The sequence below is a fragment of the Buteo buteo genome, chromosome 24 (assembly GCF_964188355.1).
Source record: "Buteo buteo chromosome 24, bButBut1.hap1.1, whole genome shotgun sequence".
Classification (NCBI taxonomy): domain Eukaryota; kingdom Metazoa; phylum Chordata; class Aves; order Accipitriformes; family Accipitridae; genus Buteo; species Buteo buteo.
Window position 1 is genome coordinate 7,015,842 of NC_134194.1, and position 269,361 is coordinate 7,285,202.

The 269,361-nt window shown below is 57.0% G+C and overlaps 17 protein-coding genes and 1 long non-coding RNA gene across 47 annotated transcripts; 10 read left to right on the plus strand and 8 right to left on the minus strand.

Moving 5' to 3' along the window:
* Positions 1–4,058: 4,058 nt before the first annotated feature.
* ARSI (arylsulfatase family member I) lies at positions 4,059–7,378 on the minus strand. The gene is made up of 2 exons (XM_075056621.1): positions 7,059–7,378; positions 4,059–5,918 (listed from the first exon to the last, which is right to left on the minus strand). The coding sequence occupies exons 1-2, from the start codon at positions 7,376–7,378 to the stop codon at positions 4,517–4,519; spliced, it is 1,722 nt and encodes a 573-aa protein (XP_074912722.1). The 3' UTR covers positions 4,059–4,516.
* A 21,007-nt stretch (positions 7,379–28,385) lies between these two features.
* On the plus strand, positions 28,386–49,986 carry TCOF1 (treacle ribosome biogenesis factor 1). Of its 4 annotated transcripts, none has more exons than XM_075056575.1 (18): positions 28,386–28,533; positions 29,158–29,213; positions 32,389–32,531; positions 33,258–33,364; positions 33,585–33,939; positions 34,775–34,869; positions 35,337–35,561; positions 36,183–36,452; positions 40,602–40,776; positions 40,941–41,077; positions 43,017–43,190; positions 43,667–43,916; positions 44,165–44,253; positions 44,991–45,219; positions 46,002–46,571; positions 48,265–48,365; positions 48,919–48,955; positions 49,413–49,986. In XM_075056575.1, the coding sequence occupies exons 1-17, from the start codon at positions 28,423–28,425 to the stop codon at positions 48,949–48,951; spliced, it is 3,120 nt and encodes a 1,039-aa protein (XP_074912676.1). In that variant the 5' UTR covers positions 28,386–28,422; the 3' UTR covers positions 48,952–48,955; positions 49,413–49,986. The 4 variants fall into 4 exon arrangements, with proteins under 4 accessions (XP_074912676.1, XP_074912677.1, XP_074912678.1 ...); XM_075056576.1 differs by having other exon boundaries at positions 44,168–44,253; XM_075056577.1 differs by having other exon boundaries at positions 33,261–33,364.
* Positions 49,987–50,112: 126 nt separating this feature from the next.
* Positions 50,113–56,187, minus strand: CD74 (CD74 molecule). 4 transcript variants are annotated; one of them, XM_075056584.1, is made up of 9 exons: positions 55,980–56,187; positions 54,343–54,518; positions 54,141–54,229; positions 53,984–54,037; positions 53,654–53,749; positions 53,325–53,415; positions 52,711–52,899; positions 52,272–52,358; positions 50,113–52,068 (listed from the first exon to the last, which is right to left on the minus strand). In XM_075056584.1, the coding sequence occupies exons 1-9, from the start codon at positions 56,177–56,179 to the stop codon at positions 52,061–52,063; spliced, it is 990 nt and encodes a 329-aa protein (XP_074912685.1). In that variant the 5' UTR covers positions 56,180–56,187; the 3' UTR covers positions 50,113–52,060. The 4 variants fall into 4 exon arrangements, with proteins under 4 accessions (XP_074912685.1, XP_074912684.1, XP_074912687.1 ...); XM_075056583.1 differs by having other exon boundaries at positions 50,113–52,071; XM_075056586.1 differs by lacking the exon at positions 52,711–52,899.
* Positions 56,188–61,755: 5,568 nt separating this feature from the next.
* Positions 61,756–65,377, minus strand: RPS14 (ribosomal protein S14). The gene is made up of 5 exons (XM_075056587.1): positions 65,158–65,377; positions 63,670–63,820; positions 63,191–63,352; positions 62,615–62,691; positions 61,756–61,868 (listed from the first exon to the last, which is right to left on the minus strand). The coding sequence occupies exons 2-5, from the start codon at positions 63,816–63,818 to the stop codon at positions 61,801–61,803; spliced, it is 456 nt and encodes a 151-aa protein (XP_074912688.1). The 5' UTR covers positions 63,819–63,820; positions 65,158–65,377; the 3' UTR covers positions 61,756–61,800.
* Positions 65,378–70,388: 5,011 nt separating this feature from the next.
* Positions 70,389–92,451, plus strand: NDST1 (N-deacetylase and N-sulfotransferase 1). 3 transcript variants are annotated; one of them, XM_075056579.1, is made up of 15 exons: positions 70,389–70,509; positions 82,148–83,062; positions 83,661–84,143; positions 84,352–84,439; positions 84,668–84,822; positions 85,951–86,136; positions 86,520–86,648; positions 86,825–87,007; positions 87,242–87,338; positions 87,493–87,616; positions 88,094–88,268; positions 88,524–88,694; positions 89,558–89,667; positions 90,557–90,659; positions 90,773–92,451. In XM_075056579.1, exons 2-15 carry the CDS (start codon positions 82,553–82,555, stop codon positions 90,890–90,892), a joined length of 2,634 nt encoding a protein of 877 aa, XP_074912680.1. In that variant the 5' UTR covers positions 70,389–70,509; positions 82,148–82,552; the 3' UTR covers positions 90,893–92,451. The 3 variants fall into 3 exon arrangements, with proteins under 3 accessions (XP_074912680.1, XP_074912683.1, XP_074912681.1); XM_075056582.1 differs by lacking the exon at positions 70,389–70,509 and adding an exon at positions 77,324–77,343; XM_075056580.1 differs by lacking the exon at positions 70,389–70,509 and adding an exon at positions 78,065–78,106.
* Positions 92,452–118,394: 25,943 nt separating this feature from the next.
* On the plus strand, positions 118,395–129,801 carry SYNPO (synaptopodin). Its single transcript, XM_075056299.1, has 3 exons — positions 118,395–121,558; positions 124,248–126,160; positions 127,486–129,801. Exons 1-3 carry the CDS (start codon positions 121,501–121,503, stop codon positions 128,263–128,265), a joined length of 2,751 nt encoding a protein of 916 aa, XP_074912400.1. The 5' UTR covers positions 118,395–121,500; the 3' UTR covers positions 128,266–129,801.
* A 427-nt stretch (positions 129,802–130,228) lies between these two features.
* Positions 130,229–138,304, plus strand: MYOZ3 (myozenin 3). 4 transcript variants are annotated; one of them, XM_075056727.1, is made up of 7 exons: positions 130,229–130,660; positions 131,600–131,705; positions 132,121–132,275; positions 132,544–132,618; positions 132,719–132,866; positions 133,136–133,307; positions 136,163–138,304. In XM_075056727.1, the coding sequence occupies exons 2-7, from the start codon at positions 131,675–131,677 to the stop codon at positions 136,323–136,325; spliced, it is 744 nt and encodes a 247-aa protein (XP_074912828.1). In that variant the 5' UTR covers positions 130,229–130,660; positions 131,600–131,674; the 3' UTR covers positions 136,326–138,304. The 4 variants fall into 4 exon arrangements, with proteins under 4 accessions (XP_074912828.1, XP_074912826.1, XP_074912827.1 ...); XM_075056725.1 differs by having other exon boundaries at positions 130,230–130,660; positions 131,619–131,705; XM_075056726.1 differs by having other exon boundaries at positions 130,230–130,651.
* An 840-nt stretch (positions 138,305–139,144) lies between these two features.
* Positions 139,145–147,305, minus strand: RBM22 (RNA binding motif protein 22). 3 transcript variants are annotated; one of them, XM_075056722.1, is made up of 11 exons: positions 147,162–147,305; positions 146,351–146,404; positions 145,352–145,381; positions 144,161–144,293; positions 143,761–143,861; positions 143,421–143,593; positions 142,651–142,851; positions 141,987–142,151; positions 141,469–141,557; positions 140,225–140,356; positions 139,145–139,518 (listed from the first exon to the last, which is right to left on the minus strand). In XM_075056722.1, the coding sequence occupies exons 1-11, from the start codon at positions 147,213–147,215 to the stop codon at positions 139,388–139,390; spliced, it is 1,263 nt and encodes a 420-aa protein (XP_074912823.1). In that variant the 5' UTR covers positions 147,216–147,305; the 3' UTR covers positions 139,145–139,387. The 3 variants fall into 3 exon arrangements, with proteins under 3 accessions (XP_074912823.1, XP_074912822.1, XP_074912824.1); XM_075056721.1 differs by having other exon boundaries at positions 139,145–139,521; XM_075056723.1 differs by lacking the exons at positions 145,352–145,381; positions 146,351–146,404; positions 147,162–147,305 and adding an exon at positions 144,624–145,287 and having other exon boundaries at positions 139,145–139,521.
* A 292-nt stretch (positions 147,306–147,597) lies between these two features.
* Positions 147,598–161,052, minus strand: DCTN4 (dynactin subunit 4). Of its 2 annotated transcripts, none has more exons than XM_075056718.1 (13): positions 160,843–161,052; positions 159,091–159,161; positions 158,480–158,658; positions 157,515–157,558; positions 156,729–156,836; positions 155,109–155,182; positions 154,644–154,756; positions 153,202–153,311; positions 152,099–152,172; positions 151,616–151,670; positions 151,021–151,128; positions 150,515–150,612; positions 147,598–149,775 (listed from the first exon to the last, which is right to left on the minus strand). In XM_075056718.1, exons 1-13 carry the CDS (start codon positions 160,975–160,977, stop codon positions 149,562–149,564), a joined length of 1,383 nt encoding a protein of 460 aa, XP_074912819.1. In that variant the 5' UTR covers positions 160,978–161,052; the 3' UTR covers positions 147,598–149,561. The 2 variants fall into 2 exon arrangements, with proteins under 2 accessions (XP_074912819.1, XP_074912820.1); XM_075056719.1 differs by lacking the exon at positions 160,843–161,052 and adding an exon at positions 160,121–160,512.
* Positions 161,053–161,179: 127 nt separating this feature from the next.
* Positions 161,180–164,329, plus strand: SMIM3 (small integral membrane protein 3). 3 transcript variants are annotated; one of them, XR_012654303.1, is made up of 3 exons: positions 161,180–161,497; positions 162,006–162,176; positions 162,286–162,462. XR_012654303.1 is itself a non-coding variant. In XM_075056728.1 (3 exons), exons 1-3 carry the CDS (start codon positions 161,474–161,476, stop codon positions 163,492–163,494), a joined length of 579 nt encoding a protein of 192 aa, XP_074912829.1. In that variant the 5' UTR covers positions 161,187–161,473; the 3' UTR covers positions 163,495–164,329. The 3 variants fall into 3 exon arrangements, 1 of the variants encoding a protein (XP_074912829.1); XM_075056728.1 differs by lacking the exons at positions 162,006–162,176; positions 162,286–162,462 and adding exons at positions 161,568–161,941; positions 163,314–164,329 and having other exon boundaries at positions 161,187–161,497; XR_012654304.1 differs by lacking the exons at positions 161,180–161,497; positions 162,006–162,176 and adding an exon at positions 161,773–161,941.
* Positions 164,330–169,578: 5,249 nt separating this feature from the next.
* On the plus strand, positions 169,579–172,642 carry GPX3 (glutathione peroxidase 3). Its single transcript, XM_075056378.1, has 5 exons — positions 169,579–169,833; positions 170,958–171,111; positions 171,363–171,480; positions 171,633–171,732; positions 171,837–172,642. Exons 1-5 carry the CDS (start codon positions 169,747–169,749, stop codon positions 172,068–172,070), a joined length of 693 nt encoding a protein of 230 aa, XP_074912479.1. The 5' UTR covers positions 169,579–169,746; the 3' UTR covers positions 172,071–172,642.
* A 652-nt stretch (positions 172,643–173,294) lies between these two features.
* TNIP1 (TNFAIP3 interacting protein 1) lies at positions 173,295–189,704 on the minus strand. Of its 5 annotated transcripts, none has more exons than XM_075056370.1 (18): positions 189,558–189,704; positions 181,836–182,006; positions 180,716–180,838; positions 180,325–180,407; positions 180,030–180,098; positions 177,792–177,983; positions 177,499–177,593; positions 177,339–177,420; positions 177,006–177,098; positions 176,697–176,762; positions 176,403–176,534; positions 176,194–176,322; positions 175,750–175,872; positions 175,311–175,436; positions 174,905–174,985; positions 174,546–174,740; positions 174,183–174,273; positions 173,295–173,819 (listed from the first exon to the last, which is right to left on the minus strand). In XM_075056370.1, exons 2-18 carry the CDS (start codon positions 181,966–181,968, stop codon positions 173,755–173,757), a joined length of 1,878 nt encoding a protein of 625 aa, XP_074912471.1. In that variant the 5' UTR covers positions 181,969–182,006; positions 189,558–189,704; the 3' UTR covers positions 173,295–173,754. The 5 variants fall into 5 exon arrangements, with proteins under 5 accessions (XP_074912471.1, XP_074912472.1, XP_074912470.1 ...); XM_075056371.1 differs by lacking the exon at positions 189,558–189,704 and adding an exon at positions 187,885–188,007 and having other exon boundaries at positions 177,006–177,095; XM_075056369.1 differs by lacking the exon at positions 189,558–189,704 and adding an exon at positions 187,885–188,007.
* Positions 189,705–195,648: 5,944 nt separating this feature from the next.
* ANXA6 (annexin A6) lies at positions 195,649–212,546 on the minus strand. 3 transcript variants are annotated; one of them, XM_075056365.1, is made up of 26 exons: positions 212,330–212,545; positions 209,836–209,896; positions 206,887–206,971; positions 206,491–206,585; positions 206,219–206,332; positions 206,043–206,133; positions 205,863–205,942; positions 205,731–205,787; positions 205,465–205,558; positions 205,286–205,381; positions 204,978–205,036; positions 204,577–204,699; positions 204,299–204,357; positions 203,780–203,858; positions 202,826–202,907; positions 202,491–202,585; positions 201,935–202,048; positions 201,248–201,338; positions 200,427–200,506; positions 200,170–200,223; positions 198,867–198,884; positions 197,926–198,022; positions 197,509–197,604; positions 197,155–197,213; positions 196,341–196,463; positions 195,649–196,012 (listed from the first exon to the last, which is right to left on the minus strand). In XM_075056365.1, exons 2-26 carry the CDS (start codon positions 209,851–209,853, stop codon positions 195,953–195,955), a joined length of 2,019 nt encoding a protein of 672 aa, XP_074912466.1. In that variant the 5' UTR covers positions 209,854–209,896; positions 212,330–212,545; the 3' UTR covers positions 195,649–195,952. The 3 variants fall into 3 exon arrangements, with proteins under 3 accessions (XP_074912466.1, XP_074912468.1, XP_074912469.1); XM_075056367.1 differs by lacking the exon at positions 198,867–198,884 and having other exon boundaries at positions 200,152–200,223; positions 212,330–212,546; XM_075056368.1 differs by lacking the exon at positions 198,867–198,884.
* Positions 212,547–214,320: 1,774 nt separating this feature from the next.
* LOC142044189 (cationic amino acid transporter 2-like) lies at positions 214,321–222,001 on the plus strand. 4 transcript variants are annotated; one of them, XM_075056361.1, is made up of 12 exons: positions 214,321–214,998; positions 216,536–216,908; positions 217,025–217,180; positions 217,444–217,612; positions 217,870–218,006; positions 218,399–218,621; positions 219,118–219,254; positions 219,631–219,733; positions 219,865–220,007; positions 220,397–220,563; positions 221,197–221,305; positions 221,555–221,835. In XM_075056361.1, exons 1-12 carry the CDS (start codon positions 214,780–214,782, stop codon positions 221,707–221,709), a joined length of 2,091 nt encoding a protein of 696 aa, XP_074912462.1. In that variant the 5' UTR covers positions 214,321–214,779; the 3' UTR covers positions 221,710–221,835. The 4 variants fall into 4 exon arrangements, with proteins under 4 accessions (XP_074912462.1, XP_074912463.1, XP_074912464.1 ...); XM_075056362.1 differs by lacking the exon at positions 220,397–220,563 and having other exon boundaries at positions 221,555–222,001; XM_075056363.1 differs by lacking the exon at positions 221,197–221,305 and having other exon boundaries at positions 217,531–217,612; positions 221,555–222,001.
* Positions 222,002–224,108: 2,107 nt separating this feature from the next.
* CCDC69 (coiled-coil domain containing 69) lies at positions 224,109–232,342 on the minus strand. 3 transcript variants are annotated; one of them, XM_075056375.1, is made up of 9 exons: positions 232,152–232,342; positions 226,915–226,984; positions 226,354–226,478; positions 225,989–226,058; positions 225,747–225,820; positions 225,418–225,519; positions 224,945–225,064; positions 224,601–224,698; positions 224,109–224,410 (listed from the first exon to the last, which is right to left on the minus strand). In XM_075056375.1, the coding sequence occupies exons 1-9, from the start codon at positions 232,197–232,199 to the stop codon at positions 224,242–224,244; spliced, it is 876 nt and encodes a 291-aa protein (XP_074912476.1). In that variant the 5' UTR covers positions 232,200–232,342; the 3' UTR covers positions 224,109–224,241. The 3 variants fall into 3 exon arrangements, with proteins under 3 accessions (XP_074912476.1, XP_074912475.1, XP_074912478.1); XM_075056374.1 differs by having other exon boundaries at positions 226,315–226,478; XM_075056377.1 differs by lacking the exons at positions 225,747–225,820; positions 225,989–226,058.
* Positions 232,343–234,001: 1,659 nt separating this feature from the next.
* LOC142044446 (uncharacterized) lies at positions 234,002–235,705 on the plus strand. 2 transcript variants are annotated; one of them, XR_012654328.1, is made up of 3 exons: positions 234,002–234,119; positions 234,971–235,215; positions 235,369–235,705. It is a non-coding gene; the product is annotated as an uncharacterized LOC142044446 (long non-coding RNA). The 2 variants fall into 2 exon arrangements; XR_012654329.1 differs by having other exon boundaries at positions 234,018–234,119; positions 234,993–235,215.
* Positions 235,706–237,230: 1,525 nt separating this feature from the next.
* GM2A (ganglioside GM2 activator) lies at positions 237,231–242,530 on the plus strand. The gene is made up of 4 exons (XM_075056656.1): positions 237,231–237,595; positions 239,556–239,708; positions 240,576–240,758; positions 240,880–242,530. The coding sequence occupies exons 1-4, from the start codon at positions 237,479–237,481 to the stop codon at positions 241,033–241,035; spliced, it is 609 nt and encodes a 202-aa protein (XP_074912757.1). The 5' UTR covers positions 237,231–237,478; the 3' UTR covers positions 241,036–242,530.
* Positions 242,531–243,181: 651 nt separating this feature from the next.
* LOC142044307 (proton-coupled amino acid transporter 1-like) lies at positions 243,182–266,903 on the plus strand. Of its 2 annotated transcripts, none has more exons than XM_075056597.1 (11): positions 243,182–243,260; positions 247,007–247,154; positions 247,885–247,975; positions 249,161–249,249; positions 249,489–249,584; positions 250,204–250,288; positions 252,397–252,615; positions 252,856–252,954; positions 254,436–254,602; positions 260,583–260,752; positions 263,922–266,903. In XM_075056597.1, the coding sequence occupies exons 2-11, from the start codon at positions 247,012–247,014 to the stop codon at positions 264,188–264,190; spliced, it is 1,428 nt and encodes a 475-aa protein (XP_074912698.1). In that variant the 5' UTR covers positions 243,182–243,260; positions 247,007–247,011; the 3' UTR covers positions 264,191–266,903. The 2 variants fall into 2 exon arrangements, with proteins under 2 accessions (XP_074912698.1, XP_074912696.1); XM_075056595.1 differs by lacking the exon at positions 243,182–243,260 and adding an exon at positions 243,475–244,207.
* Positions 266,904–269,361: the final 2,458 nt, after the last annotated feature.

Here is a 269,361-nt window from a genome sequence, read left to right on the forward strand (position 1 = left end):
GGAGGGGAGCAGTCCCAGCCCTCTCCCAGAGACTTCGGGATCCTCTTTGGATGTCTCTCCTCGGCCAACATCTCTGTTCCCGGCCACCCCAAGATTTGCTCCTGCAGGGTTTTGCAGAGCCAAGCTGTTCTCCTGCTGCCGTGCTTGGGTCTGGCCGCCTGATGGAGACCTTCATCCCCAGCGGCTCCTCTCCATCCCCAGGCTGCCTCTCCAGAAATGCCTCCTGCTCTCCCCACGCCTGCTCCAGCTCTACCCTGCTGATATTTAGTTTCTGCATCCCAGCATGGGACTGCCCCAGGATGGGCACCTGCGGTCTGATGCCAAATCCCAAGCGCGCCGGATGGGCAGCCGTCCCACGGAGCTTGGGGAGGACCAGCGTGTCCCGGGGGGACTGCAGCGGGTCCCCCCCCTCCTCCCAGGGGACAGGGCTTGCCTGGGCCTCAGGGAGCTTGCAGCAGTGCCTCGCACGCAGAACCAGAGGGGCTGCGAATTACATATTGCAGAGATCCCAAAATTACTGGGACAGTTTCACACGCAAGCTGGGGTCTGGGGGATGCTCAGTTGCTGTCCTCTAGGAAGCTGAATTTGGGGTTATTTTTAGGTAAAGATTATAAATACCATGGTAAGGAGAGCTGATTTACATTTAGGGTTGTGTTTGCAAATGTGCCCTGTCCCTGCGGGCCCCAGCACTCGCTTCTGTGGCCACATGAGGCTGCTTTTGGTCCCCAGGGCCACCCTCTCCCTGACACCAGGGTCCGTGGGCAGGGACCCTCCTGCGGACATGGCCGTGGGTACCTGGGGACTCCCAGCACGTACCACACAGCTCCCTGGGGCCATCGTGTGCTGGGTCTGCGTGGGGAGAAACCTCTGCAAAACCACATGTCCTCGGACCCCTGGAAGGAGAAAGGATGCGACTGCCTGGCATGAGATACAGCCCCTGGTCTAGAGCACCCTCTCCCCAGCATGAGGTGCCCAGAGTGCCCTGCCACCCTCCCACCACGGCAGTTTGTGGAGATGTCCATCTCCTTTCCTACTACTGGGCTTCTTCCCTTCCCTCTCTCAGGTGGAAAATGCCCGTAGGGCTGGAGAGGCTCCGAGGTACCCCCAATCCTGCCTGACCCATCCCCATCCCCATCCTCATCCTATCCCCCTCCCCATCTCCAACGCATCCCAACTCCATCCATCCCCATCCCATCCCCATCCCAACTCCCTCCAGCCGGCAGGGTGGAGGCAGCAGTCCATCCCAACGGAGGTGAGGTAGACATCACCCCTCCATCCCACCCCGCTCCCACCTCCTCCCAGCCCAGAGCCCCAGTGGCCCCAGATCCATCCCCCTGCCCCATCCCCTCCGCAGGGCCTCATCCTGCACCAGCTCCTGCCCGGGGTTTGGAGGAGCCTTGGGCTTGCACGGCTCTCTGAAGGGTGGTTGGGAAGGAGGGGACCGCTCAGCCTGTGTGCAAACACATCTGGGTGCAGCATCAGGACCAGGCAGGGAGCTCCACCACCTGAGCATCTCACCAGCTCCATTAACCCCTTGGCAACCAGAGCGTACAGGCACTCCCAAGGGGCTTGAACGGTGTGAAAACACGGGATTTTGGCACTTTGCTGCATTTTTCCCCACAGAGACCATTAATGAGCAGTGGTGGGACAGGGATCCCGTGCAGCAGCCACCACCTGCACCTTCCCAGCCCAATGTGCAGATACAGCGGGACTGGAAACAGCGGTGAAGGACAACTGCTCTCCTCAGGTTGGAGGGTCTGCACTCTCAAAGCACCCAGAGATACTCCCGCCTACTTTTCCTCTTTGTTTTTGGGGACAGAGACTTTCCTTCAACTCCTTCTTTTTGTAAAAATTCAGGATGCAACTTTTTTTTAATTAAAAAAAAAAAAAAGAACGCAGATCCAACGCTATGGCTAGGCTGACTGCGCGAACCCAGCTTCAGCCCATCAGATCAGAAACTGGAAATGAAGCAAGACCGGACGAACCTTTCCATGGGGATATTAGTAAAATTGAAAGGAGAAAAATCTAACATGTTTTCATGGAAATTTCCATTTTTGAAGAAAAAAAAAAAAAAGGACTAAACTTGGATGCGTTTATATAAATATGGAAATGAAAGCCATTTCCCGAGCCTTGTCGCCGCCCCATGGCCAGCCCCGCTCTCCTGCTCCCTCCAGCACTGGTTCTCCCTTTGCCGTGACTCGTGCCCAAGCCCCCTGCAGCCATAACCCTCTGTCCTCCTCCGGCTCTGGCTCAGCCTGCAGCAGCCTCCTCTTCTTCAGCGAAACATTGTTTTTTATTCAGCAACCGGTTGGCTTTGCCAAACGGCAGCTGGCACCGCAGCCCCGCTGCCGATGGGCATACGGGTGGTGCGCATCCCAGGGGACCAGGCTGGACGGTTGAGGTAGTTCGAGGATGCGCAGCATCTTCCCAGGGCTCGCCTCGGCCGGGGTGATGCCGTGGGGACCGGTCCGCAGGGAGTGACGTGCTAAGGGAGCCGGGGATGGAGATGGGGCTGATGGAGGAGCTGAGTCCCCCTCTGAAACCTGTCCTTGATGCTGCTGCAGGGCACTTGCCCGTAGGGATGTGGGGAGCCGATGGGATGGCACGGTGATGGGTGTGCACGGAGCAGCTGGGACCGGCGCACGCACTGCCACACTCTGGCTTTGCAAACTCCTTCCCAATTCTACAAGAAGAGGCCTCCTCTGTTCTGCCTCGCTGACAGCTTTTTTTTTCTTTGTTTCTATAGAAAATCCCAATTCCCCCAAATAATCCAGCTAAGAGTAAGAAAAAAAAAAACAAACGTGTCATTGCATTCTCTTCCCGTCCCCGTCCCTCTCTCACACACAGGACTTGAAAGCACACTGAAAGGTATTCAGCGTGCACGTTGCCAATTGTCACATCTTTCAATGACAGATTTTAAATGAATGTTATTTTGCAAGGGAGAGAGAGAGGGGAGGAAAAAAAAAAAAAAAGAAAGCCCACACTGCTCATCCAAGAGCTGACAAGTCCTAACGGGCCTCATTTTCCAGAGACAAAAATAACTATTTTCAAAATTCACAGCAGGGCCTTCGCCTACACACGCTGCACCAAGAGAAACCTGTGGGGAGAAATGTAAAACACATTGTGTAAATGGAAATGCACCATGCATCCAAAACGCTTTTAAAGCTATTTACCCTCTTTCATCCTCGCCAGCTCTCCTCTGAGCGCACGTATGCACGCTCGCACCCCGCCGAAGGCGCGGGGGCACGGCACTTTGCTGGCTGCCCAAGCTCCCGAGCTACCCGGCCCCCAGTAATCGCATGGGTTGGCTCCCCATGGCAGACGGATGATGGGGAGGTGTTTCCCCCCCCTACGCGTGCGCTGCTGGGAAAGCGGTGCCCATCTGCGGCGAGGGGATGCGGTGCGGTGCTGGCAGGCGGGAGTCGTCTCCGTCCCCTCCCCGCGGCTTCAAAGTCCTGCAGCTACAGAGCAGCACATCACCCTCTGCGGAGACCTTCTTGAGAGCTTCCTTCTGCCCCAGGTTCAGCGGTGGGGATGTGAGGATGGGGAGAGCCCCAGCACTGGGAAGGGGCAGCTGGGGGTGGTTGGCTGGTCAGATGCATAGGATGTGTGGGGAGGAACGGGGGTGCCTACAGCCACGCACATGGGGGGGTCTGGCCAGGCAGAACTGTGGATGAGAGGGTCTGCTGGGTGGCTGACCCATGTGAAGTCCACCAGAGCTTGGGGCAAACCTGCCTCCCACATGGGGAGCTGTGAAGGACCATCTGTTCTCCTAGTGCATCCAATCGCATCTCCGTGGGCCATAGTTTCTCACCAGGGCTGTTCCTGTCCTCCCAAGCCAGTGGAGAGGAGAAGCCATGACCCCACATGAGGTCCCTCTAGTAGCAAGGCTGAGTCCAGCCATGGCAGTCTCAGGTCTGACATCCATGGGCAGGAATCCGTCTTTCCACAAAGAAGTATAATAAGGAGACATTGTGGTCTTGGGTTTGGGGGACGCCTTCAAGTTCCCAGAGCAAGAGCAAAGAAGGCAGCTGCCTGGCAGCAGGCAGAAAGTCGGGTGCACATATATACAGGGAAATGATGAGGGACAACCTGCAGGCAGAGCCGCCGAGGCCGGTCAGCCGCTCTGCATCACCGCCCCAGGGTCCCGCGCTTCCTCCTGCTATTGCAATGGCCAACACTTAAAGCTTGCGACTGCCTGCAGAGTCCTTGAGAAAAAGGTCTCTCTCTTTGGAAGGGGCTGTGCGCGGGCCAGCCCAGCTCAGAGGACATGTACACCACCGCCGAGCAGCACGGCTCAGTCCGCATCACCCTTCCTCGCCCACCGGGACCACCTCCCTGCGGCCACCGGTCCAGCCAGAGATGAGAGGTGTTTTGGGGTGAACCCTGGAGCAAGGGAAAGCAAATGGGTGCTGGCCACCTCCCTGTCTGTCCCTTTCCCTCGCTCCCACCCCACGGCACTGCCGTCCAGAGCTTCATCCTGGCCGGGCTGGGTCGATGCTGGGGGAGTCTCCCGTCAGATGCGGTTGGACATAAGTCTGGTGTTCAGCTTGCGGAAGAAGGAGCGCAGCTTGCAGATCTTGCACTTCTTCTTCTTGTTCCTACTTTTCAGGGGCTCCCCACCGCCTTCCCACTCCTCTGCATCATCCTCGCTGGCCCAAGGTCCCCAGGCACCGCCGTTGAAGTCCGGGTGAGCCCGCGGGTTCTCTGCAGGGTACCGCACCGGGATGGCTGTCCGGTTGTAGTGCACCAACCTCATCAGGAGGGTCCTGACCACATCTGGGCGCTGGTCTGAGAGGTCGTAGCGCTCGTAGGGGTCGGCAGTGATGTTGAAGAGCCACACGGACTTCCTCAGGCCGTCGGTGAGACGTTCCAGGTTCCACCAGCTGCCCGGGAAATTGGTCAGGGTCTGTGGAGGGATCCAGTCGCTGTACCCCGGGTCACCAGTGAGGAGCTTCCACTCCCCAACCCGGATGGAGGCTTGCACGGCTGTGTTCCAGATGCCGAAGCCATCCTCCAAGGAGCCGTATTTGGCGTGGTTGTACAGGGGGTCGATGTTGTGCAGGATTTCGGTTCGTGGTGACTCCTTGCCCTCGCTGATGGCAGGCCAGACGTTATAGCCATCCAAGCCTGGGACGTTGCTCAGGTTGCCCCTGGCCAGGCTGACCAGAGTCGGGTACCAGTCCGTGATGTGAACCAGCGCCCAGCTGGTCCGGCGCTTGCGCTTGATCAGGGGACTGTGGACAAAACCGATGCCACGGACTCCCCCTTCCCAGTACGTCCCTTTGCGGCCCCGTAACGGCCAGTTGCTTCCCCCGGAGAAGGTCTGCCCGCCGTTGTCGGTGGAGAATACGATCACGCTGTTGTCGTAATAACCGTACTTCTTGAGGGCCCAGGTGATGTTCTTCACCGCCTCGTCCATGCACGTTACCATGGCGGCGTACTTGCGGCGAGCGACGTTGCCCATGGAGCGGTAGCGGTAGATGTACTCCTTGGGCGACTGCAGAGGTGTGTGAACCGCCTGGAAGGCCACGTAGATGAAGATGGGCTCCTTGGGGCTGTGGGATGCCAGGATCTTGCTGACGCGCTGGGCGTAGAGGAGAGTGGAGTACTTCCCGCTCTGATCCCAAGCCACATCCTCCCCTTCGTGTAGGTCGTAGCCGCAGACACCTGGCCCGTCGCAGTTGTCATAGGTGTAGTAGTCCACGTTGCCCGTCAGGGAGCCCAGGAAGGTGTCGAAGCCCCGACGGGTGGGCAGGCACTCCTTCTTGTAGAAGCCAAGGTGCCACTTGCCCACCATGTGCGTGGAGTAACCGGCTTCCTGCAGCTTCTGGGGCAGGGTGACCTGGTCAAGGGGCAGGCAGTTGGGTTGCCGAGGGCGGATGATGGAGTGCTGCAGCCCTGTGTGGATCTGGTACCTGCCGGGAAAGAGAGAAGAAGAATCAATGGGGAGCAGCACGAGGTAGGGACATGGTGGCACTTTATGTACCGGAGACCCCAAATGCATGCAGCTCTCCATGTCACCCAACTCAAACCCATGGAGCAAGCTCTGTGCCAGAGACAGGGAGCTCCTCATCCATCCAAAAGTATCAAAAGCAGACGCAAAAAAAAAAAAAAAGAGAGGGGGCTCAGCAGACATCTCAAAAGCACACTGGGTTGCTCTCCCAGGATGCCACCAGCAGCTGGCCCTGCTGCTGCCATCCCAGGGGAGCTGGCTGGGCTCTGCCAGGGCTGGGCAGCACTAGCAAGAGTTGCGTACTGATCCCTAGGGGCTGGCAGTGACCCACCTGGGTGCCCACACATCCCTGTCCTCCCCTGCTTTGCACACGCTGGAGATGCCTGGATCCCTCTAGAGCCACCAGGAGAGAAGAGAGAGCTTTACCCAGACCCCGGTGGGCTCCACCACCCCCAGGCAGTAGGTGACCACATCCATAGGCACATCCCTGGGGCTCACTCCTCAGCAGGAGACGATTTGATGGAATCTGCCTCCTATGGTGAGTGCTGACCTCCCAGCCCTGCTCCAGGGAAAGCCCCATCTGTTCCAGGAGGCAGAAGGGCCCAGGATCAGGGGAGATCTGGCTGTGCCTCCATGGAAGAGTGTGATGGACCAGCATCCAGCCTGCCCTGGCCAGTGCAGCACTGAACACACAAGTAGGAAAAGCACGGTCCAAGGGACTTGTAGATGGAGGTGAGAATGATCCTTCGACCCCACAGCCCAGCAAGCAGATCCCCAAGGGCCAGTGTGACAGCAACATGGGAATGCCCTGGGGACACAGCTCTTCGCCAAAGACCACCCTCTCCCAAAGTGACGTCTGTTACCCAATGGCATCTGCATTTTGGGCATTACCATGTGCCACGATTTATTTCATGTGAAAATCAACCATTTACTCAGGGACTCTTCTCGAGAAAGCCAGCAAGATACCTTTGTCTGGAGGATCTCCATCATCTGCCAATATACGAGGGCATCTGTCTCGTGGCGAGCTGGGGTTAAGCCCCACAGAGCTAAGGAACGGATGGAAGTGGGGACACGAGTGGGGTGTGAGCAGGCGCTGGCTTACCTGCCGGTTATCAGCTGGCTCCGGGACGGGGTGCAGATGGGTTGGATGTAGTAGTTCTCCAGCTTAACACCCTCTGCTGCCAGCCTGTCCAGCGTTGGCGTCTGGATATCTGAGCCATGATACCCGACGTCATGGTAGCCCTGGTCATCGGTCAGAATGAAGATGATGTGGGGTGGCCTGGTGAAGGCGGGAGGCAGCGATTTCTCCATGGGGTCCGTGGCCACGTCGGCCACCAAACTGGGCTTCATCCAGTCCCAGGATAAATAGCCAAAGCTGAGCAGGCTGACGAGCGAGAAGCCCGTGAGGGCATAGACGGCCATCCCGGAGCACACAGTGCTGCCTGTAAAGGGAGCTACTGTCCCGGCATCGTCTCAGAGCCACGGAAACAGGAGGTCTCCCCCTCCTCCAGGAAAGTCCCCCAACCTAGGGGATGATCCCCCAAACCCCTGCAGCCAGTTTTGAGGGAGCAGCTCCCATGAAGGCACACTCGCGCGCACACAAAGAGCTTAATCCGCCAGGGCTGGGTTGCCTTCAGTCAAAAGAAAATAACCCTCACGCCGCTCCAATCAAACACATCTGCACGGCAGGACGGGCTCCTCGCAGTGATTAACGGCAGCTCCAGAGCCGCTCACCAAGCGTCCTGAGCGCTAGAAACACTCCCTGGCTTCTTGGCGTTTTCTCGCCAGTGTTATTTCTTTATGAAGAACCCCATAAAAACCTCACCGGAGAAAGTAGCCGGCTTCTCCTCCGCTCCAGCCCTGCTCCTGCCTGGCTATCCAGACGGCTCACTCGGGATACGATGATCCTTTTCTTTAAACTCCTGCGGAAGAGGGTGCTAAAGTTCAAGCCCAGGGGTGTTGAGCTCCCCTCCTCACTCTCCGGGGAAGAGCCGCCCTCTCCTTTTCCCACCCTCCGCTCCAAGGCAGAGAGTCCCAACATCTGCCTGGGACGTGGGCTAAGCCGCCAGGTTTATGGGGAGCCTCAGGCTCGGCCCCTCCCAGCTCAGCAGCTCCAGGAAAAAGCTAGGAAGCCCCAGAGCGTGCAGGGTCCTAAGCGTGGCGTTCCCCGAGCCGCCGATGCTTTCCTCCCCGCTTGCCCCGAGACGTGTGACACGTGGGCCAGGGCCCTGGTGGGATGCTCAGCTGAAGCCCCCCCCCAGCATCCAGCCAGGGAGGGCAGCAGGATGGGCTGCGTCCCTGGAGGGGGTTGCTGGGGCCAGTTGCTTGCGCTGCCAGAATCACCATCCAAATAAATCCTGGGCAAGGGGAAGCTGCAAAAACTTGTTGGGACCGCCCCAGTGTTGAATAAAACCACCCAGGGGCACGCAGAGCTCTACCAAGTGGGGTGGGTTCTGCTGCACCCATTTTCCAAGTGGGGAAACTGAGGCAGAGAGGGAGCATTTGTACTGGCCATGGCCACAGCCAGCCAGCGGCAAGGTTTGGTGTGAACTGGAGACCTCGGCCAATGCGGGGGCACTGGGCTGAACTTGGGGTACAGGGACAAGGGGCCAGGTCGGTGCCCTGATGCTTCAGGGGAGCTTTTGGGAGAGATGAGCGATGCTCCTGTGCAACTCCTTTCGCAGGGCCAGCACTCATCAGGCATCAGGAAGCCATCATGCCTGCCGTGCATCTCGCCCCCTCGACTTTCCCAAGGGCAGGACTTGGCCCAGGAAGGGGGAACTTTGGTAGCACAAACCCACCCATGTTCACCCACCCCTGGCAGAGCCAGGAGCTGAGCCCTGTGGCTGTTTGCACCGCACCGATGGGGACCCGAGGGGTCCCAACACACAGGGCACCCCAACACAGCCCCCCCCCCCAGCCCACGCACCCTGCCTGCCTTTAGGACCGCGGGGCTGCAGCGGCGGGGGCTCACTGGGGGCTTTGGGAAGGCTCTGCCTGCGCTTCGGCAAGGGCTGGCTCAGAGGAACAGCGGAGCCAGACGGCTCCCGGCCCCTTACCCTGGGCCTCCCCCCTTGTCCCCAAGCCCAGGCTTCCCTCCTCCAGGTCCCCTCCGTGTCCCCTCTCCTGGATCCCCTCCTCTGGGTCCCCTCCCTGGACTCCCCCCAAACTCTTTGCCCCAAGCACCGCCCTGCCCCATGGACCTCCAGCCCCCCCGCGCCCCACATCTCCCCACTGCCCCCCATTATCCTGCCCCATGGGACCTCAGGCACTGCGGAGGAGTGGGCAGGAGGGAGCACAAGGCTGCCAGCTCCCAGGGACAAGGGTGACTCCCAGGAAAGGCAAAGGGAAGGTGGGCTTCTCTCTCCTGGCTTTAGACAGAGGCGGAGGAGACGAGGACAAGGACAGGGACGGGGAGAGGCAGAGAGCCTGCTTCTGCTGGGGCTCGGGGGGGTTACGGGAGCACAGGGAGGGTTGCAGGGGGACAGGATTGGGAGGCAGGCATGGATAGCTGTTTTCTGCACCCTTCTCTGCTGGTGGAAACCCTTGCTCGCTCAAAGGAGTGTGGCAGGGCTGGGTCGAGCCCTTCAGTGAGGTTTGATTAATCTCTGGGGGTTCATCACTCATTTCTTCTGCCCGCTCCTCTTCTCCCTTTCCCTCTCTCCTTCCCACCACTCACCTGCCTCCGGCATGTCTCCCTTTTCTCCCCGACGTCTTTAGCTTTGAACAATTCCCTCCTCTTGGAAAAATCTGGACGTGACTGAAGGGGAATAGAGGTGGTGGGTAGTTCAGGACCCCCAACTCCTGGGTCCTGTGTGCTCCTCCACTGTTCCCGGTGGACACCCGCAGCCTGGGCAGACCTCTCTGTGCCCCCCGTGAGCTATCTGGGGCTGCAGGGCTCCCCGAGCATCCTGACCTGTGGCCCCGTACACATGGCTCCACGCACACCTCGGACCAGAGACAGAGTTATCACCAGGGATTATAATCACAGCTCTTTCCAAATAACAAATAATAGTTTGGGTGAATATTACAGATTAGAGAGGAAACTGGAGATGTGGGGCCTGAGATGCAGCAAAGAAAGTGTGTTGAAGGCAGCACAGACCAGTGATAAACTGCGTCTTGTTTGGAGCTGGAGGATTGAGCAGGGAAGGAGGTGCAGGAGGGGGCAGAAGAAGGGATGTGCCGGCTGCAGGAATGGGCCTGAAGCCCACCTCCGAGGAGCAAGAGCAGAGCCAAGCACTTCGCGAGTGCATGGATTTGCTGCTGCAGTGGCTTCTGCAGCCACTTGGTGGGTTGCATCCTGCTCACGCCTTCAGCAGAGGAAGCACAGGTTGGGAGAGTTGCCCTGAATTTAATTTGCTGTCGATGGCCAGAGCTCAGAGGGTTGAAAGGAGGGAAGGAACCAACAGCAGAGACGTGGGCACATGCTGGCACGGAGAGGGGACCTTCTGTGCCTGGACAGGGCAGCTGGCTCAGGGAAATCAGTGGCAAGTCTGAGCTGGCCCCAGGTCTGGGGAGGAAACAGCGGGGTTAACTCAGCTCAGGGAGCTTTTCCAAGAGCCAAAGGGTGAATAAATCGTGAATTTGTTGGCAGTGACCCTGCTTTGAAGGTCTGGGGACAGCTGGCTGGGTCCCAGCAGCACACGAATATCTCCCAGGGAAGGGGGATGCACAGCCTGGGTTCTCCTCCAAGAATTGATAAAAAGGTGAAAAGCAAGGGGTATGGGGAAACTGCTCTAGGTCCCAGGAGAAATGGGGTGCAATGGGACCCTCAAACCAGCCCCACTGAAATCATCTGACCGGGATGCAGGAGGTGGGAGCAGCTGGGAGGAAGGAGGAGGAAGAGGAAGAAATGACAGCTCTGGAGTTTCAGGGTCAGGACGATTTAAGCCGGCTGCTCTGAGAGTGATTAATGCATCACAAGGTCTAGGGATGGAAAAAGTACTCAGGGCCTGCAGTCACCCCCCCCAACCGCTCTTAATTCAAGGCAGTCACTCGTTCAGCCTCACTCAAAGATGTCTCAAGAGCCAGGAGCTTCCTTGGAGAGCTCCAGCGCGTTGCACAACGGGGAGTTTTCCCCTGGCAGCCGGCCTGGCCATGGATGCTGAGCCAGCCGGCGGACCCTGCCTGCTTCGGTCCTGCATCCGCCCAGGCAAGGACAGCCCCGCTCCTCCCCGTCACATCAACCGCTGTGACAAAACATGCTGAATCTCCCTCCCAGCCTGATCCGCGGTGGTTTTACCAGTTCAAGGTGATGGGGAGCCCCATCGGGTGAGCTGGGTGCTGGCTATGGGGCCAGCAGTGGCTCTGTGGACAGAGCATCACCCACCCGCACCCCAACCGAGCTTCCCCAACCCAGAGCATCACCCACCCGCACCCCAACCGAGCTTCCCCAACCCAGAGCATCACCCACCCGCACCCCAACCGAGCTTCCCCAACCCAGAGCATCACCCACCCGCACCCCAACCGAGCTTCCCCAACCCAGAGCATCACCCACCCGCACCCCAGCCCAGCACTTCCACATGCCTGCGGACCCTTTCCAGCTGGGACCAAGCCCCCAGTGCTGAGAAATCATGCAGCAGCCAGGGTAAAGCCATCAGCCAAAGTCCAATATGCTCCATTTTGGTGTTTTTCAGCCCAGTGGCATGACCTGCGAGGCAGCAAACCCTGACCAGTGCCTGGGCCAGGTCCCTCCATGTCCCTGCAGCTGGCACAGCTCCTTGCATTTGCACAGCTGGTTCTCTAACCAAATATTTAAATATTACCTCTTTTTTTTTTTTAATTTTTTATTAATTTTATGTGGCCTGGGGCAAGAATGAAAATAATCACAGCCCTTCCTGCTTTTTTCTCCCCACCGCCCCCCGGCTCCAGCCGCACTTGCGTTTTGGCTCTGAAAACGCTCACTGCAAACGGGGTTATGCAAACAGGCTCCGCATATTTCTCAGCGCCTGCGATCTGCCACGAGGGCCACACAGCAAAGTTTAAAACTAAGCCTCAAATCTTTTTTTTTTTTTTTCCCCTTTTCTTTATTTTTTAACCCTTCCCGGGGCCAGAGCCCCTTCAGCCCTCAATACTGCCTTTCTCTCACCATCAATGGGGCATTATGGCAGGGGAATTATTGAAAGCAGAACTCCCAGGCTTTACAATGGGAGCTCTGTGCAAGGCAAATATTGCACAATCTGTTTGCACGCCGTCGGCTTGGTGCCCTTCCCCCTCGGCAGCCCCGCTCACGCCTCGGCCTCCGGCCTGCCGAAACGGGACCTTAAAAATAAGAAATATGAAAGGTTTTTAATAAGTCCCCTCTCTCCTTCTTCAGAGCAAGACATTTGACCTAACAGGGCATCGGGGAGCCAAGCCCGGCCTTGAAAAAACACAGCGCGTTGCTCTCGCCTCTTAGATGTTTAAGGGTTTCCGCTCTCCCCGGCCAACGTGTGATGCATTTACTTTTTTATTGGCATGATGAAAGAGCCTAGGCAAGTCTGGAAAAGAAGGGAGCAGTCCCAGGGATGGAGAGAGCTTGTTGTTTTGTCTAGAAGGGGTAAAAAAAGGCTGAGAGGAGGGGGCGGCCAAGCAATTCGTGGGGAAGGAAGGAGGCTGGAGGCATGGCCAGTCCCAAGCCTGGCAGAGGATGGGGCTGGAGGCGAATGCCTCTCCATTGGCTTTGGGAGCTTCCAAGAGGTCCTGGCCATCATGCCCTTGGCCAGGACCTGTCTCCTCCCCACCAGCCCCCAAAATCACATTTTCCCACTCCAGGACCTCATTTTGCCCACCCCAAGCCTAGCATCTCCCTCCCTCCAGCCACGTGGATCCTGTGGACAGAAGCCGATTTTCTAGCCGCAACCGCTGTGGTGGGACCTTGACCAGATTACAAGGATGGGGCTTGGTTTGGGGGAACTTGGAGGTTTTTGAATACACCATAATTTGCTCTCTGGAAGCTGGAGCCAGGGGAGGAGAAAACAGCAAATCTGCATCAATTCCTGCTTATGCAACCCTCATCATCGTTAAAGGAACAAGGAGTGTTGCAGCAGCAGCCATGACGTAGGATGCCAAAGCCATGGGGGGTAGCACGTTATGGGGGCAGAGAGGAGAGCATCAGCCACCCCTCTGACAAGGGCTCGTCAGCACTGGTGGATGTTGTTCTTGGAGCCAAACGGCCTTTTTTTTCAATACCCTGCCCGTATCTCATGCCATTTGCGCAGTTGAAAATAATCGTCATCATCAAAACGCACTCAGAAGACGTAGCACAATATTAAGAGTCTTTTCTAATGTAAACCATAGCTTCCAACAACACATGTGGGGCTTGGCCAGGGTTTGTTCCCGATCAAAACGCTGCTGCTCCCCTTCCTCCTCTCCTGGTTGCCCAGCACTAGCAAAATACGAATGAAAGCCCTAAATAAGAGCAGTTCGTCTCTTAGGCTAAGGAATTTTTCTTCCGTTTTTGGTCAGTGATGATACATCTCAATGATTCTGCAAATCCTCCTGTGAAATGACTCCTATGCCTTCCTGCTCACGTTTGTTTTCTTCCTTCCCCTTCATTCAGGAGACTTCAGTCCATCAGCTCCCCTTCCTTCATATAATATTCCTCCCCTTGCCTTTCCCCACCTCCCGGGAAACTGCAGCTCGCCGCCTTCTCCTCTCCTCTCTCTAACGACTGGCGTGCTTGCTTTGAAGAGCTGGAGAGGAGCCCATGGGTTTGGCACCGCTCCTTTCTTCCCATGCCTTATGGCAAGCTTTCCACATCGCCTGGGTGCTCTCCCTCCTCTCCCCCCTTCCCAAGCCCAAAATCCAGCCCCCCCTGGAAGCGAGGCGCTCCCCGCTGCAGCTTCCCAGCAGAGCCCTGGGGCTCACGTGATGGCTGGCAGTCTGGCTGGAGAGTTCCCGGTTGATGTGAACCAGGGATGGATTGGGAAGTGGATCCCCACAGGATTCGGGGAGGATGTCAAGGGAAACAACTCGAGTCTGGCTTCACACACGGGACGGGCTGGAGGCGAGGAACCTGCCTGTGTGCAGCAGCATTTGATGGAAATCTAGAGAGCACGCTGGGTGGGTGGGTTTGTGCCCAGTCCCATCAGGCTCTCATGGTTCATGCTCCTGGGTTGAACACGGCTCTGCCCCCAACACACACACACCTTCCAGATGGACCGACCTTTGCTAAAAAAAAATAGTATAAAAAAAAGAGTCAGCGGTTCCCTGGCCTCCAAGGTCTCCCTTTGAAGAAGCAGAGAAGGTCCCAAGGCGGCGGAAGGAAGGATTTAAGCATTTAGCATAGCTGGTTTCTGGCAGAGCTGCCGTGTGACCCTGACATTGGCTTCCCCAGCCTATTGATTTTGGACTCCCCCACCTTCATTCCTGACACGATTTATGATGGGAGACACAGAAACTCCTCAATCCTCAAAGTATGCAAGATACTGGCATCACCTCCAGCCTCACCCGGGCCGAGGAAGAAAGAGCAATTCTTCCCAGCACCCGCCTGGCAAACATCCCTCCATCCCACAGCCACGCCAGGCTGCACCCCGGCGCCGTCGGTAAAGCCCCCGGACAGCCAAGGGCTGTTCCCCTCTCACCACGAGACAAGCACCATCGCTGTCCCCAGGAAGGCTGCTCTCTTCCAAGGAGCAGCCATGGCAGGCAGGTACCCAGGGACCTGGCACGCTCCTGGGTCCATGGGAGCAACCCCAGCCCCTCTACCTCCTCCGAAGACCCTGCTGGGGTCCTGGCTCCCCTCCCAAGCCACAGCACAGCAGGGGACCAGCCACCCACTCCCCAGGGCTGGGCAGCCTCCTGGCTCCTGTCTGCCCTTAGCTTCCATCTCCCCTTTCAGGTGCAACCTCTTCAAAGGCAGCCAGTGGGTTTTGGCTGGCAAGAGATGCGACGGCCGGTGGGCAGGATGCCTGCCCGGAGCTCTGCCCACCACCCCAAGCCAAGGCATGGAGAAGGAGGATGATGAGGATGAAGCCCGGCACTCCCCAGCTTGGCTCGGGTGCTTGCCCCAGACAAGGAGCCCTTTCTTGCTGAGGGAGCTCACAGCAGGGCAGGGCAGGATGGCCTGAGCACCCTGCTTGTTTATAACCCTGGTTCAGCGCAAGGAAAACACACCTGCCCGCGCCAGCCGGGCTCGCACCTGTAAACTGTTAGGGCAAACGGCTGCCTGTTTACCCCGGGAGGTGTTTTCCTTAGCACCCGGGGGGCTGGCGTGGAGGGGCTGCTTCTCCCCCAGCACCAAGGGTTGTTTTCCATCCTGGCAGAAGAGGAAGGCGGAAAGCTCAGGAGGGGCATTTCAAAGGGTTTTGCATCAAGGCTGGCCACAGCCGAGCCGCTGGAGCAAGAAGAGGGCAGGGAGCGTGGCTGGCCAGAACCTACAGCTCTCCCTTGCCCACCCTGTCTCCGCAGGCAGCGGTGAGCCCTGGGCATGGGTCCCGGCAGCACCCACTCCCGCCGTCTCAAAAGGTCTCTGTTCTGTCGAGCGCTGGCGGGGGAGCGGTTCAGAATAGGCAAAGAGCCCGATTAGACATTGCATTACTTAATACAAAAGGTATCAATAATCCAGCAGGAGAGATGAGAGCTCTTTCTCGCCGAGGATGCCAAGAGCACAAATTGCCTTCTTGTAAGAGAAAGGCTTAATTTCCATAGAACATGACAGATTAAAGCACGAGTGGGTGGGTCCACTCTATTATTCATCAGCCTTCACTGCTAACAGGAGAGGGTGTGCTTTGAAGTTTCTTCGAAGGCCCAGGGTGCCCACAGACATTTTATCAGGGTGGAAAGCAAGATACGAAGGGATGGAACTTCGAACACAGCGCTCGCGTTCTCTTCTGCTCTGGGTTTGTAACGCACCAGACTTGTTGCTGCTATTGCTTCCCAAGATGAGTCAAACCAGAAGGTCCTTTTTTAAACCCAGAGACCTGTCTGACTTCTGGACCTAAACCAGAAGAGAAGATGTCCAGGATGACCATACTGCTGCATCAGTCATGCCCAAAGCCTACCAGCGCTTTCTTGCCTAGCAAGGATTCTTCCCTCCTGAATGGGAAACAGAGCAAAATAATAAAAAGAAAAACCAGTTTCCATCAGCTGAATTTACTGGGGAGCACACTGCAGTACTTCACTCGAATGGAAAACTCCAGGAGTGATTCTTCGGGGGCAGCACATTGCATTTGCAGCTAAACTCTGCAGGGTGAGACTGATACATGGAAATAACTTCATTTCAAAGCAGAGGGGCCTGAGGCAGCCTCCTCCCAGAGCCACAGGTCAGGGCGAGCTGTATTTACTCCAGCACAGGCAGCTGCCCACCAGGCACCTGTAAAACCACCAGATTGAGCAAAGAAACACGGTTACCCAAACAGAAAGCACCAAACCCAGCACTGGGACACCCTGCAAGGAAATGTGGGCAGCAAGCAGGAAAAATGTGGGTAAGGGGTTGGAAGGGGCTGGAAGTCCCAGGCTGGTGCTGGGAGCTGGAGCTGAGCCACAGCATGTGCACCAGGACTCCTGTCGCACGCAAGGACAGTAGATAAATGTGCTCTGCAGACGCCGGATCTGGAGTGCCGTCCCCGTATTTCAAGCCCACCCATTACCATCGAGGGTTTTCTGCTCTCAGTCGCAGGCATAACTTACAGGGTGGTTGTTGGGAGGCTTAAAGTACCTATATCAATACTGCAGAGGGTGATTCATGATTATCTGCAGTAATCCAGAAGCTATACAAAATTGCTAATAATAGGTCTTCAAAACCGACATTTTAGTCAAGATAAAAAATGACTGGAACAAAATCCAATCATGCTTTGCTAAAACTATAAAAGGAAAGGTATAACCCATATTCAGCTCCCCTAAACATCGAGCTAAATGAAAGCAGGGGATGTAGATCAGCCCCAGGATCCAAGTCAAAGCAGGGAGAAGTTGATTCTTGAACAGGCTGAAAGCGACTCCCAATGCACCGGGTGCCACAGGACTGACTTAAATCCGGGTTGACGGGGGGGATTTCAGAAGGGGGAAGCGTGAACACGGATTATGTAGCTGCCCTGGTGGCACGTGACGGACTGCGGGCTGGCAACTGCAGAGCTGCCAGAGCCGAGTTTCCAGCTGCAGGGATGTGGATGCGGGGCCCGGCAGGGTTCACAGTCCTATTTAACGCTGCCACGCGATCTGATGCACAGTTACTAGGTGACCAGAGCCCAGGGCTGCAAGGATAACATACGAACGGCTGCACAGGTCAGCCCTGGTCCAGCTCCTCAGCATCGCGTCTCTGACATGCATCAGGTTGCGGCTCCACATGCAGGGAAGCGGCACGAGGAATGGGACAAATACAGAGCTTGTCCAGGAGGACACCGGGCACGGTTGGAGAGCCCGGCTGGGTCCACACGGTCCTGCCCCACAGCCTGGGATCTCTGCGGCAGGGAGGGCGCAGAGCCTTCCCCAGCCCCAGGTCCCAAAAGTTCCTCTCCCTTGCAGTTCCCACACTCCTCATGCCTCCAAATGCCTGCTTACCCTGTTGGGAAATCTCTTCTCACCCCGCCTGACTTGCACTGTTTCATCTGCCTACGGATCGGATAAGCTGATAAAATGTGCTGAACGCACCAAACGGAGACTGTTCCCTCCATCCGCTCCCCACTGCTGGCTCATCCAAACCAGCGCCGCCGCATCCAAGGCCTTGAAAATCTCTTTTGCCATTAACACTGCAACAGAGCACGGCGTTCGCACGGCCAAAGTCAACACAAAATTTGCAGGGATTTTTGTGGTATTGAGGGTAACTTAACGACTGAAGCCTGAGGCAGATTTACTGTCACAATTTTCACCGAGGACTGTAAAATTCAGCATGTTGCAAGCCGGTCGTTAACATTGGCTTTAGGCTTTCACGGTTCTGGCTTGGGAAGTGCCAGCAAACCTTTTCACGTGTTGCTGTGGGACTGTAGGTAAGCGTGGGATCTGCTGTTCCCCACCGAACCCCACAGCCCCCTTGGTTTTGGCATAACCAGCCCCTCTTCCATCTTCACCGCCCTTCCCGAGGGAGGTGATGTTTTTTCCCTCCTCCGTCGGGGAGGTCTTCACAGTAAGTCCCAGGTGGGCGAGGAAAGGTGGGGTTTAACCCCACGGCAGCTTCTGGGAGCCTGAGAGAGAAGGATTCTTTCTTATTTTTTTCCCTACCAAATCATGAGGCATTTCATACTGACCACTTAAATGAAACCAGACTGTTTAGTCCAAACGATTACTCATAAGCAGCATCTAATTACTTCTAGTATTTAAAGAGAAAACAGAAGAATCTCCTTGGAGTATAAACTCAGTGAAGAAGCTGCAGCTGCAAGAAGAGAGCCCGTGTTACCCGGACACGCACCCTCCTTCACATCATACTGCACAGCCGCACCCCAGCACCCCACGTCCCTGGCCCACAGGCACCCCTCGAAGCACCCAGGGGTGCGATCGCCCCTTTCTCCCCTCATCCTTCTATCAATAACCGCATAAGAAACAGATGGGAGCGAGGGGATTTACAAATATACATCCCAATATACCATCTCCATCCATGCACTGGTGCATGCACCTCCTGCAAGAGATTGAGGGGGAAAATGAAGCCACGCTCCGTGGGAAAACAGCAGCCAGCTCTCCGGCCAGGCAGCCCATCCTTCCCAGGGAGGCACGGCCAGCTCCCCACCCGACAGCCCGCTCTCATCAGCAGATAAGATCAGAGGTTGGCAGAGCCACCCTCCTGTCTGGTGCACTGCAGGCTCTTCCCATCCCAGCGACGGATGAAGTTACAAGGGAGCTGGCTGGAGCTCACGGCCGGAGATGCCGTCAAGCCCACACCCGCTGCCCTGGCCTCCTGGGATGGAGGGAGGATGAGACTCCAACTTGGAAACCTCCCAGAGCACTTTAATCTTCTGTCTTGGACAGTGCCTCGGGCTGCTGCTCAGAAACACGGGTTGTCCCTCTAGACACAGAATTGCGAAGACGGTTTTGCGAGAAGCCCCGTGCTCCCTGCCCATGCGGTGCCGCAGGGGGTTGCGGCAGCCTGGGAGGCAGGCGGGAGAGGGAAGAGGTGGCAGGAACCACTGCTTTTCCCCAGGGAAGGCCACAGGGGTTGGGATCTGCAGCAAATTCCCCATGGGGCCAAAAGACAACCAGCAGCCCAAGCGTGTGGGCACGGAGGAGGCTGCAGCCTGTGTGTTGTGACATGCCCGGGACAACCACCCGTCGGCACCCTGGGGACATCCCAGGCAGCCGGAGCATGGCCAGAGCAGGAGCAGGAACATCTTCCCTGCTCAGTACCACTTCCAGGTGGTGCAGATGCTCCTGGAGCATCCTTGGCAGTGGCACCTAGCTGCCTCCATCCCAACCTTGTCTGAGTTTGGGGCGCTCCTCCACCAACCCATGTCCCCAAACCCTGGCATTTCTGGAGCACCAGGAGGTGGAGGGCCAGCTGGCCATGCAGCTCCCTGGTGAGCACAAAGGACAGTTACTGAGCAGCTCTCTGTTTTTCCAAAATTACTCTAAAAATGTGGGTTTCACATTAGACCACCAACGGGGAGCAAGGGCGAGGTTTCTTTCCCTGCCTGCTACAGCGATTTTGGGGAGTTCCCCTCTCTTTTGGCAACAGGAACAGTTTGCTGATGCCAGCACCGATGCTAACTAAAGTCAGGCAGAAAAAAAAGTCCCCAGCTCCTCAGTACCAGGATCCCATTTCCAGCCAGCGCTCTCTCCCATCCAGGACTTCAGCAAGTATTTTCCAAGAGCCTCTGGTTGCCCAGCCTGGCTTAGTGTCCAAGGGGGACTGCTGTCCTCTGCTAGCCAGGGACATCTCTGGGTTTGTCCAGGGCCACCACAGCACAGAATGGGACTTTGTCACCCTCTTGTGGCTTACAAGGGCTGGCAGGCTTGCTGTGGCTTTGAGGTGGCCACATCCAGGACCCCTGCTCCAGGGAAGGCAGAGGAATGCCTTCAGCCTGCTCCTTGCCCCAGCATCCCTGCTATTCCCTTTTTCTCCCAGGAGCTTCAGGGAGGCTGTTCACCCCTGGAGGATCGGTTCTCCCAGCTCTCCTGCCCTATGAGTCACACGTCTCGATAGCAATTTCTTGCCCATCTGGTTCAATACCAGCCAAGGAAGAACTTCCCTCGATTGGGACGCCCCTGCTCACCCCACGCTCCCGGCAAGCCACGGAAAGCGTCTCCGAGTCATTCAGATTGGGTTGCTTTAAGGCACTCCTCCCTTCCCAGTTTAGGTGGCTGAATCTCCTACCCAATTCCCAACCCACCCAAATCTCAGCTAGAAAATCAGGCCACACCAGCCTCTAAGACAGAGGGAGATTCATTCAGCTTTATCTGAAAGCCATTTCAAGTATGTCCAGATTCCTAATGAAACTTGGATAAAACCCCAGAGATTAATAACAGTGCAGGGCTTTTTTGGATACTGGGTTTTTTTGTGTTTCCAAGAGAAACATATATATATATGCTTTGGTGGAATCTCTGCGTACATTTTTTGGCAGAAAAGCCAAAATAAATCCCTTTACTGCAATAACTCTTGAGCAAGATAAGGCAAGAATCTGTTTGCAATCCCTGTGTATTGTTGTCGTACGCAGATAAACGGGCATCTCTGGCCGTGCTGTCCCCTTGGCAAGGCAGGGAGGACAGGGACGAACACTGCTCCAGGAGCTCATCTCTGCTGTCCACATCGGCACCCGTCCAAGCCTGGTCCTGTCCCATGTTACTTCTATGCAAGCACGTATGTACGTGTTGTTCCTGCATGAAACTCGAGCTTTTCTGGTACAACAAAGTCACATCAATCTGGAGAACGTGGCTGGAGCCAGCGTGGGGCTGCATCCCACCCAAGCAGAAGCAGAGGGCTCCACAGCCCACCTGGGAAGCCCAGGAGGTGACAGGTTTGGGTATGAGGAGCACAAGGTTTCCATCCTGCCCACTCCCTTGTCTGGCAGGGAGCAGGCAGAGTGGTCAGATAATGGCTCAAGGGTGGTTCACTGAGTGCCCACTCAGAGAAGGACCTCCTCGTGCTGGGAGGAGTGGGGCATCACCCACTGCTCTGCTTGAGTCGGCTGCCACACCACGCACGTGTTGTATCACCTCACAGCAAAATCCCCCATCACGAGAGGGAAAGCCACCTCGAAACGGACCCAGAGTGAGGGATGTCACTGCAGGCACCGGCAGGCATCTGCCTGCACTGGGTCAACCACCTCCCCTGCTGTGGTGTCCCCTGCCTTCAGACTGAGCCCTGCTAAATGAGGGTAGACCCTTGCGGGGTCTCATGTCCCTTGCGGGGTCTACCCTCAACCAAGGGTAGGACAAGGGGTGCAGGTCAGAGGGAAGCCGTGCTCTTCACAGCCTTCCTCCTTTTGAGGCAAAACACCCAACGAACGGGTCTTCCGTGACTGCCCAGAGCACTAACGCATCTGGCATCTGTCCACTCCCCTCCCTTAACCACTGTGGCTTTTTCCATCTTCATAAGCAGGGAAAGCAATCACCGTAACGAATGTCTCTAAAGCTCTCACCACGGCACTCAGGATGTGCTAAACGAAATAAACACACATCAAGAGCCCATTAACAGTGCTCTCCTCGTGCCCAGCAGCCACAGTCAGGCGCGAGGGGGACCAGGAAAGGATGCTAATGTACAAAGCAGAAACCGTCGGAAAAAGAGGGCTGAATTCTTACCTATTTTTTTTCCCCTTTTTTTCCCTGTTTTCAGATCGCTGCATCTCCACCACTGGCACATGGCTGTGCCCACGCCAGGACGGTGCTGGCAGGGGAGGGCAGTGAGACATGCTGCCCCAGAGTGATGCTCCTCGTGGTGTACCCTCCCGTGGGTGACCCATTCTGCCCAGCCATCCCTCCCCAGCAAGGCTTCCTCTCTTTCCCAGCCTGCATGAGGGGATTTCAGAGCAAACCAGCTGGCTGTGGGTGTTGGTTATGGTCAGGGACTGTGGGGCAGGGACCCCCCAGGCTTGGGGGCAAATGCTCCTGGTCCGGTGGGAGCATGAGCAGGAGTCGACTGTCCCAGGGAGAAGTTCTAGGATACAGCCAAGCTAGCAGGGCAGCTCACTGCTGAAAAACAAGGGGTTGTTCCTCCTCTCTCAGGCTCACATTGGGCCACTTAACCAGGAGCAAGAGTTTTGCTCTGGTCAGAATTTTGCTGAGAAAGCTCGGGATGCTGGAAAGGCGCAAGCCACAGTGCAGGTCCACGGCACGACCCCGGCGCAAGCACTCCCTGCCTCTTCCCGCTCCCTCCTTCCCCTCCTTTTCCTGCCACACGGCTTTTGACTTAAGTAAAAGCAGCAAAGGATGCCCGACGGGAGAAAAATAATACCCCAGACCTCTGGCTTCATGAACACAAACACGGCCCCCTTCCCCTCTCCTCCCAGGTAGAGCTGCTGAAATCTGTATAAACACAGCGGAGCTGTTGTGGCTGTTGGTGTTGGCCGTGTTGTGCCGCAAAGCTGCCAAGCCTTTTAATGGGGATACGCTTACAAACGAGAGCAAGAGCCTGGGGGAAAGCAGGGCTGGGATGGGGGTTGATTAATAACAACAGCCCTTCTGCTCGCTGCATTGATGTATATTAGATCTACTACCAAAAAAAATGAGAAATTAAATGGCTTAATGCTACTAGCTCTTCAGTGCCAGTGCTGAATAACTGCCATGCCAGTAGACACACAGGCCGTTAGACATAGCCAGAGATACACTTCCACTCTAGATTGTTAAAATTAAGCATATTGCAACCAAATTTTAATGTCACGTCTTCTGCTTGTTGGAGTTCTCAAATCTGTTCTTTCAGCTATCGAAATTAAAAGACTGCTTTATATGCTGCAGGCTTAGAGGTGACTTTTTCCCCACAATTAATTAGTTTGAAACTAACAGGGCTGGGTCGCTATGAGTTTCAGTGATGGAGCTGTTGGGATATGTGTGTATATGTATATATTTTAATGTCCCTTTTTTTTTTTTCACTTCTGAGCTGCTCCTTCTCATCTGGCAGCAGGCTGCTAGTGACTGAGTCAGTATTTTTTGATGCCTGCCTGATAGTTTAGGTGAAATGATCTGATCACCCCAAGCGAAGCCCCAGCAGCAAGTGGCCACATCACAGAAACCCTCCTCAGCCTTGGCTCCGTGGATCTGTCCCGGCTGTGGGGCTGAGGAAGAGGCAGGTGTGGGGACACAGCCTGGCTTTCCAGAGGGGCAAAGGGCTCAGCTGGAGGTGGTAGGGAGGGCTGTGCTGTGCCGGGTCAGGTTCTCTCAATCCTGTTCTTCCACCTTGTGCGGAAATCCTATTAACGTAACATGGGAATTGAGTGTAATTTATAACCCACACGTCCCCAAAGGCAGTGCGGACCAGATGTTTCAAAGCTAGCTGCTGGTTTCACCACTGGTAAAGCACTGTGGGCTCGGTTTTGCCTCCACAAATGTGGCTGGTTAATTAATTAATGGGATTTGAACACCCAGGGCCTGGAGGGCACCTGCCACCAGGCTGGTGTGGATGCCTAAAGGACCCTAAGCCTATTTGCAAAATTGTAGGCAGAAAGCTGCCCAAACGAGGCCCAGCAGAGCCACAGCGGGGCCGCATACACAAAACAATGCCATGATTCATCCGAGATTGCCATAACCCATCGCGTTTCATCAGGATGCTGTGGCATTTAAAATGGCATTTCCTCCCATCTGCTGCGCATTAGCAGACAAAGAAAAAGGAGGAGGGGGGAGAGAACAGCAAAACAAAAGGGGGAGAAAAAAAAAAGGGATTCCTGAGTCAGACTGTTCCCAAAGCAGCTCCTTGTCCTTGCAAAGCCCAAGCCCACCCGGCGGGGCAGAGGACAGTGAATCTGACTGTGGACAATTTTGCCTCCAGCCCTGCCCGGAGCCTGGCTTGCAGCCCAGGATGCGATCCCCAGGCATGTGGTGAGAGATGCTGATATCGGCGGTGCCTCAAAGCCCCGCAGAGCAGCACCTGGCAACCCTCCCTCCGCACACCCTGAGCTGCCAAACCAGGGGCACCAGTGAACGAATCCCCCCCAAGCTAACCACTGTGGTGGCTTTATTCTTCCTTGGTCATTTCCTCTTCTTCTCCATCCCTCCTCAGATTTTCCTTTGCTTCCTTCCTCCCTTCCTTGCTTCACCTTCCCTTGGAAATGAGAACCCCTTCCTCTGTCCCTATGTCTCCCTTCACCGCTCCCCCTCTCCTCTCTCTGCCTGTGCTCCCACCTCCTCTCCTGACTGTCCCTTAACACCTTTCATCTCCATCTGTCTCTTGCATTCCCCCTGCCCTGACCTCTCCCCACCTCCTCCAATACTCTATGTTCTCCTCCCCTCAGCCCCTGGGGCACCCCTGGGTGCTTTCCAGGAGGGAGAGAGCTCAAAGGCCGCTTAGCGGGGCACTCAGAGCAGGGAAATTCAGTTCAGCTTCTGAACTGGGCCATGAAGATTATCCTCCTAAACGTGGCTTGCACTTTCAGCCAACGGTCTGACTCGTGAGACACATCAGAGTTACCTGCTGGGGGTAACAAGGGTCCTGTCCCTGGCCACCCATCCCACCCCTTGGCTGGGGGATCCTGCTCTGGAGCCGAGGCAGAAGGAGCAACGTGCCTGCAGCTCATGCTCTGGCTGGTACCAGCAGCCATGAAATGGGTCAGGCGAGGAGCTGCACCAGCTGAGAAACAGGCAGAACACCTTTTCTGTTGTCTCTGCTCCACCACCATGGTGTAAAGACCAGCAGCCAGAGGCAGAAACTTCCTCGGGCAAACAGCTTGGGATCCCCCAGCATCTAGACCCCATAGGTGCTATGTACTACCCCGGCACCCCTTCGGATCACGGAGTCCCTTCATTCTGCAACCCCAAACAGGCATAAGCAACCCAAACAAAAAGGTCAGACCATGATGGAAGATGTGTCCCCCGCTGCTACAACACACTATATGCCAAAAACTTATGGGTGGACAAATACATTAAACTGAAGCTTGCAGAGTAGCAAAGTGTCCCTGCAAGCCCAAGGGTCCAGCAGATGTGCATAGAGGCTGTCAGCTCCCATCGGGCACAACGGAGGAGGGACAGCACTCTCCAGCCTGCAAGCACGCTCCCTGAACCGGGTTTTGGCCCGGACACAAGCAGTCATTCAGAACGGAATAGGTGTGGACAAGTTTGACCCCAAGCAATAACCAAAGAGCATGTGAAAGTGGCAGCGAGCAAAGCTCTCGGCTTGTACGGCTGAGGGCAGGGACGGGGCTGTGCGGTTATTAGCAGACTGAGCTGAGCTGGCTACTCAATTACAGCTGTTTTATCCCCTGTCTGGATTTGAAACAGCTTCCTCCAATCTCTTTGTGACTCAGTGTCTTGGCATGGAGAATGCATACCCGAGAGGTTAGCTTTTGAAATCCACCGGGGACATTTCACCTTCCTAAAATAAAGAGTGGGTAAAATATTTTCAACCTCCCTCCAAAAAATGCACACACACAAAAAATCACTCCTTAATAAGTATATGTTGTTGGGTCTCAGCTGGCTTTGGGCTGGGGTAGATTTTCCTATTTATAATCATGCAGCTGTTTGCTGACTGAATAGCTCTATTTATTATTTGTCATGTTTACTAATCACCTCAAATACCGTCTCTACCTGTAATTGTGGTGTAGCTTACATATTATTTTTTTTCAGATTTCTTCATTCAAGTGGGTTGTGTTACTCCGAGGCCCCATGCCGCGGTTTGTGAAGGGTATTCGTGGTTTGAGGGTATGAAGCTTTGGACTCAAGTGACCTTGAACTGTAGCAGACCTGCAAAGAGACATTTGGGGGGAAAAAATGGGGTCAATTTTTCAAGCCATTTGTCCGTGGGCACTCAGGGCTTTAACATACTCTATTTGCCTTTCTTGAGACCAGTCTCTCCTGAATGTGTTTCCTCCCACCTATGCTCATCTATCTTCTTCCCTTTTGAAATTGGTCAAAGCCAAACTCTTTACGCTTTCTAGAGTATGCGAGTCCTGAGTCTTGGGAAAGGAGAAGAGGCCTTAAAATACAACACAGCAGGAGCTTGCTGGACTCTTGGGACCCTGACACTAGGAGAAACTAATGTACCCGGTTTCCCCAGACAGCCTGCAAAGCACAGAGAGAACGGAGAGCTCTGGAAAAGCTGGCCATACACCTCCAACCCAGACCCAGCCCTGCCACCGTGCCCTACAGCACTTTGCTCCCCTCTCCTGCCTGTAATGTGAGCTACTGGGTCTGCCTGTGTTGTCCCACCCCTAAGAGTCATCAGGACCTACTCGCCCTCCTTTTGTCTCTCTGCTGGCATCTTGATGATTTGCTAATCTGGTCACCTACCATCCTCCCAGCCCTCCTCCTGCCAGTGCTAAATGTCCCACCCTCCAGTCAGACCAATCTAAACAGTGCTATTGCAATTCCCTGCAGCACACAGAGCTCCCTTAATGGTGTGACATTTGTTTGGGGAGCTTCTTTGCCCAGGAGGGACCCTCTGCTGCTTTCTGCCCAAGGCCTGGGCAGCACCTCCTGTAATCACCAGGCTCCCGGTGGGAGCAGGCAGAGAGAGGGGTGGAGAAGGGTGGGTTTGGTGTTAAGACTTGGGGTTTTTTGATAAACAAAGCAAACTGAGCTGTTCCTGGAGGTATAAAACCATTCCAAGCCATGTCAAAGTAGGTTCAAATCTGTTTATCAGTATACCTGCAGCAGGCAGTGCCCTTTGTGGACCACAGGGGCTGAATATCCACCCAACCTCATTTTCTGTGCCCCCTGAGGTCAGCTTCTCCAGGCTCTGCCCCAGGCTGCCTCTGTCCGCTCAGCCCTGGTCCACAGCCTCCCCAGGAAACACCCATCACTGCTCTCTGCCTCGGGACGCTTTTACTTGGTTCTTCCTCTCCAGTTACGAGAACTAGGTCTCCCAACCAGGCCACTGGCTGATCAGACCTCGCACCTCGGGTCGTCTTGTTGCCTCAAGCCTTCAAAAGACTGATTAACAAATAAGAAGGCGGTAACAGCTTAAAGAAAGAAACTGAAACATGAGAAGTGTGGTATGCTTGCTATTCAAGGACTGTTTAGATTATGTGTACTCAAGCTAAAGCTTATCTAGTTTAAGATTCTGCTTACAACAGAAGATGCTTGAAGAGTGTTTGGATAACAGTCAAGGCACCAGATAACGGACATTTCAGAGCCACAGATTTGACATATATCCTCCTTCAGCACTGAGAAAGGAGGGGTTGGCAAGAGAAACAAAGACCCTGGTGTCCTCAGATGACGCATGACCATAAAAGGACAAAAGGAGTAGGTGTATTCTTCCCCAAAGCACCACCGAAGACCCCACCGAAGACCACCAGAGACCCCCTGAGCAGCCGTAGAAGACTCTGGGATGATTGCTCAAGAGAACAACATGTCATGCTTGCTCAACATAATGAATACGCAGTAGTTAGGCAGAATGTATGTATTAGGCGTGGTGATTTAACTATAGTGTATAAGTATGGCCTGAAAACCGCAGTCGGTATGCTGGGTTTGTGGAAATCTTCCACCTTGCACCCTGCGCAGAATAAAGCCATGTCTCCTCTCTAAACATACTTTATGTGTTTCAGGAGTTACCTTCTGATCAGGTAACAGTCTCAGAGCAGCGGCAGTTGCGCTGGGACACCATCCCGGGCCAGCCACCCCGTCGCGGTGTGTGCCACGGCCACATTTACGCCGAGCATCAATGACTGTTTGTGCAGGGGGAGGTCAGTCCCAGAAAGGACTAGCCAGGTCTGCGTTTCATTTACGGGAGCTGTAAAACTGCCACCTGGCCAGTGGCTTTACAGCTTTGGATGATGCTGGTGTCAAAGACGTTTGGTGCAAGAGCCAGCTGGAACCCCGCCAGTTTTATATTTAATCTTGCCTATAAATACAAATAAAGGGTCTGTATTTTGAGTGAGTGACGGGCACACCATGGACATTATTAAGCCTTCCAAAAATAAACCTCTGCCAAAGCGAAGGCAGCCAGATTTTTTCCTGGAAAGTATCAGCACAGGGTGGGGGGGTGGTAACAGGGCAGCCCCTCTGCCGCAGGGCCCCTCTCCAACAGCTGCTCTGTGTCAGGAGCTCCTTCTTCCCTCTTGCCTTTTGCTTGTTTTAGCCCCCAAAATGCCTGAGCAGCTCCTCAAAGCAGCTTAACGTCCACTCAACACTAAACCAGCCCTGAGGATTCAGCTCCGGAGTGCTGTAGGAGCGAGGCCTCCACCTTCACGGCCGGAAAACTGAGGGAATGTCGCTGCAGCAATCACCCCCCTGCCCACCCCCCGTCCGTTAGCGGCCAGTCCTCCCCGCTGCCTCCCTCTTCGCCCCCATTTCCCACCGGGGAAGGTGTAACGGGTCCCAGGCCCATGCTGGGCCGCGCCATGAGGGAACCACCACCACCACCACACACACACACCCCCTTCCCGTACTACATTTCCCAGAAGGCCGCGCGGCGGAAGCGGATGTGACGCCGCGGCCGCGCTGCACGCGGCGCCTGGAGGCTGCGCCGAGCGGGCCGCGCCATGGCGGCGGACGGCCGCGGGGGGCGGGAGCTGCTCGCCCTCATCCACCAGCACTTACTCCGCGGCGGCTACGCACGGGCGGCCCGTGAGCTCCAGGCGCAGACCGGGCAGGTAACGGGCAGCAAGGCCCCGGCAGGGGAGTGGGGTGGGGTGGGGAAGGGGAGGCAGCGAGGCCTGGCGGGGGGCCGGCCGGCCCCGGAGCCCGGGCCTCGGCGGGGCCGGGGGGGGCCCGGTGCCCCTTGCTCCCTCCCCGCCCGCCGTTCTCCTGCGCTGGGGTCGCCGGGCCTGCGGCTCCACGCCGGCCGGCAGCTCCACGCCGGTCTGCGCTGCACCCACGTGCTGGCCCGGCCCCGAGTGGGTGTCCCGTCCCCCCCCTCCCCTCCGTGCCCGCGGGCTGGCCCGACCCCGAGCTGGCCGGGAGGGAAAGGCCGAGACCGGCAGCCCGCCGGATAAAGCCGTCCCGTACCGGGAGGGGGGCAGCTGCTCCCCGAACACGTGTTGCTGCGGGTGAAGTCCCGCCGGTGCCGCCGAGGGGAGGACGCAGCTCGGGTGCAGATGGGCGGGCCGCCGGCGGGGAGCGGGGGTGGGCTTTACTGGGAGCGTGTGTCTGAGGGGAGAATGCGTTCCCGTTTTCCTGGGGATTCTTGGAGGGTCCCCTGCGGTCTCTACTTCTGTCTGGTGGTCGCATCCCCAAACGGGGCCGATGCCTGACTTGTGTTCCCTTTGCCTTCACAGAAATTGCTTCCTTCTCTCTCGACCTCTCTCGAGGACATCTTCACCCACTGGGAAAAGTAAGTCGAAGGAGGAAATGACTATCAAATAGATTCCAGACTGTGTTAACATCCAGGCTGCGTGGCACGTGCGATCTTTATTTGCTGGAACTTCCCGTTGTCAGAGTATTTCTGATCATAACTGTGCTCGGCAGACTTTCCTCCTAGCCTCTGGTTTCAGACCAATGCGTTTCAGGTGTTAAAAATTACTTTGGTTTAAAACTTCTCGAGCTTGGAGATAAGTTGTTACTCTAGTTTTGAGCAGCTGATGCTGTTCTTGCTGGTTGGGGTTAATACTGGAGTACTGTGGGGCTCAGAGTCATGCTTTACTGGCAAAAATCTTTTCCCCAGTTCAGTTTCAGTTTCTTTTTAAAGCCACGTGCTTTGCAGAAATATTGACCCAAGAACAGAGGATTTGAGCAGATACTAAAATGCTAAGACTCTTACAGGGAGTTAAACCTTGGCATAGATCATGTATGTTCTGACTCAGAGGAAGTCTCTTGGTTTCAGCCTGTCCTTCCAAGCCTTTACATGTTCAGCCCAACACCTTCCCACATAGTTATTCCACTGGGTACCCCACATGAAAGTCCGCAGCATGGAGCCTTCCCATCTGTGGGGTGAAACAACATTTGCACCCACCTTGTACACTCACTGCTCACTTTGTTTTGATGCTGGAGTGCCATGTTGCAGCAAGGCCTGGTGGCAGCCACAGAGCCAGGTTATCAGGGAGTCAGAGGAGCTGGGCTTCTGTGCCTGTGTTGAGGAGCACTGGACTGAAGATGCTTCTCAGCATGGCCATGCCAGCAGCCTCAGAAAATGGGTGTTTGCTTCAGAGTTGTCTTCTCCTAAGAATGCCTCGTGCCTTGGTGCTACCCTGGTTCTTGCGCTTGTGTCTCCATGATTTTCTTACTTGAGCAGGAGAAAGACTGGATCTAGGTGAGGATGTAGCAGTGTACAAACAGTTTTGCAGTTCCTCCCTCTAACAATTTAATGCTGTCTTGGGTATTGATGGTGAGTTTCTCTGTGCTAGTTATCCTCGGTGCTTGTGGTTTAACCCCAGCCAGCAAGTAAGCACCACGCAGCCGCTCACTCACTTCCCCCCCACCCAGTGGGATGGGGGAGAGAATCGGAAGGAAAAAGGTAAAACTCATGGATGAGATAAGAACAGTTTAATAGAAAGGAAGAAAATAATAGTGATGATAATAATTACAATAATAATAATAAAAGGATTGAAATATACAAAACAGGTGATGCACAATGCAGTTGCTCACCACTCGCCAACCAATGCCCAGCTAGTTCCCGAGCAGCAATCCCTCCCAGGCCAACTCCCCCCAGTTTATGTACTGGGCATGATGTCACATGGTATGGAATACCGCTTTGGCCAGGTTGGGTCAGCTGTCCTGGCTGTGTCGCCTCCCAACTTCTTGTGCCCCTGCAACCGCCTTGGTGGCAGGGCATGAGAAGCTGAAAAATCCTTGATTTAGTGTAAATGCTGCTTAGTAACAACTGCAAACATCAGTGTGTTATCAACATTATTATCATACTAAATGCAAAACATAACTCTATACGAGCTACTAGAAAGAAAATTAACTCCATCCCAGCTGAAACCAGGACAGTGCTACAGCAAGCCCTACCAGACACTTTCAAAGCTTGAGGGGCAACAGGGCGCTCGCATCATGTCTAATTCCTTTTTCTGTAGTGCCACCCTTCTGTTGTGGTCCTGTCCCACAAGTATGCTTTTTATTCCTGGTCCCCCTGAGTTATGCCTGATTTGGAGTCAAAATGGGGATGTATTGACAAGTAGTTTTGTTTATGCAGAAGGTGCTCTGCCTAGCTGGAGTGCTCTTGTGCGGGTGAGCTGTGATTCTTGTGTCTTGTAGCTTCATAGGCTTTTGGCCTGAAAATGCCTTTCCTCTGACTGTGCTGTGACACTTACCCATCTAACTGAGGCCATCCTTGGTGCTGTCCTTCAGAAACTCTTAAAACAGTTGAGATTTGTAGTTACTTAAGAGTGGCCTCCCTCCAGGGCTACATTTAGTCTAGGAGGATGCTGGGAGGGGATGGAAGGGTGCCTGGGGGCAGGGGGAAGCTGAACCTGGTCAGCCCCAGGAGCAGCTAGAGCCTTGCAGCCCTCAAATGCTCTGGGCTGCTGTAGGGCCAGCGCCTGTGGGCACCACTGTTTTCCCCCACATGGTATTCCTGAGCCCTTGATCACTCATGACAAATTGTCACAGTAGTCTCTGTTGTGCTGTCAGCTGCCACTGAATCAGGAAGGCGTTGCAGTATCGTAGCTGCCTGTGTGGCTTGCCCTATTATTTTATTAAAGGGGTTATTAGAGTAGTTAACAGGACTTTATAATAGCAAATGTGCCTTCAGCTTAGCCTGCTTGCAAAAAATTTGCCGTTACAGCTGTGCTACTAAAATGCTCTAATAGTAAGCACAACCTTTGCTGACCAAATTGTTAAACTAACCTTATTTTTAAATCAGATTAACAAATAAAATAATCTAAACTGGCACAAAAGTGAGGGGTTTTGCTTCTGATAATTGTACGTCTCGGGGCTTAGAAGTATTGTATGTGTGCATCACACACAGATGTGTGCCCAGCCAATGTTATCTGTGGCCTCTTCTTGCCCTTTTTTCAACACCTCTTCTGTAGGTCCAGCCACTTTCTTTCTTAAATCTCTCTGCAACCTGACTTTTTTGTCCTTTTGGCTTGTGAGCCCAAGTTCAAATGGCTTTAGATTCACTTCTTATGGCCTCATGGAATACCAAGGCCTGTTTGGGGATCCCTGCCCTAACCGTGGGACTGCATTTATTGACTGGCTATAGCTGCTTCCTGGAGATGGAATTTGTTCTGTAGGATGCCTTTGCTCTGTGGTGAGCGCTAGCCCGACCATATATGTTTTTACTTCTCTGCTAAAGGAAGAAAGGCTCTGCCTAGGACACAGGAAAAGAAGTCTATATTCAGTATCTTCTCTGAGCATTGCAAGGATATGTAGTTCTCAGGAGTTGCCTCAGGAGGACTGGAGAAGTCCCTTGCAAGTTAGGGAAGTATTTCTCCCACCACTTAGGAGCTGTAGAGGAATGACACTGCATGTCCTTAGGCTGGAGCCTGACCTGAGAGTGGATGAATAATTGTATTCCAATTTGTTCAAGATATTTTTTCCCTGTTTTGATGCAAAATCTCTTCCCTCAGAACTCCCTCGAATGCCAGGAGAAGAAAGGTGAGTGATGAGGAGGCAGCCATCCCAGAAAAGATCAGAGTTCCTGATCCCGTGAGCAGCTCTGAGAGCTCAGAGAAAGAAGAGGATGAGAAAGAGAAGGCTAAAGCTGCAAACGGTAGGAGCCTTTCATCTCCCTGAAGTTGACCGAAAAGGACTGGAGGCTTGCGTAGGAGCAGCCTGACTTGCTTGGCTAGAGAAAATGCTTGTAAAGTGATGGCTATTGCCTTGCGCTCTTAGAAAAATAGGACAACTAATTTAGCACCCCCTTCTCATGTGGAGCTTCTGAGGAGCACAGATGTCTGCTGAAGCTAGAAAAAAAACCTGTTATGATTCATTGGGAAGGGATGGGTGTTGTCGCTTGGATGAAGCCTTGGGAACCTGGCACTGCCCACTGTGGAGCACTGTCTACTTGGCTGTAGGTGTGTGTTGGGTCAGCAAAGGCAGGCCTGTTTCATGGGTGAAGGAAGAACTTGTTAGTTGGTCTGGAAAGCCAGTGCCCCCTGTCTGATGTGGGGATAGATCCCTGGTGCAGCTGATGTGGGAGGCATTGGCTTGCATCGTCTAACAAAAACCTGTGTGTCTGGTACGTTTTGGCTCAGTCTTATCTGCTGTAGACCAGCCCTTGAAAACATGCAGATGTTGGCAGGTTCCTTGTCTTGGTGGTGAGGAGAAGGATGGGGTGGAGGAGCATAGCACTTGCCAGTTGCAAGGACAGCAGCAGTAGTGTTGGGGCAGGTGTGGAGATGGGACCTGGCCCTGCCTGCTGGGGCCTTCCTGCAAACCAGAGGCCATATTGATGTGAGAGATGCTCACACAATTTCTCTGTGGCTCTCCTGTGCAGCAGCCAGCCTTTCCCTGGCCACAAACTCAGGAGTGAATGTAGAAAGCAGTGAAGATGATGACTCCTCATCAGAAGAGGAAGCACCAGCTGGAAAAGCTGCAATTACGGTAAGGCAATTCTTCTCTTGGCTTTGAAGGGTGATAGTACTCGGGGGGCCAGGACTGTCCCAGACTTGTTGGCATGTATAGAATTGTGGGCTGGGGTGGAATTCATATTTAAATGACCCTCCTATGCTTGCCTGGTTGCCACATTGCTGTTTAAGGTATATTGCATCCAATTTAGCCCCTCATCTGTCTATAGGCTTCTGATTTCTTTTGTTTCCTGTAGGTTACACCAGCTGTGGTGAGTGGCAAAACTGCCAACTCCCTGCATTCGCCTAACAAACCCACTGCCCCAGCAGGCAAAGCAGCGGTGCCTTCTGCTGCGAACAGAACTGTGGTCTCAAATAAGCAGCAGCCCAATGCACCAGCTGTGTCTGCAGCTCCAGCCAAGGCTGGGCAGAAACTGCCTGGTCCTGGGAAGCCTGGACATGCCACAACAGTCGCAGCCAAAGTAGGTCAAAGCAAAGCACCAGTAATGACCAAAGCACCGGAAAGCTCCAGCAGCAGCAGTAGCAGCTCCTCATCAGAGAGTGAGGATGAAAAAGAGACACCGACTGCAAAAGCCCCAGCCCCCATAGTGGGTAAGGATCCTACAGGGTGTGGTAGATACACGTGTGCTCCAGCTTTGCTGTGAATCAGGTCTGAGCCATGCCTTCAGCATGTTCCTTTCAGTTCCCTCATTGGAAAGCTCAGAGCAATGCTTGTTCCTTGGGGAGGCTGCAAGAATACTGCAAGTATACTGCAAACCAGCCATCTCCGGAGCTCTGTGGGATGAATCCAGCATGCTTGCTACTGTTTCAAGCAGCAGATTCTGTGCTAAGATGTCTGTCTGGCAGCGCCCAGCACTACGGGGTTGGAGATAACAGCGTAGCGTGTCTGGAGGAGATGCAGTACTAATACTGCAGATGCTTTCAGCTTTTTGGAAAGGCTCTGTAGCATCTTTTTATTCCCAATTGCAAAGTGATTGGTTTGGGGTTTTGAAGTCTTTAGGGAAATCTTTTACTACTTTGAAGTGTGTGTGTGTGTTGGGGGAGTGAGTGAGGAATAGATCATCAAAGCTCTGAAAATGGTCCTTCTCTTGGCTCTTTTCCAGAGGAGGTCCAGCCAGGCTGGGTGCCTGTGCAGGGAGCTGTGTGTGGCTGGGCAGGTCCCCATAGGGTCAGAGGGTGGCCAGGAAGGATTTCCCATCTCTGCCTGCACTCAGGGGAGTGGTGTTTGTGGGCCAATGTTTTTCTGGAGAAGCTGTTCCCAGCAGGCCACTGATGCTTTCAGCAGGGCTAGGCCCTCTTCCCTGCAAATCCCCTTAGCCCTCTCTGTGGCTTGTTTTGTCTTCCTGACTTCAAAAGCTGCATTAGCATCACGCTCTGGGAGCTCAGAGCAGGCAGCAGCTGTGACATCTCCTTGCTTGTGTTTCAGAGCCGAAGCAGGCAGCTGGGGCTGCTGAGAGCAGCAGTGAGGAATCAAGTGATGAGACATCCTCTGAGGAGGAGCTTGCAACTCCAGTGGTCCAGGTAACCTCTCCAACCCAGGGTCCTTGTCTCTAGGAAATCACTACCCTTCCCTTGAAGGAGAAAGGAAATGCTGCAATGCTGTAGTCTGACAACACCCCCTTCCCTGGGTGTGCGAGATCCCCAAACCCAAGGCCAGAGAAACATGCTCTGTGGCTGAGTGCCCCCACAAACTCTTGCCAGCATCAACCATTCCACCCCAGTTCGTCCTAGTGCCTGAAGTTGAGGGAGATCCTTTGATCTATAGGAGGTGCTTGATGTGCAGTTCCACAGATGTAGTCAGGCACTGCTGTGGAGAAGGTGGCTTGCTTCAGATACTCCACAGCCCATGGGTCTGAACAAGCCTATCGTGGTCAAAGTCAGCAAGGTAGCCTTCTTTAAAAGAGATTCCATGAAGTTCCAGCTCTCAACTGGTTTCTTCTGAGATGTTACTTGCTTCTCCTGTTCCCTTTTGTTCCCCCTGTTTCCAGGCAAAACCAGCTGTGAAAACAGCGCAGGTTAATGCAGCACCTGTGAAAAGTGCACCTGCTGCTCCAGTGTCCCTCAAGAAGAATGCAGTGAGGCAAACAGCACTGGCACCAAACCAGGCCAAACCCACATCCACAACGGTTCCTGGGGCTGCAAAGCCTGATGACACGTCAGAGAGCAGCGACTCATCAGACAGCGAAGATGAGGAACCTCCATCAGTAACCCAAGTGCGTCTATCCAAGATTCTGTCTCTCCTTGCATGCCTCTCCACAGCTAGGAATTGTAGTGAAAATAAAATTTTGTAAATGCATAGTGTATAGCAAAGTCATGTTGGGGGTGCGAGGAAAGAGGCGTGGGGTGTTTAAAGGCACCTCAATGTCTTTGCTCTGAGGTCAAGCCATTGTGCCTTTCTTAAAAAAAAAAAAATCCATCAGTACTCTTAAATAAAAAAAAACCCAGCAATTCTTTTCCCACCTGAAGAGGCAAATTGTCATGGTTGAATTTGCCTCTTAGCTATAAATTGCAATAAATAGTGTCTAATTTGTTAAACTGTAGTGCAGCTTAGCTTCCCTGCTAAGTGCTGCAAAGTGCTGCAATGTACCTCACTGGAGGGGACTGGTAGTATCAGCAGGCTGATGAAGAATGTCTGGTCTTGCTTTCTCATCTTGGAAGACTATCCCCACACAGCTAGATGAAAGGATGCCTTGTGTCCTGCCAGTTGCTAATCTTCCTTCAGCATTTGCTGTTCCCTGGGGGCTCTGAAATCTCTTCCCTTGATTACAGTCTGAGCAAATGAATTCTGCTGCTGTGGGATTTGCCTTGTTTCATGCTGTTCTTGTCTTGTCCAGACGAAGCCACCTCCAAAATCCTCCCAGGCCGTCCCATCCCCAGTGAAACCTACACCAGCAGCATCGCTCTCCGGCAAAGCAGCTCCAGCAAAACCACTTCCACTGTCTCAAGGGAAGCCAGCACCAAAAGCAGCAGTGCCAAAGCAGGCCAAAACCACACTAGGAAGGACTGCTGCTCCAACGAAGCCTGCTGAAAGTACGAAGCCAGTGGAGAGCTCTGAATCCTCAGGCAGTGAAGAGGAGGACCTCCCTGTGCCCATCAGCCAGAAGGTAGGTGATACTGCTTTCGACTCAGTGCTAAAGCGTGGGTTATGGAAGACAATTGTTTAGCCCTTAAATGCTACTACTGATCTCCTTGAAACACCAATAGCATGTAGTATGTTGTATCTCCGTCCCTCAGAGAAGGAAGGTCTGTCTTTCTACTTGGAAACAAGCATAGCCTAACTCTTCTCACCCAGCCGTACCAGAGGAGGGTGGGGAGTAGCCTATTTGATACTAACTGCTTCACTCCACTCGTGCCTTGCCCCTCTGGAATGGGCCTTGTGTGCGGGGTCACAGATAGCTTGGCCTTGGCTCTCCTGTGAGGCTTTGTTTAGACCTCTCTTGAGAGAAGGACCATGAACTCAAACTGGGCTCAGACTTAAGTGGCTGAACTCATAGGGAAGCAAATCCCTTCCTGAGAGCATCCTAAGGCACATTGTATGGAGACCTTCTGCATTGACTCTGAGCTGCCAGAGTCCTTCAGAAAGTGCCCTGAAAGCAGCGTTTTGGAGATAGCAGCTATTCTCTGCAAGGGAGGAAGGGAAGCCGGGGGCAGAGCCTCACGTGTCCTTGCAAGGAGGCTCTTTGTCAACACGTCCTTTCACTATTGACAGGCAGGAGCCGGAGAGGCTCTGCGTTTTTGTCTTTATAGCCTTGGTCTGCTAAGGTGGGTGGAGGGGGACGCATCTCTAACAGTTGGCTCTGCGCTGCTCTCTTCCTGCATGATTATATGTGAAGATTCAGCTCTGGGTGGCAGGAACAGCTATTCTGATAGCTGTACCATAGGGTCCCGCTGTAAAACTGTCCAGACTCGTCTGTTCTAGCAGGGTTGTAGGTGAAGGACATGCCAGGGTAGGTTTGTTCCCCACAGTGTTGATTTGAAGCTGGCAGCAGCAGGTAGCCGTCTTGCCGACAGCTATTTAACCACTTCAGCTTCTTCCCTCTTGCAAACTGGCGATTACCCCTCAACAGCCACAGTCGGCAAGGAAGAGCTCGTCATCGAGGGAGCTCTATTTTTGCCAGACAGGCTGTTTCTTCCCATGTTAGTAGCCTACAGGCAGAGACCAGGAGTGAAGCCTGAAGATAAACCATTAGGCTTAGCTGTGTCCACAGTCCTGTCCTCCCAGTCAAACTCTTCTTAGCTCATCCTCACCATCTGCTACTTGGGCATATGCTAACCACTGACTTACTGTATCCTGCAACTTCCTCTGGCTTCTGTGCAAGATCCAAACAGATACAGAGCGTTGAAAGCTGCTTCATCTTTCCCTGTGGGGGTGGATTAGCACAATTAAAATGAACATCATGCCTAAATTGAACTGCTTAATTGGTATGTTTACCCCTGAAGACTCAGGAATATTTAGTCAAAGAAGTTGACAAGGTGTTTGTGCATATTTGGGGGGGAAGAATGGTGATGGAGGACAGTCTGGATTGACCTTAAAGATGCTGTGAGCTGCTTTTCTTGTGGAACTGCTAATTCTGCTCTGCTTCCTCTTTCCTGAACATTTTGGGACAAAGATGGCACTCGAGCCCCCTATGGACAGGCTTCAGCTTTGCTTACCAGGACTGGGCATGAGATGCACATGCATGCGTGTGTTGGGAAACTGTGTCTTCCTTGAGCATCCCAGGAAAACTTGTGCAGGCTGCACTGGTAGAAGTTGTGCGTGTAAGTTTTTATCTTAGACCGCAGGCCCTGTGGGGAGAGGCCAAATCTCCCAAGAGATGGAGGGTTTCTTTCCCTCCCTGAAACCTGTCCCTGCTCCCTTGCAGGTGACAGTCATACCTTTGCTGTGTCGTGACACAGCTGAGATTCTGGTCCTAGTCCTGATACGCTGGCAGTGCTTCCACAGTGCACAGACAGCAATAGAGTGTCATTGTTACAACGTGCTCAGCACACGTGGCTCAGTGTTGTTTCCCCCTCTTGTCATGCAGCGCTGCATGATGCGAATGGACCCAGCGGAGTGGCAGATGGGTTGTGCAGGAGCTGAGTCATCACATTTGTACTGAGCTGCAGGCAGCTCCTGGCTTGGGGGCTGGAGAGGGAGCAGGAAAAATTATTTCCTCTTGAATTATTTTTCTTCTCTCTGAGTTACTTCAGTACCTGTGACTCTTAAGTTGTCAGAAGCTCTCTGCCTGTGTTGCCCTGCTCCCTGGGTGTAGCTCAGCCACGGTACTGGCCTGATCCCACCTGGGGCCACGCCATAGGATGTGACGGCTGTCAGCCATCTGGCAGTGATGGAGATGAGGTGGATGGAGGGACCTTGGCCTCCTCCCAGGAACATCTGAGGAGTCTCAAGGCTGTGTAAAGCTTAAGGGTGGTTTCGCTGTGGATGCTGTTATGTTCTTTCTGTGTGAGGATGCCTCTGTATGGCAGCTCTTTCCCAATCTCTTGCTAAGTTAGGAAACGAAGCAGCCCTTGTGCTGTACATCCGAGTAGGGGGAGAAGCTGGTCTCATTGCTATGAAGGTCTTAAAAGTGAGCGAGTGGGCTGTGATCTTGGTAGACTCTTCCCTTGCACAGCAGTGCTTGGGACAAGAGGGAGAGGAGCTAGTGCGTTCCAGTAGAGCGTGTGAATTCTTGTGTCTGCTTCAAGTAGTTCTCTCTTCAGCATTGCAAATCTGGCCTCTCTTCTGGAGATAGTGACTCACTGGTATCAAAACAAAACAGACAAGTGAGGTTTGCAATCCCCCCTCCCCAAGCACTTGTGGAGGTTTCTGTTTCTCTAAGCAGAGTCAAAGTGTGGTTGGCTTGTTCGGAGAGCTGTTCTGTAATGGGATAAACATGCAGATGCTGTTGTCTGTTTAGTGTTTGGCTTGGAGATGATAAACACTGCCCCAGTGGCAGCCCTTGGTGGGGCTGTGCCAGGAAGCATGCTAAGATCCATCCTCCCAGGAGGCTGCTGGGCTGGTGCTCTCGGCTGCTGGCCCGGAGCAGCCCCTGAGTGAGCTGGTGCTGCTGAAATCCTCCTGGTCCTCAGCTGCAGTCTGAGAGGGTATTGCTGCATTAGCAGCACGGCAGGGTTGGGAAAGGGGGGTGGCAGGGGCTGTGCAGCCAGGCAGGAGTGTCTTGGCTTCTTGCGGGAGGCTTGGAGATGGAGCGCTGAAGTGGGCTGCCATCACGTGCAGGTTGGATGGGGTCTGCTTGCCCCGGCAAGCGTGATGTACTCTTCGGCAGAGCAGCCCGGAGATGAGCGATTAGTGGAGTAAACTGAGTGGGTGCAGAGCACTGCAAGCCTGGAAAATATCTGCGGGTGGTGAAGTTACCAGATCTCTCAGCAAGTGCTCCCTCTCCCTCTGCCACTGCTAGCCTTCAGCAGTACACAGGAGGGGTGTCTGTGGCCTTCGACCCAAGCCGGTGGAGGGGCCAGGAAGAGATCGTCTCACCTGGCCATTGTGTATCTGGTGCTGTGATAACTGTGGCCTCCTAGTGCTGGCACACTAGTTGCTTGGGGCAGTGGCTCGTGGCCTGTCCTGAGACATCAGAGTGTTGATGGGTGCTGTAGAAAGGCACAGCCCAAGTGAGTTGGGCGGGGGGGGTTGTTGTCTGGAGATTTCTATATTCTTAGACCTGTTTACAGATAGATCAGTTGCCAAGGCAGGTCCCTGTCTGTCTCTGCCTGCCCTCTGTGTTCCCAAGCGCTTGTGTCTACACTGAGCTCTCCAGCAGCTCTAGGATATAGCTGCTCTGATACTGTCTCTGAATCTTGCAAGTGTTTTGGCACAAGGCTTCCCAGCTCCTTCTGATTCCCCAAGCTGGGGGGAAGGCCATGCTTAAATGAGAGGCTTCCTTGGAATGCAGGTCTTGGAGCTGCAGTGCTTCTCCTGTCCTGAAGCTCCTGTCCGGCCAGTGTCTCAGCCTCAGTAAGGAATTGTTGTTATGAGCTTATGAGCACTGTTAGCGCTGTGTGCTCGTGTGGTAAAACATGCTCAGGCTTCCTGTCAAAAGCATATTGCTAAATGCAATGGTATGTGTCTTCTGCAGCTCAGTCCAGGCAGTAACTGAAGCTCCTTTCAATCTTGACACACCAAGGATGGAGTGAGTGTTAGTAACAGCTGTGTTAGGGTAAAACAAAACCCAACTTGAGCTGAAACTGCACTTAAACTCCTAAACAACACCTGTACTAATACCACATTTCTGGGCCTGTGTTTCTTTTTTGTTAAGAGGTTAACAGAACAGCCTGGGCCTGTTCCCAACCTGAGCCAGGCTGCTAAACCTGGGCCGCCTGAAAAAGCAGTGGGAAGCACCTTGAAAAGCCAACCCTCAGAAAGCGGGAGCAGTGACTCGTCTGACAGTGAAGAGGAGTCCCCTGCGGCACAGACACAGCCTCCGCAAGTTGGTAAGTCTCCTGGCAGTGGCCAGGATCTCTCATCTGCATTCTCATGGGTTTCCTTCTCTCCCCGGCATATGGAATGGCCCATACTGTTATGATAGCTTCTGCTCTGGACAGCCACAGAGAGCAACTCTTTCTCATGGTGACAATCTCTTACGCTTTTCCTGCAGTGAAAACCAATGCTGTGCCCCAGACAACAAACATGAAGAAGGCATCAGCACCAGCACCAGCCACTCCACATGTGGACAGCAGCGATGATTCCAGTGAGGAGTCAGATTCAGAGGAGGAAATAGTCCCTACTTCTCAGGTAAGGAGCTGCTGACCTGCTGGGTGTGGGTGCTGTTAGTCCTGCATGCTCAGGAGGCCTCAGGACTTTGTGAGGTGGTAGTTGGGTGGGTGATGAGTGGTGCAGAGAGGAGCCCTCCTGTTGGCTGGATCAGGTTTTCTTGGCAGTGTCCCCATGTCTTGCTGACCCTGGCTCTGGGTGCACGGCTCAGCTGCAGCAAGCTTGCAGTGAGAGCAGTGGAGGGTGTGAATGTTTTGGCAGGAACATGAGTAGACGCACGAGCCCAGACCTCCTCTGGGACTATGTCCCCTTTGCCCTGCTCCGGGGATTTAGACTGGAACAGCAGCCAAATCCTTGCAGGCAGTCTTTCCATGAGCTGGGTAGCTCCAAGGCAACCCGCCCCCTGGTTCCTCCCAAACTGCTGGGTGTGGGGTGCAGCTGGAGCTCTCTGGACTTCCCCTCCACAAGCCTTGGGAGGCTGGAAGGATCTGCCTTGAAGGGTAGCACAGTGGTCCTGCTGCCTTTCAGCTGGAGGAGCTAGACTTCTGCCTTGGAGAAGGGAGGTGACTCCAAGGTGGTGCTGAGGGCACTGCTGAATGCTGTGGAGCTGATCCCAGCTCTCTCACCTGAGTCTCTTCGTGTCATGTCTCTTTGTGCCTCCATGCCAGTCCCACAGGGCCATGGCTGAGCTCCCTAGGGCCTGAGCTGCCTTGGTGTGAAGCTCACTTGTGTGTCTCTCCACCTCTGTTGCAGTTTGAGCCCAAGAAAGAAAGCACATCAAGAAGCATTGACTGAGGAACATGGCTACCATTCTTACATGGTGGTGGCTTGGCTGGTGCTCTGAGCCCAGGGCTTAGTGGCCAAGTACCCTTCTTGTCCTGCACATATGTACCTCCTGTCTGGCCAGCACCCTTGCTGGAAGAGCGGGATTATGTGCACTCAAGGAAACCCTTCCCCATGTTGGCCTGATGCTGTGGCCAGTGGAAAGGCTGCCTCCCCCCACCTGGTGGGCAGGCAGGCAGCCAGCCTGAGCAGTCCTTGATTAAAGCGTGTTTATAGTACCAAGATTTTATAAAATAATGCAGTTGCTGTAACTTGAGCTTTGTGCAAGACGGCTGAGAGCTCACGTCAGATTGGCAGCTCTCTGCATGGTGGAGCGTTGCCTTCCTTTCTGAAGGCCAGATGTTGTGTGAGGGAAATGTCAGCCCACAAAGGCCCAGCTTGTCAGAGATCTGGAGAGGGAGGACTGCTCACGTAGCCTCGTTTGTAACACAAACCAGGAGGCTGAGCACTCCTTCTTGCTCCTGCTCACTCCTCTGCTGGCATTTGTGTCTTGGACCTGATGTCAGTGTCTCATTTCCATGCCCCCGGCTCTTCTATTTTTAACCCCTCTTACATTTAGTTTGATGGGAGGTTTCAAATGTGAGGCAACAAAATTGCTTCTTGTTAATTTGCACCCTAATCTGTGGCTTGCTTGTGGACCTGAAGGCAGATTTGCCCTGTGGTTGGCGTCTGTGCTTTATCTCTGCTGCCAGTTAACTCTCAATGTGTGATTTTTAGAGTGACATCCTGGAATCCAAGTGCCCGCTTTGCAAAGTAGGGTTTGCAACTGCAGTCTTGCAGATGCTGCAATGGATAGGATCTCACAGCCTGCAAGCACATCACATTTAGTCTGCCTGTCCTCAGGATGGGCACCTCTGGGGCACTGAGCTAATGCTTTAGGCACTCCTGGGGTGCTGGCCCTCAATTCTGTGCTCCTACCTGTGCCAGAGTCCTGCTCAGAGGCTCATAGGGGACAGAGCTGGCCTGTAAAGGGCGGGGGGGGAGGAAAAAAAAAAGAGTTTTGGTGCTGTGCTGAAAATGACGTAAGGGCTCAGGAGTTAGTGTTGGATTGGTGTATGCTTCTGTCTCTTCTTTCCAAGTTGTGCTCTGTTCTGATTTTTTTTCTCATCTATTTTAGTGTCTGCTCCAGCAGAACATCAAAGCGACCAAGGTTTTGAGCACAGTGGCTGCCAAGGCTAATGCCACGCTGCCTTTGGGGAAGGGGATAAAAGCGCCTGATGTCCCTACAGTTAGCAGAGTGTCTGAGAGCTCGAGTAGCGATTCCTCGGAGCACGACGTGCTGGTGGGAGAGGTAATGATGGAGGAGACTAAAGTGGGGAGCTTCCCTGGGGAGAGTGGGCAGATGGGTCTGCTGGAGTCTGAGGCTGATGTTGTGTCCCAAGCTGAGGGAGTGTGTTCATTCTATTTTAACCACTGTTACCACACCATAAGGTGAGGCAGATAGCAGAGGGTAGACCTGGTACCTTTGCTGTTCCTGCGTCCCAGCTGGCTGGCTGCTTTCTTCCTTTTTTTGTGATAGCCGTGCCATGTACAGTCAGGAGTTGTCTGCTTGGCCACAGCTGCCTGCTTCATCTGTGGGCTGGGGGCATATGGGGTTTCTGTGCCCTGCATGAGAGGTTCTTGGGCTAACCTTGACATGAATTGGAACAGTACAGCTAAAGAAGGGCCGAGGTGGTCCAAGCCCATCTGCTCTGGGCTGCGTCTTATAGTTCATGGGCATGAGCAGTTATTCCTCCTTCCAGATGCATTTCATCTTCCTCTCCCTAGGGCCCCACTCCTCCTTGCCTAAAGCAAACGGTTCCTGTGGGAAAAGCTCCTCCGGCCAACACTGCTGCCCTGCAGGCTGCTTCGCTCCTGGGAAATCCCACTGCCAAGTCGAGGAAGCCAGGCCTACAGCCAGTGCAGGATGCCCAGCTGAGCCAGGCTGTGCCACCCACCCAGGCAGAGGAGACCTCGGACAGTAGCAGTTCTTCAGACAGCAACGAGGAGGAGACACCCAAGCAGACCCCCAAACCTGGTCAGTTCTGCCAAGAAGATGCTCTCAGTGCTGCTGGCCAGGCCAGGGTAGGGGCAGCATTTCGTTGCCCCGTGGGAGGTGTGTGACTTTCACATAGTGATTGGAGAGGGGTTCCTCCTTTCCAGCTTGGCAAAGCTCTCCTTTCTTTGGAGGCAGAAGATCTTTCAGTGGCAGTAACTGTGCTGAGTAGGTGAGCTTAGCCCCAGGCAGCAGTGGTGGCTTTAATGGGATGAACTCTGCTCCTCCAGCAGGCTCGCTGCAGAAACCAGGAGGGACCCAGCCAGACCACAGCACCTCGTCGGAGTCCAGTGAAGAGGAGGAGGAGGCAGCATCGCAGGTATGGTACCTGAGCAGGCTGGGATCCTCGGGTCTTGCAGCTGGCTCCTAAGTAGGACAGAGAGAGGATTGAATTCTCAGCCATAGCAAATGGGGTGCCGAATGGGTTTGCCAGTACAGAAGCAGGGGCTCCCCCATGCAATGCTGTGAGCAGGGCCTTTTGGTGGGGGCAGAGAGAGGCTTTTGATCCTGGAATGCTTCCCCAGGCAGCCGGGCCTTGCATCCAGAGCTCATGGTGCCTTCCCCAGTGGAAGGGATGGGAGGAGGTGATGCCTTGCAAGGGTTAAACCAGGAGAACTGGTGCATAGTGCCAATAGCAGCAGGATTTCTTTCCCCACTTTTATTTGTAACTTAACCCGTGTCCAAGCCATTAAATTCCCTTTGTAAGTAACGTGCAGGGCGTGCAGCACATCTGCAGTGCATTAGCTGTGCTTGGGTGCATGCTAATGGCCAGGAGCCTCCCCCAAGCCTGCTTTACTGGGCGAGAACAAAGAGGAGAGCCTCTCGCCATCAGCTCTTGCTGCTGTCAGCTCAGCCAGTGTCTGTCAGTGCTGGCCCCCCTCTCCTGGCAGCCCTGGCCTCTCTGCAGGGCTGGCTGAGTGATGCAGGATCACTCTGCGGGTGGCCAAAGGTGGGCCCTTCACTTGGAGTATGGGGGCAATAGCAGCAGAGATAGATCTGCATGTCTGGTCTGTGGGAGGCTGTGCTGCTGTGACTCCTCAGTGTCTGCTGTTTCAGTCCCTCCTCACAGGCTATCTGGGCCTCTCCAGGACTCCAGCATCACCCCAGGCACCAAAGACGGTTCCCCCCCAGCCTGTAGGCAGAGTGGGACAAGGGAAAGCAGCCATGACTGCTGCAAACTCCCTCGCCAAGGCCTCTGTGAAAGCAGCCCCAGCCGACAGCTCCAGCAGTGACAGCAGTGACTCCGACACAGACATCGACCAGGTGGCTGCAAACCACAAAGCAGGTGGGTCTCCTTTGGCAAGGCTGGGAATCTGCTTGGCCCAGGAGCAAAGCTGTGCTGGCACAGGAGGGTGACACTGGGATGGGGCCCTGTTCCCAGTGTGTCTCCACCGCAGAGCCCAGTAGTGTGAAGTGCTGCTGCCGTCTGCTGGCTTCCCCTGGCCATGACACAGCCCTCTCTTCCTTGAACGCCCCTCTTGTGCTGGCTGGCTTGCAAGGCTCTGTGCTCTGTGCCTTGTCTTTTCCAAGTTCTGCTTTAACTGCAATAATTAATGCAGTTAATGGGAGCAGGTAGGGCTCTCCCTGAAACTGACGCACATTACATTGGTGTGCTGCAGTAGTGATGGCTTCTATGGAAGTTTTAAACACTGGCTGAAGAACATCGGCTATACAATGCTGGTATTCAAGGCTCCCCTTGGTCTTTCTGGGCTCTGTAGCATGTCTGGAGGGCAGAGGAGGGGAAGCAAGTGGGAAGGCCTATGGAGAAACAAAATGTCCTGCCATTTCCCTATTGCCCTGGTTTGTTGGCAAATTGTAAAACTCAGAGCTGGAAAGTCTTTCTGCTCTAGTGTGACCCTGGCACCTTCAGATGAGCTCTGGTCTGGCTGTGAACTCTGACCCGCTCTAGAGGCTCAAATGGGTCTGGCCTCTTGGGCACCTTTGGGCATTAAGTTGTGCAAAGGGCTGTTGAGGAGGTCACAACTATATATAGGTTCAAGAAGGCCCAGGTGCTGATGGATAGGCCATTGGTGATGGTTCTTCTCTCTCTTTTCACTGTTTGTGCAGAAAACAACCCACCTCCAGGGCAGGAAGCCATAGGAGGAGCCTCCAACAAAGAGAAGGTGGCAGGAAAAACGGAGCCAAGTCATGCCAGCCTCAAACCTTCCCCACTCAAGAAAGCCCTGGCCGTGAAAGAGAATGATGTTGGGGCAAAAGGGGTGCAAGTGACCCCAGCGTCACATGCACTGTTCTCTATCCCACAATCAGAGGAGTCAAGCTCGGGGAGTGAAACTGAGGTCACCACTGCTGCCAAAGTTCCTGCAGTGCAAACACTGGAAGGATTGGAAGTGAAAAAGAAGAAGAAAAAGGAGAAAAAAGAAAAGAAAGAAAAGAAGAAGCCTTCCTCCACAGCAGACAAGGCTGTGAAAACATCTAAGAGCAAAGACAAAGAGAACAAGAAGCAGAAAACGTCTCAGAAGCGGAAACTGCCAGGAGAAGATGGGGCTGTTGGGCAGCCCAAGGAGAAGAAGCGGAAAGGGCAAGCTAATGAAGAAGTACCCAAAAAGAAAAAGAAGAAAGCATCTGGTGACCTGGAGAAGCTGCCAGGCAGCAAGGAAAAGAAAAAATCAGCTAAAAGTAAGCATCCTTTGCTTGGGGCTGCATTTGCAATAGGTTCTTGCAGCTGACGCACGTTCAGCCTCTGGTGTGGGACCTTGTAAGTAGCACCCACTTTTCCATTAGCGTCCTGCTTGGCTACTTCCCTCTTGGACCTCCCAAAGCCAATGCCAGATTTTTAACACCCCACTTCAGTGTTTTTCTGCAGTCTCAGCACCAGGTTGTGTTATAGACAGCAAGCTGGGCTCTCCTGCCCCTCTGTCCTTCGTCCGGTACAGTGGGAACTGCATTAATGCTGGCGCTGATCCTTGCTGCTTGCAGAGCAAGTTGGTGTCCTGTGCATCTTCTATGGCATGACCTGTCCCTCCAGGGCTTTATCCTTTCCTGGCCTTTATCCTGGCTGGAAACAGCTGTCTAGCTGAGGGCTGTCAAAAGGTTGAGGTGAGACTGCGTTGAACCTCCTGAGGCCTATTTGTCCCCCTCGCGTGCCCTGCCCGCCTGCGCTGGACTTGGGAGAGTTCTTACTAGTTGTAAGCCACGAGGCCTCTGTTCTGCCTGCTGCACTCTGCATGGTGCCCTGCTCTGTGTCTGCAGCACAGAACAGCTCTGCTAACCCAGCCGGCTGCCCTGGCTCCTCTGTGGCAAACACAACGCACTAGCAGAGAACTAAGGCAAAATGTGGCTGGGGATGGCAGGCGGAAGGTCCGTGACATGCTGTGGGCATGGCAGAAGAATCCCAGCATTCACATGCGTGGGGCTTTGTGTTAGTTAGAGCTTCCTGAATGTGGCCACTTGCTGCCAGCCTCTTTGAAAGAGATCAGCCTTGAAATCTGCGCTGTCATCTGCTGTGTCAGCCACCGCTGTTTCCCGTGGGGCGACAGTGCCCTTTCCTGACCCTGCCTGATCAGTGTCTGTGCTGCAACATGGGGAGCAGCTCATTCAAGAGATTTGACTCAGGGCTATCACTGCTGCTTTCAAACCCCTGGAGAAAGAGGAGGATGGTATCAGCCTCCTGCTCATTGCTCCCAATTAAGAGTGTGTCCTCCCCTTCTTGTCTGCATGCCTCTCTGTAATGCTGTGCTGCCCTAATGCAAAGGCAATTTTTTTTTTCTTTGCAGCGTGGACTGCATTTGCAAATCAGAGCTGGTTCTGTGCTGGATCTTGTAGGGGGATTTTTTGATGGTTGTTGTTGTTTTTGTTTTTAAAAAAAAAGGGGAGATGGAATGGGTGGGACAGATCTGCTGGGTTTTCTGTTCTGCAGAGATGCAGCCCTTCATTTTGGAGGAGACAGACTTGTCCGTCAGCCCTCGTGTGGGCTGTTGCACAGGGGTGAGCTGGAGCCTCTTGGAGCAGTTGTGCTGAGCTGAACCTTGTGTCCATCCTGTGTTAGCACCTCCTCTTGCCCTGATTTCTGGCATGTGCCCAGCAACTGGGCAGCAGGAGGTGGAAAGGGGATCCTATGTAATTCTGCCCACACGTGTGCGTGGATGGTGGGATCAAACTGCTCTGGCTCAGAGGTACTGGAGAAACAGCCCTAGGCGCAGCTGCCTTGTAGCAGGGCTCTGCCCTCACCCAGTTACTGCTCTGCAAAGCTTGCTTAGGTTCAGATGTGATCAAAAACTTACTGGAGATACTCCTACCACTCTGTGCTCCATCTCAGAGGCCCGCAATATCAGAGTCCCTCTCTTACTTGTCTTTTCTTTCCCTCTTCCAGAAAAAAAGACTGGAAAAGAAAAGAAGAAGACCAAAAAGGTGTCTTCGGAAGGGGAGCCTATAGCAGATGCCTCCGCTGAGGTTCACAAGAAGAAAAAGAAGGTATGTACAAGACCCTGGGATGGGGCACCATGGGGAGAGCTGTTCTGAACCTCAGTTGTGATGCTCATCCCTGCAGCATGCCAGGCTGGAGAGGAACAGAGCTGTGTCCTGGCCTTGCTAGGAGTACAGAGGAGGCTGCAGTTAATTGTGGCTAGTCTTCAGACACCCTGACCTTTGGTTGATTGGGATTGGGGTGGCTCGAAGAAGGGCTTGTTCCTGTATCGATCCCCCAGGAGAGGTCCCTTTTCCTGGAAGGTTCAAACCCAGGGGCCCTTTTGGTGGCAGAGAACCTGCCCAAGGAGTAAGTGCTGTTCTTTTCAGCTGTCTGTTCATCTAGTTGTTTTCAGCAGGAACTGGAGCTCCTGAGGGCTTGGCAGGCTACTGCATCCCATCCCAAAGGCTAGGAAGGGGGGCAGAGGGAGATTAAAGGGTGTTCCTCATAATGGATATGTCCCTGTAGAGATGGTAGCCAAGAAGCCTTTGCGGCTTTGGTGGGTCCTTCATGTTTGTGGTGCAGATGATACTGATTTATTTTTCACCCTTTTCATTTTAGAAGAAGAAAACAGCTGAGCCTGAAGGATTGTGAGAAGGTACATGGCCTGTGGGGACTACCAGGTGGTACCTCTGAACGGCGGTAACCTTGGCCAAATTCAGTACTCCTGGGCCAGTCTTGGGAAGACGGTGTGCCCTCTAAATACTCACTGAGTCAGCCTGGCCTTACGTTAGAGGGCCAGGGAGTGAAGCGGTGTAAGGAAAGTCATGCAGCAGTGTGCTGGCTTCTCTGGATGTGTTTGACCTCAACTCTTTAGCTGCTGAGAACTGGATGTCCAGCCTGGACGTTGCTGTCCTCTGTCATCAGCAGAGATAAGCGGCCTCTGGCAGTGTCTGTCCCTGCTGACCACAGGGAGCTTGGAAAAGTAATGTGGATTAGATGGTGATGTTGTAGCCACCTGGAAGTGGACCAGATGACTCTCCCCTTGCTCTGCTCAGCTGTAAGGCTGTTCTCCTTCTTCCCATCCCTAACTCTTTTAACTCCTCTCCCCAAAGGTACCGCATCCCTGTGATTAAGGATTTATGGGTGAAGATCAAACAGAAGAGAGGAAAAGGAAGTTCATCAGGAGAATTCCAACTTTTTTTTTAAATAATAATTTATAACTTCTTTTAACTGTGACTTTTAGAGCAGAGCAGCGTAACTTTCTGCCTCCTCCTGCCCTGCTGGGGCCCAGAGACATGTTTATTGCCCCTCCCAATGGCTCACCTGTTGCACAAGAACTGAACTGAAGGAGGCAGTTTGACCAGAGAAGAGCCAGCTTGCATAAACTGCTTTCCTCCTAGTTGACACCCAGCCATCTCTTTCTCATCACAGAGCTATATTTTTAAGAGAAACTTTTACCTTTCACCCCGCCCTGCCCCCCCCCTTCTGTGATTTGTGGTGTCAGTCCTTTTGCTACTATGGAAGAGAGCTCTTGGGTTTACTTTTTATTCTAACACTGACAGCAGTGATTATCGTGTCCCTGGAGTTGCACTGAACAGCTGTGTCCAGCAGCTGTTCTCGGCCAAGGTGGCGTAATTTTTTGTGGTTTTTTTTTATGGAATACAAAATAAAAAAAAGAACGGTGAGCTTTTTCTTCAGCTGTGTTGTGGTTTAACCCCAGCCAGCAACTAAACACCACACAGCCACTCACCCACTCCCCCCTGGTGGGATAGGGGAGAGAATCGGAAGGGTAAAAGTGAGAAAACTTGTGGGTTGAGATAAAGACAGTTTAATAGGTAAAGCAAAAGTCATGTGCACAAGCCAAGCAAAATAAGGAATTAATTCACTACTTCCCATTGGCAGGCAGGTGTTCAGCCATCTCCAGGAAAGCAGGGCTCCATCACGCGTAACGGTTACTTGGGAAGACAAACGCCCTAACTCTGAATGTCCCCCCTTCCTCCTTCCTCCCTCAGCTTTATATGCTGAGCATGATGTTGTATGCTCTGGAATATCCCTGGGGTCAGCTGTCCTGGCTGTGTCCCCTCCCAACTTCTCGTACCCCCCCAGCCTGCTCGCTGGTGGGGTGGGGTGAGAAGCAGAAAAGGCCTTGGCTCTGTGTAAGCACTGCTCAGCAATGACTAAAACATCCCTGAATTATATAATGCTCTTTCCAGCATAAATCCAAAACACAGCCCCATACTAGCTACTATGAAGAAAATTAACTACCCCAGCCAAAACCAGTACAAGCTGCTTTCAAGGGAAGGGAGGTGACCGAGGCCAGCCCAGGGAGGCAGGGCAGGCACTGGGGCTGAGCCTGGGCCAGGGCTCAGCTGTCTCTGGAGGATGTTGCAGGTAGGAGAGCAGAGCCCAGGTTCACAGGCACCGCTTCAACCCCTGGGGAAAAATTACTTGCTTTCTGCCTGCTCCCCAAGGACAAGCAGAGGCTGTTGCTCCTCAGCTTTGCATTGCGTGTTCTTCTGGTATTGGTTTGTGTGGTTTTGGTTTTTTTTTTTCCCCATCACTAAATGCTGTGTAGGGGCAGGTGCTGAGAGCAGGTTTTTGCCTCACCCTGTGTCGATCCAGCCTGCTGCCTCACTGGCAGCTGCTACCCTGCACCTTGTATTGGGCTTGTGTCTGGTTTCCTCGCTTCACTCGCAGCCCGGAGGTTTAGGACGTGAGGAAAAAAGGGACCAGATCCCCTTATGATCCTCCCTGCCATGCTGTGCAGCCTGGCTCCAGGTTCTGCTGGTGAGGGCAGAGCTCTCCGGCTGCCACCTTCACACCGGCGCAATCCGGGTGCAGAAGGGAGATGGCTCCTGGCACAGGGGACTGCTCTCCTCTCCCCCCACGCTGCAACTCGCTTAAAAGTGACTTCAGCCTCCTGGGCTGTGCTAGGCGCAGGGGGACCCCAGGGTGCAGGGAAGACTGAACAAGTGATGGGCCAGGAATGTGGCAAGGAATATATGTGATCCTGGGTGGGGGCACAGATGTTCCCTTTTTTCTTAAGATTCATTTATTTTTAACCTAGGACAGCTGTAAACTGTTCGCAAGCACTGCACTGCTAGAGTTGCTTACAAGGTTTTCTTATTCAAAAGTTTATTAGAAATAATTGGCTTGTGAGATCATTTATAAAGGAACTATCAGATATATTCAGAAAAATTAGAGCCCCTCTGACTCCAGGGTCAGCTCCTCTGCCTGCTGTTACCCACTGCTGTGGCTGTTACCGAGCATGAAGGCAAAAGCTGAAGGTGAATGTCTTATCTACAAAACTACCCTCTAGTAATCTAACAGGGCTTCAACCTACGGGGGTCAGTTAAGAAGCTGGTGGAGGTTGTTTTATTGCTTTTAATGTTCAGAGTAAGAAAGCATTAAGGGCTCATTCTTCAGCAGGGGTGAGCTCTGCACCTGCTGCTGCGTGGCTGCTGAGGGATGCCGATGAGGAAAATGGAACAGGGTTTATGGGTCTGACATAGTTGAAATAATTTTCCAGCCTGCTTTACCCATGCTCTGAGGGAACACTTTGTCTCTAGCACTGATCCTGGTGGCAGCTCAGCCCCATCTGCAGCAGGGGAAGGGTCACAATCGGTGCCTTGAGGGGCAGGGGTGCCCATTGTTAATCGCCTTGGAAAAGCAATGTAAGAGCAGAAATGAAATAGAACAAAAATAATAAAACATGAGCTGGGATGCTGAAGTCGGGACAGGCGTCCGCTGGCATCCTCTTCTACTTGCCTGCTGGGGAAAGAGTGGAGGGAATCGGTAAGATGGCTCCAGGACGTCCCACAGCCCAGGCTGCTTTTGCTCTGTCTCCATCACAACCTCCGCCTCCCCAGCGGTACTTCGGTGCTGCCCTGGCTCTTGGGGGTGGACCAGTACCTCCCCCAGCCCCCAGGGCTTTCCCCTTCCCAGTCCCACGACTGTGCTTGGACTCTCACCTTTCTCTGCACCCAGCTGGAACGCGTCCACCCCGGAGAAGATCATCTCCTCTGGGTCCACGGTGGTGGCGGCAGCCGCAACAGCCCCTGCAGAGGGAGGGCAGGACGTGGGTGATGGATACCTGGAGCTGCCCCATCGTCCCTACCCCTCTGAGGGCAGTGGGGGAGAGCCTGCATCCATGGGTGGAGCTGCGGGTTTGGGGGCAAGGGGGGGCTCATGGAAAACTGTGACTGCATGCCTTGGCTCTAGCTGCAGCTACCCAAGAAGGGCTGTGGTTTTTAGGGTCCCCTCCAGCCTTAACATGCTGGCATCAGAGGGGGGTGAGGGATGCTCTCCACCGCTTGGGCACCCTCCTCTCCTCCCTAATTGCAAGCAAAACGGGGCAGCATCCATGCACGCTGCTCATTCCTCTCCTCCATCCCCTCCCTGGTGACCTACCAGGGCAGTCCAGCTTTTTCCGAGTAGCAGTGCCCTCAATCCTGGTGCCATTTTTGTAGGAGCACCAGCAGTAGCCTGTGGCAGCATTGCACTGCTTGGGCAGGTAGTCGCCGTTCTCATCGCACTGTGGGCGGAAGCGACCCGGCTGGACACCCCCAAAATTGGCCTCCGCCTGGCACTTAGTTTGCACTAGGGCAATAAAAAACAAAGGGGAGACACCGTGAGCCCCTCGGGCCCTTCTGCCGCTTGGCAGCCTCAGCGGGAGCTTTTTAATCCAGAAGCAGTTAAATTAAATTTAAAAGGTGAACAAGCCCCATCCTGGTGACCTTTCTAAAGCTCTTGGGCTAGCCAAGGACTGAGGATTTGGTGTGCTGCTCTGGCTTTTCAGATATTTGCTCATCCCAAATGCCCTGCAGGCAACGGGCAGTGGCTCTGTGATGTCCTAAAGGTCACCACCAAGAGGTTCCCCATGGAACAAAAGGGTCCGTGACCGGTCAGGGGACAGAGGGTTCAGTTGCCTTTGGGAAGCCCCGTGCTGGCACCTCCTAGGCGGTGGCTGCTCCCAAAGGGCCAGTCCCAACCCTCCCCAGCTCAGCAGCCCCTTTCCCTGATACCTTTCTCCGCTGGGATCGCCTTAGGATCCTCCGGCTTGGGGTTCTTGGCCATTTCAAACAGCAGCCACTTGTGCATCCAGGATTCAAAGGACTGCAACAAGAGGAACCAGCGTGTTAACCAGCACAGGGGGGTGCACCATGGGGGGAGCCGTGCCACAAGCTCCACCTTGGGCCAAGGAAGGTCGTGAGCACCACCACCTTCCTTGGGGTGGGAGTAACCCAAGCCTGGCTCAAGCAGGACTTTGTTTTTCCAGGTGTGGACACCCCAGTCCCTCCCCAAAGTGGGGTGCTCCTAGAAGGGGAAGAGTAGGATGGCAGCAAGCACTGACCTTCCAGTCTGCATCAGTCATGGTCTTCTTCAGGCTCTTCAGGTTGTCCATCAGGTTGTCCTTCAGCTCCGGGAACATCTTCCTGGGGTCTGCTTGCTGCAGAATGACCACCACAGTGAGACAGGGCAAAGAAAAATGAGGGGGGGGGTTGAAGCTCTGCTTGTATCAGCCAGACAGACATTGCAGGAGGCCACGAGCTCCCACCAACTCTGAGCACCCCAAGAAACCCCAGACCAAGCCAAGAGACAACAAGCTGGAAGCAGAAGGTCCCATCGCCTCCTGCAGCTCAGGGGGCAGCTATGGGATCGGTGGGGGAGCGGGGGACCTTACCAGCAGCAGGTGCTTCACTTGGTCCTCGGTTTTGTTGCTAGGAGGGGCCATGTTCTCAAGAGAAAAGGCAAAGGGACAGCATGAGCGCAAGGGCTGGCAGCGAGCCCTGAGGGCAGCCGCCAGCAGCCAGTGCCAAGCAGCCGTGGGCATCTCTTACCATCTTGTCTGCAGAGGGGGCAAGAGGCAGGACCCTCATGGCTAAAGGCATGTCTAGATTCATCCTCATCTTGCTCACTGGCTTGGCACCTGCCGAGGAAGGAGCGACGTGAGGGGCGCTGGGTTGGGTGGTCCAGGGAGGGACCCGTCTCCTCTCCCTGGCCGCCACCACCACCCCGGCTGGTGCCCATGGGGCTACTGACTGGTGGGCAGCTTCCTCTGGAGTGCCTCCAGCTGCAGGGTCTGGGAGGTCTTGGTCAGCTTGCTGATCTGCCCGCTCTGCTGGTAGACAAAGTAGACAGTGACAGCCTGGCCGGCGATCAGCAGGGCCACCAAGATGGAAAGCGTGGAGAGGGCGGCTTTGCGGCCCCACGCAGACCTGCAGGACACGGAGAGGGAGCTCAGCCCCAGCCACCGGCAGCAGGAGACGTCCTCATACCCTGCCAGCATCACCACCCCCCAAAACACCTCCTGCAGCCCACGTCACCCCCCCGCCACCCCCCCACCACCACAAACACCCCCCCCTCCCGGGGGGTTTGCAGCCAGACAAATGCAAATTCCCCTGTCGCGGGCGGGCAGAAGTGAAATCTCAGCGTGAAGGTCGCTCCTCCGCACGGGGGGAACCGAAACCCACTGCGGGGGCGAGGGGGAGGGGAGGCCCTGGAGGGGTACCCGAGGAGCGTGTGGGCACACGGGGGCTGCGGGCAGGGCGCTGCCAGGGGATTTGGGGGTACGGCATCGCTCTGGGCATCGCCTTTTGCGGGCTGATGAAGCCACCTGAAGCCTTGCTGGTCCCGGGGGGCTGAGGACATACCCCACGGGATGCCGGATTGCACTTAATTTTTAAAATTTCGTGCAAAAAGCGAAGGTGCGGGGCACCCCGAGCGCAGAGGCCGGCCGGGCAGGTGGGCGTCGAAGCGCTGCCACGGCACTGGGATGCCAAGGGAAGGCAAAGCCAAGCACCAGGCGGCCGCCTGCCACGCTGCCAAGGCCCCCCCGGGGCCAAATCCTGCCCCGCCGGGGTGAACGGGGCACTGGTGGGGTGCGGTGGTGCCCCAGAAAGCCACCGCCTGCCTCCGCTGCCCGACGAGGGGGGGACACCCGTGGGTGCTGCCCGGCTGCCACTGCTGCTGCAGGCCATGTCCCGAGTGGGACCGGCTGGACAGATGTCTGCCTGGTGACTGATGATGGCAGAGCTCCCGGGCTTCTGATTGGCTGGAAGTGGTTTGGTGGGGGGCCCAAAGAGGTCGGGAGATGGGGGCTGGTTGGGGACGCGGGGAGTGGCCCCACAAAGCTGGGTCTGTGCCATGTCGCTGCCTGCCCCGTAGCCATCTTCTGCCCCATAGCCATCTTCTGCCCCATAGCCAACTTCTGCCCCGCCTGCCCCACAGCCACGCTGTTCCTCCATGCGGCCCGCAGCCGTGACTCCAGCCCCTCTGCCCCACAGACGCGCCATGCCCCCGTCTGCCCCATAGCTACGCTGTGAACCGGTCCACCCCATAGCCATGCCACCTCCCCATCCTTCCCCGAGATAGAGCGACCCCCCCCTCCTCAACCTCCACGGCCACCCTGTGCCCCTGCCCGCCCCACAGCCACGCTCCGGCCCCTTCCACCCCATAGCCACCCCACAGCCCCCTTGGTTCCACAGTGCCCCGCAGCCACAGCGTGACCCCACCTTCCACCCCATAGTCACTCTGAGCCCCCTCAGCCCAACTCTACCCCCTTCCACCCAACCGCCACGCAACGTCCCCTCTGCCCCACGTCCCCATCGTGTCCCCTTCGCCCTCCCCGTGGCCCCTTGACCCCACGGCCCCCATCCCCGTGGCCCCAACAGCGGCACCTCTGGGTGTCCCCAGTGTTGAGCACGCTGCTGCCGCGGTCGGAGATGAGGTCCCGCTGCTCCTCGGCCATGGCTTCGCTGTCAGCACACCGATGGGCAATGAACAGCCCCCAGTGCTGTCGCTGGAAATACCCCCCCAGGTCCCCACCCTGCCCTGCCACCTCCTGGGGGGGGGGGACAAAAAAAAAAAAAAGCCCCATTGGCTGCTGGTGCCTGCATCACCTGTTGCCAGGCAGACCTCTGTTCAGAAGGTCTCCGATCCAGAAATGATGCTGGATCCGGCCATGAGCACGGCAGACACTTCGTGGGGCATTGCTTCCCACCCCACGGCCACGGGAAGGTCACGACACCCAGCCTGGTGATACCCGCTACCATGGGCCTGGGGGGGGTCTGGTACCCCCGGCGAGGCAGGAGGTGGGATATGGGGTACAGGTACGTGGGATGTGGAGGTGGGAGGCAATGGGGGAGGAAGGAGGCAGGAGGTGGGATGCCGAGGTGGGATGCCGTGGGGAGGGCTCCCCACACCAAAGGCTAAGCAGGACCCTCCGTGGGGGCATGCTGTCAGGGTACACCCCTCTTCACTCACCTTTGCTGCCAAGGAAAAGCTGCACTTCGGCCCAAACCCCACCTCGAGGGTCACTTTGGACCCCCCCTGGGTGGGGGTTCTTGGCCAGCACCTCTCAGGCTGAGGGGGTAACAATTAAAGGACCACCAAGTGTCTTCAAGCACCTCTCCCTCTTGCAGCACACCCCTCGCCCTGCCTGCAGCAGCTTTAGGGGGGCTGAACCCCCAAAACCGAAGGAGGAGAAGCAGCTCCTCAAGGTGGGTGACCCCCAAAGCACCAGTGGGAGTGGGGCAGCATGGGTTCCCAGCCCACCCCACAGCCCTGCTAGCGCTAAGTGGGCGAGAGCAGCCATCCACCCCCATAATGCTGATTTTAGGTGATTTTACACAAAGACCCAGGGCAGCCCAGGTGTAACGTATCCCCGATGCCAGCGCTGTGCCGTGGGGCTTGGCCTTGCCGGGCACGCCGCACCCAGCACCGAGCCGACTCCAGTGTCAGGACCCAGCACAACCGAGGCCCGGGTTCAGCCAAAAGTGAAACTCCGAGCGTGAAATGAAAAGCAATCCATCCGGGCATCACTAGTTACCAGGCAAACTTCCTCATGCGGGGCCCAAGGGCCAGAAAGTGGCAAGACTGGGGTGAGCACAGGCAGGTTTCTTCACCAACTCCATCCCTTCTCCCGGGGTCAGTCCCAGAGCCATCCCGATGGCAGGGATGGCACAGCCAGTCCCTGGCAGCGCACTGGGAGAGCAGGATTAAGGAATAACCTAAAAGCATTTCTAAGGAGCGGGGCAGGGTCTCCCGGCAGATGCTGTTTCTGGAGGAGAAGCGGGCGCTGGTGGGACGATGCTCCAGCTTCCCGGGTGGGGAAATCACAGCCCCCGTGCAGGAGAAGGGCCTCGGTGCTCGGACCCCTGTCCCATCCCCAGGTTCATGCGACTCAGCTGGGAAAGTCCTGGGGGCACCCAGGGGTGCACAGACCCTCTGCCCAAGGGTGTCCATCAGCCTCACCCCAGGCCACCGGTGTCCCCAGCTCCTGCCCCCACCTGCATTTGCCCCACAGGCTATTCTGAAGACAAATAACTTATCTGCTGCTTTTTTTAGGGGATGCTACATTTAGAAACCATATCTGAGGTGTTTTAAAAAAACAAGGGGAAAAAAAAAAAAGAGGGGGGAAAAAAGAAGAAGAAAAAAAGCACATAAAACCCTTCCATAAATTTTTCAGCTCTCCCCTCGCTCTCAGCCCACGGCGGGCACTGGGGGGTTTGGGGGGACATGGGTTTTTCTTGCAGCCCCAGCCTGTGCTCAGCTGCTCACTGCAGCAAGCCCCCCACCCTGGGGCCACGCTCCAGACACATTCCGTGACCAGCCTTAGCCCTAAGGGGAACTAAGGAAAGGCTGAACAGGAACTTGAGAGCAAACCCCCCCACGACTTCATGGAGCTGGGCCCAACTCTGCAAACCACAAACACAGGCGATAAACTGGGGGGTGGGGGAGAGCCCTGCTTTCCCCCCCCAGGCAGGCTGAGCCCCCCAAGCCCCCGGCCCCAAGCCCAGCTGGGGACTGTCAGCACCAAATCAGACCTCTCTCTGCACACAGACATTTCCAATAACTTCTTCAGTACTTTCCCCCCCGGCCATGCCTTTCTGCACAGGGCTGTGGCATCTAACGTGTTTTAAGTCTGTACATTGATTTTCCTGGGAAGATGCAGACCTTTTTACAGAGCAGCTTTCAGCCTGCCTTATCCCTCTCTTTCTTCCATAGCCTGAGGCTGGCGCCCAGACCCAGCACAGGCTCATCACCACCCTGTCACCCCCGAGGCTTCGTATTTGTGTGCATTTTGTGCTGCCCATGAAAAACTTGACAAGCACCATGACAGGAGGCTGGGGAACCAGCTGTCTTTTGGGGGGGAAAAGAAGCCATCTGGAGCAAGGAGCAGTTTCAGGACTCAGCTCAGACGTGCCTGTTCTCTGGGAACCTTGACCCAAGCCGGCAAAGCAATTATTTCGGGCAGGGAGGTGGAAATAACCCTGCAGGCATTCATGTGAAGCCATTCATTACCAGCCGAGTCTTCATCTCACAGCCCGCAGATCCTGCACAGACTGACATTTGGTGAACAAACCCACATTTCTCACTGCAGCTGAGAAGACACCCTCGGCAGCACAGGATCAGCCCCAGGCAAACCCAAGGGGAACGGCCGAGCCACAGGGCTCCCCAGCAAACACAGACCCATCTCTGGGGATGCACTGCGGCCCCCGAGAAGCCCCGTGCCCTCGGTAGGACGAGCATCCCTGCCAGGGAGACACAGGGTGGGCAGCCACACATCTCCTACCCATGCAGCCGGAGGCAGGGAGCCATCACCCAGCTGCAGGGGGTTTGCAGGTGACGCGGTTCCTCGCCAAATCACACAAGACAGGCCAGCTGGGTAGGGGCAGGGACTGGCAAGAGCCATGAAACCCATCCACACCACTCAGCCAGGAGAGACTTTCCCTCCATACAGACCTGGGATGTGTGCCAGGCAGTCTGCTCCATGTAGCGACCTGCCTGGCTCTCCGGTTTCTCTTCCTCATTCACCATTTCTTCCCTCGGGGGGTTTACACCAACACGGGAAGTTGTTTCAAAGACGTCAGATCAGCTAAGAAATAAAAGCTATTTTTGCCATTAATTGTACAGCAAGGTCAGGGAACAAACACTCTGCCCACGGCACAGCAAGGGCAGCAAGTGGCATGGGGCTTACAGCAGCTCAGCCTTGACAGCCCTGCACACCCAGCAGAACTCCTGCTCCCAAAGATTAAGGGCTAATAAAGCAAATCCACCTTCCTGCGCTGGGCAAAGCTCCTGCCACCTGTGCAAGCCCCAGAAAACCTCCCCAGGGGAGGACAGACCAAGCAGGGCAGTAGGTCTGTGTTCCTCCTGCCTCAGGTTAGACACGAAGGTCCCAGCTGGTGCTTCAGCAACCTCCTCTCCACAGCCGAGCGAGACCAATGTCACCGCAAGGCTCATTGCCACCGGGTGCCAGCCAGGTCCGTGCTGCCCGGAGATCAGCCCGACACTGCTACACAGGGAGAACCCACCAGCTGGATAAAAAGCCGCTTCCCTTCTCGTGCCCTCGGAGCGGTACTGAGCAGACACCTTCCCACTGCCACATCTGCCCTTAAACACTGCAGGGCTAAACTTTCCTGCACCAGGCAGGCTGTGCTCTGCCTTGGTGGGCAGCAGAAGGGAGACGGAATGGAGCAGAAAACATCACAAACTGCACCCGAAAGAGATGAGCCCTGTCTGGTAAATTTGTACCACTGCAAAGGTCCTGCGTTGGATTTTATGTTCCTTGTAGAGCTCTCGCCAAATGTACCCTGTGAAGTAGCCACATGAATGTCACCTGGGACAAAGTAACACATACCAGAACAGCAACAGGTTTCACTTTATCTACCAGTATATTAATAAAATAAAATTTAAAATAAAACCAAAACAAACTGATGAGCTGTTAGTAACATGCCACACCTTCACCTCCTGCAAACAGCATCCTGCTCTGCTGCAGTCCTCTGCCCTTTTCCCTCCTCAGTTCAGCTCCATGCTGGCTGAGCCACCGCTGGTTTCATTTTTTCAGCACCTTCTCTTCACAGAGTTTAAAGAACACTTTAACTACAGGAAAACTGTGATTTGAACAGCAAATAGTGCACTTCTAAGACAGTAAGGGAAGTTTATTCTAAAGTTTTCCATGGCCACATATAAAATTGCAAATAAAACACTATGGCTGCGCCAAGGGAAATGCTGGCTTAGGAACATCTGTCCAGGCAGAGATTTTTTCCACAGAAAGGGGAAGTCATGTATTAAGCAACGGTTTGCAGAAAACCCAGCAGTAGTTAGCTTGCTCACGAGCCCAGCTTTCCACAGCAAGGACACCTCCAAGAGATCATGACTCACTTTGAAACCACAAGCACCCAAGTAGTTTTCACTATTTAGATCGAGAGGCACCATGGCTTCAGATCAGACAGCCTGGTTTCCTCCTCTGTGAAACTCATCCCCTTGTACTGTGCAAGAGCTAGGGCTTGACAACTGAAGACCAAGCTTGACAGAAGCAACATCTCCTGGATCCAGTCCAGGCTAAGTAACTTTACCAGAACAGAGACTGCTTTGAGAGCAGAGCACCTCCAACACCACCATCAGCCAAAGCGTCCTTTCCCATGAGGGGAGGGAGGCTCAGGAGCAGGCAGGTAAAGGAATCCCCCGTAAAGTGTTTTAAGATGCAAAGAGCCCCCGTGAAAGCGGTGAGGGTCTCAAGCCTCAGGATCTGGAGGCAGACCTTGTCCAGGACCCCAGGACATCAGAACACCACCTTCCAGCTTCATTTTACAGGCCACACCACATCACGTATAGGACTACTATTTGCCATGTAACTGTGCTAAGAACCCTAAGGTTTTTCAACCCATTCTGATAAATAACCATCACTTAAACCTGACCGCAAGTATTCCTGGGCAAACACTTTACCAGCTCCAGATGAGCTCACTCGCTCATTGCCAAGAGTTCCACTAAACAAGAGAAAGCACTATGAGTTGTAGCCGACTGCAATAAACTCCTACCTATCTATCGCAGGATAGCGCAAGACAGACCCATGTACAAACAGGCACTGCACTGTATGAGGGCTGACATCACCACTGCACAGGAGGAACTTTAACAATTTCATCTCTCTCTCTCAAGCTGTAGAAGCCACAGCTATTTTAACCACGAGCATACAGAACCCACCTAACTTAAACTACACTTCTCAAGCATTGTATGCCCATGAATCTCATCTTGGTCTAATATCTTGTTACAGCCGAGGAAGCAGCAGGAACAGGAGCGACTTCAAAGCCTGGAGAGCTAGGAAGAGGAACACTGGCAAAGGTGGAAACAGGTACTTATTCCAGGTGATGGCAGCACATTCCGTGGAGGGCAAACACCAGTGCGGGAAGCAGGGCATGATTAAGAAGCGAGGAGTCATTTTTCTTAAATACCTCTGGAAGTATAAATACATAAACAGAGCAGCTGAGGGAGCTGTAATTCCAGTGCTTTTAGAAGCTTTTCCCGTGTAATTCAAAAGCACCTCTGCTGCAGCAGTACTAACCCCAACACAAACCAGAAGCCCAGCTTGAAATCATAAGCCACTGGTGGATGTAATTAAACTAAAGCCACTCAACTTCTGAGCATACCTCAGTAAGAAAACACACAGCTGAGAAGAGGTTTAAAAGAGAGCTTTAATAACGAAAGCTGCAGCATTGTTTACAGACGACGTCCACGGCGACCACCCTTTCTGCGAGTACTGTCAGAGGGGATGGGGGTGACATCCTCTGCGGGGAGAAGAAAACCCAAAACCACGCAGTTACTTTCCAGAGATACCCCAAGAAACCAACCGGGCACAGCCACCCAACCCCAGCAGTCACCCCAAGATCCCATGGCGGCACCTCAGTAGTCAGTCACCACAGGAGCCACGCACAGGCAGAAGAAACACTCCACGGGAGTGCAGATATTCGTGAACTCGCTGAGGGCTGGGTACCCAGTGATTTAATGCTTAGGAAGCAAAAATCCCCATCTCCCATCCCACTTAAACCAAGCAGCCACAGCATTTCCGAAGAAACAGAGGGTGTTTGATGTATCTTTCAGACCAGCCAGCACCACTGCTTCTTGTGACTCCCCTACAAAGTTTGGGACTGTCTCTCAAACAGTTGGAGGAATTCCATCATTACTGAGTCACACTCTTAAACCGAGACCAACACGGTATTTCTAGGCGACTCAACAGCTCTGGCACAAACGCTGTTATGTCAGAGGAGCATCAGCATCCTGCTGTGCAGCTGGGGTTTATCGTGCAGACAGAAACTTGGTTTCTCAAGTCTGTTTATGCCACCTCCTGGTGAATTGTCAATTTAAGAATCTGTTTAAATTAAATCACACCTTCAGTGCGATCTGACAGAGGCCAAGAAAAACATGGTTTTGTTTTTCTGTTTTGTTTTTCTTTTTTTTTCTCTCCAAAGTAACAAGGCTCTGTGCTGATATACCATGACATACACATCTAGCTATCACTTTCTCCATCACTCACCAATGCGGCCGATCTTCATTCCAGATCGGGCCAGAGCTCTCAGTGCTGACTGAGCACCAGGTCCAGGAGTCTTGGTCCTGGAGGAGACAGTCAGAACCAATAATCCCTTAAGCGATTTAGGAGTTGAACACAGTTCACAAACAACTGATAATGTTAAAATCACAGTTTCCCCAGCCCAAAACATCCAGATACCAGAACTCACCCTCCTCCTGTCCCCAGACCCAAAGCATTCACAATCAGCCACCAGACAGGCACTTCACTGTCATTCCAAGCTAACACATCTCCAAGTTTGACAGCACCTCCCCATCCACCACCAGCTAAATAAGAGCATACCCTAACTCCAGTCAACTGAAGATGCCCATTCAGAATGAGTTCCAGATTCTCAGTGAGAGATGACAACAGCCAGTCACCATACAAAGTGACAGACATCCTTTAGGTCAAGTTTAAAGCCAATTTCACAGGGTGCATCTACCTTACCAACTGAGGCAGTGCCAAGAAGGGATGTGGTGCAATCTGGCACGGATCCGAGACCAGACACATCCTGTGGCAACGCTGAGCCCAGCCCCTCCAACATACCTATTTCCACCGGTAGCACGCAGCTTGATGTGCAGGGCAGTGATGCCCAGTTCCTTGCACCTCTGGGCAACATCCTGGGCTGCCAGCATAGCTGCGTAGGGAGAAGACTCATCTCTGTCTGCCTTCACCTTCATGCCACCAGTCACACGGCAGATGGTTTCCCTACAAAAGGGAAAGGGGACATTCAGAAAAAAGCCCTTCCTCTTTCTTTCCCACAAACCAGCTTCTGGGTACAGACAGAACCAGGTATTTTGAGTGTTACAGGATGAATAAGCTGCCATCCAGTACCTTGAGCACAACATTCATCACAGAGGAGCACACCAAGCCATCTGGCCTATGTTCATGTATGCACACAATCTTATCTTACAGCTCAACAGAAGCTCAAGGATTTTGTTGGAACCCCTAGCCAAATTTGATTTCTGTTTTCAAAATGAAAGGAGCCAGGTACTGCAAGGAGGTGACTGGCATTCAATACTCACTTGCCAGAGAGATCAGTCACATGGACAAAAGTATCATTGAAGGAAGCAAAGATATGGCAGACGCCGAACACGTTTTCTCCTTCAGCAACCTGAGGTCCCAAGCTGATGACCTGTTCTTCCTTCTTCTCCTTGCCCTTACGAGGTGCCATTTCTGAACAACAACCAAAGTATGAGTGATGGTGGATTTTTCAGCATTCTCTTACAGGATTTTAGGAAATTCCCTGCTACTGCAACCTTTTACCAAGCAAGATAAATGAGTTACCGTTGGCAAAACACAGGTAGTAATTTTGGGGTACAAGTGGACTTCTTATAAAACCCAAGATTCCGAGCTTTCCTGGGTGCTGGCAGGCAGGTCACCACCCACAACTGTTTAGTGGGGTCTCTCCTGCAGCACTTCACAGTAGAAGCTACCTAAGCTATGCTTCATGGCAGCTGTTGTCCCCAGGCACTGCTGCAGCACAGGGAGCCCCTTTCCTTGATAACCAACAATGCTAAGAGCTTCTCCTTGCTTGTTTATATGACTTTATGGAAAGAAAATACCTGGCCAAACAATTATTAAAGACCCGGGTACTGTCACAAAGCTCTGACTCTGCAGACCTTTCAAATACTAGCTTGGGTTCTTCCTTGTTATTGGTCTCCTAACCACATCCTTGGGACTAGCCCAAGTAAGTCTTCTGCCTCTGAAGCCTACAGCCAGCCATGGAAGGTGGCAGACATGGCAGTCAGCAGTGCTTGGTTAGGTGGCTGGGGATCCCCTGCAACTGCTCCGGAGCACAGGAAGTAGGTTCCCTATTGCCCTCTCCTGCCAAATACCAGCTACAACTGGCACCTTGGAGAAGTCTAGTGACTTCATTAAGGAAATCAACCCAAGCACAACGTACTTGCACCCACAGGCCTCAGCCCAACGGTCCCCTCCACAGAAAACAGCCCTGAGCACCGACTGTTAAATCAAGGCCTACATGGCCACTCTGACAGCCACGTCCCCTTCCTGACAGCCAGCGAAAGGCTCCACGGACACTACCGTCCCCAGCTGGGGTCCATAAAGCCTAGCGATACCCACAGGACAGACAGAGCAAACACCGAGCCCTGGGCGCTGTTACGGCCGATACTGACCTCGGAGCAACGAGCCCGCTGCTCTTCAGCGCTCACCTGAAGCCGCACTGGACACAGCCCCGGCCGCTCAGGGGCCAGCGGGCGGGAGGACGCCCGCAGCTGCCTCCCGCAGACTCGGCCGAGCACAGAGCCGCGGCCCTGCCTCCTCCCTCCTCAGCCCCCAGCCGTGAGCGCCGGCCCTTCCCCGGGTGCCCAGCTACGCCAGCCCCCGGCTCGCCTGCGGCCTAGCGCTCCGCTCCGCCGGGCGCGCCTCCCCCGCGCCGGCCGCGCTGCCCCGCGGAGCCCCGGGCCCGAGGAGGCGGACGGCGGGCGGAGAGGCAGCGGCGAGGCGCGGGCGGGCGGATGGCAACGGATGCGCGGCAGCCCCACACTCACCTGCGCGTCTCCTCCGGCGGCCGCCGCTGGAAAGGAAGCGGCAGGGTCAGGGGGCGGAGGTCACCGCCGCTCACCCGGAAGTGGTGACGGGAGGCGGCCGAGTGCCGCGGTGGGAAGCGGCGTTTCCCTGATCGCAGGGCGGGATTCTACCCCGATCCCGATTCCGATCCCGCCACGTCGGCCGCCGCCGCGAAACCGTGAAGGGCGCTCCCGAGGGCAAGCCGGGCCCACCTCCCCAAGATGGCGCGGCCGCCTCCCCCTCCCCGCGTCCCTTCCCAAGATGGCGGCGCCCTCCTCCCCAGGGTCCCCCCAAGATGGCGGCGGCCGCTTGCTGAGGGTCCCTCCCCAAGATGGCGGCGGGTGCGCGGTTGCCTATTTCTGCCCTTGACGGACCCGTGCTGGGAGGGCGCTGGAAAGGCAGGCCCGAATCGGTTTAAAAACCAGCGAGAGGAAAATCGGTGTAATGCCAGCACGCTGACCGCTTCCTCCTGGCCGGGCAGCTGCAGTCGGTGCTGTCTGGGCTCAGCTAGAGCCGGACTGGGGCACAGGCCTTTCCCCCTCACTCCACCGTCGGGCGGCTGAGCACAGCGAGGTGTCGTGGGGGTCCAGGCAGCTGCTTCTCCCTGCCCTGAGCTCAGGTGGGAGTCCTGACTGCCAGGAGGTGTTTGGGAATTTACCCCTAAGGGGATGTACATGGTGGTTTTAATATCTGGAAGTCTGGTGTATTTTCTCTTAAGGAGCTAACGGGAGAGATTTCAGTACAGGTAATTCTCTGTTGGGAACTCGGGCGGCTGATGTGAGTGGTGTTGACTTTGCAGCTGCGAGCGCTGGTGCAAGGACTGCCTCCCACAGCAATTATTGGGGGAGATTTCTTCCACCTCTACAGCAAACAGAGTGTAAATTTGTAAAGTTTTACGTTAAGGTGGTCCAGCCAGTGAATATTTTCTGGTTCCAAGTGATCTAAAAAGCGCTCAGGAGAGTAAGGATGGGAAACGTCAAAGACCTTTGAAAAAAGGCAGATTGAACCTGATTTCATAGCGCTTGCGATACACTTCCTGGGCCTGATCCTGCCCTGCTTCCAGATGCCCGTGCCGGGCACTGAGCTGCCTCCAGCGCTTAGTCCTCTGGGGAAGCAGAGAGCTCGGAGCCAGGCAGGACTGGGTTGTGAGTGACAGACTGTGAGCCCACCCATGGGTGCCTACATGGGGAAGGCTGACAGGCCTTCAGATCTGCACCCAGGAGTTGTGTTCAGAGCTGGTCCGACCGGAGGAGAAGCAGATGTACGAGGGAGGCTCCTTATAATGGCCCCACTAGGGAGATTGCATGGTCCAAAGGCCTGAGAACACATCTGTGGGGAGGGTCGAGCACGTCTGTCCGACTGACAGCATTTGCTGCTGGCCCGTGGGAAACTTCTGACTCCTTTCTCGCGCTCATCAGCTCCGCAGTTCTGGGGTGCTGCGTGTTTTTAGGGGAGCATCCACATGCCCGGCAAGGCTGATGTCTTTCAGAGTACCTTTTCCTTTCTCTGGCCAAGCATCCCAGGTCCCTCCAGGATGCAAACCCCTCAGCTGCCACCAGGGAGAAGAGGTTTGGTCCGTAAGGCTCCCTGCTTCTCTACACTCTCCTGTGCTGAGCTTCTTCCCCAGGAAAGCTCTCTGTGCTCACGGGTGCCACCGTAACACTTGCCTCGACACTGTGGGCCACTCGTGCCCGCTCCTCCCTTTGTCAGCAGTTTGCCATTGCGTCAGGGATCTTCCTGTTTAAATATTGAAGGAGAGGCTTTTAAAATATACATTGGCGGGACTGCTGTAATTCCAGCCGGGGGCTCCAGTGACACTGGCCGTGGCCTGATTTGAAGGAAGGGGGGAAGGAAGGAGCTAGCTGCAGTCAAGCACTGCAGAGGTCAGCCTGCGTCAGACCACGTGTGTGGTGGTGGCTGCAGGTGACCGGTCTGAGAAGGAGCCATGGGGACAGTGAAGGGTGCGCAGGCAGCCTGAGCCAGGCAGGGTGGGTTCCTCCCCAGGGAGCCACGCATGCAGGGCAGGCTGCGACGATCCTCCGCGAGGCTTGCACCAGCCTACAGATGTTCCCCTGGAACAGATGCAAGCCAGAGGCAAGGAAACGGGCAAGCCTCCACTTATGGGGTAACAGGCTGAAATAACCAGATGAGCTTCTAAAAAAAAAAAAACAACGCCAACCCAGCAGTTCAAAATCCAATGCTGCCCTCAGCCCAAAAGCATCCGGGAGGCAGGCTGCTCCCAGTCCCTCCAGGCTCTGTGCGGGATGGGGCTTTCTCCACTCCCTAGGAAAAATTCTTTCCTTTTGCTTTGCCCTGCACCAGTCTTGGCATGTCTGCAAGGGAACTGCCTGCCCTGCAAAATGTTCCTGGGGCTCAAATGCCAGCACTGTCCAGGCTGTCTTAGCTGCTGAGGACAGCACTGAGGATCTTCCCAGTCTGGGATGAGCAAGAAGGGAGGCACTCAGCAGGGGCTGCAAGGATTGCATCCTCCAGCCTGGCGGGGAAGGATGGGAAGGATGCTCAGGCCACGGTGGGGTCAGTGCCAGAGATGATGTGTATTTGCTTTGAGAAATCCCCCAGATTTAGTTCCTTAATGGGTAATTAACATTCCAGATGCTCCTTGGTAATAGCCTCTCCAGCCCATGGGAAACCCACAGACACAGTGACGCTGCAGGCGGATTTCGTAAGTCAGCCGGTGACTAAACAAAAAGGGAGCCTGAGAGCCAAAGCAAATGGAAACACTGCTCTCGACCTCTTCTCCTGCCTGGGCTTTGGCCCTGGTGTAAACTGGTCCTGGCTGAGAGGGGTCAGTGGGAAGCGACTGGCCTGACCTGCAAAGGTCCCGGCTCCGGGCTTCCCGCAAGCAGGAAATTTTGGTGCTCGAATGTCACTGTTTCGGTGGCTGCATCTTGTTCCCATTAGCCACCAGACCAATGGCCTTACTGGTGGCCTTGAAACAGAGACTGGAGCTGGAAGAGGACAAAACTGTCCCCAGAGGCTGAACCCTTGCTTTCTGCCTGGTACAGAGCAGAGTCTGCAGTTGGGGCTCTCAGACAACTCCAGGCCCCTCAAAATGGCATCTTTCCTCTATAGCCCCGGCAAAGAGAAATTCGGGGCCCCGAATGCAGCCATTCACAGGTACAAAAAAAAAAAAAAAAAAAAAAGCAAGGTTTTCCGTTTGCTTTTAAGGCCGTTTTTAGTTTCAGAAAGGCAGTTTGTGCATGCACACATGTAAAATGATGTGTCAGAAACAGGCGTAAGAAGATTAAAAAAGAAATCTCCAACGCTGAAGTTAAAGCACTTAAGGAATTGGCAGAGACTTCAAGAGCTGGTTTCTGGTCCTAATGAAGTCGGTGGAAGTGCTGCCACGGACTTCAAGGGGACCATAATTTGGCTGTAACTCAGTAGGGAGCTGAAAGTGTTGATTAATAAATTGGAGACAATGCGGAGGAAAGCCGCTGAACTTCTTTCCGACAGATGTGCTGAAGAAGAGCCTGGAAGTTAGAAGCATGCAGGAAAGGAACTGGTTTCCTTTGTGTTTGCAAACAGAAGATAGGCAAAAAAAAAAAGCTACCTGATACTCATGTAAAATGGTAGAGCTGGTATTAATAAATACCAATGCCTTTCTGAGCAGCCTTCTGTTTCCAGTGAGTAGGTCATTCTTTTAGAAAAAATGTATAAGCAAATGCCAGACCAAGAATTCAACAAATTCCTTTTTCTCAGAAGTAATTATTCAGTGGAAAAGTTTACCGCTGGAGATTGTGGATTCTGCAGATTGTCCTCGGAGTTTGGTGCGTGCCTTTGATTACTCATTGCTGGCTTTTTGTTCAATGATTTGTGCATGAATCTCCCCTGCTAAAGCTCTGACGGAGGTTAGCATGGCCTCAGAAAGCTGTTCCCGGTGGAGATACATTTTCAGGCTGAGTTTGCAAATCATTTAAGGCTGAAAAAAAAAATCCCTTTAATACCCTTTACAGCAGTTCACAGTTGAAAAACTTCCTGTTTGTCCCTTTTTTGTTTTCTGAGCTTTCACTAACTTTGGCTATGCAAGACATTCAGAGATCTTCAGAGAAAAGGCTTGTGAGGGAACTGAAATGTTTAAGGATAAGAAGTCTTTGACTTCAATGAATGCTTCAGAGTGCGTTAGAAAATTTGCAGCCATAATTGTCTGCAATTCTTTGTGTCTCCTTCCCTACGACTTCCTTTCTTCTTTTCTTTTTGTTTGTTTATCTGCCTGTTTCATTTGATTGAAATTGCTTCCTCGCCTCCCGTTAAGTCGGAAGCTCTCCCAGAGCAGGCTGCCAAAACCAAACCCAACAGACCTTCTGCCGCACCTCATCCGGGTGGGCTGGACACGAAACCTGGCGGGGTCTTCTTCGTGCACTGCATCCCTTCTCACGCAGGCGGTGAGACGGGCCCGGGCGGCTCTTGCTGGCGATTAACGTGGGCTCCCTTCTCCTGGACCGGAGCGTGTCTCCGCATGCCAGCAGAGCCCCCGTCAGCCTCCACGAGGAGGGCAGGGGCAGGAGCGAAGCTGCTGAGCCGTGTTAAGCTTGTTTTTCCCCTCTCTGAGGAATGAAGGGAATTTTGTGTGTGTGCGTTGCAGGTCAGGGGGCAGCCAGCCTGTGGCTCAGATGCGTACCTTGAGCTTGTCTTGGAGTCAGGGCGGAAAAGCTGAAACGATGTGATGTACCGGCGCTCCGAAATCACACCCGGGTTCTGCGGCTGGGGCGGAGGATGGGGGACAACCTCAGGCTTAACTGGCTTCAAAAATCTGACACGAAGGGCGCGCGCGTGTCCGCGCACGTCGGGAGAAAGACAAAAGGACTCTTTTCTGGGAGACATCAGCCTGGCACCCCAAACCTGCTGCCTGGGCCTTATCCTTCGGGACACCCCGCGGGAGAACAGCCGTGGACAGCAGGGACCTGGTGGGAGCATCGCCGGGTCGATATCCCCGGTGCCCCAGGCCCCGGGGGGGATGGAAGGAGCCCTCCCGTCGGGAGACGATCGCACGGCATCATCCCCCGTGCCCCGACGGGGCTCTGGTCTGAGGGGGCCGAGGACCAGGCAGCCGTGCTGGGCAAGGGGACACACACACACACACGCAGCCCTCCCCGCCCCCTCGTTTTCGGTCTCTGCCGCCACCCGGCGCCCTCCCCGGGGCAGGCGGTGCTCCCCGGGCCGTGCCGGGCGGAGGGGGAGGCGGTGCCTGGCCGGGGCGGCGGGCGGGACGCGCCGAGCGGGGCCGGGCCCGGCGGAGCCGAGCGGAGCGGCGCGGGCGGCGGCGGCGGCGGCGGCCTGGCGGAGCGGCGCCGGCCCGGCCGGGCAGGCAGGTAGGGGCTGACCGGGGCGGGAGGAGGAGGAGGAGGAGGAGGAGGAGGAGGAGGCGGCGGCGCAGACAAAGGGCGACCGCGGGAACGCGGGCCGGGACCCGCCGGGCCTTTGCACCGCCGCTGGGGCGGGGGAAGCGGGCCCCGCCGCCCTTCTCGGCGTCGTCCTCCCCCCAACTCTCGGGCACAGCGGCTGAACCCCCGCGCCCTCCCTCCCATCCCCTCGGCAAGGTCCCCGCGGTGCCCGGACCCCCTCGGGAGAAGCCGGCCGGGGGTCCGGCGGGGCCTGCCCGGGGTGGAGCGAGGGGTCCGGCGCCGGAGCCCACCTCACCCCGAGGCTCCATCGGGCCTCATATCCCCCTCCCCGTATCGTCCCACCCATCCCTCCTCCGGTGCGCTGCACGGCGTGGGGTGGGGGGGCTCTGGAGGAGGACACGAAGCCCCGGAGGGGTGGTCGGGGGGTGCCCTCGCCCCGTCGCTGCCCGGGTGTCCCACCTCGGCGTCGGGCAGAGCGGTGCAGCTGGCAGGGGGTGCCGGCTGCCGCTGGGAAAGTCGAGGCCGAGCTGCAGCCCGGGCACCGAGGGCGTGGGGTGCCAGGCCTAAAGCGTCCCCGCTCCGGAGGAGCGCGAGTGGCGTTAGTTAAAAATAATAAGGGCTTGAAGGAGATCGGGGCGGCCGAGAGCCGGTTTGGTGGTGCACGCCTTCCGCGCGGCAGGGCTTGGCCGGTCTGGCTGCGATCCCCGTAAAGCACCTTATCACCCCTCCTGGAAGAGGTCCGAGCATTTACCCAGCCACCGGTGAACTCCCGGGCCTCTCGTGCATAACCTGTGTATTTATTATTTCCCTCAAGTCTTTTGGTTTTTTTTCCTCCACCGCTGCACAGGCAGGCTGTCCCCTGCTTATGGGGGCAGCCCCTGATGCCCGGCGATGCAGAAGCCGCGCCAGCTTGGCCACCTTTCGGCATCGCCTGGAAGGCTTTGCTTCCCATCGAGGCTGGTGCTCGCTCCCAGCACTGCCATCGCATCCCAACACCGGGGCTCTCCCTTCCCGCGGTCCCAGCCGGCTGCTGCTGCTGCAGCACACCCTGGGGCTGGTCTTCTTCCCGCTACCGGTGCTCGCAGGGTTGGGAAGCCGGCGCCTTGTAATGCCCCTTTGTCACCGACAGCCTTGAAACAGCAGCTCTTCCTGCAGCAAAGCAGCATCTTTGTTACTTTAATCTTGATAGTGTTTTTTACCGGGGCTGGGCTGGCGCAGATGGGGAGGCGAGCGGCCCTGTGCCTGCTCCACTCGGCTGCGCATGGGGACCGTGGCCGAGGAAGTCGTCCTTTTCCAAATAAAACAACCAGGACGAATTCAGTAGGAAATAAGTTCCTTGCTTCTAAGTGAACTTGCCGTGGGTGGAGAAGAAGGAAATTAAACAATAGAAAAAACGTGCGGGGCTTTATACGGCAGGAAAAAAACCCCAGCCTCGCTGGCCTCTGGCGGGATGGCCGAGCATCTTCCCTTCACCCATGTCAGTGCTCCTTTTCAGCAAGGATGGCAAAAGCAATGGCGATGCTCGTGTTTCCCGACACCCCTCCATGCCTGGAGCATCTGTGCATGGGTGCGGGGAAGCCAGGACCTCCCGCGGTGCTGTCCTGCCAGTCCCCAAGCCTTCCCGCACGGTCACCTCGCCTGGCCCCAGTGCATGCTGTGACACCCCGCCGGCTGCAGCCCCCAAATTCCTCCCTTCCAACCTGGAGCTGCCGGCACGGGGCACAGATGCTGGCGGTAAAGCTCACGCACGCAAAGCCTTTCCCGCTTCCTGTGCCTTTGGGAAGCTGATGGGTCTGGTCTGGTTGTGTTTGGGTGGGGATGGAAAACCCATCCCAGCCAAACAGACTTTTTATTACAGGTTGTTTTGGGTTTTTTTCCCCTTTTCTTTCTGTACGGCGCTGTCAGTACTCTAGAACAGGACATATTTAATGCGCTGTTGGTGGTAATTTAAACAGAAGAAAAAAGACGCCTCACAAGTCAAAAACTAGGCTGGAACGAAGAGGGAATGATTAATATTTTGTTCAGTAGCATGTCATGGTGAAGTATGGCACAGCTGAGTGTGTCCCTGCTGCAGAGTGTCACCGGCACTGCCTGCCCCTCTCCGCCTGCAGTCTTTTATAACCAGGTTTGATTTTAGGGGTATCTCTGGGTGCCTGAGCTAGGGACAGAGGGCTGTGGTCCCACCGAGCATCCCATCTTGGGGGCTTCTGGCTGGGTGCTGGAGGTGGAGCTGCTCTCTTGGCTGTTCATGCTCTGGGGCAGGGTCATGGAGGGCTTTGCTTAAAAAGGATTTTGTGGGATTTCACCTCCTAGATGTACCTTATTGAGTTGGTTTTTTTATTTTTGGCTGTTGAGGTAGAGCCTGCTAGAGTGAGGTGAGGACTTAAGGCAGAGAGAGAAGCAAGATACTAAGTTCCTATATATCACGATTGCTTCATGGCCACGGAGGGCTGGAGTTCCACTCTATCTCACCCATGTTTCCAGCCCTGCTCTTGAAGGCACTTCAGGGCCTCAGGACTGCCCCTTGGCTTCCTTAGGTGTTTTTGGCCGAGGTGGTGGCATTGCTTTGTGCGTTTTTATAATGTGCTATCGTCATGCGTGTGCCAGTGGCTTTGGAGCCTGCGACAGGGGTAGGAGGACCCGGGTGGAGGGAAATCGTGATGCTGCTTTCTTGGAAACCACCTCACAAACCTCCGGGGCTGTGACGCCTCGGTCCCCAAATGCCTACGGGAGATGGTGCCCCCTGCACCCCGCCTCTGCGCCCGTCCCCAGGTGCGGAGGAGCAGGGCAGCCCTCACACCGGGACCCCTGGAAGGGCTCGGTGAGTCACACAGCGCGGATGCGGGGAGAGGGCGGCCTGTAGCTTATGATTCATGTTGTTTTCCTGCAAAAGTCACCGACTGTAATGGCAGAGCTTGCAGAAGACGAATCAATATCGAGCCGTAAATCCCACACGTGACTGCCGGCCGGGTGACGAGGGGGCTGGGGTTGGGAGCGCCTCGGTTGCTGCATCCTCCCCAAAAGCAGCAGGACCTTGCTGCAGCCCTCTGCCTGGGGAAGGGGACAAGATCCTCAGCACTACCTTCAGGTGGCACGAGCCTTCCTGGAGGTGTTTAGGAAGGTCAAGAGATCCCTAAATGTGGGATATCCTGGGAGGAGCTGTCCTGGTATTTGTGCGAGGGGCGTGCCCGGAGTTCAGTCTGGTCCAAAACCGTGGAGATGCAGGTTGTCTTGGAGAGACTGAGACTCTCTCCCAGGGGCTCTGCCCTGTTGTCCCCCTTCTGGCGGGGAACCCCAAGCATCATGGAAATCTCATCCCTGATGTAAAGCCGGGAAGAAGTGTTTTCTGTCTCTCTGGGCTTGAGCATGTTGAGGGTTGAATGTACAGCGAGGGGTGTCCTTCTAGGCTCCCTCTGCCACATGGGGACAGCTCTGTGTATGGTCCGGAAAGATGACAACCCCCAGTGTGTCCCTGCTCCTTGGGGGGTAGCCTGCTGCTCTCTTGGCTCTGCCTCCAGTGCCTTGGCCTTGGCCTCGGCAAAACCCAATGCCTTCCAGCTACTTGTCAGCATCTTGCTGAGTATCCCACTTCCCTTTTGACCACCCTCTGCTTCTTCGCAGCCTTATACAGCCCAGCAGCCCCAGGGCTTGGAGCCTGAAGCAGTGTTAGCAGCTTAAAAAAAAGGGATGCGTTAAGAAGTGTTAATGGCACAGTCCTGAAATACAGCTGCAAAATGCTATCGATGCCTGAAGTCTAAATGTATGGCTCGGGCCATTTTGTATCTCCTCCACCAGCCTCGATCCATCCCTTGGTTGTGCTGGTGCACTGCTGGCCTCATGGATTTACATCGGAAAGTGGGATCAAGGCTGGGAGGGAGGGAGGCTGTGCGTGGTACCTGGGATGGTGATGCTTTGCCTGATGGCTGGGTGGAAACATGGGAGCCCACCTGAGTGGGGAACGTCCCCAGGTAGAGAGGCCAGGAGTGGTGCGGTCCCCTGGCCCAGCTGGCCGGTGGGATGTGAAGCAGCAGATGTTACCGGTGGTTTATTAGCTCTCACCGGCTGAAAGCATGAGCTGGTGTGTGTGGGACAGGCAGTGCGGCGCTGGGATGGAGGTGCAGGTGGGGCATCGCAGGTTGGTTCCTCAAGCGTTTGCTTTGCTTGGAGCCCCTGCAGAGGAGAAGGAGAGGACAGGGCTGATGCTGTAGCCTGGGAGCAGGTAAACTAAAGCAACAGGCTTCCTGTGGATGTGCCACTTGGTTCGTGCAATCTCAGACACAGATCTGGAAATAGGGGAGGCAAGAGGCAGCTTGGGTGCCAGCAGCCCCGATGCTGTGCTTGCTGGGGGCAAGCGTGGGCTTTACCAGCAGTGTCTTAGAGGGTGAAAACAAAACAGATCTTGCAAGTGTCTCCTGTGCTCTGCACCTGTTCCTGCTCTCTGCATGTCCCCTGGGCTGGTGAGCATTGCAGCCTCTGGTACTTTTTAAGGGTGGCAAAGTTTGCGTGCAGAGGTAATGTCTTTTATTAGCCTAACTAATACCTTTAGGAAAAAACAGATGTGCTCTTGGACCTGAGGAATGCCTGCGTGCTCAAAACGTGTCAGTTTTTCCAACTGTGTCCGTTGGTCTAATAAAAGATCTGACCTCCGCCTGGCCCGGCCATGACCTTGGAGCTGCTGGCCCCGGGAGCATCCCACCCGTGCGTCAGTGTGCACTGCCCGGCCCTTCCCCAAAGGACCTGCCAGCCCAGGAGCCGTCGCCGGAGCATGCTCATGCTCACAGCAGGCGCTTACCTTCTAATTCCATACCGGCTGCGATCACCCAGCCCCTTGGGTGCTTTGGGCTCCTGGAGGGGTCTGTCCTGGCAGACTGCAGGGAAGCGGAGGTCAGCTGCGGCTCAGCAAAGCGTCAGGGCATCAGGCAGGATGGATGCAATCTGGCAGGAGCATCCTTGGGAGCCCCTGGGAGGAGGGGGCAGCTCGTGCAATGCTCCATCCTTGCAGGGATTTCTCCTGAATGCGGGTGCCGGCGTGTCAGTTGCTCTCCATGAGCTGGTTCATGCTGTGGTTTTATGGATGCTGCTTTGCAAAAGTGCTGTTTTGGGGCCAGGTTAGCACTCAGCAGGGCAGCCTGCGCTCCCCAGAACAGCTGGCAGTTCTTCTGTGGCGGGGTGGACCTGCTCTCCTACTGACTCCGACTTCAAATTCCCCGTAATGGGAAGCTGTCAAGAAAACGAAGCAGCTGGCCTGTCCCGTGGGGCTTGCAATGCTGCCATGGCCATGGGGGGGAATTGCTGCTCTCCATGATCAAGCGTGACCCTCGCGCTCGCGGCAGGACCAGCATCTCTGTGGGGAAAATCTGGCCAAGCAAAGTGTTGGAGGCAGCAAAAGGTGGTGTTGAGGGGTTTTCAGTCAGTGGTTTTATGGGTAGGATTCCTCATGCTACCAGTTGGTGAGAGCACAGGCTGCTGCTCCAGCAAAATGTAAAAATTCACTTGAGATTATTTTCCCCTCATCCTTTTTCTTTTTAAAATACTTGGAATTCAGGCCCTGCTTATCCAGAAAGGCTCTCAGGCGCTTGGAGAGCCACAGGAACCGACATGGCACATTTCAAAGCAGGAAAACCCGATTCATTGAGTGGATTTCCCCCCCCTGCGAACCCACTTAAAATTCATGGAGAGTTTTGTCAGTAAGAACCTGTTTCAATTAACAGACAAAAGAAACTCTCCTCGTTAAGCGCCTCTTTCAATTAAGGTTTGGGAGAATTCCCCCAGCTCCGCTTTCTCTGGAGCGAGGCTGTTCCCGAGGATTCAAGGGCAAAAAATACCCGTGAGGAGGAGTTACCTGCAAAGGGCTCTGGCTTTTTTTGGGGGGAGGCAGCGGCACAGCCTGAACTGTAACCTGGCTGCAGGGTGTCGGGGTGTTTGGTTGGGATGGTGTTGGGGACCATTGGTGCCGGGGGGGTCGGTTATCCAGCCCGGCATCCTTGGGGCATAGGAAAGCTAATGACTGCTGCTAATTGCTGGCCTAGTTTATGGAGGAGGCTGATTTCATGTGGGTGTTGAGAGATGGTGGGGGGAGTGTGGAGAGGTGCTTTTCAAGATCAGGGTGCTGAGGAAAAAGGAGGTGGCAGCCACTGGTCCTCAAGGATCAGAAATAGGGTGACGTCCCCAGGGGGTTCCTCTGTACAGCCTTGCTGTTGGGGGGCTGCAGCACCTTGGGGCTGGGGAAGGGGCTGGGAGACAGGAGTTAGCAGGGGTAGCACTTGGGGAGTGGAGTTAAGATGTGGGGTTTGCTAAAGCTGGTCTTAAAAGCCCCATCAGTCAGTCTTGCCAGCTGCTCTGCCACTGAAAAAGTTTTAATCACAGGCTTCCAGAAACTTCACCCAGTTCTTTGGGGTCTTGTGTGGGTTTTTTTGTTTGGGTTTTTTCTCCCCTAAAAATTCAGCAAATCTTTGCAGCTATTTGCTTCACATTGAACCTTGCCTTTCCATCCCTCTGCAGGGAAAGAACCATTTTCATGATTGTTTTTTTGAAGAAAACCTGAGAAAAATATTACTTTTATCTTTTCCAGTAAAACTGAAGTGCTAACAGGGCTTTCTGGGTGAAAAATGTCTCTTCCAGAGCTAGGCGCTTTGGCCAAAAATAACTTTTTAAAAGTGAAGATCTTTGACCACTTTCACTGGGCTCATCACTCGTCTTTGTTTCTTTTCTACGCAGGTGGTGGGCAGCCGGAGCCAGAGGTTTATTTTCAGAGGGGAGCGAGGTGTCGAGGGGAAACTTGGTTCAGCAGCAGCAATCCAGGTGGATGCTCCGACTGCTCATTTCTGGTCAGGCTTTATAAATCAGATCTTAAAAAATGTGCTGAGGTAAAGAGAGGATTTTCCTGCTGAAGTCTTCCTGGGGTGCAAATGCTCCAGACCTTGAATAAACCGGGGATAAATTTTCCCAGTATTCCCTTGTGTTTGCTCCTATCCAGCCTCTGCATGGAGGGGAGAATCTGAGCTGGGTGGGTTTGGGGTGGGAGCAGTGCCAGTGGCTGCCTGCCCCTGCCTGTTCCTGCCTGTCCCATGGGTAGCTGCTGGGGCTGCCGTTGTCCTTCTTTAATTTTGCACCTTTTGGGCACCGGTGTCCTGAGGAAAGCGGCACAGGGGCTGTCCCCCTGCCAGCAGCGGGGTGTTTTTCTCCCTGATGTGTTGTAACTACTGTTTGCAAAGCGCTTAAGCAGCCCGTGTAATCTACCGCTAAGACGCTCCTTATCTGGCATTATAAAACCGCACCGGTGGTGCGCGGGCAGCCTCAGTGAGAGCGGGTGGTCGGGGTGAGCTCGTTTCTGCTCATTTCTGTCCTTCTGCTCATTTTCCCCTTTCCGTCTGCTCCCCATCCCTCTCCCCTGCCCTGACAGCCTGGGTTTGCAGCCTGGCAGGAGGCAGCTGGATCTCCGTACAGCTTGTGCCTCTGTCCATGACTCTTTGGGCCCATCCTAAAGTACTCCCAACTCCTTGCAGGTATTTCCAGTTGCAGTTTGGGTCGCTGCCGTTCAGTTGATAAAGGCAGCAGTGCTGAGGTAGGTGTCTAAAGGCAGGATTTTCATGCTAGTTACTTTTTCATTTTCAAAGCAAGCTCCCCTGTCTTAAGCTCGCAGTTGTCTCTTGAATAATATGGTGGCATTAATCTCCTCTCTAAGGACGTGCTTAGCTCAGTGGTTTTAGATCTTCAGCCCTCTAAATATTACCAGTGGAATGAAGGGGATTCCCTCTAGAGGGAACTTAAACCTATTAATAATAATTCAGCTGCCTTTTGTGCATCTTTATAGGTAGTCTGCGATTCCTGGGGCTGCAGGGCACCAGGTAGTGACCACTGAGGATGCTGGCGAGGATGCGTGAGGTGTGGGAGAGATAGCAGGCATGGTGGGCTGAGCACTGTCACCTCGCTGGGGACCTAGGTCTCAGCGTGGCCGAATTTAGATCTTCCAGTAGCCTTTTGCCATCAAATGTCCGAGTGGGAGATGAAGCAGACGCGTTAGTGGGGCTGAGCCAGCTGCGTGCCCTTCGGTGGTCGGATACTGGAAGGGAAACGTTGGAGTGAGCAGAAGCGATTGCAAATCGCTGAGCTGGGCGATGCAATTTAGCATCCTGCTTCTAAATCCTCCTCCATCCAGGCTTAACCCCCAGGGCTGGCTTACGTGGAGAAGTGGAGCTGGGGCGGTGACAAGGTGATTACCCAGCCATGCCAGCATGGTGGGGCTCTCCCTGCGGTGATGAGGAGCGAGGAGCAGAGGTGCCCACCCGAAGGGTGCTGGCAGGAGAGGAGCAGGGTGACCTATCTGGCTCTGGTGTTTAGGATGTGGCCCCATCTCTGTGGGTTGAGTGTTGGGGGTCTATGAGCTACTAGAGTCAGGGGTTGAGGTCCTTGCACATGCAAGGTCTTGGGGTCTCTTTGCCATGAAGGTGGATGCTCGCTTCCTCCCTTGCAGCCCTTTCCAAAGTGGTGCAAGAGAGATGCATGAGCAATTTCTTGCCATGTCATACCCGTGGTTTTGAGCTCGCCTCCCATCCTTGGGCTTGGGGCAGTTTATTTACCTGACAGCTGGGACTTGTGAACTGCCTGATTTTCACTGCTTGCACCTGTGGCCGCACCTATTGCAACCCCCTCCGATAACTCAAACCCTGCTGTGGTTCTCTGCTGGGACTGCCGACCCTCCTCTCTCCTTTGGGTCTGCTTGCACTTCCTTGCTTATATTTAATCCTCCCGTTGCATCCCTGCAAAATCCCACTGGAGGTTAAAGGGAGAGCACTGCAAGCCGCTGACGGAGGCGGTTTCATCCCCTTTCATCCCCTCCAGTGCACCTCTGCTTTTCTGGGGTACAGAGGTTCCCTGGGGAGTGTTTGTGGCCAATAACTCTGGCCAGGGGGAAACCACAGCCCCAAAACCACACCGGGGGGTGGATTTAGACAAGCTTTTAAACCATCTTCCCCTTCCTCCTGCAGCTGTCTCAGATTTGAAGTGCTGATAGTAAAGGGCTTCCCCGGCCACCCGTTGTGCTCCCTGCCTGCCCCGGCATCAGATCCGGCCCCACGGGTGCTCCAGGCTCCCGGCTGTGCCAGGAAAGCTGCTCGGATGCTGATTGTGTTTGTCAGGGCGGCCGGATTAAGAGCACTGTGGCTAAGCCTCCTTGCCAAGCCTCTTCTCCAGTGGAGCCTGGGCCACGGCTTTGCTCAGAAACCCACCAGAAAACAGCATTTTCCAGGGCTCTTTCTCCTGTGGTCCTTGACATGTGGCTGTGGCTGAGCACCTGTCTGTGCGATGGGAGCCCGCCGGTGCCGTATGGTGTTTCTGGGGGCCTGAGGTCTGTGTGTTGGACTCGGGCTGACATTTCCAGCTGGTGCCTTTTAAATAACTACTGTGGTTTTAAAAGGCACCTGAGCAGCTTCTAAAAAACAGGTTAAAAGGGAGTTTGACTCTGGCTGTCACCTTGCCAGCTCTTGTGGTTTTTTTTTCTTTTACCACCTTGTTTCGCTTTTTGTTTTAGAAAAGCTGTTGGTCTCGAGAAATTGTTTTGTTCTCTTGGTCCTAAACGTGCTTCCTTCTCTGGCACGGAGCTGTCAGCTCTCCCACTGCTGCTGGGGATGTGCAGGGGTTTGCTGGACAGCATGCAGCCAGCACCCACTCGTGTGGGGAAAACCCTGAGCCAGAGCATCCCCACCCCACAGCATCAGCCCAAACCTCTCAGCATCCTCCCCGTGCAGGGTTTTCTCCGGCAGCGAACCGGCAGAGCAGGATTCCTGCCTGCTTTCTGCCTCGGCGGCGGGTTTGTGGGGCGGGATGCTGCCTGCCCTGGTCCCGGCTCACACCTGGCTGCTCCGGGGGTCCGGCGCTGGCTCCCTGCCCGGGCAGGCATTGCCTTCGTGCTTTGACGTGGCAGCCTACCTCCCTGGGGAGAGTCAGCCGGCGTCTGCCTGGAGATGCTGTCTCCAAAGCCTGATCATTAAGTACTGTAATTAAAAGCACTTAGAAGAGGATGGACTAATGAAGCCCCCTTGAAAATGGCAGGTGATGTAGGTGCAGGGCCCTGTTCCCATCTGCTCTGTCTCGTGGAGGGTAGTGCGAGGATGGACATGTGGTCCTGCCCATCAGCCACTGGCTCCAGGACTTGGCATCAAACCCACTGGCTGTCACTTGCCTGCTCATCACCATGGGAATGCAACTGCCAGCACCCACCGTTCCTAAAAGATGAAAGAAATGGAGGGAGAGTGGGATGGCGTGGCCAGGATGCTTGAAAATGTGGTCCTGGCTCTCCGCATCCCTAGGGATTGTACCTGGGCAGGGGACCCTCCCTCTGCACGGGCACATCCCTAAAATCAATGTCCCCGTGTGCTTCTCCCTTCGGACCTGGAGAAGTGCCCTGCTCCAGTACCTCAGCAGGAGTGTTCTCCTGGGGATGCTGAAGGCCCAGCCCCGCTGGAGGGGAGGAAAGAGTGAGTTGGGGCAGGACACATCTCGGGGGGCCAAGGAGTGAAGGTGCATCCTCTCTTGGTCCTGCCTGGAGATCATCCATGTACACAGAGATAAATTACAAATAAATAAAACCAGGTGCTCTGCCGTACCCGGCATGGCTGATGGAGACAGTGATGGAGGCTGGCTGCTGTGGCGTCTGCGGGGGCCTGGGAAAAGCAGTGCCATGCTGGCAGGGTTGGGAAGCAGGGCCTGAGCGGGGCTCGCTGCAGGGAAGGGCAGGGATGACAGGATTACCCTGCCAAGCCCCAGCCTCTAATCCATGGTACCGTTCAGCCGGCCACGTTTAATCCCGTTACTTGCCCGGCTGGTGTCTGTAGGGCAGGCGCTCAGCTGCGGTGCCAGTGGGGCACAGGGAGCTCTCCCGGGGAGGAGCAGGGACTCCTGCCCTTGTCCCCATCGCTGGTGGTGAGTTTGGGGACAGTGCTGTGAGCCACTGTGCCAACACATTTATTTTTTCCTTAAACACACTGGCCGCATCAGTGTCCCCCCTGCCGGGGCGGCTTTACTTCCCAGCAAGTGGTGCCCATCCTTTTTTTTTTCCTTTCTTTTCTTTTTTCAATTAGTTCTTTCACAGGGAAGGGAAAAAAAATATTCCCAAGGTCTCTTCAGCTCCATGTAGGCACTCCTGCATGCCAGTCTCGGTGACCTTGGCTGGCGGCTCCCAGCTCGGCCTCGTGCCGCCCAGTTGGCCAGCTGCCCGTGTCCCTCCCTGCCAGCCGGGCTGGGCGATGGGGGGCTCGGACCCCCACACCCCCATTCTCCTCGCTGCAGCCTGGCTCCCGCTGGGCAAACAGGAGGAGCGGGGCTGTTTCTCTGGCTGCTTTGAGCAACGGGGACTCTCCATAGCACCCCGGTGCTGGTGCTGCACTCCAGGCGCACGCCGCAGCCGGAATCCCACGGCACGCGTGCGCGCTGCGCTCCCGCCCCATCCCCGGCACCGTCAGGAGCTCGCGGTGCTCTCGCGGCAAGCTCCGGCACGCCGGCGAGCTCGACGAGGCATCCGCCAGGGCCGCCGCGCCGGCGTAAATAAAAGCGACGGCGTTGGTACCGACACCGTCCGCTCCCCGCTCACCCTGCCTCTCTCTCGCAGGGCGCCGCGCGGATCCAGGGGACCGGGGGCACCTCGGGGAGCCGCCATGCCCGCCCGCCCGCCACGAGCTGCGCCAAGGCCGCCCGCCGCCCCCTCGCCCTGCTGAGGCCATGGGGCCGCTGCTGCCGGCGCTGCCGCCACCGCGGGGATTTCGGCTCGGCGAGGGGACTCTCGGTGCGTCTGCCATGGTGACATGAAGCGGACGGCGAGGGACGCCGGACTGCTGGAGGGCAGAGAGCCTGCACAGGCGGCCTGCTAGTATTTTAATTTATTAGTAGTATTCAATTTTATTTTGCCTATTTTTTTTTTTTTTGGTTGGTTGGTTGCTTCTTCCCCTCCCCGGGGCTCCCGAGGGGAGGGGGTGGGCAGGGGAGAGGGGCCCCACCTCGCCCTGCGGATGCAAGGATGACTGTGCTGGCCAGGGCCCGGCGGGGTATCCGGCAGCTCTCTCCGCAGGTGGTGTTGCTCCTGCTCTTCGCCTTCTGTCTGCTCAGTGTTTTCGTCTCTGCGTATTATTTATATGGGTGGAAAAGGGGCTTGGAGCCCTCCGGGGACGTGGTGGGGCCGGACTGTGATGAGCCTAAGGTCGCCCCTTCCCGCTTGCTGCCGCTGAAGACCCTCAAGGTGGCCGACTCCTCCCGCACGGACCCCTTGGTGTTGGTCTTCGTGGAGAGTCTCTACTCCCAGCTTGGCCAGGAGATCGTGGCCATTTTGGAGTCAAGCCGCTTCAAATACAGGACAGAGATTGCCCCGGGGAAGGGGGACATGCCCACGCTGACCGACAAGGACCGGGGACGCTTTGCGCTCATCATCTACGAGAACATCCTCAAGTATGTCAACCTGGATGCCTGGAATCGGGAGCTACTGGACAAATACTGTGTGGAGTATGGCGTGGGCATCATTGGCTTCTTCAAGGTAAGGGGGTGCGCAGGGCGAGCTGAGACCCCACGGCCAGGCTGGGTGTAAGCGGGGGGCTCTGGGGTCTTGCTGCCCTGCAGGGACTTTGCCCTCCCCTTGCTTTCTGCAAGCAGCCTGAGTTGATGTGGACCCAGCCTGTAGCCTGGCATGGGGCACAGGCTTCTAGCAGAGGGCACCATCTTAATCCTCTCCTTCTGGAAGGGCTGTGTGGCCCCTGGGTGTTTTGGGGGTAAAAACACACCTCTGGGATCAGTCCAGTTGCTTTTAGCATCCTGTTTTCCAGCAGTGACCCTTGCTGGGGTTCGCCACAAGCATGAGCAGGTATTTTGCTTGGCAGCCCCCTGCCCTTCTCCTGCCTAGGGCTCGCAGCCCCAGGGGGCTTTGCATGTTGGATGTGAGCAGAATTGAGTGTGCGAGGGGGACAAGGGCACCCCATGCTCAGGAGAGGAAGGAGGGGGACCTGGCACTCGGATCTCAGGGGGTAGTGAGCCGCCTTCCCCCTCGCCATGGCTGACGGTCCCCCCTGCCTGCACAGCCAGTCTGGGCACTCGTCCCCAGCGTCCTGTCTCCTTTAGCCCCGTTTTCCCCCATGCAGGCCAACGAGAATAGCCTGCTGAGCGCCCAGCTGAAGGGCTTCCCCCTCTTCCTCCACTCCAACCTGGCGCTGAAGGACTGCAGCATCAACCCCAAGTCGCCCCTGCTGTACATCACGCGTCCCAGCGAGGTGGAGAAGGGCGTGCTCCCCGGGGAGGACTGGACCGTCTTCCAGTCCAACCACTCCACTTACGAGCCGGTCCTCCTGGCTAAGACCAAGTCAGCCGAGTCCATCCCGCACATGAGCGTGGATGCGGCGCTGCACACCACCGTGATGCAGGACCTGGGCCTTCACGACGGCATCCAGAGGGTGCTTTTTGGCAACAACCTCAACTTCTGGCTGCACAAGCTCGTCTTCGTGGACTCTGTCTCCTTCCTGACGGGCAAGAGGCTCTCCCTGCCCCTGGACCGCTACATTCTGGTGGACATTGACGACATCTTTGTTGGCAAGGAGGGCACACGCATGAAGGTGGAAGATGTCAAGGTGCGGCTGTGATGTCCTGGCTGGGTGGGCAGAGGATGTGTGGGGCTGGGTGCTTGTACCTGCTCTGGGATGCTCCAGGGATGAGCTTTCCTGGCCCCATGGGAGCCCCTCCACGAAGCTCTCAGGGACATGGGTCCTCACCCTGGTGTGGCAGCTGTCCCCGTGGCCACGTGCTGAGGACATCTTGCTTTCTCTCCCACTCTCCCAGGCGCTGTTTGACACGCAGAACGAGCTGCGCACCCACATCCCGAACTTCACCTTCAACCTGGGATACTCAGGGAAATTCTTCCACACGGGTGAGGAGGGCAAGGGCATCGCTTTGCGTGTTGGTGCCATATGGCTGGTGTTGAGGCACAAACCAGTGCTCAAAGAGGCCGAAGCTGGGGCTGCAGGAGGGTCCTTGGGCATCCCACCCTGCTGCCCCCCATCACCTAGTCACTGAGAGGGGCTCCCCCTCCCTCTGCCCCGGCTGCTCACACATGGCTCCGTGTGCCCGGTGGTGACAGCGAGCATCATGCCCGCAGGTACCGATGCTGAGGACGAAGGCGACGACCTGCTGCTGTCCTACGTGAGGGAGTTCTGGTGGTTCCCCCACATGTGGAGCCACATGCAGCCCCACCTCTTCCACAACCAGTCGGTTCTTGCCGAGCAGATGACCTTAAACAAGAAATTCGCTGTCGTGAGTAAGATGCCGCCGGTGGGAGTGCTCATGGTGGGGGGAGGATGGGAGGAGGGGGGCGAAGAGGCTTCCCGGGGGACCCAGGTGACGGTCTCTGCTTGCTGGAGCAAAGGGACCTGGTGACATTAAGTCTTGTCCCCCACATTGCAGCTGGGCAGGTAAATCCATTTATAGGCTAGTACCTGGAGCAAATGGATTTATCTGCTCCAGCCAACTTGCTGCTGTGGCACCGAGCTGCCCTGGTGCCTGTTTGAGGGGAGACATCGTCTGTGCATTGCAGCCATGCCCGACCGGCCTGGCACTGTGGGGGATGCAGAGGTCCAATCCAGGGGGATGCGGGTTGGGTGCTCAGCCTGGCACAGTTTGCTGTTGTGCTGGGCAATGATGTGGGATCCTGGAGTGGTGGCCGTGTGCCGGGAGGCTCCAGCTCATGGAAACTCCCTCTGCAGGCCGAGCTGTCTGGGACATGTTTGGTTTATAAAGGCAGGCTCCGACCTTCAGCTTGGTAAGGGGTTGTCCATCCTCTTTATGTGGCCCTGATAAAGCCAGCATTGAGACCAGATCATGTTGTGATTGGTTTTCTCACAGCTGTCTTGAATCCAAACGAGTAAAGCCAGACCCGGTAGTAATAATTGGGTCCTATGGCCTAAGAGAGGGATCTTCAGGCTAACTTGAATTCATTGTCTGATAATTTGAGGTGCTTAATTAGAGAGAGACCAGACCAACCCTATTTGGGATGGGCAGTTGTCAAGCTTAGAATTTCCAGGCTGTTTTATATCTACTGATATAAACCAATTTATAGTCCTGTATAGATGTATCTCCTCGTTATCCACAGAAAAGCTTTGCTGCTGTTGTTTTGTTGGTGACAGCAGAAATGGCAAGGATGAGGATGGTCCACGTGAAGCAGAGGAGCGAGTGTCCACCCAGCACATCTGCTCCTGGGCTCCCTTTCATGGAGACAGCCCTGGTTAGGAGAGGATGTGTGGGCACAACCCTGGCCTGGTTGCTCTCCAGAGGCACGAATAGACAATTTGTAGTTGGGAATGGGCAGTCCGCTGGGGAGAGATTGGTTTGGGACGTGGTTTTGGGGTCTTCACAGTCACTCGCGCCCCGCTCTCTTCTCTGCAGGAGCATGGTATCCCCACTGATATGGGGTATGCTGTGGCCCCCCACCACTCGGGTGTGTACCCCGTCCATGTGCAGTTGTATGAAGCTTGGAAGCAGGTTTGGTCAATCAAAGTGACGAGCACGGAGGAGTACCCCCACCTGAAACCTGCTCGCTATCGCCGTGGCTTCATCCACAATGGCATCATGGTAGGTGGCCAGGCTTTATATCTGGTGCTTCTCTCCTCTGCCTCCTCCACCGAATCCCAGGACCTCGGTGGATGGTTTCTGGGCAGCTCGGATGCTTTGATTTGAGGGGGCTGTGCCCTCTGCTCATCCTGCATGGGGGAAGCTCATGTGAGGACAATTTTTGGCTTCTCCGTCTGTCCACCTAGATCCCTTGTGGGTAGCAGGATTCAAGTCGAGGATGATGAGGGGCAGTGGAGCTAGTCCTGACCTCTGAGGGCTTGAGGACCCCTTTTTAATTGGGGAGGAGAAGGGAACTCAGCCCTGGGTGCCTGGAGGAGGTTTTGTGGCCGTTTCATTGCCCTGGCTCCTCCACCTGCTCCATCCATACCTTTCTCTTGCCCCAGGTACTCCCCCGGCAAACCTGTGGCCTCTTCACGCACACTATCTTCTACAACGAGTACCCCGGTGGCTCCAGTGAGCTGGACAAAATCATCAACGGTGGTGAACTGTTTCTGACGGTGCTCCTCAACCCTGTGAGTACTGCCATCTGGCTGCCTGGGGACGGACGGACAGGCATCTCTTGCAGACCTGTCTCCCAGCGCTGCCGTGGGAGATGTCCCTGATGTCCTCAGCCAGGATGTGAGCCATCTGCATGGGACAGCTGCCAGGGGAGGCTCTGCTAACCCCTGCTCTGTCCTCTCCATTTCAGATCAGCATCTTCATGACACATCTGTCCAATTACGGCAACGACCGCCTGGGTTTGTACACCTTCAAGCACCTGGTCCGCTTCCTCAACTCCTGGACCAACTTGAAGCTCCAGACGTTGCCACCTGTGCAGCTGGCACAGAAATACTTCCAGATCTTCTCTGAGGAGAAGGACCCGTTGTGGCAGGTACCTCCTGTGCCTGGAATGGGGGGAACAGCGGGTGTTTCTCCTCTCTGTGGTTCTGTGTGCAGTGCCAGGAAGGAGTTTGCCCTGTAGAGCTGGAAATAACCCCAGGCTTTGCCCTGCTTGCTGAGCAGTATGGTCTCCCTGCATGTCTGCTCGGGCTGGAGTGGGCTGAGCAGCGGTGTGCGGTCCCATCCAGGTTGCCCTATCTATAATCCTCCCCTCCCTGTGTTTCAGGATCCCTGTGAAGACAAACGGCACAAAGACATTTGGTCCAAAGAAAAGACCTGTGACCGATTCCCAAAGCTTCTTATCATTGGGCCTCAAAAAACAGGTGCTTCCCTTCACCCTCAGTGCCGTGAGCATGCCAGCAGGCTTGCCAGGTCCCACCCACACCCCCAAAAAGCCTCTCTCAGCCGTCCTGCCCTGAAGCAGAGCCCAGAGGGAGGTTTGACCCAAGTCAGCTCTCGCTTTCTGTCTGTCCAAAGGAACAACTGCCCTTTATCTCTTCTTGGGGATGCACCCAGACCTGAGCAGCAACTACCCCAGCTCAGAGACCTTTGAGGAGATACAGTTCTTCAACGGTCACAACTATCACAAGGGCATCGACTGGTAGGTCTCCGTGCTGCGGGGGCTAAGCTGGGAGCGCCAGTTCCTTCGGGAACAGGAGCAGCAGTGCCGTGGGGTTTCCCGTCAGCCTTGCAACTGCCGGGCTCTTGGCAGGGGCACTTGGGTGCTGCAGGGTGGGACGAATCCTGCACGGGCTCTGCCCTGTGCCTTCAGGCCATCATACCACCGTGGTTTATCCCTGAGGTGTTGTCTGTAAGGCAAAGGACACTTGTCAGGACTCAAAAGTGCCCTTGGCAGAAGCTGGGCTTGTGTGCATCTGCTACCCCCTGGGGAATCTGGTGAGGCCTGGGCCTCCAGAATGGCCGGAGGGGATTGTGGAGCCCCAGGCAGCATTTCAGACTGGGGGGACTCTGCAGTGTTAGTGCGTGGTACAGAGTGTTTGAGATGTCACCTGCAAGGGGGGCTGCCAGGGACATCTCGTGGTGCCCATCTGCCTGCCTCACGCTTTGCCTCCCCCAGGTACATGGAGTTCTTCCCCATCCCCTCCAACACCACGTCTGATTTCTACTTCGAGAAAAGTGCCAACTACTTTGACTCAGAAGTGGCTCCCCGGCGAGCCGCAGCCCTGCTCTCCAAGGCCAAAGTCATCACCATCCTCATCAACCCTGCAGATCGAGCCTACTCCTGGTATCAGGTGAGCTGCCTGCCTCTGCCTCTTCCCTGGCTTGGGCAGCCCCGTGGGGCAGTGTGAGCCTTCCATCTTCCCTTGGGCCAGGGGCTTCCCTCCGACAGCTTGGTTTGGGAGGTGGGGTGGCTGCGGGTGCTGCACTTTTTGGCTGAACAAGACATGTGAGCACACGGCATGGCGGGCTGGGAGCTGCAGTGCCTGGTGGGCAGCCCAGGATTTGGGTTGCCCCAGGAACAAACCTGCCTCGCTCGTGCCTGACAGCACCAGCGAGCTCATGACGACCCAGTTGCCCTGAAATACACCTTCCACGAGGTGATAACGGCTGGACCCGAGGCTGCTCCGAAGCTCCGGACCCTGCAGAACCGCTGCCTGGTGCCAGGCTGGTACGCCACCCACATCGAGCGCTGGCTGAACAGCTACCATGCCAACCAGGTAGGGATGGGAGCACCCCACTCCTACAGTGGCAGCACCCTGGGGAGCCCCCCTTACCCAAGCAAGGATGTGGCAGGAAGAGAGCTTGGGTCCAAAGTCAGCTGTGAGGGTGCTCCCATGGGAGCTGCTTTTCTTATACCCTAAAAACCATGGGGGGAAGAGTAAAAGTACTTGGAGAAGGGCCAGAGGGGAGATATTGTGGAAGAAGGAAACCCTTGTAGTGTGAGGTTGGTGACGAATAATGCACTAAGATGTCCTTGTGCCAGTCCTCTGGCAAAGCAGGGTTGAAAGGAGGCCGCAGGGTGGAGGGCTGTGGGTAACTCTGCAGGGGTACTCTTGACCACAAAACCCCACGGGGCTGCCCTGACTGGTGTTACCACGGCATCGAAGCAGGACAAAAATAGCAGGCAAAGCTGCCCATGGTTCAAGCTGCCTCCAGGGGAAATGGGGGCCGGATGCCAGCCCTGCTGTGACCCGCACAGTGGAGCGCTGCTGGCCATCTACAGGCTCAGTCCCTGAATGATTTTTCCACCATCATTTAACCTTATAAAGTCTATTAGTTGTCTGCGGCTGGTGTAATTGCTGTAATGCAATCCTGGCTGGCCATGGGTTGGGCAGTGCTGAGCCGAAGCTCTGATGTTGCCTTGAATGGATCCTGGCCCAGACTTTTATTTGCATTCCGTTTTCCAGCACCCAGTGTAAGTGAACACAGGGGGATGTTAGCATTCAAAAGGGGACCCTGCACAGGCTGGTGGCAAATTTGGCTCCAAGATGGCAAAAGGTGTGGTGAAGGAGTTGTTGCATCCCAGGAGAGCAGGGCTGGGAGCCAGCGGCACCTCACCGCCCTGCCTTGCTCCTTGCAGATCCTGGTCCTGGATGGCAAGCTGCTCCGAACGGAACCTGCCAAAGTGATGGAGACGGTCCAGAAATTTCTCGGCGTGACCAACTTCATCGATTATCACAAGACCCTGGCGTGAGTCCTTCCCTGAGCTTCTCCTTCCTCCAACCTGCTGTTGCTCCCAGTGCAGTGGGTTGCCCCTGGGGACACCCAGCACTGTGCCGAGGCAGCCCCCAGCCCCGGGGCTCACCGCAGAGCTGCTGCTGGTTTTTATGAGACCAGGGTTTTACCTGAGGCCGAACAGCAGCTCCTCATTGCTGCAACCTACACTGGGGTAGCTGCAATCAGAAATAGTGTTCAAACAAGCACCCCGCTTTGCCATGCTTATCCAGACACCGCACCAGGGATGGTGGTGTCACTCTGGGCAGCTCAGGAGCAGCTCTGGGCTCCTGGAGCAGAGTTCAGGCATGCATTTGTGCCGCATGTGACAGTGCTGAGCCCTGGCACCTCAGCTTCTCGTGCACACATTGCAGAGAGCAGCTCTTGGTGCTGGCCGTGTGGCACCTCCACAGGTGTCAGCTTGCTCTGAGCCTTCCAGACATTAAAGCCCACCGTGGGAAGCAGGAGCCTCCAGAGCTCCTAGAAAAATAATAATTTACCTCTGCACAGGGCTTGCCTATATACGTGGCCACTCTGAGTCTGCACCCAGGTGCTGTGGGGCTCTTGAGGGCATCCAGGGCTGAAGGTGCTGCAGAAAATAATAAACCCACATCAACCCCCGTGCTCCCTCAGCAGGGTGATGCAGTGATGAATGAACCTTGGCAGGCTGCTTATTGTGTGGCTGCACGGGGAACCTGTTGTACCAGGGGGTCGATAACAAGATGTTAGCTGGGCTGCGGATTAAGAAGAGGTGGAGAAGTGCCCCTGTGCAGGGCTGGGCAGCAGCGGGGCTTGTTGGGCAGCGTGCTTGACTGTGGAAGGTGTGCGGGGACAAGAGGGGTGAGGCAGAGCTCTCACTTCACAGGTTCGATCCAAAGAAAGGATTCTGGTGTCAGCTTCTGGATGGAGGGAAAACGAAATGCTTGGGAAAGAGCAAAGGAAGGAAGTACCCCGAGATGGATTCGGATGTGAGTATGCAGAAAGCCTCCTGGGACAGTCCCGAGCAGGGCCAGGGGGCTGTGTCGGGGCAGTGGGCTCAGGGCTGGTCCCCCTGACCCTCCTTTCTGTTTTCCTGTTGCAGTCGCGCGCCTTCCTGCGGGACTATTACAGGGACCACAACATAGAGCTCTCTAAGCTCCTGTACAAAATGGGGCAGACGCTGCCCACCTGGCTGCGGGAGGAGCTGCAGAGCACCAGGTAGCTGCCACCCGCTGCCCACCCAGCAATACCTGAGCGGGGCTGACCCCTGCACCCAGCGGGACCTTCCTCAGCAATACCCGGCCGCTGCCTTGGAGGGGACCCCCAGGAGCGGAGGGCTGTGCCGGAGGCTGCCCGAGCAGCGGCCTGACTCTGCGATCCCTGCGCTGCATACCCCATACCCGTTTCTCTTTCATTTTATTTTTCCCTTTTAATTTCCGGGCCTGTCGGTGAGGTCCCTTCCTGCCCCACTCCGACATGGGGAAGTGGCACAAATTCCCCCTTTCTTTGCCCAAAATGGGCTCCAACTCCCCTGGGCCTGAGGGCTGCAGCAGAGCCGTCCCTCACCTCCTGGTCTGAGGGTGGAGGAGCTGCTCTGGGCACGCTGGAGGTGACTTTGCTGAGCTGGAGCAGAGGAACGGAGCTGGTGGAGACCCAAAGCACAGAAGGACCCAGACCCATTCCTGCCATCAGCCCCATGGCAGGGAACAGGAGAGTTTGCTGGATTCCCCCGACACCTCCTTGGAAAAGCTGCGAACAAGACGGATTTTTCTTTCAAAGACTCGGGCATGATTTCTTTTGTCATCTCCGTTCATTTTCAAGCTCCTCAACCTCTTGCTCCCCCTCCGTGGGCAGCGCGGTGGGACTGTGACCGAGCAGGAGAAGGGGCCGGTGTGCTGGCCCTGGTATGCTGGCCCCAGCACGCTCCCCGGTGCTCTCCCGTCCCCCCAAGCCCACCCTGCGATCTTGTACACGCGTGGTGTTTCCTGTGGTAAAGCCGAGCGGTGTCCGGCGTCCCCTGGCACGGAGGAGAACCGGCCCTCGGGGACAGGGTGGACGTTGGGATAACGGCAATTGGAAGGCTGCTGAAACTTCAAACCTCTTGAATATTAAAAGCGAAAGTATTTTAATAATGTTGGGGTGGGGGGTGGGGTTGGTTTGGTTCCCATTTTGCAGGGGGTTGTTTTTCTTCGGTGCCAGAATTTGTACCTAAACCCCGAGGGTTTTACGTGGTCTCTTTGGTTGTTACATGTGATGTGGACGAAGGTCAGTGGGGAAATGGGGGACGGTTTCCCGGCCGGCGATGTGTCTTTATACCGGTGGTGCCGTACAGAGCTGCAGCCCCGGCTCTGCCTCTCCCGCGCCCTGCCGTGTCCCCTGGGTTTTGCTGCCGGGGCTGGCAAACGAGACTGAGCCATCGTGGGTTTACCAGGATAAAGGCCCAAATTTCCCCTCGGATGGAGCTGCTCCGCAGGGTGCGGGATGGCAGCGGTTGCCGCCGGAGGTGGATGTGGTACCTGGGATGCTGCCCTCGCCTCCAGAGCGGGGCCAGGGCAGTGGGGGGGGAACGCAGCGTTTCACCCTGGGTGATGGAGGGGCCCCGCTGGCTGCGGGGGTTCCCACCCGGTTATTTTAGCAGGAGCCCCTGTTGCTGTGCGTGGGACCGCGGGGGGCTGCACCTCCTCTCTGCCCCTCCGTGGGGATGTGTTGGGAGAGGCTCCCGGGTGCTGGTGTAAGGTCCTGTTGAACCAACTGCTAATAAATCGGGGGGCTCTGGTTTTACTTGCTGGTTGTTGCCTGTTTCTCTCTGCGCTGGCAGGATCCAGTCCTCCTCCCCAGGGGTCCCGTCTGCCTTTGGGGGCTTTTGGGCCCATCTTTTGGGGGGATTCGGGGAGGAAGAGGGGGTGTGTGGGAGCAGCCCTCTGTGCACGAGGTGGCAGCAGCCGTCTAGTCCTGGATCCGGCCACGCTGCACAGCCGCCCGCGGCCTCGTGTTCCCGGGATGGGGCCTGCCGTCGGCTGGGACAGCATCCAGCCCCGACTGTGTTAGCACTGGGGCAGAGATCTGGGGGGGGCCCGGGGGGTTCCCCGCTTGCCTTCTCCCCCCTGCCCTATTAGCCAGTCCTTGCCTGCCAGAGCCTGCCTGCCTGCTGCCTCCCCACCGCCTTCCGCAGCCTGGCCCCTGCAAAGTGCTGGAGGAAACGAAGACGGAGCCTAATTAATCCCAGCCGGGTTTGTTTGAACCTGTCGGAGTGACAAACGATGTGCGGTGCGGCAGGAGCCGTCGGATGGAGGAGAGGGGGCTGCAAAGGGGAGAGCTGTGGGCTGCCTGCCTGCCCACACCCCTGGGGCTGCCTGCCTGGGCAAGGAGGCTTTTAATTTTTGGCCCTACTGGAGCAAAGCCAGGCTATGCACCCTACACCGTTACTCTGTGGTTCCCTTCCCGGTGTCCCCCAGCTCGCTGTGCCCGGGGCTGGCCACCAGCCCCCATCGTCCCCATCCAGCCCTGGGTGATGTGCCACCCTCCCAGCTCGGCTGGGCTGCCACAGGTGGGACCAGCTGCTGCCCAGCTTGACCCTGAGTTAATTGCTTAATTAAGAGGGCCAGGAGCACAGCTCAGCCCTATGCAATGGCCCTGAGGTGCCCGGGAGGATGAGGAGGGCTCTGCCCTCCCAAGGCCACAGGAGAGCTGTGGGGGAGGAAGGCTCTGTCCCACTCGCCTTTGGCCCCCCTTGGCACCGATGATGTTTTCTAGCTTCTGTCTCTGCCAAAAATGTGCAAACTCGGCAAAATCTGTGCCGGACTGGGCAAGGGCCAGGGGCTGGGCGGCTGCGGCTGGCAGGTCCCCTGGGGGAGCGGGAGCCCCAGCCAGCATCCCTGCTCGGGGCTCAAACCCTCCGTGCCCCTGGGCTGCTCCCCCTTTGTGGCCAGGGGCTGTCCCTGACGCGGCCTCGTCCTAAAAACTCTCTTTGGAGACCCCAAGGCAGCCCCTGCCTGGCTCTGAGCCCCTGGGGGGGGCTGGGGGCTGCGTGGGGTAGTGGGTGCAAGGCAGCAGCCTCCTGGGGGTCCCGGAGGTTGTAGGGTTGAGCCCGAGGTTGCTCCAAGCCCTCCGCACACCCAGCCCGCGGGCAGGATCGCGGTGGCTGTGATGAGGGCTGGCTTTCCTGCCCGTGACGAGCCACTGCGGGGTTCGGTCCAGCCCCAGAGGCTGCTCTCTGCACCTTGATTCATCCTGCTGCCGTGCCCTGACACGTCCCGAATCCATGTGCTGACACATCCCATGTCCATGCCCCAGCACATCCTTCCTGGCTGCCTGGGCATGTGCTGGTGATTCCCCGCTGCAAAAGAGATGTGGAGCCCAGCAGTGCCCGGGCTGCTGTTTGCATGGGACTGGGCAATGCTGGGCATGCCGCAGCCCGCCTGGCTGGCAGGGAGGGATGCAGGCAGGGAGGGATGCGGGCAGGGAGGGATGCGGGCAGGGAGGGATGCTGGCAGGGAGGGATGCGGGGAGGGAGGGATGCAGGCAGCAGGGTGCAGGGCTTGCCTGGCTGGGCGCAGGGCTGGGGGTGCTGGCCATAGGCAATGTGGTAACTCGTTATCGGGATGTGGTGGTGAATGCAGGTAGCCTGTGGTCCCTCTCCCTGTCCCCAGCAGAGCTGCACAGGACAGGGGCCGAATTCTCCCCCCAGGTGCCCCCCAGAGCAGTGGGGTGGCTGATGGTCCTGCCCCCCCATGCAGCCGGTGCGTGATGCCCCGTCACCCCACAGCCACGCAGAGCCACCCGCACCAGCACTGACGCTGGGCCCCTGACCTCCCCCGGGACCGTGAGGTCCGAGCTGCTGTGCCGGCGGCCGTGCCGTGTGCCGCACGGGTCTCAGCAGGACGGGGATTTTGGCAGGAGGGCTGGAGGCACAGCGCCGTGCTCCCAGAGCTCCTCCAGACGGGTCTGGGGGTTGGGAACTGCAGGAAGAGGGAAAAGCCGAGAGATTCCTGCATTCCTGCCGGGATCACTTGGGGGGGATTATAACCTGGAAGGGCAGATGATTTACAGGCCCCTGCTCCCCCCGCAGCTCCATCTGCTACTAGAGACGGCGGCTCAGCCACGCACGGCACAGCCCTGGGCAGGGTAGGCATTAACAGCCCCCTCCCGAAAGGAGGGACTGGAGGGAAGTTCCCAGTTTCACAGCCTCGCTTGATTTAAAACCCCCGTTGCTTGGCCAGCCCGGGGAAGGAGGGGATGGAGGGGGATTTCACGGTGCGTCCAGCCAGGGAACGAGGTGGCAGTGCTGGCAGTTGGGTGCATTTATTCCCTGGACGGCTCCTCCTGTCCCGCTGCCGGCGATGCCCCGGCTCCGTGTGGGTGCTGGGGGGATGTGGGATGCAAACCCCCGCAGGGGGATGTCATGCCTTCCATCGTCTGGTGAGAAGAGTGGGTGGCGGGACAGGGAAAGAAACCTCTGGGTGACTTGAAAGCCATCTCCTGTGTTGGCTTCCCAAAGCGGGTGGAGGTGGAGGTGTTTGGCAGTTTTTGGGTGGGATGGGTTCCTCCTCCAAGCGCTCCATGCTGTGTCCAGCCTTTACAGCCTGCTGAAGCTCGACATTTAAATCAAGCTTTACAATGAGGCTTAGTAGAAATCAGAATTATTTCAATCAAAAAATGTCTATACCATGGTTTTATGTCTGGGAAATCTCTGCAACCCTCCCTACCAAGCTAACCACCTCCTATTTCTGCTTCTCCAAAGAGGCACATGAAAGGGGCCGAGTCCGGCGAGCGCTAACCTGTCCAAACCCTCGGCTCTGAAAACCCAGCGAGGGGGTCAGGAAGGACCATGGAAACTGTTCTCTCACAAGGAGAGGCAAGGGTGGGTTTGCACCCTATGAATAACAGAGATCACGGACCGCAGAGAAGCCCCTTGCTCCCCCGGGAAAGGCATCCCCAGACCAGATGGCTGGAGGTTAAAACCAGATGATGCAAATATTTCACACCGCAGCAGAATTGCGAAAGCGGCGATGGTTTTGTCTTCTTCCACAGCCCTTTCCTCCAGGCTGGGGACCTCCTCCTGCGGGATATTGTCCTGGAGATGGGTGGGGATGTGACACGGTGGGACCCGCGTGGACGGGGAGGTGGCAGAGGTGCTGCTGATGGGGCTCCGGCTGCGGTCAGGCTCCTGCTGGGATGATGGGACCCTCATGGAAGGTCAGATTAGGGACAGCCAAAAGCCTCCCGAGACCCCACGCAGTGTCACCCAGCAGTGGTGGGAGGCGACAGCCCCACCGGAGAGCCGTTTCGCTTTGCATGACCCCTGCAGCCGCTGGGACATGACCTTGGGTCTCCAGCCCTGGCACTTACCGCATCCTTGTCGTGGGACCTGCGATCGGAGCGGGGACAATGCCTAGGCTGGGAGGAGACAGTGCAAGTCACCAAGTCCTTGAATAAAAGCCATGCAAAATATTTCTTCTAATGCTTCTCGTGATTTCGAAGAGACGTATTTACACTTTGCGATAAAACAATGTTAAAGTCTGGTGTCTGAAAAATGTCAGTGTATTTTTATTGTATGTTCACCCGCCCCTAGATTACAAAGCCTATAAAAATCTTTTTGTAAAAAAGTCATGTGTTTTCCTGTAAACACAGAGAGGTCGTCTTTGGAAGATACAAATCTATAGAATGTCTCCCGTACGTTAGAAGACATTTATATGTAAGATATTTATGATGGCTAAGATTGTAAATATGAATCGCCCATTTAAATGTCACAGCCTAAATCAGAAAATGCTGGAGATGTAAAATAGACTTGAAACGTCAAAGGACAGATGACAAAAAGATGTTTCTTCCATCCGGGAAAATTGTTTTATAACCAATTTCCATTAATCCCAGCTTTCCGGTGGCTGTAGTTAACCCAGTTCTGCGAGTGGTATTTGTTTTAAAGACGAGACGTCGTGATGGGCAGCTGGGGGCTGTAACCCCATGGAGCACCGCTGGGAGCTGGACCCCTCCAGCCCCACAAAGCTCCTGGGCTGATGCCCCTTTAGCATCCCCCTCATCCCAGCCCCACATCCCCGCTCCCTCCCCACCTGCCGGCCCCCCCTGCCATCCTGCATCCCGCCGCCCTCCTGCAAGGCGTCTTTGTCCCTTCCCGCGCCATTTATTATTAAAACCAGGTGTCGGAGCGGCTCTGAGCCCGGGGGGGGGGCTGGGGCTGCTTCCCGAGGGTCTTGGGACAGGGAAGTGGCGAATTGTCCCTGTGCAAGGAGGGGGATAAACTGGGGGGCAGCTCCAGCTCCCCGAGGCATGGGACTCCCCGGGGACCCAGCGCTCGGTGGCTTTCTCGCACCCGGAGTTGGTGGGGTCAGCACTGAAGGGGTGTCCCGATGTCTTCTGGCTCCTAATGCAAGTGCTGCCAGCTGGCCAAGCTAGAACGAGGCGGGTTTTGCACCAGTGGAAAAAGAGAGTGGCTGATAAGGTGGTTCTGGTTTAATAATGCAGGGGACAGCTGGGAGGCAGGCGGAGCGAGGCTGGATCTGGAGGCTCAGGGCAGCTTTAAGATGAGGAAGGGCTGCGAGGTGATGCTGAGCCCTGGAGGAAAGCAGAGGCAGACATTAAACGAGGCTCCAGACGCTGAGGGTGTGCAAAAGGCGACAAGATGGGGATGGCTTTAGCTGTTCTGGCAGCTTTTCGTTCAGCAAACCCAGCTTCTAGCCATGTAAACGCAGATATAAATTCTCTGGGCTCAGGGAGTGACAAAAATTGTGTTGGTACCAGCACACTCCCACCACCGAGGGGCTGGCACTGCTGTGGAGGTGTAACTCAACCCACATAATATATAGGTTTCAACCATTTTAATACTTTTCCTCCTTTTTTTAAGCCCTGTGGGGAACTCAAGGCTGTTTGTTTGCTAGGGAAAAGCTTGCTTTCAGGGTGCTGCTCACCGTGGGCTGCTCGCCTCTCCCCTGCCCGCTGGCGTCAGGCAGGGATGCTGCCTTCCCCAAAAACTTCAGCGCTGCCCAGAGCTGCTGGAACATCCCAGCAAGTCCCTGTCCTAGTCCCTCCCCAGGACAACATCTGCGGCACCTTTGCAGGGCACTTGGGAAGCAAGAGAGGAGAAACTCAGGAGCCAGGGCTGCAAGAGGGGCTTTCCAGCTCTAGGTACAAAGGAGGGAAATGTTAAAGGGTTTCCTGCTGTTGCACATCTGGGTTGAGTTTCACCGCTGGTCCTCCCTGCGCACCGTGGGGGCCGCCGCCGCTGGAGCCGCTGGGGCTTGGAGAGCCGGTGACGCGGATCCCAGCACCGGGGCAGGCGGGGAAGGGTGCTCAGGACCGTCTCCCCCACCTTGCACGGGGGGGCTCAGTGCGGTGGAGAACCCACCTCAGCCCCCATCTTCCCAGCCCTTCCTCCGCAGCCAGGCGTGAGCAGCCCAGTCCTGCTGACCACCCAGGCGTGCTGGGCTTGCCGCAGCCCCCCCAGGACCCTCTGGCTCCTTGTTCTCCCCTGCAACCTTCATCCACCCACCCACACCTGGGTTTGCCAGGATGCTTTCTCCCCAGCAGCCATGAGAGCCGGGCTGGCTCCCTGCCCCCCCTCCAGATGTTGTGCCGGGGAGAGGTCCGGGCATCCAGCTCCCAGCTGCTCACAGATCCCAAAAACCTCCGGCTCACCCTCAGCCCTAGCAAAAAGGAGGGTGAGAGCAGGGACATCCCTGCCTGCAGCCGGCTCACCGGCCGGCACAGCCCGGGCACCTCCTGCCCCTGCCACGGTGCTGCTCCAGGCCTGGCAGGGGTAATGGGGGGGACAGCATCTCCCCCCTTATTTTGGCAGCACTGGGAGAGCATTTGCTGAGCTCCTCCTTGACATGGCTCCACAGCCACCGGCTCTGGCGGGTGTGCCGGAGCGTGCAGTGCTATCACGGCTGGAGCTGAGACCTGCCGGCTCTTGCAGTAGATGTCTCCGAGGTGGGGGTCCCGGCTGTGCACCCCCATGCAGGTGAGCAGCCTGTCCTCAGGGACCGCTCTGGCGCTGGCACGGGGTCCCGTCCGCCAGGGTGGGCTGGGAGGGAGCCCCGCGGCGTGAAGGTGGGTGCAGTCCGTGGGTGCATGGAGGCCTTTGGGGGGGGTGCAGTGGGGAAGGGGTGAGGAGCGACATGGTGAGCTGGACCCCCATTCCAGGCTGCTGCTGGGGTCTCTTCCCTGGGCCACACACATCCAGATGGATATTTATACAGGATGGGAGCAGACCATCCAGCCCCGCATGGCCATGTGCCTCCCCGTGCAACGCCCCCCCAAAAGCCATACGGACCCAACACGAATCAAACGCCTCGGAATGAGCCAGAATAAATATTTTACGGTAAATTACTAAGGCTAATAATTATAAAAATCTGTACTTATGACCCGGAGCCAGGGAAAGATTTCCAAGCAGCTGGTGACCACATGGGTGACGGTCCCCCCCTGCTTCCCGGCCAGGCTGATGGACCCCTCCCCGCTCGTGGGGAGCCGCCGGGGGGGGGGCAGGGACTGGGGGGGTCTGGGGGTGGGTGTCTTCTCTTGGCTCAGGTACCGGGGTTGCTGGGGGGTCTGTGAAGCCCCATGGAAGGGCTAGAGACGGGATTTCCCACTACGGTGATTGCTGCTGGGGTTTGGGGAGGGGGCGGCACGGAAGGGGCTCGGCTTCCCACCCACACAGCCCTGCTCTGAGAGCTTTTGGGGTTATTCTATTGCTGAGGGACTCGGGGAAGGCAGCATTGCCACGGGGTGGGGGAGAGCCTGGGGGAGGGCGAAAGAGAGAGGAGGAGGAGGGTCAGCCTTGGCTAGCTATGGGGTGGGCTCGTTTTACCCATTTGACCGCACAGAGGTGATTTTTTGGGTGCAGTCACCCCTCCTCAGCCAGCAGGAACCAGATCTATGATCTATCCTCACCCCCCTCCAGCTCTGCCCATCCCCAGTTTTGCTGGGACGGGATAGTTCCTGGGGGGATGTCTCGGATCTGGCCACACGCTCGGAGCTGGACGAGGCGTGTGCCGGGCGAGCATCCCCATCCCCGCCTTGATGGGGACCGCAGCCCAGGGAGGGGACCTGGCAGAGGGTGTAGGAAGCTCTCGCTGTTTCTTTTCCTTCTTTCTCCTCCTCCGAGCATTAGCTGGGACGAGCACAGCAAGAGCGCGGGCATGCACTCCCCTGGCATTTCTAAGCCCCTTCCCTCTCCTCGCAGGCTCTGGTGTGACCGTCCCCATCACGGCTCTCCGCAGCCCCTTTCCATCACCCTTGCCACTGCCTTGGTCCCATCTTCCTCCAGAGCAGTTGGAAAGAGGGGAGATTTGAGCAGCCGAACCCCACTCATTTTCTCCCCCTTCCCTCAGCCTTTTTCCCTTCCTCCCTGCCCTGATTCAGAGAAAAAAAAAAAATCAGCTGGATCTCAGGTCAGCACCCGGCTCTCCCTCGCTCGGCTCCTCCGGGCTGATGACTCAGATAGTCGACAGCGGCAGCATCCGTGGCTCCGGCCCTGCTTGGCTCTGCTCCCACCTGGCACAACTTCAGCAACAATGGTGCTGGCCTTGAGCAAATTTACGCAGAGCGGCTGGCTCCCTCCGCACCCGCCGGGGCTTGATTTAGGCAGCGAGTGGGGTCAGAACAGGGAGGGAGAAGCAGGGAGGGAGTGAAGGGAGGGACCCATGGCTCGTCCCCAGCTGGGGGGCTCGGAAGGGGTTGGTGCACACCTACACGCACCAAGGACTGAAGGGGTTGTTGCTGGAAGTGGGTGGACGTTACCGGCCCCGGATCTCTGCAGATGGGTGCGAGCATCCCACCCGCACCCCATTGCAGCAGCATCAGGGAAAGTACCGACCCCTCCGTGCCCGGGGGTCCGAGAGGGGCTGGGGATGCCCCGTCTCACCCGAGAGCCTCGATGTCCCAGGGGAATACAGCCCGCGGCCCCTTGGGACCGTTACCCCCATCCCCTGTGGTGCCCGGGCGAGCTGACCCGGGCTCAGCCCTTCCTCCGTGTTACTGAGACGTGCGCGGGCAGCGGCAGCCCTTGGCTGAGCGCGGACCTTGGCTTCCAGCGATCAACAGGAAACGGGAGATGGATTTCTCGGCAAACTGGGCTTTCCATAAACAGTCTGAGGGGCCGACCCACGACGGCGGGAGCAGTGCAGAGCCAGGGCTGGGCTTTACAGCTGTTTATCGCATTTTTCTGCTCTAGTTTCCTCCCCGGCTCGGCAGCTCGGGGTTCCTCATCTCCCGCGTGAAAACCGGGGCTGAGCTGAGCACCGTTGGATGGGTTGCTGCCATTTCCAACCTGGTACACCCAGGGTACTCCCACCGAGTGGGGAGCATCCCATGGGTCCTGTGCCCCGCTCAGCCTGGGTGTGAGGTGCCAAAGTCCCCCCCCAAGTCCTTTCCAAACCTTAAACCCAGCTCCCATCAGGCTCCCTTTGCTTTGGAGCACATAATCCAGCTCCCTGGCATCAGGGCTCTCTGCCCCGGGCCAGCCGTTAGCTAACCAGACCTCACTGGCACACAAGCCTCCAATTTCTCGGCAATCAGGACTTAAGAAAATACAAGCTGACCCCGAGAGGTGAGAGGGGAGCGGGGAGGCGATGCTGGGCTCTCCGCCTGCTTCTCATTAGCAGCGGCTTGTTCAGCGCCATCCCCGCTCCCCTGTCCCACCCTGGCAATCTCGGTAGCTCCAGTATTTCCCAGTGATGGTTTGCCCAACCATGAGATGAGAGATTTAGTTGTAGAGCATCCTTCCATCCGTCTGTCCCTCCCGGCAGGACAGAGCTGCTCCATACCCGTGCAACCTCTGCAACCCATGCCAGCATCCCCGGGCACTGATCCTGACCCAAGAGGCGGTGTTGGGGGCTGCCCCCGTCCCCGTCCCTGCGCACACCCGGTCCCATGGGACAGCGGGGACTGTGTTTTTGGGTGGCGGAGGTCGGTGCGGGGCAGTGGGGTCAGCCAGCAGCATGGGCCCCGTTTGCCAAGCTGAACAAAGGGGCTTTCTTTCAGCGTGGGCTCAGGGGGAGCACGGCCCGTCTGGAAATGAAGCCGCCCGCGTCAGAAGCAGACGGCGGCAGGATGGGGGGTTCTTCCAGAGGGCAGGAAAAGCGGCGGCGGCGGGGCTGCGCCGGAGCCCCCGGGGAGCTGCCGCCGGGAGCTTTGCTGAGGCGAGACCTTGGGATCCTCATGCCCCCAGCCCCAGGTTGCCCACAGGCGTTGGCAGGAGGATGCTGGGTGCCCAGGGCCGATGCACGGCCACCGTCCTCATCCCATGATGCCACCACGATGGCAGTGATGCTGCCAGTCCACCCCGCAAGCCAAGCAACCCTCAACTTTGCAAAATATTTTTTTTTTTTGGCTCTGAAATGCACAAAAACGCCCCACGGAAAGGCGAGAGCGGGCACATAGACAGCCGTTAAAGCAAAGAGCGAGAGACCTGGCACAACCCCAATTTCGGCAGGTCGGTGTCGATGGCAAGTGCCAGCTCCCAACCCCTCCCCGCCATGCCAGGTAGAGCCAAAACCTTCCCACAAAAGTCAACTGTGCGACCCACCAAAACACAAGCAGCTCTGTGCAGCCATACAGGCGTCGCTGGCGCGGCCGTCCGTGCGTGTTTTGGCACCGAAATGCACATCCTATTTCCACGTGATGGATGTGCAAGAAAATGTGTTTGCCTGCGGAGAAGGGATGTGGATGGCGGGACGGGGTTGGGAGCGGGGCTGGCAGGGGAGGCAGGATGCTCAGATATGGGGCTGGCCAAGGAGAAACGCTGCCTGGAAACGGGCTCGCCTGGACCAGGGCTGTGTTTGGGAGGAAAGCTGGTATGTGGGTGTGTTGGTGCGTGAGGACGTCGGGCTGGGAAGTGTGTTGAAACAGAAGGGTTTGATTTTTCATTTGAAATAGCTTTTCTGATCTCTTGGAATATAAAATGAAACGTTACCAAAGGGGGAAAAAAAAAAGAAGGGAAAAAATCAGCACTAACCGTTCCTTCCCACCCTGAAAAATCCCCTTTGCAGTCACATTTTTTGCTTGCTTGTTTGTTTTTCAGCCTGGGCGCAAAGCTGTGCCTCGGAGGCTCACATGTCCCCGTGCCATGGCTCTGCCGGCCCCAGGCTTTCAGAGAGCCAAGCTGCGGGGATGTTCCCAGCCAGGGATGCACCAGCATGTAGGACAACGGCAGCCACATTGCACAGCGTTTGGAGGAAGGAAGAAACCTCGTGGAGGTAGCTCAGTGCTGAAATGTTACAGGAGGGCAACCAAACAGTGCCTGATCCTGCAGTGAGGGATGCTTGTGCCCAGGGACCACGAGCTGGTGCCCCCAGCCCTGCATCCCAGTCTTCAGCTGGAGCAAGGGGATGATTAGCACAGGGGCAGGGGGGATGCTCGAAGGGTCATTCGTGTCACCGTGCCCAACCTGGCATGACAACACGATTGTGTGGTGGGAAGCTCCTGCAGGATTCACTTTTGCAACTGTAAATCAAAAGAGCAGCTTGTCGTGGGCCAGCTCTCCCAGGGAAGGATGCTTCCAGCCATGCAGGGCTTTCAGGGCTCTACCCCAGCCTTTCTGTGGGTACGGGCATGGGCAAGGGCTGCAGGTGCCAGAGGTGCTAAGCCATGTGTGGGTCCCTGGCACAGCCCATTGCCCTGCTTGTCCCTGAGCAGCAGCCAAGAAGGATTTGGATCCCTATCCCTATTCCCATGGAATTTACCCCTCAGATTCCCACTTTTTATTCTTTCTGGCAGTATTTGGTTTAATTTGACCCTGGTGAGGTGTCGGAGCCTGCGGGGTGGCATGGCTGCAGCCGTCCCAGCTGTAGCCCCTGCTATCTCACACTGGCCACCGCATCCCCCATGCAGCTCTCCCCATCCCCTCTCACGGCACAAGCAGCACCTGGGGGTGCAGGTGCCGACACCCCCTGACCCAGGAGGGCACTGGGCCAGCCTGCTTCAGGCATTGCCCCTTCTCCACAACTTCCCAGCACCCCGCCAGCCCTGGGAGCGCCCCGAGCCCCAGACCCCGCTGATTAGAGACGTTTAACATTCCTCTCAACGCCAAAGGGATATTTTATCAGCGGGTTATTTTTCCTGCAGACTATTTTCTTTTCATGAAAACATTAAATGGCCTGAGAGATAAGGAGCAAATTTATAGCAGTTCACACCAAAGCAGCCAAGACACTGGCAAGGAAAAAATGCCTTCCCTCCTGCTACCCGCCTTCCCTCTCATGCTCCCCACCCCGGCTGCTTCCTCTCATTCTCTCCAAATTCTCCTGACTCCCACGACAAGCTCGGCCGCCCCGTCCCGGCTCTTCCTGCCCCGTGGCAGAGCTCGCCCCAAGGTCGCCCACCGAGCCGGGGGCTGTGGCATGAGGAGATGCTGGCACGGCTCCTCTCCCCATCGCCCTGGGGATGCTCATGAGGACTGCCTGCATTCCAGGGCGACGCAGCCTCATGTCCAGAAGCCCTGGCACGAGGATGGGTCCAGGCTGTGCAAAGCCTTCCTCGCCTTAAAAACGAGCTGGTCTAAAACTGGGTTGATGTTAACTGTGGGTCTGGGTGAGACCTGCAAGCCCCTGCCTTCCCTCCCCCAATAAAGCATCCCTTGTTCCGTCCCTACCGCTGGGAGCTGCTCAGCAAACCAGTCCCGGGGCTCACAGAGCTGTAATGTTTAACTTACCAAAATCTGCAATAAATTTTCCTAGCGGCCCCCAATCAGCTGGCCCCCGTCTGCTGGCGCTGCAGGTTTACGAGCTCTGAAGACCTATAAAGGCCTTTTACTGGCTGCGTTTTTTATTTCAAATTAGAGTGTGACTGGATAAACACCGGACAAAGTACTGATTTACCGGGCACCCTGCATAGAGTGGGGCTGGGGGCTCAAGGACAGCCTGAGCTGCGGACCCGTGGGATGGACAACGTGTCCCTTCACCCCGGCCAAGCTGGGCTCATGCCTTCCCCACCCCGGCCAGCTGAAAACATGAGGGCTGGGGAACGGGAACCCACTTTGGGAACCCCTGCAGGTACTGGAGCAGGGGGTGGGCTTGGCTGAAGAGCCCCAGTGCTGAGGGGTCCACCCAATTTGGAGAAAACAGTGTACCTCGGTGGTCCCCTCAAACCCTGCTTGGAGGTTTGCCACCAGCTGATGTCCTCTCCTGCCCGGGTCAAAGCCAACATCTCTTCTATGGGAATAAGGGAGGGATGCAATGCCAGGGACCCTGGATGCCCCCGTCCCATGTTGAGGTGGCCGGTGGGATCTGCAGGGAGCAGTGCCAGGGACCTGGAGGTGTCCCTTCCCTGCTTGCAAAAGTGGTGTCACCCTATTTTACAGGCACCATGGTCTGTCCCCAGGTGCAACCGAGGGAGATGGAGGGGGGAAACGGGTGAACAACATGAGGATATTTTCCAGCCCTCCCCTGCCAGCACCCTGCCTGCTTGCTGCTCCCGGGGATGATCTGTTATCCTCGGGGTGCGGGCAGGGAGGACACATGCCATCACCCCTCCCCAGCACCTCTCTGCCACCATTAGTCACAGCTCTGCAGGACTGTGGGGCTCTGCTGTGTCCCCAGGATGGGAGGGCTGTTTGGGGTCTCAGACCCCCAGGGATGACAAGTCCGGTTCCCCTCACTTCACGGCAGGGACATACAGCATGTCCCAAAAACAGGGACACCCCTTTCCTGGCCTTGAGTTCAGGGGCTGGCTGCTCTTTTGGAGGGACAAAATCCTGCAGGGGGGTGATCCTTGGGAAGCCAAGTAGTTTTCCAGGCTGTAATTAGGGGTGTCCCCCCCCAAGGAGGGGTGCTGGGGAAGAGGGGCCGCTTGCTGCTGTCTCCAGCCCCCCGGGACAGACACTGTGCCCCGGAGCTGAGCGCGGGGCCATGCTCCCAACCGCTGTGAGCGCTTGAAGCATATAGGTGGTTAATGCCTTCAGCATGTATGAAATATCCCATATGCTGGGAAACAAAAGGGGCTCTGTGCTATTAAAGTTTCATTTCCCCACTCCCCTCCTCCCGCCCCTCTCCCCCCTGTTCACCCTGCCCTGCGCGGCGCGGCTGGAGAAGAGCAGGCGAGGAGACCTGGGCGCTGCTGGCCCCCAGCTCCCACCCAGGACCCTGGGGTCCAGGCATGGCGGGGGGAGCGTGGGCTTGACCCCCCGGGCTTGGCTGGAGCACATGGAGAGCAGCGAGCTTTGCTTCCCCACGGGAGAAAAGGGAAGAGGAAAGAGGTGAGCGTGGTGAGTACGAGCATCCTTGGGTTTACTGGAGTTGCCCTGGGCTCGGTAGCCATCCCAGAGGGATGCTGGCCAGGGATGGCTTTTTGATGCCCGCGGGGGCAGAGCAGTGTCGCAGGACACGCTCCTCTGGCATGACCATCGGCAAACTCTGGGACTGAGGGGCCTCCGGGCAGAGTGGAGGGTGGAGATGGGCTTCCCTGAGACCCCTGGCATGTCTTCCCTGTGACGGGGGCTCTCTTGGCTCCTCGGTCCTGCCCGGGACAGGATGCCTTCCTGCCAGCATCCAGCCTTCCCTTGGCTGGGGTGGGCTGGGAATTTGGCGGGGGGAGCAGCCCTTTTCCCCAGGACCCCCCGGAGCTGCTGGGGAGAGGATGAGCTGCAGCGGGGCTGTGCTGGAGGGGAGAGACGAGGAGGGGAAAGAAGAGGGAGAGCAGCAACCGGTGGGGGGCTCGCTGGTGGCAGAGACAGCCTGGAGAGGCAGCCCCATGCCCAGGGGCAGCCAGGCTCCCCATCAGTGTCCCCTCGCAGGGACAGCCCTTTCTCATAGCCAGACCCCTGGGAATTTGGCTCCAGCAGCTCCCAGGGCTGCTGGTGCTGGTCCCCCAGGCTCCCGAAGGGGTTAAGAGAGGAAAGGAAAAGCGGAGAAAGAAAACAGAGCATTGGGAGAGAGCAGCTCGGTCAGGGGCTGTTTGCACTGGCTTGGATGTGTCCTCGGCGTGTTTATTCCTACCGCACAAGCACTTTTGCCAGAACGAGAGCCAGACTGCTGAGCACACTGCTCATACACACACATGCTGCTTCTGTCGCTCACGCGTGCACAGCCCCATCCTAAAATGCTTCCCAGTCGCACCCTTCCTCTTCCACCTCCTGCCCGTTTCGCCCTGCGTTACGAATCGCGCGGGGACCCCTCCAAGTAGCGATGGCCGGTGGCCGTGCTCCGGCCTCGGGGACTCCCGGAGCCCCCCCGAGCGGCAGGGCTGGTCTCCTGCCTCGCCTGCTCCCACCCTGCCTGTCCTTGCCGGGCTCGCAGCCTTGGGCGAGACGGATGGGAACAAACCTCGTGTCCCAAGGCCACCAGCCCGCTGCGCTGCTGGGGCCAAGGCCTGGGAACGGGCATGTGCTGGGGTTTGGCTGCTTTCCTGGGCTGGAAAGAAAACAGCCCCTTCCTCGGGATGCTCTTTGTTTCCCATGGACAGTCCTCAAGCCCTGCCCGTGGGGCTCAGAGGGGCCAAACCCTGCGCTCGGGTGCACTCAGTCCTTGACTTCTCACTGCGCTGCTAAAAATGTCCTTGATCCTGGTGCTGGCGGTCCCAGGCTCCCTTTCTCCTGTCAGGTCTCATCCTGCCTCTCTGGGATCAAGGCTGGGGACCAAGGGACTGGCCAGGGCTGCGGGTGTAGGAGCCGGCGGAGAGCTGCTCCCCCTCTTTTAGCAGCACGGTCCTGTTCCCAACCGCCTCTTCCAGAGTTTAGGGCTTCAGGGATGCCTGCTGGGGGGAGTCACAGTGGGGACGATGGGGCTGCTGGGGCTCAGCAACCTTTGGCCAAGCCACCGGCTCTGCCATTGACCTTGCATCTATGCGTGGGCAGGTCGTGTGCCGTGATCCCGGCAGCCCCAGGTCGTGGCCCTTCATTTGTCTGCTCGGTGGGGGCCGGGGGGGGCCTGCGACAGCGGCAAACGTGGCTGTGAAATCAGGCAGCGGCTCACACTGTGCTGGCCCCCGGGATGGCCCGGGAGGCTCAGCAGCCCCTGGACCGCATGGGGCTGAGATGCTCCGGCTGTCAGTCATCCCAGCTCGGGCAGCCCCGAATGCGCAGACGTTGCTTAAACTGGCTTTTCGAGCCCCTGTGGGTTTTTCCGCTTAGTTAATGGGTGGTGGTTTATGTCTGCTGAGGCTGAGCAACCTGGGGCCGATGTGGCTGCGGCATGAGCCCCAACCCCGCTGCAGGATGAGTCCTAACCCCGCTGCAGGATGAGTCCTAATCCCACTGCAGGTGGCTGCCCTGCCCTTCCCACCCAGGCAGGTTTTTGGCACAACCAACAACAGGCACCCCGACAGCCAGGGTTGACCCTATCCCCACCATGCTCACCTCCAGGAGTGGGATTTCATTTAATTAGCGAGCATTCGTCATCACCCCCCAGCAAATGTTCGGCGGTATCGCTTGGGGAAGGCGTGAAGGCACAGTTGTGCCAGCCCTCCCTTCCAGCATTTGCTGCTGGAGCTCTGCGAGGAAATTTGGGTGTGGGACCTGCTGTGCCGGCGAGCCGGTGGCTGCACAGCCGGGGCCGTTCCTGTGTGATGGATAACGAAGGCGAGCTGCCCGGGGCAGGCAGGGATGTGTGGAGCCAGGGGGCCGGGAGCTGCCTGTACCCATCTCGCCAAGCCGGCTCGCTGTGGCGTGGCTTCGGTCTGCTTTGCAGCCTCGGTGGTGCCAGCCGTGGGGAGAGCTGTTCCACGCCGCCAGCCGGACCACTGGACTCCAACTGGGGTGAGCCTCCTTGCCCTGCTTCCCCCCCTGGCCAACTGCGTCGGCTCCACATGTCCCAGGGCTGGAAGGACCCCATGGTTCATCGCTCAGCCCCAAGCAGGTTTATAGCAGCAGGCATGGGCTTCCCCGTCCCAGCTGCCACCAGCCCAGAGCTTGGTCTTTAAGGTCGTCTTCTCTCTCAGACCTCCCTGATCTTACATTTTATTTGAGCTGCATTTTCATTCCTGGCTTCCTACAGTGATCTGCCGGGGCTCCAGCTGACCGCCCCGTGTCCCCAAACACTGGTGGCCACGGGTCCCTGGAACAGCCACCAACCTCAGTGGCACCCGGGACTTGCACTGGGCTTGCAACTGGTGCGACCCGGGGTCTGCAGTGCTCAGCAAAGCTGGTGCTTTGCTCCCAAAAACTGCACCGAGAAAGGCTGGAGGCAGCTGTGACAGCTGGGCTGGGGCTGTCCTCAGCCCCAGGGACACAGCAGCTGAAGCTGAAGTCAAGCTCCAAGATAAACAAAGGGCAGGACAGGCTGGGACCTGCCCCACGCAGGGCTGTGCTGTGCAGCTGTGGCACGGGCAGCTCTCAGGATGGTCTGGATGGGACCCCCAGGTCAGACGGTCCCATTAGGGATGATGGCGAGGGGTAGATCGACTTCTGAATCCAGCCAGGAGGGCTGAGCAAGGTCAGTGTCTCTCCGCTGGAGTGCACAGGCTGATGCTTGACGGATGTAAATGGCCGTGGAGCATCGGGGTTTGCTGGAGCCCACCCCAGCCTGGGGCTGGGAGGTGGTCTGAACGGTGGGTGGAAGGGAGCGGGTTTGCTGAGTGCCCTAACCCCACAAAAAGCACCCCTGGGAGCCAGGGCGGTGGAGCGGGTGCAAACACCCGCTGGGGCTTGATATGGGATATTTGTGCCGGTGTACAAAATGCATTTCACCCCAAGTCCAGCCCAGTCCCTCCCTCCAAGGAACCAGCATCCCCCCAACTCCCCCAGCCCCCTGTCCTCCACCCCAGCCCACTCTCAGCCTCCTCAGTGCCTGGGAGTGGAGGTGAGCTGCCCAGGGCAACGGCTTCTCCTTCCTGAACGGTGGAGGGACAAGCCCAGGAGCTGCGTGAGGAATCACGTAGCGGTGCAAAGGGATGAGGAGCAGCCCCTGCAGCCACATCCAGCCCTTGCTTCCAGCGTTGGGTGGAGGAGGGAGAGGACATGGTCCAGCTGTCCAGGATGCGGCTGTCCTCCTCTTCCCTTGCTCTGCTTACCACTTAATAAGGACAATTCCTCTGGTGTCCCGCAGCCCCCGTGCCATCCTCGGACATTTTTCCTGCTGCTTCTCCCTGCCAGCTGTGGGCAGGGAATGAGGGCACAGCTCAGCATGGGCAAACGTGTGCCAGGACTGGCAGCCCCATGTCACCACAGGCAAGCTGGGACATTGGGGACTGTGGAGGTTGCATGGGGACAGGCGCTCAGGAATGTTGTTTTTTCTATCCCGGTTTCCTTCAAGGTAGTAAATCAGCGCTGCAAAAAGGCTTTTGTTTTCCCCAGCACGCTGCTGGCTGCTGTGCCTGCCAGCCCCTGCCTCGCCTGCAGGAGCCAGGATGCGGCCATCCTTGCCCACACTCCCAGGTCTTGCCATGGGGACAGGGTCCGTCCTGGGCTGGCGAGTCTGAGGACTTGTCATGCCAAGGGAGGTGACCTGGCATCTCCTCTCTCATCCTGGTAGGGCTTTCCAGGGAAGCAATCTCATCACATCCCAGTTCCCTTACGCCCCTTCCCTGGGTGCTGGACACCCACAGAGAGCCCTTGGCCCCTGTGGAGAAGTTTTTTTCTCCATCCATCCTGCACAGCCTGGCTGCATCCCTCCTGTGGCCATCCCCTCCGTGCTGCGAGTGGTCTCAGTCTCCCGTGGGAGGATGTTAGGTGGCACAGGGTGACACCGAGCCAGCCCCAGCCCTGCAGGGCTTTGGGGTTTAGCGATGGGGTCCTCGTGCAAGGGGGGGGTTCACCCTGCAGGCACCTCGGCCATGCCTCCCCCCAGCACGTGGCTCGGCAGCACATCCCAGCCAGGTACCCGGGGAGCCGGGGGGGGGATATTGGATTGCAGCAGATGGGAGAGTGTCCGGGCACAGGGTGGCCCAGGCACAGCTCCAAATGCCACTGGGTGACAGCTATACCGCAAAGACATCTCCTGTATCAGCTGCGGAGGCAGCGCTCCCTTAAAGAAACACGGGACCCCCCCCAGGGATGGACGGTTGCCCTTCAGGGATGGACGGTTGCCCTTCGGGGATGCAGCCGACCCAGGGTCCTTGCCCCGTGGGGTGCCACCGTGGGGGGAAAGTGCCACGGGGGGAAGGTGCCCAGCTCCCCCGAGGGGACATTCAGCTGCTGGCACAGGAAAGGTGTGAAGATCCCCAGATGTATATATTGCGGTTGGGCTATTTTGGAAAGGGACGGAACCGATCTTGTGACCGGAGCTGGGGACTGCAAGTCTGGACAGCAGGGTCCTGCCTGAGTGACAGCGACCCGCTGCCTGACCTCGGGGAAACCCGAGAGCCCCCGCTGTGCTGGGGACAGCTTTCACACCCCTTCCCACTCCCGTCCCGCTTATTTCATGATGATGAAAACCAAGTGTTGGGCAGCGATGTGGCTGGGGACAACACAGGAAAATGGGGACAGAGCCCAGGCTTGGGTACAAATCCGACCCCCACTCTATGGCATCGCTGTGGCCGGCCACCCATGGTCCCCAGGGCTGTCCTGGAGGTGCACCCCATTTTTTTACAGCTGTGCCACCTCCTGTCCCTGCACTGTGGCTGGGACAGGACCAGCCCAGGCCACCGCGGTCCCCCGGGTCCCCCGGGCGGATGCCAGGAACGGACGGAGATGAAGACTTTCTGCAGACCCCGTCTCCCCCGGGCTCGGCAGCCTGAATGCCAGCAACGCCTGCCAAAAATATTTGTGTGGGAGGTGGAAAGTTAACTTTAGTTTTCCTTTTTTCAATGGCGGGGGGGTGGCTGGGTGTGAGAAAGGCAGGCGGGGGGGCTGTGCATCACCCGCCAGGGAGTGGGCAGGGAAAGATAGGCGAGCAAAAGGTCTCCCTGCTGCCAGATTTCAGCACTTTGTGAATTGAAGGAGTTTATTATTATTCTTCTTCACTCCTCTGGCACCATTTTGCAGCTTTTTGTAGGGACTCGCTGCTGCTGGGGAGCGCGAGGTGCTTCTCTGGCGATGCACCGTGGGCAGCTACTTGTTGGGGCTGTGAGCTGGGCACCAGTGCCCGACTCAAGCATCCCTTGCTCCCCAGTTTGGTGCTGCACCTCTGAAATACTCCCCAAAATGACCCTCACGCCTTTACAACCTCATTCTGCAGGCGGGGGCCTGCACAGGCGGGCGGTTTTTATCTCAGCCTGGTTTTGTGGATGTGGCTGGCGATGCCGCTCCTCTTTGCTGGTTCAATGATGCACCCAGGGCGCATATACCCATCCTACCCAGCCGGTCTTCTCGCAGACAGGATCAGCCCTGCAGCGTTTGCTAGAGATGCACTTTACCCATAAATATTCCCTTCCCGCGCTGTTTGCAGAGCCCAGGTCTCTGTGCCGTGTCCCAGGGGGAAGGCGGCTCCTCCACCGGCAGCTCCGCCGCCGTTCCCCCGCCGCCGTGCCGGGCTCAGACTGGCCCCCAGCGAGGCAGCAGATGCGTGGCTTTTGGTATTTCGGTGGCGTGGGCGGCCCCATCCCTGCAGCGTGTCCTCGGGGAACGCCGCCGCTCGGGTCTCGCCAAGAAGGGGTTTGCCCGGGGAACACCAGGATCGTGGGCGCCCGTCCTCGGGATATGCCCATCTGCAGAAAGCGCTCACGAAATGGAAGGGGGCGGCTTTGGAAGACGGTTTTCAGGGTGGTACAGGCTCGCCCAGCAAACTGTCAAGGCAGCTCTGGTGTAGGATGGGCGGGAGTCGTGCTGCCCAAGAAACCTTCTCCCTAAGGATGGGTTGAGGGGATGGGAGCGGGAGATGGCAGAGCCACTCCGAGAGGATCTCTGCTGACCCACCCTGGGCTGGGGCTGTTTTCAGCAACTTTCTCTTTGCCCTCGTTTGAGATAAGCCAGCACCCTCCAGCTCCCACAACTTGCCATGTTTCTAAGGAAAGATGTGGGTGGCTTCCTGCAACTACTGAGGCCCCGAATTACGTAAAGAGCAGTGTGAGATTTCTTTTTCAGAGAGAAACATTGAAATTTTCCCCCCAGGATCTCTTTGCAAATCCGTGTTGAATAATTGCAGGCAAGCAAGGCAGGAGGAAGGATTTCAGAAAGGGCAGAAGATTTCCTTTGGGCATTCTCAAAAAAATGCAGCCTTGCTTTTGGGAAATGCCTGAGCGCCTGTTCAGAAGCAAAGCTTTCACTGGCTGTTTTCAAGTCTGCCTTAGTTTCCAAAATAACCTTGCTAAGGACAGCGAAAGTTTTGCGGAGAAGCTGTGAGAGCCCCAGGTGAAGCTGCAGGGTGTATTCCTGTTCGAGCTCAGTATGTGGTGTCGACCTGGTGCATTTTCTTACTTCACTGAAAAACCTTGCAATAACTCAGGGAGGGTTTTGCGTTGAGCAGAAACCTCTTTTCCTCCTCCGCTGGCTGTTAGGCTGGGAAATCCCTCACGGTCCATGTGCTGTGAGCAATGTCGGTCTCCCAGCAGCAGTGATGCCCAGCGGGCACTTTCCTGGGACCCAGCCTTGCAGCGAGCGGGGCTGGGTGACGCTGCGCTGAGCGGCTGTGGACGACTCACGGCACAGGATTTTCCCTCTTTCGCTGTAACCCATATCCTGTCCCGGGAGCGATGACATCCCCCTCTCCCAGCTGATACCTCGCCTCTCGACTGTGTCAGTGCGTGCGTTCGTCATTCAGCAGGATTTGCGCTCGGCAGAAAGGAAGAGGGTCTGTCTGCGCTTGTCTCGGCGCTGCGTGAGTCACGCAATGGTTAAACACAGCTTTGTTAGCTGGATGCTGGGAATTTTGCTTTCCAGCGGGGTGGAGGTGGGAGCCAAGGCTCCTGCTAACCCTGAGCAAACCCCGTCCGCAGGGAACGGGCTTCTTCCCCGAATGCTCCCACCTCCTGAGCAGCAACCGTCCCCCAGTGCTGGCCGCAAACGGGGGTGTCTGCAGCCACGTCTGGGCTGCAAAAGCAAAGGGAGCCGCGCACTGGGGTCTGGCCCTGGGTGCTGTCCCCAGGGTGAGGATGGAAGGGTCAGGGTGCTGGGGTGGTGAGCATGGCACTGGGGGGGCTGCTGCGGTGGGAGGCACTTCCAAATGAGCTGTTAGGGAGTGTTTGCATCTCAGGGGGTCCTTCCTCGTGGGGACCAGTGCTGGGGCTGCAGCCCAGGCTGGGGGTGCCGGGAGCTGCTCCGCTGGCTGCAGCCAGAAGAAATCAGTGCATGCACAAGCATCCATAACGCTCCCTCTTCCCTTTGTACAGGTCTTTAGATGCTGCTCCTCTGCTCACCTGGACAAGAGAAATTCCTGCAAAATCCTCCTTGGTGACGTGCGTCCTCCGGGCAAATCCCTGCAGCTGGATTTTCGAAAGCTGCCTGCTCCCGTGGCATCGCGCCTGGTCCTCCTGCCTGCAAGAGGACTAAAGCTGGGCTCGTGCCCAGCACGTGGCCATCTTCCCTCCTGGACACTGCCCATGACCTGAGGGATGCTGCCGGGGAGGAGTCAGCCCCTCGGCCATGCGGAGCGGGTTTGAAAGGCCGTGGAGTGCCAGCGAAGGAAAGTGGCAAAGATGCTGAAGGCAAGGCTTCGGCAGCCCTGTCTGCAAATCCAGCCCGGCTGCCCCGCACCCGGCGAGGCTGCACAAAACCCGTGTGTCTGCGGGACGGCCAAGGGGGACACCGAGGGGGACGCCGGCTGTCGGCAGGAGAGGGGGAGCAGAGGGGGGCAGAGGTGCCGTCAACTCCGGGGTGCTCCTGCCTCTGAGGCAGTCGAGCAGGAGGGATGGACAGGACCACCGGGAGGGAAGGCGAGCGTGAGCTGCCAGCAAGAGCCCAGGGGGCTCAACGGGGACATGCCAGGTCCCTCGGCAGACAACGGCAGCCTGGCCTTGGCCACTGAACCTGCAGCCCCAACAAAATGCCCCGGCTCTGCCCCAGAGCTGCCCCATGCAGCAGCCAGCCCCACGGCTGACCCCAGCCAGGAGTGGAAAGTGGTGAAGATTCAGCGGGTCCTCATCAACCCTGCCGGCGAGCCAAGGAAAGCAGGTAAGAGAAACCCCCTTTGGGCACCGTCCCCCACCCCAAAAAGCGCTGGTGTGCTCCTGGGGCCAGGGCTGCCACAGTGGTGGGAACACCCTGCTAGTCCCAGGGCAGGACCTCCGCTGGGTTAGAGGTCCCAGGCTCCCGGCTGAGCTGCTGGGACTTTTTTAGCTTGAGATGATCTCTCTGGCCTTAAAAATAAGGAGGAATCTGTGGCTTTTCTCTGGAGGGGGGTGGGAAGGCAGCGGGCGGGTTCCCGCAGTCTCCAAGAGCTGAACCGAACCCCGAGCGGGGCACAAGCGGCGTGGGATTCCTGGCCCTCACCCTGGCCTTGGGGCTTGGTGGGACCCTGCCAAGAGGGGGGTGATCAGGACCAGCTCCTGGGGTGCTGCCTGGGACAGGGACACCTCTCCCCGGTCGGTCGGCCAAGCATTTGTTACGTGGCTTGGGGCCATCTCTCTTTCAAGTCCCTGCTTTAAAAATTAAGCACTTTATTTCAGGTCGGTTGGCTCCTACAATGTTCTCTGCCATCGCCTCGCTTCACAGCTCTGTTTCACAGCCGTTCCCCTCTGTGACTGTCCCTTCGGCTGTGGTGACACAAATACAGGCACATATCTAGGGTTACCACAGACCTCCCCACCCAGGGGAGATGCTCCCACAGGATTAGACCCATCCTCTTACAGGCATCAGACCCATATTTAAACCCCGCTTCCACCCTTCTTTCTATTTTGCTCCTGCCCAGCTGCTATCTCAGCTGCCACCCGGCGCCGAGGCAGGTGTGTCACTGTCCCCATGGGATGGCGTTATCGGATGCTGCCGCTCTGCTCAGAGCCTGGTTTTCCCAAAGCAGCCCCCAGGATGGGGAGGGACGGGACCGCCTGGGGATGCTCAACGTGAACCCGGTGTCCAGAATCCGTCCCCTTCCTTTTTGGGGTGTCAGACGTCCTCAAAGCCAGCAGCTCCCCGGACGGGATGAGGGCTGGGAAACTCAGCCAAGCTCCTTGGCTCGCTGCTGCCCCAGCAGCTCCCCGGGCCGTACGGGCGTCGTGTTTCAGGGCTCAGCACACAAACCAGATGGACCCAAATAGTCTTCCCATTTCTCACTCTGCTCTGGGACTGCAGATCTGCGGTGGGGAAAGGTCAGGCCTGACTCTGTCCAGGCTCAGCATTTTCCTAACCCGCGCCGCCATCCAGCACTTTTGCTGCCAGCCTGGAATTTTAAAGTAACTCAACAGGTTTGTTGGAAAGAGTTTGTCTGTCCCGTTTCCTCCCCCTCCAAGTGAGATCACCACCAGCCACTGCCTGCGGGACCCGTCAGACTTTCCAGAGCCTCCGGGCAGGATGTCGCTGAGGGTCCTGAGTGCCGGCAGCAGTGCCGGGACCTTGCAAAAACCCTGCAGGTTTGCAAAGGAGAGGTTTGGTTCGGAGCAGGGACGGCAGCGGAGGAGGGAGGGAAGGGCAGGTCCCCACGCAGGTGACGTTGGGACTGCCTCTGCAGCAGGGTGTTTGCAGGAGCCCCCCCGGGAGGTGTCGGGGGTTTGCTCCTCTTCTCCTTAGCTGGCTGGGAGTACAGGAACCCCCACCCCATGCAGCTCCTGCAAGAAAAAGGGGTGCAGCCATCTGCACCCAAAATCGTGCGGGGGTGGTCCTGAGAGCTGGGAGCCAAGCAGGTGCCCCCCCCACCCCCAAGCGGTGCAGACCCACCCAGGCAGGTCCCAGGTGCCCCTTTGGTCCCCGTCCAGCAGCCCAAGGCCAGGCTGTCTGCTCCCATATATCCAGCACAGCGGCCCGAGCTGGTTGGCATCTCTCGGGGCAGGCTGGGGAGCACAGGAGCCCGGGGTAGAGGCAGCGGCTGGGAGATGCAGGAGGCGGGACTGGTTTCTCTGTCTGGTGTGCAAATAAACAGAAGGTTTCGCTCCCTGGGGGCTGCCGAGGCAGCGCCAGTCTCCCTCAAAAACCAGAAAAGCACAAAAAAGCAAAGAGGGGCAGGGAGAAAGGAAATTAGAAAGGCAAAAAATAAAGCCAAGAGCTCATCTTGTGGTGCGGACGGGCGCGGGAAGGGGGTGAGGCTGGTCCCACCCGCAGCGGTGCCCGGGAGCTCTGCAGCCCCAGCTGGAGCGGGGTGGTGGAGGTGGGAGGTGATGCTGGCTCCCCAGGAATCACGTCACCCAGGGCTGCGGTCCCCCCGTCACGGGGAGCAGACCACCCCTGGCAGAGAGCTTTCAGTGCTCTTCCCAGAGGGTCCCCAAGGCGGTGACACCCGTGCTGGATTTTTGCCCAGCTCCAAGTACCCCAGCTCTTTAGGCACTGGGGAAACTGGCAGCAAGGGAAGGCCCTGCTTCCCCGCCAGTGTCTGAAACGTATGGGGCTGCAGGTCCCCAGCAGGGCTGGGAAGAGGGCAAGGGGGCGAGGGTTGGGGGTAAGGCGATGCGCAGAGCTGGGGAAGGGGCATGTGCGGGGCTGGGGAAGGGGGTTGTCCAGGGCAGGGATAAGGGGATGCCCCAGGATGGGATAAGGGGGATGTGCAGGGCTGGGTAAGGGGATGTGCAGGGCTGGGTAAAGGGGTTGTCCAGGGCAAGGATAAGGGGGATGCCCCAGGATGGGATAAGGGGGATGTGCAGGGCTGGGTAAGGGGATGCACAGAGCTGGGTAAGGGGATGCACAAGGCTGGGTAAGGGGATGCGCAAGGCTGGGTAAGGGGGTTGTCCAGGGCAAGGATAAGGGGGATGCCCCAGGATAGGATAAGGGGGATGTGCAGGGCTGGGTAAGGGGATGCACAGAACTGGGTAAGGGGATGTGCAGGGCTGGGTAAGGGGATGCACAGAGCTGGGTAAGGGGATGCGCAGGGCTGGGTAAGGGGGTTGTCCAGGGCTGGGTAAGGGGATGCGCAGGGCAGGGATAAGGGGATGCCCCAGGATGGGATAAGGGGATGCGCAGGGCTGGGTAAGGGGATGCCCCGGCTGCTCTCCCCCCGCCAGCAGACCCAGGGCAGACCCAGCCGGGACGGGAAGCAGCGGGGCAGGGCCGCCGGGGGGCAACCGGGGCGGGGGGGGGGGGGGGGGGGGGGGGGGAGTGGGACGGGTCCCGTCCGTTCGGTCGGTCGGGGCAGGACCAGGACCGGTGGGACCCGCCACCCCCCCCTCTCCCCGGCCCCGGCCCCCGCCCCGCCGTCGTCGTCCCCGTTCCCCCCCCCCAAACCCCCCCGAGGGCGGAGCTGCCGCAACTTTCCTGCCCGCCGCCTCCTCCCCGGTGCAGTCGGGCTGCGAGGGGCGGCGGCGGCACCGGCACCGGCACCGGCACCGGCACCGCGGGTAGGGCCGGGGCTGGGGGGGCGGCGGCTGCCCCCGGGAGGGGCTGCGGGGCTGGGGGGTACCGAGGGGGCTCCTCGGGTTGAGGGCGGGGGGGGGGGGGAGCCGGGGCAGGGAGCGGGGGGGGGGGTTTGGGGGTGTCACTGGGATCCCAGTGGGAGGGGAGGTGGTGGATGGGAGAGCAGATGGGGGGGGGCGAAGGCGGTGGTGGGATGGGGGGGTGTCAGGGGCTGGTAGTGCACGGGGGGGGGTGGGGGGGCTATGGGGTGCATAGGGGGTCCTGGGGTGCTTGGGGGTCCGGGAGTGCACGCCCAGAACCCCTCCGTGGGGTGCTGATGGTGGGTGAAGGGCAGGTGAGTGGAGCTGCACGCAGCCCGGGGGGGGGGGAGATGGGGGCTAAGTGGGGTTTCTCTCTCTATAAATTAGCCGGGAGGGTGACGGTTCCCTCTGCCCACACCCGGGGGTCTGGTGTGGGGCATGGGAGGAACAGTGGGGGGACGTGGGGGGACGTGGGGGTCTTGGCAGGGTCGCACCTCCCAGCTCCGCGGAGTGTCTTCCCAGGCAATGTCCCCCCGTCCCCTGCGATGGGGACGTGATCTCCCCTGGCCATGCCACCCCGTGCTGGAGACACGAGGTCTGTCCCTCCGGCTTGGCAGCCAGCGGGATGGATCCCTTACGGGTTGTGCAAGGGACAGGCGAAGGCCCCGTTTCGTCCCGCTCCCCTCCCCGCTCGGTCCATCTGACGGGGACAAGCCAAGCCAGATGACCTTCTCTCACCAGGCCAGCACCTTCGGCTCGTGGCACCAGCCCGGCGGGGCTGTCACTGGGACCCCGGCAGCCTGGGATGTGTCACAGCGAGTCCGAGCACCGGCGGGCACAGAGGGGCTGGGACTCGCTTGCCAGGCGGGATGGGGTCCCCGTGGTACCCGGCCACGGGACGGGCTGGCTCTGCTGCGTGCTGGGCAAATGGATGGCAGGGCAGCCTGGAGGAGGTCTGCCCAGCTCCAGCCTCCTTTTGCAAAGCTAAAAGCTTAATTTGGGCTGGCTGGGGGAAGGTGCTGCCTCCACTTCTGCGGTAGCAGCAGCCTCTTCTTCCCCAGTGCGGATGCACGCGGGGCTGGGGCTGCTCGCTGTATCCCCTCGGCTCGGCGTGCCCCGGGGAAGTGAGGCTGGGGCAGGGGCAGCCAGTCCCCATTAAAATTTAACCCCCAGCCCCTTCTCCTCCTCCCCCCAGGTGGGAGATGGGTGCCCCAGGGCTTGCTGCATGGAGACCGCGGGGCCATTTTCGGCAGGATTTGGGTGCTGAGCGCCGGGCAAAGCAGGGGCATGGCTGCGAGCCGGGAGGAGCGTGGGGAGGCAAACAGCTCCAAATCCAGCAAAGCCCTTGCAAACAGAGCGCAGAGAAAACTTGCAAGCGCATCGAATTTTCTCGCTGTGCCAGATTTTGTCACTGGCAAAGGCGCCCGCGAGGAGAGGCCCAGCACGGTGCGTCCTGCCAGGCAGGCGAGGTTGCTCCCACCACGGCACCCACCGCTTGAGCCGGGGCTTTTCGGGTCTGCAAGGCCAGCATGGATAAAAACTTCATGGAGGTTTTATATCTGCGGTACAGGAGGGTTGGAAGCTGGGAATGAGGCAGAAAATAGTCATATTTTTATCCGTATGTTTCAATCGTATCTGTTTCTAGCTAGCTCGACTGCCTGTCTGTGCTACCCTCCTTGTTTTCCTAGCAGCAGATTATTTGGGATAACTGGGAGCTGGAGGGAAGCGCAGACTTAAATGTGTGCGAGTTAGTGTGCATTGTAAAAAATCCTGCACAGCTGTAGTTGGGGCAAAAGGCCAGCTGCCTTCTCTGCCAAAAAACCTGCTTACATTTCCTCGGTGTCCAAAGCCCTCAATGTTTGGGTGAAAACACTGGATTCCCCCTCCCCAGCACCGCCCGGCTGTAGATGTGTGTTCGGGTTTGTGGCAGGGAGGTGGCACAGCAGCAGCGTGTGTCCCTCTGGAGAGATGGGGTTTCTCTCAGTTTAATGCTGGGTTTTGCCAATGGGATTTTGCCAGTAAGAGGCACCATTTGGGTTGATTCACCGCAGACCAAGAAATAGTCGGAAAGGGGGAAAAGCGCCGGCTTGTTATGGATAGCGGCTGTTGCTCTGTGCGAAGGTGGATTTGGGGTTTCTGGTCCGTGCTGTGCCTGGCCCAGTGGGACATCGTGAGCATCATCCTGTGAGCTGGCCAAGGTGGGCTGCAGCGTTGGGATGGGCGAGCGTCTGACCCAGGAGCAAGCTAGGGACAGAGAGCCCAAATCAGAGGTTTTGGAGTCGCCTGCCAGCCCTGAGTCCAAGATTTCACATGGCCTGTTGCATCCCGCCGGCCCCATCGGGACTCTGGTACCTCTTGGCTTCTGCGTACAAGGACTTCTCACCACCGTGCCCCGTGCTCGCAGACACCCATCCCTGCAAGGTGACAGCTTCCAAGTCGCTGTTTTCCTTTTTGTGACATCCCGGCCACGTCAAGACCAGCAACTTCCACTGAATCTGTCAGCTGAGAGAGCCCTGGGGTATCTCCCCTCCCTGCAATTTGGGGCCACATCCTCGTCTCATCCCAGCTCTTGGAGTCCATGTCAGGGCAGGGTGGGCCACAAGCAGGGTCTGATACATCCTTAACCATCCATTTGGGGTCAGATGGTGACTCCAGCCTTTGCTGGCTGGACTTCAGACACTCTGCAGTAGCACTGTGCGGGGGGACCCATCTTTGCATGGAAAGTTGAGCTGGAAGGAATTTTATTTTTCCCATCTGACCAAGAGGCGAGAGCAACAAAAATGCCTTTCATCACCCTCGTCATCCTCACTCTGGAGGAGAGAGCACAGTACATGCTGCGGGAAGGATGACTGACAGCTTGGTAAGAAGCTGTTAAGCTCTGCATTTGGGGGATGTTGCTGGAAGTCATTCCTGGAGCTACAGGAAACCAATGGAGCAAGTGCCTATATAAATATATAGATAGAGATCTATAGGCTCCTCTGTCTGGAGCTGAAGTGCCTTGCACCAAAATAGCAGTTGGTGGCCAGTGGCCGGCTGCTCATATGTGCCAGGAGTCCAGCGGTCCTGCACGGCACAGGGAGCATCTCCTTCCCCAGTATCCCTGGACCGCAGGGCTGGGGGCTGCCAGGGGACCCCCCAACAGAGGGAGGCAGCAGCGGACAGGGCTGGGTTCATTGTTCTTGGAAGAAGCCGGGACATTTGGAGAGGGGAGACGTTTCCTTCCCGAAGGGCAGCGCGGTGGCAAGCCGGTGCATGGCGTGGGAAGGAAGGAAGGAAGAGTGGAAGAGCACGAGAAGAGCCAGTCACCCTTTGGATTTTGGACTGGACTCCTGTTAATGGGCGGAAGCCGGTTTCCAGTGCTGCACGAGCCCCTGGCGCCCTCGGCTGCGCATAGTTTTGCTTTCTCCTCCTCCCTGCGCTGCTTGGGCTGCCTTCGGCCCTGCGCCCCTCCTCCTCCTCCCCAGCACCTGGACATTTTCAGTGCATTGAGCTCCCTCCCGTCAGCCTGGGGCTGGGGAGAAGCACCCAGCCGGAGCCTACCCGAGGCTCCCCGGCTGGCAGGGGATGGCGGGGAAGGACGAAGAGATGTTCCCTGCAGCTGGGAGGGAAGCACGGGGTGCAGGTCAGTGTGGCAGATGGGTAAAAGTTCTCACACCAGCTCGAATAACCTCATCCTGCAGCTCAGGCCGGAGCAGAGAGGGGAGGGAGGTGGTCCCTGTCCTTTGGCTGGGGATGGCACGTCACCCTCGGTTGAGCGATGATGAGCCACATTTGCAATAGTGCCTGCAGAACCGGGCTGCAGGGTCCGTCCGTCTGTCTGTCCGCTGGGCTGTGTGCGGCTGTGCAAGCAGGGCGGTGTACAGGGTGGTTCTCTGCAATTTCCTCTGGCCTGCCGGAGGCTTTGGTGCTCTCTATCCGTGTGATAAACAGTGGATGTGAAGAGCAATTATTACCCCCAGTATCCCCATTAGTATCCTGAGGGATTTGTTTCCAGCGGGCTTGGGTGGAGCAGCCTGGGAATGGCGGGTACCGGGTGGGCAGGGGCAGAGGGGCTGCTGGAAAAGCGTAGGGGATGGGGGTCCACAAGGCGATGCTGGGAACAGATGCCAAGCGGGGGATTTCAGGCAGGGGGCTCCCACCCGGCAGCACCCCCTGGCCTGGAGTGATGCCTGTGCCCGGGACGGCAGCAAGGGATGGGGATACCTGGGGGCAAAATCCCGGGGGACAAATCCCGGCACTGGTCCTGGCTATGCAGGAGTGTATCCGGCGGCTAGTCCAAGCAGGAATGGGCTGGCCAAGAGCTGAGTCATCCCTCCAGCATGGAGGAGATCCCCCAGGGCCCCTCGGTTGCTGTTAAAAAGCAGTAGCAAGAGCGAGAGGCTGTGAAATGGCTCCGCCGAGAGCTCGGCTTCTTAGGCGGCCTCAGCCTCCGAGGAAGCGAGGATGCTCGGCTTGGAGCACAAAATTCACAGACATCTGGAGCCTGTGGCTTGTTTCTCAACGGCTCCTTGGCCGTTTTTCTCCTCTGTTTCGAAGATAAAGGCGGCGAGGGTGACCCCGTGGAGTGGGAGCCGCGGTGCTGGCCGCCCTCCAGCCAGCCCGGCCGGAGGAAACCACGGCCCCGCTCTGTGCCGCCGCCAAAACAAATAGAAATGGGGCGTTAAACAATGCCGGGCGCTAACTGGGGGAGATGTTGGCCGCCGGCATCGCCACTGCGGACGGGCTCCTTGTCTCCAGGAGAGAGTTTCCACTGGCATCTGTGCCTCCTCTCCCCCGTGCCCAGCCAAAACCCTCCTGCCGGGCAGCCCAAAGGCTTCATCCACCCTCCTCCTCCTCCTCGCCAGCCCCTCCAGGGAAGCAGGGCCATCCTGCACCCCTTGGCGGTGCTGGAGCCAGGGCAGGGACTTGCTGGGTGCTGAAGGAGGTGGGAGGGATGAAGGGTGAGGAAGAGGAGATGCCCAGCTTGCAGCAGCCCTCCTGCTTCACCGTGGGCTTGCTGGAAGGATTTGGCTTAGTCATCCATCCCTTCCCTCACTGGTAGGCTGAGCCACTGCTGAAAATATCCTGGAAGGCTCCCAAGCGGCACAGAAGGCAAGAAAATGAGAAACACATGAAGGGAAGGGATGGGAAGGGAAGGGAAAGGATGGGAAGGGAAGGGAAAGGATGGGAAGGGAAGGGAAAGGGTGGGAAGGGAAGGAGAGGGGGCACTGGTGGTGCCTGGAGGAGCGGGGCTTGGGGTGGGCAGCCCTGGCCACCCACCTCCCTGCTGAGCCCGGAGTGGGGCCACCCTATCACAGCCATCCCAGCAGCACCTTTGGGGAGGGGGCTGCACCCTTGATGAGTGCTGGGGTGATGTTGATGCTTTGCACCGGTGTCTATCGCCGAGCAGTGGCCTCGGCGGGGCCGGCGACGCTGCCCTTCCCGCGGGTGCTTCAGGGCAAGCTCGTAGGAAATTGCTCACCCTGAGAAAACGCGTTCCCGGCAGCTCCACATCCTTTTGGCCTTCGGGAAGGGCTGGTGCCCTGACCTTTTGGCCAGCACACAAGAAGCCCAGCAGCACTCCGGCTGCTCACCATGGGGCTTTCGCCGGGCTTTAGCACTTTGCTTTTTAGCACTTGTATAGGCTCCCAAGGCATGAGGTTGGTTCCTTGCTGTGGGCTGTGTCTGTGTCCGGCGGGTCAGGATCTGCACAGCTTCTGTCGGCTGCTGCCATCTCGTGTTGCTCTATAAATCAGTCCCCAGATGGGGCTGGCCACCGGCCTTGCCATGAGGTTATGGTGGGCTGGCATCTCCCAGCTGACGCTGGGTTTGCTTTCCTGCCCTCTTGGGGCTGAGTGTGCTGGGATTTGGGGCGAGGGGCCAGGGGACACACACTCGCCCCTTCCCTGCCCACTGCCTCTTCGAGCCGGGGGCCAAAACCATGTGAACTGCAACCTGAGACCTGCCGAAGCCCTTGGAGAAATTCCTTTCCCATACGGTCACTGGTCACCGTGGTGGGCGTGCAGAGCCCAGCCAAAATATGGGGTGGGACAGGAGGAAAGGTCCTGGGTGCCCCTGGGTGTCCCCTGGGCTTTGCCATCTGTCCCCTCGGCACACAGAACTGCAGCTTAGCATCCCGTCATCCCTGGACTGCGTTATCCCCCCTGTGTACCCCAGCCCCCGAGCAAACCTCCTGCCTTCCCCCAGCTGCCGGGGAAGGGGTTGGGATGCCAGGGGATACCTGGAGAAAGGGCTGCTGGTCCTGGGTGGGGAGAGCTGAGATCCCACATCCCCGCTGAGTCTCCCCTAATTCCCCTCTCCCCTCTGTCCAGGTCTCTCCCGCAGCGCCAGCCTCTCTGAGAAGGAGTTGAAGGAGGCGAAGGCGCGGAGCCGGAGGATCGCGGCGCAGCTCACCACGGCACCCAGCCCCAGCTCCAAGGGCGTCCTGCTCTTCAACCGCCGCAAGCAGCGCGTCGACGGGCTCGCCGGGGCCGGGCATGGCGGGGGGCTGCCACTGAGCCCCGCGCCCCGGCCTCGGCAAGCAGCCATGGAGGAGGGTGAGGGGCAGGGGACGAAGCCAAAGCCTGACCAGCCCGGCACCCCGGGAGAAGGGCTGCAGGCGAACGCCTCCCCGTGCCGGGAGTCGCCTGCCGAAGCCCAGCAGGTCCCGCTTAGCATCTACCTGAAGGAGAACATGGCATCAGCTGCCACCAACGGCGTGCAGGAGGGGATGGCCAGCAGGATGGAGAGCAGGGCAGGGGGGCTTGGGGTTGCGGGAGCCCCTGCGGGGCTGAGCACAGCAGCGGCTCTTGCCCTGCCACAGAGCCCCAAGGAGGGGAAGAACGGCGAGGTGCCCGGCGAGGTGCCCAGCAAGGTGCCCAGCGCGCCAGTGGGGACGGCCACCGGGGCGGCATCCCCGGCCAGCCAGCAGCAGAATGGGGTGCAGGGCCGGCAGTACTACGAGGTCCATCTCACCCTGGCCAAGCCCAAGCCCGTGAAGAACCGGACGGCCAGACCCTTTGGCACCCAGTCATCCCCCGCCAGCGGTCAGCCGGCGGATGGACTCCCCGCCGCCGAGCTGCCCCCGCCGCCCACCTACGCGGAGACCCTGAGCAGCCCCCCGCCGCTCACCCGCGTCCGCTCCCCCCCTGCCTATTCGGCTCTGTATCCCCCCCGGGAGCAGAAGATGCTGCCAGGTCCCCCCCTGAGCTGCGGGGCGAGCGGACCGAACCCTCTGCCCAAAACAGGGATCCTGGAGGAGTCGGCCGCCCGTAGAGGCGGCAAAAAGTCCATGTTCACCTTCGTCGAGAAGCCGAAGCTGGGGCCCAACCCCGACCTGCTGGACCTGGTTCAGAGCGCGGACAGCAGGAAGAAGCAGAAGGAGCAGGGGGAGCCCGGTGCCGAGGACGAGCCCTTCGCTCTCGGGGCCGAAGCCTCCAACTTTGTCCCCAACAGCGCGGCCAGGGGCGGGCAGCACCTCCTGCCAGCCGACGATGCTCCGGCGTGGTCCTCCTGCCTCAAGTCTCCCACCATCAAGCCCAAGCCGAAGCCGCAGCCCACCCACAACCTCAGTGAAGCGAGAGGGAAGGGGGCCGAGCTCTTCGCCCGCCGGCAGTCCAGGATGGAGAAGTTCATCATCGAGGCTCCTTCCCAGCCCGAGCTGCTGCGGTCCCCGTCTCCCACCATGTCCCTGCCTCCCTCCTGGAGGTACGACGCCAACGCTTGCCTGTCGCCCATGGTCTCCAGACACGCCTCCAAAAGTCCCTCCAGGCCCTCCAAAACCCCCCCAGCATCTCTGTACGGTGGCAACCTGATGGAAAATGAGGTGTCCCAGAAGGAGTTGGAGATCTCCAAGCACCAGCCCTACCAGCTCCAGTCTTCACTCTTCATCCTCTCTCCATCCAAGGGGTCGGCGAGGTCCATGCCCCGGGAGATGCCTCCACCCAGACCCTCTCTTCCCGACGCCTACCCCTACTCCCAGCAAACCTCCTGCCCGACCTCTCCGTTGCCTCCTTCCCCCGTTTGGCATCCCCCCGCCGTGCCCGGTGCCGGCCAGACCACCTCCAGCCCCTTCCCCGGTGCCGCCGGGGCTCTGCCCCTGACTCATGACAGCCGTGCCGGTCCCGGAGCCCCGAACGAGGTGCTGCTGGCCTCCCCGTGCCGCCTGCTGCCGCCCCGAGCAAAGGGAGGCTTCCAGGCGCCCCGGCCCTCCTACTCCACCAGGAACGCCGGCATCGAGCCGCAGGTGTGGAAACCTTCTTTTTACTACAAGTAGCGGTGGTGGAGAGAAAAACACGGGGGCTTAAGGCTTCCTTCCGCCGGCCAAGTCCTCCCTAACTGCTCACGGGTGTTCCGAAAGCCGAACCAACCACAAAAAAGGGGGGAAAAAGAAAAGGAAATAGAAAAAAGAAAAGGAAATAGAAAAAAGAAGTAGCTGGGAGGCTGCAGTGCCAGGACAGGGGCGAGCTCCCCGGTGTCATGGGAGACGAGGGGTCCCGGGGTGGCGGCAGGAGTTGGGGCCACGGAGCCTGCGGGATCCCGAAGAGCCTTCGGGAGCCTGCCCGTCCCGAGGGGCTGCCGGCGCTTGCTTTCTTCTCTCGCCTGGAAACTGTATGGAGCATTGCATCTCTGGCTCCGTCCTTTCCTCGCCTCCTGCCTTTCCAGCTCTCATAACCGGCAGCTGCCGGCTCTGCCCGTTCACCTGCAGCCCCTCTGTCCTGCCGGCTCCTCTCGGCCTCCTACCAAAGCAAACCCAGAGAGGACACACCGCCTTTCTGCCTCACTGTGCCTGCTCCTGTTTCTTCTGCTGCTCCTTCGGGATCTGTCCTCGTTTGCTTCCACACTGCGGAGGAAGAGCCACATCCCCCGGGAGAATGGCAGAGCCCCATGGTGCCGAAACTGGGGACACCGCGGGGTCCCTGTCCCTCCCCGTGCTTGGTGCTGGAGCTGGGGACAGGCAGCGCTGCTTGGCACGGCCAGGAGCGAGGGATGTGCCGGGCAGAGGAGGGCAGGGCCGCTGGGTGATGCTCAGCCTGATGCTCGTGGTCCAGCCATGCCTCTGCCCATCCCTCGCTCCTGCCGCTCTCCCCACGGTAACGAGTTGCCTTTCAACTGTGCTTTTATTTCTCCTGCGTTTTTCTCTCTTTTTTTTTTTTTTTTTTTTTTCCTCCCCTCTTTCTGAATACACTCTCTGCGCTGTCAGACCTGGCTCTTCTCTTTCCCGCTGGCTGGGGAGCAACTGCCGGGTGGAGGACCCCTGGGGCGGCGCGGGGTTGGGGGGGGGTCTCCGTGTGTCACCCAGAGGGAGGCTTTAGGAAGCTGCAGGTCGTGAGAGGTCCTGGGTCCTGTTTTGGGCAAGGCTGACTAATTGCAAGCTCAGCCTGCCCCAGCTTCCCCGGCTGGTGAGGGGGGGGGTGCAGACACAAATGCATTTTGGGGGACCTTGCAGGGGGCGCAACGCACGAGCAGGCAACCCCAGTTCCCACGGGGCTGAGCCAGCATGAAGCTCGCCCCGGCACCAATCCTGCCCCGAGCGGTGCCGGCACTAACCCGCTCTCTGTCCCCCTCCAGGAAAGGCGGCCGTCCCTCCCCGCCTCACCCACCTGGACGCCCCGGCCAGTGCGGCGCCCGGGCAGCCTGGACGGTTGGGCCAGCCCGGCCTCGGTGCCTGAGCTGGACGAGGGACCCCCCACGTCCCCTCCGTGGAGCGAGAGGTCCCTGTCCCCGCTGCGGCAGGACGCCGACGCTCGGGCCAGCCGGCAGATGCAAGCGCGGCTCGCCAGGAACATCATCAACGCTGCCCGGAGGAAGAGCTCCTCTCCCAAAGCTGTGGGGCCGGAGGGGTCCCGACCCTTCACCCCCATCCCTGCTGGCCCCCCCAGCCTGCCCCAGTCCCCCCGGCCAGCGCGGCCGGAGAGCTCCAGAGCCCCGGCGCTGCAGGCTGCCGGCAGCGTGCCGGGGAGCCTGGGCAGCCCCTCGCCCACCCGCAAAAGTCCCCTGCGATCGCCCCGGGTGGATGGTCCCCAATTTTGTGTCTCTCCCGGGATGCCCCGTGCCTCCTGGGCAGAGGGTCGCCGGCTTCTGCTGTCACCCAGCGCGTCCTCCTGCCCCGTCCCCGGGCTGTCCCCCAGCCCCAAGAGTCCCCTGCCGTCCCCCGTGGTGGGTGGGCGATCCTCGGCCAAGCGCTGCACCTCCCGGTCCCCGACGGACTCGGACGTCTCCCTCGACTCCGAAGACTCGGGGGCCAAAAGCCCGGGCATCCACAGCTTCAACCTCTGTCCCCGGGGCTGGACCAGCAGCCTGCGGCTGAAGCAGGGGGGGCTGCCCTCGGGGGCCCCCTGCACCTCCTAGACCACCCAGCCCCGGCCAAGCCACCCCTGCCAGCCCAGGCGATGCCACCCACTGACTCGCCCGCTGGGAACATCCCAACCCTGGGGGCTGAGGTCCCCAAAAACCGGCGTCCCCGTTCCTCGGCAGAGCTGCTGCAAGCCCCTCGACATGCCAGCGGGGTCAGGTGCCTCCCGCCTGCCCATGGCCCCGCTCTATTTTTACCACCCTAACCTTTCGGGGCAGGACTGCGTGGTCAGCAGGCAGAGCAGGCGGTGGCGGGGGGGGGGGGGGAAGCCAGCCCCCAGCACAGCCCCCTCCTTCTGCAGCTCCTGCCCGCCAGCCGGCCCCCTGCCACATAGCCAGGATGGGGATGGACTCGGTGGTCCCCTGCGAGCCCCCCTGTCCCCAGTGCCGAGGTGTCACCCCGGGGTGTCACCGCAGCTCTGTTTTCCTGGGGTGGCACAGCCGGTGCTGTTGCCCACGGGGTCACGGCGCACCCGGCATGGGTGGGCAGTGCCGAGCAGGTGCCACAGCTGGGCACGCTGTCCCAGCCTCCAGATCTGGCTGGTTTCAGCCGAAACCAGATTTGGGGGAGGAAAAGTTAATTTTTTAGTCCAGCCCCCCAATTCTTCATTGCTTTTTTTTTTTTTTTTTATTTTTACTTTTGACGCCTTCTGAAACAAATTCCCCCAAATCCTTCCCTGGTGACAAAAAGAGAGCCAAAGTTATTTATTGCCACATCAAGGGGACCGTTTACAGCTGCCCTCCCGCCCTGCCCAGGCAAAGGGGGACAGCCCCATCCTGTACCCTGCCACTGTCCCCATCCTCAGGCTCACCCCATCCCTGTCCCCACCCCTGAAGGATGGAGGGACACACAGGGACCGGCGGGTGCTGTGGCAGCCAGGGCGGGTGGGAGAAAGTGGGGGGGGCTGGAGGGAGGCAAAGCAAGTGGTACAGGTTGCAGAGGGTTTGAAGGAGGTGTCAGTGCAGGAGGGGATGCTGAGAGTGTCTTGGGGACAAGCCAGTGTCCCCACAGGGAGCCCTCCAAGGGGCTGGGGGGGCAAGCAGAGGCCCCCATGATGGCAGCAGTGTCAGAGGGAGGTTTGGGGGGGGTGATGGGGAGAGGAGGGTGTCAGGGTAGACACAGTTACGTGGCAGAGCCTGGGGAGAGCAGTGGGTGCCCAGGAGGGCGATGGGTCCTCAAAGCACGTGTCCCCACCCGGGGGGGAGCAGGAGCCGGTTGGGGTGCCAGGAGAGGCTACGGCAGTGACCGCAGCCACCCACCCCGAGGACACAGCCTTGGTGCTGGTAAGACCAGCACCGAGAACGGAGACTGTGTTTGGGCTGCTGGGGCTCTGGCACATTCCCTGTTCAGGGAGACCCTGTTACCCCTTCCCTTTTCGCAGGACACGCTGTCACAGCCAGCTCTTCCCTGTCCCCTGGGGTCCCCCCACCCTGCAGCCTGCCCTTCCTGGGACACAGCCCCCCCCCCGCCACCACGACCTGCCTTCACCACACAGTTGTATACCCAACTCACAAATAAACTGCTGTTATCCCACCCGACCTGGCCTGCCTGGTTCCGATACGTCCCCAAGGTGGCCTGGGCACACGTGGCACATGGCCACCTCCTCCTGCTGCTGCTGCTGCATGGCCACCATCCCAGTCCCTAAGCATCAGCCTTGCTCCGTGACAGCATCCCGGTCCCCAAGGATCAGCCCTGCTCCGTGACAGCATCCCGGTCCCCAAGGATCAGCCCCTGCTCCGTGACAGCATCCCGGTCCCCAAGGATCAGCCCTGCTCCGTGACAGCATCCCGGTCCCCAAGGATCAGTCCTGCTCCGTGACAGCATCCCGGTCCCCAAGGATCAGCCCCTGCTCCGTGACAGCATCCCGGTCCCCAAGGATCAGCCCCTGCTCCATGCCAGGGTGATGGCATCCCAGTCCCCAAGGATCAGCCCTGCTCCATGCTGGGGTGACAGCATCCCAGTCCCCAAGTGTCAGCCCTGCTCCGTGACAGCATCCCAGTCCCCAGGGATCAGCCCCGCTCCATGCGGGGGTGATGGCATCCCAGTCCCCAGGAACCAGCCCCACTCCGTGCCAGGGTGATGGCATCCCAGTCCCCAGGGATCAGCCCTGCTCCATGCCGGGGTGACGGCATCCCAGTCCCCAAGGGTCAGCCCCGCTCCGCCCCCTTTCTCAGCCAGAAATAACCGCTGTCCCGCGGCCGGACCTTGGCATCTGGGCTGGAGCCCAGCAGGGGTTGGGGCGAGCAGCAGGGAACCCGGGGTGCCACGGAGGGCCAGCCAGGGCCACTGAGCACTGGTGGCTGCAGCTTGGCTTCAGCCTCATCCCCAGCACAGCAAGAGAGAATTTTCGGTCCCCGGCATCTGGGGGTGTCCCCTGGCCAGGTAGGGGAGGTGAGGTCCCACGCTGGGGTCGGTGGGAGGGTGGGTGCGTGGGGCTTGGGGACATCCCAGCCTTGGCGGTGGGGACATCGCCACCGTGGGGGTCCGGGGATGGTCTCCCCGGAGTGGGGTGGTCGAGGAAAGGAGGGGGCACAAGTCCCATGCTTGCCGTGCAGATGGTTAATGTTGAACTGAGAGCTGGCAGGGAGCTGCGTGCCGGGCACCCGTGGTCCCGCAGGGACCCCCTGCTCTCCAGGGCTCTTAGGGGAAGCTGCACAGCATCAGCCAGAGCTGGGGGATGCCAGATGCACCAAACACGGCCGAGCCTTGCGCTTACTGAGCCGAACGTCCCAGCCACACGGGAGGCTGCTGCTGCGGGTGGGCAGCCCAGGGGGGCTCAGACCAGCGCTGGTCTCCAGCCACCTCCCTGTGATGAAGCTGGAAGCTAAGAAGCGACCCAGCCCCATAAGTGGGGACAGTGACCCTGCACCCCCTCTTGCTGCTGGCTGGGCTCGCCAGCAACCCGGCAGGGTTGGGTTTGCAGCCCCTGCACCCTCAGGGCCAGCAGCTGAAAATAGCTCTGCTGAGGCGGAGGTGCTGGTGGGGTTGCAGCCAGGGCCCCGGCTCACCCAGCAGGCTGCGGGCAGTGGGTGCTGCTCTGAGGGGGCTCCGGACACGAGGACACCGGCTCACTGCAGGGAAGAACAGAACTGGGGACATTTTCTGCCCTAAAGAAAGGCAGAGAGGAAAGATGACAAGCAGGGGCCGAGGGGTGGCATGTTTGACGTTTCCTTGCATCCTTTGAAGGGAATGGAGTGTAGTGTGGGGATGATGGTGGCCAGGGGAGGTGTTCAGGGGTGATGCTGTCTGGGGGAGATGCTGAGCCAAAGCCTGGCTCGTCCCTGTGGCACGCCTGGGGCTGACACATCCCCGTGCTTGGTGTCACCCCAGGGCTGCCTCTCTCTTCCAGCTGGGCAGGATCCATCCCTCTCCCACAGAGCTGCCCCAGGAGCGTGGCAGCAAGTGATGACCATCATGAGACCGGGCCCTGAAGACGGTAAGGGGGGCCGGAGGGTGCCACCAGTCCCACAACAGTGCTGCCCACCCTGCCTAGGGGCCAGACCCAGCTCTGGTTGAAACTACTGGCCCCATTCCCCGGGGCCTCCGTGCCTGCTTTCTTGGTCCCCTCTTGCACTACAGCCCCAAGGGGTAGCAATTGCCTGTCAAAGGCTGGAGGGGTCCATGCACGGGGGCAGGAGAGGCTGTTTGAGCCTCTGGAGCTGAGCTAAGTCCCTGACAATTCCCCACACCGAGGAAACGCCAGTCCCTGGCGCAGATCCCGGTGCGGGTGCGTGGCCGAGCCACGCAACAGGGACCCCAGCGAGGGGATGCGGTGTCCTTGCGCTGGGCACGGGGGTCCCCAGCACTGCAGCAGCCTCAGCTGTGGCTGTGCTCTCCCCTCGCCTCCCCAGTGCCCCGGCTGGACCTGGGCAAGAAGATGAGCGTGGCGCAGGACCTGATGATCGAGGAGCTCTCCCTGCCGAACAACCGCGGCTCCCTGCTCTTCCAGCAGCGCCAGAGGCGGATGCAGCGCTTCATCTTTGAGCATCCCAGTGGCTACAGGGAGGTGGGTCTGTGGCTCATTCCCCAGCTCCGAGCGGGACAGCCCTTCCCCAGCTCTCTCAGCCTTTGCAGGGAAGCGATTCCTGGTGGGTCTGGGGGTCTCTCAGCAGGAGAGCCACACTCAGCTGCCTGCTACGTCGAGATGAAGGGAGAAGAGAGATGGCTGGGTGGGCTGGGCACGGAGATGGGCAACCATCAGGTTCAGCATCCACCGAAGAGCAAGAGGATGGTCCCCCTCTGCACCCGCTAACCCCTCTCCTCACCTCCTGCAGTTCCCAGGGCCAGGGGCGAGTGGCTCACAGCGTACCGAGAAAGGTGACCTGGAGGGAACAGCAAATGAGTGGACGGTGAGTAGGTGGAGGAAGCTCCGAGGTGCTTTCAACAGCCTCCCGAGTCCTGACCGGGGCAGGGCGAGCTCCCCGTGCCCGCTGACTCTCTCCTCCACAGGCAGGGGAGGATGCTGAGGGCCAGCAGAGTTATCACTCCGAGCTCCACGTGGCAGCATCACCCCAGGGCGGCCCCCCTAAAGTGCCCAAGAAGACAGAGAAAGTCTTGCAGATGAGCAAAGTCCTCAACCCCGACGCTCTGGCCCCGGGTAAATGCCGCCTACATCCCAAAGCCGACACCGTTGTAATCTCAGTACTGGGGGGCTGGAGGCAGCGAGCTGCTGCCTGCCGAGGCGTCCTCCCCAAAACCCTCTCCCAGAGTTTTTATACGTATAAATGTATCACAGTTATTTGTTATATATATGTAAACCCAACCATGGGAAGGCAGGGCTGTTCCCAGCCCCCTCTCCCCTGCTCGGCACGTTGCCCCAGCCCGGCTGTGACTGCAGCAGCCCACGCCGTCTCTCCCCCTGCGCAGGGTACTCTGGCCCCCTCAAAGAAGTCCCCCCGGAGAAGTTCAATGTCACCGCCATCCCCAAGGGCTACCGATCCCCGTGGCAGGAGCTCCTCGGTGACAAGGACAAGGCTGCGCGTGGCGAGAACAAGCCGCCCGTGAGACCCTTTCTGTGGGACTTCAGGAGCTTCAACAGGTAACACTGGCCGACAAGCAGGCACCGCCAGCCTGTCCATCCCTTGGCCAAACCCTTCAGCCTCAAGAAGCACCTACCATCCTGCCAGGGAAACGCAACGGTCCATGCCCTCTTTATCCACCACGGGGGAGCAGCAAGGGCTCAGGTTGCTCTTTTCCTGCTCAGGAGCTCCTCCATGGCTCCTCTGCAAAGGTCCGTGCCTCCAGAAGCTCCCCAGATCTCCTCTCAGCCCCACCACCAGGCTTGCACAGTCTTAAGCAGCTTGATCTCACTGGGTAGCCTCAGGGATGAAATTTGGGAGGACTAATGCTCATGCGCGTGGTCCTGGAGAAGGAATTGCTGCTTCCCAGCTGGGCTCAGCTCCGGGCTGGGTGGAAGAACAGCACAGACACTGCCAAGCCGCTCTCCTAATTTCCTCAAGGTATCCAAGCAGCTGCTGGAAGCAGTGGGGGTATAAGGTTAATCTTCCCGCAAGGTGCTAAGAGGTCACCAGATTCCTTCCAAACACCTGCTTGAGACTGAAGTCTCCAGGCCAGGGATTTCTGGTGGCTCAGCCTGGCAAGCTCCATGCCCTGCGGCTGCTTCCAATGGAGCATGGCTGCTGTGCCTCCTCACACCTCCCAGTTACACCGGGGTCGAGGTTGGGACCCTGGAGCAGACACTGCCAAGGAAAATCTCCTTTCTGGAAAGGTGCTCGGTGGGGATTCAGGAGATGGTGGTAGCAGAGCACCAGCAGCCAAGGTAGACTCATGAGAACTGAACTTTTAAGCTGCAAACCAAGATCCTGGCTCTCCTCCTCACTGAAAGCCTCCTTTAGGAGGATGAAAGTACGTTAGCCTCAGTGGCCTGACAAAAGTCACCTTCCCATAGGCAAGCTCCCACCGGAGCTCCCTACCAGGACACAGCACTGCTCCCCATCACACCACCTGCCATGGTGCTGGACCTCTGCAGACGGCAGCTTTCCTGAGCCCCCACCGGGGTTGGATTTGAGTCGGGGGGGACAGGAATGCCACGCTTTGAACGCTTGGCAGAAGGGGCTACAGGGGACTACAACCCCTCTGCGTGGGAACGGCGTCCCAAAGAGCAGAGATCAGCCCGACCGCCGTCCCTTTGCTGCTCTCTTCTCCCTCAGCCCTGGGGTTTGGCGAGGTGCACAGCACAAGGCTGCTGCACGCTCAGCCCCACTGCGTTTCCCTTCCCACACCAGTGAAAGCATGATAATGTACTGGTCTGCACTGGAGGGGGGCTGAGGGAGAAAGGGAAGAGACAAGAACCCACGGGCAGCCACCGCAAGTGTGGGGAAGCAAAGCGGGGGCTGCATTTGCTATTCCTTCAGGGTCTCCTTCCCAGTTACTCAGCCTTCTTGAGCTTCCTGGAGCAGTAACATCCAAGGAGGTGCCATAGGGGGAGAACGAGGAGCTGCTGCAGTCACTTGGCTCTTTTCTTTCAACATTTAGCCATGTTCCTGCCTCAGCATTTATTTACAGACAGGGACTTAAGCAAGGGCATGTTTCTGAATAATGCCTTACCCCGTACCATTTCTCCCCTCTCACATGCTGCCTTTCTATTTAAAGTCTTGAACTGTTATTTAATACAGATGGATGCTAATTTAACACCAAGCCTCTCGCCACCTCCTCTAATTCTTCACTGAGGCATGAAGATTCAGAGAGCCAATCTGCTTTTAACTGGGCTTTTCATAATCTTCCAGGCTGTTGGCTTTTAAATCACTTCTCAGTTCATCAAATACCAAACTGCAGAAAAACAAGCTTTTTGGAACAAATCAGCTAGCAAAAAGCCAGGGGTCTCGCCTAAAGCTAGGTGAATCCCAGCACAGCTCACATGGGTCACAGGGCAAGGGCAAGTTCACCACCTCAACAGCAACTGCACTAAAGCAGACTGATTTATTCCCAACTTTTAACATTCAGGCTGTGACGCAAAGACCTTTGGCTACTTTGCTAAGATGTGCTGCCTTAAAAGAAAGTGAACACCAATCTTTGAAAAGGACTGTCTTTTCCCAGAAGGGAGAGTGTTTCTGGAAAAAACGTCTCCCATTTACCTTTCCCCCCTCTTATTTCTCCTCTGTTGCAAAACAGTGCCATGTTACTCATGTTCAAGCAGCGACTCCCAAAGCAAACATTCCCAGCTATGCCTCATTGATAGCTCAGCCTCCATGTGCTGCTCCAAAACCAACATTCTTGGCTTTTCAGGGGCTGGCATTCTCTTCCCTGGTCCCTTTCCACATTTCTCCAGGAAGGGATGACAGCTTTTGCCCCCGCACTGCTCCTCCTGTTAGTCATAGTTCAAGAGAAGCTGTCCCAAAAGGCAGACTGGAGCCAGGGCCAAGAGAAAGACATTTGCCTGCACATGTGCTAGAGCGATCAGGAGGCAGCACTATCAGCCTCAGCCCTCTGCAGAACACATTAGCTGCGGACAAGTCACTTTCTAAAGACCAGGGGGTTTGTCACCGTCACCTGCTCTCTTAATCTAACATCTTTCACACACAGCACATCCCTACTGCTGTTGGCAGAGCCGATCAAGAGAGACCAAGGTGAAGGTAACAACACGGTCCCTCCCTCCCCTGCACAGCCACTGACGCTCAGGCACCAAACCCCACTCTCCAGGCCCGCCAAAGCTTGAGTTGAGGCTGGCTCTGTACAAGAGAAGCACCTCGCTGGGCTAGCAGAGGCTCCAACAGCATCCTGGGGAGGAAAAGGAGGGCTGTCATTTGCTACAGGCATTGCTAGGTTGCTGCTGGGCTCAGAATCAGTAAATCCAGACCTGCTTTTTCTATCACCTTTACATCATGCACAACCTCTCCTCGTGATGTGCCAAGTCTGCTTCTTCTTGTGCCACAGGACTCCCACCCCATTTGACAAAGCACTGGTCAGCGACCTGTCCTTTGTGCCTGCCATGGAGCTGGATAACTTGAGTGTTCTGGAGGTGATTTCCCACAGACGCAACTTCAACAGAGTGCCGCAAGGTTGGGTGCGGATTCTACCAGAGAGCGATGAGCTGTAGTACGCGTGCTCCCTTCCCCATCACCATGGATGCTTTTCTCGCTCGACTCAAGCATAATTTGCACGGTAAGGGAGAGGGGAGTAAGTATTCTTCGTGAAAGCTAAGCCAGTGGTCTCGGGTTGTCATCTTCAACGGGATGTGAACAAGCTCAAGTCTGGGACCATTTTGAACTGCCCTTGTACCAGCCATTTTCACAAGGGCATTTAGTGCTAAGCTAACCAGCCAAGTTCTTGTCATTAATGCAAGCAGATCCCCGTAAGCTCCTGTACAGCCTGTCCTTTTCCCTGCCTCATGGAAAATGGCAGGACCGCCAGCTGCAACACACCAAGCTGTCTCGGTGCTTCTCCACCGACACACAAGACCTGCTCTGACAGCTGGTGCCTTTGCAGAGAAATTCCATCTTCAGGACAACTCTACATCTGTCATTCCGGTCAGGATGGCGAGAGGAGGTGATAATTGAAGAGTATCAGCAAAACAATTTACCAGAGGCATTGGCATGTTAAAAGCACTTACCTTGGGCTTGGCTGGACAACAAAAACAAATGAGGAACTGGCATCTGCCTGTTTACCAACACAGCACAACCAGGATATATGAGAGAAAAATGTTGGGAGTTGGAAACTTGTGCCCTGTTTTCCACAAGCTACTGGCTAGCACTTGGCAGCTGATAATTTCCCCTCCCTACTGCTATTTGCATGCCTTGCTTAAACACCTAAGCCCTTTGATTGACTTACGCCAGGTTTGCTTCATATAGTTGGTGAATAAGGATCAGGCCTTGCCTGGACCTGCTGCACTGTAGAATTGCACCGGTCTGAAGATACTGCCAGGGTATTCTGGTAACTTCAACATCAGTGGGAAGGAAAAGCAGCACAGCCGTGACTCCAGAGCAAGCACGGGCTTCTCCATGAGTGCAAAAATCAGCAGAGAGGATTCAGCTACACAAATATTTTCAGCAGTCACACACAGTGAGACATGCAGCTAACAACAGCCTATAGGACAGTCATCAGAACGTCTGGAAAACCCTGCTAACAAAAATCTCTTAACACAGGCTTTCTAGAATTGCTTTCGTCAGGTTCTTAATGCTACCCTTATTTAATCTTGCAAAAGCAGGAGCATCAGGATAAAAGTTTCTTTTTCCACCACTGTCGTTAAATCAGGCAAGTAAATTTTGTGGTAAAAATGCAGTTAACAGCTGCTTCACTTGTGAGGTGTATTTGTAATGCTGTGCAGACAGATGCGCAGAGCAAATCCCACACAGGGATTCTGCTGCTGGAACACACCGTTCAGGCAGTAACCTTCATTGCTCTGTTCTACCCACAGAAGCAGGAGGGGACAAGCAAATGGAAAGAAAAAGGGTCTGTTCCTTAAACATTAAAAATTTATGATGCTCAACTGCTGCCCTGTTCCAAACCCATCTCTCTCCTCCTTTGTCCATCAGCTGAAGAAGCCATGTACCCCTGGGGACCTGGCTGGAAATAATAAATAAATTGCGATAACGTAAAGCCTGCTTGCATTTGAGATCTGTCTGCACAGCACTCATGGGCCCCGACTGCAGAGACTCAGGGCCAGAGCAGCGACAAATGCTGCAGCCCTCCCCTGTGCACCAGCAGGCCTCTGCCTGTCCCCCAACACTGCTCTGGGATGGCTCTTGCCTGACAAGAGCTAAACTAATTACCTGTGCCCAAAGCCCAGCTCTTTCTGCAGAGAAAGCCATCTGCCTGCCAGCCATACCCCTGGTGCCACGTGTGCTATGCCACCTCCAACAGCCTGGCAGCATCAGTGGGACCCAGTGGCATCGTACAGGACAGCACATAAAACTAAAAGTGAACCTGCTGTCACTGCCCACTCTGCATCTTGGCTTTGGCAACAGCCAAATAAAAAAATCAAAGTCCTCAGACACTGTGCTCCAGGAAGCAGGGTCTAAGCAAAGTGTTGAAAAATTCAAATATTTTAATGTGTTTGGTTTTTTTTAAACAAGCAAATGAAGCTTCAGAACAGGTCCCATCATGTTTTGCTTTACAGAAAGATGTCCACAGATCCATTGCCTGAAAGCAGCTGACATACAGATACACTCAAAATCTCCAGCCACACGTACATACATGTTACTCAACGCCAGGCTCCATGCAGGACACAGTTGCTCCTGGGCAAACACTATAGTTGGAGCACAGAAACAAAAGTTTCAGGTCTTATCAAAGCAGGACGAGGTGGGATCCATCTCACAGTTTAAGAGGAGACTGTATCCACAGGCCTCCAAAGCCCCAGTCATGCTCCAAATATACCCCAGACAAGCTTGCAGCTGCACCACATCCTCCCCTTGCAGCTGTCAGCAACACCAGCCCAGCCGCTGGGGACCACCGAGGGGGCCTTCACCAGGCTAAAACTGGCAACTGCTAAACGGTCACTCTACGTCACACCTGCACTAGCCAGGGGCTGCTCATGTGACCTAACACTTATCTTGCTCTGGCCGTGCAGGATTAGAAGTGAAGCATCAACAAAAGTTTTGTTTTGTTTTTTTTTTTTTAAGCAAGAAGTCAGGAAAAAGGAGGAAGGAAAATTCTGTGACAATAGTAAGGCAAAGCCATGGGTTTGGCACATCTGATAAACTTGTTTTTCAGCTCTTATTCAGTCCTGGTGTAATACCTCATTAGAATAATAAGTCATTAGTTACCTAACAGAGTCTCTGGTTACAATTTAATAGTCCATAGTGTTCAGACTGAGCATATCAAATGGGCTTGAAAAGGGTTTGGTTTTGTTTTTCCAGAAGTTTATTTCAAAAGTGTGCAAACGGGATACACGGATAGCACTGTAATTCTGGTACACCTGATCCACAGACCCCTGACAGCCCTTCTGTCTGCCCCCCACCCCTCCCAGCCCTCCCCACACTAAATGAAAGATCTGGGATGTATCAACAATCCGATTAGCTAGCGGAGACACGGAGCTCAGCTTGCCCAGTGTCTGCAAGCAGGGAAATAAGGCTTCTCTAGCTCACCCACAGCTCAACATATGGTGCTACCATGGTAACTAGAAAATAACATTTACTTAAATGATGAGGGTGGCACGGCCTGCTAGGGGCTGCTGTGCTTTCCCGCGTGGGCACCCATCCTCTGGGGATCTTGAGACGGGTAGTGAATGGGGCCTGGGGCTCTCATGAAGGGAGGCGGGGGCCCCATGGCGTGGAACATGTGTGGTCCGAAACCTGCTGAAACAAAGTTGGCAGCTTCAGACAAAGCAACAGAACAACCCATGCAGATGTACTACTGCCTGAAACTACTGACAGAAAACAGCTGGCTCACAGCTGTGCCTTAGAAAGGTGCACATCTCCCCTGGTTCTTCAAATCCCCGAACACCTCCCCCTCTTTCCAGTACAACTGCAGGCAAACCTTTCCCAACACACATCCTTACTCGCAGATAAAAGCTAGTTGCGTGACTGGACAAATGTCTGTAATGCCAATCTAAATGCTCCCTGCTCAACCATGGAGCAAAGCAAATACATCCACAAGAGTTGATGTCCCATTAAAAAAAGGGTCTCCAGACAGATATATACACACAGCCAAACACAGGCTGGCATTCAACCAGCTGCAGAATTACCTTTTGAAGTTCAGGTTAATGTGGGATTTACACAGCCCGCAAAAGCACTGAGTAGGTCTCAGTACCAGTAACGGGGATCTCTGACATGCCTGAGAATTTGCAAGTGAATACATACCACAACAGGCAGCTCAGTTTAATTAAACTGTGCTGACAGCTCATTTTAGATCATCAGTTTACACTGTATGACCAGGGATGAGGAAAATCAACTCAGGGCACGCATCAGCGCTACAGCGCAGCTGAGCAAGGAGAACTAGGGGGACTAGATGGTCTAACACCAAGTTAGACACCCCCTCTTGAAGGGGAAACACAAGTACCTGGAGGTGGTGGCGGAGCAATGCCAGGAGGAGGTGGCAAGGCAATGTTAACCACGGCTGGAGGGCCACTTGGAGGTAGGTTGAAGTAATTTGCAGAAGCCTCCTCTTCTGCAGCTGGAGGAGGGGGGAGAGCTGCAGAAAAAGTACACAGGGGTTACAGAAAATCTCTTAGTCAAGATATGCAGAGTTATCTGCCTTCAGAGAGGAGACGCAATCAGTTCTTTCACAAGGGCAAACTGCTGCTACTATCGCACCTATGAACTGGAGCAAGAAGCAGGACTGCACTGCACTCCAGAACAGTCACCATTTTTCTTCACCTGAAACCAGCTTTGCTTTTTCCATCATACAACGCTCAGCGGATTAGGAAAACATTAACCAAGCCTTGAAAAGCGTGGGTTGACAGAATCTGAGACCTATGTAACTTGAATTCGGCTTTAACTTTTCACTCATCACATAAAGAACTCTCTTTTCATCAACAATTTGCTTCTAGACAAAGCTCACCTCCCATCCCAGCTGGACCTGCTGCAAATCTACTGTAACTGCCTGCTCTGGGCTCACCAGTGCCTCTACAATCCTGAACTCTGTTACTGCTCTCAGAGTTTAACTCCAGCCAGCAACTAAGCACCATGCAGCCACTCACTCACTTCCCACCCCCCAGTGGGATGGGGGAGAGAATCAGAAGGAAAAAGGTTAAAATTTGTGGGACAAGGTAACAACAGTTTAATAGAACAGAAAGGAAGAAAACAACAGTGATGATAATAATTACAGTAATAATAATAAAAGGATTGGAATATGCATTGTGCATCACTTGTTTTGTAAATGCTCACCACTTGCCAACCAATGCCCAGCTAGCTCCCGAGCAGCAATCCCTCCCAGGCCAACTCCCCCCAGTTTATGTAGTGGGCATGATGTCACATGGTATGGAATACCGCTTGGCCAGGTTGGGTCAGCTGTCCTGGCTTTGCCCCCTCCCAGCTTCTTGTGCCCCTCCAGCCGCCTTGATGGCTGGGCATGAGAAGTTGAAAAATCCTTGCCTTAGTCTAAACACTACTCAGCAACAACTGAAAACATCAGTGTGTTATCAACATTCTTCTCATACTGAATCCAAAACATAACTCTATACCAGCTACTAAAAAGAAAATTAACTCTACCCCAGCCAAAACCAGCAGAGAGGTTTCATACCAGCCTCTCTCATGGAAGCGGGTCAGCATTAAGTGTTTCAGAGATGAAAACAACTCCCTTACCTCCGGGAAGTCCTGGAACTGGCTCTAGCTTTATCCCAGATTCTGTAGTACCTTCCTTGTCCTTTTCTTTTCCTCTTGCTGCCTGGGACCTAAAAACCAGACAGGAGTTTGAGAACAAGGATGAGAAAAAGCAGGATAAGCAGATAGTCACACTACAATAGTTTCACATTATCTAATCCAGATCCATCGCTTCAGGCCAAAGATGAAAAATTCACAGAACGTCAGAGACAGCTGGTACAAAGTGTGCAAACAGTGCTTACAGGAGACAGATTAGAAGCAAAACCACAGAAACTCATCCATAAGCCTCAACCAGGAAATCCTTTACACAAATTGTGCAATTTGTGTAATCTCCAATCCAGATCCCACTGCTGAAAGAAAACCAAACTGTAAGATGACCTCAACTATTTACCAAATCAGTATCTACTCCAGCATAATACCCAATCCTGTTCATCAAGACCACATAAAATAAGTGAAGAACCTTGTGGCAGTATCCTCAAGGCTTCCGCCTCCGCACTCACCTTCCCCATTTGACATTGAGCCTGCGACCATTGACAATGAGTTTGTTGAAGGATTTCTCAGCAGCCACTTCTGCAGCTTGCCGGGTGGCAAACTGGATGAAAGCACACTGTTGTCTCTGCACTACAGTTATTGTCCGAATCTCCCCAAACTGGTAGAAGTGATTTCTGTGTGGGAAAAAAAAAAAAAAAAAAAATTATTATGAAACCCCATTCCTCCTAGCCGCAGGATCTCATCACATGCTGAAACAGGTATGCTCAGATCCTTTCTTTTCTCCATCACCAGTACAAACTAACCATTAGAAATCAAGTCTCTTGCCCCTCTGTGCAATTATGGAGTAATAAGAACTCTGCAGCAGCTTTTCTCAGCAGCTAGCTAGAGAGAGGCTATAGGACTTCCTTGTAAAAAGTGTAACACAGTATCCCCAACAGCTCAGAAGGATGACTCATCTTTAAAGAGAGAAATTTTAATCAAAGCATTTGAAATGTGCCTGTTTATCTGTTCTCCAACAAGCTGGCACTCCTCTGCACTTGCCCACCAACCAGTTCCCCATTAAAGAAAACTAGGTTTATTTTTTTCCTTGCAAGAGAGATTTCCTCACTTGAAGATGAGCAGTAATCAAAGCATCAAATAAAAAGGCAAGGGCAATACAAATTCACCACGCACCTGAGATCTGATTCAGTGATAGTATCTCCAAGCCCTCCAACATACAGTGTAGTAATAGTCTTGTCATCAGGGGGGTCTAGACGAGGCATGGTTGACGCTCGTTTCAGAAGTTTATCAGCCACAGGATCATTAATTCCATAGTAACGATCTTTGATGTTCTGATCAGCCAGAGGATCATCTGGATCTGTAGGTTTCTCATGTCTAAAGTTCAGCAAAAAAAGCATAACACCAGTCACAGCTGCATCAGATTAAAATGACTATAACTGCAACCTTCCCTTCTAAAGGCCCCTGGTCACTTATATGCTTAACCCTGTTCACATAAACATGCCAAAATGGAACAAAAAGCCCTGAGAACTTAAAATTGCAGCCAGGACTGCCTCAAGTTCTGAATGAATGGCACTTCTGACAGCTCAGCATTCAACACTACAAAATACAAGAGCTGGATTTCAAATGGCCTCTTGTTCAAATACAAAGATCTCTGATTGAGGGGACTGACGCCATGAAGGGAAAAAATGAACTATGCAAGAGAAGAGCTGGAGTCACCGCTTCAGCAAAACACTACGACACCACGCAGCTAATTCCTCACAAACGAACTTGCCACAACAAAGATTCATTCACTGGCCCTGCGTGCCAACTGAATGCAAGTTTCACACTGACCCCAATCACAGTGTGCGTCTCCTGTCCACTGCAGCATTTCCTGCTCTTCAAACCCCAAGGGGAGCTGTATCTGACCGCGATGAAGAGATTAACTGTTCAAGCTGTATCGGTACCTGTAGGGACACTCTTCTCCCCTCTTGCATTCTCCTTTTACCCAGAAGGAACAGATGTGAGGACGGTTACGTTTATAGTAAGGAGTGGTCCGAGCCAGCTTCAGCAGCATGTCGCTGGTGGAAGTAGCTTTTCCTAGTGCACCAACTGGTCTAGTGCCATCAGAATTGGATATCTAAACGGTAGTGAAAACACAAATAATTATGTATATATCACCACTGAAAACTAATGCACAGAATCAGAGCAAGCAAATGATTTTAAGACAAGCTAGATCATTCCTCCCCTTTCTTCCCCTATACACACCCACACACAGACAGCATGATTACAACTACACTTTCTTACCTCTCGTTCCATGTTTTGGGTGTAGTACTCTTTATTGACGTCAGACTTAGGCATTTCATCCTTAAGGGAGAGTCCTGCGTCCCGGACTTGAATAGGCAAACCTAGAATGAAACAAACAAAAAAACCAACCCCCCAACAAATCTGTATGAAGCACAAGCTGAAAGAGCAGAAATAGTTACTGCAACCTGCATTAGCCAGGGATAACTCATCTACTGCTCAGGTATACCACGCTGCCCCTGAACCTCAGAAGAGGTGTGATCATCAAGAGTTATTCTTCCCAAAGACTGTCCAGAGACAACCGTGCCAGTTACATGCACACATTTAAAGACATTTCACCAACTTTCATTTCAGAGGCAAGTAAAGCAGCTTCTTCTCCTAGTTTACATTTTCTGGTACACACCATATTCCAGGTCAAGCAGACAGGTCTGACAGACGTTCTTCAGCTTGCTGCATGTCTGGCATACTTCTGTTTTCTTGAAACGCATACGAACACCAGGGCACCAGCGGAATACTGTGAAAGGCCTGGCACAAATCTGAAAGACAGAAAGTTGACGCTTGTATCACTATCACACAGCAATGAAGTTACCATTCTGGTTCTTGGACACAACTTGAAGTCCAAACACATCTAATCTCTTTAAACCACAAATACAACTTCTTCATCTTAGTGCTAAGATTCAGACCTTAGGAAACATTTGTTTCTATTTGGTGCCTTACTTTGGCAGGAGAAAGTTTTAGGAAGGTTTTTTCTTCTTCTTTTAATTTATTACAATAACCCAAATGCTGAAAGCAGATCTACTCAAAGGAAAAAAGAAATTCTCCTTCATTCCAGGTGATGTCAGTATAGAGCTTTAGAGACAAATTACCAGTTATCTGTAGATCAGTCACCAGCATAGCAGCAAGCCCAGTGAGAGGTTATGAGACTTTTGGTCCAGAAGACGACTATTGCTCTCTATCTTATCTGGTGGAATGATGCATCTGCTTCCGCTGCATGTACAGTTTGAGGAAGGGAAGCAAGATTTCAACACATACCTTCTCCTTACCTCAGAGGACAACTGATAAGAGGGGGAAAACCCCCTCTTTTAATTTCCCTCAGTCACCACAACACTAAATATTTCTTGCTCTCTCAGAAATAAACGTGGCTTATTTCTTAGACAGCTATGACAAATCACCACATAGCCATAAATAACATATTCATGGCAAAACCTAAACTCCAATTATTTATGCACCACTTACGAGCCAAAAAAAACCCAAACCAAAACTTGCAAGAGAAAATGAGATAATTTAAAATGCTGAAATACCTTCAAATATAGTACAACAATATTTGCAAAACCTAATTCTGAAACACATGAGCAAATCCTAAGTCTGTCTGAATAGTCTTCAATAATTTTACTTAATTTTTTTAAGACCAACTGACTTTGTCTAACAAAGCACACAGTAGACTGACCTAAAAATTTATATAGTTACATAAACATTTTAAGTTGTTAACCTAGATAAGCACTTTCCTGAAGCTGACAGGTTTTTTAACATTAAAATCGATTACTCCTAGATGTGCGCCAATTTAGACATTCATTCTTTTAGACAACAAACATACCTTGCATTCTTTTCCATATTTTTCTTTGGTCTGAAATATAAATCAAAAACAATAAAAGAAAATATGAAATATCATCAATTCAACACAAAACATGAACCATATCACTGATGCTATAAAGCACAGTGCTTTCTTCCTAGTTATGCTGCATTTAGACTCACCCACCCTTGTGTTTTGGGCCACTACTTGGCTGGTCAACAGGACAAAAAGAATCCTAAAAAACTCTCAATCCATTTTTGTTTTAGAAACATTCATTAAAAACACAGTACCATTAAGTCCCACCTCATGTACTGATGAAAGGCGAGAATGAAATGGAATATTAATAGCTATTTTTAAGCAGAGATGATGATATGTGAAATAAGTCCATGAAAATAGGCAGGTTTTGAAACATCACCTATACCAGCAGTAGTGTTATGTTTCACAAAAATATTGTGATCTCTCTCGGCAAACTTGGTGGAACAGAAAAGTGAAGGAAAGATAATGTAAATGTAGGTCATAGGCAGCTGGACTGAGCAGAGAGAAAAGCAACTTAAAATGGACTGACTCATCCTGCACAGAGGAAACCCAGGTAAACAAAGAAGGATTTAAATTACCATCAGGCAGCCTTCATAAGACAGTTTTAACTTATTTTTACAGGGGCATAGTCTCTCATTTTAGAAATTGTGCTAAGCTATTTAATATTTCAGCACCTCACTGTTCTCCATGTCGCACGATTTACCAGTACCAAAGCTTTGTTTTCTACTATGTCCTGCACTCTAGACATTAGACTGGATCATCTTGTTCTCCTTTTTGACTGATATATTCTTAAATCACATACTTAAGGCCACAATACCACATACCAACAATGGCTGGAACCAAATCCTGTTGTGCAGAACCAACTAATTAGGAGGGCACGTCCACCTCAACATCTCCTCCTGTAACCACGCTTATTTTAGTCCCCGAAACCCAACAGTTCTAGGGCCAACACAGAGAAAAAGACTGCACAGTCAAACAGGCACATACCATTCGAATATATGGGTTTTCTCCAAGACATGTCTGACAGAGAATAGGGAAGTCCTGAATTGAGCAAGAACAAGGAAAATCAGGAATTTGCACAAACTGCATCATCACAACAGCACTCAAATCACACTCTGAACCAACACTACTGAGTTAAACTAATCACACCGTTTGAAAGATGCAAAAAGACTCACTCAAAAAGAATCACTGGGAGAGCTGCAAGCCACCACCCAATGCCCATATTATGAAAGAACCATGACCTGCTACCTATTCCAATTCGAAGTAAAATTTAGAGCAAACAAAGTGTGTATTTTTGAGGTCTTAACTCTTCAGCGACCTGACGGCAGCAGATGACACCACCACCCCCCCGTTATCCCTCAGCACCTATTGTTTGCACTGGGGCACCCAGAAAAGGCCTCAGCTCTAAGGAACGCGGCCACGGGCACACGACGGGCCCAGCTCAGCCCTCCCGGGTGCCAGGAGACCTCCCCGGCTACCAGACACCCCAAGCCCCGGCAGGGAGACGGGGGTCGCCCAGACCATCACTCTCCCTTTTCCAGCCAGAGCTGCCCATGAGGAAGGCCCAGGTAACCGCGGCAGCCCCCTCCCCGACGGGGGGCGGGCACGACCGCAGGGACGCAGCTCCCCAGGGCAGGCCCCCCCCCGCCGCCCAGCCCCGAGGGCCGCCTCACCGCGCACCCCTCGCCCTACGGCCTTGCTCCCCCCCCCCCCCCCCCCCGCTTCTCCCCTCACGGCAGCGCAGGGCCCCGCCGGCCAGGGCCCGCCCCGCCTCTCCCCCACCGTCCTCCGGGCTCACCGCGTCCTCCCAGTTCTGCCGGTTGTAGGTGTTGGAGCCCAGCGATGTCGACATGGCGGCGGCGGCGCCCCCGCTCCGCTCCCCTCAGCCGCCGGAAGTCCTCCGCGCCGCTCCGCCTCGATCCCGGCAGGCGGCGGGAGACGAAGGTGACGCCACTTCCGCTAGCGACGCGGCGGGGAAGAGCGAAGCGACGCGATGACGTGCTGGGCACGTACCGCTGGCGCAGGGCGCTCTAGGCACGGCAAACCATAGAGCTCAGCCAAAGGGGAGGGAATGGGCGGAGCGAGCGAAACCACCGGGAACAGGGGGACGGGCGAAACCATTGGGAAAACGGGGGGGGGGGGGGGGGGGGCTGGGTGCTTAGCGCTTTTTTTTTTTTTTTTTTAAATAATTATTATTTTCTAATGAACCGCAGCGTAAGAACCAGCGCAAAGAATCCGAGAGCCACGTTTGCTTTATTGAAGGTCACTACACGACGTCAAGCAGTAAGGCAACAGTCGCCTGTCAGGGAGGGGAGCAGGGACACACCTTTCCTATCACCTACAAGCACCTACGGGGAGGGGAGGAAAAAACAACCCAAACCTCACCGAGCTAATTAGACCGCTCAGAATATCATAAATCAACGCAGCTTTTTGTTTTCAGTGAGAAACCGAGCATTCATGAGCAGGTCGTGCAAACACCATCCCAGCGGCGGAGGGGGACGGCAGCTCGAGGCCTGGGTCAGCCGCCATCTTGTCCCTGGAAGGCTCTTTTCCACATTAGTGTCACGAGCGTGGTGGCTATTTTGGCTACTGAAAAGAAGTCACAGCCAAAGGTTGAGTGCTTTGTTATCTGGACAGGTAAAGCCGCAGCAGGCGCTAGCACTAGACATGAACGACGAACTACAAGTCTTAAACTCATGCTGTACAACTGTGTGTAACCTACGCGAAGTTGTAAACGTGATGCCTCGGCCGCTTCGAGACCCGCTGCAGGATCTAGGCTGTAAGGCGCGCGGCCCCCCTGGGCACACCAAGGCAGATTTCTCGTGCTACGGGAGATGTTTTTGGGTGCTGCACCACCACCTCCCCTGGAGAGTGGGCAGCCTCGTCCCGCCCTCCCGTGCAGAGGATTTGCAGCTCCAGGCTGGCAGAACCATGGCACAAGTGTCTCGAGCAACACAGCCGCGGCTGGCTGGGATTCAAGCCTTTCCCAGCACAGCAGCACATCAAAGCCCATCAGAAATGTTTAACGAAGGTCAATGTCTGAACTGGGAATGCTCTGCAGGAAGAGCGATCTCACCCACTTGCACTAAGCTATGGAGTTACTGGTAATTCAGTATCCTGGATACACTGCTCTTAATTACTGATTTTAGCTTGGACTACAGCCAAATTACACCCCAGATAAATTACCTCATGGTACAGTGTATGCTAGTTAATGTATAACTGTCTTCCTACCTTTATACCTCCCTCCCACCCACCCTAACTGGAAAAAGACAAGAGTATGAACTCAAACAGCCTCTGTAGTTTTACATATACCAGACCTAATCTTAACTCTCCAGGTTTCATACTCTGATCGCTACCCCTATTAACACACATTAATTGATCTGAAGACTGCCAGGCAGCCTCTCTGGAGCATCCCTGCCTCAGTCAAGAGCTGTGGCAGAACCTGAATTCCCAGCTCGCAGCACGTCATGCTACCACATCCACCTGCAACGCAGCGGGCTGACAGTGGGCTCGGTTGCCAGTCAAATCCATGAACACTACAGTACACTATATTTTCCGTTTAAAGGCAAACTGATCATTTCCTTTGTGAAAACAGATCTATCACCTTGGCTACGCAAGCTACGCATGCCAGAGTGGTAGGGTTGTACATCCCAATCACCCACAGCTGAGGTATCCTACGAGGAAGCAGAAAACCAAAAGAAAGCATCACGCTGCTGCCAATAACTTGCCAATAACGCAGCAGATGTGGCCACCTCTTAAAATGTTTCTTTGGGAAGGGCATAGCTCTGTGTGAAAAAGAAGTCATTCACTATTGAGTATGTAACATCAGGTTTGTGGGCTGACATGAAGAAAAACCAATATGGGTTCTTTTCTGTTGATAAAACCAAATTCAGCCAGGTGTAGTGCGAATCTGGAGAAAGCGACATCTTTCTCTGTGCTGAAACACATGCTGCAAGTTAAACTAGCCTGTGGCAGTGTGGGGAAGCAGAGCGGTAGTTAGTGGGCACTACGACAAGAGGAGAGAGAACAAACCATCCCAAACCACGGCACCCTCAGCTGCCTCTCGCGGCCCGGCTGGGGCCCGTGGCACACACCCACACATCACAAAGGAGCTCTCACAGAACGTTTCACCAGGTGCTTTCCTCACTGTGACAGTCCATCCTGCGGCCAGCCATCGGGGCGCAAGCATTGGGAGCGTTTATGGGAGCACTGGACCGAGGCTGAGCTCCACATGATGGGTGAGCCAGATGACCTCAGAGGTGTGATCGCCTTCCTCACTGGGTCGGATTGGAGCAGTGAGGTTTTTAAACTCATGCTTCATCTTGAAACTCACGGTCACTTCACCCTCTTCTTTCTGTGGGGTGACCTTGATGAAAACTCCTACCTTATTGGCTTTTCTGAAGGCAATAACGCTGCAAGGCAGAAAACAAAAGAACACTTGGTCAGCCAAGTTCTCCAACAATTGTTCTGAGAGATTTATTCTAACACCATGTAAAAGGGATGCTCAGTTTACAGCCCATAGGCTGAATACGCCCTGCTAGAACAGCTGCCCTGGTTTGTAGCTTACTCCCTGCTTTCTTTTTCCAGGGGGCCCACAGCCCCTCCTGCCCCACATTCAGAACGTGGGTGCCCCCCTTTATGCTGACAGCTGCTGGCACATCTGTCAAACAGAACATGCCTGCTTTGGCCATGGGAGCTATGTACCCAGCAGTGCAACAAAGAAGGGCCACAGCATATAGCTCAAGTTGCTCTGTAAGACGCTGCAGAACATACTCCATTTTGAAGGCTGGAGGCAGCTCTCTCACACACCCTACTGTGTAGTTCTCACCGCTACCATGAACCCTCTGCTTGCAAAGGAAAGGATTACACAGAGTATTCTGGAGAGAATTAGTACCACCACCTACAACTCAACTGCTGTAACAGCATACCTTGCCTCAAAGGGAACAAAAGTATCCTGAATAGTTCAAACCACAAGCAGAAAGATTTGCATTGCTGATCTCTGACTCCCCCGAAAACCACACCCCACTCCCCCCGAGGAAAACCTGAAAAAGAAGCCCCCAAACATGCTGAAGACACAGAGGAGTGTGAGTTACTTGGTTGAAGTGCCAAGTTTTTAAGGGACAGGATCCCCACAGGACAAACAACACTCACTCAGGGTCATCCTGGAAATCTTGAGGCTCTGCCAGCTCATCGTATTCTGCCGCAGCATCTTTACCAGCCAAAATAAGCTCCTTGGGAGGAACTGTCACCTGAAACAGAACAGGAAGAGAAGAAGCCTTTCAGCACTGATCACCACCTACACTGTGAGCAGGAGAGAGCCCTCCCCTTCTGAAGGCTGCTTTACTATGGTTTAACAGAGAAGTGATTCATCCTGGGCTTTTGTGGAGGAAACCACACCAGTACCACCTGGTTACCACTCTACCAGTGAAACTGTGGATTTCTCCCTTGGGTTCTGGATCTGAATGGAAAGATACAATTTCTAAACACTTTATGATCTGATGTTTACACTAGTGACAGTCATTTAAACTCCAAGGAGAAAAATGCAATGCAGTTAGCAGACACTGAAGGACATATGAAAAGTGTGATCTGTGAAAGGATAAACGGGAGTGGAAAACCTTGGAAGAGGCTTGGGCTTGCACAGCAGGAGGGCACAATACCTTGGCAGTGCTGTTGATGTTGTCAGGGTCTCCCTCCTCACACTCCAGCAGCGTGACATGTGTGATGTTCTCCACTGGATTGGTCAGAGTCAGAAGGACTTGGCTCTCCTGGGGAGATTCAGGAATCACAGTTTAAGACGCAATTCTCTAAAATTCATTGTTACTGTTAGCACCTCCAACTTCTGTGACTGATCAACACCTTCAAAAATTGCACTACATACACTCAAGGGACGGATAGCGAACACCCCCAGTCTCTAAGAAAGGTGCCAATGCCATGCGCAGCACTCTTTCTTAATGTAAGTAATAGACATCTTTGGAATCTAGCCAAGATCTCAACTCCACACCTTTTATTCTTCAGATATTGGTGTATGCATGTGATGCCAGATGTCACACTGCACAGTAATCTACTCATTCAGAGTGACAAGTACATGCAGTGTAATTCCGACCACTCCCTTAAACCCTGCACCCTCTCTAAATGGAGAAAGCGAAGCCCTCAGGCAGCAATCATCACACCATGTCATCTTCCAGAAAGATCCCACATCCACGCCTCCCGGCTGCGTCTCATGCTAAGATATTTCCGGAAAAAAGTACTGACCTTCATGTAGCGCAGGTTGGGAATAGACATGATTCTCACTTCAGGGATATAGTTACTACAACAAGAACAAAGCAAATGACCATGATGGACTGTGTTGCTGTCTATAACCTACCTCTTGAAGTAGAGGGATGTCTTCACAGACATCCAGCTACCTTGTTCAATGCTATTAGAGCTTAGCTTACATTAAAATGAAGTGTTCTTTTGCTATATAAGCCTAATCCTACAAACTCCTGATACTGTGCGGGGCTAGCACAGCATGCAATGTCTTTTTCAAACTGCTGAAGTCTTGAGCAAACTTCTTAGAAGATAAGGGAGCAAACTTACTATGGATAAGCTGCATAAATTAAAAATGTGATTACGCCATCCTAAGAGATGGCACAATCACACAGGAGGTCAAATCAAGACAACAAAAGAAATGAAAATAGAAGGCATTAACTACGCATGGATAGGTGGCTGTTCTCCCCAGTCCCATATCTTACTTACACAGCAACCAGCTGGATCTTGAATTTGATAGATGTTGGATTGAATTCTGGTTTGCTCAGGTTATGTTCACATTTCTAGAGACAAAGATATTTTAGTCAGCACACAAAGACAGTGTGCAGTCCCAAACCAAAGAATCAGAGCTGCAAGCACTGTGCCACTAGCCATGGCACTACTGGCCTCTAGCACAGTGCAGACAAAAACTACCCTGGCGTGCATGTAGCCATTGTTTTGTCAAGTTATTGATACTCTGAAAATGTCGTAACCAGCAACATCAGTGCAATCTCAGAAACATCGGATTTGGAATCTGGCTTAAAAACACTCAGACACTCACTGACTGCAGGAGGAAGAAGGCACAAATAACTGCAAGCCCTTTGACTTATGCTCCAGGATCCATTAAAAAAACCAAACAGCTGGAACTCAGGACTGACCTCCTCACACGCTACTTTCAAATATAGGCTCAGTCTCATACTACATATTTCTGAGAAAATATTCTGCATTTGCAAACCATTCTGCATCTTAAATACTTACAAGAATATTGCTCTATTACCCTGGGAACTAGATAAATATCCCTGTTTCACTGAGAAAACAAGCAGCTTTTTGAAGACCACATAGTAAGCCAACAGCAGAACTTGGATTTAATTCTTGCCTACCTTCACTTCCCAGGTCTCTAATTTTCTTCTCTGAAATGTTCTCTTTCTGCCTTCACTCTAAGGGCATCTTCAGTATTCTGCACTGCCTCTCACTAGTATTTTGTTTGCTCACTTTGATTTTTGTCTTTACTAATAGCAGAAATTTTAAAATTCTGACTGTACTGGCAGACTTCTACGATTCTTTGGCTAGGCAGAGCACACAGACCCTTACGCAAACCCACCTTTCTATCTTTATGCATCTTTGACAAAGTTGTCCCCCTTTCACAATCTTCACCATGTCAGAAATGCGACAGCCTCCCTCACCTCCTAGTGCTGTTACCAGTAATTTGGTTGAGAACTTCCAACACCAGAAGCATTTGAGCAGTTTCTTCTAAAAAGAAATACACAGCCCATTTCCCACAATCCAAGTTCTGTGAGCCTAGAAAAAGCACTTTTTTGTACTTAATTACCTACCCGACAGCGCAGTGAACGTTTGATCAGGAGGTGCTTATGACGTGGGTAGAGCTGGGAAGCGCAGATCGGCTGGAAGTCAGGCTGCAGCAGACGCTGACGCAGAGTCGTCACTGGGTGCACAGCAGAAAGCAAGACAAATTAACGTTGCACTCAGACACTGGAACTTGAGCTAGATTCTACATATGCGCTGGCTCAAGAGCAAGCGTGCCGCGCACTGTGTGCAGACATGCTACAATCTAAGAAACTGAATTTCACCCGCACCCAATAATTCAGAAGCCACTGGCAAGTGTCACTGTTTCTAGCAGTGAAAGAATGGAAGTATAAAGGGCTGCCCTTACTGGACACGGTAACACGACAGCAACATCAGTGCCAGCCCAGGAGAAACAAGGGACCCTGATCTCTATTCAAAGCTCAGATGAGGTGGAAACAGAATTTTGTAATCATCTAGAAAATAAGTTCTTTCCTCCCCCAAGGGCTAATGCATTTTCATGGCTTTGTTACCCTCACAGCTGGATGCTGCACGAGTACAATATACAGCTTCTCAGCAAGGAGTTTGAGTAATTCAGACTCATGCAGAGACTTGGTGACTACATAGTTCCTGAGGCAAAGAACTCCCAGCAGCCAAAACTCCCATGGGTTTCTCCAAAAAAAAGAGGCTCCTCACTGTTCCCAGTGTCTAAGAGGCAGTGAGCCACCTGGCAGCCTCTGCCTCACTGCGGAGAATCACAAAAGTTGTCTTTACCAGCATCATACTCTCACAATGCTGACAGTCTCATGAGAGAAGGAGACGAAGACTATCTACTCCTTTCCATAAATCTTTCATGAATTAATTAATATTGGCGGACTTTGTAGGCCTGCAGGACTATCAAGAACATCTATCCTACTTAGAGCCAGCTCAGCAGAAAGTCCACATTGCTTTCTGTACCTGCTGTTTTATCCTGTTCTCTCCCAAGTTTAGTTGACCATTTTACAATATTTGCTGATTAAATCACGAGCCAGCTAAATAACTGGCAAGCATATGCAAGCTGTTGTAAGCTGATGTCAAAAGTAATGTGCAATTGTTACTTCACAGGTCAGTTTTGGCTCCAACTCCTCAGCAGCTCAGCTACCTCGTTATTTCCAGCTATTACTTGAACAAGGACATCAGCTCTTTTCTCCATCCAAAAGCTGACACTTCACATGCAGAGAAATTAAGGTCAGCAAGAAAATGAAACAACCGTTAAGAGGCCTGATGTATTTGGCTCTGAGCTTTCCATGTACAACATGAACCTGAGGCTGCATTCAAAGTTACCATTTTAAAAGTCACAAATTTCCCACCATTTCAATCCCAGCATAAAAATTACTAAAATCTTGGGCCAATAGGAACCCCACAGACAAGTTTCCAGGCACTGCCTATGTTATAAAATGTAAGGGCAAAAAGTGACAGAATATTAAGGTATTACCTTCTGTCAGATTGATGGGTCTTGTGTAGTAATCCTCAGGAAGAGGTTCCACTTCTTCCACTGCATCAGCTGGCTCAATCTTGATCTCCTTCTGGTCCTCTCCTTCTTTCAGGCTGAAGCAAAGTGAGGGACAACTCGGTCATAAAATATAGTACGTGTGCTCTGACAGACAGCAACAGCACTAACTGCATTATAACACAGAAGGCAGTGAGAGCTAAGACTGCAAGACAATAGTAACTGCATAAGGATGTGAGCAGTCACTTGTTTCTACTGGGAGAAAGCAAAACATCTGGAGCTGCTGCACAGAGATGCCTGAGGATTTGACATCTCTAATGCTGCAAAGAAGAAAGCTCCTTTCACTGCTATCCGCGAATAAGGTTCATCATCCTTCTGAAGCTGCTTTATTGCTCTGTTGCCTACACCTCTTATCCTTTCCACAAAGGTAACCCCAACCCTGAGACTCACGAGAGTCCAGCGAGGGCACTGATCGGTGCTCCGGGCCTCTGGCGCTGTAGTCTGGTTCCAAGACCATATTTGTCCTACAAGGAAAAAAGGAACTGTCAGCTTCAGGTCTGCTTCCTGCCAGGACAAAAAGACCTACTGCAAACTCATCCTTTGAGCTGCATGACAAGCATAGGGAGACAAGCAAAGGAAAGCAAAAAATGAAAGGTATTCAGTGCTTCCCAAGATTTTTTTTCTGCTCAAACTGTTAGTAAGGAGAAAACAATTACCACTGCACTGGAGACAGGGAGAGACAGATACAGATGTATGTGTCTACTGCTTATAAAGCTTTTGCTCTTTCCTTAAATCACCAGCCTGCACTACTGACACATTTTCCCTTGATCTTCTCTTCAGAGCAATAGCATATCAAGCAGTGCAGAATGAGAGCTCAGCTGCCAAAAGAACTGAGTCTCTGTGGGTATGCATCCATCTGAAATGCTCTGTAGCACTACTAGAAGCAGCTGGAAGGTTCAGCCTCCTACAAGCCTTGTTATCTACAGGTCTATCTCACCAGGCACCACCAATTGGCAGGAATAGCTGAGCTACTCCTCAGCTTTCTACAGCTGAACTGTACACAGGGTGCTTCTGGCCACAACTGAAAACCTGAATTCTCACCAAACGAGAAATCTGAGTACCAGCCTACCCTGGTGATTCTTCAAGGATCGGAAGATTCACGTTAGCGCCATTTGCCTTGGGCAGACAGATGGCTGTGTCTGAGCCGAGCTTTGTGAAGGACTGCTTTTCAAGCATATGTTACTTACCCAGACACTGCCCCATTTGTAAGCTAACAAAAAATAATTTTCTTCGTAAAAAATGTTACCCTCTAACTAGTTAGCCTTCATGTGTGTTTGTTCTGGGCACATCCAAGTCAGAGGCCCTGAGGCAAGGTGAAGAGTAGGATCTGTCACTCCCCTTCAGTTGGTATCATGAGAGCTTTAACACCAGCAGAAACTGTGAAAAGACTTACCACTACGTGTATAGTGTGTTGCTGTGGAGAGCCCCCAAAATAGCAGCAGGTAGCAACGGAGACAAAAAATGCAGCCATAAGACACAAGCAAGGGCACAGAGCAAGCACAGTTAATTGAGAAGTAGCAAGCATATGCCGAGTCACCCAGCTAAACAAAGTAAGCATTTACCTGCCAGTTACAATAAACAAGTCATTCAGGCCACAACCAAGTCTTAAGGTTAATTTCAGTTGAGACTTCATGCAGAAAAGTGCCAGACAATGTTGATCTAACTGTTACTGAACCATGGTATGCAACTGTCCTGAGAAAGAGCTACCACTATTGTGACTGCGGTTGCACTGCATTTCACTGCTGGATAACATGTTCCTTTGCATGGCAAGTGTAAACCTTTCTGGCATTATCAGAGAGGACTATTAGAGAGAGAGGCAGTATAATGCACAGTAATGGGTGTAAAACTACCTGTCCCTAAAGAAACCCATGTGCCCTAGCACATTTTCTTCACGTTCTCAATAAAAAAAACCCTGAGCAGCCCTATGGTGCTACCAACTATCTAATCTTTGAAGATGAGGCTGTTGTCCATCACTTGTCCTGCTCTGAGAGCACAGTACTCCCAGCTCACCGAAAAGGCCAGGGGCATGTAGTTTCGGCGTCGCACCAGCTTCTTCCGGTCCCGCTCGATCTTCTCTTTCTGAGCCAACTGCTGGTAGTACTCAACCAGTTTGTTAATCTAGAGGGATGAAAAGGAACAGATACTCAGTGAACAAGGAACAAATGCCAGACCAGCTGCAGTATTTATCTGTGAAGAAGCTGGGGCTCCGGCTACTTGTTTCACTCTGATCCTAGTACTAGCTGTGTTTTGAAGGATATACATTAAAGAAGCCTGTGTGTCTTAACTCCCACTGCGGGTGACAAACTGACCCTCCTTTGGGATTGACGTCTATCAGAAAGCAGTGTCCAACTCTCACTGTGCAGTTAGGCAACTGAGACTTTGTTCACGGATCTGCCATGACTGGACACAGTAATGTCACATGGCCAAAACCAAGCAATTTGGATTAGTGGAGCAAACAGCATCTTTCCTCCCACCCAAGGCTGATCACGTTTAGTGTAGATCCCTAACTGGTGACAGGGAAGGACAGTAAAGGTGTAGTTCTGTTTTCCAGATCCTAAACACCCTCTTGGTCAAAAAACAGCTTTTTTTCACATACATATGTAGCATATTCATTAGTGTCATTTTAACAGCACTGTTAGATATGATTTAATTCAGTCAAGGTGGAGATTAGGAACTGGAACTGGTATCTGAAGGATTACATAGATGCAGAAAAAGTCATTGAGAATGCCTGGCGCCTCTAACAGTTTTTTCTAGCTGATGCGTCTCAGCCTAAGCACGGCCTTCCCCTTCACTCACCCTCTGTGCATGAGGATTCTCCGGCTCCTGCCAGCCACCACTAGCTGCACGAGAAAGAGAAAAAACAAAGTCCTCAGGAGAAGGTTTCCAGACTCTGCAAAGAAATCACACCTAACACCCAACTATCTCAGTTTTACTCAAGAAATATGACATTCCCTATTTTTGCTACACTTACCATTGCAACTCCTTAAGTTCAAGCCTGCACAAATGCACACGTCTGAAAGCTTTTCACAGGCAGACTTGGGCTGAAGGCTCTTTACCAGCTTTTATACTGTGTTTTTAAACAACTGCTGTTTGAGAAATAATCAGGACAGCACCTAGGAGTCACTTCAGCAGCAGGTACATCAGTTTACAAGAACCATCTCTTACTACTGGCTGCCCATGTCCCCGCATCTTCAGCTCTCATTCTTCAGTCACATCAACACTGGAAGTCAAAGGATCTGCTTGATCTACTCAGCCCCATTTCTGGAGCCCGACAGATATTTTCTGCATGTCTTATGCACCAAGAAATAGATGAAAGCTTTGTTCCAGTGATGTCACGAAGAGAAAAACCAAGTACAAACACTGCCTAGCAACTCTGGAATAAGTGAACATAAGTGACAGAAAGTAAATTAGATGTTTATGCTGTCAGACTGAGTGGCTTCAAAGTCTCTGAAGATACACAAACAAGATCTCAAGTGTGGGGAGAGCGCACCAACTAAAAATGCCCCTTGTTTGACAGCTTTCTCACTAGTCAGGTTAACATGAGCATGGAAGTGGGTCAAACGTTCCCCTAACTCATCTCAGCTCTTCAGAGGAGACTTCAGCAACAAACCATTTTCCTGTGAATCTCCAACTCTGACTCAAAACCTGGACAGATATTACGTATATTGTACAGTGAGAAACTAATTTGATGATCTGTTACCGTCAAAACACAATCTGGGCTCCTGATGTTATTCAGTTTTCTGTCTTTGGCTGTCACTTACCGACAGACTTGTCTGCCATGCCCACATCTCGGGAAGTCCAGCGGCAAAATCCACAGGCCAGGTAATACGCTTTCTTCATGGTAGTCTTGGCTGGGTCGTCAGGGAGTGGAGCAGGAATGCTTGTGGCCCGGGTGGAAAGGGTGTGCATGCAGCAGGGGCAGTCAAAGCAGTTAGCACACCTGTAAAGACAAAGGCCTATAAGACAGTGCTCTGACAAGGGTCCCAGGCGAAGGAAAATATTCTCAACAAAAAAATCAAGATTAAACTAACAGACCTTTTCATCTTATGCAACAGTGTTAGGGAAAGAGGGCAACAGAGCCATCAATGCAAACAGGAGGGGTTCAAAGTCAACGTAAGAATCGCAACAGTGAGAAATACTGGGTGATACTAAAAAACCCTTTGTATTATGAAAGCAGGTCATCAAAAGAACTAAAATGTGAAGACCACATGATACATCATGGAAAGACTCTTATTCCCCAAAACAGACTAACAGGTAGCAAGAAGCGATGTAATTTTTGAGGAGAGTTTCAGATACACATGGTCAGGTGTTGATTAAGGAAGGAGCTGCTTAAAATAGGGAGTCTTGATGAAAAAAGCCAAAGCAACCTTACCTGTTCTTTTTCAGCTTGGCTTCAGCTGAAGGCATGTTTTCCAGGCAGCTGGGGCAGTAGTGAGAGTCCACCTGATGAACAAGATGGTCACATCACACTTCCTGGCATGCTTTTGTCTAGACCGCATGCTGGCAGCAGCCTGAAACTCTGCCACACGATTTAACAAGGCTTTGTGTCTGGCAACAGACAGGTGAAGTCAGGGAAGACTTGAGACATTTTTTGGTATCTGAAATCTTGACCCGTATCAGCTGGATTTTGATCTTTAATAATGTAAGTCAGAAGGTTTCTTAAGTCAAGATAGATTAAACTACTCCGCCTAGTAAATGGGAAAAGGACAACTGGGTGTTGACCTTTTGCAGTTACCACAACTTCACTTTTCAGCTGAACAACATGGTATTTTCCATTTATATCTAAATTTATTCTGACCTTGTACTTACACTGGTCAGATATACATACATTTCAGAAAATGCTTTTTATCTGTCTGCTGTCACAAACTCATTTTGTCCATTAAAACAACAGTAGCAAGAAGGGGGTCCCCTTCTTGAAGAGGAAAACAAACTTATCATTAAACATGGAAATGCACAATGACTGCACTTGTCACACTATAGCGAATTCATGATGGATGCAGCCTCGCGACAAATCTATTTTCCACTCTTCAGAGGCTTTAACATTTCTGAAGAGATACCTCTTCTGAGATCTGGGTTGCACAGTCACTCTTTTAAGGCTTTTCAAATCTATCATAATTTCTTAATTCACCCAGACTTCCACAAAATCAATTCCACCGATTTTATTATGATGACTTGCGAAGTCACACGAGCAGCCCCAGGATCAGGGCCTGCCCACGTTCTGCTCTGCACAAAAGCAGTGCTCCTGGCAGGCCCCCACGCACCAGCAGACTATCGCTCCAGCCTGGCGATAACCCACAGCTTAAGGCTCCAGCCATTCCTGGACAAAGCACAAACTCTCCACAGCAGAAATCCTACTGCATAACGTGGGGGAAAAGCTTGTCCAGGAGAAAATGAACTCATACCAAACACTCCCAACTGTTCTCAAATCAAGGACGGTGCTCTCTGGTCTCAGCACACCGCCTTTGTGGGGTTTGTTACTTTGATGCTGCCAACGCCACCCCATCCAGCACATCTCGGCGAGCCCCGGGGGCCGCGTCCCGGAGCAGCTCTCCCCTGTGAGAGGCACCAGCCCAAGCCCGGGAACGACTCGGTCTTCACCCCGGGCCGGGCCCCGCGGAGGGGTGTGGGTCGGTGGGCGTCCCTGCCCCTCCCCGGCCGGCCCCGGTGGGGATGTGTGTGGGGGAAGGGGTGCTTGTCTCTCCCTGCCGTGCCCCACAGCGGGGTGAGGGTCCCTGCTGCCCCCGCCGGGCCCCGCCGAGGGGCCGCTCCCACCCAGACGGGCCCCATGGCGGGGGGGGACGACACGACACCTCTCCTACGAGGGGAGGCCGCCTTCTCGCGGCAGTCCCCACCCCTGGTACGCGCGCCTCAGCCAATCACAGCCCGAACTCCGCCGACGGACAGGGGCGCAGAGCCAATCCAAAGCAAGTCACCGCCCTTTCCCTCATCCGCCGCCAATCGCCCCTCTCCATGCAGGCAGCGCTGCGCGCACCCCTCAGCCAATAGCGAGGCAGACAGCGAGTGAGCGGCGGGAGAGCCACCCAACCGGCGCGCGCAGAGAGGGCAACGTCCCGCCCCCTCCCCAACCGGTCTGCGGGCGCGGCGCGGCCGGGCCGCCGCTTACCTCGTGCGAGACGCACTCCAGGGAGCGGAGCTCGCTGCAGTACCGGCAGAAGTACAGCTGCGACAGCGGCGCCCGCATCTCCTTCTCCCCGCGCACCAGGTACAGCACCCGCTCCGACTGCAGCAGCGACGCCATCTTGGGAGGGGGGCGGCTGCCGGCCAGCCGCCGCACGCCGTCAGACGTCAGCGCCGCGCGTCACCGCGCCCACCCGCCCACGTGACCCCGGCGGGGCGGGGCGGGGCGGCGGCCGCCGCGTGGTCCGCCCGCCCGCCTCCCCCGGGGCGCCGTGGCCGCCTGCCAGCCGGAGGAGGAGCAGCAGCAGCAGCCCCGGCTCTGCCCGCGGCGGGGTCCCGGCTCAGCCCTGCGTCGCCCGGCGAAGCCGTCCGCTCGCCCCTGTGCTCCTCCGGGCTGGGTGGGGGAGTCTGGGGGGGGAGCGGGGCCGAGGCCTCCAGCTTGGCTGCTTCACGCGTGCCAGAGCGCTTGGGAACACGTTTTGGTGCGCCCTTCGCCGCCCACGTTCCCCTCTGAACCCGCAGGGTGCCGGGCTTCCTCATCCCCCGAAGGTGGTTTCTTTTCAGTCTCACGGTCGCTAAGACGGGGGATCCCGACAAAAACAAACCATCCCCGCGTCATGGAATCAGCGCAAAAGCGTGAGGTCTCCGAACGCCGCGTTGCGCTCCGCGTCCAGAGCTTGCATCAGCAAACCACCTCCGGTTTGCTCCTAGGCACGCCGCCCAAGCATCCGTTGCGGCCTGGCCTGCGGCATCGCTCCCCCGTTCTCACCCCGGTTCGCCCGTCCTCGCGCAGCGCCCGGTGTCAGCCCGTGGCCTCCGCCCGCCGCTTGCCCGTGCGGCTCCAGAGGAAACCCCTGCCTGCGAGGATCCGCCGCTGCTCGTGATAAAAACCCCACGTGCTTTTTATCCGACGGCAGCAGCTGGAGGGAGACGTGTTCTTGGGGAGGCAGGGAGGAGGCTGCCCGCCAGCCGCCTGTGTGCTGCTTCTGGGGGAGCGGGGAGCTGTGTGCCTGGAGGCTGGGGTGTCTGAGAGCATGTGGTAGTGGTTTCCACCACTGGGAATGCGGCACGTTTCCCCGGGAAAGGTGCGTATGAAGGGTGCGGTGCATGGGTCCCAGTGTGGGTGACACCAGGCTTGTGTCCCAGCAGGAAAATCAGAGCATCCCACCACCTTGCTTCCCGTGGCCGGCCAGGATTAGCTGCTGCTGGCTTTGCTCTTCAGCATTTGCCAACGGAGCAGAATATTCCACTGGGCAGCAGAAACGCCATTCCCAGCTGGTGGGCCGAGGTCTGCCGCCTCCCCGGAGACGCTCTCTGCTTGTGTCTATAAATCAACCCTGCCCCGAAGCCCCGGGGAGCACTGGCTGGCGCCTCGCTGCTGGGGTTTGACAGAGGGTTTCGGTGGTTTTGCTTTTCCCTCTTGCCCCAGGCGACAGAGGCAAGTGGGGGCACGTAAGCCCTGCTGTTGGCGAGGCAGGAGGGGAAGAGGAACGGGGAAAAAGCCCTTTATGAAGCTGTTCTGCTATGAAATATCCCCAGGGTGCCTCCTTGACACCTGAGACCTTCGGGTTTGGCTCCAGACGGGTCTGACCCCATCCGGCGTTGGGGTGAGCTGGAGCGTGTTCTATGCTTTATCCCGGTATATAAAAAAGGTCCTGCCTGCCTTGCCCTTCCTTTCCCCCACCCTCTCTTCCCCTTCCCCTCCTCTCCCTCCCCTGCCGCCCCCCGCGGGCCGGGCGGGGCCAGTCGGAGGCTCCCTCCCCCGCCGGGGATCCTGCCGCTGCCTTTCGCCGGAGCCGGGCTGCAGGTAAAGGGGGGTGCGGGCAGGCAGGAGGGCAGGCAGGGCAGGCTACGGCCGCCACCTCTTCTGCCCCGCGGTGGAGGTTCGTCCGGGTGTGTGTGTCCCCCTCCCCGGGGTGCTGGAGCCAGGGGCGGCTGCGGGTGGGACGGATTGGGGGGGGGGCTCAGCCCGGTGCTCCGGCAGAAGGCAGCTGTGGGGTCCATGGAGGGATGGTGACCCCAGCCCTGCTGCTAATTAAGCCATTAACTCCGTGAGTCAGCAGGAGGCACCGCGGGGGGGTGGGGGTCCCCTGAAGCGAGAGGGGCTCCGGCTGCCCTGGTCCCACCGTTTTACCACCCAATGACCCACTCGTGAGTGACCAGCAGGACGTCTGGTTGTGGCTTTGCTTTATCAGCTCCTTTAACAGCGGTAGCAATTAACAGGGAATTTTTTCCCTGGGCTGTTAATCCAGCTGCATCAAAGCACGTGGTAAATCCTGGGGCTTCTCAAAGGAGTCTTTACCAAAGCCCTTTGCTCTTGAAGAAGGCCGAGGGTGGATGTGGCCACAGGGGTCTCCCTGGAGAGAGCACTGGGGTGCTTAGAGCAATGGGGGGGGATTCTGGCTATGGGAGGGGTGGAGGGTGCTGCCCCATCACCCCTCTGCCTCTCCCTTGCAGGATGGACTTCACTGATCCAGCAGATCTCGTCACTCTCCCCAAGCACATCCTGGACATCTGGGTCATCGTCTTGATCATACTGGCCACCATCCTCGTCATGACAGCCCTGGTGCTCTGCCCGGCCACTGCCGTCATCATCTACCGGGTACGGACTCACCCCACGCGCAACGGCATCGTGTGAGGCGGAGGCGACGAGAGATGGCCGGCTTGCCGGGCAGGGGGTCACAGCCGTGGGATCCTGTGCCAGGGACCCCGTAGAGCCCGATGGGGTACCCCAAGAGCTGGGGAGAGATGGGCAGGAGCCGGGGTGGGCCAGCACCCAGGCGCCTGCCCCTGTACCTGGCTCTTGCCGGGTGAACCCACTGCCTCCTGTTTACCCACTGAACTCACGGGGACCCGTCGGGGAGATGGCAACCTGGGCACCAGCAGGGAGATGTGTGACTTTGCGGATGTGTCCAGCTAGAACCGACTTGCTCCCATGAGGCAGGCAGGCTGGTCTTGCCTTTGCTGGCGACCCTGTCTCCTCCCAGGCAAGCAGCAAGGAGTGGGAATGCCCAGCAAAGTTTTTTCTTCTTTGGAGTCCCAGCTGTCAGGATGGTTGGGAAAGAAGGGTCAAAGCAAGATGGATATGGCTTCTGGTTGTGCATTCAGAGACTCAGCTAAAAGCATCGGTGACAGAGCCCGTCCTGGCTGCGCAGCAGACATGCAGCTGGCACCAGCTTCTCCTCTATCAGATAACTGCTGAAACTGTAGGAAAAATCTATGGGGCGCTCGGTTCCTCTGGGTCTAGCAGGGCAGAGGGATGCGGGCAGCTTCTGCCAGCCTGCCTGCACGCTGGCTGTGCTTGGTGCTCCTGCCACTTGCCCGGCACGCTGGCCCTGTTGGGGGGGGGGTCTGTGCACCCCTTGCCTGGGCTGGCAAAGCGGGAGGAGCAGAGGGATTCGTGCCCAGGCAGTGGCAAGGGACCACATAAGCTCTTATATTGCCCCGGCTATGAAATAAATGGACTTTATACATGGGCGTGTTGTGCGGCTCTGTCCACACTACAGATGGTGTCCGGGTGCCTGTGCACAGGATCTGAGATACTTTGCAGCCTCTCCAGAAACCTTCCCTGCACTGACCTCCTGTACAGCCTTGGCTCGAGGTCCCCAGGGTTCTTGCCCAGCCTCTGAGCCCAGTGGCCGCAGCCCCGTGGGAGGCACACTGCTATCCTCACCCCACGCTCCGGGGGTGGAAACCCAAATTTGGCTGCGATAGCAGCAGCGACCATCAGACAGTGAGCAGGAAGGATCTCCAGGAACTTTCTGACAGTGGTGACGGCTGCTTTTCTCCCGCTTGGGTGATCGGCATCGCTCCCTCCCTGTGGCCTCGTGCCAGGCTCTGGCATGTGGCAGAAGTCCTGGGGCCGAAACGGCATCCTGGTGACTCACAGCGAGAAAGGTCGTGAATAATGAGATGAATCTGTCTGGGATATGGGGAAACACTACGGTGATGCTGGTGGGAATTGTTTAAATCCCATTTTCTCTGCTGGAAAGAGCAACCAGCCTCATGGTGTTGGAAACCCTGTGTCCCATCCCCATGCGGCTTGGTCCACGACAGCCAGCATCGGGTTTGCTTTTGGTGTTGGGGCTGGAGGGGCAGGCAATTCCCAGGGAAGCAGGACCTTGGGCGAACACCTCCCTCCCCAGGGAGAGGGCCCAGCATGGGGACACAGCCCCCGCGGAGCGGAAACGCCTGCGCTGGAGCTGTGGGCTGTGGTTGGGCTGGGAAGGGAGCTTACATGTATTCCTTGCCTGGCCCAGAAACAAATTTCTGTTTTGAGCTGTTGTCTCTCTCTCTCCCCTCTCAAGTTGCAGAATTTGAGACAAAAAAACAGAGTTATTTTCCTGTTGTTCTCTCTCTCTTCCTCCCTCGCTGGCATGGCACGGTGGCGGCAGCTGGAGGAGATTATGGCTGTGCTGGGTGGGAGCAGCCCCGGTTCTGCCTCCCCCTCGTGCTCCACCCTGGTGTCCCTTCCCTGGGGACACCGTCACGTGTGGGGACGGCCAGCGGCATCTGGCATCAGGAACTGGAGCTGAGCAGCTTTGCTATAAGAGGAATAGGGAAGAAGCCACAAATATTGGAGTGGTTTGAGAAGGAAGCCTGGTTTGGAGCCAAACACCTGAGGAGAAGCATGCAAACCCCCTCGTCCCTGCAGCCATGCCTGGTGGCTGCTCCCACCTCCCCGTGCCCCTTTTTGTGAGCAGCCAGGGGGTACAAGAGGTTTCCTTTCATGGTAGGAGTTTTCTGGGAAGTTTCAAGCCCGCGGCAAACATTTCCAGGAAAGGCATTGCAAAGCCTTGGAAAGACATGACAACAAACAGCACAGAGCAAAATGGCGGTGGGGGGAGAGCAGGGAGAAGCCAGGACATTTTTAAAGCATGCAAATGGGAGGGATGGATTTAGGCTGATGTACACTGTCAAGTCGGAAATTCCTCCTCCAGCACTAAGCAAGACAAGCAAATCCCCCCGCGGCCCTCATTTCAGTGCCTGAACAGCATTGGAGCTCGGAGGCAGCATTTGCGTGGTGTTTTGCCGAGGGAAAAATGCCTTTTCCTGCCCGTTGCGGAGCGGGCCCTGCAGTGGTGACACTGTGGCAGGCAGGCGCGATGCAGACGCCGAGGTGATTCAGCATCCGCCGGGGATGGTTCCCTGCCAGCGCCAGTGGAGCTGGAGCGTGGCGGGAGCCGGCTTGTGGCCCGCGGGGGCTGCTGCTGGGGGAGGTGGGTGCTGGCAGCCCCGGTGACGAGGTGATGTAGGATGCTGGCTCTTGCCTCGCCTCTGGGCAGCGGTGAGAGCCATGCTGGGGATGCAAGCACCCGGCTCGGCTGCCTTATCCCTGCCAGACAGGGAATGGTGGACCCTGTGGCTTGTCAGGAAGGTTGTGGGGAGCCCCAGTGGCAATTGGGCAGCAGGAGCTGACTCCGAATATCTCGGGTGATGCGGGGGAAGCATTGTCTGGAGCAACTGCTGATACAGGACCCAAACACGAGCCCCGTGGCCCCAAAGGGAGGCTTATGGGGTCTCAAATCACCCTCTGCGCTCCAGGCTGCAGCAGGGTCTTCGGGAGCACATCACAAACGTCACGGCCGGTGGGCTCATCCTTCCCCAGCCTTGGGGCTGAGCAAATCCCCGCAGGGTCAGAGCGCTTGGAGGGGCTCCTCATGCAGGAGGGGACAGCAGCAGCGCTCGGTGGCCACCCGTCTCCCCTCCCCTGCTCAGCAGCAGCGAGTCACTGTGTGCCCCTGTCCCCTTTGGGTGGGGGGCAATGGGCCAGGGGTATTTTTGCAGGGGGCAAATCTTGGCCTGAGAGAGGAAGGGATGGGGATGCTGGAGGGGGCAGCAGCCACAGCCATAGCTCTGGGGGCGTGGGGGCACTCGGGGAGCGGGGGGTCTCTGTTCCAAAGGGTGCTGGGCACCGTGCCCAGCGGGGAGGCTGCTGTCGAACCCTGGCAGCACCTGCGGAATCACACGGGCTGGAGCAGAGCGGTGAGATCTGGGCGAGCTACGGAGACAGCAGCATGGGGGAAGCCTTGGCGCTGGGGGAGCTGGGGCCTCTCGCCTGGCAGAGCTTGTTTTGCTTGCGCCTCCCGTTGCACACCTAGAACAAAAGTTCAGAGGTTGCCCCAGCATTGATGCCGTGCCAGGCTGCCAGAGGGAAAGCAGCGCCGCCGCCAGCCGGGGCGATGCTGCCTGCTGCTGCCCGAGTCCCTCGCCACCGTCCCCGGCACGCCGCTGGCACCGTCCCCGGCACTCTGCGTGGAAGAAGCTCCTTGCTTGGCTCTGGGACAAGCTCAGCCAGCAGCAGTACGTGGTTCCCCGCCTCTGGTTTCACATTCCCTGTGCTCACCGTGGCCCTGCAGCCCGGCGTGGAAGTCTCGGCAGCCCCCGGCCCGTGGTTCTGGGACAGCTGGGGAGGGTGGTGGCAGCGGCAGCATAGCGGCCAGGGGGCTGGAAGCTCCTGGCCTCCTGCCCCCGGACTCCTGCCAAACATCTGCAGCAGGCGGGAGCCAGCTCCAGCCCAGCTCTGGTGGAAAAACAACAGAGGAGGGAAGTTCGCGTGAGGGTCAGCCCGCCCAGCATGCCTGCCATTTGGGGTGGGGGACCCCGATCTGGCAGGGTGGAGCAGCACGCTGCCCTCAGACAGTCTCGCTGGAGCCTCCGGCACCCTCGGCTCTTCCATGCTGCCTCTGGCACAGCGCGGCACAGCAGGGACGCTGGGTGACATGCCCAGGGTCCCACGGAAGCTCAGTGGCAGAGATAGGATCCATCGACTGCGGCTCATTAAATCCTCCCCTGTTCCCCACCTCCACCGAGGCCGATTCGGTGCCAGGACCCGAGGAGAGGGGACTCGGAGAAAGGCGTCCCTTATTTTTATTTTGGCTTTAGGAAAACGCGGTTCAGGACTGGCTCGGCCTTGCCCTGCGTGTGGCGGGGATCAGGGACACAACCACGCTGTGCCACCACTGCACGTGCCGCACCGCTCCTCCCGGGCCCCAAGTCCCTGTTAACCACAGGAAAGCCACCAAAGCCCCACGCAGTCAATTAGGGGATATAATTAGAAGTGAGTGTCTGTTCCCATGGTGGGAACTAGCGGGGCAGGGAGCGCAGCCTCATGCAGCTCCCTGGCTCTGTCCCGGGGGGTTGGCTCAAGCCCTGGCCGGGGTCAGCAGCGTGAGCTGGCTGGGGAGCGTGGCACCATGCCGGGCACGTACCAGTCCCTGTCGGCTGCAGGATGCAGCGAGGTGCAAGCAGCGTGTCGGCCAGGAGCTGCAGTCCCATGACCCTGTGGCCCCAAATCTCCCCAGAGCCTGGGAAGTGGGTGGGGAGGGTCGAGCCCCTGGTTTTGGCTCCCACAGGCTCCCCGGTTTTGGGAAGGAGCCGCCTCGTGCCACCCATGGCCACATCTGTGAGGGGTGACCGGAGCATCCCTGCGGCCAGCCCAGCCGTTGGCACGTTGTGTTGGGCTCTGGGCCGTCCCCAGGCAGCGGCTGAGCATCTTGGGGGTTTGCCTGGACCCTGGGGAGCACCCTACACCGCTTGGGGACCCATGCCAGGGCAGGGCTAAGCCACTTCTCCAGTAGCAGTGCCGGTTTAAAGCTTTGGGAAACGCTGCCCATGACAGAGGGAACTGCAGCTCCCCTGCTCTGTGGGTTCCCCGGGTGCCTGGGGGACGTACACGACCCCCAGCCCTCCCACGCCAGCCAAGGCTGCACGTGGAGCCTGACAACATCAGCCTTTCCCAGGACATGGTGTTCCTGCCGGCGAAGAACATGGGATGGGAGATTGCTCCCAGCCTCCCCCAAGCCCACGGCCCTGCTCTCCTTCCCTGGTGGCATCTCTGGCAGCCGGCTCAGTGACAGCACCCTGGCAGGGCTGCCCCTGCTTTCTAGTAAAGCCAAACCTCGTGCTGGCACCCACGGTCCCCCTGGGGCTCACCCGCTGCCACCCTGTCCTGCCCTCTGTTCCAGGCCAGCCCCCACCCCAAACCGCAGCACCCCCCAGCTAGTTAATTCTGCCATCAAATAAATTTTTTTTTGCAGGATTTCGGGGAATTTACACCTCACCACGGATATTTCCCTTGGAGCCAGCCCAGGGTAAATGTTTGCATTCCCCGGGTATGCAAACAGGGCCCTGGAAACGCCTGTCCCCGGGGATGCCAAGGGCTAAAGGGACAGGCTTGCCCTGCCCTTGGCCACAGTGGGGTCACTGTGGGGCTACAGCCCCCCAGCCCCGGCACAGCCCCCCCCCCCGTGAGGGACCCTGCTGCAGGCCTGCTTCTAGGAGCACCCTAATTTGTTGGGTTGCAAAAAAGAGAAGCTTGACCAACCCTTCCCCACGCCTGAGCAGCCCAGCCGTGGGACCCCCAGCCCAGCCTCCCCGCGGGGACGCTGCTGGGGCGGTTGGGTCCCCGCTCTTCGGGTCCCAGCACCCCACTCGGGGCTGACTGTCCCCTGGGTGCCCTGCACAGGTTGGGGCCATTACCTGCCCCCCCCCCCCCCCCTCCCACACCGAACGCCTTTTAATCCCCAGGTCCTTGCTTCACAAGAACGCGTTGCACAAACCCTGGGCACACGCGGCCGCCCCGTGGGTTGGCGGCTGTCCCACGTCCCCGCCACGCCGAGGTGGCACTGCCACCCCCCCCCCCCCCTTTTTCCCCCGATGTCCGTCCCAGGGACCACACGGTTAACGCAGCCCTCGGCCCGTCCTTCCTCCCGGCGATTGGCTCCCCCCCCCGCTCAGCCCAGCAGCTATTTCTCGGCTGTCGGGCTCGGAGGTGGCAGAAAGCGACAGGGAGAAGGGGGGGGTGTGTGTGTCCCGTGTCCGTCCCCCCCCCCTGCTCTCCCCCCCGGGGCTGTGAGGTGGGTGCCCGCACCCCACGCTCGCCCCGGCCATGGGGGGCTGGTCCCGCAGCGCCTGGATTTTGCCCTTTTTCTTAGCTGGGCTCGTCCAGCCGGGGCAGAGTCAGGAGAGGGAGAAGGTAAGGAAAAAAGGGGGGGGGGGACACGGGAGGGAGACCCCCCCCACGGGGGCTGAGGAGGGGTGGCACCCCGGGGACCCGCTTGTCCCCAAAGCTTGCTGCTGAGCTCCCAGGGGCAGGAGTGGGGCACGGTGGTCCTGTGACACCCCCCCCCCCCCCCACCTCAATCCTGGTGCCTGGATCACGGGGGGGGGGAGGATTTTTCTGAGCTACTTCTTGCAAAGGGGGAATTGCTGTCCTGGGGTTGGGGACAGAGCCTCATCATCCCCCACCCACCCCAAGTGACCCCCATAGGGGCAGAGCATGGGGCTTTTGTGCTATGCAGTGTCCGGGGGGGTGCACCCATGTTTGGAGGGTGCGTCCCCACACCCCGGTGGGCAGAGAGCAGTGGGTGACTGTCACCCCCAGTGCCCAGCCAGCCTCCCCACCCCGGGCGGGCGAAGCAGAGCCCTGCTGCCAGGATCTGGCCGGCCCCATGGAGGCTGAGCTCCCTGAGCAGAGCCCCTGTGACTTTCTCTCCTGCCAGCTCCCAAAATAGCCCATCGGTGGCACTTGGGTGAGTCTGGGCCCCCTAACGGGAACAGGAGATGGGCTCCCTTGGGTTAAGCCCTGCAGCACCGCAAGCACAGGCTGCTACACCCCAACCCTTCCCTGCATGGGTCTGATCCAGCCCTGATCCCTCCTGGGCTGCCCCCACCTCGGAAGGGTGCATGCAGGGGTGGTGGGGTCTTGCCCACCCACGGCCCCCGGGGAGGCTGGGACTGGTCTCCCCCTGTACCGGCAACACCAGCTCAGGCTGTTTTCCAGCTTCTCGCCTTCCAGCCTGACCCTGGCCGGGTAAACATCCCTCCAGCTGCAGCCAGCCCCGCTGGCCGGGCGTGCACACGTGTGCATACGCATGTGCATGCACAAGCCAGCCTGTCCCACTGCTGCGACCTTGGCATGCCGGAGCCTGGCTGCTGCCAGCACCATTCGGGGCAGGAGACACAACGCTGGCAGCTGCCATCTCAGCCGGTGCCAGGGTTAGACCCGCTGCTCCGGTGGGCACGGGTGGGCACGGGGCAGGTGAGCGGGGTGGGTGGCAGCCCCCGCTCTGGTCCCATGGGACGTTTCTCGCCCCACAGGTGAAATGCTACAACTCGGTGCAGGGCACCATCTACGACTACGGGGCCCTGACCCTCGACGGGGACGAATACGTCCCCTTTAGGAACTATGCGGGGAAGATGGTGCTTTTCGTCAACGTGGCCACGTACTGAGGCCTCACCCTGCAGTACCTCGGTAAGGGTCCCGCGGGGCACAGGCACCCCAGGGGACAGGGCAGGCAGCCCAAAAGCAGACGGTGTCACCCAGGGGCGCAGCCCTTGGCAGGTCCCCACGGTCCGTCCTGCCGCAGGGAGCTGGGGGAAAAGGGCAATGCCTGCTCCGCAGGACCTGGCCCGGCTGGGGATGCTCGGAGGGGGGGGGTTGGTGTAGGTGTGGGGGTAAGCCCTGGCCCCTGCTAACCCATCCCTGGCTCTGCTTGCGTGCAGAACTGAATGCACTACAAAATGAGCTGGGGCCTTACGGGCTCGTTGTCCTGGGCTTCCCCTCCAACCAATTCGGGAAGCAGGAACCCGGCCAGAACTCGGAAATCCTCCCTGCGCTGAAGTGAGTACTTCGCTTTTGGGGTACCTAGCCAGGCAGCGGGTGCATAGGCTGCAGCTCCTACTGGCTGTGGCCCCCAAAAGCACAGGGCTTGCTACCCCTGTGCAGCACTGAGCTGCCCATTGCGTGACACCCTGCCCACCCTCCCCTTGCAGGTATGTCCGGCCAGGGGGTGGCTTCGTCCCCAACTTCCAGCTTTTCCAGAAAGGGGATGTCAATGGGGCCAAGGAGCAGAAGGTCTACACTTTCCTGAAGGTGGGTGCCACGGCAAAGGGGGACAAGGGGGCAGCATCCAGGTGTTTTTGGTTTTTTTTGGGGGGGGAAGGTGCAAGGCAGTAATGCCCTGGCCCCCATTGCAGAACGCCTGTCCGCCGGTGGCGGAGGAGTTTGCGAACCCCAAGAACCTCTTCTGGGAGCCTCTGCGGAACCACGACATCAAGTGGAACTTCGAGAAGTTCCTGGTGGGCCCCGACGGCGTGCCTGTCATGCGCTGGTACCATCGCACCAACATCGCTGTCGTGAAGAACGACATCATCGCTTACATAAGGCAGCAGCAGCAGGAGCAGCAGCAGCCGCAGGAGGAGGGCCAGTAGAGGCTGGGGCTGCCGGCCTGAGGGGTGGTTTCTCCCCCTTGCCGGCATCCCCCCTGGCCGCTGCAGGGCCGCCCCCCATCTCGTCCCCTCCCAGGATGCTCCCCGGCACCAGGAGCCGAACGCCAAGCCAGCACGCTGCTCCCTCCATCGCTCTTGTCTCTGACACCCCCCAGCCGGGATACTGGGCTGGGCAACCCGGTGGCAGAGACCTCAGCGATAGGAGGGGGATATTTCCCAATAAGCCCTTGTCCCACCTCCCATTCCCAGCAGTGCCATCTCCTCCTGGCCCCCAGCTTGCCCCCCCCTGCTCCGCCATCCCGCCTTGCCGGGCAGTGGGAGGATGCAGGGGCCAGCCGCCCCCGGAGCAGAAGACCACGTCTCCATGAAGGCTTGGCCCGAAAGCCCCCGGTGTGGGGCGGGCCTGGCCTGATCCTGCCGGGCACGGAGCAGCTCTTCAGTGCATTCAAGCTGCCCGCAGTCCCGGCGTAGAGACGTGCTCCTCTCCCAGCCGGGGGCGGCCAGCCCCTCACCCCCTGCCGTAAAAAATGCCAAATAAAGACTCTGCAAATGCACAGCCCTGCTTCTTGGCCAGGGGTGGAGGGAAAGAGGTAAGGGCATGGCAGCCAGCCTCGGGAGTACCAGCAGGGAAGGATGGCTCCCAGCTAGAGAAACTAATTTTTTTCAGGATTTATCATCACAGTCCAGCATTTGGGGAGAGGATGGGGCAGGGGGGGAGTCAGTGCAGAGCACAGGGAGGCAAAAGGGGCTGGGAGCAGGGACCAGCCCCCAGCAAGGAGCATGTCATGTGCACAACAGCCACACTTACAGAAATAGCATTGGTTGTGGTTGGGTTTTTTTCCCCTTCCAGACTTGTTTTCCTAGAGCAAGATTTGCTCTGTGCAATGTGGAAGACTGGCCCCAGGGCCACTGCTGCAGGGAAAGGCAGAAGGGGGAGCAGGGGAACAGGGGTTTCCCTGCTCTGGCAAAGGTGGGGGGCAGGAGAGGAGAGGGGCTGAGCCCAGCACCGAGGGGAGGTGGGGGGCATGCACTTGGAGCAATAGATCCTGGGGTGCCCACATAAGGTTTAGGTTCCCCTTGTGCTCCCTCTGGCCCAGCAATTGCACCCGAGCACATGGGGAGCAGCAGCCCTGGCATCCCTCCTAGTCCCCACACAGAAGCTGCCCCAGGGGAAGAGCTTTCAGGATAAAACCAGAGAGACTCAGCTACACTTCAGTCCTTAAATAAATACAAAGACACCAACCACCCTCAGCCTGGGCCATGGCTGCGACAGGCACCCGCCTGCGAGCACAGGATCTCCCACCACCGGGAGTCCCCGCCGTCACCCGCTCCTCCTCCAGGGCCTGAACCGAAGCCCCTGGACCGGGGCAGCTCCTGGCACGCTCCTGGGAAACGCTGGCTCCTCTTCCCTTGAAGACCTGGCTCAGGTCTACAGCAATGCCAGGGCTGACGCCTCGTGGGGAAGGGGATGGCCGCAGGGGACTGACTCTGCGTTGGCCACCACCACGACGGCACCTCCGGTCCCTCCTTCACACTTTCTTCGCGGGGATGCGCTGCCGAGCCGCTCCAGGCCACGGGTACGGCCACGTCCACCGCATGTCCGCGCACAGGGATAGGCAGCCGGAGGAAGCTCCTAGATATATACACACGGGCACACACACACACCCTACTCCTCTTCTGCTGGTATCGCAGCGCAGCTGGTCCTTGGCGTTAGGGCAAACCGGGACCTGCCTGTTCTGAGACACAAGAGAGGGGTGGCACGGGGTGAGCACAGCTCTTCGTGCCCAGACGAGCCCCACAGGAGGGATGCCAGCCATGGCGTGGCCGTTATTCCTGAGCACCAATTGCCATAACCCCACGGGCTGCTGGGGCTCAGGCTTGTCTTCAGATGCTGTGGGGATGATGTGGGGGGACGCAGCAGGGTCCAACCCTACAGCAGAATCATCCCCTCGGCTGATCAGAGGTGGGGGCTGAAGGGAAATGGCCACTGCCTGGCAAGCTGTCCCCCCATCCCTCCCCCAAGTGCTCAGCCAACCCCCCAGGGTCTCAGGGTGAAGCACAGGGTACCCCCCTTATCGAGGGTCCGAGCCTTACCCAAGTCCTTGGGGACCGGTTTCACCCCGGCCACTGCTTGGGCGTTCTGGCTGCGAGCCATGGCGCAGGGCGGGCGCCAAGGGTACTCGGGCTGCAGGAGGAGATGGAACAGAAACGGCGAATTACCAGGGATGTGAATCACGAGGCTGCGCTCCGTGTTCGATTGCCAGGGCACGAGGAGGAGGAGAAGGGAGAGGGAGAGGAAGAGGGCTGAGCATTCGTGTGCCAACAGGACACGCGTGCTCAGCTCCCTGCTAGGTGATTCAGTGGCCTTAGAGGAGCCACTTGCTCAGCAGCGAGCCCCAGAGCCGCTCGCATGGGACCCTCTGCTCCCCCTTTGTGCTGGCACAGGTAGACACTCACCGGGGAAAAATGGTGGAAGTTTTGTCCCGGTGTGTGCTCGCCCGGCATCGCTGGCGGGTATCGGATCTGCTGCCACTCATCGAAGCCGTGGTACATGGGGTGAGCCATGGGGGGACTGTACTGGTACTGGTACATGGGGCAGGCAGGGCCCAGTGGCCCCGGCTGTGGCTCAGGGTGCAGCCTCTCTCCAGAAGCCTGCAAGGAGCCAGGGGAGATGCTGAGGAGACCCCCAGGGGCAGCCCACCACCACCCCCCATCGCCCGGTTCGGAGCTGCCCCTCCAAGGGGAGACAAGGGGCTGGGGTCAGGGCTGCAGCCCCCAGCCCCTCTGCCCAAGAAGGGTTTTTTCCCCATCCCCACCTGTTTGTGCTGTTTCAGCAGCTTCTTCAGCTTCTCCTTCTCCTCCTTCTCCCTCTGGCAGTCATCCTTGGAGGCTCGCAGCTGGGAGCAAGGCGGGTTAGTGCAGAGCCCACCCTGCCACCCTCTGTGTCCGTGGGGTGAGGGTTGCTGTAATGCCCTGTGGGAATGCCCACACCAGTCCCCCCCATCAGATCCCCAGGAGAGGGGCAGAAAGAAGAGACAAATGAAAGGAGATGCTCTGGCAGGGACAAGCAGCAGCAAAACCACCTCTCTGGCCTTTCTGTCCCCCCTCAGCCCCTACTGTGAGATGGGTACGGGGGCTGTGACACTGGGGATGAGCACCTCCGACATACCCAGGGTGGACACAGTGCTCCCAGTGCTGCTGGTGGCACCCAGCGCTGCTCACCTGGTTGTTGGAGATGACCAACTGCTTCTGCAGCTTTTCCAGCTGCTGCTTCAGCTCTTCCTTCTCCTCATTCATCCTCTCCCTGTCGCTCCGCTCCCGCTGGAAGTCCTCTTCGAAAATCTTCACCTGGCAGGAGGGAGGGATGTGGGTGAACCTGGCTGAGGGCAAACACCTTCCCCAAGCACTTGCCGTCACCGCGTTGCCATCCCTGACCTCACCAGCTATGCCAAGCCCCAGGCACGTGGGTTGATATGATGGCCCATGGCTGCGGTCCTTCCAGCTGAAGGGGCCTGGAGGATGCTGAGCTCGGTCCCCCACTCCCCACCACCACAGCACTGACACCCACCAGGGCTGCTGGGGCAGCTCCTGGCCACACCAAGCTCCTTGCCAGGACATGGAGCTCCCTCCCTGCCTCCAGTAGCTCCGTCTCCTGCCCTACCTGCTGCTTGAGTAGCTCGTTCTGGGTCAGCAGCTCCTGCTGCGGCACCTTCCCTGCTGGCTCCATGGTACTGGCAAAGATGGGTGGTGGAGAGGCCTGGACATTCAAGGCCTCCTCTAGCGCCTAGAGAGGAAGAAAAGAAACAGGGAGGAGAGTCAGAGCAAAGTAGTGTGCCCATGACGTCTCTGGAGGACCACAGGCATGTGCCCAGCATGGGAAGCAGGTATAACTGGGCAAGAGCAAGAGGGACTACAGACCCACCCCAAACCCCCTTTCCTGGGAGCCTAGAGGGATGTGGTGGTCATCATCTGACACGAGCTCCTGCCTGAGCCAGGAGCTGGGCAGGAGGGGGTTGATCAGGGTCAGTTTTGAATTTGAAAGAGGAGAAGAGGCTGGAGAACAGAAAAGACATTTTGCAGGGAGGGGCTGTGCCCTGGCTCCCACCTTGTTCAGCCTCTGGATCTCCTTTTCCTGGTATTCCCGCTGCCTGGTGACCGGAGCCAGCTGCTCCTGCAGGAACCGCATCCTCTGCTGCAGGTCCCTCACCTCCATGGCCAGCCTCTCCTTCTCCGCCTGCAGGACCCGGCAGGGAGATCAGCTAGGGCAGAGCGATAGGGCCAGCAGCTCCCCATCACCCTTCCCGAGGGACTCGCCTCCTCTGTTTCGATCCGGGACTTGGCTAGGAGCAGCTTGCGGTCGAAATCCCTTTGCTTTTGCTCCCGCTCCGACTCCAGCTCAGTCAGTGCCCTGCGGGCTTCGGCCAGCTCCTGGTGGAGGTCCGTGACCTGCCGGGAGGGAGTGGGGACGTTGGCCTGCTCAGAAAGACCCACGCTGCGGGGGAAGGAGGCGCAGGCAGCCCCAAAAACCTTCCCCTGCACCCGGTCTCTTCTGAGTCCCCCCCCAGCCAGCAGCCAGAAGAGATGTGCCCCCCAAGCACTCAGCCCTACCTTCTGCTCGTACTTCTGCTTCATGGCTCGGAAGTGCTGATCCCATTGCTTATTCACCTCCAGCAGCTGTGGGGAGAGAGGGGTGGCTGAATGGGAGCCCAAGCCCTGCCCCAAGCCAGCCATGGCAGTCCCCAGCAGCCTGCCGTCGCAAAAGCACCTCGGGGACCAGCTGGATGGAGATCCCGGCTCCAGCAGTGCTTCCCTGCAGCTCCGCAGCCCTGCCCCGGTCTCCCCACGCCATCCCACGTGCCCCCGCTGCCCGTTTCCCTCCCCTCCTTGGCAGTGCCTCCCTCCCAGCCTGGTCCTCACCTCCCTGCGCTGGTGCTCCAGGATCTTCACCTTCTTCTCCTTGGCCTCCAGCTCTCCTCTGCCCGGCGCCTTCTCCACCGTGGCCCCGCTCTGCTGGACGCGCACGGGCGGACCCTCAGGGCTTTTGCGGAGGCTGTGCCCAAGGCCGGCTAAACTCTAGCCGGTTCCCCTCCCATGGCTTCCCCCATCCCCTCAAGACCCTGAGAAGTCCTGCTGGTCATACTGGGACAAACTGGGGGCTCGATTAAAATGAGGCCACCTTTGCTGATACGTCAGCAGCTTCCTTCCCAGCCTCCTTCCCAGCCCTCCCCGAGGGCGATGCTGCCTTCTCACCTGCTGCTGCTCAGCAGCTTCCCTTTTCCCACTGTCCTGGCTGCTCAGAGTCACCATCCTCCGGAGCTCCTGGTTCTCACACCTGCAGGCAGGGAGGGATGGGTCAGCGGGAAGAAGCACCCAGAGCAGCCCTGTCCCCCACCTCACCGCCCACCCTCACCTTAGCTTCTCCAGCGCCTGGTTTCTCTGCTCCAGGTCCCGCTCCAGCTTGGTTCGCAGCTCCTTGTTCTCACTGTGCAGCGTCTCACACAGCGTCTGGGGGTGAACGCCGGCAGGATGAGGACTGCGGCCAGCCCCAGAAGCCTGCCTGGCCACCCACCTCCCACCAAGTCCTGGCATGGAGGTAGGTGTCCACCTCGCAGTGGAAAGGAGGGTCTTGGTGGGAAAAAAAAAAAAACCAAACCACCAACAAGAGGAAAACCCCCAAGAAGAGCCTGGCCAGCCCTCACTCACCTGCAGGAACGACGTTCTCTGCTCATTCTTGTGCACCTTCGAGGCCAGGCGCTTGAGCTCGGAGGCCATGTAGCCCATGCGCACAAAGACCTGGTCCTTGCTGGCCTCCTTGGCGCAGCCGCTCAGCGTGCTCTCCAGCTGCTGCAGCTGCGGCAGCAGGTTGGTATCCTCATTCGGCAGCTGCTCCAAGTCCTGGGGACGGGGAAGGGCAGTCAGATCAGTTCAAGGAACATTGCAAAGTTCCCTCTCGGGGCAGGTCAGCCTTGTCTTCCATCCAGGGCTGTGGCAGGGAGCTGGGGCAACACTGAGACACTCTGCAAGAGCCCTTGGTATGCTGAAAAACTGTGTCAGCTTTGTAAAGGTCTGATTCCCAGCCGCTGGACGTGGGACACCATGTCCCCGGGTGGAGGGGGACATTACGGCAGCAGCTCTCCCAGCCCACGTGTTCCACAGGCCCCTCAGCAGTCTGAGCAGATCATGCTCCCAGCTCGTTGATAGCAACGGAGGCATCTCTACCCCGGCCCTTTCTCCCCCTGAGCTCTCCTCCTTGGCACCAAGACTAGAAATCCCAGTTCCTGAGACTGTCCTTTCCACATACAACCCGGTCTGTGCCAGGAGCTGAGGTTTGCCACGTGAGGGGTGGTCTTACCCCAGTCTCCATCTTCTCCTTCCTCCTGTCCTCTCTCTGCAGCTCCCCTGCCTGCGGCTTCCCTGCCACCGCAGCACGCCGGGCGTTGGGAACCCAGGCTCTTCAGCAGGCGGCAGCCAAGAGGGTGACGCATGGGATTTAAACGGTGGCCAGGAGAGCCCAGGCCAGGGCGAACCCACTAGTGTTAGGGCATACCCCCACCCACGCACGAGGGATGTCCCCAACAGGCTCATCCTCCCCTGTTGTGGCTGGTGAACTCCCCCATTGCCTAGGAGACACTGCCGGCACAACAGAGCCCAGCTCGGGGAAGGAGGTGCTCCACTCCCAGCCCCGCTGACTCAGCCTGCCACCCGTGGGAATGCCCCGGGCAGCACCGCGTGGGGCCAGGAGCCCAGTGTGTCCCTAGCCCTGGGGTTCACAGCCCCGAAACTGCCACGGGAGGGTGTGTGCGGGGCACGGCACGGCCAGCTCCTCCTACCAGCGCCAGCCTGGCAAGGGGAAGCAGCGAGGACCCGAGTCCAGCGCCGGGGTGCAAGCACGGGACTGGCACTCGGCTCTGGCGTCGGCAGCTGATTGCCAAGCAGATGTCACCCCATTCTCCATCACCCCATGGCTGCACCCCAGGAGGGTCCAAAAAGACTCAATCCCTCCTGGAGCCTCTCTGGCCAATGCAAACAGGGGTGTGCAATGAGACTGAGTCCCCTTACTGGCACCATGAGGTGCAAGCTACGTTCATCCCCCTTTGGCTCCCCATCCCTCCTCCTCTCCCTTCCAGCACACACAAAAAGCCAGAGGAGGACAGGACAGGGCAGTGCAAGCCATGGGGTACATTCAGGTGGCAGCAAATGGAGCACACGGAGGTGCCTCAGCTGGGGCAGACCCTGTCAGCAACGATGGGGCTTGGAAACCTGGTTCTCCCACCCAGTGCCGGCATCAGGAGGTGAGCATCAGAGCATCACTGACAGCTCCCCGAGCCATCACAGCCCTTCCTGTCCCTGTCACGTGGCATCTGGAGATGACAGTGTCCCTGTCTGGCTGTGGCTGCTTCGGTGGCCCCATGCCCAGGCAGCCCGGCCAGGCCACTTGTTCTCAGGAGCCCTTGTCCTTGGGAAGGCAGCCTGCACATTGTCCCCTCTCCCCACCTTGGCCAGGCGAGAGGAGCGGTACACACCGGGGCTCACGTGCCATCACTCCCAAGCCCTCTGGCCCCAGTGAGACATGGGGAGGACCAGCCACGGGGCTGTGTGTTTCCCTCCTGCCTGCAGACTGGCCAGGTCCCCTCATCTTCCATTGGTGTCAGAGGCCGAGCACTGCAGCACGAGCACCGTCCTTGGGGCCATATGTGGGGCTGGCTCTGCTCCCCTGGGAATGCCTGGGCGGTTTATCCCTCCTCTGCCGTTTGCCCAAGGGCTGCCTTGACTCAAGGTTCCTCAGCCTTGCCTGTGCCTGCCAGCAGCTATACCACCGGGGCACACTGCTGCCTGTCTGCACACCCTCCCATACCCCTGGTACCACCACCACCGCCGCACCAACCGGCTGGACTCTCCATCTGCCGCCCACCAAATCCCACAGGCACCAGGGCCACTCACCGCTCTCCCGCTCTCCTGGGGAAACCCCTGCGCTTCGACAGCGACAACCTCGAACTCCGAGGAGGATCCCTGCAAGGGGAGACGGGCAGGTCAGGTCTCCCCAGGGAACGGCAGGCTAGGGTGCCCACCATGCAGAGGCAGGGACTGCCAGGACGGGAGCACAGCAGGGAAGCTGACCCCTCCTTTCAGATTTATCCCTGTTTCTAGAGGCTAAAGGCTGCCTCCTTTTGCTTTAACTAGATGGAGAGTCTCTCCCTCCAGCCGTGCCAGCACTAGCTCTTGCATTCAGACTCACACTTGGAGGAGATTTCCGTGCTTCTGTGTCCGGTTGGGCGCTGGCCAGGGCAGCGTGTGTGGAGCTGGGATCAGGGCCGACGGCTGCAGAGAGGGGAGAGGAGGTAGCCATGAGCTTTTTGGAGAGCAGGGCCTCTCCCTGCCTGGCACAGGGATGCAGAGAGCAGACACCCTGCAATGTTGGGCACTGATAGATGGTTTCTACCCCAGCTATGGGAATGGGACAGAAACCTCCCTCCAGGACAAGGGAGGACGGCAGTGGTTTGATACACTCCAGAGATGACAGGGCTGCAGGGCTTCATGAAAGCCTCCCTCACACCCTCTCCCTTCCCATAAGCTCAGGGTCCTGAGCCATCAGGTTATGCCTCCCCACTGAGCCTCACGTCTCCTACCTCCGGTTTCCACCAGGTCCTCCAAGGAAGATGCTGCCATCAGCATTTTGTTGTCCTTCACAAGGTCCTCTGCCTTCTGCCGCAGCTTGGATGCCTCCACCTGGGATTCCTCCAGCAGCTCTCCTGTTGGGGGCAACAGAAGGATGCTCACCCTCCTTCCCCAAGTGCCTGCCCTGCAGCAGTCCCATCCACAAACACCAAGCCCCCTGTTTGGGTGGAGAAGTGCCCAGCACGATGCTTCTTCATCCAGAAACAACTTTTCTTGGCCAAATCCAACGGCAAAGCGGTACCAGCAGCTCACTGGCTGCAGAGTCCCCCATGTGCTGACACACAAAGGACTGGTTACAGGAGGCAGAAGAACAGCACTGCATCTCTGAGGGGTCTCCTCTGCTTCCCAGAAAAGATAAATTTAAGCCGGATCTAGGGGTCCAGCCTGCCCGCTTTGGGGTCTGGCACCAGCAATGCAATCCTCTCCCAACCCTGGGTGGCTGCTCCCACACCAGTGGGTCCCGGTCCCAGGTAAGGCTATGGTGACACAACGGGAATCATGAGGCAGGTGGAAATTCGGCTGCAGAAGCGGGACTCGAAAGCGGAAGCTGGGTCACGAGACCGAAAGCAAAACCAGGGGCGGGTGGGGGAGGAGAAAGGGGGTGGCATGACTTGGCTGGACCGTATCAACACTGGCACGTCCCTGCCGCTGCAGGGAGCGCCCAATGCTGGGGTCTTTGAGCAGCACCTGGGAAAAGCCCCTGACCTGACAGGGATCACGGGAGGTGGGGGCTTTCATCAAAAGCAGAACAGATCCCGGCATCTGCGACCTGCCACTGCAGGACTCCGAGGAGCTGACCTTGCTCCATCACTTGCCTTTTTTTTCCAGCCACTTAACCCACTGTAAAACACCCCAGGACTTCAGCAAAAGCCTTGCTCTCTCTGCGTGAAAAAAGCCCAGACACCCTGCTCAGCCCCGCAGGACAAGGAGAGCTTTACTGCTGCCCCAGTGCCAAGATCCCCAGCTTCTTATAGCACCCTTCCTAAACAGAGCAAGAGACCCCCAGGTTTGGTGGGCACAGGCTGAGCTGCCCCAAAGGTGAACCTCGTCCCCCAGCCACGCAGCAGTTACCAATAGACTTGATCCCCTGCATCTTCTCCTTCAGCCGGGCGTTCTCCTCCACCAGCCGCTCAAAGGCCGTGGATCCATTCTCCTCCGAGCCCCCACCGGGGTCGTAGATGCGGTAGGGTCCTCTCCCTTCCATGCCCGCCGTTCAGTCGCCTACCTCCCAGCCAGGCATCCCTGCAAGACAACGGAGCACGGCGTCACCTTCCTCTGGCTCCAGACGGCACCGCAGTCCCCTGGTCCCAACCGTGTTGGGGTTCGGGGTGCTGTGCTGGCAGAGGCAGCCCTGCCTCACTGCTCGCCAGCCAGCGCAGAAGTGTCCCAGGTGAAGGCGCTTCCTCCTCCAGCCCTGTATGGTGTGAACGTGCCGGGGTGACTCACAGCCATGAGAAGTGTCATGCGAGGAGGCATCACCAGCAGCCCTGGGCTGGCTCTCACCCTTACGGGGTGCGGGAGTCCCCAAGGAGGTCGCAGCCGCCCGTCGCTGCATCCTGGTGGGATGGAGACCCAGCCCAGGAGCATCCATCCACACCAGTGTGGTCCTGGGTACTGTCACCGGGGCACCCTGCTCACTGCAGGATATTTTGGGGGAGCAGAAAGGGTCGTGGGGGGCTGTTTGGAGAGGGACAGTGTCTGCAGCTCCAAAAGCTTTAACATGCAGCTGCCAGCTGGTTTGGGCAGCACCGGGGAGCGGGGGACGAGCCCCAGCAGACAGGCAGGGACCCACTCTGCCCTCCAGCCCAGCCAGAAAAACCAGCTGCCAACAGCACGGCTTCCCGAATCAGGGCATAGGGAACAGCCAGGCATGTGCTGGGCCAGGAGCAGAGCACGAGGAGAGGAAACACCTGCACCCAGCACACTATTTGCTTTTTTAATTCCTTGCATTTGTGGGTGGCCTAAGGCCTCCCCCTCACCAAGGTCTGGCCTGGGGATGGCTGGGCAGGATCCTGGCTCCAGGTCTCACCCACCTCCTGGGGGTGATAAAGCAGCTGCTGTGAATTACAGCACAACTTGTCAAAAATATCCCCCCCTGATGCCAGCTTGTTATAAAGTGAAGCAGCACAGCAGCTGAGAGCCCTGGGGGGCGATGCAAGCCAGAGCTGGGGTGCTGCCTGGGGGCACCCCAGGAGCACCCGTGGGCACCCCCAAGCGTTCTTCCACCCAGCCAAGGCAGCTGGGTGCTCTCGAGTGGGAGGGGGCTGAGGCGGAGGCATTCTGAAAGGGGAAGGGGGGTAGCCCATACCCGAAACCATCTCAACCTCAGACTAATGCTCATGCCACAAGCTATCTGGGCTGATCACCGGTTTAGATGACCTGCCTGGCAGGGAGCGGCAGGGACTTTCCAGATGACAACTGCCACCTGGCAGCATCCGCAACTGGAGTGGCAATTAACGCCTGCCTAGGCGGCAGGTAATTACACACGGCCTCAGCAGCAGTCTGTTTTTGGGAGGCGCGTCTGTCAGCAGGTCTCACCATCCTCCTGCTCTGCAGGTGCCACCAAGCCCCCCCATTCCCTGTGACCCCCCCACGTGGAGCCGGCAGCCCCGTCCCAAGCGGCTGGAGGTGGTGACCACCGGGAGCTGCCCAGATGCGGCATGGGGCAGGCTGAACGGCAGCTATTTCTGGAGCCCATAGCAGCTGACAGGAAGCTGCAGAAGAACCAGGACAGTTTCTGTGCCCTTGGTCCCAGCGCCAGGCAGCATCGTCACAGCCGGTACAAAATCCCCCCCTAGCCTCCCACCACGGGATGAGGAAAAATCCCGGAGCAGACCCTGCCGGTGGGCAGGACAGAACCAGTGCGGTGGCACGCACGTGGTCTGGGGACCCGATGGCACCTCCATGCAGGGAAATGCCATCGCCTGTGGCCACGCTACCTGCCTGGTGGAGGACAGAGACAGCTTCACAGGCAGGCTGGGGACCTGAGCCTGTTTCTCACTGGTGTCCAGTCACCACATGCTGCTCCAAATTCCAAACCTGGGTGTCTGGGAGGAGCTGGTCAGCAAAGCAATTTTACAGTGAGCATCTTATGGGGCATCCGTGTCCTCCACTGGGACAAACACAGGTTTGGGTCAGGGAAGGTGGGACAAGCTGCCCTCTCGCGTGGCATCCTTTCCCCATGTGGCTTTGCAGCAGCCTGGAATACCAGATCCCAAACCAGGAGGTTTTCTGCCTTGCCCCACAGTACACACGGGAGGTCCCCTGCCCCTGCGCACTCCTGCATGAAACACTCAAACCCAAGCCAGCTGCGCTGACCACCTTGCCAATTGGCAGAGACCATGTTCTTCCAGCTGGATGGAGCCACTGAAAGCCTCTGCTATTCCCAATTCTCAAGGTTTTATCAAGGATTTTTCTACCCAAGGTCTGCACCCCACCAGGGAGATGACAGCAGAGGGGCCACGGGAGCTGTGTTCAAACAGCAGCCGGGGAGAGGAACTGAACTATCTCCAGCTGACAGAAGCACAGACCAGCCACAAATTCACCAGCAAACAAGACCCCGCAAGAGGGGAGGGTTTCTGCAGCATTCGAGCCCATCGCCAGGGTCAGGGCAGGTTTGCCTGGAGTGGAGGAACAGCCCTTTCTGCAAGGAACCCCTGGGACTAAACTGTCACCCTGGGGAGAGGACCCTGGACCAGGTCACTGTTCCCCATCCTGATTTGGTTTTTGTTCCTTTAGAGTTCTGAAAGATGAGGTTTGCAGTGAGAAATCTCACGTTTCAATAAAAACACCAGGGGAGGAGAGAGAGCACTATAGACCAGAACCTAATGATGGTTAGAAATGCAAAGAAAACACGACTACCACAGACTCCAGAAGAAACCACTGAACCACCAGAAAACACTTCTCTTTTTGCCAATCAACGGTTTCTAAGCTAATCTGATGGTATTTCACAGCCCCGGGGGGGGGGTTGAGGGCCAGCCACGGACCACGGCTGCCCAGCTATAGCTCACCAGCTCTGTGCCCAGCCGCCGGCAGAGGTTGCCAGATGCCGTGGTCGCCCGTGGGTGTTGCTGGTTGCAAGCGGGGCACCAAGACCTTTAGGTAGTAAATTTTGAGGACAACTCAGCAAAAGGAGAGAATGAGAGAGCGAGCGGGCAGGGGAGACTCCCAGGTGAAGACAAAAGCACGGTGGTATTTAAATAGCTGTGCTGTGGCTCGGGAGTGAGCTGGAACTGCGCAGCTGTGGCCAGGTTGTTCCCCCCTGTCCCCCAGGGTGATGTGTATCACTGCCACGGCCACCAGCACTGCAGCCATCGCTGCACCAGCCACACAGAAGAGACAGAAGGAACCAATTCCTGCTTTAAAATTACCGAACAGCTGCAGATACAAAGGTGGAGGATGGGAATCCTGCACAGCGAGCAGGCTGGCACCGCTGGAGGCTTGCTTTCGGCAGCAAGCCCCGGGGTAGAGACCAGCCTCCAGAAGCCACGGGCTTGTCAGCCCATCAGTTCCCATCCTGTGATCCATGGTGGGGGCTCGGCCCAGCCCTTCGGAGAACGGGGTTTTCCTTACCCCGGCATGCAACATTCCCAGGAAGTCTCCTCCCCGCCAAGCTCGCACAAGGCAAAAGCAAATCCCTGCAGGCTGCCAGCACCGCTTTCCCATGACTAGGGCTGCTGGGCCCCCAGCATCCCTCTGCCTCAGAGAAAAGCAAAAGCCACTCAGACACTATGGAGGGATTTTTTTTTTTGTTTGATCATTTTACTGGAAATCTGCAAAATACCACAGCCCCCAGCCCGGTTTCTTTTCCTCTCCAGAGCTTCAGCAGCTCCCCAGACCAGGGACAACCATTCCTGGGCTGCTGGACTGGTCTCATTTGCAGGAAAGCAAAAGCAGAGCTGGCTTTAGGAGGAAGCAATAATAAGGAGACTTTCTGGGCACTGCAGTCCACTGGGCTGGGAGTAATAAAAGAAGAGGAAAGCAGGCATTGCAAGGCTCAGGTCTCAAAGGGAAAGGTCTGAACCTCCACTTGAAGTATTTATCTTCCCAGCCTGGCTGGCTGCAGAAAGAGGGCAGGAAAGGCAGGAGCCCCATCTGAAACGCAGCAGATGTTACAGATGTCCTCTGGCCAGAAATCCCACCTTCGCCTGAGAAACCCACCTCCTGCAGAGGCTTCACAAAACAACCTGCTTCTGATGAGGTTGCTCACAAGAGAAATAAAGCATTTCCCCATTTGGAGCCAGGTTTCCAAACACAGGTAACTACACGCAGCAGCAGAGCTCCTCACCATGGGTCCAAGCTGCAGTGCAGGCAGGACACGCAGCCAGACTTGGTGGTGGTGCTCCCCTGGGCAGCATGGTGGTGTTTTACACAAGACCCTGTCTTCTGCTGCAAACACATCTTGCTTTATGCTGCCTGCTCCGTTTCTTCCTCCTGCTCGGAGCTCAGTAGCATCATGGCTGCTCATCACAGCACTTCAAAGCAGAGCAAGGCACAGCCACCCCTTTCCTTGCAGCTCCAGCCCAACTGGGGCTACTCCTGCCCAACCTGGCGCACTTCAGCCAGGCAACAACCAAGCAGCAGAAGACAGTGGCATCAAAAAGCTACACCAGCAAAGCTACCTCTGCCACCCAAAGTGTGAGAATTGTTGCTCTAAAACGAAATCTGCAATGCCACATGAGTAGATAATTCAGCTTCCTCCACCCACAAGTGTTTTGTACCAGCTGCTGGCAAGCAACAACCCACAGCCCTGTGCTAAATAGGTCTGTTTGGCTTAGGTCAGGCCAAAAGGGCATCGTGGGATTTCTTGCAAAGCCAGGAATGATGCCAAAGGCTACAAAAAGCCTCTCCTCTTTTCTTCTTGCTTACTTCACCTTGCCACTGAGACAGTTCTCAAGGACGCGCCTGGCTGGAGCCTTCCTGCCTCCAGAACTCGCCTCAGTGCCCAAAGTCCAGTCTCCCATCTCCAGCACACTTCGGCTGCCTTTGCCAGCACTCTCGACGAAATTTGCACTCCAAAAGAGCCTGTGGCAGCAGAACAGCTCTTACTCACTCAAGCATATGGAAAAAAACAAGCTAAAGGGGAAAGGTTGCACTTGCCTCCCTGATAACAGGGAGCAATCTGTCCCCAGGGGCACCGAGGAACGGGACAGCCAGTTCTCCGAGGGGCTGCAGGTCCCCACCAAATCCCACCTGCAGCTGCTCTCACCCAAAAGCAGGACACAGCATCTCTTTTTTTTTTTCCCCCTCTCTGCCCTCAGTGGGGGCCTTAGCCTGGAATGAGGAGAGATGGGGAGGCAAACTGTGCACCACCTCCCCAAAGGAGCAGGGGGGGATGCTGCCATCCCCGCTCCGGCTATTCCAACCTCTGGATCCGCACACCGCTGGACCAGCAGCAGGATGGGGAGGAAAAACTCGAAGAGTGGAAAAAAAAAAACCCACCCAGCATCGACTGGACGCTCCTTGGAGCCACGGCCGCCCGCAGCCCCCCGGGGTGGGATCCTGCCGGGGCGGAGGGTGGGGGGGGGGGGAACCGCAAGCCCAGAAATAAATAGTCAGAAAGCAGATGTGTGGGTCTGGGGAAACGCCGGGGTTGTGCAAGGCAGAAGCAGGGGAGGAGCGAGCCCGGGGGACGGCAGCGGTGCGGGGCTGCCCGGCCCGGGGGGGGGGGCAGGAGGGACCCCCCCCACCTCAGCACCCCCCTGAGCCTTCCTCCTCTCCTCCCTCGGGCATTGCCACCGCCGGTGAGCCCCGGCTCCCCTGCAACCAGGCTGCCCCGTCGGGAGCGGCGAGAGGAGCCGGCAGCCCCTGCCCTGCCCCGGGAGAGGGGAAACTGAGGCACAGCACGACTATCGCGACCCGCCCGCGGTTCGGAGCGGATCCCCGGGGGACAGCGCGGCCCCGGCCCCCTGCGGGGTTTCACCCCGACCACCCGAGCAGACCGAGAGCCCGGGAACCGGCCACCTACAGCCGACACGCCGCCCCGAACCCCACCGGCCCCCTTCCCACCACCGGGACCCGGTGCCCAGCCGCCATCCCCGGCGCACGGTAAGACCCCGGTGCCCCAAGCCAGGACCCTCTCCCCAAGGGCGGCAGAACCCCCGTACCGCTCCGAGCTCACCTGCCAGTGCACCCCCGAAGCGGGACCGCTCCGGTCCGGCCCGGCCCGGTCCGCCGCCAGTACGGGAGGAAACGGGGCTGGGATGGGGGGGGGGGGTACTGGTTCCGCCCCCGGGAAATTCCCAGCCTGACGGACAGGCGCCGCAGCCAATCGGCGCGGAGCAGAGAGTATAAAGAAGGAGGGCGGGGCAGGTGGAGGGGGAAGGTGGCTCGTCATGGCGGAGGGGTTGTTCGCTGTCCCCTGGGGGTTCCGTGGGGCTGCCCGGGGTCCCGTGGACGCCCCCCGCGGCATAGTGGGGCCCTGAGGGGCGGAAGGAGCAGGCCCGTCTCTGCCTTAAGGGGGGTTTCCGCTCGTCGGAGAGCGGCAGGCCCGAGCCCAGCAGCGGTTCCCCCGGCTTATCGAGAGACAGACAAAATGGCGGGGCCGAGGGGAGGGCAGGGCGCAGCCGCGGCGCCTTGTTGCCGGGGGGGAGGAATCCCTTGGCGGCCCCGGTGCCGCTTGTGGGGTACGGTCGGGTTGGGGTGTGGAGGAGTAGCTGAGGGGAGGCTGTGCTGAGGAGGCCCCAGGTCCTCGGCCACTCGGGCAGGTGGGCCGTGGCAGTCCCAGGCTTTCCCCTCAGCCCCGGGAAGGAGACTTGCTTGCTCCCAGAGGCCTGCTGAGGCTTACCAGGTCTTTCCTCCTCAGCAGCTGAGGCAGGGAGAATTCCCCACCGAGTCTGTGTCAAGTTAATGTTATACAAGGAAATTACACCCCCTAGCTGGGGTGTTTATTATCGGGGATCCTTTTCCTGTGTGCCGCTGCTTTGATTATCGTGCGTTCGTGAACAACAGAAATCAGCCAGAGGAGCAAGAACCACAGGGAATGCCTTCTGGTTTCATCTGTCTCTTTGGGACTCGCTCCATAGCTACCTGATTTTGTTTCTTGTGTTGGTTTTGCCACAGGGAAGGTGTTTTTTATATATATAAATATATAAAACAACAAACCAAAAGCAAAGAAAGCCTGCTGTAAGCAGACATCCTGCTTGCTCTCTGCCTGTACTGATACTTCCTCCATAGGTGACTGCTGCTGGGCTCGCAGAGGTGTCCTTCACTGACAATTGTGCTGTTTCCAGCTATCCCAGTCCTTGCGTCCTACTCTGCTCTGTTCAGACAGTTCCACCGCTTCTTGGTGATTTGATGTTTTGGGTTGTAAAAATTAAAAAAACCTCAAAGTCCTTTACCTGACTGCCCTTCAACCAGGACGTTGCCCCGGCAGCCTGGCTGGGTTACGAGACAGCTCAGCGGGTGCTGGGACCCTGACATGCTCTTTGGCTATGCTTGTGTCTGAGGTCTCAACGGGGGACAAGAAAGCAGGATCCCACACACAAGCAATGTCCTCCCTTTTGTTCCCCAAAGGGCTTGTTTACCCCAGAAGCCCAGTGCTGTTCTGTAAACGCTTGGAAAACCTGGCTTCAAAGCTAAATGCAGCCCCACAGAACCAGAAAGCATCTTGTTTATAAGATAATGTCTCAGCCTGCAAAAAATAGCCAAACCCTGCTCTGTTTCTGTGAGGAGAGGAGGGGGGTGGCACGGCCCTGCTTCACAGTACTGCACGCTCACAGCCGAAAAGCTGTCTGCCTTCTCCTTGCTCCATCTTGGGCACGCTCGCACCGAAAAAAGCATTGCTCTACTCACCCAGCAGGGTTGCGGAGGGGCTCGGGGTGGGTGAGAGCCCTTTGGGCCACGCGCTCTCCGGCTGCGATCCCCAAATGCAGGAAGGCCAGCCCAGCTGAGCTTACTTTTAGGCATGGAGAAGGGGAATTCCCCATGATGGAGGCCCCAGACAGCCTCTACGTTGTTTTGATAAGGAGCCAGGCACCGCTTAAAGGGCTCTCCTGTGCCGTTCCTTCCAGGGGCTGCTGAGCTGTGTCAGGTATTAGTCAGCAAAAGGAGGAGGGGGGGGGCTGTCATGGAGGCTGTGATTCACTTTTGGACAACTGGAGAGCCTGGTTACATCATTCTCCTCGCCTGGTTTCTGAGCAGCTTCACTGGGTTTGCAAACATGTTGTGCTTCTCCCCAGGGAAACTGCTGCATCTTACAAGAGGCATCATCATTGTCCCATGTGTGTTTCCATCCCATCCTCATCCATCTCTCAAGTCAGAACAGGATGCGTCTTCCCGGGAAAGAGCTGGCTCTGCTGGTGGAGCTGGGCAGGTGATGGTGTGCCAGGGTTGCAGGTAGTCCCTGGAAACTATCCACCAAGACGGGTGATGGTCAGAACCAAGGCTGGAGCCAGCTGGTGCTGGAATAAACACCAAGGATTTAAGTGTTTCTGTTTTACAGAGGCTGATTCCAGTTCCCCAGCTCCTCGCCAGCAGGCACAAAGTTGTACCTGGCAGGGCGTTTGGTCTATACTCACCAGGCATGAACTGCAAGGCCTGAAAAGTGCCCTGCTTTAGTCCGGCTGGTTTGGGTGGTAGGAGCATGGGTGCTTGGCCGGAGGGGTGAGGAGCCACAGGGTCTGGGGCCTGCCTGCAGCCTAGGTAGCTGTGGAGGTGGTCGTGCTCTCACTCAATGCCTCTCCACCTCTCTAGCCAGCTGCTCTTTGTGTTTCTACTGAGGTTGCCAGCTCGGGCTGGCCCAAACGCCAGGATGAATTTCACTGTGAAAACCAAAAGCTCTTGGTCCTGTTGGTCCTTCCTCATTCCTTCTGTCCCACCGTGCTCCCAGGGGAGAAAACTCACCTGACGGCAGCTGTGACTCATGAGCACGCCTGCGTGGCAGTGAAGATGTGTTCATAGCTGACACTTTTACATACTAGGGTTTTTTTTGGCACGGACGGTTGGGTTCAGCACCTTCAGCAGAGGCTCGTTCACGTGAAGGCACCCTGATTGCTTCCGTGTCTGCGGCCACGCTGTGGGAAACGGGGTGAGAAGGAGCACAGGCCATGGGTGGGGGTGGCAGAGCTCTCCTGCCCTCTGCTCCGGCTTGTTTCGGATCAGGTCTAGCCGCCTTCGGGTTGACCCCACTCAGGGGGGAGCAGGGTGGGCTTTATGCATGTCCGGTGGTGTGAATCTGGAGCGGAGGTGGCCCAGCAGCCCAAGGCGCCCGATAAATCCACCCGCCTGCGGTGCTGCTGGGTGAACGGGGCGCATTTGAACCTTAACGGGGCGATGGGGCCAGCCAGGACCTGGCTGTCACGGGCGGCCGTGCCGGGGAGATGGCCCCAGAGCAAGGTGGGAGCAGAGGGGCAGCTGCAGAGCAAGCGGCGGGTGCAGCCGGTTTGGCCCAGCACACCGGGGCCACTCGTGGGCTTAGCTGTGCAGGGGGTTGTGGGGTGCTGCTGCTGAGCCTCTTGTGCCTCTTGGCATCAGCGGTGGGTTTCGCTGGAGGCTGCTGCTTGTCCCATGCCGATCAGATGCGTCCTGGCGCTCCGGCAGTGAAGGGAAGCAGAAGGCCGACAGTGACGCTGTGAGAGCGGGGAGGAAGCTCCGGCCGCAGGAGGGGATTTCCAGAACATTGCGATCTGCTGCCTATGCAAATCAGGAACTCAAACTAACCTGGCAGGATGGGAGGGCTCTGGGATGGAGGGCAAGGGAGAGGCAGGGGAGGGAGCCTGGGAGAGTGGGCTGCTGGGAAGGATGGAGCGTGGAAGAGATCGGGGTGGGCGAGGGGTCAGCAGAAGGATGGAGAAGGGAGGCACTGGGGAGAAATCTTGCTCCCCCAGACCTCCTGCAGCACCCTGCCTTCACGGGGGGTCGGAGTCGCACCGTGGCTTTCCAGGGATGCCAGGCTGCTTCCACTTTGCTGGGTTTACCCTCTTGCTGAACGACAGCTCCCTTCTCCCTTTGCCTTTGGGATGTGAGGCAAAGCTCAGTGTCACCTGCTTCGCAGGAGGAGATCACCACCTTCTGCCTTCATCCACAGCCTCACCATCCTCCCCCTCCCTCCTCCACAGTCAGCATGGGATGGGTTATGGTGGGACCTGGTGCAGCTGCACACATGGCGGATATACCAAGAGCTGTGGGAACTGGGTCCGGGAGCGCTCAGAGGATTTCCTTGCGTGCATTAAGCTTTGAATTATTCAGAGTCCAAATTTGCAAGATCAACAATAGGCACAGAGGGGATTTTCCCCTCTTCCTCTCTTGCCAGGCCGTGTCTCATCCAGTCGCAATGCCTGAGAAAAGAGCTCCTCAACAGTCATCATGTCCTGGAGAGCTGGCTCCAGGGATGATGGTGTGGGGACAACAGCCCCAGCGAGCTCAGCCATTTTCCCAGCCTCAGCTCACCGTGGGGAACAGGCTGCCCAGTGAGACATCCAGCACATGGATGTGAGGGGCAAGGCTACTTCTTCCTCCTTTGGCTTGGGAAGAGGAAGAGCTGAAGAAGAAACCTCTGCCAGGTCCCAAGACTCAATGTTGGGTTTCTCCCCTCTGGGGGAAGGGGAGGATGGTGGGTGGGATGGAAGTGGCTTGCTGATGTTGCAGCATTGGGCCAAGGACCAAGACCAATGTCCCATGTGTCTCTGCACCAGATGTGGCTCCTTCTAGGGTCTGGTAGTAAAGAGGATCTACAATGGCCCCCAGAGCTGACTCAGAGGGAGAGGTCCAAGCCTCTGCACTCCAAATGCGGGCTTGCGGGGTTTTTTGGATGTCGCAACCTGTGACATCTGGCATTGGCTTTGCCTGGAAGTGAGTCCTTGCCCCCGGTATTGCTGGTCAGGGTGCAGAACAGCCATGTGCTGGGTGCTGGTGTGTAAATCCCAGACGCCGGCAGCAGCTTCTCTGCGGCAGCCCTGAAGGCTGAAGCATGGGTGGCCAGCATGGACCTGCCTCCAGCCCTTGCCCTGCTCACAGCCTTTCTAATTCTTCCCCTTTTTTGTGCCCATTGTTTTGTCCTTCCCTTTCCTTTCCTTGCCTTCCTTGAACAGCTTGCTGCCTTGTTGATCACAGAGGCAAGGCATGAGATCTGCTACCGATTGTCCTCGGATAGGGCTGGTTGGAGCCAGTGGATGGAGTGGCAGTGTTCCTGGAGAGCTGTGCTATGAAGTGCATTTTCTCTAGAGACTGGAGTCCTAGAGGGATGAAGTTGCTTTGTCTGAAGGGTCTATGGCCTGCCCATGTATAGAGGGTTTCATGGGCAAAACAGTTCTCGCTGTGGGAATTTTTATTTAATTTATTGTCAGTTAACACAAACTGCTAGTGAGTGATTTGGGCATTAAAAAAACCAGGTGTTCTTCCTTCCACAGACTTGGCTTAGGCCAAACTTACTCTTTCCCCTTCCTAGAGTCAGTGTTCCTTGTTTCACCGGAGGTTACACTCATGCCGTCCCAAATCCTTTGGCAAGGTGCCAGGTCGTGTGTAACCTTCTGGCTGCCACTTCTCTGTGCTTCTTACTGGGTTTCTTCCACTCTTCTGTGCTTCTCCGTGTCCCAGGGCCCACAGCCTGTCTTGGTGCTGCCAGTCCCCAGGCTCCTCTTGGTTCACTTGGAGTCCTTCTAAAGCAACACCCTTGCCCAGTGCCTCCTCCTTTCTCCTGGCTGCTTTTAACCAGAGCGTCTCATTTCTCTGGGCCTGGTGTGGAGTCCTCAGGCTCTCCAGCACAGGAAGGCAGCAGGAGTTTAATTCGGTTGGCAGCAGGAGATGCATTTACTGTGATGCACGACACCAAATGGGAGCAGATCTCCAAACAGGAGCTGGCTGCAAATTCATCAACCTCTGCAAGAAAGCATCAAGCTGAGGAATGGGGAGAAAATGGCCCAGGTGCAGAGTGAGTGCCAGAGGCCGTATTTGTGCTTCTCAAGATGCCGTCACCCTCCTGGCATTGCCCTCGGGGTCGGCAGCTCTGTTGAGCTCAATCCAGTTCATGGTTTTCCCGTGTAGGGCAGCCCACCGTGAGCAGCCCCAGGTGCTGCCAACCCCAGCAGCATGGGGGCAGGATGCTGAAATTCCTGTACTTAAACAGGATATTGAGTGTGCTTAAAAAGTGTTTGCAGTGATCAAAATGGCGCTGGCTGTTTTCTGCTCCAGCTGTAACAACTGCTGCTGGAGATGGATTACTGGAGCGCTGGGGCAAGACAAAAGCTTTTCGACAGCAGGACTTTCCAGGAGAGGCAGTTGCTCAGAGGAGGAAATCCCATCTCGCTCTCCCTCCCTGTCCCCAAACATTGTGTGACTCTGGTATCTTGTCCTCATTGTAGGAGCAGCTGGAAATTCCTGGCCTTGGGACCAGTGTGCTGGGGTCAACTGGGCTTCCTGGAGGCAGCATCACCCCAAGCCGGGCTGGGGACCGGCCGCGATGGGCTGCCTGGTCTCACTTGCAGTCCTGTGCCGCTCCAAGGCAGCTGGGCTGTGGGTGATGAAGTCAGCAGTCACAGGCTTATAGCAATCATGGTACAGCCAGAAAATTCACTGGAGTGTTTATGCCGTGCCCAGGGAATACACCCCACTGTACATACCCAAGAGCATCTGTTTTGGCAACAACAAGGACGCAGGATGATTGCTCGTGTGTTGTGGCCCTGTGCTAGTGCTGAGCAGATTTCCCCCCCTGCTCTGGAGGAACAGAGCTCCACTGCCCTAAATCTGGCTCTCCCAGGGGTGCCGGGCTGTCTCCTGAGCCCCAAAACTTCCTTGGACATTGCAGCCGCATCCCTCAGCACCGTTCCCAGCTGCAGGGACATGGCTGTGCCATGCCCGGCTCTCCAGCAGCCTCATACCTCTGCTGCAAATCTGAGAGCTGCAGTGCTGAGCTGCAGGAAGAGACAGGCAGGTGAAGATCGGGGTTATATCCTCCCTTCAAAACATCTTCTGCATCTGCTCAAAGTCTTTGCAGCAGGTTCCTGGTCAAGCAGGTGACCCATAGGCTGCTGCAGGCACCGAGTAGGTTCAGCACTCCCAGATGCTGCCTGGGCAGGGATGCCCATTCCTACTTACACACAGGGGCAAGACAGAGGAGCCCAAATCTCTGTGGGAGAGGGTGAAAAAGCTTCAGCCAGGCTATTTTCCCCCCAAGAAAGGTGATTTTGTTACAAGGGGATGTTTTACAGGAAGGCATCAAGGGAATTTTTGGTGGAATAACACCCAGCTGAGTTGTTTCAGCTTCCCTGGTTTGTCTCTACATGTTGCTGTTTCTTGACCTCAGCTGGTTTTGAAGTGTTATAATAATATTGTGTTATTATTCCTAACACTGCTTTGATATGTTGAAGGTGAAGCTTTCCTCACCCAGCTGTTCTGAGGAAGACTTGGGTATTCAAAACTTTTTGTTCTGACTTGGAAACAATTGAAAGTGCTGGAATTTCCCACTTTTGGAAATTCCAGTTCTTTTCTCCTGGGCGCTGGCGGAAGTGCAAACATAAATTGTTTGGGGGTGTAGCCTCTATGGCATGTGCCTTTCGACTGCTTCTTCAGCAGCTTGAAAGCACAGGAAGCCGTGTGCAAGGACAGATGGATGCTATCGAGTCCGATTTGTATCTCTGGTTTATAAAAGCATCATCCACATAATGGCATGAACCCTGCTGGGGGTTTTCAGAGGCGTGAAGCAAAGCTCTCTGTGAAATGCTTGCACTGCTGCCAGCCCCACATGCATTTCCAGCCCCTTTCTCAGCAGCAGGGGACCCTGCAGTGTTACTCAGAGGGGCTTTGGGGGCTCCAGGGCCCTCTCTGGGGCTGGGGCAGGGCTCCTGCCCGCATTTGCCTTGCAGGAGCAAGGAGATACTGAGACTCCTCAGCACGGGCTCAGTCCCACCCAAACCTGTCCCAATAAATTGACTGCTCTCATCCCAGGGTCAGCAACAGTTAGGTTTTATTTATGAGATTTAAAATTGTCTTTTCCATCTGGGTAAATTCCTGGGTTAGTGGCTTGTTTGGGTATGAGTTATTTTGCACTGAGACAGACAATCTCCCTACCCAGACCCCTCTGCTCCCCTCCCCAAGACTCCCCTGCTTGCAATGTGGTGCCGCTTTCCAGCGCAAAGTGAGTCGTCCTCTGCAGGGAACCGAGCGTCCCCTGAAGCCCCCGAAGCTGCAGTGACATCAAGGCGTTGGGTGCGTGCGTGCTGGCTCAGACACGAAGAAGGGGCTCCCACGGCCACCTAGTCCTCCCCCCCGCACAGGGCCAGCAGAGCCTTGCGGTAGTCGCCGGAGGTGTCCTTCTGCAAGAGGGAGACCCGTGTCAGAGAACCGCCTGCTGGTGCCTGCCCTGGGGAAGCCCAGTTCAAGGCACTGGGCATGGCGAAGGTGTAGCTCCATGCCCTGGCCACCCCGCAGGCATCTGTGCAGCAGTGGAAGATGTCAGTGCATCCTCTTTACAGCCAGACCTGCCAACACCGGGGCTGCTTGGGGCAGGTTCCCTGTCCCAGGTGATGCTCAGCCCCTGTGCTGCTCATGGCACCGCTCATGGCTTGGATCCCCGCAGGGCTCAGGGCCAGGGCTCGGCCAGAGAAGGTGATGAGCCGGGGAGGGATACCCACGTCCCCTCACCTCAATCATGCGGTGCAGCGATTTGTCGAACAGGTCCATGAACTCGCCCCGGATGTTGAACAGGTCAATCTCGCTCCGGGAAACCATGATCCGGGTGAGGGTCCTCTCATCCGTGCCGGCACCCTGCAAAGGGGAGCTTGAACAGATAACCCTGGAGGGACTGGGGCTCAGGGACCCTCCCAGCATCTCCAGCACAGTCCAAGTTGGGGATCAGGCCCAGGGGACGGCCACAAAAATGATCAGAGGGATGGAAAACCTCTCCTGCGAGGAAAGGCTGAGAGAGTTGGGGTTGTTCAGCCTGGAGAAGAGAAGGCTCTGGGGAGACCTTATTTAGTTTTAAACTAAAAGAGGATAGATTCAGACTAGATATAAGGAAGAAATTTTTTTACAATGAGGGTGGTGAAACACTGGAACAGGTTGCCTAGATAGGTGGTGGATGCCCCATCCCTGGAAACATTCAGGGTCAGGTTGGACGGGACTCTGATCAACCTGATCAAGTTGAAGATGTCCCTGCTCATTGCAGGGGGTGTTGGACTAGATGACCTTTAAAGGTCCCTTCCAACCCAAACTATTCTATGATCTCTTCTTGGACATATGCTGGGCTTGCTAGTGGCAAGACATAAGCCTGGCACATCTGCTAACCCCAGAAAGCTGATGCAGTATTGGTTTGAGCTCAGCCCTGCCCTGCTCCCTCAGGGACAGCCGGGGGACAAACCCCATCGCTGCCATGGGGTTAAATGAGAAAGTCCCAAAGGGTGTTTTTGCCCAGCATAGCCCCCTCCCGCAGCTCAGCCCCAGGAGAGCCAGTCTGCACCTTCATGGACTTGTAGAGCTTGTCAGCGAAGAAGGCCGGCTTGTTCTTCACACTCCGCACTGCAACACACAGAGGGGAAAGAAAGTGGGCTCCTGGCTGATGGCACTCAGGGGACACATCTCAGCAAGGAGCTGTGCCACCCATTGGGTCAGCTGCAAACCCTCCTTGGTACAAGGGTGCGAGCTCAGCCCCATAGGACAGCCTATAAACACCCCGACCCAACACCACACTTGGAGTCTTCATGGCCCGAAGGGAGCAGGAATCTGCCATCACGTTGCCTTGGCAGAGGCAGGCAAAGGGGCTGCCTGCCCTCTGGGGAGCCCTGCCCCAAGGGAGCACCCGCCAGACACTGACCGATGGCCACGAAGGCATCTCTCACGTCTCCTGACATCCGCTTCCTGATGGCATGCTCCACGTCGTGGTTGGTCATTTTGATGAACTCCTGAAACACTGGGGATGGGGAAAGGAAAGGGTCACCGCCGAGCTGCTCCATCCCAGCCCTGGGCACCCAGGAGACCTGAGCCTCAACCATGGAACTTCTGGACCAGATGGGACCAGAGGAGGCTTGGGCGACCTCAGCTAGCCACCCCAAATGCAAGGCCATGCCATCTCTTCCCACTGCCTCATCCCCACCGCTGCTGGGGAGACAGGGCTCAACCTCAACCTTGGGGACACCCCAATCTCCTGCTGCCCAGGAGTCCCACCCAGCCCAAATCGAAGCACTTGTGTTGCAGCTGAGGGTCCAGCAGTGATGGAGAAACATGGTCCTACCTCTGCGGAGGTGGGGGTAGCTGCGGGTGCAGAGGATGCTGAGGAAGCGGGTCTCCAGGGAGTCGCTGGAGTCGTTGCTGGAGACGTCAGCGAGTTTCTGGGAGAGCAACCGAGAGTGAAGAGGGAGGCAGGGAGACGGGCATAGAAAGGGACAAAGATGTCAGACAGCTCTTCCTGGGACAGCCAGTCCTGAACACCCTCTTGCAAAGAGGGTGGCCTCTTACAAGCAGGAAAATAGCCTTTTTTTTTTCCCAAAAAAGGCATTTTCTGTGCATGGATGTGAAGGTGCACAGCTGCACACTCACATATTACCTCTAACAAAAGATGTTTTCCAGTTTTTATGAAAAAAGCTTTGCAATGCTCATGGTTAAGACTATTTTTTTCCTTTTGGGAGGATGTTTTGGGGGTGACCAATATCAAACAGGGAATTCAGAGCTGCCAGACACAGGAGCCATCCTCCACCCTGGGCCACAGCAGTGCTGCCCATGAGTGAAACGGCTGCCACCCCTGCTGTGAGGCTCAGCGGGGAGGCTGTACTCATTGCACCCATTAGGCTATTGCAGTAGAAAGTTGCCGCTTCCCCAATTCCCGCTTTTGGTAAGCCAGGAAAGCCAGCTCTGAGTCCCACGCTGCCAGGAACATGGGTCCTGCATGCAGGCAGTGGGCAGGATTGGTCCCCAGCCCTCCCAAGGACAGGAAGGTGGCTTTCTAGGTCTCCTGCCCAGTGCTGCAGGGAAGTGCCCTTGTGCAGGTCCCATCTGTCCCCTTGCCACCCATCCTGATGCAAAGACCCTGGAGCACTAAGCAAGCGAGCATGGCCCATGTGGTCAGAGGAGCCCGGCGTGTGGGGCTGCTATTCCCAGTCTCGGCCCTGCACCCAAAGACCGCAGCACACCCTCAAATATGCAGAAAGGCTGAGGAGAGAAAGGGCAGGCACTCACCAGGGTCTCAGCAACAACCTGGTAGAGAGAAAGAGAGAGACAGGAAGACAACAGGGTCAGAAGGTGCTGCTCAACCTTTATACTTCCCTGATGAAGCAAGGGAAGTCTAATAAAATGCCCTAAAATTACTTGTCCCCAGCTCCCCTGCTTCCCCGTGAGTGGGCCTCATCTTAGGACCTGTGTTCTCCTCCAGTTTGGCCTCTACACCACTACCTGGAGTGGGGTGGGGGGCTCTTTGGCCAGGCAAACGAGCCCCCCACCCTTGGGGCTTGGGTACCAGCTTGTTGCTCCTTGGGGAGCATCCTTGCCCGGCCCCAGGCTGGCTCACACCAGTGCTCTGCCAGGCACAAGCAGCGGGAGGAGAGGAAGGGCAGCTTTGCTGACAAAATACAGCAGAGCTCCAGGCCAGCTGCCACCCGGCTGGCTCGTCCCTGCATTCGTCATCCCTGGTTCTCTCTTTCTCTGCAGCAGGTCGAGGTGCATGCGGCAGGGTGCAAAGGCAGCGCAGCATCCGCTCCCTCTGCCGGCAGCGGCCCTGCTGCATCTGCGTGCTGCCGGCGTGCGTTGGAGCAAGTGGTGCTGGGGCAGGACAGCCAAGCGAGAGCTCAGGTTTGGCCCTGCACCAAGTTTCCCAGCCCCTTTCAGAAAAGACTTGGCCCGAAGGAGCAGGAGGCCGAGGTGCACAACCTGAAAGGTCACAGGTCTGGAACCAGGAGCTGAGCCAGGCGATGGGACCCCAGCACCCTCCCGCGTCGTTGCTGGCTGCTCAGCCTTCCTCCCCTCCGGTCCTGGCTCACCACAGCCCAGTGAAGATGAGGCAATGGTTTGGGGACTGGGGCTGGCATCCTGGCACGCTGGCAGAGTGAAAAGCAGCTTAGGCATCAGGGCTGCCCCATGCACAACACGGAGGTAGGTGGCTCCTGCAGACCAGCCCAAAGCGGCCCCTGAAGCTCGAGTGCCAGATTTCAGCAGCAGTGTGTGTTACTGGACCCCGAAGTGGCAACTCTGCACCAGAAATGGTGCAGTCCCCGGTTGGCAGCTCCCTGGGGCTGGGCCACAGGGCTGCTCTCATGGTTTGCAGCTTCCCTGTGCTTGGAGCAGCAGACCCCAGGGCATCGGAAATCAGGCCAGGGAGCTTTACCTCCAAGGGTGTCACTTCACTTGGCATCTCCCCCTGCAGCTTACAGAGACCCTGCCCCAGCAGCGTTTGCTTCCCCGAAGATGCCATTTCCAGACCAGGGCATGCAATATTCTCATTTTTTTTATATAAAGCCTGTAACAGCACTGCCAGTACAGTTCTTACCTTGGCATCTTCATGCGCCTGTGTGAGGTTCTCTGGTCCTTCGTCACGGTTGCCCTGTGGTTCAATACAAAAATCATGGAGCTAGGGAGAGGACACATCCCCAGAAAGCCCCAGGCGAGAGGGTGGCAGACAAGGTCCAGCAGCACTGCCCAGGCAGGCGGCAATGCTCCGTCTTCTCCATAGCCACCGTCCTCACAGACCCCCACCGCTGCCCACAGCAGGGAGGGAACAATCCCCAGCGAAAAAGCCACCCTTACCAGAGCCAGGGAGACGAGAATCCTCTTGAAATGCCCTGATGTGTCGGAGCTCAGGTCATCTTCCAGGCGCTTGTGGTAGGCTGTGGAGAAGGGGGACGGCTGAGCCCTGCGCCCTGCCTGCAGCTCTGCTTCCCACCCACCGGTGCCTATTGTGCCCGTGATCCCCATGGGATCTGCGGATGCTGGTGGCCATGCTCCAGCCTTTGCATGGCTGAAGCAGATGCCTCCATCTGCTATTTTCAGACCCGGGAAGGAGGGGATCACCCCAGCAGCTCTAATGCCCTTGGCACCAGTACAGCCTTTTGCTCCAGGTGCTCCCGAGGGAAAGGGATCATTGGGAAAGAGTACTCGGGGGAGGAGACATTGGTGGTAGAGCTGGGGCATGTCACCGTGACATGGAGAGAGGCCAGGACCAGCGCTCTGCTGGGGGTGACCAGCCACAGAGACATCTGTTTAAAACCATGGGCTCTCCAGGGGAGAAGAGGCTGGGGAATTAACCTGGAGGTTTTTTTCCTAGGCAGAAGGGGGCACGGTTGGAAGGGAAAGAGAATTGCAGGGTCTGGGAATGTCAGAAGTCACAGGATGGATTTGAGGACTCCTGCCAGCCTCAGCCCAGGCTTCCACTTCTCTTTAATAAGGTGTTGGGACCTCGGGAAGAGCTGCTCTTGCCTTGAGGAACTAATAGACCTTCGCAGCACCAAGCCATGGACCCAACCCAGGGACAAAAATTGTACCCCAGGTTCTGGATAGGGCCTTGTATAGCGTTAAACACGGTCCATGCCCAGGACCTGAGTGCTCCCCACGTCCCTCCTGTGCCGTACCTTCCTGATATGCCTCGTTGATAGCTGCGATCTCCTGGTTGTTCCGTGTGGCCATGATTTCGATGAGGACACTCTCATCTGTGCCAGCCCCCTGGAAGAAAGCGGCATGGCAGAGTGCTGCGGGTGCCATGGACGGGGACACGGCAGCATTGCCCCACCAGTGCCAGGCAAGGGGGGGGCTGCTCTAACCCCAGGACTGCCACATGCCAAAAGTCCATGTCCAGCCAATGGCCCCAAGGGCTGGTAAGACACGGAAATGTCCAAGTGTGCTGCTAGTGGGGTCCCAACTGGTATGACTGGTGGATAGTGGTGCACACCACTGGTTTGCCCCTAACTCTGGCTCTCCTGTGGCTGCCTGCGCCTGGCAGGTCACTGCTCCCGCTGCAAAGTGGGGATGCTCTGTAAAGAAGCAGGAGGCCTCCCTGGGAAGCTTTGTGTATGGGCTGGCTAGAGCGTGCTGGGCTACAAAGAGGCCATACTGGGCTCCCGGTAGGTCGCGAGTGCAAACCAGGTCTTTGTCCTGGTGCTTTCTGCTCCGCTTTCCTTCCGTATAGGGGATGAGAGCCTGGAGGCACGTGAAGCTGGGGTGCGCTCACAGCCCCTGGCCACTGGCGGTGTGGGTACAACCACAGCAAAAACCGCCTCGTCCTCACGTGCTAAAGCCGATACCACCAGTGTGGCAGTTACCTCCACCGCCTTCCTTAGCTGCTTGGCATCGTACTGTGCTGGTGTCAGCATGAGCCCGAGGATCAGCTTGGCCAAGCTGCCCGACAGCTCGGATTTCAGATCTGCCATCAGGTCCTGCAAAAAGCGTTGGAGGGTTCAGTCCCTGGCTTTTTCTGCAGGGACAGACCAGCTGAGGCAACACCAGGGATAAAACAGGGCAGGAAAGTGTGGAAGTGGGAAACATCTGGGAAGATCCTTGGGGTGATTTAAGGTCACATTTTTGGGGGGTGGCTCTGGGGAGATCCTGGCTCCGGAGTCCTCTGTGCGGGATTGAGGATGGGGCAAGTGAAGGGGAAGGGACACCCTCCCCTTGGGCTGGTGGTGCATGCAGAGCGGGAGGCTGCTTTGACTACTTGGTCTTCCTCGGGGGAGTCATGCCGGGGCAAATCAGTATGCCCTGGCTGCCCACCGCTCCCTGGGCAGGATTTCTTTCAGCGAGGGGCAGATCTCTGCATGGGAGGGGACGAGATGCGGGCAGAAGGAAGGAGCAGGGTGGAAGCGGGGGGGCTGGCAGTACCCTGCCATAGTGAGCCTTGTAAGCCTTTAGGATCTGCTGCCTCTGGGCGTTGCTCCTCTGCGTCAACACCTCGATGATGGCCCCTTCATCCGTGCCTGCAACGATAGCAGCAATGCTGGGGAGAGCCACACTGTGCCACCCCTAACTGCGGGTACATCGCTGTCCCCCCCTGTAAACGGGAGATGGGGAAGAGGGAGCTCCCACGGCTCCAAAACTGGCTCTTTTCCCCCTCCTCAGGGCTTTCACACAGCCCTGTGTGATCCAGATTGGGTTTTTTTGCCCCAGGAGCTGCTGAGGAGCAGCAGGAAGGGGCTGGGCACGCGGCCCCCACTTACCCAGGCCCTTCATCGCCTTCCTCAGCACCTGCGCGTCCCCGTCATCATTGAAGCTTTCCGTGGGCTGCACGGTTCCTCGCAGCTGTGGATGCACAGAGGGGTTTGGGTTCATCCCCGAGCTGGGTGGGATGGAGGGAGGGATGGAGAGAGGGAGGGAAAGTGCCACCCGGCAAGCTGAGGCCAAAGCAGGTCGTGTGTTAGTGCAAGCACCTGGGGCTCAGTGAGGATGTCCCTGCCACTGTCACCCCGTCCATCGAGGGACAAACCATAGCCAGGTCAGCAGAGAGCAGGGAGAAGACGGCAACAGACAGTCCCTGGAGGCTCGGTGTCCTGCTCAGTGTTATACCCACCTCCCCTAGCGCTGGGACAGCTCGGCTAGGGCTGGCCACATCAGCTGAGAGTCAGGAGTCGCTGAAAGGGTGCCCACTCCTGCCCTGTAATCCTACCCTCCTTCTTCCTTACAGCTCCCAGCGCATCTCCATCCTCCCCGAGCACGTAGGGCTCAGGGTGTCTTTTCTACACATCCCAAAGCACCCTTTTGTGGGTGCCTCCAGCTGCATGCAGGGTGCCAGCTCCCCATGGCATGGCCGTGCCCCAGCCAGCCCTGGCGTCAGGGTGGGCTGCCCCAGGGAGCAGGAGGTCTCCGGTGGGCACCGGGGCCAGGGCTGCACGTGATGCATCGCACAGACATGCAGGGCATGCCGCCCCAAGGGAGGGAGGCCTCAGAGAGAGGAGGGGGTTAGTGGAAACCACGGGGGGCAGCCAGCCCTGCCGGGGTTACGTCCCTCCAAACTTGTACCCCAAAACTGGAGAATGGCGTCGAGAGAAGCCACGGAGCGAGAGGCAGAGCGGAGGTGCGGGGCTGGCTGTGCCCCGTGGCAGAGAGGAGCAGCCAGGGGTCCCAAGCTGGCAGAGAGCAGAGAGGGGGTACGGGGGGGACTGGGGGGTGCTGACCTCTACTTTGGCCACCGCGCTAAGCTCCCACATCCGATAGGCCACCTGCGCCGCCTCGGGGAAGAACTCACCTGCGGCACTGCAACGGGAGGGCAAGGACAGGGGACAGTGAGCCGTGGGGACCCCGCGTCCCGCCAGCAGCCACCCCCGCCCTGCCCCGTGCCCCATCCTGCCCCTCCATGAGGGGCGTTTTCTACCTGCTGGGTGCTGGGCATAGGGGCAGGCAGGAGCTGGGTGCTTGCTGCAGGGCTGGGCGGGAATGGGGGGGAAGCAGGTGGTAAATCCCAACTGCCCCCACCAGAGCATCCTCCCTCCAGGTGTTTTTCTGTGCCCTGCGGGGCTGCCATGTGCCAAGAAGGGACTATGGCATCGTGGGTGGCCATGCAGAGGGGCCACAGGGCCCCCCATCCCAAACTGCTGTCGCTGCTGGTCCAGGTGCTCCACCAGGCTCTGACCCAGAGGTTTGTACCCAGCACCAAGGGGATGAAGAGGGACAAACGGGGTGACAGGCAGTCTTACTCATCGTCCCCTCCGCACAGCTTCAGCAGGGCCTTCTTGTACTCCCCGGAGGTGTCCTCCTGGAAAGACGGAGATGGAGAACCATGCGGCAGGGAGGGTCAAGGTAGTGCCATGGGATGGGCACACGGAGAGGGGTCTCCCTGAGCCTTGTCCTCAGAGACGGATACCTGGCACAGGGTGGCTGGGGAGGGGGCTCAGCCCTCCCATGGGTGCTGGCATCATGAGGGAGGCAGCACTAGCAGCTGCTCGGAGGGGGATCGGGGACCCCCAGCACTTACCTTTATCATGTTGTAGAGAGATTTCTCATACTTGGTCCTGAACACCTCCCGGATGTCCAGCATGTCGATCTCACTGCGGGACACCATGATGCGGATCAGCGTGTTGTCTCTCGTGCCCAGCCCCTGCAACAGAGAAGCCCCTGCATCAAGCCTGGGATGGCCAAGGAACCCTGCTCAGCCCATCGCATTTGGGACCCTCCATCAGATTTCTACCCAGCCCTGGGTCTGAAGGAATAACTTCTTTGGAGGGAAAAGCAGAGACCCCGGGTGACATAGGTCCTGTCTTCATGGACCTGCATCACCCTGCCCTCCAGCAGCACCCAGTAGCAAGGGGACTTCTCCTCTGGCCAGCACCCCTCAACACTGCAGGGGACACCCTGGAAAAGGGACAATCCACTCACCTTCATGGCCTTGTAGAGCCTTTCAGCAAAATACTCCGCCGTGCTTCTGACGCACTTCACTGCGGGGAAATTGAGTCACGGTGAGGGATGTCGGAACCCAGCTTCACCAGTGCCCCCAGCCTCTGAGCACCCGTGCCCCTTGGGCAACACATTCAGCATCCCCACCCGCCCTGGAGGAGCCTCCCTGAGCTCCCTAAAACCGGGTACAGCCACAACCCCGACCCTGCTGGCTCTCGCACTGAGCCTTCCCACCCTGGCAAGGCCAGCGGTGTGTTTTCGCAGCGCTCCCCACGCCGGGGCTGACTTACCCACGGCCAGCATCAGTTTCTCGAAGTCACCAGAGAGCTCTGCCCGGATGCTCCTCTCGATCGGCTTCCCAGAAATCTTCAGGTACTCGTCAAAGACTGCGGGATGAGAGCGAGATGATGCCTGGAGAAGCTGCTAAGGTACCTTCAAGCCCAACCCTGAGCTCGCAGGAGATGCTCACCCAGGCGGAGGTGCTGCTTGCTTCGCCGGCCAAGGATGTAGATGAACTGGGCCTCATCCGTGCCCCATTTCAGCTCGCCAGCTTCCAGCAGGTCCTTGTGGGATGGGGAAGGTGACAGAGCCCGAGTCAGGGTGCTGCTCACGTTGGGCTCTGCCCAAGCACCGGCATCCACCTGCCTTTTGCAGGCCTGAGTCTGGATGGTCCCAGTGCCACCAGTCCTGTCCCTGCCCGGATGCCACCCATCCCAGCAACCTGCCAAGCCTCACCTTGGCATCCTGCTCCACCAGGTCCTCGCTCACCACGTCGTCCTCCTCCCTGGTGCCCTGTGGGACAGAGACGGGCTCAGCCCTGCCGGGCGCAGCACCCGCCACCTACAGACGCTGGCCAGATGGACGTACCTGAAGCAGAACGACAAGCATCTTCTTGAAGTGGCCAGATGTGTCTCCAACGATGTCAGCCTCCAGGTCTCTCTCATAGGCTGGTAGAAGAGGAAGAGGTCAGGGCCTGGAGAGCTGGATCCCCTCTCACCTCTGCCCCAAGGGGACACAGGGCAGCCCCTGCCCTTCCCCAGCTCTCACCATCTTTGTAGGCAGCCACCAGGTCGTGGATCTCCTGGTTGGTGCGGGAGGCAAGGATCTCGATGAGGCACTTCTCATCCGTGCCAATGCCCTGTGGGTAGAAAAGCAGCCCCATGAGCAGCGGGGCCAGATGGGGTGTCCTCAGAGGGGCCCTGAGGGGGCTGCCCACCCCTTACCGCCATGGCATCTTTGATCTCCTTGGCATCGCTGTAAGCTGGGGGCCGCATCAGGCTCACGATCAGCCGCTCAAACTTCCCCGTCAGCTCATACTTGAGGTCTGCGATGAGGTCCTGGTGGAGGGGAAGAAAGGGGCTGGGGGACCCTTTGCTCCACAGCATCTCTGAGTGGGTCCGGGGAGCGGTGGGTCCCTGCGTGGGCTGGTTGGTGGCAGCCACGGCCACCTGCATCTCCAGTGGGGGCACGGACTAGGGACCGTTTCTGCCGTTACCTTCCCATAGAGGGACTTGTAGGCTTGGCAGATCTCCACCCGCTGCTTGTTGCTTCTGGATGTGATGAGGTCGAGGATGGCCTCCTTGTCGCTGCCTGCGGGGAGAGCCGGGAGTCACGTTTAGCCCCATGGCTGGCTCTCACCCCCCACAGCTGGGCTTATCGTAGCCATCCTGCCATGCCCAAAGCTGCTTCCAGCTCGGGGCTGGGAGGAGAAGCAGAGCTGAGCTGGCTCCAGGGAGGAAAGGGGAGCCGGGAGAAGTCCTGGCACGCTGCTAAAGCAGACATGCAGCTCTGGGGAGAGGCAATGCAGGATGCCCAGCCATGCAAGGGTCAACCGAAGGAATAGTGGACATCAGCGTGGCCTCGGGGTGACAGTCCAGAGTAGTGTCCGTACCAAATCCCTTCATGGCATTGTACAAGGCCTCTGCGTCCTGGCTGGCATCAAAGCCTGGGAAATCCTTCACCGACCCCCTGTAGACCTAGGGGAAAGGAGGCGAGAAGGTAAAAAGGGAAGGAGCAGCCCCCGCTGGGACAGGGGGAAGGAGAGGTTGAAGCTGAGCAGGATTGGGGTGAGATCCGCTCCCGCTCGGGCTACCCGAAGGCAAAGCTCAGCCTCAAACATAAACACTTGTTCTTCTCCTTAGTTGTTTCCTTTCCTGTTTGCTCTGCCCACTGTGTAAATTGTTTGTGTGCTGGGTCACTGGAGTACACAGCCATCCCTCTTGTATCTCACTGGCATTGCTGTTTGCTGCTTGTGCCCCACGTTTAAGCTGGATACAACCCTCCCAGCTGCACCAGCAAGAGCTGCTGGTTGGAGGGGAGGTTTCTTGAGCACATTCGGGTTTCCAGCTCCATCTGAGGGGGTTCAGCAGGAAAAGGGGAGACCCCATGGGAGGGTTGGACACCCTGAACGCAGGGGAAGGCATAGAAGGACCAGGGTGATCCCCTCGCAATGCAGCTGGGCCAAAGGGAGTTATGGGAGGGTGGATTGGGAGCGATGAAGGAAGTAATTTTCCTACCGCCTGTTGTGAGCAGGGAAACCCTCCGGATGCTGAGGATGCCCAAGCTCTGCATGGCCTCCAAGTGAGGAGACACATTTACAGGCACAAAATCATGGTGGGCTGCTAAGCAGAAAGCACTGAGAAGTGCTAGAGCTGCCAACAGCTTGTACTGCCCCAGCCTGCACTCCTTTAGGGCCCGGGCTGGTCCAAGGGGTCAGAGCAGAGATCCTGGATACAGGGAAAGACTTTCCCAGGAGCCTAAGAAATCCTGGGGGCTGGCATGATCCACTTCTGTCTGCTCCTTTGCACCTCCAGGCTGCACAACGGGAAGCCCAGGAGTGACACCCCCAAACAGAGACCTCAGGACAAAGCAGGGACCAGGCTTCCCCTCCCCAGGTCAGCTTTGCCCACGGGAATTCACCCTGGGGTCAGATGAACAAGATTAGCACAAACCCCAGGTGGAAGCAGATGTGAAACCCCATGTAAGGAACTGGGATGCACCTCTGCTGGAGGCACAGAGGGGAAATTGCTGAACAGCAGCATTTTCTTAGTGATCTCACGGGGAAGCAGGAGGGCTGGGAGCCAGGCTGAGCCGGGGCTGTCGGCTGTGTCAGCACCCTGGGAAACTCTGAGCAACCTCCCTTGGCTCTGCTTGTACCATGTGCCAACCAGGTACGTACACCTCCCTGGGATCACTCACTCAGGATCTGTGGCAGGGCTTAAGATCCCCAGGAGCTGTACAAAGGCCCAGGACTCTTGCCAGTATGGGCATCTAAAGCCAGTGTGTCCCCAAGGAAGATGGGCATCAGGCAGGCAGCACCACCCTGCAGCAGCACCAGTGTCCCTGACCCAGCGAGCGCCTCCAGGAATGAACCCGAGGGGATGGACACGGGGCAACCCCATACCCAGTACTCCCCTGGGTCACATCCCAACATCACAGCACAACAGCACAACGCATCTCACCCAGCACCTTCCAAAAGAACCTGGCCTCTGTACCCCCATTTTCCAGAGAGAAACCAGTCTGGGCTGGGGACATCCCACAAGCCCTCTCAGGAGGAGCTGCTGGCACTGATGTCCTATGTGGCAGGGACCAGGTCTGGCAAGAGGAGACGCTGCCCTTCGAGGGAGATGGGCAGGCGTGGGGACAGATCGTATTGCAGGTGATTCATCGGGAGAGCTGGATTTAGCCCCACTTCCCGGCAGCTCCCAGACCCTCCTGGCTCAGTACAAGCTGCTGCCCACACATATGCCTTGCAGAGATGTAAATGAGAAGTTGCAAGGCAAAGGAGGTGCCCGGAGCAGGAGGGGACAAGGGTGGCTGGAGGGTGCTGGGGTTGCATGGCTGGTGATGGGGACGCAAGATGTTGACCCCGGTTAAATGGGGAGGAGGAGCAGGGCTGCGTTCCTGCCTGCTGAGCCATCGAAGCACGAGCTGCCTGCCTTGCCGCAGTGCTGCTGTGGCGGGGGTAAGGGAAACCGAGGCAGGAGCTCAGTGCCGTCTGTGCATTGCCCCACGCTCCTTGCACTTTTGTGGGAACAAGCCCCAGGGAGGTGCAGAAACATCACTCGGGAGGGAAACGGGCATCCTGCCTTCTGTGTCCTCCTCACACCCCCATCCCCTTTTCCATCCCCGATTCAGCTGCCGGGGGCCCCCCACCTCCCCTCCTCCAGCCTCTGAGTCATCCCAGCCTGCCTGGGACCTCCCAGCTAAAAATAAGCCAGGCTGGGGCTGGGAGGGCGGAAGCAAAATTCCTGGCGTGGCTTCGCTGTCTCCCACCGCAGGGCTGCTTGGGGTCCTGGACCACCGCAGGGGTGATGCTTACCCGCACTGTGCCTCAGTTTCCCCACCCAGAGGCAACTACCTCCTTGGCTAGGCAGGAAGCTGAGGGTAATTAGGCTTGAGGCAATGATTACTTGATTTCTCAAGGGAATGGAAAGCAATGCCTGGCCCTGAGCAGTGGAGAAGGGAGGCTCTGGAGTTGGACTCCTCCCCTGCCTAGCAGACTGCAGGCAGGCTGTCCCCTGCCAGTCACAGCTGCCCACCGAGGCAGAGTTTTCCACCCACGCCAAGACATTTGCCTGTCTACGAGGGAGCACCTGCCCGCCCAGCTGCCACACTGCACCAGCCCCAGCTCAGAGAGGGGAAAAATCCAAACTGGGGCGGGCAGAGGCCAAAGCAGGGCTGCGTGCCTTGCAGCAGGCTTAGACACAGGCAGGATTTCTTTCCAGCAAAAGCCCAAATCCCCAGTGCAACATCTCTTTCTCCTCTTCCTCCTGCAGCCCTGCTTCTCTCCCCCATCCCACTGTGGTATCCATCCCCACCGTGTGGACGTCACCCTTACCTTTCCTTTGGGTGCCATGGTTTCCCAAGCTGGAAATCACCGGCACGAGGGCAAGGAGGAGCTGCAGAAGGGAACAAAAAAGCCGATGTGAGCCAAAACCCCCTCTCCGCGGGCTGCATTAGGTAAGGGATGCTTCGCTCCCTCCCTTGGGTGCTGCCGCCAGCCATCGCTGCGGGTGCGGTACCCGTGGGAGGACGATGGCTGGGTGCTGCTGGGGGGGCTCAGGGAGAGGGGCTTCACCGGCCACCCTGCAGCCACCGGAGCTGAGGTCCTTTGGTATCTAGCACCGAGTTGGGGACCCCAAAGGCTGGGGCCAGCGGAGATGAGCCCCCGCACAGCTTCCTGCCAGCGCAGAGAGAAACCGCGAGGGGAAGAAAGCGCTGAATACGTGGAAATGGGCCGAGCATCCTCCGTGGGGCTGACCCTCCTTGCCGCAGCCCGCAATGCTCCCTCTGCTCCCCTGGCAGCCCCCCCCAAGCCCTGGGGCCACCCCAGCTTCAGCAGCTGCTGGGGATGTGCCCGCTGCCACATGGCGCTGGGCAGCCCTCACGAGATCCTCCCAGCTTTTATCCGAGTTTCCGCGCACCGCATCAAGGCCACCAGCGGTCCCACGCACGCAGCGCGGGTTTCCAGGGTAACTCGCAGGTTGTTTTCTAACACCAGCACCATTTATAGCTGCAACTCGCTGCGGCCTGGGCTCTCTCCACGCCCCCCCCCCCAGAGAAAGTCCCCAGACAGCGCCGTTTGCTCTGAGAAAGCTGACGGAAGGAGAGAAACAGCTGGAAAATGGAGCCGGGCCATGAATGAACCGCTGAGCGTCAGCTGAGCTCCAGCCATGAAGCACGGCCCCCTCCTTGCCAGTGCTTGCCCTCCCTCTGAGACACGTTGCAGGAAAGCTCAAGGCAGAAGAGGGCCGCCTTGGGGGGATTTCTGCCCCCAGCCAAGCTCGGTTTCATGCTGTGGAGCGAGCAGGGGAAATCACAGGAACTTCCCTGGCTTGGCCCTGCACCCCTACAGGAGCACCCATGGAAGGGGAGACCCAGCCCCGCAGCCGTCGGTGCGGCTGGGTCACCCCGCTGGGGTGCAGGAAGCCTCCTGGCACCTGCGGGCATCCTTGCCGAGGGGAGGAAGTTTTGCAGAAAACCAGAGCTGCCTTCGCCTCCCCTTCCTTTTTCAGCTAGGGAGGCTGCAAGCCTCGTCCACCCTTCCCCGCAGCTCCTGGCTGGGGGAGAGCCCCCGTATGCCCCATGCGCAGCGGGGCTGCACTGCGTCCGGGTGCTGGGTGGGCACCAGGGGATCCCCAGCCCACGCAGCTTTTTAATGCCACTCAGGAGCCTGTACGTGAAGCTGCGTACCCTCCAGGGAGCAGAGAAAACCCCCGCGTGGCGCAGCCCTCCTGCCTCGCTCCACGCGTGCGGCAGCTGGGCTGAGACCGCCCAACTCATCTCAGCAGTGGCGGAGAATCGCCGGCCGCACCCAGTCGCCAGCCTGCCCCTGCGGCACCCCATCCCTCTCTCCCATCGCTGCCGACACCTCCGCAGAGGCTCGGGGGGGGCTGCCCTGGCTCTCGCCTCACCAGCAGGCGATCTGGAGAGGCGAGTGGCAGAAACCTGGAGGCAAAAACCCAAAACTATGGAGAGGTTTGGGTTACGGGGGTTCCCTGGACAGAAAGCGCCGTGAGAAATCCTAAAGGATGTGCACAGCCCGTCCCCTTTGCAGAACGACCCACCCTTGCCAAAAAAGCCTCTGTCCCCCCCAGCGGCATGCACCCCACCAGCCTCTCCACGGCCCCACCACGGCTTTGGGCTCAGGGGTGTCACCCCAGGAGCCCAGCAGCTATTTTTGCAGCCCGCTGGCTGATGGGGCTCTCCCGGCATGGCCGCACATGGGGGAGGCTACGACACACCCAGCACCCCGCCACCCGTTTTCCTGCCCGTGGGGCGGAAAGGGAGCTTTGCTGGCTGGAAAAAAAGCAGCATCCATCCTCCCTGCAAAGCAAGGGATGTCCCCAAAGTCCCCTGCCCCACCCCAGCGCCAAAAAGTCCCCCTGCCCTTCCAGAGCTCCGTGCCTCTGGGGTGCGTTTGCCTGTGCAAAACTCGGTGGGTACCAAACCAGGGGGATCGTCCCCGCCAAGCCCAGCTCGGACCCCTGCACGGAGGGATGAGCATTTCCCCGGCCGCCGCAGAACCGGGGCACGGACAAAGGCGCATCCCGGCCGGGACACACCCATGGGCCCCGCAGCAACACCAGCGCCCGCCCGAAAAAGCACCCGCTGCCAGCGCAGCCCCCCAGGCTTTTGCTAAAAAGAAAGGATTTTTCATAGAAAGAAAAATTAAAACAAGGATCCCCCTTGCAGCCACCCCTCGGAGAAAGCCTCCGGTCGCCCGGCCAGGAATTTGCAGTCGCATGCCGCTGCGGTGGCTTTGCACGCCAGCGCTGTCCCCTTGCACGCCAGCACTATCCCCCCACCCCTGCACACCAGTGCACACTTACGAGCAGCACCGAGGCCTGTCCGGTCAGACTGGTGGGAACGGCCGGCCGCCGGCGGGCTCGGTACGTACTTGTGGCCGTGCCGCTCGTCCTTGGTGTGCGGCTGTTTCCTTCTGGCGAGACGTCACCGCTCACGAGCCCTCCAGTCCCCGCCTGCCGCGGGGGTCAGGGCCACGCTCCCACCCTCGCCGCCATGTCAGACCTCAACCCCTCCGGTTTGGGTGCCCACGGTGCAAGGGGGGGGGACCCCAATGCCGCTGGCGGAAGGTGCTCTGCCCCTCGCCGGGGTGTGGGGAAGGGGGTCAGGCAGCAGAAAAGCCCCACCGGTGCACGCAGGGGCTGGGTGCCAGCAGCGGTGACGCGTGCAATGCAAGACGGTAACGGTGGTTGCATTTCAGCTGCGGAAATTTCACCCCTTCCGTCCACCCCCCCCCCACCCCGTTTCCTGGTGAACACCGGGCTGTAGGGTACCCCTCTGCCTCCCGGGTTCATCCTGCTGCCAGCCACCTCCGTCCGCACCAAACTACCCCGTTCCTTGGTCACGGCTGGGAATCTTCTATCCCTGACTCTCTCTGCAAAAGCCAAGGGTCTGGGGGGGGGGGAGTGGGGTTGGCCCCCCCAGGACCTGCTGAAGGGGGAACATGCTGACCAGGGCTCTGCAAGGAGCATCTGTGGGGCAGGAGCTGAGCTGGCAGAGGGAGCCGGGGAGAGGCAGCTCACCGTTGTGTCCCCCTCCAACCTTCCCTCCCATGCTGCAGACGCAGGGATGAGAAGACCTTGCAGCACAGCCGCGGGTGGAGATGCAGGCTGAGTCTCCTGAAGATGCTCCTGGCAGGCTGTACCGCTGCCTGCAGTGCCCCGCAGCCATTTCCTTCCCTGCCTCACCCAGGTTAACCCCGCTCCTTCTTTACCACCGCCCTTTTCCCCAGCCAGAAGAGCTGAAGGAGCTCCCCAGGAGCCATGGGCAGTGGTGTCTGTGCTCTGGGTGACACCAGCAGGAGCAGATAGAACCAAGGCCCCCCCCTTGAAATGTTGAAGGCTGCTGGCACGTAACCTTTCAGGCATCCAAGCCCTGGTGGTACCCACTGGCTAGAGCATCTCCCTGGGGCTTACAAGGCAGCTGAGCTGCTCAGCCCTGCCTGTCCTGGGAGATGGTGGTCCTGGGCAGCAGGGACCCCAGGCTGGGTGTGATATGCCCAATGTCTGGCATTCAGCCACAGGGCTGTGCCCCCCCCAGCGGACTGGAGGCACCCTGGGAGGGGGAGACCCTCGTGGCCAGCTAACACCAGCCGCTCCTTCGTGCCCTGTTGTTCTCTCAGGGCAATGTTCCCTTGGGCTGGCGTTAGTGTCCGGAGACCTCGCTCATGTGAGACGGCGTGGGTGACAAGCACGGCTTTGTTCACCCTGCACTGCAATGCAGGGCAACAGTCCTGCTCTCCTCCCGGTACCCCTGGCTGTCTCATGGTGTGCTGAGCCCCCCCTGACCCAGAGGTGCTAGCCAGCCCAGCAGCTCACAGGGTGCACTGGGGACATGGGGCTGCCCCGTACAGCCAGGACAGGGCAGCCTTGTGGCTGGAGCATACACCTATGCTTTAGGTGCTCTAGAGCCTTCCCTGCTTTGTTCCTGCATGGCTGATGCCCACTTCCTCCGCTCCTTGCAAGCTGAAGGCTAGAGAATATGCTGAACTACATCACAGGCTAAGAGGTTTTTGTCCCCAAATACTATAGGCAGAGTCAGCCTATGCACTGTCTACAATAAAATAAAAGTTAGCTCCTCACCCCAAAATACCAGCTCCCAGCATTTCCTCACAGCTCAGTCTTGGTCTTCTTCTCCCAAGGTACTGACAACCAGCCAGGTCACACCATAACCTCCCCCTATCCCCTCCCTGCTAGGAACAGCCCTACAGAACAGCTGTGCTGGGCCTTGAGAGCACTTATATGCCTTACTGGTCCTGAGCAGCCTCACCTGGGACCCCCATCCACACAAGTCTGGGCCCCCATTTAAGCCCAGCCCTGGACTCACCCTGGTCCTTGCTTGTATACTGCTGCTTAGTCCCTGGGGGCTGTACCCTAGGAGGGAGGCACTGTGGCAGGGTTATTTCTGGCACCCATTTTATTCCCTATGGAGGAGCACCCATGTCTTGTTGCACCCTTGCAACCCCCTGACTAGGACAGGACCTGGGGAGCCCAGGGGATGGAGCAGGCATTGCTCGGGCTGAGAGCTGCAGCCCCAGCCCTGCTCCCAGGGTAAGGCTGGATGGGTCAGCAATGGATGGTGTTGCTGTCTGCTCTGTTACAAGCTGTACTTGGGCTAATTTGGTACTTTTCTTCATCTGAGGCTGCTGCCTCTATGTAATGGGGCTGTGATAAGGTCTTGCAACTGGAGTTTTGGTGTCCAAATACTTGGCAAGTGCAGGCAAACTCAGGACTTTGCTTCTAGGAGCTACAGCTGGATGTGCTGCTGCAAACATCCCATGGAGCTGGGTCTGTGCTCCTCTGCCTTGCTGCTGCAGTCAATTCTTGGATGTGCTGACTTCCCTCTGTGTTCCCTGGGGACAGCTCAGCCTGGGTATGGTCACAGCTATAGGTGTGTGCACCCCTACATCCTGACTTGGCCATGGTTCTGCTTCTCTCTGCCTGGATTTCCTCCAAAACCTGCTCCACAGATTGAGGTGAGGGTCCCAGTGTGAGGGACTGGGCACAGAGGGAAGAGGTTCCCCCTTCCACCTGCACAGGCAACTTTGAAATGCTAATTAAACTCCCTCAATAATGCCTCTGAGCCTATTAGCATTGCAGGCTTGTGTGTATGATTTGGAAGGCGTTGTGGGAAAAATATTTCTGCATAGATTTCCCATTGTGCAGCCTGGAGTGGTGGTCAGCTGGGGGAGGGCCAGGGTGCTCCCAAAAGGGATTTAAGGGGAGAGTGTAACTGAGCCTGCCTGGTACTCACCCTTCCCATCAGCTCGCAGCTGGAGCAGTTTGCCCAAAGGATGGCTGGAGTAAGTAGTTTGTTTGCAGAAGGGAAAATCATCAGGGCGAGATGCCCTGGGTGGGACTGGTGTACAGTGGGTGGGTGCTGCTGGGAGGTGGGAAGGTATCCCCAGCTGGCCTGGCCTTGGGCAGCAGCTCTCCAGCCCCCAGGAGACACAGGGATTGTCCTGGAGGTTGGGGCTTCCCTGTGCCACAAGGGCTTAAGCACCTCATCCTGTGGGTCAGGGTACCAGGCACTGCCCCAGGATGGTCCTTGTCCCCTCCGAGCTCCATGCCACAGCAGGGACCACATGGCCCTGTGATCTTTGGTGCTGGTGGGATGTAACGGTGGGCAAGGTTTCCCGCCAGGTCCCTGGCCCTGTAAGTAGCGGATTACGGGATTTGAAGCATGCAGCATGGACTTTGCTTTGCTGCGGGGTAACCTGGAGGTCCTGGCAGCACCATGTGGATGTGGAGGCGTGCAGCCCCCCTTTCTCCAGTCCTGGGAGCTCCTGGGGAAGGATGGGCAGGATGGGGGAAGGCATGCCAATCCCAGGCATGCCATACCAAGCACCTCGCTTGCCCCAAGCATAAATATCTCGCAAGCTGGGGTTTCTGCTGGGTTGACATCCCCATCAGTGACCCAAGCAAGCCACAGCATTACTGTACAGGCTGATGGCCCGTCTGAGCTGTGCCATTGACCCACAGTTATGGGTGTTGTGGGAGCATCTTCAGCTGAGCAGATGGGACCTTCTTGGTGCACTTCAAGGCGAACAGCTGCTCCAGGAGCAGAGCATCTCCCATCCCTCCTTCTCTGGCGTGGTTTCTGCATTTCAAATAGTGTCAGCATCACAGCTGGGACAATGCTGGCTGTGCGTCCCTGCTGGGGATGCTGCTGGAGCAATAGCACTTTCTGAGCTGGCAGGAGGACAAGTAGGTGTCCTTGTCCCCTCTCATCATAGCATGAATCGGACAGAGCCCAGCAAACCCAAATCATGCACTGCTGCACTTCTCACCAGGGCTGAGAGAGCAACATAGCCACTTTAGCTCCATCTTGCTCCAAAATGGGCTGCTTTTCTGGCAGAGACAGAAAACAGGGAGCACCCAGGGAGTCCAGAAAGCACTGCGTGGATGGTGGGAGCTGCAAGGAAAATGTTCAGGCTGGGTTTGGGTCACATCCCCAGGGCAGTGCCCACAGGGCAGCAGCATCCTCACGCCTGCATCTTTCCTCTCCCACAGATGCCGTGCTGGGGCTGCCTTCTCTCTGTTTCGAAGATGCTTTCCCGCAGAAAGCAAGTCCCAGTTGGCTTGGAGGGCTCCAGCCTTCGCCGCTGCCTCTCCACCGTGGACCTCATCGCCTTGGGAGTGGGCAGCACGCTGGGGGCTGGTGTCTACGTCCTGGCAGGGGAAGTGGCTAAGACCAGCTCTGGCCCGAGCATCATCCTTTCTTTCCTGATCGCAGCCGTGGTGTCTGCTCTGGCAGGGCTGTGCTATGCCGAATTCGGGGCCCGCGTGCCGCTGGCTGGGTCCGCCTATCTCTACAGCTACGTGACAGTGGGTGAGCTGTGGGCGTTCATCGCTGGGTGGAACCTGCTGCTGTCCTATGTCATCGGTATAAGGCCCTTTTGATCCTTCCATCTTTGCTTTGCATTTGTGGCTTTGCTGGGTGTCATTCCCAGACCCCACAGAGCCACCACCATCGCTGCCCCAGCTGCCACCTCTCCCCAGGTACCGCCAGCGTTGCCCGGGCCTGGAGTGCTACCTTTGACCAGCTCCTCGGCAAGAAGATGGGAAGGTTTTTGGGTGCTCACGCGGCCATGAGCTCTGTGGGGCTGGCAGAGCACCCGGATGCCTTTGCCGCTGGTCTGGTGGTCCTGTTGGCAGGTAGGATGCCTCCCGCCGTGCCACCCTCCATCATGCGGGATGTGCTTCTCACCCCACTGCAGGGTCTTCAGGATGGTGCTGACCCCTCTGAGGCTTTGCCATTTCCCTGAGCAAAGAATGAGGAATACAAGGGGAATCTGGGGAAACCTGCAGATTCTCCTGATTGTACCACTGTTCCCCCTTTTCCACCCTCCCCAGTAAAGTCTACTCTGGGCATTGTGTCGTCCAGGGGGCTTGGCCAGTTTTGCTCTTTTTGTCCCCAGGGCTTCTTTCCTTTGGAGTGAAGGAGTCCACCACGGTCAACAAAGCCTTCACAGCTCTCAACGTGCTTGTCCTGCTCTTTGTCACAGTGAGTGGCTTCATCAAAGGCGACCTGAGCAACTGGAAGCTCAGGGAGGATGACCTGCCACGGGCAGCTGCCCACAAGGCTGGGTATGAGGGGCTCTGCTCTCCCTGTGCTGCCTTCGGAGGGGGATGGGGGTGGCTGGCTCATCCGCCTAATGCTTTATCCCAGGAAATCCCACTTTCTGCCATTTCTCCCTGCCCTGTTGGCAATGCATCAAATAGCCAAAGCCCTAAGCCCTGCTGGGTTGATGCTGGAGGGGTGAGCAGGTTGGAGGGACTGTTCAGCCTGACCCCATTGCACTGACCCTTCTGCACTGCCTGATTCTTCCTCCTCCTCCTCCCAGGAACCAGTCTGTGGCTGCCAACATGACCAGTGCCTTTGGGGTGGGAGGCTTCATGCCCTATGGCTTCACTGGCACCTTGGCTGGAGCCTCTACCTGTTTCTATGCCTTTGTTGGATTTGACTGCATCGCTACCACGGGTGAGGCAGGGAGAGATGCTGGTAGGACCTTCCCCTTGCAGGCTGGGGGGCCAGGGCAGTGATTCTCCCTGCAGCCCCTGGAGCTGGTGTAGGGCTGGGCTGGGAATAGGCACATTCCTGGCTCTGTGCCGCAGCCGCTCTCTCGTACCCTCTGTGCTCAGAGGAGGAACTGTAAGAGTCCATGTGGCATGACTGGGCTAATCCTGAAGCAGAGACAGTCCCTATCCCCATAACCCTGGAGCCCAGGAGGTCTAGTGGTCCTTGCTAGAAGGTCTCTGTGTCCCATCTCATGGGGGGGATACAAGATATGGTCTCCAGCCTGAGGTGGGCTCTTAGCATGCCATGCATGTTAAATGAGCATCTGTTTTTACAGCTGAGCTTGTCATCCCCAGGGGAAGAAGTGAGGGACCCACAGAGATCCATCCCCATGGGCATCATCCTCTCCCTCCTCATCTGCTTCCTGGCATACTTCGGGGTGTCTGCCGCCCTCACCTTGATGATGCCCTACTACCTCCTAGACACCATGACCCCGCTCCCAGCGGCTTTTGAATACGTTGGCTGGAGCAGCGCAAAACACGCGGTGGCTGTGGGGTCACTGTGTGCCCTGACAACCAGGTGAGGGGACTCCTCTGATGGCAGCTCTGTGGCTCAGAGCAAGGTTGTGCTGGAGCTATAACACATCCAGGAGCTATCCCCAACCCCTTCCTTCTGGCTGCCCTGCTTGGCCAAAGTCCCTCAGCCCTTCCTCACAAACCCTGTTGCTCCCACCCTGGCCCCTGCTGATCAAGGAGAGCAACCAACCCCCCTGACATTCTGCTTTTAGCCCAAAGTTGGAGGAAGCGTTTGGGTGTTTGGTGGCACCGTGACCGCAGGAGCAGGCTGGGGTATCTCGGCATGCACAGGGCTCCTGGTCACCTGTGGACATGACTTCCCTGATACTGTCCCTCATCTGATGGTGAGGGAGGTGATGGTCTTGTCAGCGTGGTCTTGAGAAGGGCATGGACTGTACGGATGAACAGGAGCTCCCTTGGTACCCAAGGAGGAGCAAAAGGCAGGATGGCAGCTCCTGGATGCCTGCCCTCTTTTCCCCCATCTCCTCCCCTCTCTGCAGCCTCCTGGGCTCCATGTTCCCCATGCCACGGATCCTGTATGCCATGGCTCGAGACGGGCTCCTCTTCAAACCTCTGGCCAAACTGAATTGCCGTCACTGCCCGGTGGTGGCAACGCTGGTGTCTGGAGCAGTGGCAGGTGGGTGAGTGATTGGGTTACCCCTTAACCTTCAGCAGGGCTTAGTGGATGTCCTCTTTCAGCAGGACAACACAGATCCCCTAGCTTGCCTGTAGCTTTTGAGCAATATCTCTCCACCCAGAGAGAGGTGTCCTCACTGTGGGTGAAGATTTTGGCCTTGATGCTGTCCTGGACATCAGTTCAGCCTCTCTGAGCTGCCAGGCAGGAGGTGGCAGGATGCTTTGCACTGGTGACCGAAGCATCACCAGCTCATCAAGGTGCTTGAATCCTGTTGCACTGGGTGTCAGGGGGACCCAGAGAGAGCGTGGCTGAGACGGGCATAGCAGCAGCGCTGCCAGCTCTGCCGGGAGGTTGAAAGGGGTTCTCATCCCCGCAGCTCTTCTGGCCCTCCTCTTTGACCTGAAAGCCCTGGTTGACGTGATGTCCATTGGCACGCTGCTGGCCTACTCGCTGGTGGCTGGCTGTGTGCTGCTGCTCAGGTGAGACTGCTGAGAACAGGGGACAGGGCTCACCCAACTTCTGATGCTGGCCATGCCCGGGACAAGGCACTGGCCTTGGTGCACTGCAGGTGCATGCTCAGGTGCCTTGTCATCCTATATCTGCTCCTCAGGTACCAGCCTGGACCCAGCACTCGGGACACTCCTGCGGGGAAGGTCCCGGCTGTGCAGCTCTGGTGGAACCACCTTGTCCGACCACCTCTGCATCCCACGCCGTGTTCCTCTGCTGTGGTGGCCTGGGCTCTGACAGCCGTAGGTACGCCCGGGAGTGATGGATGGGCTTTACGGGGAGCTGGCGTGGGGGGACCCACGGGGGACATAGCTGCTGTAGCACGGGCTGGCAGGTTCCTGCTCACAGAAAACCACCCGGCAGCGGGATGCAGGCAGGGTCTGCCCGGCTCCCTCCTGCCCTCCCCCGACTGCCGTCCGGCTGGCTGCCCCAACGGGACCTTGGGAAACCTCCCACTCCCTCTGCTTCCTAGGCTGGAGGAAAAAGCTAAACCCCCCATGACAAGCCACCCAGGCCTGTCCCCTGGTTGTCCTTTTTCCCTCCCACCATGGCAGCCAGCCTGCTGCACCCCGGGAGAGGGTCGGGCTCAGCCCGGGGAAGCGCTGCCCTGACACGCTGCCGTGGTCCCTCCGCAGCCGCCCTGGTCTGCGCCCTGAGCTGGGGGAGCACCGCAGGGCTGCCCTGCCTCCGGGCTGGGGGTGCTTGGTGCATTGCCACTCTGGTTTTGCCTCTCCTGGGGATCCTGGTGGCAGCTCTGCTCGTCTGGAGGCAGCCTCAGAGCCGGGAGAGAGCATCCTTCACGGTGAGCACAGAGCTGAGCCCTTGGGGATTGGCCCCAGGGAGAAGGACCCGGGGGATGGAGGAGAGGCAAGTGCCACAGCTCCGTGGGGAAAGGGTTACGTTGCATTGGGGGGGTGTTCGCTCTGCTTCAGGTCAGGCAGACTTTTGCTGCATCCACCTTGAACAAAGCGCATCAGGCGGCTCGCTGGGTTTTTCGTAGGGACCACGAGGGCTGCCTCGTTCTTCGCCCTGTGTCTCACAGGCCAAAGGGGCACCTCCTGCAGCCCCAGCCGAGCCCAGTGCCTGCTGCACGAACCAGACCTGCTCTCCAGTACAAAAACCCGGTCCTGACACCCTGGATTGGTTTTGCTAGTGGTTTACTGCCTCCCCCTTAAATCCTGCAGCACCTCCTGCCCTGGTGCAGGACCTGTCAACCAAACCACCCTCCACGAGCATCCCTTTCCAGCACAGGCTGCAGCCCCAGCTCAGGTCTCTGAGCCTCACAGCCCGACGGCCAGGCTGGGCTTCCCCTTGCCTGTTGGCAACTAGCCAAAGCAGCAAAGAGCCCAAGTGGGCTGTGAAACCCCTGCCCGTGGGTGGGCCAGTACCTCTGGGCAAAGGCATAATCCTGTTGCCTTGTGCTTGGTCCCTGTAGGTTCCCTGCCTGCCCTTCCTGCCACTCCTCAGCATCACCATCAACAGCATCCTGATGGCCCGGCTCAGTGCAGCCGCTTGGCTGCGGTACCTGCTCTGGATGGCCATCGGTAAGCTCAGCCTCCCTCGAGGTCCTGGAGCTGGTGGCAACCTCTTTGGGTGAAGCATAGGTGGTTTGAGAGCCTGAGGGGTTAATGCTGGCTGCAGAGCGGTGGTGGGCGGATGGAGGAGATGCTGAATTTTAGTGTCAAAGGGTGGCAGGAGCACCCCATCCTCTGATGTGTGGCCCAAAGGAGTGGGAACTTTGTGGCTGGAAGGGAAGAGAGACAACCCCTCCAACCTATTCTGCCCATTCCCAGGTTTCCTCATTTACTTTGGCTACGGGATCTGGCACAGCACCGAGAGCCGCCGGCCCAAAGGGGCAGCCCCCCAGGAGCCACTGGGAAGCATGGCCATGGAGGTGTCCCCAGAGCCCTGTGGGACTGCCTGGTGCCCATCTGCTCCAGGGCAATAAAAGGAGACGGCTGGTCCCAGAGCGCCTGGCTCCCTCCACCCTGTGCCCAAGGGGCAAAGAGGCCCCTTGGGCTGAAGGTCCCGTCCCGCGGAGCGGCACAGCCCTGACACGAGCCCTGGGTGCTGTTTTCTTCTGAGTCTGGTGAACTTCCCTGAGCAACCTGAATCCTCATGGCAAGCCCCTGCTGAAGGAGTTTTGTTTGGAGAGGATAAAGCAGACAAGTGTTCTTGCTGCTGTTATTGGGTTGTGCATTGGTTTTGGGGTTGTTTTTTGCCTTTGAAACCTCTCCCTGCAGCCCCCCAACTTCTCCCTGTCCTCTTGCCCACCCTGTCCCTCAGCTGTTCAGAGCAGAACAGAGTGGAGGCTTCTCGTGCTGCTCTGACCCTTCATATTGCCTCGGCACCCCAAGGCAGGCAGGGCTGACCTGCCTGTCCCCTGTGACCACGCAGGCACTGCCTGTGCTGGGCTTTTTCCTCCTTACTGTGGGTAAGTCAAGTCCTTTTCTGGATTCATTTATTCCTCCTCCTCGGTTCCCAGCACTCCCCTTTCCCAGAGCTGGGCACATTCCTCTGGGTCCCACGCAGCATGTGCCTTCAGGGGGAGCGGGATGCCTGACCCTGCCAGCCTCATCTCCCTTTGCGTAGCCATCCTGCTCCCTTCAACTACAGCTAGGCAGGATTTGCTGGGGCAGCAACCTGCCCCATGACCCCTGCTTTGGTGCTACACCACCTGGTGCGTTCCTCCACATCCCTGAGGTTGCTGGGCGAAGCTGGAGGCTGTCCCACCACCCGTCCTCAGAGCCATGGGGACGTGCAGAGCAGCGGTTGGCTTGAAGGCACATGGGTCTAATCATCAGGCACCCCCTTTTCCCACTCTGGGCACCCCATGGAGGTTCTCTGTTGAGAGCTGGACCCTGCATCTGTGTTGCCTTCCTAGCTGCCTTGTTCAGCCGATATTTTCCCGATAAGGATTGGAACAAAGGACGGAAGCGGCTGCTGCAGTGGCCCCACCAGCTTGGCAGGGCTGGGAGGGTTGGGGTCTGCCATGTGCTGGGAGCACATTGAAATGAACGAAACGAGGGAAGGAGCAGGAAAGGGGGACCGGCAGCAGGGGTCTCCTCTGGGGTTCCCTTGTGGTGGCTTTGTGGCGCCTGCTCCCACCCACCCTCATCTTCCCCTTGCCCTAGGTGCGGAGCACACAGCCCTGCTGTGAGATGTTCCTGCACCGGTCCCCAAAACCACTGACATGGGATTCTTGAGGCTGCTGCTTCTTATAAACCTGTAATTGCTACAGCCAGTAGCACGTTGGCCTGGTGCACACACATGCACTTACACACACACCCCCTGGCTAAAAAGCCCTGCAGAGGGGACAGGCCAGTGATGACCCCCGGAGCAGTGACTGTCCCACCACACTTGTGCACCCAGTGGAAAGTACTTGTGTGTATCTAGCCCTGACCCGCAGCCATGCTGGCAGCATCTTCCCCGATGGGGATGCACTGGCTCAGAACAGGGAGGGATGTGACCTGCTGGCAGCTGCTGCTGAAGCCTGCTCTCCCTCGGGAGGATGCTCTGCTCCCCGAATGCACCTCTGGGCATGCACTTTCTGCCTGTTTTTTTGGGACAAGATGGGGCTGGTGGTGCTGCTGATGGGCAGCGGGGACAAGGAGGGCTTGGCATCTCTGTGGCAGTGAGTGGGGGCACACCTGGGCTGCAGGAGTGATCCCTGGGAGCTGTTTGCTGAAGATGGAGGAGGTGATGGGGAGAGGAAGGCATGGGTGGAAGTCCTGCCTGGCCTTCCTCCCCAGGGAGCGAGGCAGGTCACAGGCAGGGGAAGCCCCGCTTTCACTGGAAATGGCAGGAATGGGTGGCATTGGCTCACAGCAGCCTGAGCAGGAGGCCAAGCCCCAAAATGGGACAGGTTGACATGACTTACAGCAAGGGCAGCACTGGAGGTGGCAGATATACCCAACTGTACCTGTCCCTCCTGCTCTTTGCTGCTGCCCCATGAAAGCCCCCTGGCTCGGCCCTGGGTTTGGCCACCCGTTTCCCAGGGATGCTCCCCAGGGAGCAAGGCATTTTACACCACCATGTCCACAGCACCCTCCTCATCCTCCCGGTGCTCATCCCCATCCCACTGACCACCTCATCTTCCTCGCCTCGCTCCCTCGGGCAGCCCTGACGCTGGTTGCGCTCAGAGCCAAGCGTTGGGTCGGATCCGGCCCAATGCCTGTCTGCGTGTCCTGGCTGACCCCTTTTACCCCCAGGAAGCCCCCCACGGCCTCCCACCAGAGGAAGGGGTTGCAGGGATGGCACGGGGGGGTGGCTGGAGTCCCCCTGCAGCCCTACGCAGACTGGGGAAAGGCAAGCGCACGTGTCCTGTGAAACGCTCCATCACCCCGGTCGGACGGGGATGCCCCGGGGGCCTGCCCCGGTAGCGGGGGCACTTTTGTGAAAGCAGCCCTGGGCTCGCATGCCTGGAGGAAAGCCCCAACAGCCCCCCGCCCGGCAGCGCGCGGTGCCGGCCGGCGTCGTGCTACGTGGCGATGAGGGGCACCTCGCTGGCGGCGATGGGGAAGGGGGTGCCGTCCCCCCCGTTGAGCACGCGGTACAGCAGCTCTTCTTTCTCGCGGCGAGCCTGCTCCCGCAGCTGCGCCTCCTTCTCCAGCGCCCCGCGAGCGGCCAGGAGCTCCTCCGACAGTTGCCTGCGGGCAAACGGCACGCGCTGCCGGAGCCGCCGGGAAAAGCGTCCGCGAGCCCCCTCCGTTCCCTGCAAAGCCACCGGTGGCACAGCAGGCTGCGATCTATTCCCCCCTGCCGCTGGCATCTCTTCCCCCCATTGAAGATGCCACCTGTGCACCGGGGAGGTGGTGGGCCCGTGGGACCAGCACTTACCTCGCCATGACCAAGTGGTTCTGGGTGCGAACTTGCAGGTCCTCATTCTCCTGCTGGAGAGTCTTCACCTTCTCCTCCAGCAGAAGGTTCCTCTCCACCTGGAAGGGGGCATGAGGGTGAGGAGGGAGATGGAAAGCACCTCCAAAACCCCCGCCACCCCACCTTGGGGAGAACGCTGGCTTGGTGGGAGTGCGGTGGCACTGCACTTGTGTCCCCTCCCCACTCCAAGAGAGGAACCGGGCTCCATCCGCCTCCACTTCAGCTGCAATTTCTGGTCGGGATTCAGGTGGGGAAAAGAGATGGAAAGAGAAAAGCCCACCCGTGACCTCCCCCTTTCAACCCACCACAGTCTCGAGGTTCAGCAGCTTCTTGTCCAGGCTGTGGATGTGCTCGTTCTTCATCTCAATGACAAAGTGCAAGCTCTCCAGCTCCTGCTCCCAGAAGGGGCTGGGACTCCCGTGCTCCTGCAGGGCACAAGGGGTGCAGCAGCTCCAGCAAGGTGGGCACTCGGGGCATCTGCCATGGTTTACCCCCCCCGCCATGTGTCCCCAGTGGGCCAGGGCTCTCAGCTGGGGCCCTGCATGGCCCAGGATGGGTCTGTACCCACAAGGCACCACATTTCACCCATCACTTGTGTTCAAGGGACCCCAAAAGCCCGCGCACCTCCCAGGAACAGGGCTTTGCTCCCCACTTCAGTTGTCCTGTACCCCCCTGTCTCCAGCCCCCCCCCCTGCTCTCAGCATCCATCACAGAAGCACCCCTGGCTTTGGACCAGCACCCCAGGGGCAAGTCCCCTCCCTGACACCCCTCCCCACACCTGGATGTGCTTCTTGTAGTCTGTGCTCAAAAGCGACTCCTCCACCCGCTTCATCCTCTCCTGGAAGGACTTCAGCTGGGAATTCAGCACCTGGATCGTCTCCTAGGGCAGCCGGGGAAGAAGCGGGATGAGACGCGTCTCTTCCTGAGCAGGGGCACTGCTGGGCTACGGCCACCCTGATGACCCCAGGGCTGGAGGAGCCTGCATGGTCCCCGGGCACACCGGGGATGGAGGTGGCCACCAAGAAGCTTGGGGAACCGTGGCTGAAGAGCAGATGGTCCTCAAGCCCTCCACAAGCACCCCCTCCCCAGGGATTTCTCCGCAGGTACCTGTAGGGCTGCCTGGGACCTGTGGTAGGACTCTGCCAGCAGCACCTTCTCCTGCTCATGTGCTCTCTGGAGCTCTGCAGGGGGGACATGAGCCAAGTGTCACTGGCGTGGGGACACTGGGGCAGCGAGTACCACCTGAGCCCCCCAGTGCCATGGAGCGGGGGGCAGCATCCCCACGAACCCACATGAAGCCAGAGGGGCACTGGCATTGGTGGGGGGAGCCCTGCTGTCCCAGCACGCACCTTGCAGGGTCTCTGTGTGCTCTCTCCTCAGGGCATCAAACTGCTCCTCCAGGTCTTTTCCCTTTTCCACCTGGGAAGCAGGGAGATGACAAACCCTACACGTCTGACCCAGCATTAAGGGATGCTCTGGCCCTCCCCACCCCCAGTGACTCATTGCCAGACCGCTCCAGGCTTCCTAAGCCCTTCCTAACACATTCCTTCTCCTGAAAACAGGAAAGCCCAGCCCAGCGTGTGCCAGGTCCATGATCGCTGCCTGGCAAGTCCCAGCCAGCCACACGCTCCCTGCCTGGCCGCTGCCCCCAGCAGCACCCGCCTTTTCGACCGACCTGGTTGTTAATGTCCTGGGTGATTCTCGCGGTGCCCACCTGGCTGGCATCCCGCAACCGCTTCTCCTCCTCCTCCTGGCCTTGGAGGAGTCTCGTGCTCTCCGTCCGCTCCTCTCGCAGTGCTGCCTTCTCCTTCCCATCCTCAGGCAACAGGGTGGCATTGGCTGCAACGCAAACGCAGCTGAAACAGCGCCGGCTGCATCCTGCTAACTGGGCTGCTTGGGTGTCCTGGCAGCCGACCTGCCAGCGTGGTGGGTAAGTTCAGCCCCTGTCCTCTTCCCGCTGGACAAATACCTCCCCCCCATCTCACTGGTGCAAATTAGCACTAATTGGGATGGCGCTGGCAGGCTCAGAGAGGACACACAGTTCATTAGGACTCCTGCCCTGGGGACACCCTGTCTGTCCGAGAGGATGGGATGCCATCGTCTCTGGGATGCCATCAGGTCTGCCCACCTGCACCAGTGCCATGGGGAGGCTGCAGCCATCATCCCCATCCTCCACAGCCCCGGCACAGGCTGGCAGCCCTGCGGTCTGTCCTACTGCTTTCTTAATATCACACCGAGAAAGCACAGCGGGGAGGGGAGACACACATTTTCTCACCGTTCTCTGTCTTCAAGGCCGTGAGCTCCTGGGAAGCCGGTTCCCTCTGCTGCTGGGCTTTTAGCTGTCTCTGGCAGAGAGAGAGGGGACTGGAGCAGGGGGGGACAAAGCGGGGGCAGGTGGCTGCAGGCAGAGGACACCCTGCGGCCAGGCACCCCGCGCTGAGCACGCTTCAGCCCTGCTAAAACAGGGGTGCTCGAGCAGCAGCGGTCCCTCCCCAACGCCTTGCCCTCTGCCAGCCCCGAGCACCCATGGGTGCGCACGCACCGCCTGGCAGGCAGCCCCGAGCTCGTGCCGTTTCCCGTGGCATGGTCTGCCACCGGCTGGAAAACCTGGGGGATGCTCACAACCCCCCCTTGCCATGGTGCTGGTGCAAAATAGGCTCCGGCAGCAAAATATTTGGTGGGGGAGAGCAGGCAGCACTTGGCAGGGCTCCGGCTATGGCGCTTCCTTGCCACCCTCCTCCTGCCCTGGGATGCTCAGGGTCAGCCTGGTCCCCGGCACCTTGCAGCACCCCAAACACCCCCCTCTGCCGGTGCTTTACACAGCTGGGCTTTGACACAGCCCGTGCCGGAGCAGGAGTGAGAAATTAAAAATAACCATAAATCAGAGGCGATGCTGACCCCGTGCAGGGCTGGCAGCAGGCGAGGGCTGGCGACGGCACAAGCAATGACCTCAGGAGCGCAGGAATGTGCTGCTATGCCCCGCGCACTCCCGCACGCTCCCACTGCTGCCGCGGGGCTGATTTAACCCAGAGCTGGGAGCTGCCTTCAGCAACACAGCTCCGCGGGATGCCTTCCAGCCCTGCATGGGTTTAATTTAGCCACTCGGAGGGGAAGAGGAAAAAAAAAAAAAAAAAAAAAGAGGTGGATATATTTTTATCTGTTGCTGAAAGATAGAAGCAAAGCTCGCCTGCTTTCGCAGCTTGGCCTCCCCGGTGAGGGGCAAGTCTTGCCCCTGATGCTCATCACTGGGTCGTGCTTCTGGGCAGGGGTGCAGATGCACCGTGGGTGAGGGAATCCACCTGCAGAGACATTGCTCCTCTCCAGCCCCCGGCAAAGCCACCCCTAAAAATACCAGTCCCTAACGAAACCAGCCCTGCAGCCTGTGGGGAACCGGGGACCCCGCTGTGCCGGCTGCACCCCGGTTCGGCCGCGCTGTCAGCGGCATGGCCAAACACAGACCAGATTAGGGAGCCTGGCTTGGGAAAAAAGCGAGGCAAAGCAAACAGGCGTCCCTGCCTCCGCCTCCCCTGCAGCCCCCCTTCTGAAGCTGGAGGGAAGCGCAGTTGCCAGACAGAGCAGGAAAACTCCGAGCCTCTGGGAAGCCACAGCTTTATCTTCCCTTCTATGGCGTGAGCGGCCGCGGCGTTGAACGCGGCCCAGGCAGCGGGGTGAGGAGGCACCAGACAGTTGGGATTTGCAGGGTTTGTTCTTGTTGCCGACACGGCTCAACCCTGCGAATGCAGGGTGCGCTGGGATGCTGCCAAACCCTGCAGCCCTGCTTGCAAAGGGTCCCAGCCTGACCCTGCACCCATCTCATGCTGATGTGCATCTGCCTGCTATTTAATGTACCCCATGTCCTTGTGCTGGGTTTTGGAGTCTGGGGAGGGGGGGGTAGATGAAAGAGTCGGGGCTCTGCAAGCCCGGGGGCATCACAGGAACCTCAAAAGCCCCCTCCAGGTTTTACTGCAACAAAGCAAAGGGTGTGCAGGGGAACCATCCTGGCACGGCAGGGTCACGCAGCCCCCAAGGGGTTTGGATGATCTGAGCCTTGCCGGGAGCGGGATGCTGGTACCTCCTCCAGGAGCGACCCCCAAACCTCACCTGCCCAAACTAAACCCCCTCCGCTGCATGTGTCCCACTTGCTGGCAAAGGTGATGCCCAAGGACAAAGAGCCCAGGGCTGGTCACTCCTGATCATCCCCGTAGCATGGGCAATGTCACTGGTGCGGATCCAGGGCATTTCCATCTCTCCCCCGTGCCCCAAACCCAGCGGGACGGGGCCTCAGAGCTCCTCCGCTGCTCAAGGAGGGTGATCTGAGACAACTGCACTGAACTCAGAAATGGCTAAAGGGAGCAAGAGGTATGCCAGCATCAGCAGACAAATCTAAATACCTGCCCCGAGGCTAGGAGCAAGGCAGCCCTCCTACCTCTAGGAGCAATTAAAATAGTGTCTGGAGCTAATTTTACTCCTAAGTACCCAACTGTCCTTTGGGATGAGAGCTCCACCGCCAAAGCCAGGGTGAAAAGCAAAATGTGGCTGAAAACTAACTGAAATATAGAGGCACCTTCTGCTGCCATGTCCAGAGCAGCATCTGGCACCCGTGTCTCTGTTATCGCCTGGCACATTTTGGAGAGCTGGAAGACAGTCCTGGTATCCGCTGCGTGTGAAAGGAGCAGGTTGGGAGTTGCTCCAGCTGGAACAGCTTTGGCCCCAGGGAAGAAGCAGCCTGAAACTTTCCGCAGGTGCAGACCATCGGCAGCGTTGCCTATCCTGTAAGGTCTCGGCTTGGAAACCTCTGGCTTCGGCTTTGAGGATGCTCATGCCAAAAAATACCTTCTAGCTATAATAAAAAAAAAAAGCATCCACTTTCTTAGAACTAAGTATTTCTAATGGTCTGGAGCAAAACTGTTTATGGATGGATTAATCAGGATTTTCAGCAGAACCTGAGGCATCTGGAAAGGTGCCAGTGGTGGGGAGCACCCACGCAGAGGCAGCCAGCACAGTGCGGGCAGCTGCGGGCAGCTGGGTCAGCTGCAGCCTCTGCTTCAGCTTTTAGCGTGAGGTGAGCTTTTGTACTGTATTTTTCTTCCTCTTTTTCTGTTTTACATGTTAAGCAATTAAACCACGCAACTTTACCGCCAGCGAACGAAATCACAAAAAGACAGGAAACAAGCATTTAAATCCAGACTCTGCTTCTGGGGATGAGGTTTTGCTTTGTGGCTGTAGAGAAGGGGGCCAGGATTTGGCCCATGGCCCTAAAAACTCCCCGGGACCTGCAGCAGATGCTCAGTGCTGCCAGAGCCACGCTGGCACAGGTCCGTGGGACCTGTCTTCGACTCTGCTGCTGTTTTTCCTCCGGCGACGGTTGTGTTACAAGATGGCTATCACCTCTCGTACAGTCAGATCTGTGCCACAAACCCTACGCAAACCCTTCACGCCGTTGACAGCCCCGAGTTTTGCATCCTGACCTTTCCCCGGCTCCTGCTGCTACATATAGTGCCTATATCTCCAAAATAAGTTCACCCCAGCCCTGGAAGGCGGCCAAGCCTCAGCCCTGATCTTTCGGGAAGGTGTCTTGGCCTTTCTCACGCTGGAAGCACGACCGAAGGGCGAGCGGTGACCATGAGGGGCTAAGCGCAGCGGATGGAGCCAGAGGGGAAGGGACCCCCGGGGACAGTGCCCGCAGCTCGGGGCCGGGCTCTGGCCGCGGCACCTGCGCCCGTGCCCCCTTATCGCCCCGCTGCCCGCAGACCGGTGACGGGAAGGACGAGGCTGCCAAACCACCTCCCCCGGGGCACTCAGCGGCGCCTGGTATGCCGTCCGCCCACCGGACCCAGTCCGGCACGGGCTCCCCAAGGTCACCTCCAACCTGGGACTGGCCCCAAAAGCCTGCGCGGCCCCCAGCCCCATGACGACAGCCCCCAGCCCCGCGATGTGCACCCACGATCTGCCCGGGCTCGCCCCTGGGGTTTGAGGGCTCCCCCATCCCCAAGCAACCCCAAGGGACCAGCTCTGTGAGTGCACCCATCAGCAGTGGGAGGGTGAAGGTCTCCCATCCCACCTTTTGGTACCCTGGACACGAGAACCTGGGCAGGAGCAGCTCGATACCCGCCCTTACCCCTTTTTGCCATAAAGGGGATTTTTGGTGCTGCTTTCGGGATTAGCTTGCAATTTAGTCACAGCAGCAGGGCTGTTTTATGGGGCACAAATTGCGGTGAGCAGCGCCGCAAGGCTAAGCAGAAAGCTCGAGAGCGGGCAAGTGCAGGAAGGGAGGCGTCTGCAGAAAAATGACTGACTCAAATTTCCGTATTTCGGTAAATGTGTGATGCTCAACATCTGGGCCCTCGGGGCTGCTGTTTCTCCCTGTGCCATGCTCCTTCTTGGGAGCTCTCAGAGTCACAAACCAGCCCAGAAGTGTTTGTTCTTATGACATAAGGAGGAGTGGGGTTTTTTTTTCCCATGATATAAAGAAGCAGCCAAGCCTGCAAGTGCTGTAAATAAAGGCACTTGCTGGCTCCGGGGGATGTGCAAGCTCCGTGCCTGCTCCCCCCACACATCCCAGCAGCGGCTTGTGCTTTGGCCGCGTGGTCCTGGGCAGCCGAGCTCTCACAGCTGCCTCCGCAAAGGGCCGCCCGGGTAAGGGGGCACGCTGGCACTACGAGCTTTCTGACTTTCCTCCTGCCCCTGCCACCCTTCAGCGACCACAACCCACCGACACCAGCACGCACAGCACAACTTCGCAACTTCACAAGTTCACAAACAACTCCTGAGGCTGATGGCGGGGCGATAAGGCAGCATGAGCACGTCAAAAAATAATAAGAATTAGCAGGAGATAATTTCTAGACCTTAACTCAACAGAAGAGCTCTTCAGCGCAGAGCAATGCACCGAGATCTGCTGGGGACTCAGAGCGTTCCCCTGCAGAATTGTCGCCTTCAGCACAAGGGGGGACCCGGCACAAGGGGGGACCCAACTTTAGGCACAAGGGAGGATGCCGTGGGAGGATGGCAGAGGTCTAGCTGGGGGAACCCGTCCCCGTCCTATATGGAACAAGCATTTCCAACAGGCATTGTCACCCCAGAGACTGCACTCCCTTACGTGCACCCCCGTGATGTGTGGGGGGAGAACCCGGAGGGGTGCAGGAGGGTGCAGCAGGGCAGGTGTCTGCCAACTCCCGCTGCGCCCCGTGCCGGCTCCCCCACCGCAACGCCAGTGGGGGTCCCACGCAGCGGGGGAAAACCTCCCTGCCCAGCTCCGCAGCTCCCCGGGGCAGCGGGGGGGGGGGGGGACGACACCCACGCCGGGTGCCCCCAGCACACCTCCTCCCCAGCAGTACAAGCGCTCCACGCAAACCCCAGCCCTACGCGAACCCCAGCTCCACGCGTGTCCCGACCCCACGCGAGCCCCGACCCCACGCGTGTCCCGACCCCACGCGTGTCCCGACCCCACGCGAAGCCCAGCCCGAGCCCAGCTCAGCCCAGCAAGCCCCCCCCCCCCCCCCCCGCAGCCGCTACCTTGCCGCCGGCGGGGCAGCAGCGCAGGGCGCTGCCGGTGCAGCCCATGGAGCCCCCCCCGGGCCGGGAGCCCGCTCAGCCGCGGGGCGCGGGGCTCTGCATCCCCCGGAGAGAGGTTTTCCGCTGCCCGGTGGGACCGGGATGGAAGCGGGACCGGGACCGGGACAGGGACGGGACGAGCCGCCCCAGCTGGCAGGCAGAAAAAAAAAAAAAAAAAATTAAAAAAAAATTAATAATTAAAAAAAAAAAAAAAAAAGGAGTCCCGGCAGCTGCTCGCAGGCAGCGCCGGGAGAGGGTGCTCTGCACCCCCGAGCCGCGGGCAGGGCCCCCGGCTGCAGCCTGCCCGCCCCCGGGGCTGGCCCTGGGAGCCCGGCGGGGGTGCTCCGGCCCTGGGGGCCCCTCCACCCGAGGGTGTCCCCGCCCTGGACCCGGGGTGCTTCGTCCCAAGCAGGGTAGTGGGACCACCCTCACCCCGGGAATGCACTGACCCTGGGGTCCCCTGCACTCAGGATGCTACCCCCTGCGCGGGGGGTACTCTCTCCTGGGTGAGGAAAAAAGGGGAGCAGGACCCTTGCATCGGGTTTGGGGTTCAGCCGGAGCAGGGCTGCCTCGGGGGGGCTTCCACTCGTGAACTCCCCCCAGCCCCCTGGGAGAAGGGATGTGAGGGGCGAAGGCAGGATCCATGCTGGCTTTTGCCATCACCCCGTGAAGTTTCAGCTTGTGCTGGGGTCGTTTGGTAAAAGTGGCGGGTTTTGGGGTGTTTTCTTCTGGCAGGAGCTGTGCTCTGGGGGTAGCTCTGCTGGCTGGAGGGGGCTTTCAGTGTGGTCCATACTGCCTGGGGGACTGCATCCTGGTAACCCCCCCCTCTTGAGCATCCCAAACACCCCAAATGGTGGGTCTGGATCCAGGGTGCCCTTTTCCAGGAGGAAATCCTGTGCTTTGGAAATGGATCCCGAAGAGGTAGGGAAACAGATGGATTTGAAAGTGTCCTGTCTGAAAATTAGAGGGAGTAAAGGCAGGTTCCTCCAAATGTTTTGGTTTTGATTATTTTTTTTTAAAATGCTATGAAATAATAGACATTTTTAAATGAACACACATTCTGACCTGAAAAATAATAATTGCCACTCAGCACTGCTGAAATAGGAGTGTTTCAACCTAGTCATGAGGCCGTGCCCGTATGGAAACACTGCCAGTTTTGTCAACAAATTTCTACTATGACATTTTCCAAATATCCCTTGGGAGAAGTCCAAGCAGCCCGCGGCTCGGGGGCTGCCAGGACACTGGTGTTTTGCCACAGCTCTGGCACTGCTGCCTGCCTAGCCGGCCAGTGAAGGAGCAGAGGTGCATGGTTGCCCCATCACGTGCAACTTGGAGGTGTTTTTTCTGCCCTGGTAACCCTGGGACAGGGGAAATTGTGAAACACCACTTGGATAGGAGGGTGGGGAAGGTGAAGGGCAGGCCCATGGCTGCCCCGAGTCTCCCAGGGACTGGTGGGACCAGTTGCCTGTGTGCACTTGAGTAGGTGCTGCTTAACTTCTGTGAAGTTTCGTGAGTCACAGCAGCTCCCTGGTATCAGCTCCAACCGCTCAGAAACCACTGAAAGCGTCTCTATTCTTATCTCTCCCAGCACTTCTTACATGAGGCAAGTCTCCTTCCCTCCTGAGAGTACTTATTTGGGCTGAGTAGATCGTTTGTGGGATAAAAAGCTCTGTCAGTGCAAGGTGCTGGTCCCCACCTCTCCAGGGTTAATTAAAAATCCTGGCCCAGACTTTGGAGACTGAAGGCGTACAGGAGGAAGCACAAAAGCACATGCGTATTTCCAGGCTTACTTTGCATCGCTGCAAACGATTAATTTGCATCGTGGCTGAGAACAGAAGCAACTGTGTGGGCAGCTGACGAGGGGCCTGTCCAGCTGCCTTCACGTCTTGCTGGTGCACGAAGGTCCAGCAGTTTGCACATGTGCTCGTGGTAATTTCTGGTTTTAACTGCGGGGCGCTGGGAGGGTGCACTGGGATACCCCCGTGGCACAAAGTGGGGCTCCAGGCAGGGTCTCTCTTGCTAATGGTGGTGAAAAAACAGAGGGTTTGGTCACATCAGGCTGAGGCAGCAAGCCAGCAAGGCAGAACTGGGGCTTGGGGATGGAGATGTGCAGTGAGGCTGGCTCCAGCACCCTGTTCCCCAGCCCCTCTGGCATGCCGTGCTCGCCATGGCAGCTACAACCCTGCACTTCTATAAATCACTAACTTGCGGAGAAGCCGCAACACCAGATCACATTATATCCTTCCTTCAGCCTGCGAGCGCATCTGCAAGGCTGCCTGCCAGATACCCTGCCTGTGCTGCCCCAAAGGTCTCCTATTTTAGTTTGATTTTAGCCATTTTTCAGTTTCTCCAATCTTTCCTGTGCGGGCTGTATGGGATGTGTCCCTGCTGGAGAGATGTCCCATCTCAGCCCTGCTTCATCTTCCTCTGCCCCAATGCACCGATAACTTGCTCCCTTTGCGGGGCAGCACTTAAACAGCCAGAAACTTCTCTGTCCAGCTGCTTTTGAGCAAAGCAGGGCCTTTCTGTGGTGGTGTAGAGGTGGGATTCATGGCTGCAGCAACTCATCCCCCTCTCCCTAACCAGAGGAGCCTGGGGATCTGGGGAGCATGTGGGGCTGGGGCTGCCGGAGGCTGCTCGCAGAGGGCTGGAGATAACGGGGACTGCGGCAGCGAAGGGATTTCTGCCTGTTCTAAGACAGGAAAGTAGAGGCGGGGTGCAGCGGACACACCTGGGGCAGCTTCCGTTTGTTTTGAAGTTTGCTCTGATATCTTTTTCAGTGTTATTGTGATCTCTCCCCAGGAGTGATAGCGGCTGGAGACATCTCAAGGGGTTTGCCTGGAAAAGCGAGCCTAGGAGGGTTTATCTCATGCTCAGCTGAATTACCGTAAATGGGGTAACAGCTGGCCAAACGTCAAGTTAATTTGTACCAATGGTCATTTAAAGTGTTTGCCAAAGCTTATGGATAGGAGAAGTATTTATGCAAGCTGTTGAAGTGTCTCAGCTCTCTCTCCAGTTCCAGCTGGTAAGGACTGGGCAGGACGGGGTGGGTACAAGGCGGTGTTGGTGCCAGCCCTGGGATTTCCATCTGGGACCCACCCCTGCATGGTCCGAGTGCAGGGTGGTCCAGTGAGCGCAGATGGGGTCATTCATTTTTTTTGTTTCTTTTTTCTTTCAGAAACCCAGTCTGGAAAAAAAAAAGGGAGAGAAGATTTTGCTGGAAGGTTTTTGGGCAATGAGCTGGCCCATGGCAATGCCTAGCATGTCCCAGCAGAGCTGGTGGCACAGACAGTGGAGAGAGGGTGGTCTGTGGTTGCACCCTTCAGCCCCGCACATAATTTTTGCAATCTGTTTGCTTTTGTAAATGAGAACTAAACAAAGTCATTGACATTGTCACCCATCTGTGCTGGCTGCTCTTCTTCAATGCAAATCAAAGATGTTTAGCCAGATCTGCTTGAGACCTTGTGACTCGGGCTTTGCATGGGTGAGATAGCTCAGAAAACTGTTTGAACTGCAGAGGATCTTGCATGTGTTGCAGCCCAAAAAAAAGGTCACAGGCTCCTTTGGTGGGGATCTAGGTCACGCATGCTTCTGTCTTGAGATAGAGCAGCAGTTTCAAGTCATTTCTGCCCCGCCTGTGTTTTTCCAAGCAAAAAGATGTGGGTTAACCTGTACTTACAGTCTTTTATTTGTGTTTCTCCTGACAGCAAAATGGAGGGAGGAAGGAGGGGAATGGGGGAGTGAAACCTTCACCCACACTGGTTGTGAGAAGCAGGAGAGTATGTGGTGCCGGGGGCTCGAGGCGAGGGTCTCTGCTTCCCTCCTGGCCCCAAACACGATGCTCTGGCCGTGCCTGTGCCTCTCCCCTCACATCCCTGTCCCCATCCCTGTTCCCCGGCTGCTCTGGGGCCTCAAAGTGAAAACTAATCCCGGGGGATAACTTTCCGCCCCGCTCCTGGGTGGGAGGAACAGGGCTATTTATTCCTCACCCTTAAGCCTCCGCAGTGGATCAGCGACGCAGTTGTCGCTGCCGGTGCGGGGTGGGCAGCAGCATCCGTCATGGCCCCTGCCTGCTCCCGCGCCCTGCCTGCACGCTCCCGGCCGGCCTCGCTGCTAAATAAGGACGAAAAGCTAAAAATAGAGCTGAGGCAGGGATTTGGACAAGCCAGGCAACCCTTCCAAGGGCTGGGAGTGGTACCGGCAGGCCAGCCAGCGTCAGAACGCAAGGGAGAGCCGAACTGCCTGTGGGGAAGGGTCCCACAAGTGGGTCCTAACCGTGCTGCAGCAGGGAGGGAAGGTCTGAGACCTGCCACACTCGTGTCCTGTGTGCTCAGTCAGCTCAGCCCCTTCCAGCTTTCCACAGGGAAGAAACATCTGTTCACCAAAATACATGGGAAAACCCACGCTCCTGGGATGTCTGTGATGGTGGGGTGCCTGGGGGGCCGTTCCAGCATGATGGGGGGGCTTGGGGTAGCTCTGGCTGGAAAATGAGCACCTGGGGGGGGGGGGAAGGGTGGAAGAGGGGGTTGTTAAATCCGAAATGTTGGACAGATGGGTGGTGGGTGGTAGTGTGCTGCAGCCAAGTGCCCAGCCAGGGTGCCCCCCCCGCAGCACACACGGCATTGGGTTCAGGGTCTCAAATATCTCTGCTCTTCAGCTGCCACCCGCCCTGTGCCGAGGGGGGGGGGGGGGCCGTGGGGGTCCCGGGTGGCTGCCCCGGGTGGGTACCGACCCTTCGCCCACCCAGCCAGCCTGAGTGGGGGGCGAGAAGAGCCGCAGCCCCTGGGTGAGGGGGGCGGGCGGTGGGGAGACGGGCTGGTTTCACCCACCGAAGCTGGGTGCTGTGGGTGCCCTGGCGTGGTGGGGGGGCCCGGGGGCAGCCCCCCCCCCCTCGTTCCCAGTCCCGGCGAAGGGCAGGCACTGGGTGCCTGGGAAAGCGCAGCTTCCCGTCCCAGCATCCCTGGGACTCCAGTCCTGCGCTTGGCAACAAAACCGGGAAAAAAAAAAAAAAAGAGGAAGGGAGGGAAAATCTCTGAGCGTACACAAGGGGAGGGAGGGGAATCGGGAGCTGGGCCGGGCACCGAGCTGCCGTCCCACCGCCCAGCGCGTCCCGCTTTGGCCGCCGCCAGCCCCGTTCCGGCGGGGACCGCACCGGGCTCAGCCCCGCTCCGGCAAGCAGCGCCTCGTCTCCCCGCCGGCCTCGCCTCTCGCTTTTTCTTTTTTTCTTTTTTTTTTTTTTTTTTTCCGGCCCAGCTTTCTGCCCAGGATCCTGCCTCGCTGCCGGAGGGATGCTGGGAGCGGGGCTGGCGCTGGCGCTGTGCGCCCTGCAGCTCTGCCCGGCCGCGCTCGCAGGGTCGTATCCGCAGGTGCTGGTGGAGCGGAGCGGCTCTCGGAGGCTGAGCAAGGTGAGAGCTTCCAAACCTCTTCGCCCCGCTCCTCTTTGGGCAGGGAAGGGGCTGAGGGGGCTGCGTGGGGGGGGGGGGGGTGCTGGGAGCTCGGCGGGTGGGAAAGCTGTCGCCGTCCTGCTGGGTTTTGCAAGAGATCAAAAGCATTTTCTGTCCCCGAAGGACGAGTGTAAAAGGTTGATTCTGGGTGTCTGTCTGCGGCTGGGCTGGGGGGGCAAGGAGTGGGATCCCGTAGACCTGACCGCGTTGGGGGAGCACGGCTGCAGGTTTGGGTTCAGCCTCAGAGCAGGAGGAGGTTGCGGTTTTGACAAACTGTGCTGAACCAGAGAGCTCGGCGGCCTCTCTTCCTTCGGCTGAGCTTTCCCCGCAGCCTCCCAGCACCTCGGCTTTCATTCCGCCTGTTCGTGAGCATTTCCCAGCTCACCACCTCAGGCTGCTCCCTCCTTGTTCCCACGCAGCGCTGGGCCGGGCTCATCAACGCTGATTAAGATGCGTGACTCTCACGCGGTGCGGAGGGGAATATCTATTTATTTTCCAGGAAAGCTGATGCTGCCCCAGGGAAGGGGGAGCCGGTTAGGAAGGTTGGAGCGGTGCTCTGCGGCACAGCAATACGCAGCCACCCACCGACGTTTAGCTCCCGTGGAGCCTCTTTGCCTGCAGATCCACGGGCGAGGGGCTCCCAGCTCTTGCTAAATGTCGGAGCGCAACCTGCCCCTTGCCCCGGCTTGTCCTGAGCCCCGCGTCCTGCCCTGTGCCCTAGACCGCTCCAGGCTGGCAAGCGGGACGGCGGGACGGGCTGCTCGCCTGTGTGGGTAGCGCTGCCCGCCGGGGCTGCCGGCTGGCACCAGGTAAATCAGCTTCCACCGGTTCTGCGGCTGCTGAGCAGGTAGGGAGAGCCCCGCGCCTGTGGCGAAGGGACACGGGCTGCCCCGACCAAACCTGCTCGGGGTGTGCAGCCCAGGCAGCCTCGTGCTTCTCTGCCAGGGAAAGGCCTGCAATTAGGCTGGAGCCTGCTCAGGGAGGGAGCTGGGGCTGGGCTCTTGCCGCTGGCTTGCGGTAGGTTCAGGGGCGGCGGTTGCAGGCGAGTACCGCCATCCCCTTGCCTTTGAACTTGGGTTGGGGGAGCAAAAGGGTCCGGTGCTGTTGCCAGCCGGTGGCTTTGCCGGCGGTGGCTGGGCAGGCTGGTGAGACGTGGAGGAAATGGGAAATGTCCCAGCATGGCTCCCAGTCCAGCCACGACACAGGGGTGATGCCCCCCTGCCTGGGTGACATCCACTGTGTGTGGATTTTCATCATCCCATAGGACAACGCTGCTTCCCTGGCTCATTTGGACTGAACCAGCTCAGGATCAGGCCCCTGGGGTGTATCAGGCAGGGCGGGAGCCTGGCTCATCTGCCCCCTGAGCATGAGTGGAGATGGAAAAGCTGAGCCATGTTCGAAATGCAATGTGTGAGTGCGATTCCCACTCCAATGCGGGACCAGGTAGCTGGAGCCACAGGGCTCGCAACAGCCGGGCTGGTCCTCGCCAAGCCAGGAGGCTGTGCTGGCCCCACAGCCCCTCCACTGCACAGCATCCCCCTGGCCAGTGCAGCCACCACGACCCTGTCCTGGTCCCCGCTTGCTCCCTCACCCTCGCTCTCACACACCTTGCTTGGTGCTCAGAGGCTGAGCTGAGGCAAGTTTGGAAATTGCAGCCTGGGAACCCTCTTTGGGTATAAAGTACATGCAGGGGGGCCAGATGGAGAGTTTTGGCAATGCCCTCAGGCTTGGAGAGCTGGGAGTGCGAGAAATGCAGAGGGAAATATTTATTTGGCATTTGAAGGGAGGCTGAAGGTCATTTTCTGGCTGTGTTTGTGAGCAGATGTTTGGGAGGGGGTCAGAGGTCCAGCGCTGGGGAAACCTGCAAACCCAGGGCAAGTCTCACCCTGGCTCTAACTCCTCCTGTCCCCTGGTGCTGCAGGCTGGTGGCTTTGCCTGGGAGAACTGTGGTGACAGGAGGGACCCCGTGGTGCTGCAGAGCCTCTCCGTGGCACCCGACCCCATCAGCATCCCGGGGAGCCTGCGCGTCAGCGCGGCCGTCAACAGCGGCAAGGCCATGGCCTCCCCTCTGAAGGTACGTGCTGGAGATGCCTCCACGGGACGAGGGAGGGCAGAGCTTCTCAAAACCACCGGCAGCTGCAAAATGCCCAGCAGTGGGTACGGGAATGAGCAGCCCTTTGGGGAATGATGCATGGAGTGGTGCAGGGCTGAGCGCTCCGGGCTCTGTAAGCCAGAACGGGGCAACGGGCAGGCAGAGACCTGGGGTGGGAGCAGACAGCCCGGTGGGAAGCTCCCAACCTTGTTGGGAGAAACCACCTGAGCTGTGTCGTGTCCTGGGGATGTAATGACTCAAGGAGGGAAACGAAACCCCAGGTTCCCTGGGTGCTCTCTGTGGTCATTGCAGCACTCGTTTTTCAGCAGCCAGACCTGGCTGCTCCCTCCTGGGACATGCTACAGCACCGCTGCGGGAGCCCTGGGCCGGCCCGGCTGCCCTGCATCACTTTTTGGTGACTTCTTGGAATGAGACGGAACACGTCTCTCTGCCCAAGGTGCATGGGCTGTCTTGAGCAACGCCGCGGTGCCTGTTTGGGGCTGGGGCTGTGGGGAGTGTGCTGGGGGAGCGTGGAGGTGGAGCTGCGGGATGGGAACTGCCGGGAGGTTTTGGGACCAGGCACCAAGGAGAGGGGAAGGAGCGGCCATGTGGCGTGCTGGGAGGAATTTGCTCAAGGTTCAAGCTGAGGTTGGAGGAAGAGAAACCTGTAGGCAGAGAGGAACCAAAAGCAGAAAAGGGGTGGGAGGGTGTGCGCTGGCCCCATGGACACCCAAACGAATTGCACAAGCAGAAGCTGAGGGAAGTGGCTGGCGAGGTGCAGGTGGGACAGGCTGGAGGAGCCGTGGGTGCCTGTACCTGCTGTACCGGTGCCAAACACCTTCCCTCCAGGTGGTGCTGGTGGTGGAGAAGGCACTGGGTGACCTCTGGATCCAGCTGCCCTGCATCGACCAGCTGGGCAGCTGCACCTACAATGACGTCTGCACCATCCTCGACAACCTCATCCCGCCCGGCACGACCTGCCCGGAGCCCTTGCTCACCTATGGCATCCCCTGCCACTGCCCCTTCAAAGCGGTACGCCTGAAACCTCCGTCCGGCACGATGCCAACAGTGCTGCCGGGTACCACTGTCCCCTCAGCTGCAGGGCTGGGGGGTTTCGGCTGACATCTTGCCTACATGTCCCCTCTCTCTGCAGGGCTCCTACTCCCTGCCAGCCAGCGACTTCATCCTGCCCGACGTGGAGCTGCCTGCCTGGATGACCAACGGCAACTACCGTGTCCGGGCGGCTGTCAGCAACGGCGGGGAGGAGCTCGCCTGCGTCAAAGTGGCCTTCTCCCTGCAGTCCCAGTGAGGGGCAGGGGACCGTCCCCTCCTCTCCCCACCACCTTGGTCCCCCGTCCCATCCCATCCAGTTGCACCCCATCCTGTCCCAACCTGTCCCTGCAAGATGCATCCCTCCCGCTGCTGGGCGGAGGCAGCCCCCGTACCCTGGCTCGGTGCTCCCCTCCCCTGCTACACACAGAAAGGCCCCTCTGACTGTCCTGCTGTCCCCAACCTCATCACCAGGGTGTCCCCTGCCCTGGACAGGGTGGCCTTGGAGCCTAACCCCAGCGTTTCAGTGCAACCTGGGGGTAGTTATTTTTTATCTGTTTCTCTTTTTTTTTTCTTAATCCCATCAGGGAAATTTTAGACAAAAACAATCCAGGGAAAAACAATATTTCTTATATTAGTCCGTGGGGAGGAGGGAGTGTTTGGGAGTGCTGGGGCAGGCTGGAGGGATGCAGGATTAGCTGCTGAGGGTGTCCCCGCTTGCCCCCAGCACCTCTGGCCAGAGCACAGGGCTGTTTTGCAGGAGTGTCCCCAAAGTGGCCGCAGGAGCCATGCCCCCCCCCTCCCAGCAGCTTTGGGTCTGCCTTTGGCACATCCTTGTCCTGCACATGGGACCAGCTCAGCAACAGGAGGCACCGGTGAGAGCACCTCCCCGTGTCCCTCCTGTGACAAACATTACAAGCACAACAGGACTGAAACTGCCCAAATCCCCAACAGCCATCCCCACTCACAAGGGACCAAGCGGCTGCCGCTGCTCCCAGCAGCAGGAGAGGTGGCTGGACACCGGCTGTGCTCGCTCTGGGGGGGACAAAGCTGTGACAGGCAGCTGGGCCACAGCCTGGCTGAGGACAAGTCCCACTCATCTCATTCTGCCTCTCGGATGGAGCTGAGGCAGAACGCTGCACCGGGACCATCCGTCCCATGCACCGGCGGAGGCAGCCCCACAACGTGGAGCAGCATCGTGGACATGGGATGGACTGGGAGATGACCGTGAAGACCAGCAGCATGGGTCCCATCTGGGGGCCCTGCAGCCCATCTCCTGGTTGTGGCTGGGGGCTGAGGCATGGGCAGGCAGCATTCTTCCTGCCTGCAGCGTCGGGCAGGGCGTTTGACATGACCCGCCTATGCCAGGTTCCTGCAGGGCAGAGGTGCAGGTGACCCACCAGCCACCTGCATCCCTTGCTGTCCCTGCCTGCTGTCATTATTTAACCCCTCCGTAGGGCTGGTCTTCCTCCAAGCACTTTATACGCCTTAATTACTGCCGGGCTGCCCCCACGGGAGGTTCTCTGCCGCGCAGATGTGCTTCCACCGCCTTTCTGTACCCTCAACTCACTCCATTTCATCCTGCTGCTGGGTCCAACCTGGGTTTGTTTTGCCTGGGGAAGCACTAACCCGCTCACCCCCATCCCTGCTGCCGCGCAGTGCCTGTGCCGGAGTGGCATCCTCCTTTTGGGCACGTACTGCAGGTTCTTAATAAATCTTTTTACCGGGGAGCGGAGCTGATGCTTTTTGGTGCTGGGGGTGACCTGGGGGTCACCTGGTTTCCCTTGAAATAGCGGGGATGTGGTTTTGAGCTGGGGGAAGCAAAAGTGGTGTTGGGGCTGGGCTGGGGGCAGCGGTGGAGGATGCTGCAGCCGGAAGAGCTGAGTGTAAGCAGCCACGAGGCAAGGGGCACAGCGGGGATCTGCAGGCGCTGCTTTCGGACACAGGGACACAGCCCCCCACCCACGGGAGGCACAGCCCACGCTGGGGGTCTTTGAGGGTGTCGCTCATCCCAGTGACCATCTATCTCCCTGACGCCTGCCTTGCTCTGCAGGCCTTGCCCAAGGAATAGCCCCGCTGGGGGGGGGGGGGGGGAGATGCCCCTCTTTGCCCACGCGTGGAGGGGTTCAGGGCTCAGCCGTGCCCGCATTTGCCCCACTCGTGGCAGCGACTCGCAGCCCGCCCGCCGCCACCGCCGCGTCCGCCAGGCGGCGCCGCAGTGCTCCGCCGCGCCTCGCCCCGCCCCTCCGCCCGCCTCGCCCCGCCCCTCCGCCCGCCTCGCCCCGCCCCTCCGCCCGCCTCGCCCCGCCCCTCCGCCCGCCTCGCCCCGCCCCTCCGCCCCTCGCCCCGCCCCGCGCCCTCACCGCTCTCCGTGCGCAGGCGCGGGCGCCGCCGTCAGCTGAGCCGGCTGTCACGTGACGGCGCGGCCGAGGGAGCGGGCCCGGCGGGGTCCGAGCGGCGCGGCGTGGGGCGGTCGGTGGCGAGGTGCGGGGCCACGGGGGGGGGGGGGGGGCTGTCGGTCCGTGGGGGTGCGGGAGGGGGCTGTCAGCCGGTTGTCAGCGTGCGGGGGTGCTCAGGGATGGAGGGAGGTGGGGGCAGCCCGCAGGGTGCGCGGGGTGGCCGGTAGCCCCCGTGGGTGCGCGGGGTCCCCTGGGTGCTGGCAGCTCGCGTGGGTGTTCAGGGGTGCAGGAGCGAGCTGGCAGCCTGCGTGGATGCTGAGGGGAGCTTGGGTGCGGTGACAGGAGTCAGGGGTCTAGGGAGTCGCTGGCAGCCCTTGTACGTGGCTGGGTGGGTAGGGGGGTGCTCAGAGCGTGGGGGGTGCTGGCAGCTTGCGTGGGTCCCCAGAGGTCCCTGGGGGTGCTGGCATCAGATATGGGTGGTCGGGGTGCAGAAGCGTGCTGGCAGCCCGCATGGGTGCTCAGGGGAGCTTGGGGGTGCTGGTAGCCCATATACGTGGCCATGTGTATGTGGATACTTGGAGCCTGAGAGGGTGCTGGCAGCTTGCAGGGGTGCCCAGAGGTCCCTGGAGGTCCTGGCAGCCTGCAGCGGTGCCTCAGGGTGCTCAGAGCCCCCGTGAGTGTACGGGTCTGCCTAGACCCTGCATGAGTACCCAGGGGTATGTGCTGGTGGTGCCCTGCAGGGGTGCTGGCAGTCCGTGGGGTTCCCCTCGGAGTGTCCAGGGGTGCCATGCAGCATGTGGGGGCACAGCCCCCTGCAGTGTGCACCAAGGTGTGAGGTAAGGGTGCGGGGTGCTGTGTGGCATTGCGGGGAGGACGAGCTGGAGGGCGCATGGAGCCCTGCACTCTGCGGGGTGCGGCTGTGCTCCTGTGTGGGGGAGCTGTGGGGACTGGTGGGGGGTTTGTGCCAAGCAGCCTCCCTGTGGGGAGAAGTCGGGCTGGAGGGACCAGGCCGTGCTGCAAAGTGCTGGAAAGGTGAGTCTGGGGCTGCGGGAGCACTGGGTAACACAGGGGTGAGAGGACCAATGCTGTGGGGACACAGCTGGTGTGGCCATCGTGTCTGGGAGGTGTCGTGCTGGTGTGGGCATAGCGGCCTGGGGAAGGGGCTCGGCCTCAGCCTCCCTGTAGGCAGGGGAGAGGGGCAAAGTGGGAGAGGGATCTGGCAGCACCAGCTCTTTCTTGTGTCACACTGAGATGGGTTACGAGCAGCGCTTTGGAAATAAAGGATTCAACACGCTTGATGGGAAGCGACAGTGAGTTTTGCTGTGCAGCTTACTTTTCCGGAAGATTTCACGTTGCCTGTTCTGCACGCAGCTCCTGCTCAGCTGGGGAGAGCTGTCAGGGTCAGCAGCAAGTTGCATCTTGCTTCTGGCTTCTGGTGTGAGGTTGTCACTCTAAGGGACAAATAGCTGTTACATCCCTCCCTACCCACCCCCCACACCTTTCCTAGGCACTTTGCTTACCACAATGAAATTGCTTGTATGCGTAGGGAGGGGAAAAAAAAAAGCGCATGAAAGTGGCCAAGGAGTTGGGTTTAAAGTGGAAACCGAATGTGGCTGTTCCTGTCTTTGCTCTTTGTAATGACGAGGAAATGATGTACTGGGGTTTTGGTTCAGTTTGAAATATTAATTGTGTGGATGAGACAAGTTTTGCAGCTTCTTCTTATTGACTGTGGGGGAGCCAAGTGCTTGCTCCCTGCTGCTATGCAACCTTTAATCCAGACACAAAGAAGGCAAGTCATGATGAGCACATTTCCCTGGCTCTTCAAAGCAAAAAGCAGCTGGTCCTGCTTGGGGGGAAAAAAAAAATAAATTGCAGGGAGTGATCAGGCAGACTGATGTAACCGTGTTGTGTTTTATCTGGAGGATGTCACTGTTGGGTACTTCAGATAATGTGCAGGCCATCTTTGGGGAGGGGTGTCCATGCCTGACCCAACCCTGTCACCTCCTCTGCCTGCTGTCCTTGCCCACTACCAGCCTTTGGTGCTACGCAAAGCCTCCCAAGTCTCTCCTCTGCCCCTTGGGTCTGTCACCAATGACAAATAGCTTCTAACGCTTTCCTTGTGTAAACTAATGCTGCCGCTTTTCCTGGTCCCTGCCTTGCTGGATTGCCTTGCCTGTGGCGGAGCCAGTTCAGGACATGGTTACGTGGCGTGGCTGCGAGGGAGGAGGCTGTGCAAGACTGATGCATGTGCTGCCTTCAGCTCTGGAGCGCCTGCCTGCGAGCTGGGCTCACCGCTGCTCTGGAGGCTGGTATTGCACGGGACCAACTGGCTCTGGTTTCTGCTGCCAGTGTTGCCTGGTGCTGCAGGAAATAAAGCAGCATTGTTGCAGCCTGAGTAACTGCTCCCGAACAGCCTGGATCTGGAGCAAGCATCCACAGACAAGCAAAGTCCCTTCCTCCCTGCTTCCCTTCTGGTTGCAAGGCTGGACCCCCCCAGCGATTGCAACTCTTGGCTTGTTTTTGCATGTAGCAGCCAGGTTTGCAGAGAGTGGTGCTGGGGCTCTGGGGATGGAGCAGAGCAGCCGGGGCTGAGCTTTTCCTGCACAGCCAAACGTTTAGATCTGTGCCGGGGCCGCATCCTGTGGGTGCTCGCGTGACCCGTCAGGCGCCCGAGGAGCACTCTGGCAGGAAACGAGCCCGTTTGTGGTAGCGATATTTCTCTGCTGCATCCGCTCAGCCCTGGCCTGTCTCCCCACCAGTGCCTGGGGAGAACTGGGACTGCTGGGGTGATGATGATGCCTGGGGCATGACATCCCAGAGGAGCCTTGGTTCAGGGACTGAGTCACCAGGCTGTGGCAGGAGCCTGGTAGATAATTTCCCTCCCTCTGATGCTCTTTCCCGATGGGTACTCGGGGTGCTGGGTGTGTCTGAGGGGCTGGAGGAAGCAAAGGCTTTTTTTGGGAGGGGAGCAGCAGGCTGTGCAGAAGCAGCAGGAGCTCTTCAGGGCACATGTGGGAATTAAACCAGCTGACTGCTTTCCAGCGGAAGGCAGGAGGCTTGTGTCCCTGGGGAGGGCTTGTGCTGGTGCTCCTGGCTTGCAGGACCCTGCTGGGGTTTTCGTTGGAGCAAGGGCTCCGCGTTGTGCGGGTGCCTTATCCTGGGAAGCCCCTTAGTTCCACAGGCACCTCCGTGGCTGTGAAAACTTTGGGGTGGGTGGTTTCCTGTCAGTGTGGGCTGTGTTCCCACCTGATGCAGTGTAATCAATTTTTTTAAAATTCTTTTTAATAAAAAGTCTTCAATTAAAAAAAAAAGAGAAGTCAGAAAACTTACCCTTCCCTGGCATGAGCAAGCTGTTCCCTTGCAGCAAACTGTTGTGGGTTAAAAGCAGTTGCTCTTTCCTGGCTGTCCTCTTGACAGCCCGAGTGCCAGGGCTGGGACACACTGCCAGCATGTCCCTCCCTGCCCCGCTGCCTGTGGCTGTGGTGCCACGCTCGCCACCCTTAGAGCAGGGGTACGCAGATCCCTTGCCTGACGTGAAGTGGGTCGCATCCAGGCTCTGCCTTGCAGGATCCCGAGCCTGTCCTGCCTGGGTGTGCCCGAAACAGGGGCACGAGCCTGCAGGAAGAGCCAGTGGGAATGTGCCATGCACCTTTGACCTTAGGACATGCCAGCCCAGCGATTGCTTGGGCGGGAGCACATTGCTGTATAAAAGCCCTTGAAGGAGACCTTGCTCCGGCAGTACGAGCTGGTCTCTCTGCACGATGGCTGACCCCAAGGAGCCTGGGAAGGGGGATGTCGAGCTGGACACCACTAATGCAGCTCCCTCCACAGGGACCATGTCCACCCGGCGCCTCCGCAGTGAGGACTACAACGACTACAGCTCCACGGACGTCACGCCAGAGGGAAGCCCACCCGGTGGCATGAACGGCTTTGCCCACCCTGAGTCCTATCAGCGCTTCGGGGAGACCAATGGGACAACGTGAGTGATGCTTCCCTCCCTCCCGGGCTGGCCCAGCACCTGGGGAGGGTGGAGGAGGCAACGGTGGCTCTCTGCTGCCTGCCGGCTTTGCTAGAGGATGGTGGAGCTGTGGTTTTATGGGGAGTCTCTCCTGGGGATGGCAAGGGCAGAGCTGTGGTCCTGCCTGTTTGGGATGCTGGCACCAAGCGAGCAGCTGCCCCAGTTGCGCTCTGCTCTCCGGTGAAGCTGGGCTCGCCACCAGTGGGCAGCGTTTGATGCTTTTCCCAATATTCCCCTGTTCCAGCTTGGTTCTATGGGGAGCTGTGGTGAGCAAACAGCATGTCCACCTTCAGAGGATACATGGGCATGTTGCAGCCATGTCCTGGGGGCTTCCTTGTGCCTTATTCACCCAGGTGGGCAGAGGATGCTGAGGGAGACCCATCCCTTCAACTCAGAGACTTTCTTGTTGTGCAGCCCCTTGGTGCTGAGCTGCGCTCATGCTGGGTTTTGCCTTGAAGCCGGTTTTGCAAATGCCCACCCAAAATCTGTTTGTTGAGTCTTTGCTTCCTGTCCTTCCTCAGTCCCACTGGGCTGAGCTACCTTCAGGGGACAGGACCCAGACCTCCATGTGTGTTTCCCACAGCAGCTCAGAGCTGCTGGACCCTGAGCGGGATGAACTGAGGGCTGAGACTGTGCGTGGTCTGGATGCAGGCATCGGCTGATGGTCATCTCTGCCTCTTCTCTCCCTCAGGTGGTACCAGACCCTGATCCACCTCCTAAAGGGGAATATTGGCACGGGACTGCTGGGGCTGCCTCTGGCTGTGAAGAACGCCGGCATCCTGGTAAGGCGGCTCTCAGCCCTGCTGTGCGGGAGCTCGTGGGGCAGAGTGACCTCAGGGCGTTGGGCCGCTTGCGTGGCCAGTGTTAGGGCTTGACTCCCTGCTGAGATGCCTCTTGGTGCTTGTCGGCTTGTGAGCTTTTGCACCCGGGGCTCTGTGGTTTGCTTCATTTGCTGCTGAGACTGTTCTTGCCACTCCTGCGTTGTGCTGGCTAATCTCCGTGAGTTCAGTGCGTGAGTCAGGGCTGCGGTTTCCTCTGCTGGGGTCAGGCAGGGCACTGGGTCCGTGCCCCCGCACCCAGCTGGGTGTCACCGCCCTGGCCCCTGTGGCATCAGCCCCTTTCTCCCAAAATGCTTGGTGCTGCACTTGGGTGGCATCTCCTTGCCCTGGTCATGGCAGGTTCAGCGCAGCCTCCACCTTGGTTTGTCCCAGTCGGTCTGTGCTGAGCATGCTGTGTGCCTCCGGAGGGTCCTACGAGCACAGCACGCATGTAACGAGCCCCGTCAGTCAGCGGTTAAGGCTGGTGATGGGAGATGGCGGCACGCTTCCCTCTGCGGGGTTTCACGTAGGCTGGCCCAGCCTCGCAGCTCTGGCCGTGTTGAGGTCAGTGGATGTGATGCAGCTTTGCTGCCTGAGGGCTGAGGTCATGCTTGGAGGTCAAACAGCAGCCTCCGGCCACTGTCACATCTCCCCCCAGCTTCTGTCCCAAAGCTCAGCTCCTCTGTGTCTGCATCATGCCCGAGCAACTGCCACCTGTGTGAGAGATGGGAGCACCTCGCTGCTCTGCTCCAGGTTTCCTTGCCCACAGCAACGCAGTATTCCTGTTGTTCAGATTGAAAAATAAAAATAATTAAAAAAGACAACTTCCTTTGTCCAGACCGTGAGCTCTTTGTCACCTGTGTAATAGTGATGTGCAAGATAGTTTGAAAAACAATCCTGGAAGCGCTTTGCTAAACCCAAACTGCCCCAACTTGCTGCTTTTGCATCATTCCTGCCAAGCTCGTGGCTCTCTGTGGGGTTACTTGGTCCTGAGGGGCTGGTTCCTGGGAGCAGCACCCGAGCTCCCGTTCAGCCTCAAGCTGTGTTTCGGCTCATGGAGCCCGTGGGGTTTTGTCTGGAAGTAAAACCCATCGTGCAGGTCTGCCTTTGGCCATCAGAGTGCAGCCTTCCCCCTCTCTTCCCCTGCAGCTGGGTCCTCTGAGCCTGGTGGTGATGGGAGTCGTGGCTGTGCACTGCATGGGCATCCTGGTGAAATGTGCCCATCACTTCTGCTACAGGTAAGGAGCAACTCCCCTTCTTGGCACTGGTGCTCCTGCGGCTCTTCCTTCTTTCACAAGAAGCCCTGTGGTTTTTCTGAAGTCTCCTAGCAGCAAGTTGCCCGTGTTGAAGCCTCAAAGTCGGGAACTGCTTCTGGGCTATTTCACAGGAACTGTTTTCCCATTAATGTCATCATTCGCTTTGGAAACCAGCAGACAGGGCTGATTTGACGTCCCTTCTCTCTTTCTTCTCTGCACAGGTTCCAGAAACAGTTTGTGGACTACGGGGGTGCCGTGATGTATGGGCTGGAGTCAACTCCCAGCGCCTGGCTGCGGACACATGCTGTCTGGGGAAGGTACCTGTTCCCCTGCTCCAGGCAGAGGACTAGTCTTTAAGCCCAGCATGTGCTGCAGCTGGGACAGAAGAGATGGCTGGTCTCTGAGCTGTGTCAGCAGATGAGCACAAGTGACATAAAATGTTATTTGGCTCACCTACCTTGAGTGCTCAGTGTCCCCCAGGGGGTAACGTTGAGGTCTTTGACCCAGTCCTGTCCCCAAACAGATGTGGCTTATACTAAAGGAGGGGGGAAGTAAGTATCTGCAGCGTAACAAAGGGGTAAATAACATGTATTGCAATGCTGGCCCATCTTGTTAGACACTGAGCATATCCAATGGCTGCTCTCAGGGATGCTACCAGCCCTGTGGATGTCACACAGATCATTGCACATCAGGTGCTCAAACATCCACCCATTCCTGTGATCGAGGGAGCCCGAGGTCTGTGAGGTTAGGTGGAGATACAGTCCTCTCTCACGATCATTGAGGAGAAGCGAGAGCTGGGCATGCTCTGACCTGCACACCTCAAGCCCTGGGAAGAGCAGCATTGCTGCAGTGTTTGAGTGCAGCCCCAAGCAACTGAAGTTGCTCTTATTTCTGTATGGCCTGACTAACAAATGGTCTTTTTTTTTTCTTTTCTAGGCGTATAGTGGGACTTTTCTTGATCATCACTCAGTTGGGTTTCTGCTGCGTCTACTTTGTCTTCCTGGCTGACAATCTGAAACAGGTTAGACTTAGTCCTTCCTTTGTGAGCAAGGGGAAGGCGAGAGGGGGTGTGGAGGTGCCTGGATTGTTTTTAGTTCCTGTGTCATGGCCTTGTTCTCCACCAAAGGTCTGGTTTCTGTAGCTGATGCTGCTCGGGAAGGTACTGCTCCTCTGTCTGGGTATTTTGGAGGATTGGTTTTCCTGTTCAAACAGGGCAGGTTTTTCTGAGAGTCCCTGTGACTTTGCTCCACGTGCGGAGGCACTGGAGCCATCCGTGTCACCCAGGGGAAGCAGGGGCTGTTCCTAGTGAGGGAAGGCAGGAGTGAGGTGACAGCAGAGGGACTGTGCCTTTGATGTCCTGCCCACCTCAGTTAATTAGTTTATTGATACTCTCTGTTGATGGTAACATATGGGTACCAGGACCTGCCATGAACCTCTCTTCTCCCTTTCTTGAACCTGTTTGCATTCCTGTTTCTTTCCTCATCCTGTGGCTCTGGAGCTTAATTACATCTTTAGGGAAAGAGTTTCCTTCTGCCAGGCGTCAGGAGAAAATAAACAGAAACCCTGAACGGCTTGGCTGGCTCCTGTGCTATAAGAAACTGGGAATAATGAGTCTCTGTTCCCAGCCTCCACCAGCTCAGTGCCTCGCAGGCACCAGTCAGCATTGTTCCCCCATGTGCTCCTGCTCTGCTCTTGCAGCAGTGGTCCGGTCGCTACCACCGCAGCCGTGCCCTTCATCAGCTCTTCCCTGATACCCATCAGCTTCAGAGGTGGTTCCTGGGGCAGTGAAGGGGGGGTGGCAGAGGATGGATGGGTTCTGCCCTTGCTCCGGGAGCAGCAGCTAAGGAGATTCCCTTTGTGCTGCCCTGTGGGATGGCCGGGAGGAGTAAATGGGTGAACATCGGTGCTCTGACACCAACAGCCCTGAGAGCAGGAGCGAGCAGGGTGAGCACGTGGGGCTGGGCTGCTGCTGGCCCCCTGCTCCCCGCGAATGGCCCCTTGCTGCTTTTTGGAGGTGGGCTTCTTTCTGCTTGGCCCCTTGCAGCGGAGATTGAAGGCTGGCTCAAGCCGTAAGGGAAATTTGCAAAAACCTGCAAATCCAGCTCATTTTAGGCCACAGCTGGGAAACCCCTTGTCTTTGGTTTTGGAATTTTTTGGGTGGGGAGTTTCTTGCTTGTTTCTTTTTGTGGTCAGGAATAGCGTGTTAGATGGGGAGCGATGGTGCAGGGGGTACCTTGGGCTAGGTGCTGCTGTGCTGGGCAGAGGTCTGGTTTGGAAGACAGCTTTGGAGCAAACCGTGGAGAGGCAGGGCGGGCCAGGGCTCGAGCAGCGCTGCCCTATGGGTGCGTGGCTCTGTGCTGCCCTCTCCCATGGAGGATGCTGATTTGCACAGAAGCTCTTTGGCCTCTCCTCTGGGGCAGGACTTGTTCTGGAGCAGGTTAAATTAGTTTGCAGGCAGCCCTTTGCTGCAGTGGCCAGATGGCACCTGGTTCCTGAACCAGCTTGGTCGTGGTTGTATTGGTGATCCACAGCATGCCCGTGCTCCTTCGGAGGGAGGGCTCAGCCACCCGGGTCCTGGGGCAGAACTGTCTCTAGAGGCGAGCACATGGCCTCGAGTGCCTTTGGAATGAAAGACCCCAAGGAAAGGATGATTTTCCATGAAGAAAGCGAAGCTGGGGGCCAGCAGTAGCTTCCAGATGTCCTTGCATGGGAACAGGGCATTGGGTGACTGAAGGGGTGTGTGATGTTGAGTGTAACATGGTGCAGCAAGAGGGAAAAACATTTTTGAGGAAACAGCACTTAACGCCTCTTTCCTCTCTTCTCAACTGGCCATGTGGGCAGTGCAAACCAACCTCTGCCCTTGGTGCTCTTGGCTGCTGGGTTCGTGTGCTCAGCGAGCCTGGCCTCAGCTCAGATGCCATAGCTAGTCCCACCTCTGCTCCTAGCAAGGTAACAAGGATTTGCTTTGAAACTACCTGAAAACCCATGTTGCTTTGATTTTAATTGACTAGCTGTGTTTGAAAGTGAGCTGATGGGGTAGTATTCTGACCCATCTAGGATGGGCTGCCAAGATCCGTGGCTCTCAGTCCTGCGTGATGCGGTTCATCAAGCCTTCCTGTGCTTCCCCAGGTCATATCTGCAGCAAACGGGACCACCAATGACTGCAACTCGAACAGGACAGTGGCCATGACCCCCACTATGGACTCCCGGCTATACATGCTTTCCATCCTGCCTTTCGTGGTGCTGCTCACGTTCATCCAGAATCTCAAGGTCCTGTCCATCTTCTCCATGCTGGCCAACGTGGCCATGCTTGTCAGCCTCGTCCTGATCTACCAGTACATCGTCAGGGTATGCATGTATGGCTCCCCTCTGTCATTTCTGCGATGTCTCGTGTTTTGGCAGGTGGAGGGAGCTTGACAGTGGGGTGTTTGCATGCGGTGGGGTGCTGCTCGCTCCTGTGGGCACGGCGGTTACCCTCTGCTCCGCAGGGCTTTCCCTGTGGCGTGGGGCTGCGACAGGGAGCGATGGGAGCAGGCCAGGTCCTCCCTATCGTCCCCGCATCTGAACTCTGCGTGGGCTTTTTTCCAGGACATTCCTGATCCCAGTGACCTGCCTCTAGCAGCAGCCTGGAAGACCTACCCTCTGTTTTTTGGCACCGCGATCTTTGCTTTCGAAGGCATCGGGGTGGTAAGTCTCGGCGTGTGGCAGCGGGGCTGCCTGCACAGGAGGCTCAGCCTGTGCTCGGGCTTGCCGCAGCACCTGCTCTGCGTTGCAGCTGTATTTGCAGATGAACTTCTCTGACAGTAGCTCAAGTTCTGGATGATGCTGTTAGCTTTAGCCTCCAGGCTATCTCCTGGGTCAAACCCTGTTGCTTCCATCTGAGGCTGGAGGAGCACATGCTCCAAACCTCAGGAGGTTGGTTGCTCCTTTGAAGGTGGCTGTATCTGGCAGTAGACCAGGCTCTGCTGGGAATCACACCGGCAGCTGCCTTTGGCTCCGCTGGTTGACCAGCGGACGAGGAATCATCCGGAGTCTTGTTACCTGGCTGGATCCTGAAGCTGCCTAAGTGGGAGGCCAAAAAGCATGACACAAAAAAAACGTGATCCATTCCTTCCCACCCTGCTGTGGAGGCATTGAGATCTCCCTTCGGCAGCCGCGTGGCCCCAGTCTGCTGTGGGGCTGGATTTGCATGTGGCTCTTGTACAAGATGCTGTAAATAGACCGGCTGTGTCTGTGAAAGAAGCTGGGTGGGTGGGTGGAGAGCTTAATGGCTCCATAAGATGTTGTGGGTTGTTTCCAGGAGCTCCCTTCAAAGGAGGAAAAAATGTTTTCATCTCTTAATATAAGCTGGCTGTGTAAACAAAGGGCTGGAGAAGGCCAAATCCATTACAGGAGGGGTGTTTACTGAATGCTGTGCCCAGGGCAGAGGGCTCTTGCTGGCAGCGAGGCACAAATAGTCTCTTCCTCACATGACTTGGAGGTGGAGTAGCAAATAAAAGCTTTTTTGGTCCTGCCTCCTCACCAGCTCTGCCACTGTGTCTCTTCTTGAAATCCTCACCACCCAAGGACTGCTATAAAAATGTTTGCTGAAGTCCTGTATTTGAAAACAAGCATTAGTAGTATAGAGGTGAGGGACTTGCCTCTGTCCTTCCTTTTTTTTATTGTCCTGCCTGGTTGAAATCTATCAGGACAAACTTGATAGGAGAGGAGAAAGCGTCTTGATCTTTCTGGGGTCTGCTGGGGAAAGTAAGACAATGTAACATGATGGGCCTGTCCCAGTGGGCATGGCTGCGCTGTTTTGGGGTGCAGAGTGTAATGCAACCAAGGCATGGGGCGGATGGCATCGCCCCAAGATGCCAGGCACCAATGGGCACAGCTCTTGCCAAGGGGAGGGAGCAGATCCCTTCATTAAGACAAGGGCATGAGTGACCCTGCTGGAGACTTGCCATGCCGAGCATGAAGGTCTCAAATGGGAGCACAGAAATCAGATTTCTAGTACAGCGGCTTTTTCAGCTGGGTTCTCCAGGCTCCACAAATGACCATCCTCTCCCCTGGCATGGAGGGCTGTGCTTGGCCGTGGGCTGCCCCTACTGCTTTCCAGGGCTGAGAGGTATAGAGGAACGGGGGCAACCTGCTGCTCAGTCGTCATCATCCTCCTCCTCTCCCAGGTGCTGCCTCTGGAAAACAAGATGAAGAACCCCCGGCAGTTCCCAGTCATTCTGTACGTGGGGATGACCGTTGTCACCATCTTGTACATCAGCCTGAGCGTCCTGGGGTACCTGCGCTTCAGGGCAGACATTCAGGCCAGCATAACACTCAACCTGCCCAACTGCTGGTGAGTCCCTGGAGGGAGTGGAGGGGCTGGGGGGTGAGGAAGGAGGGTCCCGGCCAGGGAGGTGGGAGAGGGGGCAGCAGAGGACATTGTTCCTTAGGAGAACTAATCTGGGTGAGCTTGGGGAAGGATCAACTGTGCCATAGCCAAACCATCCAAAGGAGCTTGATGAGGATTGTCTGATGTATGGGGTGGAGAGAGGCTTGTTGCTGCGGTGTCTGAGCTTGGTCTTGGCTCTATGGCTCAGGCTGCTTCCTCGGGGTCCCTGGTGGTCTCTGCCTGGGTAGGTGCAGCTCCTGCCTTTTTCTTGGAGCCTTGTGGCGTCTTCTTGGGTGCTAAGCAGCACTCTGGCTGGCAGATGTTGAACACAGTCCCCAAGCGGCTGTATCAGAAGGTTGTTGAACCGCTTCTCTTCCCCAAATGAAGCACATGGAAAACTAACCCAAAGCTGGGAGCTCCCAGAGTGGGTGAGATCTGATGTTTGTACCTGTGGGCTGCGTTCCTTGTTTGCAGTCCTGGAGCTCAAACTCCCACTCCTGGGCTCTGCGTTGTGCCTGGATGCGGCTTGTCTTGAGCCAACGCTTTGCCTGCGAGCGCTGGTGCCGTGAGGATACCCCTTCCTTCCCGTGGGGGGTGAGCTCTGCAGCTCCCCAAACCTGTCTGTCTTCCTCTGGGATCTGGCGAGGCCTCTCGAGATGCTCCAGTCGCTGGCTGGAGCCCTGCGGAAATACACGTGGCCTGACCCTGTACCTGCTTACTGGGAGGGGTTATTTCTCCTCTCGCTGGGGCTGGTGGCTGTTGCAGCAGCTGACTGGGCTGCCTGCTGGTCTGTCCCTGGGCACGAGTGGTTGCTCAGTGCAACAGCTCCATATTCATCCCAGAGGAGAAATACAAACAGTTTCTCTTGCCTTTGGGACAAGAAAAGTGGAGCGTGTAAATTATCTAGAACAAATGCCTTTTCCAGCTTGCTCTGCTTGGGATTATTTGAGAAAGTCCTGAAAAAACCCATCTCTGTTGCTTCTTATGACAGGCTGCTTTGGGGTGTCTGTGTGGCAGGACATGGTGCTGACAGGTGAGGAGGAGCTGGAGAGAAGCTCTTCTGTACGCACTGCAGAGGTACCACTTGCACGGCAGCACCTCCTGTGTCTTGGTGTGGAGCTGGGGCTGAGGGTTGGCTTTGATGCCACGAGGCTTCTTGGAAAGCCGTCCTGTGGCAACACAGTTTCTCCGGGTTTGCTTAGGAGCACTCTGAAGTTCAAGAGTTTCTCTTTGAGGTCTCTGCTGGCTTGAAATCCTGCAAGAGACTAGAGTGAGATTTGGAGCTGGGGGTGCCTGTCCCCCTCCCCAGCCCATCCTCTCTGCTGTTAGCAGCTGCCCAACACCGTGCAGCATGACTTGGTGCCTCTTCCCCACTGTTGAAGTGGATTTGGGCAGAAATCAAATCTTGAATCACTGGTGGGCTTGTGCATGCTAACCTTGTCAAGTTGCACAGCTGGGGCTCTGGAGAAAGCAAAGATTTAAAAAAAAATAGAGCCTGTTTTTGCTTTTGTTATTGCTATGTGGGTTTCTTTCAGTTTGAGTACATGGACTTTCATTCATGGTGGATCTGTGTAGTGACTGAACTGCTGGATGTTGGTGTGGCAGAAGGTCCTGCTCCTGCCAAGAGCCCTGCCTTGTCCCCTGCAGAGGCTGGGAGCTCTGCCAGGTCCCTGCTCTCAGCGAGGAGGGATGGGACTGGTGCAAAAACTGCCTGTGTTGTAGGGAGATCTGAATCCCACTGTGCCAGGCACACTAGGCATGAATCCCATCCGCTCAGCAAGTTAAAGTGAGGTGTGGAGGGGATAAAATGCTGCTGCTTCTCCTGAAGGTGGAAAGCAGGTCAGATCCAGGTCTTGGGCTCTACAGGGCACCAGGTCACACCACAGCCTGCAACGATGTCTGCTGACCTGTAATGTGGCCGAGGGGCTTCTGCAGGAAATCTCAACTTTGCTCTAAAGGATAATGTTCCCTTAGAAGAGGGTAATGGGATTTCTGTGACTTGCTAGGCTACAGAAAGATCCTATTTCAAATGCATGTTTCTAGGAGCATCCACACTTTCTGTTAAAAGTACTTTTCTGAAAAAAACTGTAGGGTTTTTCAGGTAGTGAGAAGAGAATAGCCCTTTGGAAGCAGCACGTGGGGAAGCCTGGGCACGTGGCAGGGCTCCTGCGGGCTGCCTGCAGGGAAGGCGTGCTGTGGTCCTTGTGACTCAGCAAGCAAAACACTTGGGTGTTTGTGCATGTTGCTTCCTGGCAGAACATTCAATGGAGGCTGTAAATATTGGACTTGGAAATGGGTTATCTAAAGTAAGGGCTGGGATACTTGGGCTAAGGCCTTGACCGCTGTATTCCCATGCAGTAAACTGTAGGTGATGGGTGAAGACTTGCTCTTAAAATGAGTGTTTTGCACATCCTGCTTTGCCTGTGGGTTTTCTCCCCAGCAGTAAAAGGTGTTGGGCTGCAGAAGCTGGTTATAATGGCTGTGGGTGAGAAGTCATGGGTTTGCCTGCAGCGTGGGAGACAAGGTGAGCATTGTGGCAGAGATGCTGCATTCTTCCTTGGCTGTAGCCATTGCCTGGAGGTCTCTAGAACAGATTCGATGAACGTGTCGGGAATTGTTGAGTTACAGGATGACTAAGGACTTTTCCAGCCTCATTTCTCTATAACCGCAGCTTCCTCAAATGAGGAGTGTGTCGGTTCCCAGTGCCCAGGTCTAACCACGGCCTCCGAAATACTGCACTGCTATGCAGAAATCCCTCCTCGCATCTTCGGAAGGGTTGCTTCACCCCACTGTCTGAAGAGTGAAGAAATGCTGTAGTGAGGGGGAAGATGTTTGGTTGCATATGGCCAGTTGGAGGTAGGTAATGACAGAGCTTACGGTCAAAGGAGGATATGCCATTTTTTGCAGCTTATTGGGATGGCCTGGTGTGGCTCTCTGGGTTAAGCAGGCGATTGCTGTGGTTGGCAGAGCAGTGTCTCGTCAGGGCCTTGTGTGGACCTGTGTTTTCTGTGGATCAAGGCTAGTGCTTGAGCTTTTCCTCTTCTTGATATTTAAAATGCCCTTTGAGCTTGTTGTCCTGGTTCCTGACCTGTACAGCATTGGTCCCCAACCTTATTCTGTACCTTTTTTAATAATACCTCTTAATCGTGGATTGCCCTGGAGCACTTTATGGCTTTACAGCATCACTAACTGAAAATACAATGATAAGATATGCAGGCCATGGGGTAGATGGCTCAAGGCTACCATGCACTCAAGTCATGTGTGGCTGAGTGGGCGCACTCTGGACTCTGTGATAGCTTTGTCCTTAGTTTGTCCATGGAATCACAAGATAATTTAGGTTGGAGAGGGCATTGTGAGATCACCCGGTTCACTCACATGCTCAAAGCAGGGCCGGCTTAAAGTTTGAGTATCAGTAAGGAGGAAGGTTGCCCACCTCTCCAGGCCTTTGTTCTGGTGCTCGACTACCCTTTTGGGATGCAACTCTGTCCCATTGCCCCTGATTCTTCTGCTGTGCAACTCCGAGAAGAGCCTGTCTCTGTCTTCTCTATGCCCTCCTATTTGGTGGCTGGACAGTAATAACATTCCCCTTAACCTTCTCTTCATGCTGAATGAGCCCAGGTCTCGCAGCCTCTCCTTGTACATCATGTGCTTGAGCCCCAACTATCTTAGCAGCCTCCACTCAACTTGCTCTGGTAGGTCAATGTGTGTCCTGTCCTGGGAGTCTCAAGACTGGACACAGCATTCAAGATGCAGCTTCACAAGCCCCAAACGAGAGGAATCCCTACCCTTAACCCGCTGGCTATGCTTTTGCTAACACAGCCAGGTATGGGATTGACCTTAATCACTGCAAGGTCCTGCTGCTGGTTTATGTTCAGTTTGCTGCCCACCAAGACTTCCAGGTCCTGTTCTCCAGGCCAGATGGGAAGCCGGGCCCCAGCCCTTCCCATGTGCGGGATTTTGTGTTTGCATTTGAACTTTGCCTGTGCCACCATGTTGTTTAGGTTCTGCTCCAAGGTGTGTCAGCCATTCCCTCCAAGTTGGTCTTGTTGGGAACTTGCTGAGAGCGTGCTCTGGGTCACCGAGAGCTCATCCAGGTCCCCAGTGAGGATATTTCCATGATATGGAAAATATGTGCCTGGAAATGGATGCCAGGAGGTCTTAGCCCATACTTTTCTGGGGATTGAGGTGAGGCTGACTAGCCTGTAGCTTCCCTCATCCTTCTTGAAGATGGATATGTTCTTCTTCCCAGGCAGTGGGACTTCTCCCTGATCACCCTGCTCTTTTAAAGATGATAAAAGCGGCTTCAGGCTGATGTTGGCCACAACCTCGAATACATCTGATCTGGTCCCATGGACTTGCATAACATCCTATTCACTTAGGTGATCCCTAACTCCATCCCCCATGATTGCGGGAAACATTTGACTCCACCAAACTCTGCCACTAGTGTTCAAAGTTGTTTTGCATGTGAATACTTGGACTTCTCTGGTTTGAGACTGTTGTAGTAGCAGCTGGATGCTGAGAGCCAGCATACAGAGGGGTGCTGGCTTGGACCCAAAGAAGGTAAAGGCGTGTAAGAAGGCAGGAGGAGCCAGATACCTTCCTCAGCTTGGATCCACTTCGTATTGACCCAAGTGGTATGGCCAGGACCCATGTTTCCTGCTTGGTCAGCATGTCTTGAGTTGGGGAACGGGTAGGACCATATGTGATGTGACTAGATATCGCTCCTCTTCTGGAGAGGCTTTTTCTGCTGCTGGGGAGCTGAGGGCAGAAATGGTGCTGGGATGTGGCTTTTGACAGGCGCTCTCCTGCAGCCACACTTGCCTCCCGCTGCATTGCTGTAGGATTTAGGACATAGTGAGATCTGACTCGGGGTAAGCCTAAGGTGCTGTTTGCAGCCTGTCTGCACTCTGCCTTCCTTTTGCTCAGCCCAAACTGCTCTTTTAACCGTCTTCCCCCCAAACATGTATTATGCAGCATTCCAAAAATAGCTACTCTTTTTTGTTTTATGGAGGAGGCTGAGTTGCAGGTGGCGATGGTGACGTTTGCATCACATTTGCTTTGTAAGCCCAGACTTATCCCGGCGGTGCTGTCCTCTTCCCCCTCCTCAGAAGCCAAGCAGTAATCGCAATCTGTGAAATATTCATGGCTGCAGCTGATAAGCCTATTTTAAGATATTCTTCATCTCCTGTTTCAAGATGGAGAATAAAATCCAGCTGGTTACGAGTAGGAGAAAAGGAGGTTTTTTTCTTCCTTCAGCTCAGAAATTGTTAGTGAAGGTCAAGGTGAGGGACCTCTGGGGATGGGTGATGGATGCAACTTCATTTTGGGTCACTGGTCAAAAGTCAGGATTGCAGGCTCTCAGCAGTACCAGTGCTAGTGGGTATTTGGGTGTTGTCTGTGGGGGACAGTCATGAAGAAGGCTGTCCTGTGTCACTGCAGACCTTGCAGAGTCCAGCCTGGTCAAGTGGAGAGGGTGGTATGGAGCCTACATATTTCTTGTTTTTGTTTTTTTTTGGGGTGTGTGGTTTTTTTGTTTTTTTTTTTTTTTTTGTTTGTTTGTTTGTTTGTTTTTTTCAAATAGCTCTCAATATCTGTGCCCGTGAGTTTTCCCAAGGGGAAGCAGCACTTGAGAGGCTGCTGGCCCAACTCCTGGCCTGATGATTCTGTACACAAAGCCAGGACTAAAGCCTCTGATTAGGTGTGGGGGCATGTGTTGCTGTGGCTTGGAGGTTGTGCTGTCTCCTTGCTATCTCTTGCCCAAGAAAGGTCTCTTTGTGGATTAAATGCATCACCCCTAATTTTCCAGGAGAGCATTCAGCAGGGCAGACCATTGGCACACAAAAGTCCTTCTTGGCAGAGTGTTCCCCTTCTACTTTCTGCCACTGATGCCGCAGGGGCTGGAGCAAGAGCGTGTCTCATGGGGTCTCTTCCTTCTTGTTTGCAGGCTGTACCAAGCCGTCAAGCTGCTCTTCTCCTTCGGGATTTTCTTCACGTACGCAGTGCAGTTCTACGTGCCCGCTGAGATCGTCATCCCTCCCCTCGTCGCCCGGGTGTCGGAGCGCTGGGGCTGGCTGGTCAACCTGCTCCTCAGGGTGGCCCTGGTCAGCGTGACCTGTGAGTAGAAAGCGGCTTGTCTGAGTTCTCCTGTGAGGACGTGGCACCTCCTTCCCGCTGTGGGCTGGTGGTGCCGAGAGCCTTTGCCCCTCGCCCTGCTGCCCCTTGCCTTGCTGCTAAAGCCTTCACAGCAGGGAGTCTCCTGGCCCTTGCTAATGCAAGCCAGAGGGCCAAAGTGGCCTCTGAGGAGCAGCAGCAGTGGTCCTCTGCCCCCTCCATATGGGACTGGTCTTTTCAGTTAAGGAATAGTAAACTTCCCACATCATTTTGAGGTGGCAGATCCCCATGGAGCCTCGGGCCTTTTGGGGGCCATCGGGTCCCATCAAGCTTCGTGTGAAACGCTCCCAGCACCTGGTCTGGTGCCAGGGCAGCCCGGACTGGAGGCTGTTTTCCATAGGCAGCGTGCAGCCAGGCTCCTCGTGACGAAGGCATGGTTGCAAAGGGGTCACTGACCGTGGGGGAGTGGGTGTCCTCATACACACACGTTCATTGCAGCATGTAGCACGGCAGAAGACAACTGACAATGGTACATGACCCATAACCAAAGCCCCAGCGTGCCTGTGGCAGTCTGCTGGGCTGTGGAGCGTGTGCCACAAGGCAGGTCTGGCTGGATCAGCCTCAAATGGTCCCTTTCCCTTGATGGAGTTTAGTGCCTGAAGTGAGGCTCTGGTGGAGCAGGCTGCTGGGGTCAAGCCTGGGGGAACTTTGGGAAAGATGTGGAGCAAATCAGGTGCAGGAGTATCTGATTTTGGTTGGCTTTGGTTCCTGAAGGCTAAATCCTTGCTGTTATCAGCACAGCTGAGACGCTTGACTGAGCATCATCTGCTGAAAAAGAGCTTTTCTCCATGGCTTGATGCTGCTGATGCATCAGAGTTGAGCATCAGGGACCTGGCCCCACATCCTACCTGGCTTTGGTTTGGGTTTGAGAGGAGTGTGGTGCTAACTCAAGGGTGGTGGAGCTGGCTGAGAGCAGGGTGCTGCTGGCTTCTGGGCTCTTGCTAATGATGGGCCAGAAGCGCTGCATTAACAGAGGTGGACAAAGCCTCATCTCCTCTGTGCTGAGTTCCTGAAGCACATTCTGCCTCGATGCCTGCAGCTGGAGGGATGGTGCAGGGATGAAATCCTGCTGTGCTGGACCATGTGCTCTGGCCACCCTGGTGCTGTGGTCGGGCTCGGAGCCTGCCTGTGGGATGGGAGCCTCTCCTGGAGGGTGTTGGGGTGTGCCTGTCCAGAGAAGCAAAGGCTTGGAGTGATGGGATGGCTTGAGGCACCGGCAGTGGCTGTACCCTCCTGTTTCGGGGTAGGGAGGCAGCAGAGGTGTTGGTGGAAGGATGCTGGTTCCTTTGTACCTCCTCCCCTTACCCTTCCATGTAAGAGATCACTGTGGCTGTTGGCGAGGATAAAAGTAATTAGGGGAGTTGCATGAATATTCATCGGATGATTGCGTGGCTGCAGAACAAGCCCGCATCATGGCTTTGGCTTTCAAAGAGAGGATGCAATTTGGTGTATGGGAGTCTTTTAAGCTTAGACTTCAAAACCAGCACACTTAAAAACCCTTTGAATTAATACCTGCAGAAAGCACGACCGTTGCCCCTGGAGGCTGAGGACGGCAGCTGGTGCTTCAGTTCTGCTTGGTTTAGAGGGGAGTTAATAATTTTGTTTACTTTGAGTCCAAAGAGCAGTGTGGGGTGGGCTGAGGATGCTGTTGGCGGTCGGCTGCTCGGCTTTCACCACAGGCTGCTGGAGCGGGGATGCTGCTTGCAGCAGAGACCTGGCAGAGCGCACCTTTGGCTCTGTGCAGGGCTGAGCACTGGGATAAACTTCCTCCAGGTCAGCTCAGCAGGGACCTTTGCTGTTGTTCCCCATGGTGGAGGGATGGTTCGTCTCTAGGCTTATCCAGATGACTACAGGGCTGGAGCGGTGGGGATGTGGAGGACCATCTCCTGTTTGTGTCTTTGCCTGCTGTCAGTATCCCAAGCCTTCCATCTCCTGCAGTGCCGTGGGTGATCTTTGGCTCAGAGATGCTCCAACAGCCTCTCTTGCCTGTAGCCGATTGCCAGGGAGTGAACAAATCCCTCCAGTAAGGAGCCTTGAGACATCCCTTCTCCACCGAGGCTGTAGCTGCCACGATTCTAGGTGTCTCCTATTTCTAAGCAGAGCTTTCAAGGCAATAAACCAATTTATTTCTCTTGGTCACTTATTAAGTGCTGAAGTCTGCTTTGCTTGCCAGAGGGTGCTCTTCTGTTGTGCAAAGCTCTGGTTGCCTTTTACTCAGGCTTTGTTTGACCAAAAAGCAGCAGCGATGCTCTTGAGTGCCAAGGTTGCTGTGGATGGGGAGCTTGCTTAGCGCATGAGCGTGCAGAGGGGCACCGCTCCGGGTTGCAAAACGGGACCTGGATAATCCTTTATTTTAGATCTGCTCCCCAAATGCCCACACTGTGCTGCTCTGAGAGGAGCCTGGAGGTGGTGGTGGCTGTGGGCTGGTTGGAAGGAGAAAGCACCATCCCTCTGTCCTCCCCTGGCCCCGAGCAGGAGGAGGGGGAGCAGGAATATGCCAGAGTTTGCACCGCTAAGCATGAGCTGTCAGAAGTCTCCCAGGGGGATTTTCCTTGGCTGTAGTTTTTACCTAACAAATGTTCTCCCCCGGGCTGTGCCGTAGGTGCTCGGCGGCTGCTGGAGCAGCTCTAAACACATGCAAACCACACGAATTTATTCGGGGTGGGGGGAGGTGGCTTTTTCCTCCTGTCTCCTGCTTTTATGGGGTTTCTGAGGCTTTACAGCTCCCCAGGTGTGGGGAGCAGGAATGCTGGCTCTCACGAGGGGGCCGGGGATGCCGGCAGCCGCTCTTCTGCCAGCGGCATCTGTTTGCCGGGGCACCTATCCTGCTCAGCCCTGGAGCTCGCTGTGGTGGTGCCCAGGGCAACAAAAAAGGTTTGGTCTGCATGCTGCGCTTTAGCTCAACGCAACGGCTTAATTGCTTGTTGGAGAGGAGTCGCTGGAAAAATATGGAGCCATGTCTTCAAAGCTCTTGTGTCAGGGAAAAGGGCAGAGGTTTGATTCAAGCTGATGACATCCCTGGGGTGGGTTTTTTCTTGTTTTGACTCGGGGGAGGAGAGTCTCTGCTGTCTGGGAGCTGGCAGCGCTAATATCGTGTCCGCTCCTTTTCCAGGCGTGCTGGCCATCCTTATCCCACGCTTGGACATCGTCATCTCGCTGGTGGGCTCCGTCAGCAGCAGCGCTCTGGCTCTCATCTTCCCTCCGCTGCTGGAGATCGCCACCTACTATGCAGAAGGCATGCACCCCCTCGTCATCGCCAAGGACATCGCCATCAGCCTCTTCGGCTTCGTGGGCTTCGTGGTGGGGACGTACGAGGCGCTGGTGGAGCTGGCAGCGCCCGCTGCCGCCGTTGTGAACAGCACCAGTACCGTGGTGCAGTAACGGTCCCTCTGCCCTGCCGGCCCCTCCGGATGCCGTGCCGGGGGTGCACGGGCACCGGGCGCTGCTGGTCTCCTGGGAACGGTCTCCCCTCTCGGGAAACGCGGTGGGTTTGGTCTGCGAGAGGACGGGGCTGCCCACCATCGCGGCTGCCCGGCTGCGGCAGGGTCCCGTGCTGGGCTCCGGCTGGGGAGGTGGGATCTGGGCTGGGGCAGTGCCTTCCCTGGGGGCTTTTTGGGCAGGTGATACAGCAAAACAGCCCCCTCGGTACCTGTGTAAATAGTCACTTTGAGAGGTGAGGAATCCTGTGGATGTAGATTTTTATTTTATTTTATTTTATTTTATTTTTTTAAAATCCCAGCCTTTCTGTATTTCCCCCGTCCCTTCAGTCAGGACGGGGAACAGGGACTGCTCTTTTTTGTGCCAGTTGTTTGGTTTTTTTGTTTTTTTTGTTTTTTTTTTTTTTTCCCCTCAGCACTTTATTTTACAGCAACAGAAAAACCTCAGCTCAGGTTGGAGAGCATGGAGCTGCCTCCTCACCCCAGCCTTGTGGGGAGAGCGGGCAGAGCCCAAGGTGCGGAGCACCCTGGGGCCCCCCAGCTTTCCCACAGTGGGATCCCCAGACGTGGGCATTGGGTCCTGCTGTGCTCCAGCTCTGTTTCCAGCCGCCTCGGGGGCTGAGCAGTGCCTGGAGCTGGGCACTGGGCACAGCACCTCCCTGGCCTGGGAGGATTTGCTGATCCCTGGCCCATGCTTTCAGTAGTGACACTTCTTTTTCCCCATCTGGCACACATACCTAACGTGTCGCTTTCAGAAGCGTTAGAGAACTGAGGTGTGCACAGAGCCAAATGGTCTCTGCCCTAACAAGGGTCCGATCCGGTTGCCTTTGGCTGGCAGCCCTCTCCCTGTGTGGGACGCGGTGTCCCTGGGGGTCACCGCGTGCTGCCTGCACGCCGCAAAAATACATCAACTTGTTTACAGTGCCCGAGCTGGCCCCGGCACGCTCCGTCTGCATCTGCAGGCCAATACTGAATGTCAAATCACATACAAAAACCCCATAATGGTTGGGTTTTTTTTTTTTTTCTTTTCCCCTTTCTTTCCTGGTCCCACTCCCTCTGCATCCTCTGCCTCCACCCCAGCTCCTGTCCCCAGGTAGGATGCAGCTCTCTGGCACTTCTCCCTGTGCTCCTGTTGCTTCTTGGGTTGTGGCTGGTGCATGCCTGGGAGGGACTGTCCCCACTACGCTGCTGCTTTCCTTCTTCTCGGTGAGCCCAGCTTCTTCCCTAAAGAGTTTCCTTGCCTTTCTGCTGGATTTATTTTTTTTTTCTTTTTTTTTTTTCTTAAGACAAGAGAGCAAATACACCCTCCATGGGATGTCTTTTCCTAGTGGTGCAAAAAGCTTTTGGCTGATCCATTCCTCCACAACCCCGTGTCTGGGCCAAACTCCTCCCTGCTAATGCAGCATCTCCCAAATGCCGGCAGCGCGGTGGCTTCCTTTGGAGAGCCTTTATCCCTGCATCCCATACAGCCATGTCTCCCTGGGTGTGAACAAAGGCTGCTGGCTGTGGTGGGAAAGGAGTGCAAATATAGCACTGGCGGGCTGCATTCCCATCTTTGATGGAGGGTGAGGGAGGCTTGGGGTTATTTTTGGTGTTTGACCTGCTTCTGGGAGGAGAAGGCTGTGCAGAGCGGCGTCCCTGCAGCCTGCCTCCCCGATGTGTGGTGTTTCGGTGTCTTGCACTGTGTCCCCTTTGCTAGCTCTGCTTTGGGTGCCCTGTGCTGGTATGTGGACCCACAGCCAGGTGCAGGGTAGGTCTGTGCCATGTCGCTGCTCCTTTCCAGTCCCTCACCTGCTCGCTGTGTCTCTTGGTGCTCACCTCATCTCCTCCAAATCTGTGCTGATGAAGGTTTCGGCACGCTTCGGCATCACTTGGTCATGAGCAGAGCAAAGCTTTAAGTCATACCTTCCATCTGGAGGACACCATGGGGATAGAGAGCAACACCCAGGTCTGGTAGGGAGAAGGGGGCTCTAGGGCATGCCGTGGATTGGAAAAGTGCAATATTCACATCCATTGCTCTGTACCGACCCTGACATGGCCCTTGGGGCTTGGGTTTGAGTGCAGAAATGTCACCCTTGGTAGAGGAGGGCATGCTGTGAGGAGCAGGGGACGTCTGATGCTTGCCCTCAGCTCTGTCAGTATCCTGTGAGAAGGCTGGCTGTGTTTTGGGGGACAGCTGTGTGCCAGGGCATATCCCCAGCCTGGCACTGGGTGTTAGTGGGTTTGCTGACAGGGCTCCTAACATCCAAACGCATTTTGCAGTCAGCGGTGAAGACCTCATTTCCAAGGAGACTGGGATATCACAGAAGCATTAAATGTTTTTTGCAGTTCTTCACCTTTATCAGGGTGAGCTGGGGATGTTCGGAGATGGGGCTAGACGTGCCGGTGGGGCACGTGGCGTGAGGGGCTCTGCCGAGCCAGGATGACCTGACACAGGACCTGATGGACATGAAAACTTGACACTTGTGTATCATAGGCTGCTCTAACCAAGGAAATTGTCTGTGTAGATCTAGGAATGGTTAATGTACATGTCTTGTGCCTATGGATATTATCAGCGTACAGCGTGTGCAGCTGCCCAGTGGAAGAGCTGGTGCTGCACCTGAATCATGTATCTTACTTTAATCAATAAATATGATCTATTTTTTATGTGAAAAGGCTCTGGGATGTGAGATGGGGATTTCTTTTCCATGAGGCAGTTGTAAAACTACCTGGCAGGGCCTGGGCCAAGTCTGGAGCACGTCTGGGCGTCTCCAAGGGGGGACTCTGCTGTGCCAGGCTGGATGGGGCAGTGGTGTGGCATTAATGCCAGTGGACGTGCTACAACTTTTGGGACTCATCACTTTTTTTTTTTTTGCTTTCTTTTTTTCCTTTTTGCAAATACCACTCAAGTACAAGGGCTTGGGGAGGAGGGGGCATCCATGGGAGAGCAGGAGACCTGGAGCCCAGCAGGCAGCTGGGGTCAGACCCTGTGTTTTTCCCACCCCTGCAGCAGCATACAAGACTTTTCTTCTGCTGAGGATTTCAAATAAAAGCGTTTCACTTTTGCTGCTCTGAAAATTACAATTTTTCTTCTGAATGCATTTGTGCAAGTAGGTTGTGGACAGAGCCTTTATGGGCTTGCTGGGCTTGGCTCTTCTCTCTGCCCCACCAAAGCTGTGCCTTGGCTTCTTGGCTGTGTCCTGGGACCCAGCAGCCTGGTTTATGCCTAAAATGGGGCTGCAGCTGAAAAAAGAGCCTGGCATGTGCTGATGGCCACAGTGTGGTGGATGCTGAGCTGCTGCTGATCCACCCAAGAGATCAAAGGAGGAAAAGCCAGCCCATGCTCAGAGATGGCTGGGTGCCATGCCAGCGTGGCTGCAGCTCGGCTTATCCTTACACTGCTGAATAATTCATGCCATTGCGGTGTGTCATCAGCAGGGCTGTTTGGGTAATCAGTGCTAAAAAAAGTTAATCTCTTGAAGCCGTGGCAGAAAAGTCTCCTTAAAGTATGCAGACTGATGGGGAGTGTGGTTGCTGGAGGGGGATCCGAGGCCACCTGAACCCCAGGGTGGGAGGAATGGCTGAGCACAGGCAGCTCCTGGTGGTTGGGGTATTTCTGACTCTGGAGAGTCACCATGGCTGGATCCACGACCATCCTTTCCTTCCAAGGGTTGAATACTGCAGGGCTGCACCCCTTCTATGAAATGGCTTTACTAAGGCTGCCCTCTCCCAGGTGTCACTTAGCAAAGCATCGTCTCTGTCGCCCTTGCCCTCCCCTGTGCTGTGGCTGCCAGCCGAGGAGTCCCTAGGGAGTTAAAAGTCTAAAGGAAAATATCGTCACTGTTATTTGCACTGCTTCTGATGCTGGGAAGAGTAATTTGGGTTTGCTTTATGGGAAAAAGCGGTGCATTTTGCTGAGAAACTGTGGCAATCTTGGAGCAAGGGTGGGAAGCCAGCAGGGTGACAGCCCGGCCACCCCTCGGAAACCTGCCCAGACCTGGAGCCAGCAGCAGTGGTGGGTCCCCACTATGATACCACTTGTGCCAGGGCTCATGCCATCCCACTCTGCTGAATGCGCCGGAAAGCTAAGGCACAAACTGGGATTTATGAGCAGAAAACAGGGGCAGAGCAGGCGAACCCCATCCTTCCCTTTGGCCATAAGAAAATGCTGCTCCTCCAGCAAGCCCAGGGATGGCAACCTACTCTTCACAATGTCCCATCAACATGCAGGGGGGTGAGCCTGCTCTGGGGACCCATCTGCATTTAGAGTTTTATTAAAAATAGCCACAGGGAACTGCAAAGTTCACAAACCCATCCCAGCAGAGGAAAGCCGAGCTGGGGACCTGCATAATTGCAGCCAAGTGGTCCCTCCCTTGGCTTTAATTTGGGATTAACCCCAGCTGTGGTGGGAGGTTTGGTTGTGCCAGGTGATGCTCGTCCTGGTGCCGGCGGTTCAGGCAGGAGGGATGCTATCCTTCTCTTCCCTTCTCAGCCTCTCTGTGTGATGAGCCCCCCTCCAGCCAGCAGGTAGGGTGCTGTGGTATCCCAGGGGTGTTTTGGGGAGCTGGGTGAGTCCCTGGTTTGGGACATGGAGCTGTTGACAGGATTTGCAGCCCGAGGTGCTGGGGCAGCATAAAAGTTGTGTGGTCAGACTGGGGGTTTGGAGCTGTGTGCTGTACTGGTGGGTTTCCTTTCTCTTGCTGCTTGTGCTGCTCATGCTGCTCTTGCCCAGAGGCAGCCCTGGTCCAGGTCTTGGGCCTGGCAGAGATGTTGCTGTGTTCTGTCTACAAAGTGCTTTAGCGTAGTAGGGTCATTGAGGCCTTGGGAGGTCTCTCCTCCAACTTTCTCCAGCCTGAAGCAAATTTTGGAATTACAAAAAAAAGCTCTCGTTGCTCTCGCACCTCCCCCAGGATCTCTCCTGTGTTTCTCCACACAACCCACTGATGTCTGGGCTTAGAAAAGCTGTGCCCAAATTGATGTGCAGGGATTGTGCTCTTTTAGTATGGAAGTGTTGAGAGGGATTTACCAAGTAAATCCAAACAGCTAAAATATCAGTCCTAATCCATGCAGGGACTGAATTGTGCTGAGCAGAGCTGGCTCTCAAAGAAGGAGGCTGTATTCTCTTGCAGACCTCAG

Coding starts and splice junctions, on each gene's coding strand:
- ANXA6 (XM_075056367.1), bottom strand. Junction 204,358..204,576: donor CTCTCTACAACATGATAAAG/GTAAGTGCTGGG, acceptor CCGTCTTTCCAG/GAGGACACCTCCGGGGAGTA. Junction 197,214..197,508: donor AGATGCCTTCGTGGCCATCG/GTCAGTGTCTGG, acceptor TGTGTGTTGCAG/TGCGGAGTGTGAAGAACAAG.
- MYOZ3 (XM_075056727.1), top strand. CDS start 131,675: ATGACCATCATGAGACCGGGCCCTGAAGACG. Junction 131,706..132,120: donor GAGACCGGGCCCTGAAGACG/GTAAGGGGGGCC, acceptor TCGCCTCCCCAG/TGCCCCGGCTGGACCTGGGC. Junction 133,308..136,162: donor GACTTCAGGAGCTTCAACAG/GTAACACTGGCC, acceptor CTTGTGCCACAG/GACTCCCACCCCATTTGACA.
- SYNPO (XM_075056299.1), top strand. CDS start 121,501: ATGGCGGGGAAGGACGAAGAGATGTTCCCTGCAGCTGGGAGGGAAGCA. Junction 121,559..124,247: donor GAGGGAAGCACGGGGTGCAG/GTCAGTGTGGCA, acceptor CCCTCTGTCCAG/GTCTCTCCCGCAGCGCCAGC. Junction 126,161..127,485: donor ACGCCGGCATCGAGCCGCAG/GTGTGGAAACCT, acceptor GTCCCCCTCCAG/GAAAGGCGGCCGTCCCTCCC.
- NDST1 (XM_075056579.1), top strand. CDS start 82,553: ATGACTGTGCTGGCCAGGGCCCGGCGGGGTATCCGGCAGCTCTCTCCG. Junction 86,137..86,519: donor TCATCCACAATGGCATCATG/GTAGGTGGCCAG, acceptor CTCTTGCCCCAG/GTACTCCCCCGGCAAACCTG. Junction 89,668..90,556: donor GATTATCACAAGACCCTGGC/GTGAGTCCTTCC, acceptor CTCACTTCACAG/GTTCGATCCAAAGAAAGGAT.
- ARSI (XM_075056621.1), bottom strand. CDS start 7,378: ATGGCCGTCTATGCCCTCACGGGCTTCTCGCTCGTCAGCCTGCTCAGC. Junction 5,919..7,058: donor AGCCAGCTGATAACCGGCAG/GTAAGCCAGCGC, acceptor CTTTCCCGGCAG/GTACCAGATCCACACAGGGC.
- RBM22 (XM_075056721.1), bottom strand. CDS start 147,215: ATGTCGACATCGCTGGGCTCCAACACCTACAACCGGCAGAACTGGGAG. Junction 143,862..144,160: donor TCTGCTTGACCTGGAATATG/GTGTGTACCAGA, acceptor GTTTCATTCTAG/GTTTGCCTATTCAAGTCCGG. Junction 139,522..140,224: donor TGCTCCGCCACCACCTCCAG/GTACTTGTGTTT, acceptor ACTTTGTTTCAG/CAGGTTTCGGACCACACATG.
- TCOF1 (XM_075056575.1), top strand. CDS start 28,423: ATGGCGGCGGACGGCCGCGGGGGGCGGGAGCTGCTCGCCCTCATCCAC. Junction 43,191..43,666: donor ACGACGTGCTGGTGGGAGAG/GTAATGATGGAG, acceptor TCCTCTCCCTAG/GGCCCCACTCCTCCTTGCCT. Junction 45,220..46,001: donor GGCTGCAAACCACAAAGCAG/GTGGGTCTCCTT, acceptor CTGTTTGTGCAG/AAAACAACCCACCTCCAGGG.
- SMIM3 (XM_075056728.1), top strand. CDS start 161,474: ATGGAATCAGCGCAAAAGCGTGAG. Junction 161,498..161,567: donor AATCAGCGCAAAAGCGTGAG/GTCTCCGAACGC, acceptor GTTTGCTCCTAG/GCACGCCGCCCAAGCATCCG. Junction 161,942..163,313: donor GGCACGTTTCCCCGGGAAAG/GTGCGTATGAAG, acceptor TCTCCCTTGCAG/GATGGACTTCACTGATCCAG.
- CD74 (XM_075056583.1), bottom strand. CDS start 56,179: ATGGGGCTTTTTTTTTTTTTTGTCCCCCCCCCCCAGGAGGTGGCAGGG. Junction 53,416..53,653: donor TGACTGATGCAGACTGGAAG/GTCAGTGCTTGC, acceptor CTCTTGTTGCAG/TCCTTTGAATCCTGGATGCA. Junction 52,359..52,710: donor GAAAAAGCTGGACTGCCCTG/GTAGGTCACCAG, acceptor CTCCCTCTGCAG/GGGCTGTTGCGGCTGCCGCC.
- GM2A (XM_075056656.1), top strand. CDS start 237,479: ATGCTGGGAGCGGGGCTGGCGCTGGCGCTGTGCGCCCTGCAGCTCTGC. Junction 239,709..240,575: donor CCATGGCCTCCCCTCTGAAG/GTACGTGCTGGA, acceptor CCTTCCCTCCAG/GTGGTGCTGGTGGTGGAGAA. Junction 240,759..240,879: donor GCCACTGCCCCTTCAAAGCG/GTACGCCTGAAA, acceptor CTCTCTCTGCAG/GGCTCCTACTCCCTGCCAGC.
- TNIP1 (XM_075056370.1), bottom strand. CDS start 181,968: ATGGAAGGGAGAGGACCCTACCGCATCTACGACCCCGGTGGGGGCTCG. Junction 180,839..181,835: donor GCAGGGGATCAAGTCTATTG/GTAACTGCTGCG, acceptor TGCCCCCAACAG/GAGAGCTGCTGGAGGAATCC. Junction 174,274..174,545: donor ACTTCCACCATTTTTCCCCG/GTGAGTGTCTAC, acceptor CTCCTCCTGCAG/CCCGAGTACCCTTGGCGCCC.
- LOC142044307 (XM_075056595.1), top strand. CDS start 243,970: ATGTGGGGGCACAGCCCCCTGCAGTGTGCACCAAGGTGTGAGGTAAGG. Junction 247,976..249,160: donor TGAAGAACGCCGGCATCCTG/GTAAGGCGGCTC, acceptor CTTCCCCTGCAG/CTGGGTCCTCTGAGCCTGGT. Junction 252,955..254,435: donor CTTTCGAAGGCATCGGGGTG/GTAAGTCTCGGC, acceptor CTCCTCTCCCAG/GTGCTGCCTCTGGAAAACAA.
- CCDC69 (XM_075056374.1), bottom strand. CDS start 232,199: ATGGGCTGCACCGGCAGCGCCCTGCGCTGCTGCCCCGCCGGCGGCAAG. Junction 226,059..226,314: donor CCCAGGACATTAACAACCAG/GTCGGTCGAAAA, acceptor CCTGCTTCCCAG/GTGGAAAAGGGAAAAGACCT. Junction 225,821..225,988: donor GCACACAGAGACCCTGCAAG/GTGCGTGCTGGG, acceptor TCCCCCCTGCAG/AGCTCCAGAGAGCACATGAG.
- LOC142044189 (XM_075056361.1), top strand. CDS start 214,780: ATGTGCTGCTGCAAACATCCCATGGAGCTGGGTCTGTGCTCCTCTGCC. Junction 214,999..216,535: donor AACCTGCTCCACAGATTGAG/GTGAGGGTCCCA, acceptor CCTCTCCCACAG/ATGCCGTGCTGGGGCTGCCT. Junction 216,909..217,024: donor GCTGCTGTCCTATGTCATCG/GTATAAGGCCCT, acceptor ACCTCTCCCCAG/GTACCGCCAGCGTTGCCCGG.
- RPS14 (XM_075056587.1), bottom strand. CDS start 63,818: ATGGCACCTCGTAAGGGCAAGGAGAAGAAGGAAGAACAGGTCATCAGC. Junction 63,353..63,669: donor GTGACTGATCTCTCTGGCAA/GTGAGTATTGAA, acceptor TCCCTTTTGTAG/GGAAACCATCTGCCGTGTGA. Junction 62,692..63,190: donor CGTGCTACCGGTGGAAATAG/GTATGTTGGAGG, acceptor TGTCTCCTCCAG/GACCAAGACTCCTGGACCTG.
- DCTN4 (XM_075056718.1), bottom strand. CDS start 160,977: ATGGCGTCGCTGCTGCAGTCGGAGCGGGTGCTGTACCTGGTGCGCGGG. Junction 152,173..153,201: donor AACGTTCACTGCGCTGTCGG/GTAGGTAATTAA, acceptor CTTTGTCTCTAG/AAATGTGAACATAACCTGAG. Junction 149,776..150,514: donor GATTTCCAGGATGACCCTGA/GTGAGTGTTGTT, acceptor TCTGCCTTGCAG/CGTTATTGCCTTCAGAAAAG.